This window comes from Vanessa cardui, chromosome 30 (assembly GCF_905220365.1).
Source record: "Vanessa cardui chromosome 30, ilVanCard2.1, whole genome shotgun sequence".
NCBI lineage: Eukaryota > Metazoa > Arthropoda > Insecta > Lepidoptera > Nymphalidae > Vanessa > Vanessa cardui.
In genome coordinates, this window is record NC_061152.1 from 1,964,148 (window position 1) to 2,252,505 (window position 288,358).

The 288,358-nt window shown below is 35.8% G+C and overlaps 13 protein-coding genes across 13 annotated transcripts; 7 read left to right on the top strand and 6 right to left on the bottom strand.

Annotated features, from left to right (window-relative positions):
• The first annotated feature begins 44,945 nt into the window (after positions 1 to 44,945).
• On the top strand, positions 44,946 to 52,750 carry LOC124542077. Its single transcript, XM_047120010.1, has 6 exons — positions 44,946 to 45,088; positions 45,835 to 45,957; positions 48,206 to 48,298; positions 50,338 to 50,431; positions 52,103 to 52,205; positions 52,613 to 52,750. Exons 1-6 carry the CDS (start codon positions 44,968 to 44,970, stop codon positions 52,700 to 52,702), a joined length of 624 nt encoding a protein of 207 aa, XP_046975966.1. The 5' UTR covers positions 44,946 to 44,967; the 3' UTR covers positions 52,703 to 52,750.
• A 1,756-nt stretch (positions 52,751 to 54,506) lies between these two features.
• LOC124542305 (gelsolin-like) lies at positions 54,507 to 83,074 on the top strand. The gene is made up of 19 exons (XM_047120272.1): positions 54,507 to 54,656; positions 60,914 to 60,988; positions 61,355 to 61,547; positions 63,837 to 63,952; positions 64,952 to 65,129; positions 66,457 to 66,548; positions 67,726 to 67,839; positions 68,221 to 68,352; positions 72,715 to 72,832; positions 73,315 to 73,435; positions 74,343 to 74,478; positions 75,510 to 75,648; positions 77,158 to 77,252; positions 78,136 to 78,261; positions 79,479 to 79,599; positions 80,747 to 80,895; positions 81,904 to 82,014; positions 82,311 to 82,436; positions 82,909 to 83,074. Exons 1-19 carry the CDS (start codon positions 54,594 to 54,596, stop codon positions 82,963 to 82,965), a joined length of 2,262 nt encoding a protein of 753 aa, XP_046976228.1. The 5' UTR covers positions 54,507 to 54,593; the 3' UTR covers positions 82,966 to 83,074.
• Positions 83,075 to 85,566: 2,492 nt separating this feature from the next.
• Positions 85,567 to 87,534, bottom strand: LOC124542202 (MIP18 family protein galla-2). The gene is made up of 2 exons (XM_047120147.1): positions 87,250 to 87,534; positions 85,567 to 85,956 (listed from the first exon to the last, which is right to left on the bottom strand). Exons 1-2 carry the CDS (start codon positions 87,524 to 87,526, stop codon positions 85,766 to 85,768), a joined length of 468 nt encoding a protein of 155 aa, XP_046976103.1. The 5' UTR covers positions 87,527 to 87,534; the 3' UTR covers positions 85,567 to 85,765.
• A 437-nt stretch (positions 87,535 to 87,971) lies between these two features.
• LOC124542227 (intersectin-2-like) lies at positions 87,972 to 118,469 on the top strand. The gene is made up of 28 exons (XM_047120174.1): positions 87,972 to 88,065; positions 88,490 to 88,613; positions 89,341 to 89,439; positions 90,353 to 90,431; positions 91,420 to 92,190; positions 93,399 to 93,492; positions 94,607 to 94,758; positions 95,569 to 95,671; positions 96,437 to 96,566; positions 96,806 to 96,814; positions 96,991 to 97,101; positions 98,352 to 98,416; positions 99,614 to 99,796; positions 100,601 to 100,712; positions 102,216 to 102,290; positions 103,659 to 103,854; positions 105,053 to 105,136; positions 105,500 to 105,609; positions 106,975 to 107,038; positions 107,719 to 107,820; positions 108,905 to 108,967; positions 109,722 to 109,854; positions 110,801 to 110,951; positions 113,207 to 113,364; positions 114,258 to 114,393; positions 115,340 to 115,429; positions 116,788 to 116,896; positions 117,852 to 118,469. Exons 2-28 carry the CDS (start codon positions 88,494 to 88,496, stop codon positions 117,911 to 117,913), a joined length of 3,561 nt encoding a protein of 1,186 aa, XP_046976130.1. The 5' UTR covers positions 87,972 to 88,065; positions 88,490 to 88,493; the 3' UTR covers positions 117,914 to 118,469.
• A 3,853-nt stretch (positions 118,470 to 122,322) lies between these two features.
• Positions 122,323 to 126,349, bottom strand: LOC124542187 (protein LSM12 homolog). Its single transcript, XM_047120129.1, has 3 exons — positions 125,937 to 126,349; positions 123,951 to 124,088; positions 122,323 to 122,463 (listed from the first exon to the last, which is right to left on the bottom strand). The coding sequence occupies exons 1-3, from the start codon at positions 126,237 to 126,239 to the stop codon at positions 122,344 to 122,346; spliced, it is 561 nt and encodes a 186-aa protein (XP_046976085.1). The 5' UTR covers positions 126,240 to 126,349; the 3' UTR covers positions 122,323 to 122,343.
• A 16,977-nt stretch (positions 126,350 to 143,326) lies between these two features.
• Positions 143,327 to 156,449, bottom strand: LOC124542101 (uncharacterized protein DDB_G0290685-like). The gene is made up of 8 exons (XM_047120034.1): positions 156,391 to 156,449; positions 154,894 to 154,923; positions 153,713 to 153,769; positions 147,763 to 148,256; positions 145,621 to 145,792; positions 145,091 to 145,237; positions 144,059 to 144,202; positions 143,327 to 143,355 (listed from the first exon to the last, which is right to left on the bottom strand). Exons 1-8 carry the CDS (start codon positions 156,428 to 156,430, stop codon positions 143,327 to 143,329), a joined length of 1,113 nt encoding a protein of 370 aa, XP_046975990.1. The 5' UTR covers positions 156,431 to 156,449.
• Positions 156,450 to 161,203: 4,754 nt separating this feature from the next.
• On the top strand, positions 161,204 to 168,364 carry LOC124542199 (exopolyphosphatase PRUNE1; the record flags this gene model as incomplete). The annotated part of the gene is made up of 6 exons (XM_047120145.1): positions 161,204 to 161,445; positions 163,330 to 163,616; positions 164,302 to 164,422; positions 165,063 to 165,192; positions 166,172 to 166,324; positions 168,212 to 168,364. Coding segments are annotated over 6 exons (1,080 nt in total), but the record flags the coding sequence as incomplete, so codon positions are not given.
• Positions 168,365 to 169,532: 1,168 nt separating this feature from the next.
• LOC124542245 (solute carrier family 2, facilitated glucose transporter member 1-like) lies at positions 169,533 to 199,135 on the bottom strand. The gene is made up of 12 exons (XM_047120193.1): positions 198,945 to 199,135; positions 182,653 to 182,751; positions 178,876 to 179,036; positions 177,965 to 178,075; positions 177,322 to 177,409; positions 176,050 to 176,263; positions 175,365 to 175,423; positions 174,603 to 174,804; positions 172,984 to 173,120; positions 172,390 to 172,492; positions 171,640 to 171,740; positions 169,533 to 170,881 (listed from the first exon to the last, which is right to left on the bottom strand). The coding sequence occupies exons 1-12, from the start codon at positions 198,948 to 198,950 to the stop codon at positions 170,744 to 170,746; spliced, it is 1,419 nt and encodes a 472-aa protein (XP_046976149.1). The 5' UTR covers positions 198,951 to 199,135; the 3' UTR covers positions 169,533 to 170,743.
• A 6,397-nt stretch (positions 199,136 to 205,532) lies between these two features.
• On the top strand, positions 205,533 to 213,556 carry LOC124542351 (zinc finger protein 43-like). Its single transcript, XM_047120321.1, has 9 exons — positions 205,533 to 205,762; positions 205,865 to 205,975; positions 206,847 to 207,374; positions 208,090 to 208,304; positions 209,329 to 209,433; positions 210,234 to 210,440; positions 211,335 to 211,446; positions 212,378 to 212,479; positions 213,385 to 213,556. Exons 1-9 carry the CDS (start codon positions 205,649 to 205,651, stop codon positions 213,535 to 213,537), a joined length of 1,647 nt encoding a protein of 548 aa, XP_046976277.1. The 5' UTR covers positions 205,533 to 205,648; the 3' UTR covers positions 213,538 to 213,556.
• Positions 213,557 to 225,584: 12,028 nt separating this feature from the next.
• LOC124542102 (zinc finger BED domain-containing protein 5-like) lies at positions 225,585 to 227,447 on the bottom strand. Its single transcript, XM_047120035.1, has one exon. It carries the CDS (start codon positions 227,445 to 227,447, stop codon positions 225,585 to 225,587), a length of 1,863 nt encoding a protein of 620 aa, XP_046975991.1.
• Positions 227,448 to 227,549: 102 nt separating this feature from the next.
• On the bottom strand, positions 227,550 to 241,826 carry LOC124542103. The gene is made up of 6 exons (XM_047120037.1): positions 241,684 to 241,826; positions 241,374 to 241,617; positions 240,914 to 241,168; positions 239,915 to 240,181; positions 229,395 to 233,750; positions 227,550 to 227,660 (listed from the first exon to the last, which is right to left on the bottom strand). Exons 1-6 carry the CDS (start codon positions 241,824 to 241,826, stop codon positions 227,550 to 227,552), a joined length of 5,376 nt encoding a protein of 1,791 aa, XP_046975993.1.
• A 39,802-nt stretch (positions 241,827 to 281,628) lies between these two features.
• LOC124542104 lies at positions 281,629 to 283,702 on the top strand. The gene is made up of 2 exons (XM_047120038.1): positions 281,629 to 283,569; positions 283,670 to 283,702. The coding sequence occupies exons 1-2, from the start codon at positions 281,629 to 281,631 to the stop codon at positions 283,700 to 283,702; spliced, it is 1,974 nt and encodes a 657-aa protein (XP_046975994.1).
• Positions 283,703 to 283,731: 29 nt separating this feature from the next.
• On the top strand, positions 283,732 to 284,384 carry LOC124542105. Its single transcript, XM_047120039.1, has one exon. The coding sequence runs from the start codon at positions 283,780 to 283,782 to the stop codon at positions 284,332 to 284,334; it is 555 nt and encodes a 184-aa protein (XP_046975995.1). The 5' UTR covers positions 283,732 to 283,779; the 3' UTR covers positions 284,335 to 284,384.
• The last annotated feature ends 3,974 nt before the right edge of the window (positions 284,385 to 288,358 follow it).

A 288,358-nucleotide genomic window follows, 5' to 3' on the forward strand; every position in this document is an offset into this window, starting at 1 on the left:
TATGATAATATAATCTTTATACAAAAGAATATTAAAAATTATTCTATCAATGCTGATGTACATACTATTAATACAAGAAATAAGAATAAACTTGTAACCCCCAGTTTCCGTTTGCATACGGTAAATAGAACGTTTTTGGGCAATGGTATACGCATATATAATAAGATACCGGAAAATATAATCAATTTACCATTTTCAAAATTTAAAAATATTATTAAGACTAAATTAATAAATAAATCATACTATTCATTAAAAGAGTACTTTTTAGAAAGAAACGCCTGGAGTTAGGCTCGGGTTCCATCGTAGGACGCTAATTACTGTCAATAACAGCATTGTAAATGTGTTTATTTGAAAAGAGCAACTATGCGAGTTTCTTGCCGTTTCTTCTCGCTAGAAGCTGCTTTCCGAAACGGTGGTAGTATTTGATTATTGACGATTCAAAAACGCTTCATTATGAAGTTTACTTGAATAAAATTGATTTGATTTGATTTGATTTGATTTGATAATACATCATAATTACGTAGTAATACGTTTTGCGCAATTAAAACATCTAGTTATCCCTTTTACTTGTAACGAGATGTAAAATAAACGGTCCCCGGGGCGGCACACTTTTTTCTGTTGTTTAGTATAACATTATCTGTTTATTAGAATATCATTGGATTTCCTTTCAGTTAAATAAATAAATATCGTTAATAAATATAACTTAAAGCTCTAGGAATGGATGAAATTTCCTACGGCATCAATATTCATGATCAGTATAGTTTTCCTGCCATATTATTAAAAAAAATTAACCCATAATATATCGTAATAGCAACTTTCAACACGGTCCTATGAAATGTTATCACGATTCGAGCATATTACAATCGTATTTAATATCATTATGATTTAATTTACAGTTAAAGTGGAGTACCTTAATCTTATCGAGTTACGATAGAAGAATCATTTAAAACGGCACAATTATATGAATAACAATTAACGTATTAGCACATCAAGTAAGCATAGTCACTAGCAGGAACAAATATTTTAATGAGTAGATCCGAACTTTCCAAACCAATTAAGAAAACATAATCAAATCTATTAACAGTTTTTATTTTAAATGTCACAGACACAATTCACACGGGACACTCATTCGCTGTCACCTCCGATCGAATGACGTTTTATCCGTCAAAAAACTATGACAGCTTTCCGGTGGTTTTTTTTTACCAATCTTCCTTTATTATAGAGGGTTTGATCAAATATGGTCACGTCACCCTCATTGGATTATATACAATCTTATTATATCATTTTTTATGGCCTAGGTGGCAAACGAGCAGGAGGCTCACCTGGTGGAAAGTGACTACCACCGCCCATGGACATCTGCAACACCAGGGGACTTGCAGGTGCGTTGCCGGCCTTTAAGAAAGGAGTACACTCTTTTCTTGAAGGTTCCCATGTCGTATCGGTTCGGAAAAACCGCCGGCGAAAGCTGGTTCCACAAAGTGGTTGTGCAAGGCAGAAACTGTCTAAGAAATCGCGCTGTTGTAGATTTTCGGACATCAAGGTGGTGCGGGTGAAACTTAGAATTTTGACGAGATGTCCGAAGGTGAAATTCAGTAGCCGGGATTAATCCGAACAAATAATGCAAAGTTATCTTCGCTTAATAGCTAATAAAACAAGTCTATACAATATTTGTGAATCCTCCGATTGAGGAAAAGCCAAAATACTGTTACATTTTCCAATCTCATGTAAATTTATTCCATTTTCAAATTTCATAAGAGACCTTTCAACTTCGTTCCGGAGATACCCCACCATGAAATGGTCTTCTACTTTATGGCACTCCTTGCAATAAGGTATGTTATTTTATTATTTATATCCATTACGTCTTATCCATAAAAAAAAACCATTCTATTGTCACCGCCGGTTATCGTTCAAAAAACTAAACGCTAACAATAACAAAAAATACGGGCGCGCTATATCGAACCGTTTTTGGTATCTAACCTACACCAAATCTGCGGTATTCAAAGTGATTTTACTGAAAATCTATACAAATTGCACTTGTCAACTTTCATTTCAGAAACCGGGTATAAGAGGTTGACTGTGACGCAAAATGAAATAACACTTATGCAAGGCAATTTAGGCTTTACACAACTGGCAATAAAGTGTAATTAAATTTAACTGATAAATTTCACAGTACACCTCTTTCGTTTTATGGATTCCTGGTACATTGTTTTGGGTTAAACGTGACTTCGATGAGCTTTTTTTTAATAAAAAATACAAGATGGCTTCCGGATATTGATTACAAAACAAATAATAATAGAGTTTTTTTACCTAAAAATAAAACTTACCTATTATTTTTTCATCAATATCCGGAATCCAGGTAAGGTCTACCTGGTGCATCATGAGTGCCATAATGACAAAACGTCACCTAGTGCGTAACCTAGTAAAGAGTTTAAAGCAAGCAAGGGCTGCCAGTAACGGAGAGGAAGTAGGAAGAGCTGATTGATAAAATGCAGCGTCCAATCCGTATAGGTAAGATTTATTCGGAAAGTCCACTTGTTAGACTCACTCAATAGACTAGATATTCTACTTTAGGGTTTGAGGGTGACCCCGTGTAACATCAGGCACAATAGAAATCAAATCTTAGCTCCCTAGGTAATATTGGCAAGGATTGGTTAACACGTTGGTAGCCGCATCATCTTTTTTTCAACCGACTTCCAAACGGAGGAGGTTATCAATTCGTCTGTATTTTTTTTTTTTTTTTTTTTTTTTTTTATGTTTGTTACCTCATAACTTTTTACTGGGTGGACCGATTTTGATAATTTTTTTTTTGTTTGAAAGGTAGTGCTTCCCGTGGGGTCCCATTTTTTTTTTATTTTTTTCCGATGATGGTATCCGTATGAAAACGACGTAAGTCTTAAATTTGCATTATGTATATGCGCGACAAATAGGTGAATAACTCAAAATCACGTTAACCAATTTTGATGATTCTTTTTTTATTATAAAGGATATACTTTAAGGGTAGTTTGGTGAAAGTTTGGTAAGGTTCTGAGCACAGGATCCATGACAAATTAAGGGTACGGGAGGGAACGGAACAATTCTGAGGAGCACGTTAGCAATACTCGGTCGAATCTTTTATTTATGGGTTACTTGGATATTTGAATCACCTTCCGGAACGTGGTTATGTTCATGTAATTGTCATAATCAAATATTATAATCAACTAGCGACTCGCCCCGACTTCTCACGGGTGCAATACTGATACTAAATATACTAAAGAATTTGTTTATTTACGACATCACATTGCAAACTTCTAAAATTGTCAATGTTTCTTTACTATATTGTTCATTTATTATATACACAAACCTTCCCCTTGAATTACACTATCTATTAAAAAAAACCGTATCAAAATCCGTTTCGGAGTTTTAAAGATATAGGGACAGAGAATGCGACTTTGTTTTATACTATGTATTGACGGAACTCCTAAACGGCTTACAGTTAGGGTGCGATTTGGGGCAGAATTTCTTTCTGTCTTTAATCAAATTTTGTGTATATGATGTGATGTCATATGATGTACGACATAGCATACGAATAGCTCTTTTGCAAAGTTTTTTTACTGAGGTCGATTACAGCTCATTCGAGGGTGGTACCTCGTAGTTTATGCCGCATGACGTATTAAAGCCGCATTTTCGAAAGTCTATTTTTGCTTTATTCGAAAGTTTCTTTTGAAATTGTCCCTGAAGTAGTTTCTGATTCATATAATCGGCACGCTTAATCTATCCATATTAAGAAAAAAATGTTAGTCTACATCAGCTTCACTTAAAATCAAAAAATAAATAAAATTTTAACAAAAAGAAAAACCGACTTCAAACAAAACAGTATTTTAAAACAAATTAAAATGCACTCAAAAGTAATAAAAATAATTGCATATTTAACACATTTTTGAGAGTCCTCCTAGGTAAAATGAAATGAAAAATATTAGACTACTTAAAAGTCGATTTACGATTATATAATGTAGTTATAATTATTGCTATATTTGGAGTCGGTGTCAGCCAACCCTATACTATACCTACCAAAAAACAATACGAGAATACTTTAAGAAATGTTTCTTACAAATTACCTTTTATACGATATTATACTGGGTCAATCAAGAGGCTCGTATCGCTTCTTTCTTTTGATTGTTGAAGCGTGTGCCTGTGGCTGACACCGGCTCCAAATATAACAATAACTATAACTACGTTATATAATCGTAAATCGACTTTTAAGTAGTCTAATATTTTTCATTTCATTTTACCTAGGAGGACTCTCAAAAATGTGTTAAATATGCAATTATTTTTATTACTTTTGAGTGCATTTTAATTTGTTTTAAAATACTGTTTTGTTTGAAGTCGGTTTTTCTTTTTGTTAAAATTTTATTTATAATGTATGCGGTACAGGACGCATAATACCTATACGGGGCTTATTAGACCCCGTATCACTTAAGAAACTAAAACTCGATGTGATGTTATTGAGCTTGACTTCTTCAATGTGGTACATAGTCAAAGAGGCCCCGTATTAGTTGGTTAACCATAGCATTCGGTTTTCAATTGGCATCATGTAAATATGTTTATCACTTTCCTACAATATACACCAACTAGATGTTACGATGTAGCCCGGTTAAAAGAGGTTGACGGTTGAGTCTGTTTGTACTACTTTATAGTAATTTCAATTTTATTGCTCTACTAATAAAGTGCACATTAAATAACGAAATATCGAAAAAGAGCAGTACCGGGGTGCTTTGCAATTGTGTGCATTGCATCTCCTTCATTTTATAGCGCCCTGGTACATTGTTTTGGGTTAAACGTGACTACGAAAGAGCTTTCATATTTTAAATAATAATTGTAGTTTTTTAGTTGATTGTGTTTGCACTGGTGTCCTTACTTAATAACTTAAAAAAAAATGTTTATTAAAAATATGTTAATTGTTATATTTTAAACTAGAGGGCATTAGTAATAGATTAAATCGCACTATCGTTATGTATTTTTGAAATAATATATATAGGTCCATATGTTTTAAAAAATGCCTTTGCATTAGGGGTATAATCTTTCATTTCCTCTGGCTTTGTAGTACTGAGACACTGTGCAAAAGACTAAAGTGCCTTAGAAGTCTAACGAAAGTGAAAGAGTGGGGAGGAAGACCTTAGGCTCTATATTATTTTTAATTTGAAGAACAAATTATATTTTATGTATTTTTATAAATGAATTTCAGGCATTGAACTTGGCACCCTTATTGATCTCACGTCTCTTGTAACTGAAGTCATCAACTATATTATATATTGAACTTGGCTCTCATTTTACATTTATTGTTTTGATGAGAATAAATATGGCCGGCGAACACGCGAACTATGCTACATGCATGAACTGGTGTGTTTACGTAAAAGAAACGATTTCCTTTTAAATAAAATCTAAATCTAAGAAAAACAATAAACATAGATTTTGAACCGTAGCTTATTAACATTATAGTATACAAAAATAATCTAATATTTTGTTCATAACAATTTATTAATTATTTTTTACATTGGAATGAATCAATACAAAGAATAGATAATAATAACCCGGTTAAAAGAGGCCGATGTGTCAGTACGTTTTAGTCATAACAATAATTGCTTATATTAAGCAATATTAACTTTAATTTAGTACTAATAAAGTTCAAATTAAAATAAAGATGGAAAAACATTGCAAGTATTGCACCTCTTTCGCCTTATACGTTCCTGGTATTATATTTTGAGTTATAAACGTGACTTCGAATTGATTTGGACAGCGCTGTGAGCGGCTAACAAGCCAAATAAAGAGTTCTGCTTCTTCTTATTTATTAGCCGGTAGTCGTATGAGAACTGATGGTCTGACAATTCTTTCCTGGGACATTAATGCTGACGAACGAGGATGCCACGTGCGTTGACTGGCCCGGTCTCATATCGGAGAAACAATGTTTTTATCGGCCGCTGCGGAAACACAGCTTTTATCATCACAGTTACCTCTATAAATGAGACAGTCTACACGCGAGAGACAAGTGGACTGTATATTTTAGTTGATTAAGAAGGTTAGTTGTTACCTCAAATTCTGGGCTCTTGGTTTTGACGACACTTTCTTCTTCTTAGGAGCTCTCCCTTGGTCCTCACACACTCGAAGAACATGCCAGGGGATGGGTGATGTTATAGGAGGGGGATAATAGTCCGTTACACTAATTAATTTCGAAGCGCGGCGCACTCACATTGCACACGTTAAGCCCACACGAGAAGGAGATTACGTCATACGTCAAAATCATGCCATGGATAAATTATTGACGCTTTAAAATACGCATAGAACCTAAATACGCTACAGACAGCAAGAGATTTTTATAAGAATAAACCTCTGTAACTGAGATACTTGGTGGCAGGACCTTGTGTCTGGGTAGTTACCACCCACTCATCAATTATTCTACCGCCAAATAACAGTACTCAGTATTGTTGTGTTCCGGTTTGAATGGTGAGTGGGCCAGTGTAACTACAGGCACAAGGGACATAACGTCTTAGTTCCCAAGGTTGGTGGCGCATTGACGATGAAAGGAATAGTTAATATTTCTTACAGCGTCATTGTCTATGGGTGATGGTGACCACTTACCATCAGGTGGCCCATATGCTCGTCCGCCAACCTATACCATAAAAATAACTTATTATTTTTCTATATCTTCATAACACATTATTTTAGTTAATGGTCACACCTCTATAACTGAGGCAGATATTTATTTATAAATACCCGGTGTCTCAAATACCCGGGGGTATTTGAGACACCGGGTTAAAGGAATACCTCTATAAGTGAAACAGCGTTGCAGGTCCCTTGAGGTCTCACTTAATCAGGTTTCGGTGTAGTAGTGCAAAGAGCTACACTGAAAGTAATATAACATATCAAGCTTTATGGCTGGTGACAGTAGGACGGTTCGATTTTTGCTCAGAGGATCGGAATTGCGATTTGTCGGGGAAATGCTGCTAGTATTATTATTTCATTTTCTTCTGTAGCCGTGTTCATCGACCAATGAGGTACAAGTACTTATTTCCCTTAAAGTTCGATTCGTTGCATGGAATATTATTTAAGTAAAACCCTTTTTCATTCGATGTCATGGTTTAAAATGATACTTTTTTGAGATTTGAAGAATATAGTAAAAAAAAGTACACTAACAGACTGTAAATTTTCCCACTGCTGGGCTAAGATCTCCTGTCCCACTAAGGAGAGGGTTTGGAACATATTCTACCACGCTGTTCCAATACGGGTTAGTGTAATGCACATGTGGCAGAATTTCGATGAAATTAGACACATACAGGTTTCCTCACGATGACCTTCACCGCCGAGCATGAGATGAATTATAAACACAATTAAGCACATATATATAGTGGTGCTTGCCTGGGTTTGAACCCGCAATCATCGGTTAAGATGCACGCGTTCTAACAACTGGGCCATCTCAGCTCATTGAAGAATATTCTCATTTTAAAATTAACCGTACGATTTAATACTGAAGTTATAATCCGGTTAAAAGATGATGAATCGGTGCAATGAAAAGCTTGCTAATGAAAATGTTAACATTCCTTGATTTCAAACCTTTTTGCGTATGCAATACAGTTTAATTTGCAAAATCGAAATAAATATAACGACATAGCAAATACGATCTCCAATATTTCATAGTCTCCTGGTACTTATGTTTTGGTTTAAGCGTGACGTACATTTTGCAACTACAGTAAACTATCTATCTGTTTCCGCTCGTCCTTTGCTAAAGTTACTTTTTGTTTCTTATGGCACGTTATGGGACAAAAATTTTTAGAACCAGTAGTAGGAAGTAGGTTAGTTAACCTCTTTTATTAAATCTTTAATTTTATCTTTAATTTAAAATAACAATCAATCTACCTACCACAAAAGAAAAAACATTTAGTATAGCCATTATGAATTACACCGTAACGATCATAATGGCGATCCCAATGTGTCAGCCGCAAATCTTCCGCCTTTTTTTTAAGGGAATTTGTGTGACTTGACGAAGATGTTGCGTGTTTATTCCAACAATTTACAACCGCAAGAGAACAAAAGGCATTTTTTTTCCTTACATCGTCAATGTGCCACCAACCTTGGGAACTAAGATGTTACGTCCCTTGTGCCTGTGGTTACTGTTTCCCGTTCAAACCGGAACACAAAAATTCTGAGTATTGTTGTTTGACGGTAGAATATCTGATGAGTGGGTGGAACTTACCCAAACGAGCTTGCACAAAACCGTGGTAGGGCAAGTAAATAATTCTTTACATTTAACATTAAAATGGCCACTGACAGCTAGAATAAGTCTGTTTCAATAATGGATTTGTGAAAATAATTGCGAACATCAACGAATGATATTTGAACTTTTGGAAGTAAATTTAAAGTGTATTTAAATAGTTAAGTGTAATAGGAGAGTAAGGAGTGTCATCTCTACCACACCAGCCTACCTACTCCAGGCTATATAAGGGGTGCTAGGTCGTTCGCTGGACCTCTCCCATACGGGGTCTCATCCGGTGCGCTTGATCGCTCTGAGAATGTACCGAGGACCAAGAGATGTCTGCAGCACACACAGCTACCCTACCCCAACGACCAACGACACCGCAGTAGATAGGATAGCATCCATCTATACCAAAATCAAAATCAATCAAAATAAACTTTATTCAAGTAGGCTTTTATAAGCACTTTTGAATCGTCATTTTACAATTAAGTGAAGCTACCACCGGTTCGGAAAGTAGATTCTACCGAGAAGAACCGGCAAGAAACTCAGTAGTTACTCTTTTTTAACATTTAAAATTTACCAGAGGAATGAGTGAAGCCACGAGCAGGTGTGCGATTCCAAGACTAGGGTCCACTTATCAGCTCGCACTAGACGGCCGTCGTGCTGTCGGCACGTTAGATAATTAGTATTTCGCTAATTATTATTATTGTCAGCTAGTTTAATAAAAGTTATTGTTAAATTCTTTATTTTGATAAAACATAAAATAAGAGTGAGAATTTGTCCGTAGATTGTTTTTCTTTTTTAATAAATTGCCACTTCTGATTCTTATATAGGATGGGCTAAAAATTTTTGCACTTTTGAAACATGAGTAGCAATAAAAGTACACATGTTATTTTGTTAGTGATATATTTAACGTAATAAACATTTATTGAAATTTATTTTTTAAAAGTTATACCGTAGAGATGTGCTCCTTCTTGTCGTTGGCACTCCTGGAATCGACTACGTAAATTTTGGAAAACTCGCTGACACGTGCTGTGAGGAATCGCGGTTATCTCCTCGTGGATGTTTTCTTTTAATTAGGATATGGTCGTTGGTTTATTAAAGTACTCTTAACTCTTTAGATATCCCCACAAGGAAAAAATGGCAAGGTGTGAGGTCCGGGCTTCTTGGAGGCCATGGGATATCATGTCTGCGAGACATCAATTTGTTAGGAAAATTTTCGTTTACCACCGGTAAACTCAATCGTTTGGTTTAATTTCATGTATAATTTGAAGGTATTATGGGTGCAGTTTAAGGTCCAAAAGCAAAATTCGCCGCAGACTAGTTCTTGGTATTGCCAGAGCCGCCAGACCGCTTACGCGTAGATGAATCTGAATCGTCCCTTACAGAAATTTCAAACTCCCGAATATTCCTATTCACTTCTTCTTCACGTGGCCGCCTAGTTTGTTTGATATTAATTGTCGATTACGTTTGCTTGTACTTCTTGACTCAAGCTTTAATTAAATTAACACTTAGACACTCAATTATACGTTGTAATCCGTATTCAACTGTAAGAAGCGGAATCGTTGTAAAATTGTTTTACGCAAAAAGCACACTGTTGCCCCGTGAAGCGCTCCATCGTAAATAAAATTGCATGAAGTGAAGCACAATTTACCGCCACCCGTGGGCCTATAACTGTCATTGTTTTTGGAGAAATCAAGTGTTGCTATTTGCAAAAATTATTGGCCCACCCTATAGTAGTGTATTATAAATAATGATTTATCTAAGGTTTTTTCTACTTTTATAAACTTATCTTTTAAGAAAAATCCGGTTGAATGAGGATTAGTCTATTTTACTTTCTAAAGCAATATTTGAATGTTTACATTCTAAATAAACTTATATATAAATTGGCTCTTTTATAAAAATTAAATTTAGAAAGATATCGGAATATAATTGTTCAATATATATTAATTAAAAAAACCTGAAAACTTGTTTAATCCACTGAATTCAAACAAATTAAACATATCCGGCTGGAGGAATAATCCGGATGAAAGAGGTCGAATCGGTTTTATCGACTTATTTGTATTTTTCTCACCCAATTTCATTTTAGACCTTGTTGCACTAACAAAAAGTGCAATTTGCAACGTGTTAAAGATTTTGTCGTTGTAGCGAATATCATCTCTTAGATTTCATAGTCTCCCGGTACTTATGTTTTGGTTTAAACGTGACTACTAGATTTTACTTGTTTCGATCAAATATAATATTTATAGACATTTTACTGCCAATATCAATAATTAAATATAAGTGGGCGTATATTCAAAGTATTGTTCACAAATTCAGTAAAGTTTTAATTAAGCAAAACAATCACAGATAATTTCTGACGGGCTATCCAAATAAATTAAAAACATTAACTGTCAAAACTGTTCGTATCTTATGTGACAAACCTGTCAAAATCGGTACAGTCAAATCAAAGTAAAAGTTAGACAAAAACTTTTGACTGTGAAAAACAAATATCGTTTGAAAAACAGCAACACAATTTCATTCGAACGACCTGACCTTTAACCCTGAGATCTTATCAGAAAACGAGAAGTTAAATTGACTGTCATATTACATTCAACAAACATACAAACCATAAACCTTAAAATATCCGGTATCAAAGGACCAGTCAAATTGCTTCAAACCTATTTAAAGATTATTTTTAGGATATTTATTTGAGAGCTGAGATGGCCCCGTGGTTAGAACGCGTGCATCTTAACCGATGATTGCGGGTTCAAACCCAGGCAAGCACCACTATATATATATGTGCTTAATTGTGTTTATAATTCATCTCGGGCTCGGCGGTGAAGGAAAACATCGTGAGGAAACCTGCATGTGTCTAATTTCATCGAAATTCTGCCACATGTGCATTCCACCAACCCGCATTGGAACAGCGTGGTGGAATATGTTCCAAAACCCACTCCTTAATGGAAGAGGAGGCCTTATCTCAGCAGTGGGAAATTTACAGGCTGTTACTTTACTTTTACTTTACTATTTAAAGCAACTTTCAACCTTACTGCGATGAAAATAAAGTTAAAATTTAATGTAACGAAGGCTTGGAAGGCATACAGGACAAAATTTCTCTTCGGTTTCATAGTGTCCTAGTATTATGTTTTGGGTTCAACGTGACTCAACTTTGATCGAAGAAAATTATACAATGACATCGAAAGTGGTCCCCAATTAAACGCCACTGCATATTCATAATTCATCTCGTGCTCAGCGGTGAAGGAAAACGTCGTGAGGAAACCTGCGTGTTTCTGATTTCATAGAAATTCTGCCACATGTGTATTCCACCAATCCGCATTGTAACAGCGTGGTGGAATACGATATTCCCATATTATTCCTTCTTTGTACATTATCATATTTGGGATGTTGTAGACCGTAAAATTCCTTGTACTGTTCTACTAAAGAAAATAATAAACTTTAGTACTATGAAAAAATACCTGAATAAATATTGTTGATGATTCGGTTTCTGTTTTATTAATTATTTTTATTAATTAATTATGGTAATTCGCGAACAGCACTCATTCAGCCGTCTACTTGTTGCGTCTGCTAACGCACACTGAGACGGGCCGCATTGCGACGCATAACATCGCCGCAAAAATACGCCTGGCTAGTGATGTCAATGCGTTGAAAGATAGGCACACACCAAGGCGGGCCGCAACGCATAACAAAAATGCTCTTGAATCAGTTTCATACATTTTGTATTGGCTATCGCACACCTCAGGCTGGCCGCAACGGGCCGCATCGCAACGCATTGGCGCATCGCTAGCCAGGCGTATTTTTGCGGCGATGTTATGCGTTGCGATGCGGCCCGTCTCAGTGTGCGTTAGCAGACGCAACAAGTAGACGGCTGAATGAGTGCTGTTCGTGAATTACCATAATCAATTAATAAAAATAATTAATAAAACAGAAACCGAATCATCAACAATATTTATTCAGGTATTTTTTTATAGTACTAAAGTTTATTATTTTCTTTAGTAGAACAGTACAAGGAATTGTACGACCTACAACATCCCAAATATGATGATGTACAGAGAAGGAATAATATGGGAAGAGATAGGCGGAATCATAAAACAACATATTGAATAAAAAAAGCTCTTCGTCAGAACTATCCATCTTCTTAGATTGCCAAAACCTGACTGATTATAAGATATTGGGTTGCGGTGCGGCCCGATGCGCCTGCTATATGCGTTTGCGCGAGCCTTTACTCATAACAAACCCGGATAAAAGAGGCGGTTGTGTCAAGATTTATAACAATTCTACTTTAAGCTTTGCTGTATATACTTTAAAGTTCATTTTTCATCGCTGAACTATGTACTCGATAGTTTGATCTCTTATTTAGCGATGGGATCCTGGTATCCGATGTTTTGGTTAAAACGTGACTGTCCACGGCTACATAAAGACCTGCGAGAGTATATTTAATTTATCTATCTATCTATCTATATTACATACAAGTGTGGACCCGCCGCCTTTTTATACCTCCCGCGGCGTAGCGCGTCGAACGCGGCAACCGATACACAAAAATAATCCTTATGGCATGATTCTGTATTCACGCGCGATGACTTATAGCGTATTTCATGTATAACTTTGGTGTTTCTACACCGATTTACATGATTCTTTTTTTATTGAATAGGTAATAATGTGAACTTTTGTAATTAGGGATGAGTGAGAGTATTGTAAACGTAAGAGTAGACAAATATAGTCAGAAAGCGCCGAATTGCTATACACTATGAAAACTATGAAAGATAGACATATGCTGTCGAGGAATTTATTTTTATATAATAATTTAAGAACATTTGTGTCGTACATGATTTCTATGTAGCTTTAACCATTAAGGCTGCACACGCGACGGAAGCTTAAAAAATGGAGTAACTTCTCCCGTTTTCCCAATATTTCCCTTCACTGCTCTACTCCTATTGATCGTATCGTAATGAAAAGTATACTATAACCTGCCCAGGAGTAGGAAGAATAATTGTGCCAAATTTCGTTAAAATCCGTCGAGTAGTTTTTGTTTCTATAACGAATATACAGACAGACAGACAGACAGACAGACAGACAGACAAAAATTTTACTGATTGCATTTTTGGCACCAGTAGCGATCCCTTATCATCCCTTGATAGTTTTTTTTTAAATAAATTTCATGTACAGAAATGGCCTCTCTACAGATTTATTATAAGTATAGATAAAAAAATGGAGTGTCTGTTTATTATATTAAAACAACCTATTTTTACTAAATGCGTATGTATATACTAAAATAACATTTATTATAATTTTGTGTCTGTCTATTTGTTCCGGGTTATCTCTAAAAAGGCTGGAGCGTTTTTGACGGGACTTTCACTGGCAGATAGCTAATGTAATGAGACTTTTTTGTTAAATTCAAACGCGAACGAATTCGCGGGCACAGCTATTGTGTTTATATAATTATTTTATATAATTACTTACCACCAACATTTGTCCTAAAATTCTATCTATACCAATGCGAAAGTATCTATCTGTCTGTGTGTGTGTGTTACATTTAAACGACAAAACAACTGAACCTTATTAGATGTAATTTGATATGAAGCAAGATTGAAGCCAAAGGATGATAGGTTACTAATAAATTAAATATGTTAACACTTACAAGAGCTCCAATAGGTACGGTGCAAAAAAATTAAGTATTTAAAAAAAAAAAACATTCTTTAATTTTCATCGCGACTGAAATCTCTTACATTTCATCGTATCCTAGTACTCTTAAGTTAAAAGAGATCGAATCGGTGCGAAGAAATAAAGGCGTTCTCGGCGTCCAGGGGGCATGGAGGAGTCCCAAATACCCCTCCACTTCCATCCAGGTGGGGAAAGCGCGTAGAGCGTTTTTCCAGCAATATAAAAATGGTTCCAATTTTATAAAAGAATTCGCTGTGCCTTGTACGCCTTTGAATATAACAAAAAAAGTTATAATCCCTATTATATCAGTTATCTGCCAGTGAAAGCCCCGTCAAAATCGGTCCAGCCGTTCCAGAGATCAGCCAGAACAAACAGACTGACACGACAAACATTGTAAAAAATGTTAGTTTTGTATATGTACCGTGTATACATACATATTATGCATTGAGTATAAAAAAGGGCTATTATAATATTAAAAACAGACACTCCAATTTTATCATATGTATGAAGAGATCTTTAATTTTTGGCGTAAATAAAGTCTCTTATATTTCATCATATCCTAGTACTTTTTAGTTAAAAGAGATCGAATCGGTGCGAAGGAAAGTAAAAAAAAAATATTAAGAAAAAAAATGATAAAGAAAGCGGGTTAAGTTGCAATTTTAGAAAAAGGGAACCTTACTTTTCAGCGCAAATAAAATCTCTTATAATTTCATGATATCCTAGTACTTTCGTTTTACTTTAAACGTACATAGAGCTGATTACCGTGGTGGTAAGGTGGTGGAGGGGCGGCGCCTTTCATTGTGTCATTGTCATTTTAAAAATTATAAGTACGACACAACTTAGATGTCGCATCGGCAAAATTCGTAAAACCGATCGCATCCGAATTGAGTACGCCATCCCAAATTATGAATATTTATTTCTCATACGAATATGATCTTTACACAAACGTTAATAACTTGTAATATCATATGACCTAATATATTCGTCAATTTGACGCGTCGATTTACATGCACTTGCTTTCTCTGGCGCGTGAATCTTATAGCGACGAACAGTGTCGAATGGCGCGATAGGGAGCTATTTCTATTGGTCGTGTAAATAGGCAGTAATCGGATTTATTTTCATTCCATTGCATTTTCCGATGCTACATCTAATTTGTGTCGTACTATACGCAATTCACTGATATTTTTGAAAACTGACTAGCAAACAGAAGGGAATTTATACCTTAAAACGCCTTTAATAAAGTCAATTTTGAAACAATTACGAATATTATATCTTTCAATTTATAGTTTCCTGGTATTATGTTTCTTTGCGCGTGGCGCCACTTTGCTCGATCGGTCGATGACGTCACAATATAACCTCCCTCATTCAACAGCCAGTGATATGCGGACTTAGGGTGTGGTAAGCTCCATATTACTGCCAGGTCTCCTACTGTTGGGGATCACTATTCCCATCGAAAGTTCCTTTGATCGTGCCATGGATTCGAAAACATTAATTGGCTTTCAAAATGTGTCGCAGAAGGTGTGCCGTTTTGATATCTTAAAATATATAAAACAAATATATAGAAAAATTCAACGGCAGATTTACAGTTCCTTCTATATATTTGATAATTTCAAAGCTATTTAAATTTGATAATTGTATTTAACTAACATAACTGTATTTTTAAATGTTGAAAAAGAGTAACTGCTGAAATTCTCGCCCGTTCAACTCTGTTTCCGAATCTGTGGTAGGAGGAAACCTGCATGTGTTTAATTTCATCGAAATTTTGCCACATGTGCATTACACCAACTCGCATTGGAACAGCGTGGTGGAATATGTTCCGAACCCTCTCCTTAATGGTTAGAGGAGGCCTTAGCCTACCAGTGGGACATTTACAGAATGTTACTTTACCATACATCACCCCAACCCAAAATGGTGAAATTGGGGATGAAACTGTTTAGTTTAGTTAGTTTAGTAAATTTGTCAAGGTTTACCAGTTTTGAATAAATAAAATACATAAGTAAATCAAGTTTTTAAGTGATTTTACTTTTTTCTTTGTTACTTTCAACTTTTCCAAGTATATTTCTAGATGACTCATTCAATAATGAGTTTTCCTCAGTTTTAACTTATTTTAAAATAACCGTTAACAAACGCCGACCCGGATAAAAGAGGTGTACTTGCTGTGTTAGAAATAATATCTAGACAATTTCAACTCTACAGCACAAACAATAAGGTTTGTCCTCACTTAAAGAGCTGATAGCTTATCGATCTCTCGTGTATTTATGAGATCCTGGTACCTGATGTTTTGGGTTAAACGTGACGTCGCATCTTGAATACTTTTTTTATAGTCACCACCATAGACAGTGGCGCTTTAAGAAATATTTACAAATTCCCTTTACATCGCCTTACATCGCCAATGGACAACCAAATTTGGGAACTAAGATGTCATGTCCCTTGTCCCTTTACCAGCCATTCAAAATTACCCGTAAAACGAGACGGACCAATAAAAAAATAAGGAAGGTGGTTTATCTTGGTGTACACTGTACACCAAGATAAACCACCACAAGATAACCACCATACATTTCGTAAAAATCTTAATTCATACATGGTATTTTCAATAAGTTAGATAACAACAAATTCAATGCTTCATAAATTTGTATAGACTGTATAGACCAATAAACATTTGAAATTACATAAAAGTAAAATTTGACCTACGATGGTGACCTCAACTCAGCTATATTGATACAATTTTCTGTTAACCTGAAAAATTACTTCAGTTTTAAGTGAATGAGATGCTTTTGATAAACCCTAAAGGCACCATCCATTAACAATAAATTGGTAAAGTATTGGAAAACATAATGAAATAAATCAAATGATTCTACCCGGTTAAAAGAGGCCGAGTCGGTGTGCAGATGCATTACATATCCAAAACGATTTCGAACCTTGCTTTGTGTACAATAAAGTTTAATTTTCAATACTGAAATGTAGTAACGGTATAACGAATATTATCCCTTGCATTTCATAGTCTCCTGGTACTTATGTTTTGGTTTAAACGTGACTCCTTCAAGCTGGGTAGGTAGAGGTGGAGGGGGGTATTATAATTGCACCAGTTCTGTTGAATGGTGTTTTAAGCATAAGTGTATTTAAATGTCTTTGCTTTCAACGATTGACAAACTAAAACTCGATGTGTTAGAGTATCACTCTAATATGATCGAATTATTTCTTCCCTGCAGTACGTGGTCAAAAAGACCCTGTATTAAGTAGGTACACCATAGCATTCTGTTATCAATCAAGGTGTCAAATAAATATTTTAAGCAATCAGAAGGAAAGATAAAATAAAAAAAAATACAATTGAAACAACCTATAGCTAATTTGTTTGAAAATAATCTTAATTTTTAACAATAATTCAAATTGTGATCAAATTTTGAGCAATCACAAACGACCGTTAATTTCAGATATGACAAACACATAAATTAACACAAAAACACAATTATAAATAAACGAACTTACTGCTAAGTAGTGAAAGTACCGACACTCTCACCGACCGACGACTGATGAGAAAGTAACCTGCAGTCTATCGAGCGGTCGTTTTTATACGAGTCGGAAGGTATGTCAACTACCCGCAATAAGTTCGGCATATAATATTATAATATATTTATCACTTTCCCCCAATATATCAAATAGACGTTATGACCTCCACACGACAGATAGGTCTATGTTTCTCTCAGCACCGCAAGGGAGTCACACACGAGGCTTATTAGACCTCGCTCCGCATTGAACTTGTTAAAATTATAAATTAAAATTTTCATGACAGTTTTTTTGTAAAAATGATGAGTTTGTCACATTGATTGAGGCTTTTTTAGTTTTTGCTCCCTTAAACTTTACTGAGGGTTGATACAATAGTCCGAGCTAAATGAATCTATAAAAGTAAAAAACTTGATTAATAATAATAGTTTATTATCGATCCGGATAAAAGAGGTCGAAGCGGATTGCTTGGCAGGTTCAGAGACATTTATAACATTGTAATCAACAAAGTTTCAAATCACACAAAACTCACTTCGGGCATTACATATCTTTTGTGTTCGTAGTATCCTGGTACTATGTTTCGGTATAAAACGTGACTGAGTTACTTTATCACGCCGAATACCGCGCGTTACGTATTTTTGACGTGATAATTAAGTTCTTATGGGGGTAAACTGCAATTCAAGTATTTGAATGACAGTAGAATTATGGGCATGTAGTAATAATAAATTTATTTTATGTTTATATTCAATAAAATATTTAATTAACAAATAAACCTTTCCTTTTCCATATTAGTTACATATGTATAAAATTCCAAGTTCCACCCACACCATCTTGATATCCGAAAATCCACAACAGCGCGATTTTTAAAACTAAGATGAATATAATAATAATAATAAGATTTCTGCCTCGCACAACCACTTTGTGGAACCAGATTTCACCGGCGGTTTTTACGAATCGATACGACTTGGGAACTTTCAAGAAAAGAGCGTACTCCTTAAAGGCCGGCAAGTCAGTACTAGTCACTTTACGTTAGATGAGCTTCCCACTCGTTTGCCTCCTATAACATAAACAAATAAAACATAATTTAACACTTAAGGACTCGTATCCGTATTTTTAATAACTTTTACGTTTCAACGTTTGAGACGTTGCCGTTCTTAGTACAGGGTGGGCCAGAAAGGCGTACGAATTTCAAAATCGCATTACTCTTGACCGGAACGCGGGAGCGGGGTGTGGGTAGCGGGGATAGGTAGCTTGCTTCTCGGAAATCAGTCGCCATGGAGCGTTTCACCGGTGAGCAGCGTGCGTTTTGTGTAAAAGCGTATTACAAAAATGGCGATTCGTGCACTATTGCGCGGCGTCTATTTCGCTCTAACTTTAGATTACATGATTTAAACCAATGTCCAAGTGAAAGTGTGATCAGATCGTGGGTTAGAAAGTTTGAGTCTTCGGGTTCGACGTTAAATGAAAAACCTGCGGGACGAACAAGGACAGTAAGAACGGAGGAGAATGTAAGCGAAGTCGTAGCGTCGGTCCGGCGCGATCCCCAGCAGTCGTCGCGAAAGAGATCAGCTGAGCTCGCCATATCAAGAACATCATTGAGGCGTATTTTGACAAAAGATCTTAAATTACACCCGTATAAGCTACAATTAGTCCAGGAATTAAAGCCAAATGACCACCATTTACGTCTTGCATTTGCCGAAACAATATTAGAGCGTTTTCAAAGTTTAAACAATATTCTCTTTTCGGATGAAGCTCATTTCCATTTGTGTGGATTTGTCAATAAACAAAATTGTCGATATTGGGCCGAAGAAAATCCCCAATTAAAACATCAAAGACCTTTGCATTCGCTTAAAGTTACAGTTTGGGCTGCCATGTCGGCTCAAGGAATCATCGGACCCCATTTCTTCGAAAATGAGCGAGACCATACAGTAACAGTAAATTCCGATCGCTACACAGCAATGCTACGTAACTTTTTCTTTCCCCGACTGCATAATTTTGAAGCTTACAACAGTAGAACCTGGTTTCAACAAGATGGGGCGACATCCCATACATCTAATGAGTCTATGGCAGTCGTTAACGAAGTGTTTATTGGATAACTGATATCGCGTCGAGGGGACATTCCGTGGCCTCCCCGGAGCCCAGATCTCACGCCACTGGATTTTTTTCTCTGGGGATACCTGAAGAGTCGCGTTTATGCTAATAAACCGACGACGATTGCCCAGCTCAAAGAAAACATTCGCGAGGAAATGTCCGCTATCCCACGAGCGATGTGCCAGAAAGTTTTCACAAATTTGAGGAATAGATTGGAAGAGTGTAAACGTGAAGAGGGCAAACACCTAAATGATGTTATCTTTAAAAAATAAAATTCCCATTTGTTCCTTTTATAATAAATATATTTTTTATTTCCTGAGCTTGGTATTTTTTTTTATATGATGTTTTCTTATCCGCTTAACTTTATTGCCCACCCTGTACCTTTCAATGACAATGTAACCACGTTAGTTTCACTTGGTGGTAGGGCTTTGTGCAAGTCCGTCTGGGTAGGTACCACCCACTCATCAGTTATTCTACCGCCAAACAACAGTACTCAGTATTGTTGTGTTCCGGTTTGAAGGGTGAGTGAGCCAGTGTAACTACAGGCACAAGGGACATGACATCTTAGTTCCCAAGGTTGGTGGCGCATTGACGATGTAAGGAATAGTTAATATTTCTTACAGCGTCGTTGTCTATGGGTGATGGTGACCACTTACCATCAGGTGGCCCATATGCTCGTCCGCCAACCTATACCATAAAACAAACAAAACAAAACAAAACACACGACGAATAGCGGTCGCAGTCATCTGTTATCTCTCTGGGCGTAACTGGTTTGGACCTGAATTTAATCTTAAAATTCAACTCTGTAATATCCGGCTGGAAGAGGACCATTCAGTACAAAAGTTGTTGATTAGTATCATAGATCATTTTTAACCTTACTACAATTATAATAACGTTCGATATACCTTGACGTGAACTTAAAACGCATAGAAGATACTCTCTTACGTTTGTTAGTACCCTGGTATTATGTTTTGGTACAAACGTGACTGTAACGGTTGCATACAAAACTGACGCAGCAAAAGCCCCATTTCCCATAAAAACATTTTATTTTAAAAATTATTTTTTTCTTTTTTTAACTTCTGCCAATCTATCAATATTAACACATTAAAATAATTATCATCAATTAAACACATGAAATTCACTTTACACAAAAAAGGGCAAAATTTTCCTTATAAAATAAATGTATTTATAACCTCACACGGGTCAAATTGATGTGACGACTGCCAGTCCGAGGTCTCGGGTTAGATTCTCGGCTGAGTCGATGTAGAAAAAGTTTATTATATGTTGTCTTGGGTCTGGGTGTCTGTGGTACCGTCGTTACTTCTGATTTTTCCTAACACAAGTGCTTTAGCTACTTACATTGGGATCAGAGTTGTCCAATATTTATTTATTTATTATTATTATTGTATTACTAAAGAAATATTAGGGGGGTAGTGCAGCTCATTTTTGCTGTCTATGCTGGTTGTCTTCACGTTTGGACTCCACTTTCACACACTATCAAGGTAGACTGGAGTCATATGCCTACCCGAATTCTATAAAAATCACATACGTGTAAAAAAACACGTATTTATTTCCATTATTTCGCAACGCAACCTGTTAAATCCAATTAAAACTATGTAGGGACCCATATAAATACACATAAGTGGTATCAAAATCCGTCCAACCATTTACCGTTACTACTTCGTGTTAAAATATAAAAAATATAATTGAATAACAAAGGAGACACCCGATTTTGGGCCCAACGTTACAAACATGAAATTTATCCCAAAAAACTTGTCTATTTTTTCAGATTGCCCTAAAAATATTAACCAAAATAGCAATGGCCAAGTATGAAAAAAAGCAAATCATAATGTTGTCTTAAATTTTCGCGATTATTACACATTTAAATAAAACTAATTATACGGATGAATCGCGTATATTGATTATTTTTAAACATCCCGACGTTTCGAGCACTTTGCAGTGTTCGTGGTCACGGGTAGACTAAGATGACATTTGTCTATTTGAAGAACAAAGGAAATATTATTAACAACTACCGCCAACGATTTCTCATCAAGTTTGCAAAAAGCAAATCATTAGTCTGTAATCACGAACTGACTTTGTAAATGCTTTTTTACCGTAAGCGTTAGATTAACCATCTTCAAAGTATTTAAACAACTGTCAATGACAAGTATAAGGTACGTAACCGTACGAGATACACTTTTAAATCGATACGAAATAATGTCGATTAATCGATTATGAAATTGTTTTTTTATTCTTTAGAAATATTTATTGTATTTTATTTAATACAGTAAAATAGTAATGAATAAATAAATACATTATGCACTAAATGCCTTCATACTGATTTTTTATTGCGTACATAATCGGGATAGACTTATTAATGATCGATTGATCCATCGATTTTTATCTTAAAATCGATATCGATGGACATTCCTTCAGCAACTATGTGTCATTGTCGCGTCTGTGGTTGTCTGTGGTCTGTCAATTGTCATGTCAATTGGCATTCGCTTTCTGTATTAATACGTAGTGAATGTGTTTTTCCGTGTTTCTTGAATTTATTGCGATCCGTGCTTGTACTCCGATACTGAACGCTTTCTGATTCTTGACACGATACTCTGCTACACATATTGACCCTTGCGCGAACACCTGGTTACCTGTACTTTGCCTTTTCGACGAGCCAAGCTTGATCACGGACAAAATGAGTTTCTGCATTAATTGTGGAATTGCAACTGATCGTTCAAAATAATGTAACACCTCCTGCACAATTTTTAGATAATATTTTATTGTTGTACAGAGAAGATGAAGATTAATAAATAAATTTTTTATGTATCTATGTATGTGAGTATATACATATACATATATTTATATGTAACGTATGTAGGTTATATATATTTTATATTAGTATGTATATTATAAGTCATTATTTTCGTTTATCATGAATATTATTTTATTTTTATTTTTTGCACTATCCTGCTTCTGCTTTTGCAAATCCTTTCACCAAAGGTTGTCTGTTAGAGATTGCTTTAGCAATAAGACCGCCTTTGCACGCTCTTATTTTCTTTTCTTTGTTCTAATTGTTCTCTTTATTTGTATGTCCTTTCATTGTGTGTGCAATAAAGTATTAAATAAATAAATAAATAAATAAATTAATAAATAAGTAATCATTTTTATTTATTACCTTTTCCATCGAAATACTTTAGTTTTATTTTATTTATTTATTTTTACGGGGAAGGGCGGCAAACGAGTTGACAGATCACCTGATGGAAATTGAATGCTGCCGCCCATGGACATTTGCAACACCAGAAGAGAAGGGGTGGGGAATTAGGCCTCCGGTATCCTCACTCACGTAGCGAAACACGACACAAGTGTCATTTTACGCCGGTTTTCTGTGAGGTCGTACCTTTAACACGTACCTAAGGTCAGAATATAACCTAAAATGTAGGATATGAGAAAACTTTGGGCTCCAGAGCATAAAAGTTAAGGATACGATCTAAAACGCTAGGATAAGAGAAAACCTTGAACTAAAGAACGTACAAGCTTAAGGATACGACCTAAAATGCTGGGATGACAGGAACTGTCAGTTTGTGTTGTAGGTACATATCAGAGAATTTATTTAATTGTTATTTCGGTAGTAGGGTATATATTGATGGGCCTAGTTGACAGACTGTTTTCTGGTAGTCGCCAATTGTGAATAATATTGTTAAAGCCCTAATATACACGACTTATTAAACTTAAAACAGAATTAATTGACATAACCTCAAATATATTTATTAATTTTTTTATTGATTTGGCCATTGCAGATCAACCTGAAAATTGGCCCAGCAATATATCTTTATAAGTACTAATTGAGGGCTAAATTGGAGCCCTGTAACGTCAGGCCCAAGTTTGTATGGAAACCGGTGGTCTCCTTTCCGAACTATTCCAATTAAACCCGGATAAAAGAGGCTGAATCGGTATATCAAATTTAGTAATTTAGCGAATTCAATTCTAACTATGCATAGCATAAAGTTCCTTTTGCATCATTGAAATACTCGACAAGTGATAGTCTGTCGATCTCCTATTTGGTCATGTTATCCTGGTACCTTGTTTTGGTTTAAACGTGACGTCATAGGAATATTTTTTTTGTTTTGTGTGTGTGTATGTGTGTTCTTAACGACGCATAGAAAGGGGATTGTATACTTTATATTTATATATATATAGTACACATATATTTCAGGACCAAACCAACAAAAAGGAAGGTATATTTGTATATAATAATACACAGACAATATAGTAAAGAAACGCTGATAATTTTAGAAGTTTTTACTGTGATGTCGTGAATAAACAAATTATGTAGTATATTTAGTATCAGTATTGCCGTTGCCGGGTTGCTCGTATATATAATAAGTGTTGTTAATTATGAACGTGTGTATAATAAACACATATATAACCCGGTTAAAAGAGGTCGAGGTGGTGCAAAAAAATAAATGAAACTTTATTGATAAACCCCACAAATGTTTTCAATTTAGTTCCATCGAATTTAGACCTAGTTACAGTTCCAATAAAGTGTAATTTTCAATATTTCAAGATTGTATCTGCAAAGTGAATATTATACCTTGCATTTCATAGTACCCTGGTACTTATGTTTTGGCTAAAAACGTGACTCCGTAAACGGTGACGAGGTGAGGTGGTAGGTGGGATGAGTTGACCACATCAAGTTTGCTATTGTGTACTGGAAATGCAATGCTTATTTGGAAAGGTATGGAAAAACCACCGGCGAAAGCTAGTTCCAATGTAATTTGGACCCTGGCTACTACTACTGTCCCTTCGATAACATAGATAAATAAATGATGATTAAATAAAAGGATTATAATATCACATGATCTAATATATTCGTCAATTTGACGCGTCACTGAAAACCAGTTTTGGAGCAAAACTCCAACAATAAGTAAGGGACATTTTTTTCGGGGACATTGCACCATTAAAGATTCTCTTTTTTTCATTTTTATTATTAGTTTTTTTATAGACATGTTTTTTTTCCTTTTCTCTTCATTGTTGTAAGTATATTTTTATTTAATAATTGCATGTTACATTTGTTTTTCCTGTTAACATTTGTTACTATTTTTTTTATCTTTTGTATTTCTTTAATTTGTAAACGTGTGTGTTCCCGAATACAACAACAACAACAACAGCCTGTAAATTACCACTGCTAGGCTGGCCTCCTCTCAATTTGAGGAGAAGGTTTGGAACATATTCCACCACGCTGTTCCAATGCGGGTTGGTGGAATACACATGTGGCAGAATTTCTATGAAATTTGTCACATGCAGGTTTCCTCACAATGTTTTCCTTCACCGAGCACGAGATGAATTATAAAGACAAATTAAGCACATGAATCAGCGGTGCTTCCCTGGGTTTGAACCCGCAATCATCGGTTAAGATGCACGCGTTCTAACCACTGGGCCATCTCGACTCGTTCCCGAATAAACCTTATTCTATTCTACATCTAAGTCGTGTCGTACTATAGTACTTTTCTCCAGACGTGGGCTATTTACGGAAAGGTACGCTTAAAACTAAATCTTCTCCATCATGTTACGTTCCAATATCATGAAATTTAGGTGAAAAGGTAGGAATTTATCAGACCTAAATTAATTAGATAATTAAACTAAGAAAAATAATTAACAAACAGATTGATTCAAGAAGAAAATTTATATGTAAAGTGCATGTATATTATAGTAGAGAAAAGCCTAGAATACTTTTATGTTCGTACTTCAATCTTGAAGTTGTATATATACTTACCTTTACTATACTCCTGTGAAACCGGGGCGGGTAACTAGTATATAACATATAAGTCACGCGTCACTATTTACACCGGCTCAACCGGTCAAAAGAGGCCGAATCGGTGTGACGGGCATTCGTATTGATTATACCCATTCAAAATAAATTAAACCTTGTTACTTTGGAAATACAATATAATTTACAATATCGACATGATGTATCTACTAACATAAGAATTACTGACATTAATTGCTTAAATATATACAAATATGAACTAAAACTAGTTGCTGTATAAATCTTGACCGCGTGGAATGGTGGTAAGAATGCTAGCACCATTTCCCCGTTGAATCGCAATTCCGACCCTCTGTATATATGTATCTACTTGGGAAATATCGCCTCTTATATTTTATGGTCTCCTGGTACTTATGTTTTGGTTTAAACGTTACTCTGTATGGCAGGATCCGAGATGGGTCTAGTTGTAAATAAAGTACGTGTTGTTGTTATCTCAATAGATATGATTGCGGGTTCAAACCCCAAGCAGGCACATCTTTTAAAGCTGATTTTTTTCTTGTAAACCATTTTTATTGTTCTTTTTTCAAACTTCTTTTGCTGCAAATATAAAAAAGTATCTAAGATGTTTTTATAACGTGCGTGCGTACAAGAAACATCTTTGTTTGCCGTAGGTTAATCGTAAGCCGTGATGGCAAATTGTATGTGCTCTCTTATACCGTTGTATTGCTTGCTCTTGGGTCTACTATTTACAGACCAAAAGTTAAAAAGACCCTTTGAAAATAATACACAGAATAAGAATGTTCAAAAGCCCTTAGATTCGATGTTTTTTTGACAGGCGCCCCGTGGCTAGCATCTATTTTTTATTATAGTAGTGTAAGGTAGTTCTTCTTTCTTTTGTAATTCGTGGGAAACTGCTATAGAGTCACGTTTAAACCAAAACATAATACCAGGAAACTATGAAACGGAAGAGAAATACATTCGGCAATCGGTATGCACTTGCTTTCGTTCTTGAAATATAATAAATTGAACCTTATTGTTAGAACAGTAAGGTTGAAAATAACCTTGAATGAATACATATGAAATGGAACAGAGCTTCCGTTTAATGGATGATACCTGTTGCAGTCTCTTCAACGTTGTAAGTTAAACTTTATTATTTTTGTTTTAAGGTTTAATATTCCTTAAAATGAGTACATAGATTATTATCTTCTATTGCAGCAATTCGTCCTCTTCTATCCGGTGTTGAGAACTGCAATGGCGTTACATGTAAGAGCCGTTATGGATTGTTGGTTAGAACACTTGGACCATATTCCAACAGTCGTGGGTTTGATGCTTCACTGATTATATGTGCCTAATTTTAATTAATTAAATTTAATTTTGTCGCCCGGGCTCTACTTGCGTTTTAGGGTGCTGCTTGTCATGTATCAGGTAAAAAAGTCTTTTTCTTGGAGTTCAAGTTTACTTCATACCAAATTTCATCTAATTCGGCTTAGCGGTTTAGTCGTGAAAGAGCAACAGCCAGACAGAGTTACTTTCATATATAATATAAATTATTTTCGTATTCCTTGATCAAATACAAATATCATGAAGTCAGCGATGTTGAATAAAACTTCAATTCTCTAAGAAGACTTTTGTCCAGCAGTGGGCATTGTGAGGGTATTTCTATACACTTATGTTTGCATATAAAAATTTTGTATGAAATGATCAATTAATATGAATCCAACCATAATAAAATCATTTTTTTTGTCTATTTGTTATGAGAACTCATGGGAAAATGCTATAGAGTCACGTTTAAACCAAAAGATAATACCAGGGCACTACGAAACAGAAGAGATTCGTTATGCCTTCCAGGATATCGTTGTTCAATATTGAACCTTATTAAAAAAGCAGCAAGGGTAAAAGTCACTTTGCATCAAAATTAATATATACAGATTCGACCTCTTTCATCCGGATATGACAATATCAATAAAGGTCTATTAAAAGCCTAATTAGGACCAAAGGAAAACAGCCTTTGACATATCGGGCTGTCTGTTTTTCAAAACTGTTTTTGTCAGTCTGTTTGTTCCGGCTAATCTCTTGAACGGCTGGACCAATTTTGACGAATTTTTAACTGATATAATAGGGAATAACTTAACTACAATTTTTTTTTTGTAAAATTTAAATGCGAACATAGTCGCGGGCACAGCTAGTGAGTACTAAATAAATGTGAGGGGAAATGTTTAAACCAAAACAAAATACCAGGAAAATATAAAACGAAACAGACTAAAGGCTTTTGGTATTTCAGTGACAATCGTAAATTGTACCTTATTATTTGAACGTCAAGGTTTAAATTTCTTTACTCCTTATAAGTCTTTCACGCCAATACGTCCTCTTTTATCCGGTTCTATCAAATATCGATGATATTAATTACTTTTACAGATTAGCAGTTAAATTGATACTTTATTGAAAATTTAATTTGAGAAAGTATCAAATCGTTGATTATCTAGAATTAAACATAATTAATAATTCTTATCAAATTAATAAATTAAATTATATACGGAAAAGTATCAAAGTTAATGGGAAGATTTTCGTAAAGTAAAATATAAAAGTAAAAGTTAATTACACACTTACCCGGTTGAAAGAGGTCGTGTCGGTGTGATGGTCAGTGGCATTGATTTGGATTACCCAAATGAATTTGAACCTTGTGGGATTACAAATAAAGTGTCATTTGCAATATTATAATATTGCACCTTTATTATGGAGCTCTTACATATCATAGTTGCCTGGTACTTATGTTTTGGTTAAAACGTGAGTCTTGTTAAGAACGTAGAAATTGTATCGCAGCCAAACATTTGTTTCTTCTACTCACTCACTCATTTCAGTTAGTTTACGTTTACAACAAGCCATCATAAATACCCTTCTAAAGAGATGAGAGTTTAGGTTTTAAAATTATTTTTTTGATATAAATATCTTAAGAAAAGATCATCATAGTTCGACATGTAAGTCGAGATGGCCCAGTGGTTAGAACGCGTGCATCTTAACCGATGATTGCGGGTTCAAACCCAGGCAAGCACCGCTGATTCATGTGCTTAATTTTTCTTTATAATTCATCTCGTGCTCAGCGGTGAAGGAAAACATCGTGAGGAAACCTGCATGTGACAAATTTCATAGAGATTCTGCCACATATGTATTCCACCAACCCGCATTGGAACAGCGTGGTGGAATATGTTCCAAACCTTCTCCTCAAAGGGAGAGGAGGCCTTTAGCCCAGCAATGGGAATTTACAGGCTGTTGTTGTTGTTGTTGTTGTTGTTGTTCGACATATACATATATGGGGTTATATGTTATTCACATTTACTCTCTAGCATCAAATCATTTCATCTCCAGCGGATTTAAATTTGATACTTCTACTCAACAAGAGCCTGTAAATTTCCCACTGCTGGACTAAGGCTTCCTCTCCCTCTCTAGGCCATTAAGCACATTAATTCACTGGTCCTTCTTCTACTCGTTTTTGAGCAAAATTATTTTGTCGGACAGACAGTCCGACAAGCCAACCGACTAATTTTACAAATAAATTTAGTCTTGTCCAGCTTCCAGAGATTAACCGGAACAGACAGACAAAAATTGTAAAAAATGTTTTTTTCATATATGAACCGTGTATGTGTTCATATCATGTATCAAACAGACTACAATTGTATTATATCATCTAGATAATTGGTCGCTCGTTAAGAGATGCTCGCGTGCTCGCTGATTGGATCGGTTTCCAAGGTACAGGGACAAAGTTTTCATGTCACTATGCCCATGACAAATTATGAAGTTGCTCGCTACATCCTCAATTAAGTGAATCGCTCGAAAAAGACAAGCCCTCCAAACCTTAATATATAATTTTTTACTTTGTGTGCTACGTTCCTAACAGACTCACGTTTTATCCAAAACATAAGTACTAGGAGATTATGAAATGTAAGAGCTAGCAAATGAAGATAAAATATTTTAATAAAGCAAATGGCACTTTATTTGTAAAGTCACAAAGATCAAATTCATTTGGGTAAGTCAAATCAATATCACAGACAATCACACCAACTCGACCTCTTTTAACCGGGTATGCATGTGTAATAAATTAACAAGCTTAACTCATAAGTTAGTTTTAAAATATTTTACTCGATATCAAAATAAAAATAAACTTTATTCAAGTGGGCTTTTACAAGCACTTTTGAATCGTCATTTAACAATTAAGTGAAGCTACCACCGGTTCGGAAAGTATATTCTACCGAGAAGAACCGGCAAGAAACTCCGGAGTTACATCCTAAATCTTTGATACTTTTATTTAATTTATTTATTAGCAGTTTCTTAAATTAAACTTTCAATGAAGTAATAGCTAATTAGTTACATAGGAAACTCTAAATACACTATCACAAGGTCATAAATGCAATCTCATCGATATTTGATAGAACCGGATAAAAGAGGTGTATCGGTGTCGTGTTGGTGTGATAAAAACTTCTACGGAGTACTGAAAATTAAACCTTAAAGTTTAAATAATAAGGTACAATCAACAATGGTGCGCAAAAAGCAATTGTTAACACATAATCTTTTTCGATTCATAGGTTCCTGGTATTTTGTTTTGGTTAAAACATTTCCCGTAATTTTTGCATTTTTGTGATTTTTATTATAACCATCCTGAGTCACCGATCTTTCTTACCTAAATCAGCTTTTCCTATTTTTCTCCGTCACTGGCAGCCCTCGCTTGCAGACTTGTTACTATGTGACGTTTTGTCATTATGGCTCTCATGATACACCAGGTAGTCCTTACCTAGAATTCCGGATATCGATGAAAAAATTAGATAAGTTTTAGTTAAACTCTCCATTATTTATTTTGTATCAATGTCCGAAATCAATCTTGAGTGCATCCATACCCATTGGTAATATCAAAAGCAAGTCCGATTCGAACCTGCTGAAAAGACTTGGAAATTTGTTTTTTAACAGCTCCAGGGCGCACCGAAAATTTGAGTGTTATAAGAATCAGAAGTGGCAATTTATTAAAAAAACATACAACAACAACAGCCTGTAAATTCCCACTGCTGGGCTAAAGGCCTCCTCTCCCTTAGAGGAGAAGGTATGGAACATATTCCACCACGCTGTTCCAATGCGGGTTGGTGGAATTACACATATGGCAGAATTTCTATGAAATTTGTCACATGCAGGTTTCCTCACGATGTTTTCCTTCACCGCCGAGTACGAGATGAATTATAAAGACAAATTAAGCACATGAATCAGCGGTGCTCGCCTGGGTTTGAACCCACAATCGTCGGTTAAGATGCACGCGTTCTAACCACTGGTACATCTCGACTCTTTAAAAAAAAAACAATGTACCTTACAAATCACTCTTAATTTTTTAATTATTTTTTAAATAGAAAATTAAGCATTAATCTTAATTACTCGACTTAAATGTCAATGAACGCAATGTGGAATGCTAATTAGTTCACGTGCCGACAGCGAGACGACTAGTGGACGGGTATGGTAGGGATGTCACTTCTTATAGTATGGTATCAACACAAAAACTTAAAACCTCCACGCGTATTTGAGAAAAATAGTTTTGACAGATAGACAGACAGTCTTCCAGGCCAACTGACACTAATAAATGCACAATTTTCATAAACTTGTGACAAAATATATTGCTTCTAAAGTAGTTGTAGTATTTGAAAGTAACTTTTATTGCAATAGCCGGTCGAAAGAGGTCGAATCGGTATTTATTCGTTTTGATGCAAAGTGACTTTTACCTTGCTACATTATTAATAAGGATCAATATTGGACAACGAAAACCTGAAACGCATAACGAATCTCTGCTGTTTCGTAGTGCCCTGGTATTATGTTATGGTTTAAACGTGACTCTATAAGCATTTTCCCATGGCTTTCTCCATAACAATAGTCGGTCAAATGATTGATTACGGTTGATGGATGGATTGATTGACAAAATTGTGAGTTCAAAAAAAATGTATCAAAATCCCCACTGTTGGGTAAATACTCTTCTAAGAGAGTTCAAGTTTATTCAACAACGCTGACTCACAACAATATTTGTTGTCTTTGATCAAGGAATAGGAGAATAATCTATATATAGTCATTTAACTGTCAATATCAGAATAATTAATTATAAGTGGGCGTATTTTCGTTTGAATATTGTTCATCATCATCAGCCTCATTTTGCCCACAGCTGGACATAGGCCTCTCCAAGTGCACACCACTGTGGTCTTTCTCCGGCTACTCGCATCCAGCTCCTGCTGCCGCCTTGCGTATATCGTCACTCCACCGTGCCTGAGGACGTCCTACACTACGTTTGCCGAGACGCGGTCTCCACTCTAGAACACGTTTCCAACGGTTGTCGGTTCTACGACAAATATGACCAGCCCACTGCCACTTCAGCTTACTAATCCGGTGGGCTATGTCGATGACTTTGGTTCTTTGAAAGATCACCTCATTTCTGATGCGATCCCTCAGAGAAACGCTGAGCATAGCCCTTTCCATCGCACGCTGAGCGACTTTAAGCTGGTGGACCAGCCTTGTCGTGAGTGTCCACGATTCGGCTCCATATGTCATGACGGGTAGGACGCACTGATTGAAGACTTTCGTCTTAAGACACTGTGGGATCGACGATGTAAAGATTCGACGTAATGAATATAATGTTCCCAAAGTTTTAATTAAGCAAATCAAATAACACAGATATTCGCAGTAGTTATTGATATCGTTACGTTAAAACATAACATACACAATCACACATAAAACGCTCAACAAATCTGGTACAAAATAATACAGAAACTACTGGAAATTAGCGATGCGTCGCATACGTTGCATTCGTCATTTCTTGGTGGTAGGGCTTTGTGCAAGCCCGTCTGGGTAGATACCACCCACTCATCAGTTATTCTACCGCCAAACAACAGTACTCAGTATTGTTGTGTTCCGATTTGAAGGGTGAGTGAGCCAGTGCAAGGGACATAACATCTTAGTTCCCAAGGTTGGTGGCACATTGACGAAGTAAAGAATAGTAAATATTTCTTACAGCGTCATTGTCTATGGGTGATGGTGACCACTTACCATCAGGTGGTCCATATGCTCGTCCGCTAAACTATACCATAAAAAAAATACGTGGTGCGCGGGAAATTCCGAATGTAACTGCATTCAAGATGGCTGCCTCGCTACCCTCGCCGCGACGCTTCACTACAGCGCCGTTCGACTTACATTGACACTCTCTTTCAGTCAGTACGAAAAACACGATGGCGCACCATGTACCGTCATATATTTAATATTATAACTATAAAAGTAACTCTGTTTGTCTGTCTGTCTGTCACTATTTCAAGACCAAACCAATGAACCGAATTTGATGAAATTTGAGTCGAGATGGCCCAGTGGGTGTATCTTAACCGATGATTGCGGGTTCAAATCCAGGCAAGCACCGCTCATTCATGTGCTTAATTTGTCTTTATAATTCATCTCGTGCTCAGCGGTGAAGGAAAACATCGTGAGGAAACCTGCATTTGACAAATTTCATAGAAATTCTGCCACATGTGTATTCCACCAACCCGCATTGGAACAGCGTGGTGGAATATGTTCCAAAAATCTGAAAAAGGGAGAGGAGGCCTTTAGCCCAGCAGTGGTAATTTACAGGCTGTTGTTGTTGTTGATGAAATTTGTTGTGAATCAAGCTTGACCTCCAAGGAAGGACGTACGTAGCCTACTTTTTTTACCTACCTCATGACAACCCCTTAAACGCGAGCCGCGTTTATAATTTAAAATTAAGCAGATGGAAATTCAGTGAAGCATCAAACCCACGACTGTTGATGTATGATCCAAGTATTCTAACCAACAATCCGTAAAGGCTCTTACATGTAACGCCATTGTAGTTCTCAACACCAGCACGGATAGAAGAGGACAAATTGCTATAGTAGATAATAATCTATGTACTTATTTCAATAAAATTTAAACCTAAATACATAAAAAATTAAGTTTAATTTACAACGTTGACGAGACTGCAACAGGTGTCATCCATTAAACGGAAGCTCTGTTCCATTTCATATGTATTCATTCAAAGTTATTTTCAACCTTACGAACCTAACAATAAGGTTCAATTTATTATATTTCAAGAACGAAAATAAGTGCATACCGATTGCCGAACGTTTTTCTCTTCCGTTTCATAGTTTCCTGGTATTATGTTTTGGTTTAAACGTGACTCTGTAGCAGTTTCCCACGAATTACAAAAGAAAGAAGAACTACCACCTACCCACCGCCACCCTACCCACTATTATAATAAAAAATATGGTGCTCGCCACGGGGCCCTTGGCAAAAAACATCGAATCTAAGGGCTTTTGAGCATTCTTATTCTGGGTATTATTTTCAAAGGGTCTTTTTTTAACTTTTGTTCTGTAAATAGTAGATCCAAGAGCAAGCAATACAACGGTATAAGAGAGCGCATACAATTTGCCATCACGGCTTATGATTTTATAACCTACGGTAAACAAAGGTGTTTCCTGTGCGCACGTTATAAAATATAACTTAGATACTTTTTTATATTTGCACCTAAATAGGTTTTAAAAAGAACAATAAAAATAAATGGTTTACAAGGAAAAATTCAGCTTTAAAAGATGTGCTTGCTTGGGTTTGAACCCGCAATCATCTGTTGATAAAAAACAACACGTACTTTATTTACAACTAGACCATCTCGACCCTGCCTACAGAGTAACGTTTAAACCAAAACATAAGTACCAGGAGACCATAAAATATAAGAGGCAATATTTCCCAAGCAGATACAGAGGATCGGAATGGCGATTCAACGGGGAAATGCTGCTAGCATTCTTCCCACCATTCCACGCGGTCAAGATTTATACCGTAACTAGTTTTCGTTCATACTTGTATATATTAAGCATTTAATGTTAGTAATTCCTATGTTAGTAGATGCAACATGTCAATATTGTAAATTATATTTTATTTCCAAAGCAACAAGGTTTAATTTATTTTGAATGGGGATATAATCGATACGGAATGCCCGTCACACCGACTCGGCCTCTTTTAACCGGTTGAGCCGGTGTAAATAGTGACGCGTAACTTATATGGTATATACTAGCTACCCGCCCTGGCTTCACGTGGGTAAAATAAATGATTTTTGTGGGATGCAATCATCAATATCATTACACAGTATAAAACAAAGTCGCTTAACGCTGTCTGTCCCTATATTCGCTTTGATCTTTAAAATTACACAATGGATTTTGACGCGGTTTTTTTAATAGAAAGAAAGGAATGTTTTTGTATATAATACATGGATAATATAGTAAAGAAACATTTATAAATTTAGATGTTTCTGATGTGATGTCGTGAATAAACACATCTTTTGTGTACAACCCGCACAGTCGTACATAAGCTTATTTAGGAATAACGCAGTAAAACTCTTCACTTTTTACTTTGATATTTTATTCTTCACGTACTCGTATACATTATTAATTTTGAACTGAATACACAAACATTTCTCGAACATTAGTATTTACAACAATACCAAACGTTAGCGCGACCTAACTTCGGTACAGTGACATCTATTATATAAATAATTAAACGTATTAGAAATGACTTTAAACTAAATACTTTTGCATAGCTCTGATCTGACGTTGTATTTAAAAACTTACGCCTAATGACACAGATCAAACTATAGCGATCATACATCTTGTACTAGGTAGATTTATTATCAGAATTTTATCCGTGCGAAGTCGGGGCGGATCGCTAGTTGAAGGTTCTCATCCGGATAAAAGAGGTCGAGTCGGTGTGATTGAAGTTCAAAGAGAAACCAGTCTTGTGTCACTTAAAATAAAATTCATTTTAGAACGCTCAAGTATATTGAGTGCACACAGTACCGAACTCGCCTTTTACGATCTCTCGTTTGGTCATATTTTCCTAGTACCCAATATTTTGGTTTCAACGTGACCTTACAACCTTCATATATAAAAAAAAACATCTGTGAGGTGTGGGTGGTATATCGTTTGATTGTCAACCAATCATCATTATCATCTTTTTTTATGGTATAGATGGTGAATATGGGCCACCTGGTAATTGGTCACCATCGCCCATGGACAATGACGCTTTAAGAAGTATTCCTCACATCGCCAACTAACCTTAGGAACTAAGATTTTGACGACCTCCGTTGGTCGAGTGGTGAGTACACCGGTTTTCATGGGTACGCCACTCCGAGGTCCCGGGTGGATGTAGATTGCCATTAGTTGTCTATGTCGTCTAGGGTCTGGTTTGTGTCGTTGTTACTTCTGATCTTCTACAACACAAGTGCGTTAGCTACTTACATTGGATCAGAGTAATGTATGTGATGTTGTCCAATATTTATTTATTTGTCATATGAGCAGCTATCATCCTATACTCACTGTAACAAAAATGACATTTTTGACGCCTTGTTTTTGAAAAAAATATACATCTATATTACTAGCTATGCCCGCGACCGTACGCGTTTGAATTTAACAAAGAAAATATAATTTTAGTCTAAGTTACTCCTTATTATATTAATTATCTGCAAGTCTCATCAAAATCGATCGAGAAGTTCCATAGATTAGCCGGAACAAACAGACAGACAAAAATCGTAAAAAATGTTATTTTGGTATATGTACCATGTATAAATACGCATTGAGTAAAAGAGGTCTATTTTAATATTACAAACAGACACTCCAATTTTATTATATGTATGTATGATGATGATGATGATGATGATGGATGGATGATACACGGATGATGACGAATGAACGAACGGGCGTTTCTTCTGCGTTCTTACAGAATCACGTTTTAGCCAAAACAAAAGTACCAGGAGACTATGTAATGCAAGAGTTAGCGGCTGAAAAACAATTTTAACCAACGTCTTAAAAAGAAGGTTATCAGGGCGACATGTATGTATGCCCAGTGGTTAGAACGCGTGCATCTTAACAGATGATCGCGGGTTCATAAGCAAGCACTACTGAAAATAGTACTTAATTTGTGTTTATAATTCATCTCGTGATCGGTGTCAGAGAACACATCGTGAAGAAACCTGCATATGTCTAATTTCAACGAAACTCTGCCACATGTGTATTCCACCAACGCTCATTGGAACAGCATGGTGGAATATGCTCCAAACCATCTCCTCAAAGGGTGAAGAGGCTTTAGCCCTTAGTGGGAAATTTAAAGGCTGTTGTTGTATTCAATAATTTACCCCTCCGCCAACTTAAGCTTCATATAGTATATCTGTCTGTGTGCTTGTATCCTAAAATATATATCTATATTAAGAATATTAGTCACTCTTTAGGGTTCCCTCGTGAAATATTTAAGCATATACCTCATGTGCTTTCTGTGTCTCTTTAGATTCTTATAATCCTTCGTATGTTTGTAGATTAATAAACTTATTTATCTACTAGCTATGCCCGCGACATTGTACGCATTTGAATTTAACAAAAAAAAAATATTGTAGCCTAAGTTACTCCTTATTATATCAGTTATCTGCCAGTGAAAGTCCCGTCACAATCGGTCCATCCTTTCCAGAGATTAGCTGGAACAAACAGACAGAAAGACAAATATTGTAGAAATGTTATTTTGGTATATGTACCGTGTATACATAGACATGCATTGAGTAATAAAAAATTAAATTAAAAATTTCAGAAACCCCCGCCACAAAAAACATAAGTTACCTTTAAAAAGTAAAAAATAATAAAAGAAAATTAATCCTAAAGTACCTATATGAATAAGTATGTATTAATATTAACAAAAAAACTTCGCGTTGGGAGACCGCTCCTAATTAATTAGTGTCACATGCTTACCTATCTCATCTTTTATCTAACACTTATTATTATTTTGTACAATAGCGCTAGGTCTCCCAACGCGAATTTTTTTTTTAATATTAATACATACTTATACATATAGGTACTTTAGGATTAATTTTCTTTTATTATTTTTTACTTTTTAAAGGTAACTTATGTTTTTTGTGGCGGGGGTTTCTGAAATTTTTAATTTAATTACTAATGTTTTTTGTGATGTACAAGTCATAACCTTTCATTTGATACCCCACTTGAGCATATTTGCAGACATTCGGTTTTTCTTCCCCACTTAAACACCCCATAACTTTTAAACGGCTAAACCGATTTTCATCAAACATGTCTAAGAACACTCGCCCGTAAAACACCTATAATACAAAAAAAACTAAATTGAAATCGGTTCATTCGTTCGAGACACACAGACAGACAGACAGACAGACAGACAGACAGACACGTCAAACTTATAACACCCCTCTTTTTGCGTCGGGGGTTAAAAAAGGGCTATTTTAATATTACAAACAGACACTCCAATTTTATTATATGTATAGGTTTAATGAAAGAGCCAGTTAAATCTGCTGTATAAAAACCTTATCTGCTTATTGATGAGATTACATCACGCTGTTCCAATGGATTGCTGGATATTAGGAAGATTTTTATAGACAGGTTGGTTACCTTACGATATTTTCATGATAAATTATCAAAATCAAAATCAAAACATACTTTATTCAAGTAGGCTTTTGGACATTTGAATCGTCATTTAGCAACTATTTTAAATGAAACTACCACCGGTTCCGAATGTAGATTGTAACGTGAAGAATCGGCAAGAAACTCAGTAGTTACTCATTTTCAACATTTAAAAATACAGTCATGTTAGTTAAATACAATTATATATGTATGTAATGTATCCTGCCTGGAAGTCAACAGGTATCAACTCCACGCTTTTTTATCATCTGTATAATCTATTGTACATGTATAAACGCAAAATAAAAGCTTATGAAATTCTTCCTCGCTGGGATTCGAACACGTAGCCAACAATTAACGTGCATACGTTCTAACCACTGTTACATATCAACAAACGTGTAAAATATAATATAGTTAATTGTATTTTACAAATACCGTGTGTAAAACCGCAAGTTAAATAAAACTAGTTATAACGGATTTGAATCGCGTATATTAATTACAGCGTTCGTGGTGATAAAAGGATCTAAGATTATCTCCAAGTAAATTCGATTATTTTTGTTATCACAGTTTTATTATTCACAATTCAACATAAAAATATATTCCACCAAAGAATGTCCAGTCTTCTCTTTGTTATTTTTTCGTTGCCATAGTTACATAATTAAAGTCATTATGTGACTATGGCCAGTTATAACTCATGAATTTAAAAACTTATTAGTATATATATTACATAGTATTAAATAAATACATCATAATATAATATATTGGCTACTTAAATACAGTAGACGAACGCTGTAAAGTGCTCGAAACGTCGGGATGTTAAAAATAATTAATATACGCGATTCAAATCCTTTATAACTAGTTTTATTTAAATGTGTAATAATCGCGAAAATATAAGACAATATTACCGCAAGTTAAACTAGTTAGAAATACATACAGAACCCAGTCAAATGATATATTACGGGCGAACGGTTAGGAAGTTGGCGTGATGCTTTATTGATTTTATTTAACGATTGACAAACCGTTATTACTAAGTGTTGATGTGATAATTGAGGATTTACTACAAGCAAAGATGCCAAGCGGTCCCCCATTAAAAAGCTATTAGTGTTTAAGTGATGGAAGGCAAACGGTCTCGACTCTGATGGTAAGTGATTACTGGTGGAAGTGTGGACAGCAATACCGGAGGACTTATGGGGGCGTTGTCAGCTTATTTGGAGGGCCTTACACAAGGGGAAATTTACAGGGTGAAACTATTTCTATAAGGCTTTTCTTACTCTGACTGTAAAAATCGCTTACCGCTATGTATGCTCAGATGTTTAAATTACACAATGGATTTTGATGCGGTTTTTTTTAATAGATAGAGTGCTCAACTTGATACTTTGCAACCGTGCGAAGACAGGGCGGGTCACTAGTTAAGTATAAAAGTAAGCAAAGGATTATATGTACTAGGACAACAGTAAATGAAGGCGTAATTAAAGAAATTTTAAACATTTTACAAAACAACGGTTAACGACCTCCCATTCGGTCATGTTTTCCTGGTACCTGGTGTTTTGGGTTAAGCGTGAACTCGCAACTTTATAGTATTTATAGCCTGCTGCGGTTTCGTTCGCGTTAGGCAAAAATGTTGGCTGTTAGGCAAAAAAGTAGCCTATGTTCAAGTTTGCTTCATACCAAATTTCATCAAATTTGGTTCAGCGGTTTGGTCGTAAAAGAGCAACAGACACACAGAGTATACTTACATATTTATAATCATTATTATCCTTACATTAGTATAAAACAAAGTCGCTTTCTCTGCCCCCTATATCAATGTATGCTTAAATCTTAAAAACGACGCAGTGGATTTTGATGCGGTTTTATTTAATAGATAGAGTGTTTCGAGAGGAAGGTTTTGTATATAATACATGGATAATATAGTAAAGAAACGCTGATAATTTTAGAAGTTTCTAAAGTGGTATCATAAATATAAAAAATCTGTAGTATATTTAGTATCAGTATTGCATCCGTGCGAAGACGGAGCATGTCGCTAGTTTAAGATAAATCACGAGGAGGTGAATAAGAAGCGAAACCCTGAACCTGATCTATATAAAGACGCGTACAGTACGACACAACTTAGATGTAGCATCGGCAAATTCAATAAAACAGATTACTGCCGATTCACAACCAACAGAAACAGCTCCCTATAACGCCATTCGAGGCTATACATCGCTATAGATCGTGTTAGTTCGACCCGAGACAGTGAGTGCGTGTAAAGCGACGCAAATTGACGAATATATTAGGTCGTATGATATTACAAGTTATTACGTTTGTGTAAAGATCATATTCACGTGAGAAATAAATATTGATAATTTGGGATAGCGTGACAGAAGAGTCGAGATGGCCCAGTGGTAAGAACGCGTGCATCTTAACCGATGATTGCGGATTCAAACACAAGCAGGCACCGCTGATTCATGTGCTTAATTTGTCTTTATAATTCATCTCTTGCTCAGCGGTGAAGGAAAACATCGTGAGGAAACCTGCATGTGACAAATTTCATATAAATTCTGCCACATGTGTATTCCACCAACCCGCATTGGAACAGCGTGGTGGAATATGTTCCAAACCTTCTCCTCATACGGAGAGGAGGCCTATAGCCCAGCAGTGGGTATTTACAGGCTGTTGTTGGGATAGCGTACTCAATTCGGATGTGATCGGTTTTACGAATTTTGCCGATGCTACGTCTATATTGTGTCGTATTGTACACATCACATTCACTGATCAGATTGATTTAAAAATAATCAATTAATTGGCACCGTGACAGTGCATCTTGGCCTTAATTTGTCAAAGGAATGCCAATACTTGGCACGGTTTCGCATTGCTCCGCCGTGAGACTATTGAAACGAGTTTATTTATTGCTTCGAATATTTATCAACTAATTACGTACTGCGGTTTTACTCGTGTTTTTAAGACTAAGTCGTTATAACTTATATTTATTTATTTATTTACTTAGGACAACCAACAGTAGATACAATAACACATTGAATACATACAATATAAGAACTTGAATCAAGGAAAATGTTCTACTAATTACAGGTAGTCTCGGCTTGCACTTATAGCATTACAATACACATGTTTTATAAAATATTTTTAAGTAAAAACAAATACATATAACAATTCGACTAAACTATTAAATAATCAAGAAATATTACTAATTAATAATTAGAAAATAAATATTAAAGCATTAACCATCTAAACATTAATTTTTATATTTCTCTAGATTAAAACATTTCATTTAATTAATTTATTTTAGGAGTAACATTAACAATACACTAATTACAACTGGGCTGTACAAATAAATTCATTTATTTTTTTAATGAACAGAGAGCAATATGATTGATGAAAGGATAATTCACGTGATTAGTTAAGTTATCAAAATAAACTTTATTCAAGTGGGCTTTTACAAGCACTTTTTCAATTATCATTTTACAATTAAGTGAAGCTACCACCTGTTACGGTAGGCTATTAAATTTTTGTCGCCCCTACTTTTTTTTGCAACATTTATGATTTGTGTTCTATCGTCCTCATTACATCAGATTTTTCCCGTTATTAGTATGATTATGAACTAGATGATATTTCTGTCAGTTACTAGATTATTTTTCCAACCCGCTTTGTTGTGACGAGTGTACGGATTACGGACGTAATGTGTATACATATAAGTATAAGTTTTTTTTTTTAATTTCTGTAAGATAATAATAGATTTGGGCTAAATTTGTCGCCCCTCTAAATCTGCCGCCCTAGGCTCCAGCCTACTTAGCCTATTGGTAAATCCGCCACTTTTCCGAATGCAGATTCTACCGCGAAGAACCAGCAAGGTAATCAGTATTTATTTTCTAACGTTTATCAACAGATTATGCCTGGAAATCTAGAAATACTAGTCACCCTTTTGTAATATAACCTTGAATTAAGTGTAATGTATTATATATCGATGTATTTTTCTCTAAACTAAGCAGCCTGTAAAATTCCCACTGCTGGGCTAAGGCCTCCTCTTCCATTGAGGAGAGGGTTTGAAACATATTCCACCACGCTGTTCCAATACGGATTGGTGGAATGCACATGTGGCTGAATTTCAATGAAATTAGACACATGCAGGTTTCCTCACAACGTTTTTCTTCACCGCCGAGCACGAGATGAAAAACACAAATTAAGCACATATATATAGTGGTGCTTGCCTGGAATTGAACCCGAACTCATCGGTTAAGACCCACGCGTTCTAACCACTGGGCCATCTCAGCTTGTATATTTACATGAGATTTCAAAGTTTTAATGGACCAAGTTAGAAATAACTGTGGAATGTTATTGTAGAAAATAGTACCTATCCGGAAAGATGCATTGACGTTTCGAAGATGTAACCTACAAACACGTGAGAAATAAACATATTTTTTTACATCAAATTAAATCGTCATCAGCCTTTTGCTGTCCACTGTTGAACATAGGCCTCCTCAAGAGCGTGCCACGCTGCTCGGTCCTCTGCGTCTGCTGGTCATCCAGCCTCCACCAGCGATCCTGCGAATGTCGTTGGACCAGCGGATCGGAGGTCCTGCACTACGCTTACCGAGACGCGGTCTCCACTCTTGGACTCGTCAGCTCCAGCGACCATCGGTCCTACGACAGATGTGGCCAATTTATTCAAGTAGACTTTTACAAGCACTGTTGAATTGTCATTTAACAACTATTTCAAGTTAAGCTACCACCGGTTCGGAATGCAGATTCTACCGCAAAAACCGGCAAGAAACTCAATCAAAAATCAAAATAAACTTTATTCAAGTGGGCTTTTAAAAGCACTTTTGAATCGTCATTTTACAATTAAGTGAAGCTGTCACCGATTCGGAAAGTAGATTCTACCGAGAAGAACCGGCAAGAAACTCACTAGTTACTCTTTTTAAACATTTAAAAAATACAATCATATTAGTTAAATACAATTATATATGTATGTAATATATCCTGCTTGGAATCAACAGGTATTATTAACTCCACGCTTTTTTATCATCTATACAATCTTGTATCGAATAATATGCCTTTTTTACAAGTTACTCTATTTAGTTTGATTTTGGTAACTCGCAAATAAGCCCATAAATTAACTATTTTTTTAATCACCTATAGAAAAATTTAAATATTAACGAATCTTTTGGATCCAGGTTATATTTAGCACGAATAACCCTCTTCTGCAATCAGTGACGTAGCTAGGTGAGGAAGGGCTCCGGTGCATAGAAATATAATCGGGCCCTCATCCCCTCTTTTCCATCCCTCTAACTAATAATTACTTTTTAATATTATAGATACCAAATAAGAAATCTTGTGCTCGGGGTGATTTTCTAACTTCAGAAGGTTTAGTTTAGAGGGCCCCTGAACTTCAGGGCCCTGGAGCACTGCACCCTGCCCTACGATAGCTAGGCCACTGTCTGCAATAGAAAAATGCAATAGTATATCAGAATTACCCCACAGTAAAAATGCCATAAAATATTAATACTGTGGAAAAAACTAAAATACATAAAATGACCGAGGTCTTTCAATATTTTCTTTTGACGAGCTCCGTGGTCGAGTACACCGGTTTTCACGGGTACGCCACTCCGAGGTCCCGGGTCGATGTAGATTGTCATTAGTTGTCTGTGTCGTCTCGGGTCTGGTTTGTGTCGTCGTTACTTCTGATCTTCCACAACACAAGTGCGTTAGCTGCTTACATTGGGATCAGAATAATGTATGTGATGTTGTCTAAAATTGACTATTTATTTATTTATATCAATCAAGAGTAAAATGGAGTTTCCAAACTATTTATGTAAAAACCCATTTTAGCTTAGAATTTATAATGATACTGAGAAATTTCTAAAAGCTTCATTAATTTGGTGGAAGAGCTTTTTACAAGCAACACTTAGTATTGTCGTGTTCCGGTTTGATGGGTGAGTGAGCCAGTTTACAGGTACTAAGATTGATGGAGCATTCGCAATTTAAAGAAAAAAACGCATCAAATTCTATTGCATATAAAGACCTAAGCATACACAGGAAAAGGAAGACAATTTAAGCGACTTCGTTTCACACTATGTACTATATTCGATTTCATTTAAACTTTAGTTAATTTTAACTAAAATAACATTAAATTTTACTATTGCGATGCTGAAGAACTTGAATATTGGAGCTAAGATGGCCCAGTGGTTAGAACGCGTGCATCTTACCGATGATTTTAGGTTCAAACCAAGGCAGGCATCACTATATATATACGCGCTTATTTGTTTTTATAATTCATCTCGTCATTCTCACGAAAACATCGTGAAGAAACCTTCATCGAAATTCAGCCACACGGCATTCCACCAACCCGCATTGGAACAGCGTAGTGGAATATGTTCCAAACCCTCTCCTTAATGGAAGAGGATGCCTTAGCCCAGCAGTGGGAAATTTACCAAGCCGTTACTTTACTATTGCGAAATTTCAAAATTCCATTATTTTGACAAATGTCAATATTGACAGTTGATATATGATTAAGAACAAGAAGATTTATTAACATAAGAATTCATAACATTAAATGCTTAAATATATACAAATATGAACTAAAACTAGTTACTGTATAAATCTTGACCGCGTGGAATGGTGGCAAGAATGCTAGCAGCATTTCCCCGTTGAATCGCAATTCCGATCCTCTAGGCAAACGAACCCTCCTGTCAGGCAATACGAGGTGTTATACTTTTGATGAAGCTTTTCGCACCACTACTCCAAGGAAAAGCGTTTCAAAAAAGTAATTTGATATTTTTTTATGGTATAGGCGGACGAGTATATGGGCCACCTGATGGTAAGTGGTCACCATCACCTATAGACAATGACACTGTAAGAAATATTAACTATTCCTTACATCGTCAATGTGCCATCAACCTTGGGAACTAAGATGCTATGTCCCTTGTGCCTGTGGTTACAGCTGAAACCGGAACACAACAATACTGAGTACTGTTATTTGGCGGTAGAATAAATAGTAAGTGGATACCTACCCAGACGGGCTTGCACAAAGCCCTACCACCAAGATGATATAATACACGAATATTACAGTAAACTAAATAACAATATTTCCATGTCCTGCCTTTATCACTAAAAAGCCTCTACTAATTAAAATTTTAACCTCGATCGTACATACAAAGATAAACATTTTAAATTAACTTGCAACACTAAAACAATACAAAAAAAATCAAATCGAGTTGGTTCCGCAAACAGTTGATGCTCGTTGAAAATCCTAGCGACCTAAAATGCAAGCCGTATTTCTACTTCTGTTGTGTTCCGTAACTGTGTTTGGGGCGAACAAACATACAAAATCTCTGACGGAGTCCATGGGACAAGAGGTGATCGAAATCAACGGTCCATTAAAAGGTAATACAGTTCTTAAAGTAAAATAAAATAACAGCCTGTAAATTTCCCACTGCTGGGCTTTTACAAGCAATTTTGAATCGGCATTTTACAATTATGTGAAGCTACCACCGGTTCGAAAAGTAGATTCTACCGAGAAGAACAGGCAAGAACCTCAGTAGTTACTCTTTTTCAACAATTAAAAAAATACAAAGTCATGTTAGTTAAATACAATTATTTAAATCAATATATCCTGCTTGGAAGTCAACAGGTATTAACTCGACGCTTTTTTATCCATCTATATAATCTTGTATCGAATAATATGCTTTTTCTACCAATGTATTTTTTTACAAATGATTTGAATTTACGAAACGCAAAGTTAAAAATTTTTGCGTAGTTTTATTATAGAAACGGATACCTTTTTTTATCGCTGGAAAAACGCTTTACGCGCTTCCCCCACGTGATGGAAAGTGGGGGGGTGTGTGGGACTCCCCGGTTTCCTGAACGCCTAGTGCGGCCAGGTCAACCGGGTTTACCCACTAAAAAACCAGCGGTACCCTCTCCGTCTTTCGGCGGGCGCCACGGGATCGCTTAAGCATGCTACCGTGACGCCCTGACATTTTAGAAACGGATACCTTGCCCCAAGAAGGATTTATTGACTTTGTACCCAATAGGTACCCAAAATACCAAGATCTGCCATTAGACCAACTGGCAGGTCTAATATACGGCACTAATTTATCAATCACTAAACCTTCATCTCATATAAGCAGAACTGCCACCTGATCTGGAAGAAGAACCGTCTGCGGAGAACGACGATGATAAAGCCACTTCCACCACCATCCAAGTGGCGACTGTGAAAGATGTCCCTAAGAAAGTATTGGATAATGTTAGTAGTGTCTTTTCTATCATATGATGGTTGATCTTAGCCCATATGTGGGATGCTTACTTTTATATATGAGTGATATATTTTTTTATGTATCTTTTTATTTTGGAATTGTTTATAAGGAATCGTGATGCTCTATCAAATATAAAATAAAATCTATATAAATATTATAAATGTAAAAGTAACTCTGGTCTGTCTGTCGCTTCACGACCAAACCGCTGAACCGAATTTGATGAAATTTACCAAAAGCAAACTTGAACTCCAAGAAAGAGGACGTAGGTTATTTTTTTGTCTGATACATGACAATCATCACCCTAAAACGCGAAACAAGCCGCGGGAAATTACTAGTACCAAATAGAGTTGCGAGGTTACGCTAAAACCAAAACATCAGGTACCAGGAAAACATGACCAAACGAGAGATCATAAGCGTTCGTTAATCGTGTACAGTACGACATATCTTATATAGTAGAAGTTAAGGAACCCAGTAAAAGTTGTGTTTTTTAGTATATATTTGCCGAAAAATATCATATTAAAAATTCCATATTTAAATAACGCGCAAAAACGCTACTTGGACAATATGGCGCTGGAATGGGGTCGGTGACGTCACTTTCCTGTATTAATCTGTGGTACATACAGTAGAAAAGCAAAGTTTACAAGAAAGTGACTTCATCATAAGCCCGGCCAATCAGAAGCGTTTTGTGTCACGTGACAGACGTTTGAAAATTTGCATTTTTATTGAGGGATTTTTGAATAAATTAAGTATTATTTTCAACTTTCGTAAGTAAATAACCAATTTTAAACTCATAATATACACTGATTACAATAAATAATTCACAATGTATTTTTCGCATTGTCAAATAGCCTATTTGTCTATTTGATGAAATTTAATATGAAATAAACTTGACCTCCAAGAAAGGACGTAGGCTATTTTTTTGCCTGATACATGACAATCATCAGCCTAAAATGCAAGCGAAGCCGCGGGAGACTACTAGTACTATATAAAGTTGCGAGGTCACGCTTAAACCAAAACATCAGGTACCAGGAAAACAGGACCAAGCGAGAGATCATAAACGTTCGTTAAACGTGTACAGTACGAAATAAGTTAGATGTAGCATCGGCAATATTCGTAAAACCGATCAACTTCAAATTGAGTACGCTGTCACAAATTATCAATATTTATTTCTTATGTGAATATGATCTTTGCAAAAACGTACTTCCCCCGTACGCCCCTACTTTTTTTTGCAACATTTATGATTTGTGTTCTATCATCCTCATTACATCGGTTTTTCCCGTTATTAGTATGATTATAAACTAGGTGATATTTCTGTCAGTTACTAGATTATTTTTCCAACCCGCTATGTAGTGACGAGTATACGGATTACGGACGTAATGTGTATACATATGATTGTATGTTTTTTTTTTTTAATTTCAAAATTTGTAAGATAATAACAAATTTGGGCTAAATTTGCCGCCCCTCTTATCCTGCCGCCCTAGGCTCCAGCCTACTTAGCCTCTTGGTAAATCCGCCTGTCTCTACTATATTGAGCACGCATTACATATAAACCTTCCTCTCGAATCACTCCATCTATTAAAAAAAACCGCTTCAAAATCCGTTGCGTAATTTTAAAGATCTAAGCATACATAGGGACAGACAGCGGTAAGCGACTTTGTTTTATACTATGTAGTGATTGTGATGATTGTACAAAAAAAAAGAGAAAATACACAGTTAAAAAATGTCTATAGATTAAATATAAGCAGTGTATAATTTTGGTAACTTTATTAGCTACATGGGGATATCTTCACAATCAAGGGTTGTTTAGAATTGTCATATAACTACACTAGATACTAAAACGCCCCGATTATTTTCCAAACTAGATTGTACTTTCTAAAGACTTTCTACAAATGATCCGAGATGGCCCACGAGCCGAGATGGAACAGTGGTTAGAACGCGTGCATCTTAACCGATGATTGGGTGTTCGAAGCCAGGCACCACTATATATACGTGCTTAATTTGTGTTTCAATCATGTGCTCGGCTAGGCAGTGAAGGAAAACATCGTGTGAAAACCTGCATGTGTCTAATTTCACAGAAATTCTGCCACATGTGTATTCCACCAATTCGCATTGGAACAGCGATATGGAATATGTTCCAAACCTTCTCCTCAAGGGGAGAGAAGGCGTTAGCCCAGCAGTGGGAAATTTACAGGCTGTTATTGTTGAATAAATAGATTAACGGTTTTTATTGACCAGGTCAAACCAGATTTGAAGGATACACAGAAAATCGATCGTGAAAAAGAGGATGAGGAAGCAAGGATCGAGAAGGAGCTTGCTGATATCTATAAGGATTCCTTAGGTCTGATCTTTCACCTTAAATAATAAATAAATATGAGACATCACATACATTACTCTGATCCCAATGTAAGTAGCTAAAGCACTTGTGTTATGGAACATCAGAAGTAACGACGGCACAAACATCCAGACCCAAGACAACATAGAAAACTAATGATAATCTACATTGACTCGGCCGGGAATCGAACCCGGTACCTCGGAGTGGCGTACCCGTGACAACCGGTGTACACACCACCTAAGATGTATTCTTAACCGGCTTCTAAAAGTGCGGGAGGTAGCGTTGTAAATACAATAGTAAGCCGGCTGATAATAACGTCGTAGTTGATCTTATATGACTAATAAACCGGGAGATGATAATGACAAAATATTTGGTCATTTGTACAAGTATGGCGGTTCTTCAGGGGTCTAATTAGGTAAAGGCAAAAACTTAGCCCGATACAAATGGTTGAATTGTTCTATTAAAATTAATGTATTCGCGTCGGTACGACGGGCTGTAAGCCACACCCGAGAAGTATGGCATTACGATGCCGCTTACTTAATTTTTTTTCGACTATCTAAAAATACAAGCATTTTTGTGGAACAAATCGTTCGACACTCGTTATTTTTCCGACGCGTTCGATTAAAGCCCACCCGATTTAGCCGCTGGTGCGAGCGCTATGACCATCATTTTCCTTTTTGCCTTTACGTAATAAGACCCCTGAAGAACCGCCATACTGGTACAAATGACCAAATATATTGTCATTATCATCTCCCGGTCTATAATAACTGAACCGATCGTCTGCTGCTCAAGTAAGGCTGGGTGCGGGTGAAGGGGGCTGTGGAATTGGTAAAAAAAGGAAATAATTAAGTAATAGTACGCCAGCTCAAACTTTTTCCATGAATAGTTTACATTATGCTGAGCAAGCTGAGTTATGCGTCAGCTGCTCGCTTGAATTTAAAAAAAAAACAAAAAAGTCATAGTACGTCGGATGAAATTGAATTATTTGATTGTTTAAATAATTAAAAATACGAAAATAACAATAAGCTGCGTGTATGGCAGTGGAAAGACCGTCAGCTGACCTAGTCAAAATCAAAAATTTGGAAGTATTGCTGTGAGGCTGTTTGCTTTCAAGCACATTTTTTTTATTGTATAGGTTGGCGGACGAGCATATGGGCGACCTGATGGTAAGTGGTCACCATCACCCATAGACAATGACGCTGTAAGAAATATTAACTATTCCTTACATCTTCAATGCGCCACCAACCTTGGGAACTAAGATGTTATGTCCCTTGTGCCTGTAGTTACACTGGCTCACTCACCCTTCAGACCGGAACACAACAATACTGAGTACTGTTATTTGGCGGTAGAATAAATGATGAGTGGGTGGTAACTACCCAGACGGGCTTGCACAAAGCCCTACCACGAAGTAAAGCACATATTTTGCCATACATTCTGGCCTTGCTTGAAGCCATAACACGACCTTTGGGCTACCTAGACGAGCAGAACTGAAACTGATGGCGTAAAACAAAGATGATGCTGATGCTGCTTTAAAATTTTAGGAGAAGAGGCTTAGGTAGCCCGAAGGCCGTGTTATGGATTAGCCTTGTATCCAATTTACAATACAAATTTCTAATTTCTGTCGAACAGTTCTTGTATAACATATTGTTATCTATCTAAACATATAATAAAATTGGAGTGTCTGTTTGTAATATTAAAAAAGCCCTCTTTTACTCAATGCATATGTTATACATGGTACTTATACCAAAATAACATTCTTTACAATTTTTGTTTGTCTGTCTGTTTGTTCCGGCTAACTAAGAGAACGGCGGGACCGATATTGACGGGACTTTCATTGGCAGATAACTGATATAATAAGGAGTAATATAGGCTACAATGATACATTTTTTTGTTAAATTCAAACGTGTTTTGTTAAATTCGAACTGTGTCGCGGGCACAGCTAGTCTATCTATACATATAATAAAATTTGAGTGTCTGTTTGTAATATTAAAAATAACTATTAAATATATTTACAGTACATATATATATAATAATTGTTGTAACAGATTACAAAGCTGACAGCGCTGAAGTGATCAAAGAAACAACAGCAATAAAAACAACAGAAACATTTGAGAAACCTATTGCTCGTGCCCGGAACAAGTATGTTATTTATAATAAATACATCATCATCATCATCATCAGCCTGTAAATTTCCCACTGCTGGAATAAAGCCGTTTTCTCCCTTTGAGGAGAAGGTTTGGACCTGATGTTCCAATGCGGGTTGGTGGAATACACATGTGGCAAAATTTCTATGAAATTAGACACATGCAAGTTTCCTCACGAGCACGAGATGAATCATAAACGCACATTAAGCACATGAATATTCAGTGGTGTTGTAAATAAATAATAATAAAAACATATCGGACAACATCACATACATTACTCAGATCCCAATGTAAGTAGCTAACGCACTTGTGTTGTGGGAGATCAGAAGTAACGACGACACAAACCAGACCCGAGACGACACAGACAACTAATGACAATCTACATCCACTCGGGACCTCGGAGTGGCGTACCCACGGAAACCGGTGTGCACACTACTCTAACACGGAGTTTCTCCGAAGTTCTATAGTAACATTACATATGTGAAAGTAAATTTGTCTATCTGTCACACTTTCATATTTCAGTGGATTTTTTATATTCATATTTTTACCGACATGTTTAACAAATGTCCTTCAATTTCAACATATTTACACAAAAACCTTAGCGAATTATATACCTAAACCTTCCTTATTAATTCCTCTACCTATTAGTGATAACCGCATGAAAATCCGTTCAGTAGTTTTGAAGTTCGATGAGCCGAATTGATGAGATTCGGTACGAAAACTTAAACTCCAAGGAAGGACGTAGACTAACTTTTTTGCCTTTTGTTTTTTTTTTCTCGCCGGAAAAACGCATTACGCGCTTCCCCCACGTGATGGAAAGTGGGGGGGCGGCGTGTTAGACTCCCCGGAGCCCTGGACGCCGAGTGCGCCCAAGTACGACGGGCTTACCCACTACAAAACCAGCGGTACCCTCTCCGTCTTTCGGCGGACGCCACGGGATCGCTTACGCATGCTACCGTGGACTTTTATGCCTGACACATGACAAACAACAGCTTTAAACGCTGAAACTGCGGGCGACTACTAATTAAGCATCTTTTAACATATGCAACAGCCAAACCATTGTTTTGTTCTGCTGTTGTTGAGTTCCAATTTAAAAGGGGAACTGAAATGGTTATGAGTTCAATCAAGCAAGCACCTCTGAATATTCATGTGCTTCGTAAGGAAACCTTCATATGTCTAATTTCAACGAAATTCTGCCACATGTGTATTGCCTGAATTCAAAATCAAATCAAAATAAACTTTATTCAAGTAGGCTTTTTTACAAGCTCTTTTGAATCGTCATTTTACAATTAAGTGAAGCTGCCACCGGTTCGGAAAGTAGATTCTACCTAGAAGAACCGGCTAGAAACTCAGTAGTTTTTCTTTTTCAACATTTAAAAAATACAAAGTTATGTTAGTTAATACAATTATTTAGATTAATATATCCTGCGTGGAGATTAACAGATATTAACTCCACGCTTTTTTATCATCTACAAAATCGAGTAATATGCCTTTTTTTTACTAATGTATTTTTTATAAACGATTTGAATTTACGAAACGGAAAAGTTAAAAATGTCTGCAAAAAAATTAGAGGCGCATGGATGAATGTGATACAAACCTTCTCCTCATAGAGGTCTTAGCCCAGCAGTGAGATTTACGGGCTGTTATTATTTATGATTATTTTCAGCTTCAAGTTTCAACCTGATTCAAACGATCCTCGGGAAATTGCCAGATTCAGGACATCAGTGGATGACATCAGCTGTAAGAAGAGCAAACTTGGCGAGAGTGTGGTATGATCAAATTTAACGAGTATTCTTCTTGGTTTCCAGAAACTGTGACGTCATCATTTGACGCCCTTCAAATTTGGGAACTAAGATGTTATGCCAGTGTTACTACAGGCAGAAGGGACATAACATCTTAGTTCCCACGATGATGTAAGGAATAGTTAATATTTCTTACAGCGTCATTGTCTATGGGTGATGGTATATGCTCGTCTGCCAACCTATACCATAAAAAAAGCAAGGGACTTTTGCCTATGGCTGACTCAATCACCCTTAAAACCGGAACACAACAATACCAAGTAATTGTCCGATGGTAGAAGATCTGATGAGTGGGTGGTACCACCAAGATATTTACCTCCTGTCTAGAATTAAATGCTGAACCTAAGTATATATAATTTAAACATTTTCCATTACAGACTATGCCGACAACCTCGGGATGCAAAAATACTATCTCCAAAACAGGATTTTATGCAATTATGACCTTTATATTTATATACATGTGGTAACAAGTTCCGATGTTAATAATAAATTATTTGAAATAATAAATTAATAAAAGTATAAAGGCTTTTCATTACAATCATTATAGATTTTATTCATCTCGTGCTCAGCGGTGAAGGAAATTATCGTGAGGAAACCTGCATGTGACAAATTTCATAGAAATTCTGCCACATGTGTATTCCGCCAACCCGCATTGGAACAGCGTGGAATATGTTCCAAACCTTCTCCTCAAAGGGAGAGGAGGCCTTTAATCCAGCAGTGGGAATTTACAGGCTGTTGTTATTATAGATTTCATTTGACGACCTTCGTGGTCGTAGTGTGTACACCGGTTTCCATGGTTACGCCACTCCGAGGTCCCGAGTGGATGTAGATTGTCATTAGTTGTCTGTGTCGTCTCGGGTCTGGGTGTTTGTGCCGTCGTTACTTCTGATCTCCCACAACACAAGTGCGTTAGCTGCTCACATTGGGATCAGAGTAATGTATGTGATGTTGTCCAATAATTATTGTTATTATTTAATTCAAGTATTTTGTTTAACGCAAAATTGATTACTATAAAATGTTATTATATTTATAGATCTAATGTATATAGAATTTGTAATAAACGATTTTTCGTATACTTTATCTATTGATTTTTGCTAAAATATTATGATTCACGAGAGATAAGAAATGATATGGCTGTTATCAGATGTCATATACAGGATGCGTTATCACGAAAACCGGTGAATGTGTTAAAAATATATTTTCAAACGCTTTCACGATTTAATACTGAACCGAAATACTATGAAATTTACTATAACGCAAGTATAAATGGAGTCGTGATGGCCCAGTGGTGCCACAGCTGCATCTTAACCGATGATTGCGGGTTTTGTCTTGTCTTTCTAATTAATCTCGTGCTAAGCAGTAAAAAACATCGCAAGGAAACCTGCATATGACTAATTTCAACGAAATCTGGAACATATGTAACCAACCCGCATTGGAACAGCGTGGTGTATAATGCTCCAAACCTTCTCTTCAAACGGAGAGGCTTTAACCCAGGAGTGAGAAATTTACAGGCTATTAATGTTATGTTAATTTGAATTACAATGAAGGACATAGGCTTTTATACCTAGGCCGATGGTGGTGGCATGGTGGAAACACGATGATGGTTTTAGTGGGTAGTACAAGATATTAGGCTCTGACATGTGGCCGTAATGGCCTCGATTGAGTGCCACACAACCGTCCCGATTCCCGAACCGGGCATGCGTAAACGCATTTCCTCGTCGTTGAATAAAAAAATAGGCTTTTATAACTAACACCTGACAACCATTTCCAAAAATTTGTCCAATAGGCTATTTGACTGGTTTTTAAAATCCATTTTATATTATTTAGTAGAGGTTAAGGAACCCAGTAAAAGTTGATTTTTTTAATTCTAGTACATATTTGCCGAATAATATCATATTAAAAATTTCATATTTAAATAGCGCTCGAAAACGCTACTTGAACAATATGGCGCTGCAATGGGGTCGGTGACGTCACATTGCTGTATTTTAATCTGTGGTACATATAGCAGAAAAGCAAGTTTTATAAGAAAGTGACTTCATCATAAGCCCGGCCAATCAGAAGCGTTATGTATCACGTGACAAACGTTTGAAAATTTGCATTTTTATTGATGGTTTTTTGAATAAATTAAGTATTATTTTCAAGTTTCGTTAGTAAATAACCATTTCTAAACTCATAATCTACACTGATTACAATAATTCACAATTTATTTTTCGCATTGTCAAATAGCCTATTATCTAATGTACCTTTTTAACACAAACACCCTGTATTGAAGGTACACAAAACGTTATCAGTGTCACAGCGACCATAACACATTTAGTTCTCCAGCGTGACGCACGACTGTGTTAAATCAAATCGATCATGGAGCATCCCGCGTTCGAAGACGTCGGTCAAGATCCTGGTATTAAAATCTGGACCATAGAAGTGAGTGTTTTTAAATTAATTTATAATTTAATTAATTTAATCAATCGTTTATTCATTATCAGTAACTGATAATTAGTGTTCGAATTTAAAGTGTAATTAGTTGTTAATTATGTATGTACAAAACTCAGATGTCGCATCGGCAAAATTCGTAAAACCGATCGCATCCGAATTGAGTACGCTATCCCAAATTATCAATATTTATATCTTAATAGCTGTGCCCGTGACCTGCGGACGAGCATATGCGCCACCTGATGGTAAGTGGTCACCATCACCCATAGACAATGACGCTGTAAAAATATTAACTATTAGTAACATCGTCAATGTGCCACCAACCTTGGGAACTAAGATGTTATGTCCCTTGTGCCTGTAGTTACACTGGCTTACTCACCCTTCAAACCGGAACACAACAATACTGCGTACTGTTGTTTAGCAGTAGAATATCTGATGAGTGGGTGGTACCTACCCAGGCGGGCTTTCACAAAGCCCTACCACCAAGTACATGCACTTGCTTTCTCGGGTTGAACTGACGTGATCTATAGCTACGAATAGCGTCGAATGGCGCGATAGGGAGCTGTTTCTATTGGTTGTGTAAATCGGCAGTGATCGGTTTTAAGTAGCAAATACTACATCTAAGTTGTGTCGTAGTATAATCACATAATGAAAAAAAACAACAGATTTTAAATCTGTTAAACAAACATTCAAGGTCACTGTATGATTCATGTTTTGCATTTTTCTCATAAACTCATATAAATAATACTTGTAGTCGCCCGCGGCTGCACTCGCTTATAGCCTGACAGATGTTCTACCTTAAGAATTTGGAACATATCTGATACTAGTATTGTATGTGCCAAAGTCAGGTATTGTATATAGTAAACATATTTACAAAATAGTTAGTTATAATGGAAGGGGCCGAAGAGCCAGTGGCCTAGGGCGGCAGATTAGGAGGGGCTTCAATTTTAGCCCAAATTTGTTATTATCTTGCAGAATTAAAAAAAAAATATAATTTTACCCATTACGTCCGTAATCCGTATACTCGTCACTGCACAGCGGATTGGAAAAATAATCTAGTAACTGACAGAAATAGCACCTAGTTCATAATCATACTAATAACGGGAAAAACCGATGCAATGAGGACGATAGAACACAAATCATAAATGTTGCAAAAAAAGCAGGGCGGCAAAAATTGAATAGCCTACTAGCGGCAGATTTGAGAATCCGCCACTGCGAAGAGCACAGATAAAATATACTATTTATTAAGAATAAGAAGTAAGGAAAATATATTATTACTGTATGTACGAAAGAATGTGATTATCATAGCATTGGTACAAGGAACAAACACAATCTTGTTACTCCTGTTACTCGACAGCATAGAGTCAGTAACTCCTTTGGGGCAATGTATACGGTTTTACAACAGGATCCCAGAAAGCGTTCAAAATGCTTCTGTTGCCAAATTAAAAAAATGTTAAGGAACGCTTGTGTGCGAAAGGTTACTATACAATTAGCGAGTTTATGTTTGATAGCACACCTTGGGAATGAAACGATCGCCTCCTGGCTATTTCTAATTATATACTACTATGTATCTTATTAATTTGACAAAAAAAGATCCACTGAGTTTCTTTCGCCGGTTCCTCTCATGTCAGGGTGTTCATTTTCCGAACCGGTGGTACTGTTTAATTTGACCATCAATAAGAAAGTGTAATGCTTCTATCCTTTAAATATTGGACAACATCACATTCTGATCCCAATGTAAGTAGCTAACGCCCTTGTGTTGTGGAAGATCAGAAGTAACGACGGTACAAACACCCAGACCCGAGACGACACAGACAACTAATGACAATCTACATCCACCCGGACCTCGGAGTGGCGTACCCATGAAAACCGGTGTACACACTCGACCACGGACGTCGTCAATGTATTGTGTATAATTTCGTTAGTGTATGTTCGTCTACGAATTTTTCGAAAACGAAATATCGTATTGAGATTTTCATCTATCTAAGTTAGATACACATCAACATGGAACAGTTCTACAGAACTACTTATATACAGAGTGTTTCCCTTTTAAAATGATAAATTGGAAAACATATCAAATCATAATTACAAATAAATATACTATCGTAAATGCGATCGCTACACATCAAAAAGATATGTTTACTAATCTTTTATATAAAAATAGATAAAAATTTATTGAACAGTGATTCACATTACAAATTAATCCATTCGAAATAATATATGATTATTATATTATTATGTCCCTATGTATGCTTACATCTTTGAAATTACGCAACGGATTTTGATGCGGTTTTTCTTATAGATAAAAAGTCTGTCTGTCGTTCTTTCACTACCAAACTACCGAAACGAATTTGATGAAATTTGCTATGAAACAAACTTGAACTCCAAAGAAGGACATTTTTTAGCCTAATAGCCTGGCCACGGGATATTCAAAAACAACAACAACAGCCTGTAAATTCCCACTGCTGGGCTAAAGGCCTCCTCTCCCTTTGAGGAGGAGGTTTGGAACATATTCCACCACGCTGTTACAATGCGGGTTGGCGGAATACACATGTGGCAGAATTTTTATGAAATTTGTCACATGGAGATTTCCTCACGATGTTTTTGATGCGGCCGAACATCTGCTTTTAGAAGTCGTGCTATCCCATAGTAAAATCTTGCTCGGTGTTTTTTATAGCCCTTCTCTCCTTATCAACTATTTCTCTGCATTTGAAAGTTTATTAGAGACTCTAACCCCATTATATAGTCAAACTATAATAATGGGTGATTTTAACACCTGTTTACTCAAGAATGACAATCGCTCTAATAAACTCGTGTCTATAATTGAAGCCTGCGATTTACACATTTTACCTCTTTCCGCTACTCACAAACTACCGAACTGTATGCCATCCCTTTTAGACCTTATAATAGTTTCCTCACCTGATCTTGTTTGTAAATATGGCCAGTTGCCTGCAGACTCTTTTTCATACCATGATTTAATTTATCTATCGTATAAAATACGCCCTCCTAAGTCCAAACCACGAATACTTCTCCAACGTAATTTTGGTGGAATGGATGTTACCCGTCTTTGTGATGATGCATGTCAAATTGACTGGAGTGCTGTTACAGCTGCAGAAAATATTGATTCCAAAGTTTACATCTTTAACGCACTATTAACACAGTTATACGATATCCATGCACCGATTAAACCGGTAAAAATAAAACACTTACCTGCACCATGGCTAACGGATTCCTTAAAAACGTTAATTGCCAAGAAAAGCTACGCCAAATCATTATACAAATCTGACAAATCCGAAACTAATGCTCGTAAGTATAAGAAAATAAGAAATCGCTGCAATACATTGTGTAGGGATGCACAACGACGCCACATTCATAAATCTGTCGAAAACGGCGACACTGCCCGTACATGGAAGTTCCTTGAAACGATAGGAGTTGGAAAATCCTCGAAAAAGTTATCCTTAAATAACATTGATATAGAAAGCTTAAATGCACATTTCTCATCTTCGGGCAACTCTTTAGATATCGTCCAAAAAGCTACTACTTTAAATTCCATATCATCTTTTCCAACTTCTAATTTTCCTCCGTTTACTTTTAATCAATTCACTGAATGTGATGTTAAAAAGAATATACTGTCAATTGCCTCTAATGCCGTCGGTAGTGATTGTATTAGTCGTAATATGATCATACCCATCCTTGACATTATCACTCCTATCATTACCCATATCCTTAATTATTCCATTTCCTCAGGCGACTATCCCACATCTTGGAAAGATGCTCAAATTATTCCTCTCCCAAAAAAATCCAATCCAACAACATACTCTGATTATCGTCCAATTTCTATCCTTCCATTTCTATCAAAAATTTTAGAAAAATTGGTTTACCAACAATTAAACACATTCCTTAATAAAAACAATCTCCTTGATCCTTTCCAGTCCGGATTTCGCAGTGGTCATAGTACGACTACTGCACTAATAAAAATTACCGATGACATTCGTTTGGGTATGGACAGTAAGCAACTTACAGTATTGACCTTACTAGATTTTAGTAACGCCTTTAATAACGTTGACTTCGATATATTACTGGAGCTGCTACGTTCTATTAACATATCTCCATCAGTAATTGATTGGTTCCGCAATTACCTGCATGGACGCCGGCATCGGATTAAGGTTGATGATACCTTATCAACTTGGCGTAATGTCTGTGCAGGGGTTCCACAAGGAGGCGTGTTGTCACCATTACTCTTTTCTATCTTCATTAATACTATCACTCACAATATATCTTCTCTCTATCACATGTATGCAGACGATGTACAAATCTATACACAGTCAATTCTCGAAGATTTACCGTCTGCCATTGCTCGTATTAATGATGACTTATCTAGTATTTTAAACTGGAGCAATTCTTACGGTATAAAAGTCAATCCAAATAAATGCCAGACTATTGTCATTGGCTCGCCAAACTTGGTCTCGAGAGTTGACTGGGTTAACTTACCAGCCATTACATTTGACGGAGTCAGAATACCCTACAGTCAGTGTGTTAAAAATCTGGGAGTGTATTTGGATAGAACGCTATCGTGGTCTTGCCAACTGCAAGAGGTTAGTAGAAAAACTTTTGCAGCTATGAGCTCGTTGCGACGACTGCGGTACTTTCTTCCCATTCCTACCAAAACTATGTTGGCTCAATCCCTACTTCTCCCAATTCTTGATTATGCTGATGCATGTTATCTCAACCTAACTGAAGACCAACTTAATAAACTTGAGAGACTTCAAAACATCGCCATACGGTTTATATTTGGTTTACGCAAATATGACCATGTATCAGAATTTCGTCATCAACTCAAGTGGTTAACTATTCGCCTTCGCCGGAATTTACATACTCTTTCGCTTCTGTACTGTGTGTTATTTATGCCGAATTTACCTACCTACCTACAAGAAAGATTTCATTATCTGGGGACTTCTAGTAAGTTCCTAAGATCACAAGATAACTTAACACTTAGAATTCCATCTCACTCTACAAAATTTTATAAAAAATCTTTCACTGTAAAAGCTGTACAATTATGGAATGCCTTGCCTCTGTGTATTAAACAAGCAAAAAATCTATCAATTTTTAAAAAGCTTGTGAAAGACCATTTCCTGGCATTGTCTTATGGTGACAATACTTTTAATATTTGATATAGCATTTTGAATGTATGTATGTAAGTATGTATGTATGTATGTATGTATGTATGTATGTATGTATGTATGTATCTATGTATGTATGTATGTATGTAAGTATGTAAGTAAGTAAGTATATATTTATATATTTTTGTATGAATATGTGTATGTATATTATATGATAATTATTATTTAATATAGGTACATTAAACATTATATATAACATGTGACACCACCCTTCACTGAAATGAAGACTGTGTTTTTAAGCCCATAAGGTTGTCTGGTAGAAATCGCTACCTAGCGATAAGACCGCCTTATTGTGCATCTCATTTTATTTTCTATATATTTCATTTTTATTGTTAAATTACTCTGTTACTGTGGTGTACAATAAAGTATATTATTATTATTATTATTATTTTTCTTCACCGCTGAGCACGAGATAAATTATAAAGAAAAAATAAGCAAATGAATCAGCGGTGCTTGCCTGGGTTTGAACAGCAATAATCGGTTAAGATGCACGCGTTCTAACCACGAGGCCAACTCGATGTACTCCACAATCTCTTCCAAACATTAGATCTTGGAACAAAAAATGATTACTTTCTAAGCAAAATCGAGAAAATTTCGATAAAGAAATTTTGCCGTCGGAAGTCCTTTCTGGTCGCGGCGGCGAACGCAATGCCTGTGGCCTATAAACGGCGCCACGCGGCCAGGCCGTAACAAGTGACAATGCAGGCCGTAACGAGCAAAGCCACGAGCGACTGCTAGCATATATAGATTGGTACTCAGAATAACTAGTGTTAAACTCTGCAGATGAAGCTGATATAATAACACTTTTTCTTTGATTCTTTTTTAATTGACGACCTCCGTGCTAGCAGTGTGTACACCGGTTTTCATGGGTACGCCACTCCGAGGTCCCGGGTTCGATTCCCGGCCAAGTCTATGTAGATTATCATTAGTTTTCTATGTTGTCTTATGTCTGGGTGTTTGTGTCGTCGTTACTTCTGATCTTTCCACAACACAAGCGCGTTAGCTACTTACATTAGGATCAGAGTAATGTGTGGGATGTTGTCTCATATTTATTTATTATAATTACAGAAATTTGAACCAGTGACGATAGAGGAACAGCAGTATGGAAAATTTTACAACGGAGACTCATACATCGTTTTGAAGGTATGATACCTTACCAAGTATTTATATTAACAGCCTCATTCTGTGAGCATAGGCATGCCATAGAGTCGAGATGACCCAGTGGTTAGATGATGTGTGATGATGGTGGATGGTGAATATTCATGTGCTTAATTTTTGTTTATAATTCATCTCGTGCTCGGTTAAGGAAAACATTGTGAGGAAACCTGCATGTGTATAATTTCAACGAAATTCTGCCACATGTGCATTCCATCAACACATATTGCACAGCGTGGTGGAATATGTTCCAAACCTTCTCCTCAAAGGGAGAGGAGGCCTTAGCCCAGCAATGGGAAAATTACAGGCTTTTGTTGTTCTGTTTTTTTAATCCCCATATCTTTCAATCCCAAGACATCAGGTGCTGATAACTCAACACTGTCGCACGATGTACACTTCTGGCTCGGCAGCCAGACCACACAGGACAAGAAGGGAGCAGCCGCCATCTTGACGGTAACCCTCGATGACCAGCTTGGAGGCAAAGCCGTTCACCACAGAGAAGTCCAAGGACATGAGACCAGTCAATTTTTGGGGTATTTTCGACCTGGTAAGTATTAAAAACTTCATTACTTAACACAGTAATACTATATACACTTATAAATGACTGTGTATTGTAATAACTGAGGTAACAAAACACGTGTACACTGTTCAAAGCATTTTACTTGGTGGTAGGGCTTTGTGCGAGCCCGTCTGGGTAGGTTCCACCCACTCATCAGTTATTCACCGCCAAATAACGGTACTCAGTATTGTTGTGTTCCGGTTTGAAGGGTGAGTGAGCCTTGAACTATAGGAACAAGGGACATAGCATCTTAGTTCCCAAGGTTGGTGGCGCATTGACGATGTAAGGAATAGTTAATATTTCTTACAGCGTCATTGTTTATGGGTGATGGTGACCACTTACGATCAGGTGGCCAATATGCTCGTCCGCCATTCTATCCCATAAAAAAAAATCTATTCCTAAGTAAGAGATTCAGCTAGCATATCTCTGAAGTCGCCTCCTACGAACTTCACGTTTCCAAAGTCAAAAATATTTATTCAAAATAGAAGTGTTTACACTTTCTTACTGATAGTCAAAAATCTACCACCGGTTTGGAATTTAAGACCTGGGAATCGGCGAGAAAAAAAACTCAGCGGGATCAATTCTTTTTCCATATCATGTTAAATATACAATATATATTTTCAAGCGAGTACAAAAAGGAGGAGGCTATCAATTCGTCTGCACTTTTGTTTTATGTTTGTTACCCCATAACTTTTAACTGGGTGGACCGATTTTGATAATTTTATTTTGTTTGAAAGCTAGTGCTTCCCGTGTGGTCCCATTTTATTTTAATCCAGTTCCAATTATGGTATGCATATGCATAAATTTGCATTATGCATGTGCGCGATAAATAGGTGAATAACTCAAAATCACGCGAAACTATTTTGATTATTCTTTTCATATTTCTTAAAATATTCTGGTATTGTTTTTTGATAGATATACTGTTTCCTTGGCTCCAAATATAACAATAATATTAACTACATTATATAATCGTAAATCGACTTTTAAGTAGTCTTATGTTTTTCATTTCATTTTACTTAGGAGGACTCTAAAATATGTTGAATACGTAATTATTTTTATTACTTTTTAGTGCATTTTTATTTTTTTTGTTTGAAGTCGCTTTTGCATTTGGTACAATTTTTTTTAATTAATAATAGTACAAAGATATTTTTGTTATTTGGAACAGCCTGGAGGCGATCATCTCATTCCCAAGGTGTGCAGTCAACTAGAAATTCATTAGTGTCGAAACACAATGTGGCACATCCTGTCATCCGTTGAGATGAAATTTGACCAGAAGTCGGATGACGATAACATAGGCAAAAAGCATTTTGTTTATGTGACCTTGAATTAAGAAAAATAGTTTACAATGCTCAAAAAATCTTAACAGTAACTTGTGGAGATCATACTGTTGTTTCTATTCATGCACCGTGTGGGCTAATTACACCCAAAAATGGTACAATACCCTTCGGGTACAATATAACATACGTTTAGAGTGCTGATGGCTCTGTCAATTCTGTAGTACTGTTAAGTTGATGTGTATCTAACTTAGATTGATGATCATCTCAATACGGTATTTCGTTTTCGAGAAATTCGTAGACGAACATACACTAACGAAATTATACACAATACATTGACGACCTCCGTGGTCGAGTGTGTACACCGGTTTCCATGGGTACGCCACTCCGAGGTCCCGGGTGGATGTAGATTGTCATTAGTTGTCTATGTCGTCTCGGGTCTGGTTTGTGCCGTCGTTACTTCTGATCTCCCACAACACAAGTGCATTAGCTACTTACATTGGTATCAGAGTAATGTGTGTGATGTTGTCCTATATTTATATATTATTATTATTATTAAAAACTTGCAATCTGATCTGAATGATGCATACATGTATATGTAGAACTGATAACGTCCTTAAGTCGGTTGATGGCCATATACTGACATTTTTAACTTTGCCGTTTCGTATATTCAAATCGCTTGTAATAAATACATTGGTAAAAAAGGCAAATTATTTTTTATTTTTGTATTGTAGATTTAATACCTGTTGGCTTCCAAGAAGGATATATTAATTTAAATAATTGTATTTAACTGACTTGACTTTGTAATTTTTTAAATATTGAAAAAGAGTAACTACTGAGTTACTTGCCAGTTCTTCTCGGGAGAACTTTCCAAACCGGTGGTAGCTTCACTTAATTGTTAAATGACGATTCAAAGGTGCTTGTAAAAGCCTACTTGAATAAAGTTTGTTTTGATTTTGATTTTTGATTTTTATAGTCTGAAATTTACTGTTTATCATTACAGCTATAAGATATCTGGAAGGTGGAAATGAATCAGGGTTTAATGAAGTGGAAACAAACGCCGGAGTGGAGAAGAGACTCCTCAAGTTATCCGGATGTGACAACATGAGAATTGAAGAGGTAATCCACCATCATTATACAAAGGCACTAGCAACTCGCCCTGGCTTTGCACGGATTGCAATGCTGATACTAAATTTACTACGTCATTCATCCTCGTGCCCTTATCTCAATGTTACTTGGGGTCGGCGTAGCATGTCTTCTCCTTCCATACTTCTCTGTCAAACCTCATCTCACAAGTAACATTCTTTCCAACCATATCGTTCCACACAATCCATTCATCGTTTCCTTAGTCGTCCTCAACCTCTATATTCATCCACATCCATGCTCAAGGCCTCACTAAATATACTACAGAATTTGTTTCTTTTCGACATCACATTAGAAAATTCAAAAATTATCAGTATTTCTTTACTATATTGTCCGTGTATTATATACAAAACCTTCCTCTCGAATCACTATTTACATACAAGCATACATAGGGACAGACAGCGGTAAGTGACTTTGTTTTATACTGTGTAATAATAATAATGATAACGTCTTATCATCTTAAGCCGAAGTATTAAATGCCTTATAATTATAAATTATATAAGGCTTGGTACATTTTTGATGAAGATAGAAAAATGGCGAGGAAAATAATGGATGAAATATTTGACCCGGTAAAGTTTTCCAAGTGTGCCTATATATCATACTAGTTGTCGCCCGCATTTTAGGTGGTTGGGTGTCATGTGTTATACAAAGAAGTTAGCCTGTGTCCCTCTCACTCCAAATTTCATCAAATTCGGTTCAGCGGTTTGGTCATTCAAAAGCGACAGACAAACAGAGTTACTTTTACATTTGTGCCGTATATGCACATAGGTATTAAAGTAAACAGTTAGTAGTATTAGTAGTTAGTGTGTATCTCATATTCTTTGGCATATATCATGTATAAAATTCGAAGCATTGCATATGTAAAACAGAGTGTCTATCAAGTGCGTCACAGTCCGTATAATTGTACCGTCTCGTTAATAAATCGTGAACCAGTTAGTGACTTTCATTATCCTCTAAACAAATGAAATCTTCCAGGTGCCTCCAGAAGCTTCATCGCTGACAAGAGACCACTGTTTCATCCTAGAAGTAGATCACGACATCTTCGTGCTGGTCCCGGAAGGCGCTAAGGCAACACAGAAGAGGAAAATCATCAGTGTCGCCAACAAATTGCGTGATGATTACCACAACGGAAGGGCCACTATTGAAATTATTGGTAATATTTTACTGACACCATTTATATAATTATCTTTATTAAAATAAGAATTAATAACATTAAATGCTCAAATATATACAAATATGAACTAAAACTAGTTACTGTATAAATCTTGACCGCGTGGAATGGTGGCAAGAATGCTAGCAGCATTTCCCCGTTGAATCGCAATTCTGATCCTCTGGTCAAAAAACGAACAGTCCTCCTGTCACTAGTGGAGGCAATGAGGCGAGCTGTTATACTTCTGATGAAGCTTTTTGCACCACTACTCCAAGGGCCAAGCGTTTCGACAGCAAAATTGACAAAAAATAAATTTGACATAAGACTCAAATATTTAGATCTCTTTTGTCTTCAGCTCTTTCCGCAGCGGCGTAGGCTCTTAATATTGTTTCTCGGATATGAGATGGGGCCAACGTGATAAAACGTCCCACACAAGGACCTATTATTAAATACTGGTCTCATTTCTTAAAGGCAACGCACCTGTAAGCCTTCTGGTGTTACAGATGTTCATGCGTTTCGGTAGACATTTTCCGTCTAATTAGGGTCCTGTACGTTTGTCACCTATGACATATTTATTTTAATAAATCTTGTTTTTATTATTCGTACAACCTTAATATTTATGGAACAGTAAATGTTATCTGTTAAATGTATAGAAAACCTACTGAATCGATTTTCATAAACACATTTGTGAATCTAAACTCAAAATCGTGGTCTCGTAAAATTTTCAGTAAAATGTTGATGCAGATTCTCATGAAGAAACCTAAATTCTGCCACGTTATTAGTCAGTAGTCTTCATAAGAGCAGCAATGAAATAAGCTCCACTTTCTCATTAAAATATAAGGTCTTAAGCTACCTGTCATTGTCACATTTATAGGCTGTTAATTTACTAAACGTTTGGATATCAAGGAACGTTTTACACTTCAAATTTTAATAGTTTTAAAATTGAATCCAGTATTTATATCTGCCTGGTACAATAGATAAACAGTTGAGAACATTTGGCCAATTCGCCAAAACATTTTATTTATTATATATAACAACAACAGCCTTTAAATTCCCACTGCTGGGCTAAAGGCCTTCTCTTCCTTTGAGGAGAAGGCTTGGAACATATTCCACCACGCTGTTCCAATGCGGGTTGGTGGAATACACATGTGGCAGAATTTCTATGAAATTTTTCACATGCAGGTTTCCTCACCATGTTTTCCTTCACCACTGAGCACGAGATAAATTATAAAGACAAATTAAGCACGTGAATCAGCGGTGCTTGCCTGGGTTTGAACCCGCAATCATCGGTTAAGATGCACACAAGATATAATAAATTCAAAAATTTCAGATGAATTCTCTTCCGACGATGACTACGGTCTGTTCTTCGAGGCTCTCGGCTCCGGTTCCAAGGATGACCTGATCGACGATGATGACACACAGGTACATATAAACATATATATATATCGGAACAGCATGGCAATCCTGACTTAGTGGGCACGTATCTTCTCTCAGTTCTGTCGTGATAGGGTATCTCAAGCCAAATAAAATACCTCGAAGCACTTTGATCCAAATTGGGTTCATTTTAATTCTCACAATTAAATCGGGTATAGATAGCGCTTCTCGGACAAACGCGTCCGTTCGGTGTCAGCTTCCAAATCAGCATCCATCCAAGCGTGACTCGGTGTGACGTCACCCTTGCGTTCGATTGGCGGTATTCTCCTACCCGCATTCCGTCGCATCATATCGATATACATATCTGTTGAAATATAGATTAATTATAAATTAGATTTAGTTATATTAACACTTTTTTGGGTTTAATTTTTATTTCTAATAGGATTGGCAAAATGATTTTAGTCATGATTATCTGATGGTCACAACCTGAAAGTATTAGCCAATGTTCCTAAATTGGCAATTAATATCTTAAATATATACAAATATATATAAAACTAGCTACCGTATAAATTTTGACCGCGTGCAATGGTGGCAAGAATTCTAGCAGAACGCTTGGCCCTTGGAGTAGTGGTGCAAAAAGCTTCATCAAAAGTATAACACCTCTCATTGCCTCCACTGGTGACAGGAAGGTTCGTTTGGCCAGAGGATCGGACTTGCGATTCAACGGGGAATACTGCTAGCATTTTTGAAAGGTTTCTCAAGCTTATTGGTGAATATTATTGAGCGTGAAATTAAAGAGTCGAGATGGCCCAGTGGTTAGAACGCGTGCATCTTAACCGATGATTGCGGGTTCAAACTCAGGCAAGCACCGCTGATTCATGTGCTTAATTTGTCTTTATAATTCATCTCGTGCTCAGCGGTGAAGGAAAACATCGTAAGGAAACCTGCATGTGACAAATTTCATAGAAATTCTGCCATATGTGTATTCCACCAACCCGCATTGGAATAGCGTGGTGGAATATGTTCCAAACCTTCTCCTCAAAGGGAGAGGAGGCCTTTAGCCCAGCGGTGGGAATTTACAAGCTGTTGTTGTTGTATTCAATGTTACACAGTAAAAATATTGTGCAAAGTTATTGTAGATGTATGGGCTTATGGAAAGCGTCATGAGTCTCTGTGTCAACTACAAACATGGTCAAAGTTGAAACCTCCTTTTGCCCTTTCGCAGACCTTTACACGGACAAGTGCATCAGCCGTCTACTTCTACAAAGTGGCTGTGGGTGATGACCTGGAACTCGAAGAATTAAGCAAGCCATTCAAACAGAAACAGCTTAGCTCTGAGGTAACTGAACTTTTAATACTTTTTTATATAAGAGGATGAAATTGATTACATGGTCTATTCTATAGAATTTTTTAATATGATTTCATATCAAAATCAAAATCAAATAAACTTTATTCAAGTGGGCTTTTACAAGCACTTTTGAGTCGTAATTTTTCGTCGTCTTGAAAAAGCGACAGCCAAACATACAGATTTACTTTCACATCTATATAGATGTATGTACATATAATAAAATTACAGTCTGTTTGTAAAATTAAGATAGCCCTTTTTTACTCAATGCATGTGTATACGCGGTACATATAACAAAGTAACGTTTATTACTATTTCTCTCTGACTGTCTGTCTGTTTGTTCCGGCTAATCTCTGGCTTATTTAAAACTTTCAGGACGTTTTCATCTTGGATACCCCCTGCTCCGGTATATACATCTGGCTCGGTAACGACGTCGATGAGGATATAAAGAAGAATTACAATGATATAGCGCAGAAGTATCTAGAAGCTAAAGAATATCCCTCTTGGGTGAGATACAAAAACTATAATCACTTCTAATTTATGTTTTGAAATTTATAGAGAATCATAAAATCGCCTATGGAAGTCTCTTCCAGATAATATTTTTCATAATAATGTTACAATAAGATCGTTTAAAATCAGAGTTAAGCAACACTTTCTTTCCACTTAAGTTGAATGTATATATATATATATATATATATATATATATATATATATATATATATATATATATATATATATATATATATATATATATATGTATGTATGTATTTAGTGTGTAATATATTCATTTATCGTTAAGTCTACTTGAATCTATACTTATAATAAATCTGTAGGGAGGTCAATTCTGTACATGAAATATTTTTCCAAAACAACTATCAGAGATTGAAAAGGGGTCGATACTGATGCCAAAAATGCAATCAGTAAAATTTTTGTCTGTCTGTCTGTCTGTCCGTATAACCGTTATAGAAACAAAAACTACTTGACGGATTTTAACGAAACTTGGTAAAATTATTTCTCATGCTCCTGAGCTGGTTATAGTATACTTTTCATCACGCTACAGTCAATAGGAGCAGAGCAGTGAAGGGATATGTCAGAAAATGGGAGAAGATACTCCATATTTTAAGCTTCCGTCGCGTGTACAACCTTAATGCTTAAAGCTACATAGAAATTGTGTATTACGGAAATGTTCTCCTTAAAATTATGTAAAAAATATCTCATGACAGCCTTTGTCTATCTTTTATGGTTGACTCACAATAACACGTGTCACTCCCAATAGCTTAGTAGTTCGAAGCTTTCTGATTATATTAGTCTATTCCTGCGTTTATAACACTCTCAATCATCCCAAATTAAAAAAGTTAACAGTATTAACTATTCCATAAAAAAGAAGCATAGAAATCGGTATAGAAACACCAAAGTTATACATGAAATACGCTAATACTAAATCTATACTACTATATAAATCTATAGAGTCTGTCTGTACACTTATTTTTGTCGTAATTCGTCAGAAGTATTATTTTTATGATTAACTGACATAATTTTTACCATTCAAGACATTTTTGTCTGTCTGTATGTTCTGCTATAACTCGAGAACAGATGCACCGATCTTTATAAAAATTGGTATTAAGGCAAAACATGTGCTTGCGCAAATGATGTGTGAATGTGTATGTATGTGTCTCATTGATAAACTCAGTTAGTTCTCATTAAATGAACAAAGAGATTATGCTATCCCAATTGATGTAACTCGCCACTAGGTAGCGCTGCGATATAAATATAACAACACCGTTCAACCGATTGTCACGAAAATGAGTACTTTTTTCACGAAGAAAGTGATTATTTCATCCGTATCATTAAAAATAACCAACAGATAACCCTTACGAGTATCACGATGCATTTCTATGCCGTTCAACCGATAAGTATAAAATATGAAATAAAAAATGAAAATCATTGATCATCATTGAATCAAATAATTTATATAAATAGAAACCACCATGCCATTGAAGAAATAAAAGATCGGAACATCAACAATATATGCGCAGCGTCATCCAAAAGAGCTACGGAAACAACATAACAACAAGAAATACGTTTAGAAACAAATAGAATCCGAATTTCTACTTTGAGAGTTGCCAAAACCATTAGTCAACGTAATGATCAAGTTCCAGATCGTCAAACAAGCATCTTCATCAAGAGATACTGAAAAACCTGACGAGCGAGCCCAACGACTGGATGATCAACGATTAAAATAAACTAAGTCAAGAACTAGAACCAATCTCAATAAATCCCGATGTGATCATTAGTTCAATGAATATAGTATGCCGATATTGTCACGCTATGATGTTTAAAATAAACTGCTGGTATAGTGCTACTCCACTGGCAAAATGTATTTACCACAACTGGTTGAACCATCAGAACCTCTTCTTATCTACGTTATGGGAACTACTGAGGAGTCTGATTATTTCCTTAAGCATATTAGAAATTACAATTCTTGCTTTGAAATGACATCATTTGGAGCAACAAATATTGTACAATTCAATAATTTCGCGTCTACGTTTAAAGTATATCATATGATTGGTTCACTTCAGTTCCAGTACCTAAATAAAATCTCCAGTTTCTGGACATTTATTCCATGGACAACCTAAAAAAGATTGATCTTCGATGCATGTTCAGTACCAAAACTAATCGAGAAATCATCGCTAAATTTAGGATTAGGCTTTATGAAAATAAATGTTTAGTTAAAGACTTTAAAACTGCTCTAGAAGGTGAAACAACAAATGATTCAAAGTCATTATCAATGCAGATAGAACGCCATTGAATGCAGAGCATGAAAGGCATTTTAATGCTGCGGTAGTTCCTGAAGTCACAGCTGTAGTTGTCGGTACAGAAATTACAAAACGAGGTGTTGTTATCATTAAGCGACACAAAAACAATCAAGGTGTCGCTGAAACACATCAATCGTATGACTATTATTACGATTATCCAATTATAGATGGATATCATCTCGGACTGTATCAAAATATTCTCACGACAGGCTCTGTGACATCGAAGAGTTAGTTGTATGGATTTTTTGCATATCGTATAATGATTAGAGATAATCAATCTAACCATATTTTGAAGTGTCGTCAACTGTTTTAACAATTAATTGTTGACATGTACGCTATGGTCAAAACTCTGAGCCAAAGAGTACATTTATTTACGAGATACAATATCGAGTGATATAGTATCTGCTGATATTGGACAAAGATCTTCGTACAGTATCTTAGTACATATGCACGAATATGCTCAGGGTGCTTTGATGTACGTTCGCATGTAATGACAAGGTTGTAAATGTAATAACATCGATATTCGATAGAACCGGATAAAAGAAGACGTGTTGGTTTGATGCAAACTTTTACAGACTATAGAAATTTAATTAAAAATTTTACCGTACCTATATAAGTTTATGGGTATTATGACCAATCTGCAGCCTAGAATCGAGAACATCATTGAAGAAGATGAAATAGATGACGAATATTATTATTATTTTTTTTTTTATAAGAATTTGATTGCTTTGATTGCTTGATGCCCAGCGAAGCAGGCGGGTATAGCTAGTTTTATAATATAAAACTAATTGATATTGTACCTACACCACAAATATGTATTACAGATAATCTCAACTAGATTCAGGGTTTCTGGAAGAGATCTCTTGTTAGAGATAAGTTATCCCTTTATACACATTTTTCATTTATATAATTTTCTGTATACTCTGTTGGTACATAAATAAATAAATAAATAAAATTTCGTAGTAAGCCAAGTAACAACGTTGACAGCGGCATCATTTCTTTTCATTTCCGCGGTACGTTTAAGACCTCGTATAAAAACTATCATAATACCGGTACTGGGCTTATTAGACCCGGAAACGTTTATGAAACTAAAACTGTGTGATTTGATGCTATTGTATTTTATTTCTTCAGTGACAAAGAAGCCCCTTATTAACGTATGAAAAATCAAAATAAACTTTATTCAAGTAGGCTTTTACAAACATTTAACAATTAAGTGAAGCTACCACCAGTTCGGAAAGTAGGTACCGACAAGTACCTACCGGCAAGAAACTCAGTAGTTACTCATTTAAAAAAATACAAAGTCATGTTAGTTAAATACAATTATTTAAATTAATATATCCTGCTTGGAAGTCAACAGGTTTTAACTTCACGCTTTTTTATCATCTACAAATGGATGTACACCATAGCTTTCTGTTTTCAATGGGCATCATATAAATATATTTGTCTATTTCCTATAATATATTAAACAGACGTCATGGCCTCCTTACGACGGAGAAACTTTACTGTCACACTTATATTAATATATTGTAATTTAAGTAGTTCGGGATGGCCAAAATAATATTATCGATTTACAATGATGCTCCAATCTCTCTATCCTTTGTTAGAATGTCACGCTATCGCCCAATAGGCTATTTGACTGGTTTTTAAAATCCATTTTATATTATTTAGTAGAAGTTAAGGAACCCAGTAAAAGTTGTGTATTTTTATTTCTAGTAAATATTTACCGAAAAATATCATATTAAAAATTCCATATTTAAATAACGCGCGCAAAAACGCTACTTGGACAATATGGCGCTGCAATGGGGTCGGTGACGTCACTTGCCTGTATTTTAATCTGTGGTACATATAGTAGAAAAGCAAAGTTTACAAGAAAGTGACTTCATCATAAGCCCGGCCAAATCAGGAGCGTTTTGTGTGACGTGACAAACATTTGAGAAAATGCATTTTTATTTATGGATTTTTTAATAAATTAAGTATTATTTTCAACTTTCGTGCTGTGGGGAATTTACAGGCTATTGTTGTTGCTTGATATGAATTTCTTCGTCAATTTCAGATGCATGTAACAAGAGTGATAGAGGGGTCTGAAAGCAGTACGTTTAAGCAATACTTCCACAACTGGGATGCTGTTATGCCTTCCAGTAGTTCTGTCAGGTCCATCGCTTCTGACATTGGTACGTATTACACCATCAATGACCTACATATATTTGGATATCCAATGATGTTCTAGTAAACAGATATGTTATTAACGCGCAAAAAGTGAAGACTAGAAAACGTTCTAATTGGGACGTTTGCCTTTAGTTGTTTTACGTAGTAATACGTTATAATACATCATAATTGCGTAGTAATACGTTTTGCGTAATTAAAACATCTAGTTATCCCTTTTACTTATTGTTTTTATCAAGCTATCCCTTTTGACTTGTAACGAAATGTAAAATAAACGGTCCCCGGCGCGGCTCACTTTTTTTGTTGTTTAGTATGGATATAACATATCTGTTTATTAGAATATCATTGTTAATGTATCAATTTGATTATTTTCGTTTTGATTATAATATTTATTTCGATTGGTTTTTATTTTGACTCGAAATTATCTATACATATAATTAAACTAGAGTGTGCGTGTGGATGAAGAATTGATTGAATTATTTTATAACAGAAAGTGGATATTTCTCCGGTGACGCCGATGATTCTGATGCAGTTGCCAAATTCATTGGCAAAAGTGCAGCCGCCAGGAGTTACATGCCAGACCAGGGTTCTGGATCTCTCACTATCTTCAGGTAAGCTTGGACTTTCACTATCATGATCATATATAGTACGACACAATTTAGATGTATCATCGGCAAAATTCGTAAAATCGATCACATCCGAATTGAGTACGCTATCGCAAATTATCAAAATTTGTTTCTTATGTGAATATGATCTTCACACAAACGCAATAACTTGTAATATCATGTGACCTAATATATTCGTCAATTCGACGCGTCGCTTTACACGCACTCGCTGTCTCGGGTTGAACTGACGCGGGAATCTATAGCGACGAATAGCGTCGAATGGTGCGATAGGAAGCTATTTCGATTGTTTGTTTAAATCGGCAGTAATCGGTTTTACGAATTGAAGAGGAGAATTGAAGAAAGGAGGCTGTTGTTCTTGTTGAATATATTTCCAGGCAAATTTAAAATATTTCGTTAATTTAAGACCTATTTGTTTACCACATTGGGGTGGATTTCACCCCTAATGGGTAGAACACGCATGAACGCTTAAAACGTATGTAGTCCTTTTTAATCAGTATTCCAAAAATAAAAATTCATGCTTCTAAATAGAGAAATGAAGGACATCCATACATATTTTTAACCCCTATTTCAACCCCTTAGAGGTAAGATTTTCAAATTTTATCTTCTATACATATAATAAAATTGAAGTGTCTGTTTGTAATATTAAAAAGGCCTTTTTTAAACATATACCAAAATATCATTATTTTTAATTTTTGTCAGTCTGTCTGTCTGTTTGTTCGCGCTAACTACTGGAATGGCTGGACCGATTATGACGGGACTTTCACTGGCAGATAACTGATATAATAGGGGGTAACTTAGGCGTACAAGGTCACAGCTGATCAATTATATATTTACTAAACAACTAACTTAATTAACTTTGTTTTTTTAAACTCATAATAATAATTGTTACCAGGGCTGCAGAAGAAGCAGAGGATATAACGGAAAGCCAAGCGGAGGCACCGAAGCTGTACCAAAGCGAGGTGTACGCTGTGAAATATGACTACAAGGACGAAAATGATGAGGACGCAACTGTTGTTTACCTATGGATCGTAAGTTGAGAACACTGCTAAATCTAGAACTTCACTTCACTTGGTGGTAGGGCTTTGTGCAAGCCCTGGGTAGGTACCATCCACTCATCAGTTATTCTATCGCCAAATAACGGTACTCAGTATTGTTGTGTTCCAGTTTGAAGGGTGAGTCAGTGTAACTACAGGCACAAGGGACATAACATCTTAGTTCCCAAGGTTGGTGGCGCATTGACGATGTAAGGAATAGTTAATATTTCTTACAGCGTCATTGTCTATGGGTGATGATGACCACTAACCATCTTATGGCCTATATGCTCGTCCGCCAACCTGTACCATAAAAAAAAGAAAAAAAAAGTACAGTCAGAGTAAGAAAACCTTCGTCAGTTTTCAAATTCATTCTTTTATCAAGTCTTAAGCTCTTAGTACCTTTTGAATCTAAACGTCGAATCATTGCGACGCAATATGTCATTCTCGATCGGTGAAGCAGATCGCTCACACTGGGCACACGAAAATAGATCTTAAGGTGACGAACCTTTTCCCCAACTGTACTTGCTTGAACGGGTTTATTTGTTCATTTACATCACATTAGATACTTCTAAATTTATCAAGGTTTTTACTATATTGTCCATGTATTATATACAAAAACCATCGATCACTCTATAGTTATAAATATCGATACGTTAATATGTCATATACAATAACAAAACAACAACAACAGCCTGTAGATCCACTGATGGGCTAAGGCTTCCTCTTTCTTTGAGGAGACGTTTTGAAATATATTCAAGCAAGCTGTTCCAATGCGGGTTGGTGGAATGCACATGTGGCAGAATTTCAATGAAATTACACATACAGGTTTTCTCACGATGTTTTCCTTCACTGCCGAGCACAAAATTAATTATGAATGTTTAGTGGTGCTCGCCTAGTGGGAACCCATATCATCGGATAGAATATTGTCCTACCCTTCTCCTCAAAAAGAGAGGAGGTCTTTACCAAGCAGTGGGAAATTCATGAGCTGTTGTTATTTCTATTATTATTTATTAAATCTTCCTCAGGGCAAAGACGCTGATGATGACACAAAATTAGCTGGTGTGAAGGCCATTTCAGCCATTGAAGATGAACTAGAGGGGAACGTTACGATGGTGAAGATACCGCAGGGGAAGGAAATAAGGCATTTCCTGAATATATTCAAAGGTATAAACTAACAAGCTTTAAATTTAAGGTACTGTTTGTAATATTAACCTTTAAGTACTGACGTGTGTGTCTCACAGACGGTGACAAAACATATATGACCCTTATTTCGGCGCCTTTGATCAGTCGAGCCAGATATATGTACTATCAATGAGTCGAGAGAAGTCACAATATTGTTGAAAACCTCGACGTCAACCCAAAACATTGAACGACTCTGAATCTTTATGGCTTGAACTATTTGAAACGACGATGATTAACACAATTGTTAAATCAAAAACTTTTACAGATTTGCACAAAGTATAAAAATCTAAATAATATTGAACTATAAAACCCACCGATCGTGAAGAAATGAAAGCTTTCTTAAAAAGAGCGACATATTAGCTTTTTGATTAGTAGCTATAAATGTTGATCTCATACGAAAATGTTGTTATTTTTTACATTTCCTTAGTAAATGAATAATAAACGGATCATATTGCATTTAAATAATGTGAATTTCAGTGAATATTAAGAACCCATTCCGGTTAGTTAAATAAGCAACTGTTAGAAGTCACGTCATCATTTATGATCTGACTAAAAATCAGTACTTAAAGTTTAAAATAACAACTTTTTACTAAACGCATACTCAAACTCAAACTCAAATAACTTTATCCGATGTAGAAGCATCACACTTTCTTATTGATGGTCAAATTAAACACTACTACCGGTTCGGAAAAAGGAACGCACAGACCTGAGAAGAACCGGCGAAAGAAACTCAGTCATATGTATGTTTATACGGTACATATACCAAAGTGCCGTTTTTACAATTTTTGTCTGTCTGTGTTTGCTCCGGCTAATCTGGAACGGCTGGATTGATTTTGAGGGGATTTTCACTGGCAGATAAATATTAAATAAATATTGGAGAACATCACATACATTACTCTGATCCCGATGTAAGTCGCTAACGCACTTATGTTATGGAAAATCAGTAGTAATGACGGCACAAACCAGACCCGAGACGACATAGACAACTAATGATAATCTACATCCAACCGGGACCTCGGAGTGGCGTACCCATGGAAACCGGTGTACACACTCGACCACGGAGGTCGTCATGGTCGAGGATAAAGGTGTAATCCTTATTACACCTTTATCCTATCCATCCATATCTTTAGGAACTTAGGTTACATTTTATTTTATCAAATTATATATATAAATAAAAGAAAACAGTAACAGCCTGTAAATTTCCCACTGCTGGGCTAAGGCCTCCTCTCCCATTAAGGAGATGGTTTGGAACATATTCCACCACGCTGTTCCAATGCGGGTTGGTGGAATGCACATGTGGCAGAATCGAATAAATTAGACACATACAGGTTTCCTCGAAATGTTTTCCTTCACCGCCGAGCATAACACGAATTATAAACACAATTAAGCACATATATATAGTGGTGCTTGCTTGGGTTGAACCCGCAATCATCGGTTAAAATGCACGCGTTCTTACCCCCGTTTTTAATATATTATTATGAATACTTGCAGGTCGACTCATGATACTGTGTGGGAACAAGGATGATGAATACAAATCAGAAAACTTCAAAAAGACATTCGACGACGATGGTGTTAGACTTTTCAAGGTAAGCATGAAATTTTATGGAACAGTCTTTTTATGATGTAGCAATAGCCTGATGGTAAGGGGTCAGCACCAATAGACAATGGCGCTTTGAGAAATATTAATCATTCCTTACATCAATGCACCACCTTTTTTTATTCTTGCTGGATAAACGCATTACGCGCTTCTCCCACGTGATGGAAAGTGGGGGGATGTGTGGGACTCCCCGGAGCCCTTGACGCCGAGTGCGCCCGGGCACGCCGGGTTTACCCACTAAAAAACCAGCGGCCTGATTTTTTCCACATTCGGAAGGAGGCGACGTTGATGAGCCTCGGGCCGAGATGGACAAAATGCTGCCCGAAGCTCCATCGTTCGTCCAGGATCAGGCCCTGATACTTCATCTGGACATCAATGCACCACCTTGGGAACTAAGATGTTATGTCCCTTGTACCTGCAGCTTAGCTTACTTAGACATGAAATTAAATATTTAGATGCATTAACAGGATTTTATAATTAATAGCTACTAAATTGGCTTTATAACGAAAAATTTGTTGGAACTGGAAGAAAGAAAAAGAAGAAAACGCCCTAATATTTTTATTTATTTATTTATTTAACTCTTTATTGCACACCAAATATACATAAAGACACAAAATATATTTTCTTTAAATAAAATTGGCCAAGCAAAAGGCGGTCTTATAGCTTATAAGCCATTTCTTCCAGACAACCTTTGGGTTAGAAGATCGCTTAAAATAAGATCTCATATAAGGCAAAAGACTTGAAACTTTTTTCGACGATGGCAGTTTATAGATGTGTAAAAGGCCTCTCGTCTAAATCCTGAGAAGTATATTATCCTACATATCAATGGGTTAATTAACTACCTTTGTGAATATGATTTTTCTGTAATCCAGGTTGAGGGTACGAAGTTAGGAGGCGACATGCGAGCGACCCAAGTCGAGGAAACCTCGAGTTCCTTGGAAGATGACGACGTCTTCATATTGGAAACCCCTGACAAAGTTTACCTATGGATTGGAAAGGTAAAAGCTCATACAAAGCAAGTATCTTCTTTTCCAGAATCTATATCTATACACGTAATAAAATTGGAGTGTCTGTTTGTAATATTAAAATAACCATTATGTATACACAGTACATATTCCAAAATAACATTTTTTTTCAATTTTTTTCGGTCTGTCAGTCTGTTTGTTTGTGCCGGCTAGTCTCTGGAGCTGTTGGACCGATTTTGACGGGACTTTCACTGGCAGATAGCTAATGTAATAAGGAGTAACTTAGGCTACTTTATATTTAAGAATTATATATAAAGTCACTCTGCAAAGTCCAAATACTGTTCAGTACACTCCGCTGTGTGCGTGATGTCGTGGGCACAGTTAATAAGTAATAAATCCACTTAACAAATACCTATAACAACAACAGTAACAGTCTGTAAATTTCCCACTGTTGGGCTGAGGACTCCTCTCCCCCTGAGGACAAGGTTTGGAACATATTTCACCACGCTGTTGGTGGAATACACATGTGGCACGATTTCTATGAAATTAAATACATGCATATTTCCTCACTATGTTTTCCTTCACCGCCCAGCACGACATGAATTATCAACACAAATGAACTATATTACAGGTCAATAATAATTCCTAAACTATAATATACTATACAAACACAAATTAATCACATCAATATTCGGCGGTGCTTGCCTGGGTTTGAAAACTCAATTATCAGTTAAGATGCTCGCGTTCTAATCACTCGGCTCTCGGCTTATAGGCCAAATGCCTATAAGCACATATTATATAAATAAATTAAATGAATAAATCTATAATAATATTATACAAGTGAAATATCTATGTTACGTTTTCACGCCTTAACCAAAGAAAAACGCTAACATAGGCTACTTTATCGTTGCAAAAACGAAACCAAAAAACCCAGGTTGGGTTATTCAAAATCAAAATCAAATAGACTCTATTCAAGAAGACTTTTACAAGCACTTGAATATTGATATGGCCCAGTGAAGGCGGAGAAGGAAAGAATTGTGAAGTAACGTAATTTCAACGAAATTCTGCCACATGTGTATTCACCAACCCGCATTGGAACAGCGTGGAATATGTTCCAATCCTTCTCCTTAAAGGGTGAGGAGGACTTGGTCTAGCGTTGGGAAATTTACAGGCTGTTAGTGATCATGTTGATTGATGATCACTTTAAAATAATCAAAACTATGATAACTTCAATCGGGATGAAATTTTAGGAGTCAAACGACAAGGAGCAGGAAGCAGCTAAGGAATTCGTGTCTCTCTTGATTGGAGAAGAGAAGGAAGTCACGGACGTGCAGGAGGGAGAGGAGCCTGAGGAGTTCTGGGAGTTATTGGGCAAGTTAACCATTACCATAGCAACTAAACATAACTGGTTGTGATGTGATCAAATCAAATCAAGATAAACTATATTCAAGTAGGTTTTTACAAGCACTTTTGAAACGTCATTTAACAATTAAGTGAAGCTACCACCGGTTCGGAATGTAGATTCCACGAAGAAGAAATAGCATGAAATTCAGTAGTTACTCTTTATTTTTGAATTTTATTTCTTCAGCGCGGTACTGTCTACGAGACTCTGTAATAGGTACTCCACAGTATTCTGTTTTCAATACGCATCATATAAATATATTCATCACTTTCTACAATATATCAAATAGACGTTACGGTTTGCAAGACAGAGACATCTATGTTTCTCTCAGCACCGCAAGTGACACATACGAGGCGTTTTAGACCTCTCTCCGCATTGAACGTGTTAATAACAATAAAGCGTCGTTTGTCGAATTTTGCCATGAAGTTCTTTTACGCGGCTTTCAGTAGAGTAATACACATGTGGCACGATTTCTATGAAATTAGACACATGCAGGTTTCCTCACGTTGTTTTCCGTCATCGAGCACGACATGAATTATAAACACAAATTAAGCACATGAATATTCAGTGGTGCTTTGGTTTGAAGCAATCATCGGTTAAGATGCACGCGTTCTAACCGATTCATACATATTATCATTACATAGTATAAAACAAAGTCGATCACCTATGTCTGTCCCTATGTATGCTTAGATCTTTGAAATTACGCAACGGATTTTGCGGTTTTTTTTAATAGATAGAGTGGTTAGTGCATCTAAACCTGTATACACAGGTATGTGTATGTGTACAACAGGTATGTGCATCCATACCTGTTGACTTCCAAGCAGGATATATTAATTTAAATAATTGTATTCAATTAACATGACTTTGTATTATTTAAATATTAAAAAAGAGTAACTACTGAGTTTCTTGCCAGTTCTTCTCGGTAGAATCTACTTTCCGAACCGGTGGTAGCTTCACTTAATTGTAAAATGACGATTCAAAAGTGCTTGTAAAGCCTACTTGAATAAAGTTTATTTTGATTTTTGATTTTTTTTGAAAAAGATGCACGGTTTCTAACCACTGGAGCCATCTCAGCTCATTCGGATATCGCTGATTCAAATGATTCCACATTCCTAGGTGGTGCTCCTGATGAGAAAGAAGATTCCTCTCGCTGGAAGCTGAACGTCAACCGTCGAGTGACGACACCACCCACGCTTACCGCTGTCACCGTCACCGCCTCTGGAAAGATCAAGTTTGAAGAGCTACCACCGGATTTCAGCCAGACGGTAAGTGATCCTGACCATACTGTCATCATTTCTCGTTTAGAAAATGACTAGGCTTTATAATTTCTAATGTGTATTTTGATAAAATAACTAAATTCTTTATCAGTACGATTCTTAGAGCTGGATTTGAGAGAGGGTTATCGAGGCAACTGCCCTGAAGCCCCCAAACAGACACCTCTTTCCCATTGGGCACTTTGAGCAAGTGCCCAGGGCCCCGCGATCGATAGGGACCCCGTCAGATCAAATAAACAACTATAATACAAATATGTGATTATTACTAAAGTCTATCTATAACCTTGTTTATCTAGTTTCTTTATCTATTCTAATAAAATAGTGTTCTGTCATAGTTATAGGGGCCCCATTACTAATTTGCCCAGGCCCTCCAATAGGTTAAAGACCACAATATAGGTGATGGAGATTAAAGATTTTCTATGTGATGTATATATAATGTTCATAATGTCTGGATATAGTGAAATTATAATAATATTACTAGTAATTAATAGTATTTTAAAACATACTGATTCAAAGACAAAATACATTATTGACAAATTCGATCCTGCCTTTATTCAAGTAGGCCTTTTTGACTTTTGAATTTTTCAAATTTTACAAAACTGTATTAAATGCTAAGCTATTGCTAGCCGATTGGGAATGTTAATTTCGCCAAGAAGAACCGGCAAGAAAAACTTATGCTTTACCAGCATCTATACATATAATAAAATTGGAGTGTCTATGTGTAATATTAAAATAGCCCTTTTTTACTCAATGCATATGTATGTATACACGGTACTTATACCAAAATAACATTTTTACAATTTTCGTTGCTCTGTCTGTCTGATTTTTCCGGCTAATCTCTGGAAAGGCTGGACCGATTTTGACGGGACTTTCACTGGCAGATAACTGATATAGTAGGGAGTAACTTAGGCTACAATAATATTTCTTTTTTGTTAAATTCAAACGCGTACAAGGTCGCGGGCACAGCTAAGATAAGTTTTTAACCAGCTAATCTTTCAGGACCTTTCTGATGATGGAGCGTATGTCCTCGACAATGGGGAGGAACTCTACTTGTGGTTGGGCACGAACATCCCTGAACGTGTCAAGACAGCCCGACTTGACATCATCACTGTAAGTTACGTGAAGTAATAGCTATGATGGCCCAGTGGTTAGAACGCGTGCATCTTAACCGATGAATCCGGGTTCACATCCAAACACCACTATATATATGTGCTTGATTTGTGTTTATAAATTCATCTCGTGCTCGGTGAAGGAAACCTGCATGTGTCTAATTTCATAGAAATTCTGCCACATGTGTATTCCACCAACGCGCATTGGAACAGCGTGTTGTAATGTTGCAAACCCACTCCTCAAAGGGAGGCATTAGCCCAGCAGTGGGAATCTTACAGGTAGTTGTTGTTTCACAGAAATACATCGAAGATGATGGCTTGGAGCGCACTGTTGATTCCGCCATCGTCGTCACCCTGAAACAAGGGAAGGAACCAGCGACGTTCAAGAAAATGTTCCCGAGTTGGGAGAACGATCTGTGGGAGGTAATAATAATGAAAAATATCCGCAGACATTTTTAACTTTGCCGTTTTGTAAATTCAAATCGTTTGTAAAAAATACATTGAGGCATAAAGAGGCATATTATCCTATACAAGATTTTATAGATGATAAAAAAGCGTGGAGTTAATACCTGTTGACTTCCAAGCAGGATACATAACATACATATATAATTGTATTTAACTAATATGACTGTATTTTTAAATGTTGAAAAAAAGTAACAATTGAGTTTATCGCCGATTCTTCTCGGTGGAATCTACTTTCCGAACCGGTGGTAGGTTCACTTAATTGTAAAATGACGATTCAAATTGCTTGTAAAAGTCCACTTGAATAAAGTTTCTTTTGATTTTGCCTTTTAATCATTATGCAGAATTCAATGACATTCAAACATTTTTTGACATAACGATTTGTTTTGAATTCGGCATTAAGGGTAAATTAAATATTTTTTTTATTTTTCAGAACCAATCTTCATACGATGACATCAAGAATGAAACGAAAGCTAACAATTCCAAATAAAAAAACAACCCGTCCCTTTCTCTCCTGCCATATAACATTTATGCCAGACAAGGACAAAACATGTTATATTTATTTAAATTGTGAAATAAAAATGCATTTAATAACCAAATATTTATTCTTATTTTAAACATGTTATATAAAATAGTAAGACAGAGATAGTTCCCAAAGTACATAGGTACAGTCGGGGTAAGAAAAGGTTCGTCACCTTAAGATCTATTTTCGCGTGCTCAGTGTGAGCGATAATCTGCTTTACCGATCGAGAATGACATATTGCGTCGCAATGATTTGATGTTTAGATTCAAAAGGTACTAAGAGATTACGACTTGATACAGGAATTTGTAAACTGACGAAGGTTTTCTTACTCTGACATTACTTAATGAATCTTAAAAAGATGTAAAAAAAAATCTTGACAATGCGAAAAATAAATCGTGAATTATTGTAATCAGTGTGTATTACGAGTTTAAAAATGGTTATTTACTAACGAAAGTTGAAAATAATACTTAATTTATTCAAAAATCCATAAATAAAAATGTATTTTTTCAAACGTTTGTCGCGTGACACAAAACGCTCCTGATTGGCCGGGTTTATTATGAAGTCACTTTCTTGTAAACCTTGCTTTTCTACTATATGTACCACAGATTAAAATACAGGAAAATGACGTCATCGACCCCATTGCAGCGCCATATTGTCCAAGTAGCGTTTTTGCGCGCTATTTAAATATGAAATTTTTAATATGATATTTTTAAGCAAATTTGTACTAGAAATAAAAAACACAACTTTTACTGGGTTCCTTAACCTCTACTAAATAATATAAAATGGATTTTAAAAACCAGTCAAATAGCCTATTACGATTTTATAATCAATAGTTCAGCTATATTGTACATTACTAACAGTTTTGGATTCATATATCTTCATTAACATAGTATAAAATAAAGTCTTAGCACTATCTGTCGCTATGTATGCTTAGATCTTTGAAATAACGCAACGGATTTTGATGCGGTTTTAATAGATAGTGATTCGAGAGTAAGGTTTTTGTATATAATACAGGACAATATGGTAAAGAATCACTAAAAATTTTAGAAGTTGTTTTTATGGGTTAGGTTGGCGGACGAGCATATGGGCCACCTGATGGTACCATCACCCATAGACAATGACACTGTGAGAAATATTAACTATTCTTTACATCGTCAATGTGCCACCAACCTTGGGAACTAAGATGTTATGTCCCTTGTAGTTACACTGACTCACTCTTCAAACCGGAACACAACAATACTGAGTACTGTTGTTTGGCGGTAGAATAACTGATGAGTGGGTGGTACCTACCCAGATGGGCTTGCACAAAGCCCTACCAAGAAAGTTTCTAATTATCATGTCGTAAATAAACAAATTCTGTAGTATATTTAGTATCAGTATTGCACCCGTGTAAAGCCGGGGCAGGTCGTTAGTTATTTATAATAAAACACTGTTCTACTTAACTACTGTTAGTGTTATCCCTTTTCATTTTAATTCCAAACTTCTGAATACAACTGAGCCGAGGTTCATTGTATCACAGGTTATAAAAATCTCACTACACAGATAATGACATCACATCAATAGACTATTTGACAATGCGAAAATCCATATCAGAAAGGTTTGTCACGTGACACAAAACGCTCCTGATTGGCCAGGCTTATGATGAAGTCACTTGCTTGTTAACCTTGTTTGCCTACTATATGTACCACAGATTAAAATACAGGCAAGTGACGTCACCGACCCCATTGCAGCGCCATATTTTCCAAATGGCGTTTTCACACCCTATTTAAATATGGAATTTTTAATATGATATATTTCGGCAAATATGTACTAGAAACATAAAAACAGAAAAACTTTTACTGGGTTCCTTAACCTCTACTAAATAATATAAAATGGATTTTAAAAACCAGTCAAATAGCCTATTCAAAGTTTGCGTCAAAATTACCATAGATTATTTAGATTTCGTCTAATGACATCGCTTCAATTAAAAGTCAAAAATTGGAATTTAATAAAAAAAAATACTAACAATGACACAAATGAATAAAGGATTTACTAATATTCCCATATTGTAATCTCACAGTTTAACATCGATAGATTACAATATAGCGAAAAATAATACGTTAAATTGCAATCATATCTCACGGTTCACAATATTTCGACAGTTTACAATCTCATGAGACAGATTGTAATCTAACGATGTTCGTAATCTTACGGTGACATCAGCGTTGCCAATGTGTGGGGAATTCCCCAAAATGCTGGGAATCGATAGTCAATCGGGGATTGGTGTGGAAATTGTCACTGTCAAAACGAGGGGAATTTTATATAATATCAAAACGATCGGTAATTGATTCTTTAGCCGATGTTTTGTTAGTACGAAAATTGAAATTGTAGTCGATTATTAGTTAGCATGTTAGCAAATACTTTTTCATTATAGGACACCCTTAGTTTGTGTACAGTAAAGGACTACACAGACGAGATAGTTTCCTTAATAGAGACGCCGTGTAATATAAAAAAAGGATCAACACGAAAAAAGACATCAAATACCATGTTTTTAAATTTGGAAATTAGGTAATTTTTTCCCCGACTTAGGTGAATAGACATTGGCAACCCTGGGTGACATATATAAAGCTTAGTTACGAGTGGAGACTACAATAAAATACGAAACTATAAATAAGATTCGACGATTTAAAAAAATTACCTTAATTTTAATATTAATAAACATACATTACTAACATATCTAACGATACAAAAAGTATCAAATTTTATTTCTATTACTAACAGATTATTATTAAGAACTGGCAATACATTGATTTATAATCTGTACTAAGTTATTATTCTCAAGAGCGGCGGCAATCCTTTCCTTGTCTGCTAACTGCTTGTTCACAGCGTGCTCCGACATATGTGTACCTTCAGATATTTCCACTGTTACTTTGAAACGACTTGGCAGCGCTCGTAGTAACTGAACTCGGATCGATAGACCTGGAAGAATAAACCAAATCATGTTATTTGAAAATATATTATACACTAGCTGCGACCGCGACGTTGTACGCGTTTGAATTTAAAAAAAACTATTATTATAGCCTAAGTTACACCTTATATCAGTTATCTGCCAGTGAAAGTCCCGTCAAAATCGGTCCAGCGGTTCCAGTGATTAGCCGAGAGTAACAGACAGACAGACCAACAAAAATTGTTAACAATGTTATTTTGGTATATGTACCGTGTATACATACATATGCATTGAGTAAAAATGGGCTATTTTAATATTACAAACAGACACTCCAATTTTATTATATGTATAGATAATATAGATGTTAATAGTTGCAACAAGATCTCTCTGTAAATTTATGTATTAAATAATGGACAAAATGAAATCAAAAGAAAATAAGAAAAGAATAAATAATCTTAATATTCACTTGAGATGGTTAGAACGCGAGCATCTTAACACATAGTTAGCTCTTATTAAGGACTTTATGATGGAAAATTGAATAGTTAAATTGTCTGATCTTGATCTGCAGCTCATGTTATAGAGATAACATTTGTATGCAATTTAATTAGATCTAACAAAACAATTGTAATTAATTTTTCACTAGTCTATTAGCAGAAGTCTGCTTTATTCCTTTATGTTACATGGTATAAATTATATTTTATAAATCTGGTGGGTCACTAAAATGAATAAATATAAATATATTTTAAATTTATAAAAATATTTTTATAGTATAGTTTGTCAGACAAGCAAATGAGCCACTGACAATAGCTGTAAGAAATATTAATGATTCCTTACATTACCAATGCAAAATTAATTTTGGGAACTATATGTTATATCCCATGGGCCTGTAGTTACTAACTCACCCCACTGCTGTTTGTCAGCTGAATATCTGATGAATATGTGGTACCTACCCAGACGTAGAAGAGCCAAGATGGCCTAGTGGTTAGAACTCGTGCATCTTAATCGATGATTTCGGGTTCAAACCCAGGCAAATACCAATATAGATATGTGCTTAGTATTTATAATTCATATCATACTCTGCGATGAAGGAAAACATCGTGAGGAAACCTGCATGTGTCTAATTTCATCGAAATTCTGCTGCATGTGCATTCCACCAACCCACATTGGAACAGTGTGGTGGAATATGTTCCAAACCCTCTCCTTGATGGGAGAGGAGGCCTTAGCCCAGCAATGTGTTATTTACAGGCTTTGCTTTACTTTTACCCAGACGTGCTTACACAGCCCGACTACCAAGTAAATAATATTAAATATATAAGTTTAATTACCAATAAGAGTAGCCATACTACAGTGTGGTATCGTTGGCGTAAAATAAACTCGAACTAAGTTTTGTTTATTATCTATGAATACATTCTGCTGTTCCACCACACGTAGTTCCTCGAGAGTCAGTGGGTGTTCAGGATCGTTGATATTACGAATAAGATCGAAAATCTCGCGTTCATCAATGTCGTCTAAAACATCTTCATCAAGTTCCGCTGACGTCACTTCCCGTTCTGAACCCTTCTCGTAAACATTAGGATTCACGTTATCCGCGGTTTTCGTCATTTTTTTTATTAAAAACTAGGTTAAGAAGAAATATTTACAGCTAAAGCGATGTTTATAAAATTATAATGACGGAACGAGATCATATGTTCATTGTCAATGTATGTCAGAATTAAACCTAACATAACATTCGTTCTAAAATGGAAATAAATTTTATTTAACAAAATTAAAAGCTTTTAAAATATAATTAATTACTATGTATAATTATAAATATACTATATATAATATATTTACACGAGTAAATCGTACATTTTATTCTAATAACTTTCTATTGTGAAGTTGAGAAAATAAAATTTTAGCCGATTTAATAAATTATCTCTATTTGTTATTGAAATATGAAACACGAATTTATTGGATAAATTCTAACAGTATTTATTAGTAAATTAAACATAATTTAATAACTATGTTTACATTTATCAATTTCTGAACCATAATTTTGACAGTTGATTTGGATCAATACAGTCGAACAAAAGTATTCCTAACTACATTTTATATTGTGAAGGGGCGTTGGTAACTTGTTTAAATAAGATCTCGAATATTACGTGAGTATTAATATCGTTTTCTTTAAGTTTCTATGGTCTAAGTCTAAAAAAATATTTAATTTGTTAAAATAATAAAATCAAAACTTTCTATAAAGATAACGTAAATCCAGAAATAAACATTATTATCTTCATTTCCTATACCGTAAAGTTGCTTTAACAACTGTAAATGTTTAATATAGATATTAAATTTTATATAACACTAGTAACTTGTCCCGATTTCGTCCGGATAAATAAGAATTTTGTATACTTCCCGATCGCAGTGCCACCTACTGGGTCCAACTTACACCACCCAGGAAACCTAAACAATAATTTCATCGACATTGTTGCACCATCTAGAAGTTCCGTTATATATTATAGTATCAGTTATATACAATAATATTTGTACTGGCATTGATAAAATTTTATATAATAATGTTATTTCCAGAACCATGGCCGATCCTTGGGTTATCCAAGCCCACGAGCACGCAAAGTTTGCGGAGCACTTCCGTAACCTCGGACCCATCAATGGTACCTTAACAGGGGAACAGGCAAAGAGATTCATGTTGCAAGTATGTATTGTTCCAGTTGACTACAACATTTATATCAAATACACTTCATTTAAGTAAACTTTTACAAGCACTTTTGAATTGTCATTTAACAATTATATTTAGTAAAGCTACCACCAGTTCGAAAGGATGAAAACCATTACATAATACATACTAATCTTGTTAATTGAAAGTAACTCTCTGTTTTGCTTTCACAGTTAAATCATGAACCAAATTTAAATTTACATGTTAAGCTTGAACCCTAAGGTATGTTTATGTAAACCTAAAACCATATCATGTAAGGGAAGCCACAAAGGAAAAGTCTCCTTCATCAATCATACAATAAAATACTAATAATTTACAGAAAACTCATACTCACTCTTGAAAGCTTAACAGAGTTACTTTTATCAAAACAATAACAACTTTGAGGAGAAGGTTTAGAACATATTCCATCACGCTGTTCCAATGCGGGTTGGTGGAATACACATGTGGCAGAATTTCTATGAAATTTGTCACATGCAGGTTTCCTCACGATGTTTTCCTTCACCGCAGAGCACGAGATGAATTATAAGGACAAATTAAGCACATGAAACAGAGGTGCTTGCCTGGGTTTGAACCCATAATCATCTGTTAAGATACACGCGTTCTGACCACTGGGCCATCTCGACTCATCATCACAACAAAATAAACTTTATTCAAATAGGCTTTAATTATATTTGTCACTCATCACAATCTTACTGTCTAATTCCAGTCTCAACTCCCCCCACCAATTCTCGGTCAAATATGGTCACTGGCCGACACCAATGCTGATGGCAAATTGGATTTGAAGGAATTCTCGATTGCTTGCAAGGTTTGTCAATATTTATTTAATTTATTAGATAGCATATTAGCTAAAGTATGTTCTGGCAACACTGTGTACCTTCCAAGGGAAAGACTACATCAGATTGTGTTATTAATTAGGGTTGTAGAACCTCAAATAAATATCAAATTTTGTGTAACAACAACAGACTGTAAACCCACTGCTGGGCCTTTTAGAGGATCTGGCCAATGTAAGAAGTGTGTGGCAGTATAATGAAACAAATGCTTTGTAGATGAAGGAATGAATGAATTTTTTATTTAGATAAATGTTTCGGGTCTATATACAAAGGTTTCAGTATCAAAAACAACCCATTCCACAGTCTATAATGTGTTTCCAATACAGTTTTATGTGCATAAATGAGGTATACATTTAGAGTCGTCTATGGAGTGATTTAGGATGTAATGATGGCCTGCAGATGTTGTATACGCTTGGAGTGACTATCTAGTGGCTAGCGTCGTCGTCGTAACTACATACAGATGTGCTGCTACAATCTCTTCTCCCTTTTAGCAGAAAGTTTTGCAACATATCCACGCTGTTCCAGTGCGGGTTGATGGAGTACGTATGTGGCAGAATTTCTATGTAATTAGATACATGTTGCCTCACGATGTTTTCCTACACCGAGCATGAGATGAATTATAAACACAAATTAAGCGCATGAATATTCAGCGGTGCTTGTCTGTTTTTCAATGTATTAAAATGTTCTTTTTGAATGTATATTATAGTTCATCTTTCCTTGAATATTGTTAAGAGAAATTCTGCCTATGATGCATTCATCATTTGAGTACCTAAGAGAAGTACCTAGCTTGTATTCTCCTTCCTAAGTGATATAGCTGAAATAAAATGTGTTGCCACAGCAAAAAAATAAATAAAGAATTATTTTTAATAAAAACAATATTAATTACAGATTATAAATTTAAAGCTACATGGTATCGAAATACCAAAGACGTTGCCGCCATCGCTGCTTGCTTCATTAAGTCCCACTGGTAATTATGATCAGATGTTACTAACAGACATTGTTCACCTCTTTCACTCGTCATTAATTTCATATGCGAAAGACAGAGACAGCATTAATCAGATAACACCAAAATCATTAAAAAGTTTTTCACGATATAAGTTCTTTTGATATTACTAAGTATGATCAGATGTAACTAACGAACAGTGTTCATCTCTTTCACACATCATGGATTTGATATGCGATAGACTAAGACGGCAATAGCCATATTAACACAATAGAATTAAAAAGTTTTGCATGATATAAGTTCTTTGGATATTACAAATTATGATCAGATCTTACTAACGAACATTGTTCATCTCTGTCACTCGTCATTAATTTCATATGCGAAAGACAGAGATAGCATTAGTCAAATAACACCAAAATCATTAAGAAGTTTTTCATGATATAAGTTCTTTTGATATTACTAAGTATGATCAGATGTAACTAACGAACAGTGTTCATCTCTTTCACTCATCATGGATTTCATATGCGAACGACTGAGACGGCAATAGTCACATTAACACAATAGAATTAAAAAGTTTTTCACGATATAAGTTCTTTTGATATTACTAATTATGATACAAATTATGATAAGATCATACTGACAAACATTATTCATCTCTTTCACTCAACGTGGATTTGATATGCGAAAGAATAAGACGGCAATAGTCAGATTAACACAATAGAATTAAAAAGTTTATCGTTATATAAGTTCTTTTGATATTACTAATTATGATGCTAATTATGATAAGATCATACTGACAAACATTATTCATCTCTTTCACTGGTAATGGATTTGATATGCGAAAGACTAAGACGACTATAGTCATATTAGCACAATAGAATTAAAATTTCATGCGATTTGATAATAACTCAGCTGTATTGTACTCTACAGTAATAGTCATAGTTTGATTAATGTCTTTATTTATAATAAAACACGACACAACTCAGACGTATCATCTCTTATTATTTTACAGGTCCAAAACAACAATTCCCTCCCCCAAAACCCCCAATTCCTCCAATGCCAAATCTTTCCCAGCCCCTGATCAGTGGCTTACCGGCACAGTCTAATCAATCTCTCCTGGGCGACTTTAACCAGCCCCCAATCCCATCGAAGCCAACAGCTGTACCTGATCTTATATCTGGCGTCAAACCACCCATGCCAGCCCAACCATTGATGTCCAGTAACCAGTCATTGATTAATCAACCATTGGTTTCAACTCAACCATTGGTTAACACGCAACCATTGATTGGTGGCCCTCAACTTATGGGTGCAACTCAACCCCTAGGTTCGGTTCAGCCACTTGTAGCTCCATCTCAGCCGTTAATCGGTTCAAATCAACCGTTGATTAGCGGTATTCAGCCATTAGTCCCAGGAGCGTTAACTAGCACAACCCAACCAATGAACCAACTTATTAATACTTCTCAACCTCAAATGAATTCGAGCCAGCCTCTGATGTCTCAATCGTTGATAAACACAATGCCAGTTCAACCGCCGATCATGAATATGTCGAACCAACCATTGAATCAATCCCAACCCTTGGTTGGTTTGGCTCAGAATCCACCGCTCGTTGGGCCAACCCCATTAGTGCCAAGCTCCCAACCACAAATACCAACTGGTACGACGGTCGCTTCGATGGGTAGCCCGCCGATGCCAGCCGTGACAAGTGTAGCGGGTTCGATTTCCGGTCAGCCGATCACGTCGACGCCTATTACGGCCGTTAAAAGTGACTCGTTCTCAAAACCAGGTAATCATTATAAAGAATCATTAACTACTTTGGTCTAAATAATTTAACTGATGATCGCGGGTTCAAACCCAGGCAAGCCCCGCTGAATATTCAACAGTTGATTTGAGTTTATAATTCATCTCGTGCTCGGCGGGGAAAGGAAACATCGTGAGGAAACCTGCATGTGACTAATTTTAAAGGAAGAGGGGGCCTTAGCCCAGCAGTGGGAAACTTACAGGCTGTTGTTGTTGGTCTATCACTACATATTATAAAACAATGTTCCCTGTTCGCGTCTATATGTGTGTATGTTCGTGATAATCTCCGAAACTACTGAACGGATTTTGATGCGGTTTTCACTAATAGGTAGAGGGATTCATAACGAAGGTTTAGGTATATAATTTATTAAGGTTTCTGTGTAAATAAGTTGAAATGGAACGACAATTGTTAAACATGTCGGAAAAAAGCAGCAAAAAATATAAATAAAAGGTAAAAATATAAAATATCATATCATATCTCGTAATCAAAATCACAATAAACTTTATTCAAGTGGACTTTTACAAGCACTTTAACAATTAAGTGAAGCTACCACCGGTTCGGAAAGTAGATTCAACCGAGAAGAACCGCCAAGAAACTCAGTAGTAACTCTTCAACCTTTAAAAAATACAAAGTCATGTTATTAAATACAATTAATATAAATTAATATCGAGGTCCTAACTTCAAATCCAGGGCCAATATCCTCAGAAGCAGCTCTGGAAGAAGTTGACATTTCATTGCCCCCAGAAAGCACTTGAACAATAACACTAGTTATTATTGCTGGTAATATATTTGATGAGTGGGTGGTACCCTAACGCGCCTCATAGTATGTCATATTTACTAACTTTAATTTAGTTTTAACTAGCGACATACCCCGGCTTCATACGGATTCAGTGCTGATACTAAATATACTATAGAATTTGTTTATTCACGACATCACATTAGAAACTTCTAAATTTATCAGCGTTTTTTTACTATATTGTTCGTATTATATACAAAAACCTTCCTCTCGAATCACTCTATCTCTTGAAAGAAATCGCATCAAAATCCGTTGAGTAATTTCAAAGATCTAAGCATACATAAGAACAGATAAGCGACTTTGTTTTATACTATGTATAATATATTTTAGTATGACCTTGAAAAATCTTCATTCGTTCACAGAGAGTTATAATAAATGAATTATGTATGTATTTCAGCTTCCCTGGCTACCAGTCCCACTGAGGTACCGATGGGGGTGGTAACACCACCACCCGCTGCCGAGTGGAGTATACCACAGCCTCAGAAACTCAAGTAAGACTGTGATCACAACAGTGGTCAGTACGGTTCTGTATAGGTTGTAAACACATGAACACTAATCCTCCACTTTCACCACCCGGGGGGATGAAACTCGAAAGCAAATTCACTCAACAGACTCTAGGGTGATTTGACTTCCGAGTTCTGACCAATTACTAACTATTTTTCAACAAACCCAATCACATTATCAGCCTTTTGTGTTTTATTTTATTCTTATTCTAATTTATGTATGTGTGTGCGTGGGTGTGTTTGTGTAAAATGTTTGAACCAAGGATCTGCTCAGTTATATAGAAAGCTAGATAGCTACAAGACCAATAACAGCTGTCCAGTAAACAGATATTTGGTCAAGTAGTTGGATCTGCGTCTTAAATACAAAATAAACTTTATTCAAGTAGGCTTTTACAAGCACTTTTGAATCTTTAACAACTATATTCAGTGAAGCTACCACCGGTCCGGAAAGTAGATTCTACCGAGAAGAATCACCAAGATACTTATTGGTTACTCCTTTTTAATATAACTGGTTAGCCTTTCCGGCTTCGCTAGGGTTGAAAAAGAGTGTTCGTGAAACCGCACATAACGTTCAACCAATCAGCGCGCGACATGCATTCCGCCGACAGATTACAATATAGCGAAAAATATAATAATAATATGAAAATTACATTAAATAATAACAATAAATAAATATTGGACAACATCACATAAATTACTCTGATCTCGATGTAAGCAGCTAAAGCACTTGTGTTATGGAAAATCAGAAGTAATGAAGGTTCAAACACCCAGACCCGAGACGACATAGACAACTAATGAACTTTCTACATCGGCTATTCTGGGAATCGAACCAAGGACCTCGAAGGCGTACCCATGAAATCCGGTGTACACTCGACCACGGAGGTCGTCAAATGCGTTAAATTGCAATCATATCTCACGGTTCACAATATTGCGATAGTTTACAATCTCACGAGTTAGATTGTCATCTAACGACTCTGTAATCTTACGGTGACATCCACCGATCCCCATTTTAACAAAATCGTGGGTTAAACTCCAAACCATCGTCAAAGAAGCCTCAGACCAGGCACCATTGTTTTATATTGAAACATTTTTATGTTTTCAGATATACTCAATTGTTCAACGCAACGGATCGCGCCAAAACCGGTTCCGTATCCGGCGCCCAAGCGCGATCGATCATGCTACAGTCAAGGCTTCCTCAGCAGACCCTGGCCCAGATATGGGCACTCGCTGACCTGGACTCCGATGGGAAATTGGGTATGTCCCATAATGTTATCTATTCATGTCTGTCTGTTTCAATGAGCTGATATGGCCCAGTGGTTAGAACGCGTGCATCTTATAGATATATGTGCTTAATTTGTGTTTATAATTCATCTCGTGCTCGGTAAAGGAAAACATCGTGAGGAAACCTTGCATATGTCTAATTTCATTGAAATTCTGCCACGTGTTGATTTCAAGAATACGATTGGAACATCTAGGTGGAATATGTTTCAAGCTCTCTTCTTAATGAGAGAGGAGGCTTTAGCCCAGCAGTGGACAATTTACTTTTACCGTCGATATATACACTAAAAGATTATAATAGAAATACACGGATCAGTGCAGTGTGATACACCATTACATTTATTTACAGCACTGTTGAATTAAATAAAAAGTAATACAATCTTTAATAATAATAAACTCTTAAGGTAGAACAAACACAACAAATACGGCACAAGGCATAATACAAACAAAATAAATAATTATAAATCCCTATCTTATAGCAGTTTTGGAGCTTATTACTAACATACAGACAGACACACGTGCAGAAGAGTTTTATAATATGTATTGATAATGTGTTGTGGGGGGGGGGGGGTCGTCCAAAACTAGTGGAAATAGTCACACATAATAAATGAATATTACTTGGGGATATTGCACAATAAAAAGGAAGAAAAAAATGTTTATACACGACACAATTATAAAAGAATAAAATATTTAAAAAGAAAAGAGAAAATATAAAAAAACATTTTTACGAAATATAACTATTAACTAACTTGATAATTAATTAATTGTTCGTTAATAAATTTACAGGATGTGAAGAGTTTGTACTCGCAATGTACTTATGTGAGCGCGCCACACAAGGCGAGCAACCGCCTGCGAAGCTGCCCCCAGACTTGATACCCCCTACTTTTAGGTAAGAACCGCCAAGGAACTCAGTAGTTACCCCCACCATTTTAATCACAGTATATGTCAATACAATTGTATTTATTCATATTGTAACTTATACTAAAGCTAATTTTTTTATGTAATACTAGCAACCCGCCCCGGTTTCGCTCGGGTGCAGTACTGATATTAAATATAATTTAATAATTAAACAAGTTTTCAATAATTAAAATGATCATTTTTGATCGTGTTTTGTTTTAAAAGTGTTTCTCGACAATCGACATACATAACATATATATATTGTTTTAAACAAAGGTGTAAGCAAAGCAACTGTGAATATGCTCTACTAAAAACATTCAAGATTATAAATTGACTGGAAAGACACATATGTGCAACACTGATACTAAATATACAGCAGACTTAGTTTATGTACGACATCACATTAGAAACTTCTAAAATTATCAGCGTTTCTTTACTATATTATCCGTGTATTATATACGAAAACCTTCCTCGAATCGCTCTATCTATTAAAAAAACCCACATCAAAATCCGTTGAGTAATTTCAAAGATCTAAGCATACATAGCGACAGACTAAGCGACTTTGTTTTAAACTGTGTAGCCAGTGTAACTACAGGCACAAGGGACATAACATCTTAGTTCCCAAGGTTGGTGGCGCATTGACGATGTAAGGAGTAGTTAATATTTCTTACAGCGTCATTGTCTAAGGGTGATGGTGACCACTTACGATCAGGTGGCCCATATGCCGCCAACCTATACTATAAAAAAAAAATTTCAGGCGCGATTCAGTCTCCAGCTTAAGTAGTGTGAAGTCCTACGAAGAGAGAAGGAAGGAGAACTTGGCTAGAGGTCAAGCTGAGTTAGAGAGGAGGAGATCTCAGCTCGCTGACATACAAATGAAGGAGAAGGTAAATCCATCATTGATATATACGAGAATCTCTTACAATTAAACGCCATTTTGAATTTGATAATTATTGAGAAATCTCAGTAAATTTCTAATATGGCGCACTTTTTCCGCCATATTGCCATATTTTTTTTATATCGAATGTCTTTATTTATTTAAATTTCTAATATGGCGCACTTTCTCTGCCATATTGCCATATTTTTTTATACCGAATGTCTTTATTTATTTTTCATGCAATTCAAGGAAGCTGAGGTAAGTATATTATGTTGTAATTATATGTTTTTTGTTTAGAATGAATTACCAAACTGGTATATGGCACTAAGCCTTATTACGAACGCCATATATAAGGAACTTTGTTACACAGTGAACTTGAATGTAAATAAAGTAGTTGAAATAATTAATTATGATATATGTGATTATATATGAAGGCGGAGAGGGAACGAAAAGAGAGAGAAGAAGCTGAGAAGAAAGAGAAGTTGCGTTTGGAAGCGCAGAAGAAGGAGCAGGAAGAAATGCTTCGGAAGCAGAAAGAAGAACAGGTATGTTTTAATATATATGTCGCTGTCATTTATCATAGAATATTTAATGGTATTATTTAAATTGGTGGTAAGATTCAATTTGGTAGATGCCACCCACTCATGAGCTGAGATGGCCCAGTGGATAGAACGCGTGCATATTAACCGATGATTGCGGGTTCAAATCCACTATATATATGTGCTTAATTTGTGTTAAAATTCATCTCGTGCTAGGTGAAAGAAAACATCGTGAGGAAACCTGTATGTGTCTAGTTTCATCGAAATTCTGCCACATGTGCATTCTGCAATCCGCATTGGAACAGCGTGGTGGAGTATGTTCCAAACCTTCTCCTCAAAAGCTGAGGACGCCTTAGCCCACCAGTGGGAAATAAAAGGCTGTTGTTGTTGTTGTTTGTTGTAAGCACATGAAAATTCAATCAATCATCAAGATGACGTTCTTACCACTGGGCCATCTCTTAACTTTAAAATTTTAGATTAAATAGACTTTCTAACCTAACTGGGCCATGTCTTCACTAATTATATTTTGCATAATAATAACTTTCCTGAATTATGATGATGTGAGCAAAAATAATTTTAATGTGAATATTCATTCGTATAGTAGGAAGAAGGATGAAATAATAGTAACAATTTAAAACATTTATTTATACAAAGAATCTCCCACTGAATTTTGTCTGTCTCTCTCGCTCTTAGGCGGGCTAACCATGCCCGAGTGGAAGGGACGCGTGCCTTTCACTTTTTATGTCTGTCTCTCTCGCTCTTAGGCGGGCTAACCATGCCCGAGTGGAAGGGACGCGTGCCTTTCACTTTTTATGTCTGTCTCTCTCGCTCTTAGGCGGGCTAACCATGCCCGAGTGGAAGGCACGCGTGCCTCTCACTCGCTCTCATTGTGAGCGCATAACGCGAGCGGAGCGTAACGCAGTTTCTTGAAGTGTCACCCGGCAAACCAATTTATAAGACGTTGTCACGTCAAAAGATACTGACGCTGTCTCACACACACAAGTAGTGGAGGGGGGGGGGGTCAGCCGTCAGTCATGCGATGAGCGCCGGCGCGACCGGACGCGGTAGGGTATAACTACTTGGTGAGCCAGTGTACGACTACATACTACTAACTAGGATAGGTAGAAGCACTACAGTTACTATAAAATGGCCTAGTCTGGTCCCGCATCACTTAAAACCAGTAGAACTCCTCAAAAATTGACAGCAGAATCTAAAGATCATTAGATAATTTTAGTTAAAAGTTTTTCTTTTTAAAGGAAAAACGCGAAGCAGCCAGGAAAGAAATGGAGAGACAATGTCAGCTAGAATGGGAGAAGAAACGGTGAGAATATTATATTTATTGTATTCTAGAAGATTCCATAGAAGATTCCGGATTCAAATGTTGTTAGTAGTTGTTAGTTACTTGGTGGTAGTAATGTAAAAGTAAAGTAACAGCCTGTAAATTACCCACTGTTGGGATAAGGCCTCCTCTTCCATTAAGGAGAGGGTTTGGAACATATTCCACCACGCTGTTCCAATGCGGGTTGGTGGAATGCACATGTGGCAGAATTTCGATGAAATCAGACACATGCAGGTTTCCTCAAAATCAAAATAAACTTTATTCAAGTGGGCTTTTACAAGCACTTTGGAATCGTCATTTAACAATTAAGTGAAGCTAAAACCGGTTCGGAAAGTAGATTCTACTATATATAAGTGCTTAATTTGTGTTTATAATTCATCTCGTGCTCGGCGGTGAAGGAAAACATCGTGAGGAAACCTGCATGTGTCTAATTTCATAGAAAATCTGCCACATGTGTATTCCACCGACTCGCATTGGAACAGCGTTGTGGAATGTTTTCCAATGTTTTGACGACCTCCGTGGTCGAGTGGTGTGTACACCGGTTTTCATGGGTACGCCACTCTGAGGTCCCGGGTTTGATTCCCGGCCGAGTCAATGTAGATTATCATTTGTTTTCTATGTCGTCTCGGGTCTGGGTGTTTGTGCCGTCGTTACTTCTGATCTCCCACAACACAAGTGCGTTAGCTTACATTGGGATCAGAGTGATGTATGTGATGTTGTCTCATATTTATTTATTTATTCCAAACCTTCTCCTCAAAGATTGAGGAGGCCTTAACCCAGCATTTGGAAATTCACAAATTGTTGTGTTTTTGTAGGTCTACTTGTCTCTTTCTAGCATCACCGATTAGACAAAGACGGCATTCTATAAAACCCAGCATTTGGAAATTCACAGATTGTTGTGTTTCTGTAGTTCTACTTGTCTCTTTCTAGCATCACCGATTAGACAAAGACGGCATTCTATAAAACCCAGCATTTGGAAATTCACAAATTGTTGTGTTTTTGTAGGTCTACTTGTCTCTTTCTAGCATCACCGATTAGACAAAGACGGCATTCTATAAAATCCAGCATTTGGAAATTCACAGATTGTTGTGTTTTTGTAGTTCTACTTGTCTCTTTCTAGCATCACCGATTAGACAAAGACGGCATTCTATAAACAATCAATACGTTCTCATTTTCCAGTACTCGTGAGCTAGAGACTCTCAGAACGGAGGAGCAGAGTAAGGTTCTGTCACTGAAGGCTCGCTCGCAAGCGATCACCGCGGAACTGAACTCTGTGAACCTTCGAGCTGGTAACTTGGCGAAGGACATCCGCGATACCAGGACGGCGGTGGCAGCTGCCAAGTGTACCATCGATTCCATGAGGTCAGTGTATTTTTGTACACTAGTCGTCCCCTGCGGCTACACATGCGAGTGTTGGTTGGAACGCGTGCATCTTAACCGATGATTGCGGGTTCACATACAAGCACTGAATATTCATGTGCTTAATTTGTGTTTATAATTCATCTCGTGCTCGGTGAAGGAAAACATCGTGAGGATGATGCATGTGTCTAATTTGATAGAAATTCTGCCACATGTGTATTCCAACCCGCATTGGAACAGCGTCGTGGAATATGTTCCAAACATTATCCGCAAAGGGAGATGAGGCCTTTAGCCCAGCTATGGGAATTTACAGGCTGTTGTTGTTGTGTTTTTGATAAATAGAGTGATTCGAGAGGAAGGTTTTTGCATATAATACATGGGCAATATAGTAAAGAAACGCTGATAATTTTAGATGTTTCTAATGTGATCAGTGTTCAGGTTTTTTGTACTGGCTGTACTCTAAAAGTAAAGTAACAGCCTGTACATTTCCCACTGCTGGACTAAGACCTCCTCTCCCTTTGAGGATAATTTTTGGAACATATTCCACCACGCTGTTCCAATGCGGTTTGGTGGAATACACATGTGGCAGAATTTCTATCAAATTAGACACATGCATCATCCTCACGATGTTTTCCTACACCGAGCACGAAATGAATTATAAAGACAAATTAAGCACATGAATCAGCGGTGCTTGCGTGTGAACCCGCAATCATCGGTTAAGATGCACGCGTTCTAACCACTGGGCCATCTCATATACAGAGCGTTGAGCGACTTTGTTTTATACTGTGTAATGTTTAATGATTCCAGGTCCGATAGAGACGCCAGTATGGCTGAGATGCAACAGCTGAAAGCTAAAGTGAAGGAATTAAACGCAAAGCAAATAGCTTTGAACAAAGAAAAAGCAGAACTTGATAGCAAGGTGAGTTCAATGAACCCTACAAGTATGGTAGATGGTCGAGTGTGTACACCGGTTTCCATGGTTACGCCACTCCGAGGTCCCGAGTGGATGTAGATTGTCATTAGTTGTCTGTGTCGTCTTGGGTCTGGTTTGTGCCGTCGTTACTTCTGATCTTCCACAACACAAGTGCGTTAGCTGCTTACATTGGGATTAGAATAATGTATGTGATGTTGTCTCATATTTAATTTAAGGAAAATCCAAGCATGCAGGCGACCTGATGGTAAGTCACAAGTGGCGCTGTAAGTTACATTAACTATTCCTTACATCGTCAATGCGCCACCAACCTTGGGAACTAAGATGTTACGTCCCTTGTGCCTGTAGTTACACTGGCTCACCCTTCAAACCGGAACACAACAATACTGAGTACTGTTGTTTGGCGGTAGAATATCTGATGAGTGGTACCTACCCAGATGGGCTAGCACAAAGCCCTACCACCAAATAAACTCCATATTAGTATGAGGACCAACATATTTGTATAGTACGACACAAATTAGATGCAGCATCGGCAAATTCAATAAAACCGATGACTGCCAATTCACAACCAACAGAAACAGCTCCCTATCGCGCCACTCGACGCTATTCGTCGCTATAGATTCCCGCGTCAGTTCGACCCGAGACAGCGAGTGCGTGTAAAGCGACGCGTCGAATTGACGAATATATTTGTTTTATGTGTTCACATGATATTACAAGTTACTACGTTTGTGCAAAGATCATATTCGCATGAGAAGTAAATGTTGATAATTTGGGAGAGCGTACTCAATTCGGATGTGATCGGTTTCACGAATTTTGCCGATGCGACATCTAAGAACTAGCGCGCGCTGGTAACTTGTCACGGTGACTTTAAAGTGTTTGTCATTGTCACGTCACGTTTCCAAAGTGGAGTGCGCTCATTGACAGAGACAGTGACAAAACATTTTCGAAATCGAAGTGTCATTTGCCACCATGGATTTCGAAGAGACGGTGGTTCTCTGTGAACTCGTGAGACTCGGCAGAAAAAGAAAGGGAAGAGAATACTGGATACTAATTTCCTCCCACGCTTTGATTTTCACGTGAATATCTGAATAATCTTTAAATTTTTCATCATAAAGAGCTGGTCTCTTTTCCACTTCTTCTATTAGAACATCATTATCAGTATCGTCTTCACGAATGTTTACGTTTTGAATAGATGGTGACGCCATTTGCGCGCCAAAGTCGGCAGTCAAATTGCAGATAGCGCAAGACTGACAAATTTGTCGCTAGCGGACACAAATTTCACCCAATTGTCACGTCGTAACGTGCGCGCACCTCCATACATATTCACGGACTCGACAAGAGTGACGAAACAGTCACCGTGACAAATATCACCCGTGGGCGCTAGTTCTAAGTCGTGTCGTACTATACACTGTTTTATATGAACTAGCTACTCAAGATTTTCCAAGAAACGATGTACATTTGTAAAATTAAACTTTTGTATATTTTTCACAGACGAAGGCGTCCGATGGTAATGAAGATGGAAAACTGAATATGATGGAGGTCACCCTGAAACAACTGCGAGATAAGGTATGTAGCCTGCATGGCAGACATAGGAAATAGGTTAGATCCTCCTTTTAAATATCCTATACTGATTTTAATCTGAATTGCAATTAACCAATTGCTAATGGCATGGCAAGTGATGATGTAATGGGTGGGGGTGACGTGCGCCAATGACCGCGCAGTATGAATAACTAATTGCTATTGGTCCAATGATCCTATTGGCTATATAACTCTGTATTTTAAAATGGCTGTGCCAAAGACTTCGTTTGAATTCAATCAAAAGTTGTTTTTGTTAAATTCTAAATAAATAGCTTTAGTTACTCCTTATTACATCATCTATCTGCTAGTGAAAGTCCCGTCAATATCAGTCCAGCCGTTACAGATATTAGTCGGAACATGCAGACATACATATTTAATAAAAAGCGATTATTTAAATATTAAAAAACAGACACTCAAAATTTGTTATATGTATCTTCTAGCTGTGTCCGTGATCTTGTACGCGTTTGAATTTAACAAAAAAATATTATTGTAGCCTAAGTTAATCCTAATTATATCAGTTATCTGCCAGCGAAAGTCCCGTCAAAATCGGTCCAGCCGTTCCGGAGATTAGCCGTACCAAACAAACAGACAGACAGAAAAAAATATATGTACTTACATATGCATTGAGTAAAAAAGAGCTATTTTAATATTACAAACAGACACCCCAACTTTATTATATGTATAGATTTTAAAAAAGAGTAACTGTGTTTTTACCGGTTCTTTTAGGTAGAATCTACTTTCCGAACCGGTGGTATCTTCACTTAGTCGTAAAATTAGACGCAGCACGAATCAAGTCTGTTTAATTGAGTATCAATTACAACACTGAACATAGTAATAGGCTATTTGACTGGTTTTTAAAATCCATTTTATATTATTTAGTAGAGGTCAAGGAACCCAGTAAAAGTTGATTCTTTTATTTCTAGTACATATTTGCCGAAAAATATTATATTATTAATTCCATATTTAAATAGCGCGCGAAAACGCTACTTGGACAATATGGCGCTGCAATGGGGTCGGTGACGTCACTTTGCTGTATTTTAATCTGTGGTACATATAAAGAAAAGCGAAGTTTACAAGAAAGTGACGTCATCATAAGCCCGGCCAATCAGGAGCGTTTTGTGTCACGTGACAAACGTTTGAAAAAAATGCATTTTTATTTATTGATTTTTGAACAAATCAAGTATTATTTTCAAGTTTCGTTAGTAAATAACCATTTTTAGACTCATAATATACACTGATTACAATAATTCACAGTTTATTTTTCGCATTGTCAAATAGCCAATTATAGTAACCACAGACTATTCAATCTTGGACAAAGCATATTTCGATGATTGTAACTTGAAAACTTGTTTCCAGGTGGACGCGGCGAAAGCGATCGTCGACAGCAAGAAATCAGACCTGGAGACCAATAAGAGCCAGCTGTCAGAACTGTCCGCGACCGTGGATCAGCTCAGCGAGAAGTGCGAGAAGGTCTGGAAGTTGTATGAGGAGAAGAGGGATGAATACGTGCGAGCCCGTAGTACCGCGCCCGCTGACAGCGCCTGGGGCGCCGGTGAGTGACCCACAGCCTGTAAACCCACTGCTGGGCTAAGTCTAAAAAACTTTATTCAAGTAGGCTTTTACAAGCACTTTTGAATCGTCATTTTACAATTAAGTGAAGCTACCACCGGTTCGGAAAGTAGATTCTACCGATAAGAACCGCCAAGAAACTCAGTAGTTACTCTTTTTTAACATTTAAAAAATACAACGTTAAAGGCCTCTCCCTTTGAGAACGTTGGTGTAATTGATATATTCAGGTTTCTTTACGATGTTTCCCTTGTGAGCACGAGATGAATTGTAAAGACAAATTAAGCACGTGAAACAGTGGTGCTTGGATGTGAACCCGCAATCATCGGTTAAGATGCACGCGTTCTAACCACTGGGCCATCGCAGGAACAATTATACTAAAATTTTTTTTTTTTTTTAATCTTGTTCATTTTTGTGATAATAGCCCACTGGTTAGCGTGCATCTTCCACAACACAAGTGCTTTAGCTACTTACATTGGGCTCTGAGTAATGTATGTGATGTTGTCTCATATTTCATTTAATTAATTTTAATCATCAGTAGCCTATATATTTCTAAGGCTAAGGCCTCCTTTCCCTTTGATGAGGTTTGGAACATATTCCACAAAGCTGTTCCAATGCGGGATACACATATGACAGAATTTCTATCAAATTAAACACATGCACCATCCTCACATCGTTTTCATTCACCGAGCTCGAGATGAATTATAAACACAAATTAAGCACATACACATAGTGGTTTGGTAGTTGATAATTTCAAGGTCAAACTTGTTTTTCGATCGGTACTGCTCTCATTGATATCGTCTATAAGTATTGTACACACAACTCGGATTTACCATCGGCAAAATTCGTAAAACCGATCACATCCGAATTGAGTACGCCATACCAAATTATCAATATCTATTTCTTATGTGAATATGATCTTTACACAAACGTAACAACTTGTAATATCACACGACCTAATATATTCGTCAATCCGACGCGTCGCTTTACACGCACTCGCTGTCTCGGGTCGAACTGACGCGGGAATCTATAGCGACGAATAGCGTCGAGTGGCGCGATAGGGAGCTGTTTGTGTTGGTTGTGAATCGGCAGTCATCGGTTTTATTGAATTTGCCGATGCTACATCTAAGTTGTGTCGTACTGTAAATGGTATCAGAAGAATTAATATTATAAATATATTCCAGATGCAGACTGGGGGACTTCGAATGAAGCTTGGGGTGAGCCGACGCAAGCTGAAGCCGCTTGGGGGGATGCGCCCACCACTAATGGTAAGCAGTCCCACCGCTGGGCTCCCTAGCCCAGCCCATCATCTTTCTATAAAGTTTTGGAAACTATTCAAGTGCAATTTCAACGCAGTTCATGAATGTATACAAGTTTTATATATTCGAAAGTAACTCTGTCTATGTGTTGCTCTGTTACGACTTAATCACTGAACCGATTTTGATGAAATTTGTTTTCGAGCTAGCTTGAACTTTGAGGAGTGGCATAGGGTCCTTTTTATGCTTTTGGACCTTGCTAGTTAAATTGTAAACCTATTATGTATGTCATACGTCATAACATTTAAACTTTGACTCGAGATTATATATGTTACCAAGCCATGGATTAAATCGTTGATAAACGTTGACTTTCAGCCGTTGAAGTGGTACCACCTACCACAACCACAGCTGCTCCGAAATGGCGTTGCGTCTACGAATTCAACGCGCGAACGGCGGACGAGCTCAGTCTGCAGCCAGGAGATTTGGTGAGTATTACCACATATGAAATGGCAGGTTTGACAAGTTTGTCTTTTTAGTGGTTCTTCGGTGGTAGGGTTTCGTGCAAGCTTGGGTAGGTACCACCCACTCATCAGATATTCTACCGCCAAACAACAGTACGCAGTATTGCTGTGTTCCGGTTTGAAGGGTGAGTGAGCCAGTGTAACTGCAGGCACAAGGGACATAACACCTTAGTTCCCAAGGTCGGTGGCGCATTGACGATGTAAGGCTTATTTTGTTTTTTTGTTTTTATGGAATAGGTTGGCGGACGAGCATATTGGCCACCTGATGGTAAGTGGTCACCATCACCCATAGACAATGACGCTGGAAGAAATATTAACTATTCCTTACATCGTCAATGTGCCACCAACTTTGAGAACTAAGATGTTATTTAGTTAATATTTCTTACAGCGTCATTGTCTATGGGTGATGGTGACCACTTACCATCAGGTGGCTCAAATGCTCGTCCGCCAAGCTATACCATAAAAAAACACCTAGAATAACTGTACCTATAACAGTATCACTATAGTCGCCCTCGGCTTAGCTCCCGTTTTAGTCTGTTGTGTTAGGAAAAAAGTAGCCTGTATCATTTCAAATATCATGATATCACCCCCTAAGGAGGTGTAATAGGGATTGAAATTTTGTTCGGAATGACGTCATTTTTGAAGTTACTATGAAATTTCACTTTTGGTCTACTGATTAAAAATGAATGTAAGATATGTATTTTGAACGTTTCTGGATATTCTACCCCCTAAGGGATGAAATACATATGTAATACCAATGTGGTATACAATGAGGTCTTAAATTAACAACATATTAATTTAATCTATAAATATATTCAAATCGAGTCGAGATGGCCCAGTTGTTAGAACGCGTGCATCTTAACCGATGATTGCGGGTTCACTCGCAAGCACCGCTGATTCATGCGCTTAATTTGTCTTTATAATTCATCTCGTGCTCAGCGGTGCTCAGCGGCGGTCGTGAGGAAACCTGTATGTGACAAATTTCATAGAAATTCTGCCACATGTGTATTCCACCAACCCGCATTTGAACAGTGTGGTGGAATATGTTCCAAACCTTCTCCTCAAAGGGAGAGGGGGCGTTGTAAGATATGTATTTTGAACGTTTCTGGACATTCTACCCTTAAGGGATGAAATATATACCAATGTGGTATACAAGGTCTTAAATTAATAACATTTTAATTTAATCTATAAATATATTCAAATACCACGCGAGCAAAGCCTCAGGATACAGCTATTTTAACAGATAATAAGACATATAGACCTCTCTTAACTTCTTCCTTTTGTAGAATTATGTGTTGAATAAAATAAATGTTACTTGTCGTGTGTTAGGTGAGCGAGGCGACCGCTCCGCGGGGTGACGCTGAGCCAGGCTGGAAGTGGGGCATGGCCAGAGGTGAGAGGCTTGACTATGTTCGTAGATACCTATAGACCCCCCCCCCCCCCATTTAAAAAATATATATGAATATGAGACAACATCACATACATTGCTCTGATCCCAATGTAAGTAGCTAAAGCACTTGTGTTGTGGAAGATCAGAATTACGAGTACCTGTTGTAAGATATTCTCGAAGTTGGAATATTATAGAACTTTATTCAACTTAATGGATAATGGGCTATTTGACTGGTTTCTAAAATCCATTTTATATTATTTAGTAGAGGTTAAGGAACCCAGTAAAAGTTGATTTACTTATTTCTAGTACATATTGCCGAAAAATATCATATCAAAAATTCCATATTTAAATAACGCGCGAAAACGCTACTTGGACAATATGGCGCTGCAGTGGGATCAGTGACGTCACTTTGCTGTATTTTAATCTGTGGTACATATAGCAGAAAATCAAGGTTAACAAGAAAGTGACTTCATCATAAGCCCGGCCAATCAGGAGCGTTTTGTGTCATGTGACAAACGTTTGCAAAAATGCATTTTTATTTATTGATTTTTGATTAAATTAAGTATTATTTTCAACTTTCGTTAGTAAATAACCAATTTTTAAACTCATAATATACACTGATTACAATGATTCACAATTTATTTTTCGCATTGTAAAATAGCCTATTACCTTGTCGCTTTCAGGTCAGTCGGGCTGGTTTCCCGAGTCGTACGTTGAGGATATAAATGCTGCCCAGATGTATTCGGACGCGATCGAACCGATGGAGACGAAGACTCAGCTCGAGGGTGAGTCCATAATAAGTAAACAACAACAACAACAGCCTGTAAAGTCAAACTTCTGGGCTAAAGGCCTCCTCTCCCTTTGAGGAGAAGGTTTGGAACATATTCCACCACGCTGTTCCAATGCGAGTTGGTGGAATACACATGTGGCAGAATTTCTATGAAATTTGTCACATGCAGGTTTCCTCGCGATGTTTCACGATGTCTCAAGGGGAGAGGAAGCCTTTAGCCCAGCAGTGGGAATTTACAGGCTGTTGTTGTTGTTTTATGGCAAATTTCATCGAATATAATAGGGGACAGACAGAGCTACATTCACATTGAAAATATCAGTATACATTATTAAATAGGTAGGTATACCTATACCCTATTGATCAGTATATGGTCCCTATAATATGGTACTCTAGTGAGGATAAGGATGTAGCCTGCCTAGCTTAGGAATGGGAATATAGGATAGGATACGCATGCATCTTAACCGATGATTGCGGGTTCACACGCAAGCACCGCTGATTCATGTGCTTGATTTGTGTTTATAATTAATCTCGTGTTCGGTGAAGGAAAACATTGTGAGGAAACCTGCATGTGTCTAATTTTAACAAAATTCACTTGGCGGTAGGGCTTTGTGCAAGCCCGTCTGGGTAGGTACCAACCACTCATCAGATATTCTACCGCCAAATAACAGTACTCAGTATTGTTGTGTGAGCCAGTATAACTACAGACACAAGGGACGTAACATCTTAGTTCCCAAGGTTGGTGGCGCATTGACGATGTAAAGAATAGTTGATATTTCTTACAGCGTCATTGTCTATGGGTTATGGTGACCACTTACCATCAGGTGGCCCATATGCTCGTCCGCGAAACTATTCCATAAAAAAAATCGGCCACATGGGAATCCACCAACCCGTTTTGGAACAGCATGGTGGAATATGTTCCAAACCTTCTCCTTTTGAAGAAAAGTGGTACATTTACAGGCTGTTTACTTTACTGTTATTCTTGTTAGTTCGTCTTGGTAGAATTTAAATCTCTATATAGTAAAAACAAAGTCGCTTTCCGCTCTATCTTTGGATTTTATATAATCTGTGTAATGTTTCAGGTATTGCTGAAGTACCGGAAGCGGAAATAACGAACGACTTGGGCGGAGCCATGCCCCCTGTCGGTGAGTACCAAGATACCATCATCATCTTTAAATAGTATAAAACAAAGTCGCTGTTTCTGTCCCTATGTCCCTTTGTACGCTTAAATATTTAAAACTACACAACGGATTTTGATGCGGTTTGTTTTAATAGATAGAGTGATTCGAGAGGAAGGTTTCTTATATTATACATGAACAACATAGTAAAGAAACACTGATAATATTAGAAGTTTGCAATGTGATGTCACTAATAACCAAATTCTGTAGTATATTTAGTGCGATGCCGGGGCGGGTCGCAAGTACAGTATAAAACTAAGTCGCTTACTGTCTGTCCGTATGTATGCTTAGATCTTTGATACGCAACGGATTTTGATGCGGTTTTAATAAACATAAAATAAATAATGTAAAAAAAATTATAATCATCTAATTACTTAATATACGACACAACTCAGATGTAATATCAGCAAAATTCGTAAAACCGATCACATCCGAATTGAGTACCCTGTCCCAAATTATCAATATTCATTTCTCATGTGAATATGATCGTTACACAAACGCAATAACTTGTAATATCAGACGACCTAATATATTCGTCAATCCGACGCGTCGCTTTACACGCACTCGCTGTCTCGGGTCGAACTGACGCGGGAATCTATAGCGACGAATAGCGTCGAGTGGCGCGATAGGGAGCTGTTTCTGTTGGTTGTGAATCGGCAGTCATCGGTTTTATTGAATTTGCCGATGCTACATCTACTAATATGGAGTGTTTATATATCAGAGGGCGGAGATTTCTACATCGCGGCGTATCCATACAACTCGTCAGAACCCGGTGACCTGGTCTTTGAAGCTGGTGAGAGAATTGAGGTCGTACGCCGTGATGGCGATTGGTGGACCGGCAGAATCGGCCCACGGTTAGTACACCCCCCCCCCCTCCAAATCATACTAATATACACATATCTTTATTTATTTCACACACAAGTTTTGTTTACATTATTTAATGTCAGCTCTGAATACCAAACTAGCTTTCGCTGTGTTTTGGAAGTCAGCTCCTTCCCAGATGTTAAGTTACAAATTTGTTTCTTATTATAAATGAATGAATAAAGTTAAAAAAATAATACAAAAATCATATAATATATCTTTATTTATAATACAACACTATTGTACATATACACTTATATACATTTTAATTTCATCTGATGGTATGTGGTCACCACCGTCAATAGACGATGGCGCTGTAAGAAACATTAATCATTCCTGTCATCCCCAATGCGCTACCAACCTTTTTTACACTGGCTCACTAACCTTTCAAACCGTAACACAGCACTGCTGATTGGTAGTGGAATATCTGTTGAGCGGGTGGTACCTATCCAGACGGGCTTGCACAAAGCCCTACCGCCAAGTAATAATATTATATATTATATAACAAAAAATATTATTGTAGCCTAAGTTACTGCCTATTATGTAAGTTATCTTCCAGTGAAAGTCCCGTCAAAATCGGTCCGGCCGTTCCATATATTAGCCGGAACAAACAGACAGGCATAAAAATTGTAAAAAATGTTATTTTGGTATATGTACCGTGTATACATATGCATATATATTATATAACAAAAAATATTATTGTAGCCTAAGTTACTCCCTATTATATCAGTTATCTGCCAGCGAAAGTCCCGTCAAAATCGGTACAGCCGTTCCAGAGATTAGCCGGAACAAACAGACAGACATAAAAATTGTAAAAAATGTTATTTTGGTATATGTACTGTGTATACATATGCATTGAGTAAAAAAGGGCTATTTTAACATTACAAACAGACACTCCAATTTTATTATATGTATAGATTAAAAATACATCGTTTTCAGTACCGGCATATTCCCGTCGAACTACGTCACCAAAGATACAACGACCGGCTCTGAGCCTATGTCAAGTATACCGGAGGCTCGCGAGCCGCCACCGGAGTCCCAGGACGTCGCCCCACCGCCTCAGCAGCCCGAGCCGATACAAGTTGTTGAGGTGCGTTTGGAAACTCATTTGTAACTGATAACTAACTCGATTATAACTCAGAAGTAATAGCCTTCAAATTGACGTATTTTAGTAAACTGCTGAATAGATTTCGATGGAATTTGGTTGGGAGATAGTTTGAGTCCCAGAGTAGGTCATAGGTTACTTTTATAATCTACCCCTCAGTAGGGTGAAATAGGGATTGTATTACATAGACACATATAAGGGTAGCAAGGCGATATATGATCCTGTCTCCTTATAAAGTCAGATAATACTTTTTTTACCATAGTGAAATGCACAAACTCAATATCGATATCGATAAAATAGTCCTGGTCGAGTGTGTACACCGGTTTCCATGGTTACGCCACTCCGAGACCTCGGGTGGCTGTAGATTGTCATTAGTGCCATAGGTGCCAGTAACATTTGCAACAACTTCGGTTCATATTTTTCTAAAATTTACAATAGTAATACAGCTACCCAATACAACGTCAATGATATCCTAGCTAATATGTTTGATGACACTAACAAAAGCTGTGTCTTATCATGTATTCAGCTAAATGAACACGAAATATTGAAGAAATTACAGAACCTAGATCCGCATAAAGGTGCAGGACCGGACGATATACCACCAATTTATTTAATTAACTGCGCATCATCTCTTGCTAAACCTCTAAGAATAATTTATAATGTATCACTAAGTTTGGGAGCATTTCCAACTAAGTGGAAGGTGGCAAAAGTGGTTCCCATTTTTAAAAGTGGTAATAACGAAAAAATAGAGAACTACAGGTCTATATCTATTCTTTCGGTGTTTGCCAAAATATTTGAGTCTTTAGTTCATCCGTATATATATGCCCAGTTTAAAGGTGGTATTAGTCAGCATCAACATGGTTTTATATCTGGGAGATCTACTAACACGAATTTAGTTAACTATAATGAAATACTAATCGAGTCTGTTGACAAAAGAAAAAGAGTTGATATAGTCTATACAGATTTTAGCAAGGCATTCGACCTGATTCCCATTTCAGTTCTCCTTACAAAATTATCAGTATTTGGCATAACTGCATCTATATTGGACTGGTTAAAATCATATCTCTATGATAGGTGTTTCTATGTAGTTGCAAATGGATATGAATCTATAAAATTCAACATAACAGCTGGAGTTCTTCAAGGCTCACACCTGGGTCCTTTACTTTTTAATATTTTTATCAACGACCTACCAAAAATAGTTTTCATCACTCAACACCTTTAATGTTCGCTGATGACCTTAAACTCCTAAAGGTTATTGAGAATTTTGAAGACGCTAGTCGCTTACAGGAGGATCTAAATCGATTGTATCATTGGTGTAAGGTGAACGGAATGGTACTCAACGCAGAAAAGTGTTCTTGTATATCGTTCACTCGGAATAAGCCTGAAGTTAACACCAGTTATTACCCATACGTCACTGCTAATTTCCCTCTAAATCGCGTTAATACTATCAGGGATCTTGGTGTGATTTTCGATGAGAACCAAGTCACCAAAGCCTCAAAGATGTTGGGTTTTGTCCTGAGGAACAGCAAAATATTCCGAAATGTACATACCAAAATAATTCTATATAATAGCTTTGTAAGAAGTATACTAGAGTACGGTAGTGTCATTTGGAGGCCACACTATGCAACACACTGCCTAAGAATAGAGAGGATACAAAGGCGTTTTCTCTACCATCTGGCGTTCTCTCAAAGAAAGGCTAAAGAACTCTCTTCGTATAATGAAAGGCTAGCATTTTTTAATATACATAGCTTGAGCCAAAGAAGAAATTTGTTGGATTTTATGTTTTTATATAAAAGCCTTAACAATATCTATGATAATCCAGATTTAGTATCTAAAATTGAATTTAATGTTCCCTCTCGATATCCACGCAAAACAATTAATCCTCTTACAAGACCTTTCGAAAGACTGTTTTAGGCATTAACTCACCAATTTCCAGGATGTCTAAAATTCTAAATGATAGTTGTAAACATTTGGACCCTTTTAGGGACTCACTCAAAACATTTCGTTATAAGTTTTTGTTCAGCGATAAATTAAATAAATCATTTTTACATAAACAAAACATAATTTAATTGTCTATGGGTGATGGCGACCACTTACCAACAGGTCAAAAATATTTGCACGGGTCCCCATACTTTACTTTAATTGTCTATGGGTGATGGTGCCCACTTACCATCAGATGGCTCATGCTCTGGTCCGCCAACCTATTCCATTAAAATATATATGTTTGTCTGGCTCTCTAGGAGCAAAAGTCCTCGACGCCGATATCGTCTGAGGTGGCCGCCATCACGGACACGGCGCGGCCGCCGTCCGCCGCGCGACGCGACTCCGGCCGCGACTCCGCGACGGCGCGACGCAAGCACGAGGTCGCGCAGGCGCTCGCCAACTACACCGCCACCAGGTCAGACCTATGACTGCTCTGTGTTAGATAGAGTGCGATGATACTACACTAGATGAGATAGAGTGCAATGATACTGGACTATATTAGATAGAGTGCAATGATACTAGGCTATATTAGGTAGAGTGCAATGATATTGGACTAGATAAGATAGAGTGCAATGATACTTGACTATATTAGATAGAGTGCAATGATACTAGGCTATATTAGGTAGAGTGCAATGATATTGGACTAGATAAGATAGAGTGCAATGATACTGGACTAGATTAGATAGAGTGACATAATACTGGACTAGATAAGATAGAGTGCAATGATACTGGGACTAGATAAGATAGAGTGCAATGATACTGGACTAGATTAGATAGAGTGACATAATACTGGACTAGATAAGATAGAGTGCAATGATACTGGGACTAGATAAGATAGAGTGCAATGATACTGGACTAGATTAGATAGAGTGACATAATACTGGACTAGATAAGATAGAGTGCAATGATACTGGGCTAGATTAGATAGAGTGACATAATACTATACTAGGTGAGATAGAGTGAGATAATACTGCACTAGGTGAGATAGAGTGAAATGATACTGCACCAGGTGAGATAGAGTGAGGTGATACTGCACTGGGTGAGACAGAGGAGTCGATACTGCACTGTGTGAAATAGATTGAGTGAGTTGCTACTGCACTAGGTGAGACAGAGTGTGTCGATACTGCACTAACTTCTGCTAGGTTGTAGTTCGAGTGTGCTAATACAGCACGCGTAAGTGACATGATGATTAGTAATTGTGAGTGATCAATGATGACCATTCAGCATAAGATGACCCATTTGAAAGTCTGTCTACCTATTTAAAATGCTTTAAAACGTCTCATCTTTATATAATATTAAATATTTCAGTTCCGAGCAGCTGTCCCTAATGAAGGGCCAGCTGCTGATAGTCCGCAAGAAGGCGGACAGCGGCTGGTGGGAGGGCGAGCTTCAGGCGAAGGGCCGCAACCGGCAGAGCGGCTGGTTCCCCGCCAGCTACGTCAAGGTACGAGGCCCTTATCCCTTGACGAAGTCTCTCTTGTAGATGACCCTTCATGAGAGTCATGATCCCATGGCAAAGTCACTCTAGTAGATGATAAACAGGCTATTTGACAATGCGAAAAATAAATTGTCAATTATTGTAATCAGTGTATATTATGAGTTTGAAAATAAGGTTATTAAGTAACGAAAGTTGAAAATAATAATTAATTTGTTCAAAAATCCATAAATAATAATGCGTTTTTTAACCGTTTGTCATGAGACACAAAACGCTCCTGATTGGTCGGGCTTATGATGAAGTCACTTGCTTGTCTACGTATATGTCCCACAGATTAAAATACAGGCAAGTGACGTCACCGACCCCATTGCAGCCATATCGTCCAAGTAGCGTTTTCGCGCGTTATTTAAATATAGAATTTTTAATATGATATTTTTCGGCAAGTATGTACTAGAAATAAAAACTCTTACTGGGTTCCTTAACCTCTACTAAATAATATAAAATGGATTTTAAGAACCAGTCAAATAGCCTATTATTAAATAGTTTAAATAACTATAAAACACGCTCTTAGCACGCATTGAAAATTACATAGGGAGTGTTTGGCCAAAAAAAGGTCACGTGATAATTTTTCGTTGTATTTCTGACAGCTAACCCTTTTCATTTGATACCCTTATATTGAGGGTGAATTTCGAAAAGACAGTCCGCCATTTTGGGGAATTTTGTCCCACCAAATTATGATAAGCTCCTGTGTTTCCAAGCGACTCGACTGTCGCTCGGTGGTAGAATATCTGATGAGTGGGTGGTACCTACTAAGACGATCTTGGAAAAAATCACCAATTAAGGTGAGGCGAGGTGTTATACTTTTGGTGAAGCTTTTCGCACCACTACTCCAAGGGCCAAGCGTTTCGACAGCAAATGGGAAGAAGAAGTAATTTGATGATCATTAATATTCCAGGTGCTCCAATCCTCTGGCAGAACATCTGGAAGAACGACTCCAGTTATGTCCAAGATGGACACGGTTCCTACGGAAACTGTCATTGATAAGGTATTTGACTTTTTTATTGGTTGGAACTACTTTCGAAGACCTCCTTGGTCGAGTGTGTACGGTCAGAGTAAGAAAACCTTCGTCAGTTATCAAATTCATTCCTTTATCAAGTCTTAAGCACTTATAACCTTTGGAATCTGAAGCACTGAACTGACAGCTGCATGTAAAATTAAACTTACATAGTATGATAACTTGGTTCAAAATTGTGTAACATCTCTGGACTACGTCTAGTTTTATATCGAAGTGAAATCTTTTTAATGGCGTTATTGTTTGACGACCTCCGTGGTCGAGTGGTGTGTACACCTGTTTTCATGGGTGCGCCACTCCGAGGTCCCGGGTTCGATTCCCGGCCGAGTCGATGTAGATTATCATTAGTTTTCTATGTTGTCTTTAGTCTGGGTGTTTGTGTCGTCGTTACTTCTGATCTTCCACAACACAAGTGCTTTAGCTTACATTGGGATCAGAGTAATGTATGTGATGTTGTCTCAGATAAAAAAAAAAAAAATACTTTGACGGCTAAATAATATGTGATATCTTCTGCTGAATTGTCAAAATATGTCTGTCAGTGTCATATATTCTCGATCGGTGAAGCAGATCGCTCATACTGAGCACACAATAATAGATCTTAAGGTAACGAACCTTTTCTTACCCCGACTGTTATGTACACCGGTTTCCATGGTTACGCCACTCCGAGGTCCCGGGTGGATGTAGATTGTCATTAGTTGTCTGTGTCGTCTCGGGTCTGGTTTGTGCCGTCGTTACTTCTGATCTCCCACAACACAAGTGCGTTAGCTGCTTACATAGGGATCAGAGTAATGTATGTGATGTGCATACTGGTCATATTAGTCAAAGAACTGGTCATATTTGGAACTGCTATTACATCATTAGTCTTAGCTGTAGTGAGGAAAATAGCTGTCAATATCGGTACTGAGATGTGAGGTGAAGGAAAACGTCGTGAGGAAACCTGCTGTCTAAATCCAACGCAGCGTGGTGGAATATGCTCCTAACCTTCTCTTCAAACGGAAAAGAGGCCTTAGCCCAGCAGTGGGAAATTTACAGACTGTTACTGTAATCTATACATATAATAAAATTGGAGCGTTTGTTTGTAATATTAAAACAGCCCTTTTTTACTCAATGCATATATATGTATACACGGTACATATACCAAAATGACAATTTTTACAATTTTTGTCTGTTTGTACCGGCTAATCTCTGCAAGGGCTGGACCGATTTTGACGGGACTTTCGCTGGCAGATAACTGATATAATAAGGAGTAACTTAGGCTACTATAATTTTTTTTCAGTACAGTACAGTACAGCTAGTACTTAATGAAATTAACGTGTATTATTGATTTACAGGTCATAGCTCTGTATTCGTATACAGCACAAAACGCTGATGAGCTTAGCTTCGAGAAGGACGACATTATCGCCGTCACCGATCGTTCCCAGGATCCCGCCTGGTGGCAAGGTCTGGTACCACCAAACAATTATAAGTGATAATATTTTGATGATGGTAACGTCAGAAATATTAACTATTTCTTACATCTATGCGCCATTAAGCTTGGGAACTAAGATGTTATGTCCCTTGTGCCTGTAGTTACACTGACTCACTCCCCTTCAGACCGGAACACAACAATACTGAGTACTACAGTTTAGCAGTAAATTATTATCTACTGATTGGGTGGTATATACCCTACCCTACCCTAGATGCACAAACTCTATTAAGAGCCGAGCTGGCCGCGTGGTTAGAACGCGTGCATCTTAACCAATGATTCCGGGTTCACATCCAAGCACCGCTATATACATATATGAGCTTAATTTGTGTTTTTTATTCATCACGTGCTCGGTGAAGGAAAACATTGTGAGGAAACCTGCATGTGTCTTATTTCATCGAAATACTGCCGCAAGTGAATTCCTCTAACCCGCATTGGAACAGCGTGGTGGAATATGTTCCAAACCCTCAGCCTTAGCCCAGCTGTGGGAAATTTACAGGCTGTTGTTGTTGTTGTAGGCATTCGGTAAAGTTGACTAAAATTGATTCAGTGTTATTACAGGCACAAGATATAATATGTTAATCCCATATGTTGGTGGAAGATATATTATCTAAGGAATTGTTAATATATCATAATGTTCTAGGTTATATTAATGGCAGTAAACCTTTCACCTGGTAGTCTGTTTACCAACTATTACACTGGTACTAAAGACAGAATTTCATTGAAATTAGCAGGCAGGTTTCCTTACAATGTATTAAACCAATGCTGGCCTGGGTTTGAACCTTCATTCATCGAACAAAATTCAGGCATTCTAACCACTGGACCATTTCCTTATATTGTTATATTGTTAATAAATATATCAAACAAACGACCCCTCCCCCCCTCTTTAGATATATATAATCTGTATTAATATAATTTTTAATTTTTCAGGCGAACTCCGCGGGATGACTGGACTTTTCCCGAGTAACTATGTCACGAAATTAGTTAACTGAAATTATTAACTACTATATAATGATATATCTCTAATAACTCAACATATATAACAAACATATAAACGTTATATTAGAATTTGTTTAAATGTTTAATGAATCAGTAGAAAAAAAGTTGAGTAGTTTCACTTGCTTGGTAAGAAATTGTTTTTTGTTATATATTATGCATTAGATGTCTAATATATATGTGGGATGTAGCTTAATTTGATGCACAACGCGGTTTTACATTAACTATATTTTTTATTAATAGAACTGCATACATCTGTCCTATAAAAGCTTACCTCTGAATCACTCTATTTATTAAAAAAAACTGCATCAAAATCAAAATATAGGGACAGAGGCAGCAACTTTGTTTTATACTATGTAGTGATTTCCACACACATATATATATAATATATAATGAGATAGTATTTCAAGTGAGTCTACAGTAAGCGTTAACTATGTTGCAAAAAATGCATATGAAAATCATAAAGCATAAGTCACTTGTTTTTCTACAAGTGAGATAGGAGATGAGTTATGGAATCGCACTGCTGGTATGAAATTATGTGGTCTGGTGTTAAAAGTACCAAACAACTTATTTACAAAATTGCATAGTGACATTCCTAAATGTTTTTTCTTATTTACAAAATTCCGATTTCACTAATCGGAAATGAGATACGACATCTTAGTTCCCGAGGTTGGTGGCGCGTCCCGATGCATCTACGGTGACCACTTACCATCAATTACAAAATTTGCTCGTTCGCTTACAATAAAAAAATAATTGGCTTCTATAACACCAGGTAATAATCTATATTATATATATTTTTTTTAATTTTACATTATATGACCATATATTATATATTTGTAGTATATTCCAATCGAAGTAGGAAAGATTTACATATGAACGCGATTCGCCGATAACTCTGCTATATTACACTTACCTATAGTACTACAAAACTTAGATGTAGCATCGGAAAAATTCAATAAAACCGATGACTGCCGATTCACAACCAACAGAAACAGCTCCCTATCGCGCCACTCGACGCTATTCGTCGCTATAGATTCCCGCGTCAGTTCGACCCGAGACAGCGAGTGCGTGTGAAGCGACGCGTCAGATTGACGAATATTAGGTCGTATGATATTACAAGTTATTACGTTTGTGCAGATCATATTCACATGAGAAATGAATATTGATAATTTGGGATAGCGTACTCAATTCGGATGTGATCGGTTTTACGAATTTTGCCGATGTGACATATTTTTACTTGTATACACTTTAATTTTACTCTCAAAGTTCCAAAAACAGTTTTGACGTTCAAACGTCATTTCAAATCCACAGTGAATATCATATCACAGATTAATCAAGCTCTCATGATGACATCGTGTAAATTTCCTGTCAAATATTTGTATGGCTTTTTTCCTCTTTTGATTGGAATATATTAAATATTGATATATTTTTTTCTTGAAATAAGTGATTTTATTGCTGATGCTTCGAATTTATTTCAAATAATAATATAATTTGATTCAAATGACGATTTTTTATGTTTTTATTTGTTAGTACAAATCATTCAACCTTGATGTAGCGTTGTAGGGATTATCTGCTCGATATTTTTAGTCTGTAGTTACTTTAAATATAAATGTTATCGAATATTTTGTGTTTTTATTTCTACCCTTTAACGAATTTACTTGAAAATCTTGTGAATGATGTTTAGTTAAATAATGAGTGTTCGAATTTCCAATCAGTTAAAAGCGTGAAGAAAGAGTAAGAAATTATCTCTTCAAAAAGCACCTGTAAAATAACAATCACCAATAAAATAGCTTTATTTATTCCAAAAACATAAATAGGCTATTTGACTGGTTCTTAAAATCCATTTTATATTATTTAGTAGATGTTAAGGAACCCAGTAAAAGTTGTTTTTTTTATTTCTAGTACATATTTACCGAAAAATATCATATTAAAAATTCCATATTTAAATAACGCGAGAAAACGCTACTTGGACAATATGGCGATGCAATGGAGTCGGTGACGTCACTTGCCTGTATTTTAAACTATTGTACAAAAATTTTACAAGCAAGTGACTTCATCATAAGCCCGGCCAATCAAGAGCGTTTTGTGTCACGTGACAAACATTTAAAATAATGCAATTTTATTAATGAATTTTTGAATAAATTGAGTATTATTTTCAACTTTCGTTACTAAATAACCATTTTTAAACTCATAATATATACTGATTACAATAATTGACACTTTATTTTTCGCATTGTCAAATATCCTGTTGTAACCAACAAATTTAGTAAATTAAACTATTTTAAAATCCTCCTCCAAAGAATTCCATTTTCTTCTGTTTTTGGCAGAGGTCAAGTTACTTCCAGCGTAGGCCACAATTTCGTCCTGCCACGGAGCGAACGGGCGACCTCTCTTTCTAGTGCCAGACGGTCCATCCAGGCGAGCACCACTGAATATTCATGTGCTTAATTTGTGTTTATAATTCATCTCGTGCTCGGTGGTGAAGGAGAACATAGAGAGGAAATTATGGCACATATGTAACCACCAACCCGCATTGGAACAGCGTGGTGGAATATGCCCCAAACCTGCTCAAAGGGAGAGGAGGCCTTAGCCCAGTTGTGGGAAACACAACACAACTACACACACACACACACACACACACACATACACTACTAACAACTACAGACACTTTGAAACAAATAAACAATAAAAATGTTGAAAAAATGCAAAATAAAAAAATTCCTGTCTTGTGTTTTGTTTTGAATTTTTGAGAAGTGGATAGAATCTTTTAAGTATAAAATATGTTTGCCTTCGGTGTCTCCATATCAAAAACGGAGGCCCTCCTCCTCCACGGTCCACGGAAAGCACCCCCAAGAGGGGCGTGTATCACCGCCCAGGGGACTTCATCGTCCCCGATGAAGGGGACTTCATCTCCGCCGTCCAAGGTCGGCGGAGATGGGGCGGATCTGTGGTCACCCACGGCGGGCCTAGCGACAGTGGAGGCGATCCGTCCCCTCTTGAGTCGCTGGGTCGAAAGGAAGCACGGCACACTGTCGTACAGAATAACGCAGGTACTTACCGGGCACGGATGCTTCGGTAAATACCTGCACGGGATAGCGCGGCGGGAGGAGACATCCTGCTGCCACGAGTGTGGTGCGCCACTGGACACGGCGTACCACACCCTGTATGAGTGTGCTGCTATGGGGCCCCAGAGGCACATCCTTGCGGCGACTATGGGCGGAGACCTCTCGCTGCCGAGCGTTATCAACGCCATGCTCGGTAGCGAGATGTGCTGGTCAGAGATGCGCTCCTTCTTCGAAATGTCATGTCGCAGAAAGAAGCCGCTGAGCTCCGCAGAAAACGACCGGGAGGAGGAAAAGGCGCTACGCGCACCTTCTGCTCGCGCCACAATAGGCGTCACAGGGATCAGGGGGGGGTCCCAGTACCCCGGGAATCCCCCCTAGGTATTGGAGGCCCGCATAGGCTGATTTTTTTTTTAATTTTAATTGTCGATGAATAAAAATGAAACAATGATGAACTAACGAGTTATTTTTTTAATTGAAAATAAAAACTGAACAAAAAAAATTTGGTTGATCAATGAACAGTTAAAATTTTAAAACAAAAAAAATTAAAATCATCTTCCTATAACTTAAGAGGTCTCATTATACAACATGATCAAAATTTATCAAATTGACATTTAATTTAATAAGAAAAAAGAAATTTACATTATGTTTGATAAATAAATGAGCTGAGATCGCTAATTTACAGCCAAACACAAAATGCTACGTGTTGGACAGCCAATTGTGAAACGAAATTGCTTTCACTGTATATTGTTAAATAACAGACAATAAATTAAATAAACAGCGTAAATGATAAAAACTAATAATTTTAAATTAAGACAAATAATTTCGTTCCAAAATTAAATTGATATCTAGCCTCAAATCAGAGAAACCTGTTCCATTGTTAAATCTATCAAATTGACAGTTAATTTGACAGCTAAGAAAACGAATCGAGGTTAAAATTAGCGGGAAAATTATTGAATATCTATAGCCGCCTGAGATCGCGGTATATAACTTAGATGTAGCATTAGCAAAATTCGATCATCTTTCATCATTTTTTCATCCGAATTAAGTACACTATCAAAAATTATATCAATATCTATTTCTTATGTGAATATGATCTTTACACAAACGTAATAACTTGTAATATCATCCGACCTAATATATTCGTCAATTCGACGCGTCGCTTTACACGCACTCGCTGTCTCGGGTTGAACTGACGTGATCTATAGCGACGAATATCATCGAATGGCGCGATAGGGATCTAATTCTATTGGTTGTGTAAATCTGTGAATTTGCCGATGCTACATCTAAGTTGCGTCGTACTAAAGAATATGGCGGGATAATGTCAAATAAGACTAATAACACAAGTTGGAAGGTATATTTATTTATTGGAGTCTTGAAGAGTTAGCAGCCGCGTGGTCCCGGTGATCCCTCCAGTGTCGTTCAACGAACTTTCGTATGTAATTGTAGGGCTTCGATTCGGGCTCGCCTAATACATTTTCAACCTGAGAACATAAATAATAATATCGTTATTTACATACGAAACTAGCATCACTTCGAATTCACAATAATACTATATATATACTACGTTTAGATTTTTTTTTATGTTATATGTTGGCGGACGAGTATATGGGCCACCTGATGGTAAGCGGTCACCATCACCCATAGACAATGACGCTGTAAGATATATTAACTATTCCTTACATCGTCAATGCGCCACCAACCTTGGGAACTAAGGTGTTATGTCCCTTGTGCCTGTAGTTACACTGGCTCACTCACTCTTCAAACCGGAACACAACAATACTGCGTACTGTTGTTTGGCGGTAGAATAACTGATGAGTGGGTGGTACCTACCCAGACGATTAAAAAGATTAAAGAACAAAATTAATTAATTAAAATAATCTTGTTATGTAAAAGTTCATTGGTTTTCTAGTCATATTGGGTCTTGGGTGTTTGTGCCGTCGTTACTTCTGATCTTCCACAACACAAGTGCGTTAGCTGCTTACATTGGGATCGGAGTAATGTATGTGATGTTGTCACATATTTACTATTATTTTTTCTTGGGTATGAGAGTTGAAATTACAGGAGTTTGTCTTCATGTTACATTGCTGAATTTCATTTAAATCTATCACCGGTTCTGAATGAAGATTCTACATGGAAGAACCGACAAAATCTCAAACTTTCCCACCATATAAATTACAGGGATATCAGTAAAAAACTATTAATTTCACGTCCATTAAAAGTCCAAGCTTTTCTATCTATAAAACAATCTTGTATTGAATAACCTGCCTTATTTATCAATGTTCTTAAATATGAGCGTTAAATTTTTATTGGTATACAAACAGCATGATTGCTACACAAACATAATTAGTAATTAGATCAAAGAAAGATCACCTGTTGTGTCTGTTTGTCATAAACTCAAAAACTACCAAAATGTTTTTCATATAGTTCTTGACAAGTAACCAAATTATTCATGAAAAAAATTGTTGAGTCCAATATTGTTTTGTGTAAATTGACTTAAATTTCACAATTATTGTGAGTAAATTAGTGAAGTGAAGTAAAGTAAAGTAACAGCCTCTACATTTCCCATTGCTGAGATAAGGCCTTCTCCTCCATTTAGGAGAGGGTTTGGAACATATTCCACCACGCTGTTCCAATGCGGGTTGGTTGAATACACATGTGGCAGAATTTCGATGAAATTAGACACATGCAGGTTTCCTCACCATGTTTTCCTTCACCGCCAAGTACGAGATGAATTATATTATATTATACAAATTAAGCACATATACATGTACAGTGGTGCTTGCCTGCGTTTGAACCTGAAATCATTGGTTAAGATGCATGTGTTATAACCACTGGGCCATCTCGGCTCTTGTAGAAGAAGAATGAAAAATCATGCAAATTGGGAACTCAGTTGGTGTCTCGTAACCTGTTGTATGGAACCAAAGTCTCTGCACTTTGTTTATTAAAGTAGCCTGATATAGGATATTACCTTATATGGGGGTGTTATTGTTACTTCGTTGTAGACACGAATGCTCTGTCCGGACCAGGAGACATCTTCTATAACTCTGGCGATAGCGAGGAACAATCTCTGCCCCTCCGGGTCTAGACAAGCTTGTAATGCTGAAACCTGGAAACAAATGAGATATTCCTTATTAATATTGTCAAGAGAAAGTAACTCTATCTGTGTTTGTCCTGTCTGTCCGTAATCTTGTGAGCTAATATGATGCAATTCATAAAATTATTTCTCTGGTAGAAAGCTACATAATGCTTAAACGCTGTGGAGTAAATTATATTTATATTATGTATATTGAACTATTGCAAATGTTGTTTAAAAATTCTGATATAGCTCTTAACAGTCGTAACTCTTGTAGATGATAAAAAAGCTTGGAATTAATACCTGTTGACTTCCAGGATACATTACATACATATATAATTGTATTTAACTAATATGACTTTATTTTTAAATGTTTTTAAAAGAGTAACTACTGAATTTCTCGCCGGTTCTTCTCGTTAGAATCTGCTTTCCAAACCGTTGGTAGATTCACTTAATTGTTAAATGACAATTCAGTGCTTGTAAAAGCCGACTTGAATAAAGTTTATTTTGATTTTGATTGAACACATATCAGATTCCAACAAAAACCATTCACTGAGTAACATACAATAGAGTATCCTTTCAAATTTAAAAAAGCTGTACTGAGCTGTCTTTTAAGTTTTCTTGAGTAATAAATGGCACTTGTGTGAAACAAGGCTGGTTGTTAGTTAATGAAAAGAAAGTATGTTATTAGTAATAATAGATTTCCAGTCAAGTTAAACATATATATTGCACTATATTTTATTGATATAAAAGTAAACCCACTGCAGGGATAAGGCCTCCTCATCAATTAAGGAGAGTGTTTGGAACATATTCCACCACGCTATTCCAATGCGGGTCGGTTGAAATATTGTAATAATTTGTAGAAAAGCGTAGCTACAGATTTCTCTCAGCAGTGTATACATTACGCAATGATAATAGTGTCATATTTAATTCAAAACTTAAGAAGTAGTTTTATGAGTATATTTAAGATTATGCATGAGACACTATATACTTAATTCCAAGCTTAACAGGAAAAAAGGTAAAAAAACAACATTTGGCGCAAAATCATTGGTCGAGAGTTTGATTAGTCTATGATATTCACTACGGATTCACAATAAAATGGCATATGAACATCACCAAAACTTATCGGAATTTTAGAAGTAAAATTAATGTGGAAAAAGAACTTTACCACTCTCAATCCAACGGAAAGGCATTCAGAGCAATAGGAGAATTTTAGTGTAGACACAGCATTAAGCTGCTACAAGAAATATATAAATATCTTAACAGATAAAGCCAATTTTATAGGACCTACAGCCAAGATCTGTAGCCGTAGCTAGGTAAGACCGAGAATGCAAGCTGCCTACAGTATCAAATTCCTATTTGATGTGTAGGAATGGTATATGATTACAGTTATTATGACTATTATATAATTGGGATGGGAATGTTCTTAACTATATAATAGTGTTGTCGTTCTAATGATATTAATGCAGACTATTTATGAACTAACAAAGCATAGAGTTGAATATATTTTATTTAAAATTAATAGTGTATAAGCAGTAATGTCTCTGACTATAAGAGTGATCTCCACACAACTTTTGAACATGGAATATATGATGAGGAACTAAAGAGTTTGAAGGATTGGTGTAATATAATTTTTTTTAAAGATGAATTGTGTTAATGCCTTAATTTATACAGACCAAGCTCACTTAATGGTATCTTTGGTTAGTTTATACTAATATTATAATATTAGAAATGGGTAAGTAGCTCTGTTGCTCTTTCACGATCAAAACACTGATTCGAAAATGATGAAATTAGCTATGTAGCAAGTTTGTACCACTAGGAAGGATATAGGCTTTTAGGAGCCGCGGGTGATAATTAGTAATAAATATAAACGTTACTCACTAATCTTCTCTTGTTTTCTATGGAGTTTCTAACTCTCGTGTTGAGTCTGTGCAAATTTAAAGACTGTGGTGGTTCCGGGACAGTTGTCACTTCTTTTTTGATCTGAACGTCGCTGACCAGCGACAGGTTGACGATATTAACGTCGTGACGCTTAGGATTACCACTGGATGAGGGACATTTCAAAATTAACATTTTGGTCTGAGGATCGAAAGCTAATACTTCGCCTTCAATATCTTCGTTATAACATGTCCGAGTAGCGACTATGCTGCCGATAGTGAAACAGTCAGACACGACTGTGGACATTTTGTTTTGATAATTTGATGTTTTGTTAATAATTAGCGCGATTTTAATGTTTTGTTGCAAGATCCGCCATGAATTTTTTGATTGACAATTGTAAATGTGACTACAGATTATGACATATTACAAGATTGCGTTTAGTTCTTGCAGCATTTCCTGTTCCTTTGCTTTCACTTTTATATTTAATTATAATGTAATTTAAAAATAAATATAAGAATCAACCAAATAGGTTTACTATAATATAAAATGGTAATTTAAATTACTTTTTATTTAATATTAGTGATTATTTTTTTTCTGCATGAATCAGAAAATTTAACTAAATTTTGGTAATCTTTGAAACTTAATAATTTATAAATTTAATATTTTGAAAAGTGTATATCAGTTTTTGTGTTATCTGTAGCAGTTTAAGCAACGTTGGGAAATACCTCTACATCTAACTACATCATCAGGGAATACTAATTAATAATTTAATCTACAAAAAAAAGTATAAATAAATAATTTTGTTTACAATGAAACCTGATTTGGCATATTTTATATTTATACCTAATTACTTTTAATATTTATTTTCCAACAAGATACAATATATTTTTTAGCATTTTTAGCATAGCATTAGTGTTTACAAACTTTTTCGGTGGCATACATTGTCTAATCGCATCAACGGCATTTATCATTAAACAAACAAACTATTCTACAAAGTATGTTATTTTAGGTAATAGACATGGTCAACCTACTTAAACGAAAACGCATTGCACGTGAGAATATTATATAATTGTTCACCGGCGGACTACTTACTAGTCGAGATGGCCCAGTGGTAAGAACGCGTGCATCTTAATCGATGATTGCGGGTTCAAACCCAGGCAAGCACCGCTAATTCATGTGCTTAATTTGTCTTTATAATTCATCTCGTGCTCAGCGGTGAAGGAAAACATCGTGAGGAAACCTGTATGTCATAAATTTCATAAAAATTCTGCCACATGACTATTCCACCAACTCGCATTGGAACAGCGTGGTGGAATATGTTTCAAACTTTCTCCTCAAAGGGAGAGAAGGCCTTTAGCCCAGCAGTAGGAATTTAACGGCTTTTGTTGTTGTTGTTGTGTGTTGGCATACTTACGTTAAAAATAAAGAACGTTTATGATTATTTACTATTTGAGAGATTTTCACCTTAACCTTAGTCTTTAAAAAAAAATAGACACAGCTTAGTAGCAGCATAGTTACCTGTATCTATGTACAGTCTAATTATACTGCTACTTAGTTGGGGTAAGATAGGCAAAGGGGTAGAGTTTACGAATTTTGCCGATGCTACATATAAATTGTGTCGTACTATATGTACGTTTAATTATCCTATGAGTACAAGCGCCTGAACTAGGCCGATGTCTCAGACGCTAGACTACGCTAGCAGTGGGAAATTTAACAGGCTGTTGTATTTGTTGTTGTTGTATTTAAATATATGTGCTACAAAACAATATATTATTTTAATATCAAAAACAGCAACACTAATATTCTTTATTTATTGTATCATCAAAGAATTTGCCGTTTATTTTTAATTTTCTTTCGCTTTTCGTGACTTCAGTGACGCCGACTTTATCGCTGTCACTGTCATATTTAAAGGCGCCATCTTGGTCTTCTTCGGAATCGTCTTCTGGATGAAATGGATTGTAGTAGGCTCTCGAGAGTTTCGATTTTGTATTAATTAAGCCCAATGTCTGAGTCATTACGATGGAGACTAGAATATAATGATCTTATTTGTAAACGTTGTTTTGTGAAGCGAGGCGAAGTTATCTTTACATGATTTTTTTGAATTTCGAAAGAAAATACGTCTATTTTGGGATATAGGTAGGCGGAGCTGAGATGGACCAGTGGTTAAAACACGTGCATCTTAACCGATGATTGTGGGTTCAAACCCAGGCAAGCACCACTATATATATATCTGCTTTATTTGTGTTTATAATTCATCTCGTGCTCGGCGGTGAAGGAAAACTTCGTGAGGAAGTGTTTGTCTAATTTCATCGAAATTCTGCCACATGTGCATTCCACCAACCCGCATTGGAACAGCGTGGTGGAATATGTTCCAAACCCTCTCCGTGATGGAAGAGGAGGCCTTATCCCAGCAGTGGGAAATTTACAGGCTGTTACTTTACTTTACTTTTACTGGGCACACAAAGGTGGGGTACCCAATGGTAATTGGTCACTATCCTAAAGTAATGCACTTCTAAGAGCTCTTTCAGACTTCCTAAAATATATTTATTTTATCACAAGGCATTTCTATTCATAATAGCCTAATTTTTTTTCGGGTATTACTCTGCTATGCTCATTATTAATGGTGTCAGATGTTTGGACAGGAAACCGTTTAGTAATCCTCGTTCGCCTCAACGATAGTCCAAGATTTGAACTACGCGTAGCGTCTGTGACTCTTGTTATTTTTTATGACGTAGGTCGGTGGGCGAGTAAATTGGCCACCTGATGGTAAATGGTCACCATCACCCATACATAGCTAATGAGCCACCAACCTTGAGAACTAAGGTATTATGTACAGTCCAGAATAAGAAAACCTTCGTCAGTTTTCAAATATATTCCTTTATCAAGTCGTAACTCTTAGTACCTTTTAAATCTAAACATCGAATCATTGCGACGCAATATGTCTTTCTCGATCGGCAAAGCAGATTATCGCTCACACTGAGCACACAAAAATAGATCTTAAGGTGACGAAACTTTTCTTAATCTGACTGTACCTTGTGCCTGACTAACTCACTTTTCAAACTGGAAAACAACTATACTGAGTACTTAAAAACGGCTCGCAACAAGGCAACTGCCAAACTCAGGGCTGATCCATAGAATTTACCGTTTGGCAAAACCCAAAAACTTTAATTAGTACACCTTATCTTAATCCAGACCCAAAGGTACTGAAGTTATTTTCCAACCCCTTTTAACAACACTGTAGAAATCTTCAGAAAGGTCCTCGGATCCCTTGGGGAAACCGGTTCCCGTGTGAATCTTACCCACTAAAAACAACTGCGATGGCTGTCAGCATGGATTTAAGAGACTGCAGGGTTCTAACCAAATAACATGACTTTGTATTTTTTAAATGTTGTAAAAGAGTAACTACTGCGTTTTTCGCCGGTTCTTCTCGGTAGAATCTACTTTCCGAACCGGTGGTAGCTTCACTTAATTGTAAAATGACGATTCAAAAGTGCTTGTAAAAGCCTACTTGAATAATGTTTATTTTGATTTTGATTTTATCAGCACAACGAATCAGCAGCTCCGTGCGGGACTCCGTTCGTAGCTCGGTGGAACTCTCCTCAGGAATTAAGCCTCACCTACAAGGAATTTTAATAAAATGCCATTAGTAAAACGATACTCACATATGAATGCCAGTTTTGTCATTATATTTTCAATTTCATTGATCATAAACGAATGTTATTACGTTATGGTCAGTGAATTTTTAAATTAGCTGATCTTATCAACTAGCTTAATCTGTGGCTTTACTCATACTTTGTAAAACACTAGGGAACCTAACCGGTTTCGGTTTCGGTGCAATACTGATACTCGATATACTAGTCGAGTCGTAGATGAGTCGAGATGGCCCAGTGGTTTGAACGCGTGCGTCTTAACCGATAATTGCGGGTTCAAATCCAGGCAAGCACCGCTGATTCATGTGCTTAATTTGTCTTTATAATTCATCTCGTGCTCAGCGGTGAAGGAAAACATCGTGAGGAAACCTGCATGTGACAAATTTCATAGAAATTCTGCCACATGTGTATTCCACCAACCCGCATTGGAACAGCGTGGTGGAATATGTTCCAAACCTTCTCCTCAAAGGGAGAGGAGGAGAGCCTTTAGCCCAGCAGTGGGAATTTACAGGCTGTTGTTGTTGATATACTACAAAAAGTGTTTCTTATATATTGTTACCTATATATTTAAGACCGCCTTTGCACGCTTCTCTTTTTGTTATATGTTCTTGTAATGTTATGTACACTGTATCTTTTGCTTTTTGTGTGCAATAAAGTGTTTATAAATAAAAATAAATAAAAAATTTTTACTAAATTTGACTAATCCTTAAAACTCAATAATTTATAAATTTAATATTTTGAAAAGTGTATATAAGTTATTTTGTGTTATCTGTAGCAATTCAAGCAAAATTGGGGAATATCTCTACATTTAACTACATAATCAGGAAATACTAATTAATAGTTTAATATACAAAAAAAAGTATAAATAAATAATTTTGTTTACAACAAAACGCGATTTTGCATTTTTTTATTTTATATTTATACCTAATTACTTTTAATATTATAATTATTAGCATATTAGAAGCGTTAGTGTTTACATACTTTTTAGGTGGCATACATTGTCTAATCGCATCAACGGCATTTATCATTAAACAAACAAACTATTCTACAAAGTATGTTATTTTAGGTAATAGACATGGTCGACCTACTTAAATGAAAACGCATTGCATGTGAGAATATTACACTGATTACATTAAATATAAAGAACGTTTATGAGTATTTACTGAGAGATTTTCACCTTAACCTTAGTCTCATAAAAAAAATAGACACAGCTTAGTAGCAGCATAGTTACCTGTATCTCTGTACAGTCTAATTATACTGCTACTTAGTTGGGGTAAGATGGGCAAAGGGGTAAAGTTTACGAATTTTGCCAATGCTACATATAAATTATGTCGTACTATATGTACAATTATCCTATGAGTACAAGCGCCTGAAGTAGGGTGATGTCTCAGACGCTAGACTACGCTAGCAGTGGGAAATTTACAGGCTGTTGTATTTGTTGTTGTTGTTTTTAAATATATGTGCTACAAAACAATATATTATTTCAATATAAATAAAAGCAACACTAATATTCTTTATTTATTGTTTCGTCGAAGAATTTGCCGTTTATTTTTAATTTTCTTTCGCTTTTCGTGACTTCAGTGACGTCGACTTTGCCGCTGTCACTGTCATATTTAAAGGCGCCATCTTGGTCTTCTTCGGAATCGTCTTCTGGATGAAATGGATTGTAGTAGGCTCTCGAGAGTTTCGATTTTGTATTAATTAAGCCCAATGTCTGAGTCATTACGATGGAGACTAGAATATAATGATCTTATTTGTAAACGTTGTTTTGTGAAGCGAGGCGAAGTTATCTTTACATGATTTTTTTTGAATTTCGAAAGAAAATACGTCTATTTTGGGATATAAGTAGGCGGAGATGGGATACCCAATGGTAATTGATCACTACCCTAAAGCAATACACTTCTAGAGCTCTTTCTGACTTCCTAAAATAAATATTTTTATCACAAGGCATTTTTGTTCATAATAGCCATGTTTTTTTCGGGTATTACGATGTGTTGCTCATTTATTAATGGTGGCAGAAGTTTGGACGATAGTCCAAGATTTGACCTAAGCGTAGCGCCTGTGACTCTTGTTATTTTTTATGACGTAGGTTGGTGGGCGATTAAATTGGCCATCCAATGGTAAATGGTCATCACCCATATTACATCGCCAATGCGCAACTAATCTTGGGAACTAAGATATTATGTACCTTGTGCCTGACTAACTCACTTTTCAAAATGGAACACAACTATACTGAGTACTGCTTAACAATGGCTCGTAACAAGGCAAATTCTGGAGTGATCCATAGAATTTCCCTTCAGGAAAAAACCAAAAACTTTAATTAGTCCATATTACCTTAATCTAGACCCAAAGGTACTGAAGTTATTTCCCAACCCCTTTTAACAACACTGTGGAAATCTTCAGAAAGGTCCTCGGATTCCTTAGGGAAACCGGTTTCCATGTGATTCTTACCCACTAAAAACAACTGCGATGGCTGTCAGCATGGATTTAAGAGACTGCGGGATTCTAACTAACATGACTGTATTTTTTAAATGTTGAAAAAGAGTAGCTACTGAGTTTCTCGCCGGTTCTTCTCGGTAGAATCTACTTTCCGAACCAGTGGTAGCTTCACTTAATTGTAAAATGACGATACAAAAGTGCTTGTAAGAGCCTACTTGAATTAAGTTTATTTTGATTTTGATTTTATCAGCACAACGAATCAGCGGCTCCGTACGGGACTCCGTTCGTGGCTCGGTGGAACTTTCCTCAGTTAAGCCTCTAGACCTACAAGGAATTTTAATAAAATGCCATTAGAAAAATGATACTCACATATGAATGCCAGTTTTGTCATTTTATTTTCAATTTCATTGATCATAAACGAATGTTATTACGTTATGGTCAGTGAATTTTTAAATTAGCTGATCTTATCAACTAGCTGAGTCTGTGGCTTTACTCATACTTTGTAAAACACTAGGGAACCTAACCGGTTTCGGTTTCGGTGCAATACTGATACTCGATATACTAGTCGAGTCGTAGATGAGTCGAGATGGCCCAGTGGTTTGAACGCGTGCGTCTTAACCGATAATTGCGGGTTCAAACCCAGGCAAGCGCCGCTGATTCATGTGCTTAATTTGTCTTTATAATTCATCTCGTGCTCAGCGGTGAAGGAAAACATCGTGAGGAAACCTGCATGTGACAAATTTCATAGATATTCTGCCACATGTGTATTCCACCAACCCGCATTGGAACAGCGTGGTGGAATATGTTCCAAACCTTCTCCTCAAAGGGAGAGGAGGCCTTTAGCCCAGCAGTGGAAATTTACAGGCTGTTGTTGTTGTTGTTGTTGTTGATATACTACAAAAAGTGTTTCTTATATATTGTTACGAGAGTAACCTTAGCCTTCAATACGGTATTATGACATTTGATTCTATATCATAATTTATATCACATTATTATTGCATATTATGAATATAGCAGCATTTGAATTTACTTTATTATATACAATTATTATTGTAATTAATTGATCAATAATTTGCAAAACTGTAATTAATATTATTTTATATGGCATAGTATTGGATAGTGGCATGTAACACTGTTTCTTATTTTAAATATGATTGAGCTGTCATTAGAAAACAATTGGACGATAGCGGGGGATTGTAACAAAGGATAGAGAGATTGAAGCATCGTTGTAAAACGATAATATTATTTTGGCCATCCCGTACTACTGAAATTACACTATATTGTTCGTGTTTTATGTACAAAAACCTTCCTCTCGAATCACTCTATATAAAAATGCATCAAAATCCGTTGCGTATATATAAAGATCTAAGCATAGATAAGTAAGCGACTTTGTTTTATACTATGTAATGATTCCTAATAGACTGTTACCCCCAATTATACCCCTCGAGTTGAGAATTGAAAATAGTTTATATCCTTCTCCGGGACTCAAATTGTTTTCATATCAAATTCAATCGAATTTGGTTCAGCGGTTTAAGAATGAAGAGGATGTATAGTACATCTAAATTCGTAAAACCGATCACATCCGAATTGAGTACGCCATCCCAAATTGTCAATATTTATTTCTTATGTGAATATGAGCTTTACGCAAACGTAATAACTTGTAATATCATATGATCTAATATATTCATCAATTTAACTATTAAATTAATTAATTAATTTAAATTTACTATAGAATTTAAAATATTCGTGTATTATATCTAATTACTTTTTTGTTCCATTTGCTGTCGAAACGCTTGGCCCTTGGAGCAGTGGTGCAAAAAGCTTCATCAAAAGTATAAAACCTCGCCTCATTGCCTCCACTGGTGACAGGAGGGTTCGTTCGCCCAGAGGATCGGAATTGCGATTCAACGGGGAAACGCTGCTAGCATTCTAGCCGCCATTACACGCGGTCAAGATTTATACAGTAATTAGTTTTAGTTCATATTTGTATATATATATTTAAGCATTTAATGTTGTTAATTCTTATGTTAAGAAAGATATTGATCAAATTGACGCGTCGCTTTACACGCACTCGCTGTCTCGGGTCGAACTGACGCGGGAATCTATAGCGACGAATAGCGTCGAGTGGCGCGATAGGGAGCTGTTTCTATTGGTTGTATAGATCAGCAGTAATCGGTTTTATTGAAGTTGCCGATGCTACATCCAAATTGTGTCGTACTATACCTATATTGGATGGAGGATATAACGAACTGAAATCTTACCACGTTGAACTGTCATCCTGAAACATTTTGACCACATCGGTGTTAAGAAAGATTAGCCAACATAGAGATACTATATTTTGTAACTTTCTTGTCAGATGGGACGAGAAATCTTAGATCGACAGGATCGGATACCGTTCAGGTACATACTAAATATTATGCATTTTTACAGACAATCAGGGCCGTATTTAGGAGAGGTCAACCGGGGCAACTGCCCTGGGGCCGTGGAGGCCCCAGGGCAGTTGCCCCGGTTGAGAGGGGGCCTCCACATGAGACATGGGGGCCACAGTTTTCAGCAAGTTTACAAATACTGAGATATAATCAAATTATAATAATGTTACCATTTAATATTTTAAAAGTTACCGATACAAATACGAAACAATTCAAAGCTTACTGATTGAAATAAAAAAAAACTAATTAATTCATAATAATATAATTCATAATAATATAATTATATAGGGTGTTCACGCTTCTGTTTGTCTAGGGCCCTCACTGCTTTGTGGCCCCGGGGCCTCCACACCTTTAAATCCGACTCTGGGGCTGAGGGCTCCCTTTGAGGAGAATGTCAGGAGTATATTCTACCACGCTGCTCCAATGTTGGTGAATTCACATTAAGCAGAATTTCCGTTTAAGTTTTTGATGTTTTCCTTCACCTCCAAGCTCGATATGAATTATAAACACATGCCTGCCTGGGTGTGAACCCGCTATCATCGGTTAAGATTTCTCTAACCACTAGGCCATCTCGGTTCTTTACGGGCTGTAAATCATCACCTTACCCTAGCTTAATACCTTTAAAAAAAACATAAACAATCACCATAAAATACCACCATTTTTATGATGCTATTTTGTTGTTACGATGCTTGTTTTTAACAACACTTTTCTCAAACTTTCTGAACGCACGAAAAGCAGTTACAGAACGCAATTTAAATAAAACCTATAAAGTTTGAAATAAATCAAATATAATAAATAAATAAAAATAATAATGTAATCGTCGAGGAAACACCTATAAATCGATATATATAACACTTGAATGGGCTTTGAAAAAGTATTTTATATTACCTGTAAGTATAGTCTTTATAATAGGCTATTTGACAATGCAAAAAATAAATTGTAAATTATTGTAATCAGTGTATATTATGAGTTTAAAAATGGTTATTTAATAATACTTAATTTATTCAAAAATTCATAAATAAAAATGCATTTATTCAAACGTTTGTCACGTGACGCAAAACGCTCCTGATTGACCGGGCTTATGATGAAGTCACTTTCTTGTAAACCCTGCTTTTCTACTATATGTACCACAATTTAAAATACAGGAAAGTGAAGTCACCGACCCCATTGCAGCGGCATATTGTCCAACTAGCGTTTTTGCGCGCTATTTAAATATGGATTTTTTTTTTATTTAGTATAATATGATATTTTTCGGTAAATATGTACTAGAAATAAAAAAATCAACTTTTACTGGGTTCCTTAACTTCTACTAAATAATACAAAATGGATTTTAAAAATCCAGTCAAATAGCCTATCATTAAAAAAAAAATTAGGTATCGTACAGAGACCACGGAATAAATCTAACTTAGCCATAGACAATTTCACTTTTTCCAATCTATACTAATATGTATTATAATATTCTGACGACCTCCGTGGTCGTGTGTATACCGATTTTCATGGGTACGCCACTCCGAGGTCCTGGGTTAGATTCCCGGCCGAATCGTTGTAGATTATCATTTATTTTCTATGTTGTCTTTGGTCTGGGTGTTTGTGCCGTCGTTACTTCTGATTTTCCATAACACAAGTGCTTTAGTTACTTACATTGGGATCAGAGTAATGTATGTGATGTTGTCTCATATTTATTTATTTATCATAAAGGTAAATCTGTGTGTCGGTCGCTCTTTCACCAAACCATTGATCCAAATTTGATGAAATTTGGTATGAAGCAAATTTTAACTCCAAGACATAGGCTTAACTTTTTGCCTTACAAATGACAAACAACCCTCTAAAACGCGGGCTAAGCCAAGGGCAAAAACTAGTATGTAATATTCAAAAATATATATCAGTGGCAAATTTCGAACTTCTAAATTCAAATTCGGCCAGAAAAAGTTTAACAAAACATTACAGTATTAATTCTGAGTCGGGAGTTTTAGTCAGGAATTTCTACGTTTGCAAATATAAAAATGTCAATGGAATTTTATGATAGAAACGCATTCTTTGCCCCAAGAATGATTTATTGACTTCACGTTATAATAACATTTTATATTAATTACATACACGAGGATCATAAGGAGAGGTGAGCTCAAGGCTTACCACATTGAACTGTCATCCTGACACATTTTGACGTCACTCCAACAGAGCGGGAAATCTCTAAATTCCTAATTTATTATTATCATCATCACTCATCAGTTATTCTACCACCAAATAACAGTACTCAGTATTGTTGTGTTCCGGTTTGAAGGGTGAGTGAGCTGTAACTACAGGCACAAGGGACATAACATCTTAGTTCCCAAGGTTGGTGGCGCATTTACGTTGTAAGGAATAGTTAATATTTCGTACAGCGTCATTGTCTATGGGTGATGGCGACCACTTACCATCAGGTGACCCATATGCTCGTCCGCCAACCAGTACCATAAAAAAAAAAATTCAAACTCAGCGAATTCAAACACTGCTACTTAAGGCCTCTTGAGCTATTTTGACCACCTTCGAAGTCACGGGTGTAATTTATAGATAATGATATAATATCAATATAATTTGTACCCTATTGGAAATCAGACATTACGTAGCTGTACTATTGTCATTTTGTTTAGATTTTTTTCTTTTTTTTTTTTTAAAAATAAATAAATAAATATGCGACATCATCACATACATTACTCGGATCCCAATGTAAGCTTAAGCACAGTTATGGAAAATCGGACGTAACATAGAAAACTAATGATAATCTACATCGACGGCCGGGAAACGAGCCCGTGACCTCAGAGAGTACCCATGATAACAGGTGTACACACCATTGGAGGTCGTCAGGGTCATTAGTTCCGAGGATCACCCCCATAGACATGTTTTACCTCTTTATAATATTAGATTAATAATCTACAAAGTATCTTAAACAGTAGTTTAATTGTCTTTTACGTTTATCATATTAGATTAACAATCTACAAAGTATCTACTTCAACAACCTGTAAATTCCCACTGCTGGGCTAAAGGCCTCCACTCCCTTTGAGGAGAAGGTTTGGAACATATTCCACAACGCTGTTCCAATGCGGGTTGGTGGAATGCACATGTGGCAGAATTTCTATGAAATTAGAGACATGCAGGTTTCCTCACGATGTTTTCCTTCACCGCTGAGCACGAGATGAATTATAAAGACAAATTTAAGCACATGAACCAGCGGTGCTTGCCTGGGTTTGAATCCGCAATCATCGGTTAAGATGCACGCGTTCTAACCACTGGGCCATCTCGACTCTTACATACTGATATACTGCAAAAAGTGTTTCTTATCTATTGTTACGAGAGTAAACTTATCCTTCAATACGTTGTTATGACATTTGATTCTATATCATAATTTATATCACATTATTATTGCATATTATAAATATAGCAGCTATTGAATTTACTTTATTACATACAATTATTATTGTAATTAATTGATCAATAATTTGCAAAACTGTAATTAATATTATTTAATATGGCATAGCATTTAATACTGGTATGTAACACTGTTTCTTATTTTAAATATGATTGTGCTTTCATTAGAAAACAATTGGACGATAGCGTGGCATTCTACAAAAGATAGAGAGATTAAAGCATCGTTGTAAAACGATAATATTATTTTGGCCATCCCGAACTACTGAAATAACACTATATTGTCTATGTATTATGTACATAAACCTTTCTCTTGAATCACTCTATAAGTATATTAAAAAAAAGCACATCAAAATCCGTTGCGTATGTTTAAAGATCTAAGCATAGATAGGTAAGCGACTTTGTTTTATACTATGTAATTATTCCTAAAAGACAGTTACCCCCAATTATACCCCTCGAGTTGAGAATTGAAAATAGTCTATGTCCTTTTCCGGAACTCAAATTGTTTTCATATCAAATTTAATCGAATTTGGTTCAGCGGTTTAAGTATGAAGAGGATGTATAATACAGCTAAATTCGTAAAACCGATCGCATCCGAATTGAGTACGCCATCCCAAATTATCAATATCTATTTCTCATGCGAATATGATCTTTGCACAAACGTAATAACTTGTAATATCACATGATCTAATATATTCGTCAATCTGACGCGTCGATTTACACGCACTCGCTTTATCGGGTTGAACCTGCCTGCCTGCCTGACTGGGTGAGAAACCGCTATCATCATAAATTTTATGAAGCTATTTTGTTGTTACGATGCTTGTTTTTTATCAAACTTCCGAACGCACGAAAAGCAGTTACAGAACGCAATTTAAATAAAACCCATAAAGTTTATAATAAATGAAATATAATAAATAAATAGAAATAAAAATGTAATCGTTCAGGAAACACCGATAACTCGATATAATATAACACTTGAATGGGCTTTGAAAAAGTATTTTATATTACCTGTAAGTATAGTCTTTATAATAGGCTATATGACAATGCGAAAAATAAACTGTGAATAATTGTAAGCAGTGTATATTATGAGTTTGAAAATGGTTATTTACTAACTTTACTAACGAAAGTTGAAAATAATACTTAATTTATTCAAAAATCCATAAATAAAAATGCATTTTTTTCAAACGTTTGTCACCTGACGCAAAACGCTCCCGATTGGCCGGACTTATGATGAAGTCACTTTCTTGTAAACTTTGCTTTTCTAATATATGTATCACAGATTAAAATACAGGAAAGTGACGTCACCGACCCCATTGCAGCGCCATATTATCCAAGTAGCGTTTTTGCGCGCTATTTTAATATGGAATTTAAAATTTTTTTAATTTATTATAATATGATATTTTTCGGTAAATATGTTCTACAAATAAAAAAATCAACTTTTACTGGGTTCCTCAACTTCTACTAAATAATATAAAATGGATTTCAAAATCCAGTCAAATAGCCTATCATTAAAAAAATATTAGGTATCGTACAGAGACCACGGAATAAATCTAACTTAGCCTTCTGGCGTCTAACCAGAGACAAAGGGAATTAGTCATAGACTATTTTGTCATATGTTATTATAAAATGTTATTATAACGCGAAGTCAATAAATCCTTCTAGTGGCAAAGTAACCGTTTCTATAATAAAATTCCACAGACTATTTTTATATTTACAAACGTAACAATTCCTGACTAAAACTCCCGAATGTTGTCTTAAATTTTCGCGATTATTACACATTTAAATAAAACTAATTATAACGGATGAATCGCGTACATTAATTATTTTTAAACATCCCGACGTTTCGAGCACTTTGCAGTGTTCGTGGTCACGGGTAGACTAAGATGACATTTGTCTATTTGAAGAACAAAGGAAATATTATTAACAACTACCGCCAACGATTTCTCAATTGATATCTTGAGTAACGTTCCGGTTGCACGCAGAAGGCACTAACTGTATCTTTAGGTCTTGCAGTCTGTTGGATTTGGGATTTTAAATTTTTAATAAGTGGATCCCAGGTGTTAGAAAGTCTCCAACCATCTTCTCTATTGAAGTTCGGATGTTTTTGAATTTCAATAGCCTCGCGTATCATTCTAGGAATGAATCTGTGTTCTCTAGCGAGGATCTGTGGTTTATCAAATCGGATAAAATGGTTAGGTTTATCCAGAGCATGTTCACAGACTGCAGACTTTGAACTGACTGCAGACTTCAAAGTCTGCAGTCTGTGAACATGCTCTGGATAAACCTAACCATTTTATCCGATTATTCGATCCGATATTATTAAAAATTTAAAATCCCAAATCCAACAGACTGCAAGACCTAAAGATACAGTTAGTGCCTTCTGCGTGCAACCGGAACGTTACTCAAGATATCAATTGAGAAATCGTTGGCGGTAGTTGTTAATAATATTTCCTTTGTTCTTCAAATAGACAAATGTCATCTTAGTCTACCCGTGACCACGAACACTGCAAAGTGCTCGAAACGTCGGGATGTTTAAAAATAATTAATATACGCGATTCATCCGTTATAATTAGTTTTATTTAAAACTCCCGACTTGGAATTAATACTGTAATGATTTCTTAAAAATTTTTCTGACCGATTTTGAATTTAGAAGGTCGAAATTTGCCACTGATAATTTTTTTTGGAATATTACACACTAGTTTTTGCCCTCAGCTTAGCCCGCGTTTTAATTAATTGTTTGTCATTTGTAAGGCAAAAAAGTAAAGCCTTGCCTTCCTTGGAATTCAAATTTACTTGAGACCAAGTGTCATCAAATTTGGTTCAGTGGTTCGGAGAAAGAGCGACTGACACACAGATTTGCTTTCACATTTATAATAAATAAATAAATAAATATGAGACAATATCAAATACATTACTCTGATTCCAATGTAAATAGCTAAAGCACTTGTGTTATGGAAAATCGGACGTAACGACGGTACCACAAACACCCAGACCCAAGACAACATAGAAAACTAATGATAATCTACATCGGCTCGGCCGGGAATCGAACCCGGGACCTCAGAGAGTACACATGAAAACCGGTGTACACACCACTCTACCACGGAGGTCGTCAGGATCATTAGTTCCGAGGATCACCCCAATAGACATGTTTTACCTTTTTATAATATTAGATTAATAATCTACAAAGTATCTTAAACAGTAGTTTAATTGCCTTTTACGTTTATAATATTAGATTAACAATCTACAAAGTATCTACTTCAACAACCTGTAAATTCCCACTGCTGGGCTAAAGGCCTCCACTTCCTTTGAGGAGAGGATTTGGAACATACTTCACCACGCTGTTCCAATGTGGGTTAGTGAAATGCACATGTGGCAGAATTTCTATGAAATTTGTCACATGCAACCTGCATGATGTTTTCCTTCACCGCTGAGCACGAGATGAATTATAAAGACAAATTAAGCACGAATCTGCGGTGTTTGCTTGGGTTCGAACCCGCGATCATCGGTTAAGATGCACGCATTCTAACCAATTGGCCATCTCGACTCTCAAGTATCTACGTTTTGTTTCTATTCCAGCGATTATAAATCTATTATTCGATGGTACAAATTCAAGATTATTTCCGCGAAAGAGCAACAATATGACAACAGAGGATCACAGATTAAAAAACACAGTAGATCCAAAAAGCAGATCACATAAAAAGGTTAACATCAAAGAATTAATAGATAAAGTTTCAAAGTCGAGAGTCGTTGATGAACTAACGGATATTCTGACTGACAGAATCCTGAGGAGTATTTTTGATAATAATACGAATGACAGCTTGGAATTGGCATTTGACACTTCAACGGAACAGATTGAAGTTGTCATCGATTCCACAGATAACAAATTAATACCACACATGATTAACGGAAGAGTTTTTATATAAAATATGTATAATTATATTTTTTTATGTTTTATTTCGAATATCTGTTCACTGGTATGGTTTGAGCTTGATTAATCTATGATATTCACTTTCACAAATCAAAATAAACTTTATTCAAATATTTTACAAGCACTTTTGAATCGTCATTTAACAATTAAGTGAAGCTATCACCGGTTCGGAAAGTAGATTCTACTGAGAAGATCCGACAAGAAATTCAGTAGTTACTCTTTTTCAACATTTAAAAAATACAGTCATATTAGTTTAAATACAATTATATATGTATGTAATGTATCCTGTTTATCAACAGGTATTCACTACATGCATTTTTATCGTCTATAAAATCTTGTATAGAATAATATGGGTTTTTACCACTGTATTTTTTACAAACAATTTGAATTTACGAAACGGCAAAGTTAAATGTCTGCGGAATTTTATTATAGAAACGGAAATAACGACTAAATAAGTAATTAAGTAAGTAAAACAAAAGTTATTGCATGAAATACGTAAGATTAAGTTTTATTTATATAAAAAAGGATAGGAAAAGGCTTTACTAATTCCTTCATAGTTGACGAGTCAGTGCTACCAACTGCTAAACAGATTATAACGTTTATGATGACAATTGACATTTTTTTTTATGGAATAAGTTGGCTTACGAGCATATGGGCCACCTGATGGTTAGTGGTCATCATCACCCATAGACAATGACGCTGTAAGAAATATTAATTATTCCTTACATCGTCAATGCGCCACCAACCTTGTGAACTAAGATGTTACGTCCTTTGTGCCTGTAGTTACACTGGCTCACTCACCCTTCAAACCACAACACAACAATACTGAGTACTGTTGTTTGGCGGTACAATAACTGATGAGTGGGTGGTACCTACCCGGGCTGGCTTGCACAAAGCCTACCGCCAAGAAAACATGCCATTTGATTTCAAATAAAATTGGACGCTAATACTTTACATCAAAAACACATTCAATATTTATTATTTGTGTAATTTATTAATTAATATAAAATTAACTAAACTTAATTGTATACTTATATGTATTTAGATTTAAAAGTCTGAAATTACTTTACCGATTTCATTTAACTTTTTTATTACTTTTATGGTGTCCAGAAAATTTATTTTTAAAATAATTAAACGAAAGCTGATGATCACAAGATCTCCGAAACTATATAATAATAGTATGAGATAACATCACATACATTACTCTGATCCCAATGTGAGCAGCTAACGCACTTGTGTTGTGGAAGATCAGAAGTAACGACGGCACAAACCAGACCCGAGACGACACAGACAACTGATGATAATCTACATCCACCCGGGACCTCGGAGTGGCGTACCCATGAAAACCGATGTACACACTCGACCACGAAGGTCGTCAAATATGTCCGTTGGACTTGTTATTTGGCAACCCTTACACTATTTAGAAGCCCTTTATGGGTTTTTGGAGGGCTTAAAATAGGATGGGAGAACATTACAGGAATGGAATGAGTGGGGCTAGTATTATAAATAGACAAACATTGAATAAATTAAGTATTTATTTGTTAATCATCTGTCGAATTTGCATCTTGGATCATCTGAAAATTGAGAAAAGATAATTAATATATAGAAAGTTATAGTACGACACAACTTAGACGTATTATCGGCAAAATACGTAAAACCGATCACATCCGAATTGAGTACGCCATCCCAAATTATCCATATTTATTTCTTATGTGAATATGATCTTTACACAAACGTAATAACTTGTAATATCATACGACCTAATATATTCGTCAATTTGACGCTTTACATGCACTCGCTGTCTCGGAACTGACGCGGGAATCTATAGCGACGAATAGCGTCGAGTGGCGCGATAGGAAGCTGTTTCTGTTGGTTGTATAAATCAATAGTAATCGCTTTTACGAACATAACATCTATATTAATATTATAAACGCGAAAGTAACTCTGTTAAATAACTCTCTCTGAAAGTAACCGATGGAGATGAAATTTTGTATGAAGATAATTTGAGTACCGTAGGTAGGTCTTGCCGATTCTTCTCGGTAGAATCTACTTTCCGAACCGGCGGTAGCTTCACTCAATACTGTTGCTAAAAGAGGATTCAAAAGTGCTTGTAAAAGCATACTTGAATAAAGTATAGTTTGATTTTGAATATCCGGTAGTATCCCGTTTTTTAAATTGTAGTAATGGGTTACTTTTTTTCCTAATTTACCCCTCGAGGGTGTAAAATTACAGATACTAAATGTCGTCGTGTTTTGTGTACATAAAAAAACTGATTACCTAATTTCCCTTTGTCTCTGCAGTGTATAAATTTGAGTACGCTATCCTGATCCCCTGGCTCAGATATCCTACCCTGAGCCCCAGGCAGATCGGTTAAGAAGGGTGCTGATTGCATACAGGGCTGTCTGCTTACCAGTTGCAATTCTGAAATTACGTAGAACCTTGTAACAGTGAGGTGAGACAAGATGGTTAGAACACGTGCATCTTAACCGATGAATTAACTGGTTCACTCCCAAGCTCCACTGAATTTGTGTTTATAATTCATCTCGTGCTAGATGAAGGAAAAAATCGTGAGGCAACCTGCATGTGTCTAATTTCATAGAAATTCTGCCACATTTGTATTCAACCAATTCGCATTGGAATAGCGTGGTGGAATATTTTTCAAACCTTCTCCTGAAAGGGAGAGAAGGCATTAGCCCAGCAGGGGGTAATTTACAGGCTGTTGTTGTTGTTTTTGCTATTCGAGGCAGTCGAAGTTATGGCTTGCTCAGAGCGCGCAGTGACGTCACAACTCTGATGATGTGATTAGGATCACGGCTTCTTAGAAAGGATTTGAAGATCTTGAAAGATATATTTGTACCAAGTTTTCCTGTACTTGTTAAGGTAAAAAACTGTGAACATCATGATAATAATGTTTATGGAGGTAGAAATATTTCGTCACAACAATATCACATATATAAGTATATATGTGTATTTTATTTTGTTTATGTATGTATGTATATATTATTTTGTATTTATGTAAATTAATATGTACCTAGTTTATAATAGTTTTATGTATATTTAAGTATGTTTATGTAAAGTAATAAATAAAACGCAATTTAATTATTCTCTTTGTCACCAAAATTAAAGATGTACCTACCTTCTCTGTAATTTGACATAATATTACTCACACTCCAGGGTGGCTGGAAGAGATCTCTCATAGAGATAAGCTTTCCTATGTATCACTTTGTTTCTTTGTTATTCTTTCTGTGTTACTTGTTTTTGATACATGAATAAATAAAAAAATATTATACCCCATGTATATATACTCACTTTCATCGGGGTATTTACAGTTGAACAGCCTGAGATGACAGGGACTCATGAACGTCCGATAGATGTTGTGTTGGCACTTCGCGCAAACCATGACGTCACGAGCCGCGCAAACTGACGGACAATCTTTCTCGTTTTGATCCAAGTCCGCTGAAACATGTAAGTTTATATTTGAGACATTGAAGGTAGGGCTTTGTGCTAGCCCGTCTGGGTAGGTACCACCCACTCAGTATTGTTGTGTTCCGTTGTGAAGGGTGAGTGAGCCAGTGTAACTACAGGCACAAGGGACTTAACATCTTAGTTCCCAAGGTTGGTGGCGCATTGACGATGTAAGCAATGGTTAATCTTTCTTACAAAACCATTGTCTATGGGCACTGGTGATCACTTTCCATAAGTGGCCCTTATATATAAAACCTTTAGATATTGGTTCAATAAGAAACATTGCAGTTCAATAGTACAATCAGTGATAAGAGTGTGGTACCCAAACGGTACCGCAAGTGAAGCTTCAACTAGTATCTAATCGGTAAACATACCATCTTCGGTAATTTGATCGTAATCAGCAGCCAGGTCACTTATGTCCTTACTCCTTTCACTGTCATTTTCTCTATTCTCCTTTTCAAGGCTCTCACCTTCCCCTATTTGTGGTTCCTCATCATCAAAATTTAATACGGTTTTACCATTAATATCAATTTTCTTTAGTTTTTTCTAAAAGCAAGATTAATCTCAATTTGGTACGTAAAACAAAATACATTGTACCAATCGTATCATATTCATATTTATATTATCAGATAAGTTCTAATATAATAAGTTATTAGGACTTATTTTAGTTTTCAACCGATCATCATGACTTATGAAAAAATAATTCAAAATATACTTTATTCAAGTAGGCGATTACACTTTGGAGTAATCATTTTCAAACTAGATTAAGTTGAACTACGATAGAACCTTCTCAAAGAACCGAAAAGAAAATCAGAAGTTACAATTAAGTTATGATTTTGTGACTATGTCCTCCGTATTTTTATAAGATAGATAATAAAAAATAAACATTGGACAACATCATGTACATTACTCTGAACCCAATGTAAGTAGCTAACGCACTTGTGTTGTGGAAGATCAGAAGTAACGACGACACAAACACCCAGACACAAGGCATCATAGACAACTAATGAACTTTTTTACATCGACTCGGAGTGGCGTACCCATGAAAACCGGTGTACACACTCCACCACGGAGGTCATCAATAGGTGGCGAACGAGCAAGAGGCTCACCTGATGGAAAGTGACTGCCGCGCGTGGATATTAGCAAAAACCAGGCTAGCAGATGCGTTTAGGAAAGGTTAGGTATGTTTTAAAGGTTCCCGCTTCATCCTTCTAATCGATTTCGGTGTCTAACTGTTAAACGAACTTACTAATTGTACTTAAACCTTCACCTGTTTAACCATTATTCTATTCTGATACACGATCGAAGTAAAATGGGTCTAAAATCAGGAGCATATAATCGATACGTGTAAGTTGAAATGGCCAGAAGATTCTATTGAGCTATGTTTTATTTTTGTCATAAATTATCGAAATTGGATCGGTATAGAGACATATCACATTTATAATATGTTATTAAAATTCCCACAGGACATATTTTAACGCAAATGTTGGCAAACAATTATGTTTTTGAATGAATAATTGAATGAGGAACCTATTTTGAGGGAGGTCTTGATTATGAATGTGGATGGGTAGAGGTAGGGGATGACCAATGAAACTATGGATGGATTAAGTTAAAGATGATATGGCTGGAAAGAATGTTATTCGTGAGATGACGTCAGATAGGGCAGTATGGAAGAAGACATGCTGCGCCGACCCTAAATAAATTGGTATAAGGACAGAAGGATGGTGATGATGTTTGTAAACTTCATTCCAATAATCCAAGGTGACATTGCAACATTGCTGAGGAACGTACAGTCTTTCTAAAGCATGGGAAGCATATTAGAAGATTCTAATTGTTAACAGCGCGTGCTACTAAATCTTACAACAACAACAGCCTGTAAATTCCCACTGCTGGGCTAAAGGCCTCCTCTCCCTTTGAGGAGAAGGTTTGGAACATATTCCACCACGCTGTTCCAATGCGGGTTGGTGGAATGCACATGTGGTAGAATTTCTATGAAATTTGTCACATGTAGGTTTCCTCACGATGTTTTCCTTCACCGCTGAGCACGAGATGAATTATAAAGACAAATTAAGCACATTAAACAGCGGTGCTTGCCTGGGTTTGAACCCGCAATCATCGGTTAAGATGCAAGCGTTCTAACCACTGGGCCATCTCGACTTTATTAAACCTTACCTGGACCTAGAATATTTGTCCTAGGAACTATATGCATACGAGCTAGTCATTAAACCTATGGAGTTAAGTATATGCAACACGTATATACTCTAATATAGGCATCATCTAAATAAATAAAAAATGTACAAACTATCACGTTCTACCTGCGTTTTAGTTCGGATATAATTAAGTTCGCGGAGAAGTTAATGTAATTATCGAAATAGACAGATTTGAAACTTTTTTTATCTAAAATCCGAATTATTTGGCAATTGATTCAGTCGATGGTGTAAATTATGTCACGGTACCAGCTCATATTTACATATGCTTAAGATTCAACAGTGAGGCTTTTTATATAACATGCATACCTCATCTTCCTGTTTGTTATCCCCTTTATCTTCCTGAACATCAATTTCGTTTTCTCCCTCGCCAGCTACCTCATTATCGCCTTGCACATCCTCTTCATTATTTTCCTCTACAGCGTCCTCATCATTTTCATCCATAGCCTCTTCGTTATTGTCGTCTACAGCCTCTTCGTTATTTTCCTCTACAGCGCCTTCATTATTTCCCTCCATAGCCCGGTCATCTTCGACAGCGTCTTCATTATTTTCCTCTACAGCCTCATCATTATCTCCTTCAACAGCCTCATTATTATCTCCTTCCACGGCTTCTTCATCATTCCCCTCCATAGCCTGGTCATCTTCGACAGCTTCATCAATATTTACATCCACAGCTTCCTCGTTAACCCTCTCTACAGCCTCTCCATTATCTACCTCCCCAGGATCTTCATTGTCTTCCTCCACAGCTCCTTCATTCAATGCTTCAGTAGATTCATTTTTTTCATCTTCAGCTACTTGAGGATCTGATAAAGGTATGATAAACATCAATGGCTTAAATTGTAAACGTTTTTAATTAGTTTTTTGGTTAGGTTGGCGGTTGAGCATATAAGCCACCTGATGGTATGTGGTCACCATCACCTATAGACAATGATGCTGTAAGAAATATTAACTATTCTTTACATGGTCAATGCGCCACCAACCTTGGGACTTAAGATGCAATGTCCCTAGTGCCTGTAGTTACACTGGCTCACTCGTCCTTCAAACCGGAACACAAAAATACTTCGTACTGTTGTTTAGCGGTAGAATATCTGATCAGTGGGTGGTACCTTCCCAGGCGGGCTTGCACAAAGCCCTACCACCACAAATGAATCACCAGTGTCCATTGATAATAGTGCTAAACATATTAACCATTCCTTACATCACAAATGCACAACCAACCTTGGGAACTAATGTCCCTTGTGCCTGTACAGTATTGAATATATCACGAATCGTCGATTAACTAATACTCTATACAAATCATAAGAGGAAAAAATCAAAATAAACATCATTTGACGGTAAATTGACGCGACATTATTGGCCGAGAGCTTGATTAGTCCATGATATTCACTGTGGATTCGATTTTGAACATAGACAGAATCTTTATCGGATACTGTATGTAAAATTAATAGTCCAGTCAATAAAACCCAAAATCCCTAACAAATTCGTAAAACGGTGAAACTTTGTGGATTTTGTTTAGCAAGGTAAAATAACTTACCGTGTGATTTTGCAGCGTCGTGGGATGAACGGAAAGGGTGAAATGGGATGAAAAGCGCTTTTTTTTTTAAACCATAGTTAAAAAAAATTAGTAACACGCCACAAATTTGCACATATCATGTTTATAGAATTTTGTAAGATCTATCAAATTTGCAGCGTTTTGCAACATACGGAACACTGTTTTTTTATTGAAAAAACTTGATATTTGTGAATAGTAGGGTAAAAAAAATTAGTAACATGCTGCAAATTTGCAATAATCATGTTTATATCATTTTGAAATATCTATTCAATTTGCAACGTTTTGCAACATACAGAACATTTTAATTATATATTTAAATATTGTATTTTATCATCAGTTTTACTGATGGAAGAAAAGCTAGTTCAGCTCTCAAATTTGTAATTAAACTTTTTCAAACCGTTTTGTTGTCTCGCAAATTACTCATCATAAAAGTCGCCTTTTTTCGTGGTCTTTGGTCCAGATGGACTGCTGTCCTCGAGTATATCCACCTCACCTGCATTTTCCTCGGGTGAGTTTTCTGCCTCATCGGGTTCTTCTTTGAGATATGGATCTTGTGGCTAAGTTTCACCATGACAAGACAAGCAAAGCTAGCAAAGGTCTGCGCATTTTAGCCAAATTTTTGTGCAGCTGCATAAAACAAGAAAGCTGGTTCCACAGAGCGGTTGTGCGAGGTAGAAAATGTCTTAAAAATCGCGCTGTTGTAGATTTCCTCGGGTGAGTTGTCTGCCTCATCGGGTTCGTCAACAAGATATGGATTTATAGTGGCTGTGCTACGCTGTATACCTTCGAGTTACAGCCAAATGGGCCGGCACGCCTGGGGAATTAACAGTCTCTCACTTAAAATCGGCCTAAAGTTGTAGCTATGCTACCGCGTTTGGTCCTGTAAGTAAGAGTTCCGGAGGCCCGACCCTCTCCCCCCAAAACATGGTTGTGCAGAATTTGGAATTATTACCACAGGAGGGTACCATCAGCGACTGCGGTGGAGAATCCCTCTCTGGGCATCCATACTCAGGTCATTATCCATACACCACCTGAACAGGGATGCCCAGGCTGCCCTCCGAATTCTGGGTGGGGGCAATTTTGCGATCGCCTCTGTTCGGGGCAAGCGGAGCAGTCATAATAAGGCAACCCCTACCACCCTCGATTTGGACTTCTGCAACATAAGAGGACTCAACTTCAACCTCAACGCCGTTCACTTTCATCTTGAGACGACAAAGCCGGCCTCGCTCTTTTTAACCGACACCCAGATATCTTCTCCTGCCCGTCGGCAGGAGCTTCTTTTTCAACATTCGTTTGTACCATTAGCTGGGGTATGCGTTTACACCAGAGATGATATTGTTGAGCACGTCCAAATGGCTACAGATTCCGTGCTGCATCAGACTCCATACGCAGAGATCATTATTCTGGGCGATTTCAATGCCCATTATACAAAGTGGCCTGGATCACGCACCACTGATCATGCGGGTAGATCTGTTCTGGACATCGCTTTAGCATATGATTTGACACAACTGGTCACCTCGCCAACGCGAATACAGGACGTGGAGGATCATACACCTTCCCTGTAGGACCGTCTACCTACCTACCTTCTACCTACCTTCTACCTATCGGCACAGTGCACAGTGCAGCTACTCACGACCACGTTTTGCGGGCTGCCTCCGCATATGGCACTACAAGTCAGCAGATTGGGATGGGATGCGATCCTTCTTTGCATCTTACCCATGGTATGGTATAGTATGGGTTTGTTTCTCGATGGATAATTCAATAATTCCGCGGTATAATACCACGATGCCGGAGATTAAATTCCGGTAAAGTGCAGTTCGTAAAGCATTTCTTTCCTTGGATATTCATGAATCGGATTGACCCGATGGCATCCCTCCTATCGCGTGACAGACATATGCTCTCGAACTGGTACCGGTCTTAACCTATAATCTATAATCCTCTGCATCCCTAAAAAAGGCAACCGCTCAGACCCGTCCAATTATAGGCCTATAGCCATCACCTCCTCGCTGTTCAAGGTAATGGAGTCCATTATTAACTGCCAGCTTCTGCGATATCTAGAGGATAATTAGCTGATTAGCTTCAATATATTTGATTCTAGTGTACCTTACCCACAGATGGGCGGAAGCAGTTGAGAGCAAGGGTGAGGCATTAGCAGCCCGCTTGGACATAGCGAAGGCCTTCATTCGCGGCACAAAGCACTTGTTTCGAAGCTCTCTTTGTCGACGGTGCATGCTCGGACTTAAAATTCGTCACTTTGTCGTTCTGTGACCGACCAAATCAGTAACATTCACTGCTATGCAGACAAAAGTAGGTACCGTAGATGCCATACAACTGGCCGGGCTAACATTTCTCGGGAAAGCGTCGAAGAAAACCTAATAAACTTGTGTGAAATGGACTCTACATTAAACAAAGTTTCGGAATGGGGCCGGCTAAACCTAGTCCATTTCAAACCCAATATGATAAGAGTTTGCGCGTTAACCGCTAAAAAATCACAATTTATCGTATCTCCTATATTTGAGAACATTCCGATAGCCTAGCCAATTAGTATCGGAATACTTGGCATTGATATTTCGAGCCTCTTTCAGTTCCGCGGTCAATTGGAAGGCAAAATCAAATTGGCTTCAAAAAAGCTCGGTCACGTCACGTCGGTCACGTCGGCCATAGCCCAAGCCCCTTGTATAGACAAGGCGCAAATTCGTCCCACATGGAATACTGCTCTATCTAACCGCTACCACTGGACAGGTGCTCCCCAGTACCAGCTTTTCAATTTGACCGTATCCAACGCTAGAATTATCAACGATAAATCTTCCGATCCTTTCCGATCTGCTAGATCCCATGGCTTTGCTTAAAGGTGTTGAATAATTCTACATCTTCTTCCGATTTTTTCAAGGGGAATGTTCCGAGAAATTGTTCGGATTAATTCCGGCTGCTGAATTTCACCTTCGGACATCCCGTCAAAATTCTAAATTTTAACCCCACCAGCTCGATACTCGAATACACTAAATCCACAACAGTGCGATTTTTAAGACATTTTCTACCTCGCACAACCGCTCTGTGGAACCAGCTTTCTGCTTTCTTGTTTTATGCAGCTGCACAAAAAGTGGGCTAAAATGCGCAGACCTTTGCTAGTCGTGTCATGGTGAAACTTAGCCACAAGATCCATATCTCAAAGAAGAAACCGATGAGGCAGAAAACTTACCCGAGGAAAATGCAGGTGAGGTGGATATACTCGAGGACAGCTGGACCAAAGACCACGAAAAAAGGCGACTTTTATGATTAATAGAATAGTAGTTTGCGAGACAACAAAACGGTTTGAAAAAGTTTAATTACAAATTTAAGAGCTGAACTATCTTTGTTGCAAAACTATGTTGCAAAACGTTGCAAATTGAATAGATGTTTCAAAATGCTATAAACATTATATGCGCAAATTTGCAGCGTGTCACTAATTTTTTTAACTATGGTTTTAAAAAAAAGCGCATATCATCGCTTTTCAACCCTTTCCGTTCATCCCACGACGCTGCAAAATCACACGGTAAGTTATTTTACCTTTCTAAACAAAATCCACAAAGATTTTAGACTTTATTTACTGGACTATAAGGTGGATATAAGTAGTAAAGTGTAATAGTGTTGTATTTAGTACACAATATAGCGGAGTTATTAACAAATCACATACAACAACAACAACAGCCTGTAAATTCCCACAGCTGGGCTAAAAGCCTCCTCTCTCTTTGCGGAGAAGGTTTGGAACATATTCCACCACGTTGTTCCAATGCGGGTTGGTGGAATACACATCAGGGCGAATTTCTATGAAATTTGACTGTGAAAGAAATCTTCGCGGGAAAACCTGCATATGTATAATTTCATCGAAATTCTGCCACACGTTCATTCCACCTACCGGCATTGGAACAGTGTGATGGAATATGTTCCAAACCCTCTCCTTAATGGGACAGGAGGCATTAGCCCAGCAGTGGGAAATTTACTTACTTACTTACTTACTTACTGTGTAGGCTAAACAGTGACTACTAAAATACAATTACTCAATACCTTCCTCCTTTACGTATTTGCCGCTGCCATTTTTTTCAACAAATACAGCGTAATTTTTTAATCTCTCTGTGTAATGAAATAAAAATAACGAATAACGACAAAATAACGAACAATTCACAACAATGGTTAAATGCTCAGCAAAACTATTTAAAACACTGTGACTAAAATGGACACAAACTGCACTTTTTGCGCAAAATTAAAATAAGGGCTAGAGGATGATGATTAAAGAGTGATGAGCATAAGTGAAGGATATAGGGTCACTTCAGAAGACGTGGATGAAGTAATAAAGGATGTGAGAGGGCTGAAATTGGGTATCAGTAAATCTAAACGTTAATTACTATACCAAGTAATGTAATAATCAAGTGGCAAAATTTACTACGAAATAAGGGATATTTTTTTTGCTAAAGTTAGGTTTAATTATTCACACAGGAATTGATAAGCTGCTCATTCTGAATAACGATGAGATCAATTTTTATTTCTGTTCGAAAATTGATTCTTGGAATATAAAAAAAAATCAAATTATTATTTTTTTTAGTTTAAAATACTACTCAAGGAATTTTTAATTTTGTTGTGTATATGGCGTTTATAGGTGCCAGTCTCAAAAAATCGCTTTTTAAATTTACTTCGATTTTAATTTTTTTTTATGTTTTCTAAATTGCAAACCTTTGTCATTATCCTTTTCCCCCTCAGAGAGCAATACAGCATAATCCGGTTGTTTGTCTGGAAATTATTAAAAAGCAAATCGAAGACGTAAAGATATAGAATTATTAGGTTTACATGATCTATGCGACTTGTTAATAGCTATATTATGTTATACACTACAAACAGTTCTTGATTAAGCCCTTTACACAATGAAAAAAATTAGGTGTAAGATAAAAGAATAAGGAATAACGAACAAGGAATAAGAAAAAGCACAGCAACCAAAACACAATAGGCGATAGGCTACAATATTCGACCAAACACAGCTGTTGAATATCTGCTACTAGTGTAGTGTAGTCTATGTGTTGCTGTTAGTTTTACGACACTTCGTTGAAAAAATGCCCTGCGATTGGCTGGCTATAAGAAATAAGAAACAAATTCCCACCGCGACGAAAATTTTATTCTTATTTATCATTCCTTATTTTTGAATTATGAATTGATTAACGGTGCTGCTATCGCTGGATTCCGCTATTCCTTATTTTTTGTTCCTTATTCCTTATCTCTTATTTTTTTGTAATGGGTTTTAATGTTTCCTTATTTTTATCACTTAACTACCATCCACTTCAGTTTTTACCAAAGTTCCGATAACAGTTCTGCCAACATTCAAATTGTAATTAGTTTTGACAGTCCATTACTAATGTCACAGATTATCTAAGATTCTGTCACATCAATCACATTGTGTCAATGTCAAAATTGTATGTCGTGAATGCACTTGAATTTACATGTATATTTAATTTAATTATACTTAAATTAACCTAATTATCTACAATTATTTAACGGTATATATCAGCGTTGCATAATTATCGATAGTTGACCTCGAAAACTATTCAGGATATCGATAGTACTATCGATAGCATCGTTTTGATCAATACTATTGGTGGTGGTAATTGGTAGTTTTGCAAAAACCATTACTTTTAACTTAAACCATCGATATTATCGATAGTTTTGCGTTATCGATAGCCAATAATTTCCGATAGTATTAATTTCTCAAGATAAATCGTTTAGTAGTTCAATTATAGTGTTTATTTCAGTAAATGTAATAGAGTAATTTGACACGTGACAATACTATCGATAGAGTATCGATAGTATTTAACTTTCAATAGTCTAACGATATAAATATGATAAACTATAAATTCGAGGCATACCTTCCGTCTCCCTTTTATGTCGTTTTGAACCTAAAAATAAAACATTAAACCTTTTAATTCTTCTTCATTGTGCACAAATCTTAAAAAAACGAATGTATATTATTTTTTTTAATAAATATAATTATTTTTCAGTATCACTTTTTTATAAAAAAGGATGTGAACAGGTCCTTTAGCCCCCTGGTCTTTAGGTTACTTGGCGGTAGAGCTTTGTGCAAGCCCGTTTGGGTAGGTACCACTCACTCTATATATTCTACCGCCAAACAACAGTACTCAGTCTTGTTGTGTTCCGGTTTGAAGGTTGAGTGAGCCAGCGTCATTGTCTAAGGGTAATGGTGACCACTTACTATCAGTTCGCCCATCTCGTCCATCAACCTATTCCATAAAAAAAGGTTAGTGGCATTATCGCCGTAAGAAATATTACCCATTCCTTACACTGTCAATGCGCCACCAACCTTTTGAACTAAAGTTTTTAATTGCGGGATATTTACCATGTTTTTTTATTTTTATTCGGTGGAGCTCGATATTTCGACATTATCAACGAATGTCTTGTTCACGAGTCTCGTGAATATTTACTAACCAACAATTAATAACTTTAGTAATAAAAATAACCATGTTAATTTAAAATCTTTTGAACTAAGATGTTATGACCCTTGTGCCTAGCATTAATTTAAAATGGAACAGAACAATCTTATATATGAATATCGTAAGCCGATTTTGGTTCTTGGGCCCTGGTCCTTATTGTTATGTTCTCAATTTGACCTCCAGCCGTAGATGTGCAGATAATTAAAGAGGATTCTTGATTGCAAGTTACTGGTCAGTTAGAGAGTGGCATTACGGCTGTATTAGAAAAAAAGAACTAATTTGTCAAGCTGACAAGTTAACTAATATATATTAAATTTCGATAAAAAGGATTCATCATTTTGACGCCAACATGAGTCATGAATGATGAACCAAAACAAATCCTGTCGGCTTTCGAAATTCCTAAAAATCTTTTGAATAATCTCGTTTCACAGAATACTCAAGTACAGTACGACACAGCTTAGATGTAGGATCGACAAATTCAATAAAACCGATTACTGTCGATTTAAACAACCAATAGAAATAGCTCCCTATCGCGCCATTCGACGCTATTGGTCCCAATAGATTCTCGCGTCAGTTCAACCCGAGACAGCGAGTGCATGTAAGTCCACATGTTAAATTGACGAATATAGGTCGTATGATATTACAAGTTATTACCTTTGTGTAAAGATCACACAAGAAATAAATATAATTTGGGATAGCGTACTCAATTCGGATGAGATCGGTTTTACGAATTTTGCCGATGATACATCTAAGTTGTGTCGTACTATACTAATTAGTATTTTTACTTGATCTTATGAGTATAATATTTTATGAATGGGTACCCAGATATACTAAATATAGGCACAAAACCCTACCAATGAATACGTATGAACGAATGATTTTGTTCTATTGTTTAATTAATCTTATTTTACTTACCCTTTCTACTATTTCCTATTTCGTGTTGGCAGTATTTCATAGACACTACAACAGCATCCAGTCCTAAACACAAGAAGAAAACTGTTAAAGTACGTATTTAATTCGTTATTGTACGTTAATTGGTTTGGTATATTATTTGTTTTTTTTTTATGATAAAAGTTGGCGGGCGAGCATATGGGCCACCTGATTGTCAGTGGTCACCATCACCCATAGACAATGACGCTGTAAGAAATATTAACTATTCCTTACATCGTCAATATGCCACCAACCTTGGGAACTAAGATGTTATGCCCTTTGTGCCTGTAACACTGGCTCACTCACCCTTCAGACCGGAACACAACAATACTGAGTACTGTTATTTGGCGGTAGAATAACTGATGAGTGGGTGGTACCTACCCAGACGGGCTTGCACAAAGCCCTACCACCAAGTAGGTTAATATATTAAGTAGCTGTCTGTTCCGGCTTTACACGGCTACAATAGGGTTTTACGTTTCATATTAAAATCTCTACTTCATACTATAAATGTGAAAGTAACTCTGTCTGACGTCGCTCTTTCATTACCAAACCAATTTGATGAAATTTGGTATGACCCTATAAAGAACATATCAGCCATAATACAAGATTGTAGGTGTTATAATTTCTAAGATTTCATGATTAAGCGACGAGTTTGCAGGATGATTGCAGGTTCAAACCCAGGCAAGCACCACTTAATATTATTTGTCTTTATAATTCACCTCGTGCTCTGCTGTATGTATCTAATTTCATAGAAATTCAGCCACATGTTTATTCCAACCCGCATTGAAACAGCATGGAATACGTTCCAAAACTTCTCCTTGAAAGGAGGCCTAAGCCCAGCAGTGGGAAAATGACAGGTTGTTATATAATATAGCTAATATTTTCCTCACATTTGACAAGTTCTCTTGAAAAAGACCGCTGTCAATTGGTAAGATTTTATGGATATTAGATGCACAGTCAGAGTAAGAAAACCTTCGTCAGTTTTAAAATTAATTCCTTTACCAAGTCTTAAGCTCTTAGTACCTTTTGAATCTAAACATCGAATCATTGCGACGCAATATGTCATTCTAGATCGTTAAAGCAGATTATCGCTCATACTGAGCACACGATAATAGATCTTAAGGTGACGAACCTTTTCTTACCCCGACTGTATAAAATGTAGATTTACCTTGACGACACTTTGCGTATTGTATTTCACATTTATTTATAGCAACGATAAAAGCAATATGGTTATTTGTCTCGTTTTTAATTTTCACACACACCGGATCTTCCGTCGGCGGACATTTTATATTTTTACATTTGGCCTTATGTATAGTTTCCTTTTGTTGAGGTATAACCAAAAGTTGAGATGGTATAAATTCGTTGTGGAGTACTACAAATATAAAAACTTTTTATAAGTTTTCCGTTATCGAATAAAAATGTTTTCTTAAATTAAATTTAAATAACGAACCTAGTAAAAATGTTAAGAAATAAAGAAACATTTCCTATTAAATCTTTCTTTAAATCAGAATATTTTTTTCTTCAACTGTTATAAAACGTTAAATCAAATAACACGCGCTATTAATATTGATTATGAGCGTAGTTTATTATCAATATTACCTTTGTTGTTATGTCGAACTTTATTTAATTTAGTAAACAAACGCCTAATTAATTTTAATTCATAAGTTTTTTTTTTATAATGCATAACTGTATATAGTACGACACAAATTAGATGTAGCATCGAAAAATGCAATGTCATGAAAATAAAACCGATTACTGCCGATTTACACGACCAATAGAAATAGCTCCCTATCGCTCCATTCGACGCTATTCGTCGCTATATATTCCCGCGTCAGAGAAAGCAAGTACATGTTAATCGACGCGTCGAATTGACGAATATATTAGGTCATGTGATGTTACAAGTTATTACGTTTGTGCAAAGATCATATGCGCATGAAAAATGAATATTGATAATTTGGGATAGCGTACTCAATTCGGATGCGATCGGTTTTACGAATTTTGCCGATGCTACATCTTAGTTGTGTCATACTATACATATATAGGACGGTGCCCCAATTCGAAATTACAGCAAATTAAACAGAAATATTTAAAATAGCCATCTATGCTATAATATAATACTATCTATATTGTATATGATATATTGCAAGCAGCATGCATTTTTTCAAACGTTTGTCACGTGACACAAAACGCTCCTGATTGGCCGGGCATATTATGAAGTCACTTTCTTGTAAACCTTGCTTTTCTACTATATATACCACAGATTAAAATACAGCAAAGTGACGTCACCGACTCTATTGCAGCGCCATATTGTCCAAGTAGCGTTTTTGCGCGCTATTCAAATATGGAATTTTTAATATGATATTTTTCGGCAAATATGTACTATAAATAAAAAAAAACAATTTTACTGGGTTCTTTAACTTCTACTAAATAATATAAAATGGATTTTAAAAACCAGTCAAATAGCCTATTGTTGTGAGTTCACTCAGGCTGCAGCAAAACAAATCCACTCAGTCTGCTATCACATTGAGAGTACGTAACGTGCGCGTCAGTGGTGCTACCTTGAGCAAGTTGGTTTTTGCATCATTATAAAAAAAATATAATGTCAAAAGGCTTGTCAACATGTTAAAATGTTAAACCTGCCTACGTATATATAACGACACTAAAATTACAAAAATGTATTTTTAGAACCAGAAGTAAGAAGTAGGCTAACCTCTAAAACAATTATCTTTAATTTAAAATAACAATCAATCTACTACAATAGAAAAACATTTATTCTACAACACAAATAACCATCAATAATCACATTACAACGTAATAATCATAATGGCGATCCCAATGTGTTTGCCGCAAATCTCCCGCCCTTTTTTTAGGGAAGTTGTGTGAAGCCAATGATATTCTAATAAACAGATATGTTATATTCATACTAAACAACAGAAAAAGTGTGACGCGCCGGGGACCATTTATTTTACATTTCGTTACAAGTAAAAAGGATAGCTTATAACAATAAGTAAAAGGGATAACTAGATGTTTAAATTACGCAAAACCTATTACTACGTAATTATGATGTATTAACGTATTACTACATAAAACGACTTTAGGCAAACGTCCCAATTAGGACGTTTTCTAGTCTTCACTTTTTGTGCGTTAATAACATATCTGTTTACTAAAACATCATTGTGTGAAGCCCATTACACAATGAAAAAAATAAGGTATAAGAGATAAAAATTAAGGAATAAAGAACAAGGAATAAGGAATTGCACAGCAAACAAAATACAATAGGCGATAGGCTGCAACATTCAACCAATCACAGCGATTGAATACCTGCTGCTAGTTACGTGCTGTTGTTAGTTTTGCGACACTTCTTTGAAAAATGCCCTGCGATTGGCTGGCTATAAGAAATAAGAAACAAATTCCCACCGCGACGGAAATTTTATTCTTATTTATTATTCCTTATTTTTGAATTATGAATTGATTAACGGTGCTGCCATCGCTAGATTCCGCTATTCCTTATTTCTATAAATTAAATAATTAAAGAATATAAAAAAATATTCCATCAACGCTGATATACATACTATTAATACAAGAAATAAGAATAAACTTGTAACCCCTAGTTTCCGTTTGCATACGGTAAACAGAACATTTTTGGGCAATGGTATACGCATACATAATATGATACCGGAAAATATAATCCATTTACCATTATCAAAATTTAATAAGATTATTAAGACTAAATTAATAAATAAATCATATTATTCATTAAAAGAGTACTTTTTAGAAAGAAACGCCTGGAGTTAGGCTCAGGTTCCATCATATAGTGTCTGATTACTGTAAATTGCACATTTACAACAGCATTCTAAATCTGTTTATTTAAAAAGAGCAACTATGCGAGTTTCTTGCCGTTTCTTCTCGCTAAAAGCTGTTTTCCGTAACGGTGGCAGTATTTAATTGTTGACGATTCAAAAACGCTTCTTTGTGAAGTTTACTTGAATAAAATTAATTTGATTGATTGTTCTTGTTGCTTATTCCTTATCTCTTATTTTTTCATTGTGTAATGGGATTAAATTTACAAAACTGTATATAAAATTTACAATACTGTATATATTTGCCTCTAAGTTGGCAGAACTGACTTTCTGTCCCATATCATATGACGTTGACATTAAGTTTAGTAAATTTTATATTTACCAGTTAAACCAATTATTTTAGTTCACTGTTTAGTCTTAAATCATTATAAAAATATTAGTGAGGTTATATTAAAAGAGTTATTTTAAATACGTTAACATTTTCTGTCATTGTAAAATGAACGAATATCTGACAGAAACGTTAAGTAAAATGGTTAGTTTAGTATTTTTTTAAATTATCATGACATTGGCAGAATAATTTGGCATCAATTACCGAAGATTATGCCTGAAAAATGTTTTTTTTTTTTTAATGTGATTGATATAATACAAACAAGCACAAACATAAAGAAAGGATCTATTTAATTTAATAAAGTTAACAGTATTATATCTATATATCTATAGTCGTTAGACTTAAATATTCTTGTATTATAATGAATTTTTTAATCAATGAATATATAAAAAGAAAATGATATATAAATATAAAATAATAAAAAAATTGTATTAAGTATGTATGGAAAATAATCTAATATCATAGAAAAAAAAATAACAGATACATATTAAAAAAAAAAATTGTTCAAGATCCTAAATTTTAAGTAATTAAATAAAAAAAAAAAGTCTAGACACCTTATTATAAGTAAAACAGTTTTTAAAATTCTATATTATATTTTTTGTTACAGAAATCACAGAATTTCAATAATTTAAACATTGTAATCGGGAACGAAAGCTGTGACTTGGACTCGGCTGTCAGCTCACTCGTCTATGCTTCATTCCTAAATTGGTGTCACAAAAAAAATCCACATGAAAATGACAATTCAATTTTCATCTGTATGCTAGACGTGGATAGATGTGACTTTCCTTTAAAAACCGAGGTTGCCTTTTGCCTCAAGGAGTCTGGGATCTCGGAGAGTAATTTGATTTTTCGGTACAATATACTTTTCAAATCATAGCTATTACACCCTTGATATAATCATGCTTATGTCATGTCTGCGATGATTCTTAGAGATCACATAAAGACATTCATCGTCATGCTGTATCCCAATTTTAATAGAGGTTGATGCAGTGTTTTTCCATACTTCCCTATCAAAATCAAAATCAAAATAATCTTTATCCAAGTGGGCTTTTACAAGCACTTTTGAATCTTCAATTAACAATTTAGTGAAGCTACCACCGGTTTGGAATGTAGATTCTACCCTACAGAACCAGTATGAAACTCAGTAGTTACTCTTTTTCAACATTTAAAAAAATTCAAAGTCATGTTAGTTAATACAAATATCTGACATCTCACAAGTAACATTAATTCCAGCCATCTTCTTTCACACAAACCATCTCCCTTGTTCATACATACATACATACAAGTTAAGACCTTCCTTATATTTTATTCACTCACTAACTATTAATAATCAGACTTTGTGTATGTCTCATACACTAACCATCTTATATTCTACTGTCAAACAACAGTACTTGTTGTTAATGTGTTGTATTTTGACCAGTCAGCCAGTGTATAAGCACAAAAGATATATCTTACTAACATTAGTGATACATTGGTGATATGAAATGGCTAGTATGCCTAAAGTACTAATGTTTGTTGTGTAGCTTGTTTGCCAATCTGCCTATCTTGAAGTTATAATGATCTTAATTAGTATATCTTAAAGTTGATGGTAGGGCTTTGTGCAAGCCCGTCTGAATAGGTACCACCCACTCATCAGATATTCTGCCGTTAAAAAACAGTATGCAGTATTGTTGTGTTCCGGTTTGAAGGGTGAGTGAGCCAGTGTACAGGCACATGGGACATAGCGTCTTAGTTGCCAAGGTTGGTGACTAATTGACGATGTAAGGAATAGTTAATATTTCTTACAGCGTCATTGTCTATGGGTAATGGTGATGAGTTCAAGTTTGCTGTATACCAAATTTCATCAAATTCGGTTCAGCGGTTTTGTCGTGAAAGAGCCACAAACAGACACGAGTTACTTTCACATTATAATATAAATATAAACTTCGAAATTGGAAACAGCTAGTGCACTAAAAATAAAAAATATATCTATGAAATTACTTGATCGATTTTGATGTATCACACACTGTTCCCTAAGTTGAAGTGTACTTAACTTAGATTAGAAATGATCACATCAATATAACTTTGAGTTTTCGAGAAATTCATAAACAAACATACACTTTCTACATACACGTCAAACTGATAACCTGTACAGTTTACAAGTCAGTCAAACTAAGTTGTTTTGCTATTGGACAATGACTTTTTAAATGTTAAGGTTATACACACTTGTGGACTATTTTTTCTAATTAATTTGTCTGTTTCTGATTACCGATCTAATTCATAGTGTTAATTAAAAATATATATATTGGCGACCTCCGTGGTCGAGTGTGTTCGCCGGTTTTCACGGATACGCCACTCCGAGGTCCCGGGTGGATGTAGATTGTTATTAGTTGTCTGTGTCGTCTCGGGTCTGGGTGTTTGTGCCGTCGTTACTTCTGATCTCCCACAACACAAGTGCGTTAGCTACTTACATTGGGATCAGAGTAATGTATGTGATGTTGTCCAATATTTATTATTAGCGACCCAACCTGCCTTCGCAAATATAGTAGAGAATGTATAAATTATCAGCATTTCTTTACTATATTGTGCATGTATTATATATAAAATCCTTTCTCTCGAATCACTCTATCAATCAAAAAGAACCGCATCAAAATCCGTTTCGTATTAAAGATCTAAGCATACATAGAAACGGACAGCGGTAAGCGACTTTGTTTTACACTATGTAATTATTATTATATTTATATATTATTGTTTCAGAGACGATATAGATTTACAGGAATTAATATCATCGTATCAGACAAACGTGATATTAGTAGATCATCACGTGTTATCGAAGAGATTACAATTTCTAACACCATATGTAAATGAAATAGTTGATCATAGGCCAATGGATAAAACACAGTGGAAATACAAAGATGGTGTTAATAGCTTCATAGTAACCGTTGGCTCATGTTGTACGTTGGTCGCCCAACGGATAAAGGACCAAGGTTTGCTAGGGGATAATTTTTTCAAAGATTATCCCGTATGTGCGGATATGTTACACGGTGAGTTTTTTTTACTAATATATACAAAATAGTGATAATAAATATACTACAGAATTTGTTTAAATACATCACATTGGATGATGCTAAAATTTTCAGTGTTTCTTAACTATATTGTCTATGTATTATATACAAAAACCTTCCTCTAAAATCAATCTATCTATTAAAAAAACCACATCAAAATCCGTTGCGTAGTTTCAAAGATCTAAGCATACATAGCAACAGACAGCGGTAAGCGACTTTGTTTTATACTGTGTAATGATGATGTTTACTAATTAATTAAAGTGGCAATGAGTCTAGACTGTACCAAATTTGTCTTTATGGTGTTATATAACAACGACAACAACTGCCTGTAAATTTCCCACTGCTGGGCTAAGATCTCTCCCTTTGAGAATGTTTGAAGCATATTCAAACACGCTGTTCCAATTCCGTTTGGAGGAATACACACGTGGCAGAATTTCTATGCAATTAGACACATGCAGGTTTCCTCACGATGTTTTCCTTCGCCGAGCACGAGATGAATTATAAACACATATTAAGCACGTGAATATTCAGTGGTGCTTGCCTGGGTTTGAATCAATTGTCTTTAAAATGCACGCGTTCTAACCACGCGGCCATCGGCCATCTTGGATCGGTATTATACGATAATAATAGTTTTGTGTTATTATTACATTGGTATTATTTTCAGATGTAATAATATTGGACACAGTGAATTTCTCAAAGGAAGTCAACAAAGCAACACCTCTGGATGAGGACAGTGCTCTTTATTTGGAGAAAATAATTAAATTGGAAGATAATCAACACAGAAGGTAATTTGACTAGCGCGAAGCAATTTTTACCTTACCTAACCTCACCTTGTATGTATTCGGGGTAAGAAAAGATTCGTTACCTTAAGATCTATTTTCGCGTGCTCAGTTTGAGCGATAATCTGCTTTGCCGATCGACAATGACATATTGCGTCGCAATGATTCGACGTTTAGATTCAAAAGGTACTAAGTGCTTACGACTTGATAAAGAAATTAATTTGAAAAGTGACGAAAGTTTTCTTACTCTGATTGTGCATTCAATCCAAAAAATAAATATTGTTTATGGTAACCCTGAGCAGATTTGTTCAAGTATTAATGAAATTAATACATTTTTAAATACGATTTTTGAATAATTTTATGAACACGCTTTTTTTAGCTAACTTGTATTTCAATATAAAGCGATTACTGCCGATTTGTGTAAATATCACATTCACATGAGAAATAAATATTGATAATTTGGGAAGGCGTACTCAATTCGGATGTGATCGGTTTGACGAATTTTGCCGATGCTACATCTGAGTTGTGTCTTACTTTTTTTTAACAACAACAACAGCCTGTAAATCAGCTGGGCTAAGACCTCTCCCTTTGAGAAGGTTTGGAACATAATCCACCATTTTCATTCATCATCGTTTGTCTCTTCCAGGCAGTCTAAGTTAGATCGCTTGCTCCGAGCGCGCAGTGACGTCACAACTCTGACGGCATCACAGCTCCTTAGGAAGGATTTGAAGATCCTGGAAGATATATTCGTACCCAGCTTCCCTGTACTTGTTAAGGTATGAAATCAAAAATCGAAATAAACTTTATTCAAGTGGGCTTTTATAAGCACTTTTGAATCGTCACTTAACAATTAAGTGAAGCTACCGCCGGTTCGGAAAGTAGATTCTACCGTTAATAACCGGCAAAAAAATCAGTAGTTAATCATTTTCAACGTTTAAAAAAATACAGTCATGTTAGTTAAATACAATTATTTAAATTAATATATCCTGCCTGGAAGTTAACAGGTATAAATTCCACGCTTTTTTATCATCTACAAAATCTTGTATCGAATAATAGGTACGCCTTTTTTACCAATGTGTATTTTTCATAAACGTTTTGAATTTACGAGACGCAAAAGTTAAAAATCTCTGCGATCGTCATTTCTGAGGGTATCATGATCTTAATTCACCTATATTAATATCACAAATGTGAAAGAAACTGTCTGTCTGAAACTCTTTCGATAATAGTATAAAAGGCAATCAATAAATAATATAAAAACATATTTATTTGTCTCGAGACCTGTACTCCTTATTACATCACCTATCTGACAAGTTAAGTCCCATCAAAATCGGTCCAGCCGTTCCAGTAAGTAGCCGGAACGAACAGACAGAGAAAAATTGTAAAAAATATTATTTTGGTATATGTACTATGTACATACAGTCGGAGTAAGAAAACCTTCGTCAGTTTTCAAATTCATTCCTTTATCAAGTCTTAAGCTCTTAGTACCTTTTGAATCTAAACGTCAAATCATTGCGACGCAATATGTCATTCTCGATCGGTAAAGCAGATTATCGCTCACACTGAGCACACGACAATAGATCTTAAGGTGACGAACCTTTTCTTACCCCGACTGTACATATGCATTGAGTAAAAAGTGCTATTTTAATATTACAAACAGACACTCCAATTTAATTACATGTATAGATTAATTATAGGTAGCGTTTCTTGAATTTACATATCTATGTTTTAAAAAGCTGTTGATTGTTATATTTGCAGGAGTTCCTCCAAAAACCTCAAGCGTTAGAAGCCGTCAGCGAAGCCCTGACTTTGAGGAGCTGTAACTTGGCCGTACTACTTGGTATGGACCTCAGTGAAGGTCTGAAGAGAGACGTCGCTGTCATCAGCTCGAGTCCGGAGAGGGGAGAAAAGGTTACCTTACAATAATCTTGATTTACATCGCATATACCCAAAAGTTAACTTTTATGTTGTGCAGTGTAACTACAGACACAAGGGACATAACATCTTAGTTCCAAAGGTTGGTGGCGCATTGACGATGTAAGGAATAGTTAATATATCTTACAGCGTCATTGTCTATGGGTGATGGTGACCACTTACCATCAGGTGGCCCATCTGCTCGTCCACCAACCTATACCATAAAAAAAAGTTAAACCAATTAATTAGCTAACTTTATAACAATAATTATTAACAAAATAGAGGTAAATATATCATGTTTCTGATTCGATATATCATGCTTTTATTCGAGTATTCTTCTGAATCGTCATTTAACAAAAGTATTAAGTGCAGCTACCACCGGTTCGGAATGCAGATTCTACCGAGAAGAACCGGCAAGAAAATCAGTGGTTACTCTTTTTCAACATTTTAAAAATACAGTCATATTAGTTAAATACTATATATGTATTTAATCCTGGAAATCACCAGTATTACTTATTACACCACAAGTATTAATTCCATGATTTTATAATTAGTGTTAATTAGTCATTATCCATAGAAAAAAGAAAAAATGCTACTAAAAATTGTTAAAAGATATCGAATTTAATTCGTGCAAATTACATTGTTTATATATTTGGGGTATATAGCTAGAAAAATAAGAAAAAAAACTACAAATAATTTTAATTGGGAACTGTGTTAAAATATACAGTCATGTTAGCTAGCTTCACGCTTTTTTATCGTCTTCTATTGAATTATATGCCTTCCTTATCATTGTATGTACCTGTTGACTTCCAAGCAGGATATATTAATTTAAATAATTGTATTTAACTAACTTGACTTTGTATTTTTAAATGTTGACAGAGAAACTACTGAGTTTCTTGACGGTTCTTCTCGGTAGAATCTACATTCCAAACCGGTGGTAGCTTCACTTTATTGTTAAATGACGATTCAAAAGTGCTTGTAAAAGCCCACTTGAATAAAGTTTATTTTGATTTTGATTATTGACAATTGATTTGAATCTATGAAACGGCAAAGTTAAAAATGTCTATGGAATTTTATTATAGTCACTATCGACTACGAAATTACTAAACACAGAAACAAACTTTGTATTGTTTTTGATTTGGTTTGAAGAGTGAGTCAGTGTAACTACAGGCACAAAGGACATAACATCTTAGTTCCCAAGGTTGGTGACGCATCGTTTGAGAAGGAATGGTTCAAATTTCATACAACCAATTTTTATGAGCATTGGAACACTTATAACAACAGCCTGTAAATTCCCACGGCTGGGCTAAAGGCCTCCTCTCCCTTTGAGGAGGTTTGGAACATATTCCACCACGCTGTTCCAATGCGGTTTGGGGGAATACACATGTGGCAGAACTTCTATGAAATTTGTCACATGCAGGTTTCCTCACGATGTTTTCCTTCACCGAACACGAGATGAATTATAAAGACAAATTAGGCACATGACTCAGCGGTGCTTGCCTGGGTTTGAACCCGCAATCATCGGTTAAGATGCACGCGTAACTACTGGGCCATCTCGACTCATTAATGTACCTACTAAATAAATTTTCGAAACTAAAGATCCCAAATCTCAATTATTATTTCTATTTGATGACCTCCATGGTCAAGTGGTGTGTACACCGGTTTTCATGGGTACGCCACTCTAAGGTCCCGGGTTCGATTCCCGGGCGAGTCGATGTAGATAACCATTAGTTTTCTATGTTGTCTTTGGTCTGGGTGTTTGTGGTACCGTCGTTACTTCTGATCTTCCACAACACAAGTGCTTCAGCTACTTACATTGGGATCAGAGTAATGTATGTGATGTTGTCTCATATTTATATTTATTTATTTATTTATGTCTCACAGCTAGCAGAGTTCCTCCAAAAATGGTCCAGCCCCCCACTTGAACTGCAAGCTGAAACAGAAACGTGTATTTATTTCAAACAGATGAATCTCTCAGCTTCCAGAAAACAATACATGCCGGCTTTGAATGAGTTCTTAGCTAAGAAATAATAAATATATTGAGATAATTTTGTTTTATTGCAACACTGAAAAAAAAACGACTATATCATTACGTAGTATAAAACAAAGTCACTTACCGCTGTTTGTCCCTGTGTATTAGATCTTCGAAATTCGCAACGGATTTTGATGCGGTTATTTTCTAGATTTGACTTGGTGGTAGGGCTTTGTGCAAGCCCGTCTGGGTAAGTACCACCCACTCACCAGTTATTCTACCGCCAAATAACAGTACTCAGTATTGTTGTGTTCCGGTTTGAAGGGTGAGTCAGTGTAACTACAGGCACGAGGGACATAACATCTTAGTTCCCAAGGTTGGTGGCACATTGAAGATGTAAGGAATAGTTAATATTTCTTACAGCGTCATTGTCTATGGGTGATGGTGACCACTTACCATCAGGTGGCCCATATGCTCGTCCCCTAACTTATACCATAAAAAAAGATTGAGTGATTCGAGAGAAAGATTTCTGTTTATAATACATGGACAATGTAATAAAGAAACGCTAATAATTTTAGAAGTTTCTAATGTGATGTCGTAAATAAATAAATTCTGTAGTATAAATATTATTAGTAATGCACCCGTGTGAAGCTGAGACGGGTTCATAGTATGATATAAATGAGAAGAAAAAAGAAACACATTTTTCTGTAATTAATTTCAATAACTCACTCGTTATTCCATCAAAAAGTATTTATTATAAAAAAATTATTAAAACTAACATGAGAATAATATCAACATCCTTCTTAAAAGATTCTTAAGAGTATTATCGTAAAACTACAGCCAGCCTTTTCGTGAATTAAGAAAAAAAACTGAATACAATAAAAAATTGACTATTATCATAAATGCTATACAAAAGGATGTTTAACAAATGCTATTGATTATTTGTTCAATTAAAAAAAAGTTAAATATGACAGTAAATAAAAATTGTGTAAACTTATTTCAAAACTTGTATAATTGATAGATTATTTTAAATTTGTTCGAAATAAATGTATATATTAATTTATAATTATAATGACAATATTATAAAAAAATATCTGATCGAATATAATACGTCCAAAATGTAAATAAGATCTTAAAACAGCTAATTACAATATTCAACAATTAATATTATTATAAAAAATATAATATTGATTAATTTCAATTAATATTGTATCATTATAAAACAGTATATTATATCTTAAACAAATTATTTTGAAATACTGACATGTATCTATTATTCTGTGAAATATAATATAGATTTTTAATCTGTCAAAATTGACAAAAGTTATGGAGGGAAAATTTTACGATATTATCTAAATATAAAAAGCATCCTTCAAAAATCAAAATGTATCGTCATTTGCCAAAAGATTTTTGCCGAAATAGCGTTTTTTGATATTATTGTTATATCTTGTAGTGTTTAAAACAAAAGAAGTATAACAAACGCGCCATCTTTATTATCTCAACTTTGTTTTAAACTCTGACTGTAAGTATGGGCGATATATTTGTGACATCGGTTGTGTAACAGATATTTCAATTAAATATCGCTATCTTTGTTTAACTTAACATTATACGCTATGTTAGAAAGAGATGAAACCAATGTCATATCGAAATCGGTTTAACATTAGCTTCCTCGCTCTCACAGATGGGTTACTGTAAAGTTAGAAAGAGATAGGACGAATATTTCATGAGTTTAATGTTTTACTTTGAATGCTTTAACGTATAGTACGTCACAACTTAGATGTAGAATTGGTAAATTCAATAAAACCGATGACTGTCGATTCACAACCAACAGAAACAGCTCCCTATCGCGCCACTCGACGCTATTCGTCGCTATAGATTCCCGCGTCAGTTCGACCCGAGACAGCGAGTGCGTGTAAAGCGACGCGTCGAATTGACGAATATATTAGGTCGTGTGATATTACAAGTTATTACGTTTGTGTAAAGATCATATTCACATGAGAAGTAAATATTGATAATTAGAGATAGCGTACTCAATTCGGATGTGATCGGTTTTACGAACTTTGCCGATGATACGTCTGAGTTGTGTCGTACTATACTTTATTTTTGATACGAACTGTCAAATAATGCTTTGTCTCTGTCTTTCATTATTGATTCGATGTTTGAAAGAAGAAGACAGCATCGTTTTTTTTTGCCGTCGTAGCGAGCAATTGTTTAAAATGATTGTACATTATAAAGACTGTACTATAACTGCACTATACTTATTGACGTTTCATTGTAATCCATAACTGAAAAAACTATTTTGAATATTACAAGATACAACGCGTTTTTCAAAAGGTTCTAGTATATAAATACTTTTATATTAATAGCTAAGATTCGCACAATTTAAATTAAGATCATTGACCTCTTTCGTGAGCTTTATGTGTCAATGACACACAAATGTAATTTTACATCTGTTGTCTAAACATTGCTGTTATCTCTTCGATCGTTTTATTCTTCGTCTCCGGAACTTTGAAAGCGATGAAGAGGATGAAAATAAACTGCAATATTGCGAATATAACGAACGTATTCGAGCCTAGGATGAGCTGAAATAAAAAAAAAAAACATTAAGTATCTTATGAGATGGCCCAGTGCGGGTTCACATCCAAGCACCGCTATATATATATGTGCTTAATTTGTGTTTATAATTCATCTCAAGCTCGGTGGAGGAAAACATCGTGAGGAAACCTGCATGTGAAATTCTGCCACATGTGTATTCCACTAACCCGCATTGAAACAGCGTGGTGGAATATGTTCCAAACCTTCTTAATGGGAGAAGAGGCCTTATCCCAGCAGTGGGAAATTTACAGGCCGTTACTTACTTTACTAAGTAACTTATGAGATACATTGTGTGGGTGCTTAGATGCACACAGATTGAGAACGCGTGCATCTTAACCGATGATTGCGGGTTCACATCCAAGCACTGAATATTCATGTGCTTAATTTGTGTTTATAATTCATCTCGTGCTCGGTGAAGGAAAAAATCGTGAGGAAACCTGCATGTGTCTAAATCTGGTTGGATGACAATTTGTAATAAATTTGATAAAACAGGTCTTACCAATTTTAAATAAAGTTTATAACTTTAAGTCCAGCATTAATAAATTCAATCAAGTGTAAAAAACATCGTGATAAAACCTGCATGTGTCTAATTTCATTGAATTTCTGCCACATGTGCAGAAAAACCAACCCGCATTGGGACAGCGTTGAATATGTTCCAAACACTCGTTTATAGGAGGGGAGGCCTTATCCCAGCAGTGGGTTTACAGGCTGTTACTTTTTTTTAATAAGTGTAAAATAATCTTACCGTTAATGGTAAGAAACTCAAGCCGACAATAAAGTTTGCAGTCCAGTTGATGGTGACGGCGACTGATGAAGCCGCCGGCCGAGCTGCCTGGTTGAATAGCTCTGCGGACAAAACGACATCAAAATTATATATTACAAAAAAAACAACAATTTTATATAAAAAGATTGATTAATTTCGAATATTTTTCTTTTTTTGAAAGAATTTCCACGAATCCACTATGAATAATAATTATAAATAATTTTGTGAATATTTTTTTAGGTTTGCAACATTAATGTATGGGTGAACAGTTCTGCCCAGAGAGCACGAAATACAAATCAAAATTTATAATGAAAAATATGTTTCGAATATTTTTACGTTTGCAACATTAATTGTTATTAATTATAATTGTATTTTAGTATATATTTTTTTTTTAATTTACATTAAGGCCAAGCAATGCCAGTTTTTTTTTTTTTATTTTAGTTTGACAAAATCCCGCATAGTATGAAAATATGTAATTTATTACTTTCATAGAGTAAATACTGATTTAATTTTTTCATCATTACAATCTACATCCGAAACCGGTAGAATGTCATAAAATTAAAAAAAGGTCTTATTTTATTAATAATTTTTGATTCAAAATAAATTTTAAACAAAACCCCGGTATCGCACGTGCAATTTATTAATAAAAAAATATCTAAATTTAATTTATACTCTGTGAAGAAATAATTAAATTACTCTGTGATAATATTAGCACAGGTAACATAAACTTACCAGTCACTAGGAACCATGGGATCGAGCCTGGGCCCACTGCGAACATCACTACGAAAAGTATAACCAGAGCTATACACACGTAGGACACCCATACGTGCGCCGTCTGGAAAAAATAAACTCAAATTAAAATAAACTTTATTCAAGTAGGCTTTTACTAGCACTTTTGAATCGTCATTCAACAATTAAGTGAAGCTACCACCGATTCGAAATATATATTCTACCCAACAGAACCGGTATGAAACTCAGTAGTTACCTTTTTCAACATTTGAAAACACAGTCAACAAAATTCGTAAAACCGATCACATCCGAATTGAGTACGCCATCCCAAATAATATCTATTTCTTATGTGAATATGATCTTTACACAAACGTAATAACTTGTAATATCACACGACCTAATATATTCGTCAATTCGACGCGTCGCTTTACACGCACTCGCTGTCTCGGGTCGAACTGACGCGGGAATCTATAGCGACGAATAGCGTCGAGTGGCGCGATAGGGAGCTGTTTCTATTTGTTGTGAATCGGCAGTCATCGGTTTTACGAATATTGCCGATGCTACATCTAAATTGTGTAGTATTATAATCATACTTACATATAGATTAGCAACGCAAAGCGCAACGGTGCAAAACAGCATGCCAGTGAAGCCAGTCAGGAGGAGAGTCTTCCTGCCAGCGACCTCTACCAGCAAGAGAGATATCACAGTCATCACGACGTTCATAGCTCCCATACCTGTAAATTACAACAAACATCAATAGGCTATTTGACTGGTTTTTATATTATATTATTTAGTAGAAGTTAAGGAACCCAGTAAGAGTTGTGTTTTTTATTTGTAGTACATATTTGCCGAAAAATATCATATTAAAGATTCCATATTTAAATAGCGCGCGGAAACAATATGGAGCTGCAATGGGGTCGGTGACGTCACTTTCTTGTATTTTAATCCGTGTTACATATAGTAAAAAAGCAAAGTTTACAAGAAAGTGACTTCATCATAAGCCCGGCCAATGAGGAGCGATATATGGATTTTTGAATAAATTAAGTAATCAAAGAATCTGCTTAAATTGGGTCGATTCGAACCCGCAAACATCGGTTAAGATGTACGCTCTAACCACTGGACCATCTCGGCTCTCAAGAGTCATAACTTAGTTCCCAGATATAACAAATAATTAATATTTCAACGCTATCGTCTGTGAGTGAACTTTATTACTAAATAAATAAAAACTTTCACAAAAGGAAAAACCGACTTCAAACAAAACACTATTTTAAAATAAATGAACATGCCATAAAAAGTAATAAAAATAATTGCGTATTCAGTAAAGTAAAATGAAATGAAAACTATTAGACTACTTGAAAGTCGATTTACGATTATATAACGTAGTTACAGTGATAACACAAGTGCTTTAGCTAGTTACATTGGGATCAGAGTAATATGTGTGATGTTGTCCAATATTTATTTATAAAGAAAAAGTTACAGTTACTGCTTGGATTTGGTTTGGATATTTGGAGCCAATTCACTCAGCGAAAAGTTATGATGTAACATTAATAAACATAAAAAAAATACAGATGAATTGATCAAATCGAATCAAATCAAAATAAACTTTATTCAAGTAGGCTTTTACAAGCACTTTTGAAACTTCATTTTACAATTAAGTGAAGCTACCACCGGTTCGGAAAGTAGATTCTACCGAGAAGAACCGGCAAGAAACTCAGTAGTTACTCTTTTTCAACATTTAAAATACAAAGTCATGTTAGTTAATACAATTATTTAAATTAATATATCCTGCTTGGAAGTCAACAGGTATTACCTCGACGCTTTTTTATCATCTATATCACCTCCTCCTTTTTGAAGTCGGTTGAAAATTTGTTGAAAAAGTTGAAAAGTTGAGTACAATACAGAGTCGAGATGGCCCAGTGGTTAGAACACGTGCATCTTAACCGATGATTGGGGGTTCACACGCAAGCACCGCTGATTCATGTGCTTAATTTGTCTTTATAATTCATCTCGTGCTCAGCGGTGAAGGAAAACATCGTGAGGAAACCTGCATGTGATAAATTTCATAAAAATTCTGCCACAAGTGTATTCCACCAACCCGCATTGTGGAATATGTTCCAAACCTTCTCCCCAATGTGAGAGGAGGCCTTTAGCCCAGCAGTGGGAATTTACAGGCTGTTGTTATTGTTGAAAAGAGTCTAAGTAATCTATTGACTTACCCAAAGTCGCGTATTGGCTCTGCGTTTCGCTCAAGTTAGCGGACTGGAAGATGTCGGTAGAGAAGAATATCACAGCGTTGATCCCAGAGAGTTGCTGGGCCACCATCACCACCATGGCTATCAGGAGAGGCTGTCGGAGTTGACGGTTTCGAAGGAGCTCACGAAGAGTGACTTTCTTGCTGATCTTATTCTTCTCTGCTTCCTGGAATATTATTTTAAAGGAATTATTAGCCAAAAAAATAAACAGATTCTCCTTGACGATCCTCCGTGGTCGAGTGGTGTGTACACCGGTTTTCATGGGTACGCCACTCCGAGGTCCCGGGTTCGTCTGGCCGAGTCAATGTAGATTATCATTAGTTTTCTATGTCGTCTTGGGTCTATGTGGCCCCCCAAGTATAAAACCGAGTTTCTGTCGCCCGAAACCGCGAGCGTTAGCCGCCATCTTGGAAAACGTTTTTTCGCATATATCTCGGAAACGGTAAGTTTTACGTCAAAATCTTTTTTGTAGAAAACAAAATTTCCCACCTTTTTCACACCAAACTTTTTCTCCTATTGTATTATATTATCCTCTTAAATATATCGGAAAATATCAACAATACTAAACTCGGTTTTATACTTGGGGGGCACCCTCCGACATAATCCAATCGAAAAATCACGTAGAAGGATTTTATGTAGAGCGGACCGACTTTTGGTGCTAAAATTCCTGGACTAACCATTGAATGTGAAAATAGCAAAATGTATATAAAGGGAGTTTTCAATTACCTGGTGCATTTCTTCCATTTCAGCGTGAACAGCGACATCGCCTCTCAACCAGTTTAGAGCTAAAATAATATCAAAATTGTAATGTTAAATTAAAATTACTGAAAACATTCATTAATTCTTAAATTTGCTTAGGACGTTCGAGAAACATCAAAATCATAATAAACGTTATTCGAATAGGATACGACATACGACATACGACATACGACAAGCACTTCTGAATCGTCATTTAATAATTAAGTGAAGCTACCACCGGTTCGGAAAGTAGATTCTACCGAGTAGAACCGACAAGAAACTCAGTAGTTACTCTTTTTCGACATTTAAAAAACACAGTCATGTTAATTAAATGACGATTCAAAAGTGCTTGTAAAAGCCCACTTGATTAAAGTTTATTTTAATTTTTATTCAGTTCAAAAATAATAATGTATATGACATTATTATTTTTGAACTGAATAAACTTTTTAAAGAATAAAGTATCAGTGTAAAAAGTGGGGAGTTTTACTGCGTTATTCCTGAAATAAGCTTACGTACGACTGGGCGGGTTGTCCCTTGTGCCTTTAGTTACACTGGCTCACTCACCCTTCAAACCGGAACACAACAATACTTCGTACTGTTGTTTGGCGGTAGCGCTTTTTTATCGTCTGAATAATATGCCTTCTTTACCAATGTATTTATAGATTACACTAACCTCTTTGAGCGTGTAGTTCAGCACCCTTGTTCAACAGTAAAAACTTCGGGGATTCAGGGCAAAGAGGCAGCGTGCAACATTGGATCAAAGCTGGTATCGCGGCCAGCGCCAACAGCAACGGCCAACCGCCATCTGTGCCCAACACTGATTCCAATCCCAATACTTGGGAGAGCAGTATCGTGATCGTTATCACCAGCTGATAGACTGTGCCGATCTGGAAATGATTGTGACACAAACTTTATTTAACTACAAGCTTTGCCCTCGAGACAAGAGTCGAGATGGCCCAGTGGTTAGAACGCGTGCATCTTAACCGATGATTGCGGTTTCAAACCCAGGCAAGCACCGCTGATTCATGTGCTTAATTTGTGTTTATAATTCATCTCGTGCTCAGCGGTGAAGGAAAACATCGTGAGGAAACCTGCATGTGACAAATTTCATAGGAATTCTGCCACATGTGTATTCCACCAACCCGCATTGGAACAGCGTGGTGGAATATGTTCCAAACCTTCTCCTCAAAGGGAGAGGAGGCCTTTAGCCCAGCAGTGGGAATTTACAGGCTGTTGTTGTTGTTGTTGTGTATACATTTAATATAAAGCGGTTATTTTAATACTACAAACAGAGGAGGAGAGAAATATTGTGAGGAATGTTTTGAGCATGGATGTGGATGGATATAGAGGTAGAGGACGACCAAGGAAACGATGGATGGATTGTGTGAAAGACGATATGGTTAGAAAGAATGTTACTTGTGACGTCAGACAGAAGTTTGGAAGGAGACACGCTGCCCAAATAAAACTTGGATAAGGGCAGGAGGATGGTGAAACAGACACTCCAATTTTATTATATGTATATATGTAAAGGAATACTTAAGATTCCTTTATGAGTTCAAATTGCGGCGCGTCAGTGGGTCGGTAACTGTTGTCTTCGCTGACTCTAAAGATGGCGCTATAGAGAAGATCGGTAAAGCAGTATTGATGTATAAGTGAGTTATTTAAAATATGAATAAGATGGTGACTTGTCATAATATTAATTTTATTAATGTAGAAAAATATTAATTTTATTAAATTCGAAACAGATCGGCAAATTAACTGTAAATGTCGTTTCTTTGTTTTTACAGATTAGTAATATCTCTATAGATGTACTTTGTGTTTCGTTAGAAATGTAAAACAGTTGAAATAAAAGAATCTTTGTTTTTACAGAGCAACACGTTTTTTAATTTGCCGATTCTAATTGAATAATTATAGACCAATAGTCTTACATATATGACAGACTCACCGATCCCCGTAAAGACACTGGAGATATCTCCGCCAGGTACATCGGAGTCAGACCGGCGTTCAAACCGCTGTTGATTCCAATAATCAACCTAGAATGAACGACATTGTATACATTCAGCTACTCAGCGCTTTGTGGCGAAGTTTCTCAGAAGAATCTATTATAGACAGATGGTTTGATCCAGTGAGACCCTCAGAGATGACCCTGTGGTTAGAACGTGTGCACCTTAACCGATGATTGTGGGTTCACATACAAGCACCGCTATATATAGGTGCTTAATTTGTGTTAATAATCTGCGTGTGTCTAATTTCATCGAAATTCCACCACCCCGCATTGGAGCAGCGTGGTGGAATTCCAAACCCTCTCCTTATTTGGAGAGAAGGCCTTAGCCCATGAGTGGAAAATTTACAGGCTAACTGATGATTGCGGGTTCAAACCCAGGCAAGCACCAATATATACATGTGCTTAATTTGTGTTTATAATTCATCTCGTGCTCGGTGAAGGAAAACATCGTGAGGAAAAATGCATTCCACCAACCCGCATTGGAACAGCCTGGTTGAATATGTTCCAAACCCTCTCCTTAATAGATGATGCCTTATCCCAGCAGTGGGAAATTTACAGGCTGTTACTTTACTAATGTCCTAACCTTCCAACGATAAGCATTTCAGACGAATTCGCCAGCTTGGCGCAACCCTGAAGGGCCGTCGCGATGAAGACCAGAGCATTGTTCAAAAGCAAACCGCCTTTCCTTCCAAATCTGAAAAGAAATCCACATCACATTCCTCATGCAATCTAGGATATATAAAACGCTAGGTGTTCGCGCCTACGATTCTCATTTTAATTATATCTATATTATATAGAAATCTAAATTTATTTAATTTCAAATAACTTTATTTTGCCGCATATTAAACCTTATTTTACAATATTTAAAAAGAAAAAAGTAACGCGTAAAATCGAATGTTCTGTGATGCTCTTTTGTTTTTTTTTCTTCACTTACTAACTATTAATGACAACGTAGCAATGAATTCATATTAAATAGTTGAGTTCGGACTCCAGTGTCTAAGTAATAGACATTAGGTGCAATGCTGATACTAAATATACTACATAATATATTTATTTACGATATCACATTAGAAACTTCTAAAATTATTAGTGTTTTGATAAGTGTTTCTTTACTATATTGTCCATGTATTATAAAAAAAAGCGCATCAAAATACATTGTGTGATGGTGTGGTGTTCTTTGGTGGTAGAATATCTAAATTTTTTTTATGGAATAGGTTGGCGGACGAGCATTTGGCCACCTGGTGGTAAGTGGTTAACTATTCCTTACATCGTCAATGTGCCACCAACCTTGGGAACTAAGATGTTATGTCCCTTGTACCTGTAGTTAGTTACACTGGCTCACTCACCCTTCAAACCGGAACACAACAATACTGAGTACCGTTGTTTGGCTACCCTGACGGGCTTGCACAAAGCCCTACCATCAAGTAATATATATAATAAGTAATTAGCTGGTACATATACGATGCTTTATTATCAGAAGTTTCAAGTATATACCTGTCAGCAATCACGCCGGTGATAACGCCGCCGATCATACCACCCACACAGTAAATGGCCACCGCGATCGACCACACGGTTGTCACCTTCGGGTCATCTTTTGCTGGTAGCGTTATATTCGTTCCCGTCAAAGCCTCCTTCTGAAGCCATTCTGACATGATCTGAAATAAACACATTTTATAAGATATAATTGAAATTGTCTAACATTTTCTGAATCGCGCTAACGTTTGGTTCACCGCAATGTATATATAGCCCAATGAACAAGCTCAGTACTTCCAATGCGATGCATAGACGTCCTAAGGACGTACTATGCGCCCCCGTCGATGCTATTACATCGGCGAACTCTAACTGTCCCACCTACACAGTCAACACACACCGACCCCGCCGGCGGGGTCGAGGTCCCTCTTACGTTATTCACCGTCCGCGCTTAGGCGCGTGACGGTTATCCGAGCACACACTGTCCTCCCTCCAGACGTCGACGGCGTCCTAAGCCGAGGTCCGGCCTCACAGGAGGCACCCTTAGGACGCGCGTACTCTGAGCCCTTCAGTGGGCTCTCATCATCCGGCAGAGTCTTCTGTGACTTGCCACCCCGCCCGGTGACGCTGTAGAGGCCACTCTGGCCAACAGTAACAGACCATTCGAAAAAAAAAAAAAAAAAAAAAAAAAAAAACTCAGTACTAGTAAGTAGTAGTTCACAGACGACTTTCTGAGCCGAGATGCGAGGTGCTATCTCACAGGAATCACCCTCAGGTTCGTCCACATTGGAGCAGCGTGGTGGAATATCCTCCAAATCTTTTCAAACGAGGGATAGGATAGGAAGATAGGAAAGGGATAGAGCATAGGAATATAGGAAAGGGAATAGGAATATAGTAAAAGGATAGAGGATAGGAATATAGTATAGGAAAAGGATAGGGGCAAACTCAAATAACTTTATTCAATGTAGAAGCATCACATTTTCTTATTGATGGTCAAATTAAACACTGCCACCGGTTCGGAAAAAGAAACACACAGACCTGAGAAGAACCGGCCAAAACATTCATAATATCGAAAGAAATTTGTAGCTTTGAATGAACGATTTTAATGTTAAGAATAATCTTATGTCAAATCACTTTTTGGTCCATTTGCTGTCGAAACGCTTGGCCCTTGGAGTAGTGGTGTAAAAAGCTTCATCAAAAGTATAACACCTCGCCTCATTGCCTCCACTGGTGACAGGAGGGTTCGTTTGCCCAGAGGATCGGAATTGCGATTCAACGGGGGAATGCTGCTAGCATTCTTGCCGCCATTCACGTGGTCAAGATTTATACAGTAACTGGTTTTAATTCATCTATAAGCAACTCTGTCTGTCTGACGCTTTACGACCAAACCGCTGAATCAAATTTGATGAAATTTGGTATGAAGCAAACTTGAACTCCAAGGTAGGACATAGGCTAGCCTGACACATGACAACCAACAGCCTTAAACACAAGCAAAACTGCGGATGACTAGTAGTTTGTATATATTTTAACTTTATTAATTCTTAAGTTAATAAAACAACATTATTAATAATGTTAATTGTGGAATCGAGAAAAGAATACGTTTTGAATATCGACGAAGCTATTATCAAAAAATTTGAAAGTTAAATTAGACTAGATGTTTGTAGCTAAGTTATTATTAACTAGCAACGCGCCCCGGCTTCGCACGGGTGCAATACTGATACTAAATATGCTACAGATGTTTTTATGGAATTATCAGTGATTCTTTTCTATATTGTCCATATATTATATACAAAAACCTTCCTCTCGAATCACTCCATCTAATGAAAAAAGCCGCATCAAAATCCGTTGTGTAATTTCAAAGATCTAAGCATACATACGGACAGCGGTAATCATGTCGCTTGCTTACTTATACGTTTATATTTATAATAAATGCACAATAGGCTATTTGACTGGTTTTTAAAATCCATTTTATATTGTTTATTAGAGGTTAAAGAGCCCAGTAAAAGTAGATTTTTTTATTTCTAGTACACATTTGCCAAATAATATCATATTAAAAATTCCATATTTAAATAACGCGCAAAAACGCTACTTGGAAAATATGGCGCTGTAATGGGGTCGGTGACGTCACTTTGCTGTATTTTAATATGTGGTACATATAGTAGAAAAGCGAGGTTTACAACGAAGTGACTTCATCATCAGCTCGGCCGATCAGAAGCGTTTTGTGTCACGTGACAAACGTTTGAAAAAATGCATTTTTATTTATGGATTTTTGAATAAATTAAGTATTATTTTCAAGTTTCGTTAGTAAATAACCGTTTTTAAACTCATAATATACACTGATTGCAATAATTCACAATTTATTTTTCGCTTTGTCAAATAGCCTATTACGACACGAGCATTATAAGACATTCTCCAGTATATTTACTATCAGCATTGCAGCCGTGCGAAGTCAGGGTCGATAGTTATTAATATTATTATATATTATATAACATTGACGATAAGAAGTGATTTAATATCAATGCCGATTCTCTGAGCAAAAAAAACGAACCAGCCCTCCTGTCATCAGTGGAGGCAATAAGGAGGTGTTATATTTTTAATGGTCGAGTCGAGGCCCAGTGGTTAGAACGCGTGCATCTTAACCGGTGATTGCGGGTTCAAAACCAGGCAAGCACCGCTGATTCATTTGCTTAATTTATCTCGTGCTCAGCGGTGAAGGAAAACATCGTGAGAAAACCTGCATGAGACAAATTTCATAGAAATTATGCCACATGTGTATTCCACCAACCCGCATTGGAACAGCGTGGTGGAATATATTTCAAACCTTCTCCTCGAAGGGAGAGGCGGCCTTTAGTCCAGCAGTGGGAATTTACAGGCTGTTGTTGTTGTATATTTTTAATGAAACTTTTTGCCCCAGAACTGCCTCACCACTCCACAAATGGAATATAAAATAAATTTTGATTGAGGTACAAATATTTTCGAGTATATAAGTTTTTTTGAGAGCTGCAATGGTCGCGAGGTTAGAACGCGTGCCTCTTAATCGATGAATTCGGGTTCAAACTCAGGAAAGCACAATATATATGTGTGCTTAATTTGTGTTTATAATTCATCTCGTGCTCGGCGGTGGACGGAAATATCGTGGAGTTTTATTTCAACGAAATTCTGCCACATGTGTTGAATGTTCCAAACCTCCTCAAAGGGAGAGGAAGTCTTAACTCAGCAGCGGGAAATTTACAGGCTGTTGTTGTTTATTTATTTATTTAGGGACAACCAACAGAAGTTACAACATTAGTAATTGCATAAAAGATGTTCTTATACTAAGAATTAATTGCACTTCCAATTACAGGTCATCACAGCATGCATGAATAATTGAGATACAAAAAAAAAGTAAAAAAAAACAAAGAAAAGTAAAAAAAAAAAAAAAAAGAAAAGAAAAAAGTTGTTTGTTGTTGTCGTTGACTTCTACTGTGATGACAAGCTCGTGACATTCTAGCTCTGTTATTAGATGGGTCCAACGTGTCAACGCATCAGCATCGCTCAGGAACCAGTATCAATCCATCAGTCTTACCATCATCATTCAAGGCTCAAGAGCAGGAACTTTGATATGATCAAGACCTTTTATTGTGCCATTTAGAGAACTGTGGTGGAAAAGCCTGCCTGAACTCCTTGGGCAAGAGACCATGTAAACCCAAAGAGATATTTCCACACAGGCATCTGTGTTCAAAGCACAGCAGTGTTTGTGATGGTTGTTGTTAGTAGAAGCGTCTATGTTTATTTCTGTTTATGTTTTATCTTCAAACTTACCGCTTGGGGGGCGTTTAAGACCCCTGTATTGTAACCGTGTTGGAACGCTGACCAGCATGCTGAGGAAACGATGGCGAATGCCAAACGGGGGTTCATTCCCTGGAACAATAATATATGTAATTAGTTGGGCTTGATACAAAGCTAGACGTGATCAGTGGCATAGGGCCCCGGAGTTCAGGGGGCCCTCTAAACTAAACCTTAAGCCTCTGAAGCTAGAAAATGCGCACGTACAAGATTTCTAATTTGGTATCTATAACTTTAAAGGGTAATTATTAGTTAAAGAGGGATGGGATAGAGGGGGTGAGGGCCCGATTCTTTTTCTATGCACTGGGTCCTTCCTCACCTAGCTACGCCACTGGACGTGAAACAATTAGTTGGACAGTGGCTCTCGCTATATTATTATTATTTCCCTAATTTACTCTTTATTACATCAATGAAAGTCCCATCAAAATAGGCCCAACCGTTTCAGTAATTAAGCGAAACCACACAACATAGACAAAATTTGTAAAAAAAACGTTTTTTGGGTACATATTTGTTGTATACATATATACATTAAGTAAAAAACGTTGTTTTAATACAAACAGACACTCCAATTTTATTATAGGATTATCAAATAACAGACAATGAAATAAATTAACTGCGTTTAAGACAAAAAGAGATAGAAACACTGAGAAAAAGAATAGAAAAGTCTACATGAAACATTTATAACGTAAACGGTTTATACGGGGTATCGCTGGATGCAGCCTACTCACCGGTCGAGGTGGAAATCATTGGAGGAGGCCTATCCTCAGCAGTGGACGTCTTACGGCTGACATGATGATGATCATCAAAAAGTTTAATTAGGATTTATTTTTATTTTTTATCGTACATACTGGCTACGTCAGTATGACATACGACGCATTTTAAATAAAACTATAGTACGACACAACTTAGATGTCGCATCGGCAAAATTCGTAAAACCGATCACATCCGAATTGAGTACGCTATCCCAAATTATCAATATTTATTTCTCATGCGAATATGATCTTTGCACAAACGTAATAACTTGTAATATCGTATAACCTAATATATTTGTCAATTAGACGCGTCGATTTAATGTACTTGCTTTCTCTGACGCGTGAATCTATAGCGACGAATAGCGTCGAATGGCGCGATTGGGAGCTATTTCTATTGGTTGTGTAAATCGGCAGTAATCGGTTTTATTTTCATTCCATTGCATTTTCCGATGCTACATCTAATTTGTGTCGTACTATAGTTATAACGGATTTGAATCGCGTATATTAATTACTTTTGAGTCTACCCGTGACCACGAACGCTGTAAAGTGCTCGAAACGTCGGGATGTTATAAATAATTAATACACGCGATTCAAATCCGTATAACTAGTTTTATTTAAATGTGTAATAATCGCGAAAATTTAAGACAACATTATACGACGCAAATTTAGAAAAATTTGAAAAAAAAACATTTCGAAAATTTTCGAAAAAGGTATTACGAACGTGAACGGTTACACTTTTATTTTGAAAAACATCATGTCTGATAACGAGTATATGCCTAACTCATAATATATATATAGATATATATAGATCGTTGTCTGTCTGTATCTATCTACATAATATAAATAATTGTCATTTGATATTCACGCGATATGAAAAAATATAGTCTAAATAATTAAGGAATATATTATGTTTATTAAAAAAAAAACTATAACAAAAAACAGCGTACCGGTTTTATCGACATTCCAAACCGGAAATAGCTTCATGTTTAATAAATCTTTTAAAATGACAATTCAAAAGCAATTTTGAATGTATATTAATAACGTTTTTTTAATAAATTATTTCATTATTAATAGATTTACCGGCCTACTCCGATGGTTTTACAAACCTCTCTCACATTGGGTTGTCTGGAATATATGGCTAATTAGACATAAGTCCATTGTACAGTCATGGTAAGAAGAGGTTCGTCACCTTAAGATTGATTTTCGTGTACTCAGTATGAGCTGAGATGGCCCAGTGGTTAGAACGCATGCATCTTAACCGATGATTTCGTGTTCAAACCCAGGCAAGCACCACTATATATATATGTGCTTAATTTGTGTTTATAAGGAAACCTGCATGTGTCTAATTTCATCGAAATTCTGCCACATGTGCATTCCACCAACCCGCATTGGAACGCATTGGAGTGGGAAATTTACAGGCTGTTACTTTACATTTACAGTATGAACGATAATCTGCTTTACCGATCGAGAATGACATATTGCGTCGCAATGATTCGACGTTTAGATTCAAAAGGTACTGAAAAGAGAAAGAGTTTAAGACTCTATAAAGGAATTAATTTGAAAATTGACGAAGGTTCTTACTCTGACTGTACAGCTTATAAAATAGTTGTTTATATTTTTGTTTTATTTTGTATTTAATCTTAACATTTCTGTATTATTCTTAGTGTTATACAATAAAGTACCTATATTTCTTATTTAATTTTAAAAAAGCGTGGAATTAAGAAATCTCAATTTCCAGGCAGGATATATTACATACATATAGTGTGTGTAAGTGTATTTAACTAACATGACTGTATTTTTAAATGTTAAGGAGTAATTACTGAGTTTCTTGTCAGTTTTTCTCGGTAGAATCTACCTCCGAACCGTTGGTTCACTTAATTGTTAAATGACGATTCATAAGTGCCTGTAAAAGCCTACTCGAATAAAGTATATTTTGATTTTGATTTATGCTTATGAGCTGGATGGTATGGTAATGGGATGGTATGGATTTACAAATCTGCCGCTGGTAGGCTAGTAGGCTATTCAATTTTTGCCGCCCCTACTTTTTTTTTGCAACATTTATGATTTGTTTTCTATCGTCCTCATTACATCAATCTTTTCCCGTTATTAGTATGATTATAAACTAGGTGATGTTTCTGTCAGTTACTAGATTATTTTTCCAACCCGCTATGTAGTGACGAGTATACGGATTACGGTCGTAATGTGTATACATATAATTATAAGTTTTTTTTTTTATTGCTGTAAGATAATAATAAAATTGGGCTAACTTTGCCGCCCCTCTAAATCTGCCGCTCTAGGCTCCAGCCTACTTAGCCTATTGGTAAATCCGCCACTAACTGGTCTTTAGTTGTTACGCATAAAGGAGGGAACCTGCCTATCTTGGAGTCAAGGTTGCGTCATAGCAGATCTGGTTCACTGATTAGTTAAAAAGCCACAGACAGTCAGAATTACTCTCACATAACTCGTTTATATATAAGCATCCTGCTCGTGTCTGTACTTTCAAACAGTTTTGCAGAGCTAAATTTTAAAATTACGCAACGGATTTTGATGCGGTATTCTTCAATAGATAGAGTTATTCGAGAGGAATGTTTTTGTATATAATATACAGACAATAAATTAAAGAAATACTGATAATTTTAAAAGTTTCTAATGTGATGTCGTAAATAAACAAATTCTGTAGTACATTTAGTATCAAACTCAAACTCAAATTTCTTTATTCAATATAGAAGTATTACACTTTCTTATTGATGGTCAATTGAAACACTAGCACCGGTTCGGAAAAGAAAACACCCTGACCTGAGGAGAACCGGCGAAAGAAACTCAGCGGGTTTTTTTTTTCATGACAATTGTATATAAACAATTTAATGTGAAATGCAATAGCCAGGAGGCGATCGTTTCATTGCCAAGGTGTGCTATTGATCATAAACTCATTGTTTGTTGTTGTGTTCAATTGTAGAATAACCACCATGCACCTTTTATATTTTATATATACCTGTTATATCTTATATATTAATTTAAATTACATATTATGAAGCATATCGATGTATATTAATTATTTTTTTTATGGAATAGGTTGGCGGACGAGCATATGGGCCACCTGGTGGTAAGTGGTCACCATCACCCATACACAATGACATGTCAATGTGCCACCAAACTTGGAAACTAAGATGCTATGTCCCTTGTGCCTGTAGTTACACTGAAATTAAATGAACAATTAAATTAAACAATTTAAATGAAATGAAATAGCCAGGAGGTGATCGTTTCATTCCCAAAATCAGTATTGCATTGCGTAGCCGGGGCGGATCAATAGTTAATATCACTCATCCATAACGACATCGTCACAATTGCAAAAATCTCTAAAATGACTTTTTCATTCTAAACGATCTCATTTCGTACATACTTTCTAGTGTAATATTGTCAGAATTATTGTTTCAATAGTTTTTGATTGACATCTATATAACAATAATTCTGTTCAGTCATTTTAGAGATTTTTGCAATAGGCTATTTGACAATGCGAAAAATAAATCGTGAATTATTGTAATCAGTGTATATTATGAGTTTAAAGATGATTATTTACTAACGAAATTTGAAAATAATACTTAATTTATTCAAAAATCAATAAATAAAAATGCATTTTTTCAAACATTTATCACGTGACACAAAACGCTCCTGATTGACCGGGCTAATGATGAAGTCACTTTCTTGTAAAATTTGCTTTTCTACTATATGTGCCACAGATTAAAATACAGCACAGTGACGTCACCGACCCCATTGCAGCGCCATATTGTCAAAGTATCGTTTTCGCGCGTTATTTAAATATGGAATTTTTAATATGATATTTTTCGGCAAATATGTACTACAAATAAAAAAATAGACTTTTACTGGGTCCCTTAATCTCTACTAAATAATATAAAATTGATTTTAAAAACCAGTCAAATAGCCTATTGTGACGATATCGTTCTGGATGAGCGATATATAAGATAATCTATTTTTATATTAACATCATAAGTTCAACAGAGCAGTGAATCATTTCTATGTAACCAGTGCTTAAAACGCCTTAATTTTTTATCGAAAACGTAAACCGGTTTTATGATATAACTTGAAACTCTATGAATCGAGTTGAAGGACGAAGAGACCGTTACCATTTTCGGTCGTTAAATATTTAAATTTCATTCTTAAACATAAAAAAGCTTCAACTGACTCTAGTAAGCGACTTGCTTTATTTATAAGCTGTTCCCGCGATCTTGTACGCGTTTGAATTTAACAAAAAATAATCTGGATTATAATTACTGGATGAATCGATTTTGCTAATTTTTTTTTTTTTGTTTGAAATGTATTGCTTCAATAATGAAGGAATGCACATGTGACAGAATTTCGATGAAATTAGACACATGCAGGTTTCCTCACGATGTTTCCTTCACAGCCGAGCACGAGATGAATTATAAACACTAATTAAGCACAATAATTCCATTTGCTGTCGAAACGCTTGGCCCTCGGAGTAGTGCAAAGAGCTTCATCAAATGTATAACAGCTCATTGCCTCCACTGGTGACAGGAGGGTTCGTTTGCCTAGAGGATCGGAATTGCGATTCAACGGGGAAATGCTGCTAGCATTCTTGCCGCCATTGCACGCGGTCAAGATTTATACAGTAACTAGTTTTAATTCATGTTTTTAAATATTAAAGCATTTAATGTTATTAATTCTTATGTTAATAAATTATAAAAAATTAACCATATATATATAGTGGTGCTTGCCTAGGTTTGAACAAAAATTCATCAGTTAGGATGCACGCGTTCTAACCACTGGGCCATCACAGCTTTTCTTTATAATATTAGTATATGTAGATATATATTTAATTTTTGATTTCGTAATTAGATAACAGTTGTTTTGTGTCGACCGTTCGTTAATTCCGGTCAGGCTTCCTGCCTGGCTTAAAACAATTGACATATCCGACACGACACCGACCAACTCGTTCATTGTTATGCTAAATACCACACTACGTACGTTTTAGGGCTAAGCTGAACCAAATTTGTGATATCCATAAGTTACGACAATGCTAAAAATAAAGCGTTAATTATAGTAATCAGTGTATATTATAAGTTTAAAAATGGTTATTTATAAACGAAAGTTGAAGATAATACTCAATTCATTCGAAAATACATAAAATACAGGAAAGTGACGTCACCGACCCTATTGCAGCGCCATATTGTCCAAGTACCGTTTCTGCGCGTTATTTAAATATGGAATTTTTAATATGATATTTTTCGGCAAATATGTACTGGAAATAAAAAAAATCAACTTTTACTGGGTTCGTTAATCTCTACTAAATAATATAAAATGGATTTTAAACCCTATTACAAGCGATCCGAGATGGCCCAGTGGTTAGAATGCAACTTAACCAGTGATTACAGGTTCAAACCCAGACAAGCACCACTGAATATTCGTGTTTAATTTGTATTTACAATTCATCTCGTGCTCGACGGTGAAGGAAACATCGGGAGAAAACCTGCATGAATCTTATTTCAACGAAATTCGGATACGTGCGATACAGCAAACTATACTTGAGCAGAGTGGTGGAATATGCTCCCAGTCCCAACCTTCTCCTCGAAAGTAGAGGATGCCTGAGTCCAGTAAGTAATTTACAGGCTGTTAATATAACTACTATTACAAAACGAAGTAAGTACAAGTATTTCCCTAATAAATCAGCTATATTGTGTACTACTAAGATTTATGATTAATATAGTTATAATACAACCTCCGTGGGCGAGAGGTTAGTACACCAGTTTTCATAGGTACGCCACTCCGAGGTCCCGAGTTCAATTCCCGGCCGAGTCGATGTAGATTATCATTAGTTTTCTATGTCGTTTTGGGTCTGAGTGTTTGGTGTGTTACTTCTGATCTTCCATAACACAAGTGCGTTAGCTGCTTACATTGGGATCAGAGTAATGTATGTGATGTTGTCCAATATTTATTTATTTATTCTTGGCTGACACCGACTCCAAATATGATAAATAAAATTTTAACAAAAAGAAAAACCGACTTCAAACAAAACACTATTTTAAAACAAATGAATATGCACGAAAAAGTAATAAAAATAATTGCGTATTCAACATATTTTTTAGAGTCTTCCTAAGTTAAATGAAATGAAAAATATTAGACTACTTAAAAGTCGATTAACGATTATATCATGTAGTTATAGTTATTGGTATATTTGGAGCCGGTGTCAGCCACGGTGCCCTTGCCCCAACAATCAAAAGAAAGAAGCGATACGAGCCCCTTGATTGATCCAGTATATTATTGTGTAAAAGGTAATTTGTAAAAAACATATTTGTTAAAGTATTCTCGTATTGTTTTTTGATAGATATACTGTAGGGTTTTAATGGCTGACACCGACTCCAAATATAACAATAATTATAACTACATGATATAATCGTTAATCGACTTTTAAGTAGTCTAATATTTTTCATTTCATTTAACTTAGGAAGACTCTAAAAAATATGTTGAATACGCAATTATTTTTATTACTTTTTCGTGCATATTCATTTGTTTTAAAATAGTGTTTTGTTTGAAGTCGGTTTTTCTTTTTGTTAAAATTTTATTTATTTTTTGATTTTAAGTGAAGCTGATGTTGACTAACAATTTTTTTTTTAATATGGATAGATTAAGCGTTCCGTTTATATGAGTCAGAAACTACTTCGAGGACAATTTCAAAGGAAACTTGCGAATAAAGCAAAAATAGACTTTCGAAAATGCGGATTTAATACGTCACGCGGCGTGAACTACAAGGATCCCTCGAAAGAGCTGTAATCGAACTCAGCAAAAAAACTTTGAAAAAGACCTACTATATTGCGTACATCATATGACATCACATCACATACACAAAATTTGATTAAAGATAGTAAGAAATTCTGCCCCATATCGCACCCTAACTGCGAGCCGTATAGGAGTTCCATCACTACATAATATAAAACAAAGTCGCTTTCTCTGACCCTATATCTTTAAAACTACGCAACGGATTTTGATGCGGTTTTTTTTAATAGATAGTGTAATTCAAGGGGAAGGTTTGTGTATATAATAAATGAACAATATAGTAAAGAAACACTGACAATTTTAGAAGTTTGCAATGTGATGTCGTAAATAAACAAATTCTTTAGTATATTTAGTATCAGTATTGCACCCGTGAGAAGTCGGGGCGGGTCGCTAGTTGATTATAATATTAATATAATATAATATAATTAATATAATTAATAAATTAAACATTATTCAGTGGAATGCCCAGAGCGTTAGACCGAAATTATTATCATTTACAGAACTTTTAAACCAAGAAAAAATTCATGTTGCCGCTATCAGTGAGACTTGGCTTGAACCTGGTAGTGATTTAAAAATTAACAATTATAATATTTATAGACAGGACAGACATGACTCTTATGGGGGAGTAGCAGTATTGGTTCACAAAACTGTTAAATCCTTTGCTCAACGTATACACATAGAAAATACTAATATTGAAGTTGTATGTGTCAAGTTGACTAACTTTTCACCAGTAGAAAATATTATTTCAATTTATTGTCCTCCACTTATTACTATTTCCTCATTTGACTGGGATAGAATATTTTCGTTGTTTATGTCAAAAACATTGATTTTAGGTGATCTTAATGCTCATCACTCCACTTGGTCTTCGAAAACAGATACAAGAGGATCTCTAATATTTGATTCATTAATAGATAGTCAATATGTAGTCCTTAATGATGGACAGGCGACCAGAATGAGGCTAATTGAGGGTATACTTCAGCAGTCAGCCCCAGATGTTACATTAGGGTCTTTAGATGTATCTCTAAAGTTTCATTGGAAAGTTTTAAATGAATCTTTAGGTAGTGATCATTTAATAATTAAATTATCCACTCATAACACTCAATCCTATCCTCCTTTATTACGTAGAAATTTTCGAAAATCCAATTGGGACATGTATAAAATGGTTTCGGGTGAAAAGTTTGCTAACTATTCGTTAACTTCAGATCTGCAGAAGGGATATGATGAATTTGTCTCAATTATTAATGACGCTGCTGATAAATCTATACCGATAATAAAGTATAGCCAGAATCCAGAATCTAATTTTGCCCCACGTCCTTTTTGGTCTCCAAATTTATCTCTTTCAGTTGCTCAACGTAGATTGGCACTGGCAGAGTTTAGACGAAATCCGATCCCACAGAATTTTAATAAATTAAAAGATTATATTGGTTTAGCTCAAAGAGCCATTCGACGTGCTAAAGACAATAACTTCCAGAATACTTGGACTTCAGTGGATGAAAATGTAAGTAGTAATGAAATGTGGCGTAAAATGGCTTGGTTAAAAGGATATAGGACTATAAAACGTAATGTTGATCCTACATGTGCTAAATTACTCCTTCGTTCGTTAACCCCTGACTTTGTGTCCCCGCCATGTCCTGATTTTTTGAGTTTCAACCCTAAAATAGAATGTTCTATCTCGCTGCAGGAGCTAGAATCGTGTATTAAATCAAAGGATACATCTCCTGGATTAGACGGTATAACTTATTCTATGGTTAAAAATTTACATAAGTCAGGAAAATTGGCCCTTTTGACATTATATAATAGCTTTTTAGCTAATAATTATGTTCCAAAACAATGGAGAGAAATTAAGGTTGTACCTATTCCCAAACCCGGTCGAGATCATGACAATAACAAGTCGTTCCGTCCTATTTCTTTATTGTCATGTTTGTGTAAAATTTTTCACTATATTTTATACAGAAGACTTGAATGGTACCTAGAAAGAAAAAATGTCTTCTCTGTTAATACTGTGGGATTTAGAAAAGGTAAATCATGTTTAGATAGTTTAAGTAGCCTTACAACTAGAATTCAAATAGGTTTTTCGAAAGGTTATTCTACAATAGGATGTTTCATAGATATTGAGGATGCATATAATAACGTTGACAATGTTTCATTAATTTATATTTTAGATAGATTAAATGTGGGTTCAAAAATTTGTAGATATTTGTTCAGTTTTTTACAAGAAAGAATTTTACATATTGAAGTTGATAATAAATCAATAAGTAGATTTACGGCTCGCGGACTCGCTCAGGGAGATCCTTTATCCCCTTTGTTATTTAACGTAGCAACAATAGATATATGTAGTAATATTGAAAAAATCCTATTTATATCTCAATATGCTGATGATTTTGTTATTTATACTCATTGTCAATCGAGTTATGAGGGTCAAATTAAAATTCAAACTGCTCTAGACTCTATTCACAGCATGTTATCAAGAATTGGCTTAGATATTTCATATATGAAGAGCAAAATATGTGTTTTTAAAAGAGGTTATCATACAGAATCTATTGACGTTAGAGTTAAGGGACACCAAATAGAATTAGTCAATAGCGTGAAATATTTGGGTCTTTGGTTAGATCGAAATCTAAGGTGGGGTAAACATATTAATGAAGTCCGTGAAAAAGTGCTTAATTACATCAAAATTTTTAAAGTATTAGTTGGTACAGATTGGGGTGTACATCCAACACATTTAAGACATTTATACTTAGCTCTTATTCGTAGTCGAATTGATTATGGGAGTTTTTTATATGATAATAGTTGCGCGAGTAATTTAAAGAAATTAGATCGAGTTCAAAATATTTGTTTGCGTTTAATAGGGGGCTTTATAAAAAGCACGCCTATACACGTAATGGAATCCGAGTTATGTTTGTGTCCTTTATTTTTCCGAAGACATTTTCTGGCCGGTAAGTTCTGGTTAAAGTGTAAGTCATTTAAAAATAATGATATTATATATCTATTAGAGACCCTTTCTAACTTCATGAATAATTTTTATTGGCGACGTAAAAAGAAACCATTGTTATATATTTTACATAATAATTTGAAAGTAAAAGAAATGTCTAGTAGTGATTTAAACGAAATGTTTTCTTTGGATATGTGGTTAAACAACTTTAATTTATCTAATATCGTAAAGCCTGTTATTGAAGGTATTAGTAAACCGAAACATTGTTTTGATTCCGATTATTTAAAAGCTCTTTGTTATCAGAAACTGAGTCAAGAGTATTCTGGATTTTATAAAATATACACAGATGGTTCCAAAGACATTAGCTGCAGTGGCGCTGCTTTTTTAGATTATAATACGGGAATCTATTCAAAATTTCAAATTAAAGCAAGAGTCTCGATTATGTTTGTTGAGCTTGTGGCAATCGCTGAAGCCTTGTCCTACATTGAATCGATTGATTTTCATAAATTTGTTATATTTACCGACTCGAAAAGTGCTCTTTTACATATCTTAAAATGTACAGCACCCCACAGAGGTCTTCCTATTGCTTTCACTATTTTAAAATGTTTATCAAAGTTTAAATCTAATAATAAAACAATAATCTTGCAATGGATACCATCTCATGTCGGGTTAGTGGGAAATGAGGAAGTTGACCGACTAGCTAAAGAAGCTATATCCGATGGTATTGAATTTAAGTGTTTACCTAGTCCCACCGATCTTTTAGGGGATATTAAACGAATATGTCACGAGATGTGGTCTGAATATTTTAATGAAAGATCGCTTATCAAAGGAATCTGGTATAAAACTATACAACCTAGACTTTTTGGATCTCTCTGGTTCCTAAATTCCAAATTAAAGCGCAAAGATATTACAACTGCCTTAAGATTGCGCTCTGGTCACATTCCACTGAATAGTTTCGGATATATGATGAGAAAAGTGAATTCTCCTAATTGTACTGTGTGCGGTGTGGTAGAGGATGTCTATCACATTTTAGAAGAATGTGTTCGTGTTAGGGCGCTAAAGGGAGCTGTTGTCGCTAGTCGTGGTTATAATATTGGTGTTTATAATAGCATTTTAGCTTCTCCATTGTCTAACGAAGCTAAATCTGTTTATAAATTTGTAAATTTAGCTCTCAAAAATAGAAATTAGAAAGCCTTATCTATGACTGTATTGTACTAATATGTGATGTAAGAAATGTATTTAACTGTATATAATGACGAGGGTGACATATTCACTTAGTGAAAAAACCCTCTATAATAAATAAAGAAAAAAAAAAAAAAAAAAAAAAAACAATTTAAAGGCCATATAGACTGTCCATACATTTGTATGATAATATTAATGACGTAATAATTATTCTCATGTTAAGTGAGTCAGTATTATAATGTCATTTATTAGTCATACAGTTCACTTGTTAGCATAATATTAGATCTTTAAAATATATCACAGATATTGAATCTGTTGATCAGCGGTTCCCAAAGTGGTGCAGTGTGCACCCCCAGGGGTCCACGGGAGTCATGATGGGGGTCTACTATTTTTTATTTTTTTTTTTTTATGGATAAGGTTGGCTGACGAGCATATGAGCCACCTGATGGTAAGTGGTCATCACCCATAGACAATGACGCTGTAAGAAATATTAACTATTCCTTACATCGTCAATGCGCCACCAACCTTGGGAACTAAGATGTTATGTCCCTTGTGCCTGTAGTTACACTGGCTCATTCACCCTTCAAACCGGAACACAACAATTCCAATACTGCGTACTGTTATTTGGCGGTGGAATAACTGATGAGTGGGTGGTACCTTCCCAGGCGGGCTTGCACAAAGCCCTACCACCAAGTAAAAAATGGGGGTCCATAAGATGTTAATGGGGGTCCGCGAAAATTTATCCGCTTTTGATAGTAAAGAGCAAAATTGTAAGCGTAGTTATATTACCTTATTAATTTTTTCTTGTAGGTAATTCTTTTAATAAGTAAAGTGTTAGAAAATGTACTATTTTTCGTTTTTATGGCGGAACTCAGAAGCGACATTATTTTATATTTCGGCGACTTTAAGGATGTGGTAGAAATGTAGCTGCATGGATTCCACCGAAACCAATAAAATTTCGAAAGTGGTCAACGATAAATAAGTTTGGGAACTACTGCTATAGATTATTATTATACAGTGTAAAACAAAGTCGCTTACCGCGGTCTGTCCCTATGTATGCTTAGATCTTTAATACGCAACGGATTTTGATGCGGTTTTTTTCAATAAATAGAGTGATTCAAGAGAAAGTTTTATATGTGTAATACATGTACAATATAGTAAAGAAACACTGATGATTTTAGAAGTGTCTAATGTGATGTCGTAAATTAACAAATTCTGTAGTATATTTAGTTTCAGCATAGCAATCTTGCGAAGTCGGGGCGGGTCACTAGTACGATATAAAACAAAGTCGCTTCCCGCCAATTGTATGCTTTGATCTTTTAAGCTGTGTGACGGATTTCAATGCAGTTTTTATCAACAGAAATTGTCAAAAAGAAGGTTGTGTATAATCTATTGATAGATATAATGAAATTGTCTGTTAGTATTATTAAAATAGCCCTTCTTTACTCAATGCATATGTGTATACGGTACATATAGCAAAATAACATTTTTAATATTTTTGTTTCTCTGTCTGTCTGTTTGTTACGGCTAATCTGTGACACAGCTGGACGGATTTTTCACTAGCAGATAACTCATGTAATAAGAAGTAACTTAGGCTACAACAATAACTTTTTTTTAATTCAAACGCGCACAAAGTACGAGCATAGCTAGTACATAAATATCATTGTAGAAATACCGAAAATTTCAACTAGAAGAAATCTTCTTAGAATACTTGGAAAAATTTCCTTACTAAATTTTATTTAGACTAAATGTTATATTACTTACACTTCAGTTTACGGATTAGTAAGCTGAAGTGGCAGTGGGCTGGTCTTATTTGTCGTAGAACCGACAACCGTTGGGGAAAACGTCTAGAGAACGGTCTAGAGTGGGGACCGCGTCTCGGCAAACGTAGTGTAGGACGTCCTCAGGCACGGCGGAGTGACGATATACGCAAGACGGCAGGCAGGAGCTGGATGCGAGTAGCCGGAGAAAGACCACAGTGGCGTGCACTTGGAGAGGCCTATGTCCAGCAGTGGACAAAATGGGATGATGATGATGATGATGATGATTGTTATATAAAGTTATTACACGTGTGTGCAGTCGTGTCGGGTTCCGTAGATGTTATATTTATGAATCTCTGTATTTTAAACTGTCAAAATCTAAACTTAAAAGAGCAAGAGAAATACGTTTGTCAGGTCACCAGTTTTATTTCTGTTTTTGGAAGGATTTTTCCTATTACCGTATGTTTACTTCAATGAGATGTCACCTTATGAGATCAATATTTAAACAGTAACTAATTTCAATTCATATTTGTATATATTTAAGAATTTAATGATATTAATTCTTATGTAAATATTTTCACCTTTTCAAGTAATGTCTTAGTCATGAATGAATAATAAGAATTAAAAATTCTGTGCATTTTTCTTTTATAAGATATTCTACAATTCGAATTATTAAAAAAAAACATTAATGATGAAATCGATTAGACTTACGTCACGTTTTAGATAAAACTCAACAGTAACGTTTTAGTTACCTTACATTTATTGACAGACTTCAAAGAAAGAGTTTATTAATGTAAATAATGTTTTAATTTATGGCAGTATATACTTCCTCTTTGGTAACATTTCAATTAAAAAAAATATGACAGCTGATTATTTTTTGTAAAGATGTTTATAATATTTCTTTTATTTCTTGAAACATTTCTTACGAGCTATACATTACAATAAAGATTTCGTTTTTTGTTTTAAATGTGAAATATTAAAAAAAATTACTTGTTATTCAGAGGACAGGTTTCGAATTCTAATTTCGAATATCTATCGAATTCCTAGACAACTCGCCGAATTTATATTCGTCTTTATGCAAATAAACTTTGTTGAAAATTAAAAATATATATATAGACGCATCACATTTGCTAATTGATCGATAAAAAATACACCAATTCTTAAAAACAATACTTTAAATTTAACAATTACAATTAGAATACAACCTAGGATTAGGAATGATGTTCAAACGCCATTAAAAAAAAAGAACAAAAATTAAAATGGCGCGAAAAACTTTTGTCATGATCTGTGCTAATTATATATTGAATTATTAATGGCATATAGGTAAGCATTGTGGTCAACACAGTATATAATCATTGGCGTTGTGATATTAACCATTCCTTACACGTCCAATGTGTGATTGAACTTGAGAACTAAGATGACCCTTGATACTATTATTACAATGGTTCACTAACCCCAAAGTCTATTGAGAAAGGTCTACACTGAATATCGTAATAATCTATATTCTATACTAGTATTATAGCTGTGCCCGTGACCTTGTACGCCTTTGAATATTACAAAAAAAATATAATCGTAGCCAGTTAATAGTCAAAATAGGTTCAGCCGTTCCAGATATTAGCCGGACAAAAAACAGACAAAAATTGTAAAAAATATTATTTTGGTATATGTACCGTGTATACATACACATGCATTGAGTAAAAAAGGGCTATTTTTATGTTATTATATTAAAGTAACTCCGTTGATTTTTGATGAAAATTAAGTATGAAGACGCGTCATATAACAAGAATAACGCCTAGTAACAAACTCCAAAAAAACGTGCGAAGACGCGTGCTCCAACTAGTGCTAATACATCTTAGACTATATATTTATATGTTACACTTACAAGTAACTTAATAATTCAAGAGACCTATTAAACTACCCAGTTTGTCTAGAAGGAATACCACTTCATTGTACATTTTGATACCGGAAATAGCTTCTTTTGTAGTTTTGACGTGTTAAATACATATGTATTGGAAAATTTATTTGAATATAGCAATGATACTCTAATAAACAGATATGTTATATCCATACTAAACAACAGAAAAAAGTGTGCCGCGCCGGGGACCGTTTATTTTACATTTCGTTACAAGTAAAAAGGATAGCTTGATAAAAACAATAAGTAAAAGGATAACTAGATGTTTAATTACGCAAAACGTATTACTACGTAATTATGATGTATTATTATTATAACGTATTAGGTACTACGTAAAACGACTAAAGGCAGACGTCCCGATTGGGACGGTTTTCTAGGTTTACTTTTTACGCGTTAATAACATATCCGTTTACTACAACATCATTGGAATTTAGAGTATTTAATATTATAGAATATAGTTTTTTTTTTTTTAATTTGATAATTGATAGGAGGAAATGATATTAATTCTAAAGCAAAGTCCGTTTTTTAACGGTAAAGATTCTAGGAAGGATCGCTTGCTATTGTATCTGGTTCAAGGAATTCAAAACGTAAATAAACTCGATGCAACAAGACGTAACAACGAAATTAAAAAAGTTTTTTTTATTTATGTAGTACTTATAGGAAGAAGAAAAATTATATTATTCCTAAAAAAATATTAAAAATAATTTAAAAAGTTACGTTCGTACGTAAATGATTTATCAAATTATCGAAATAAAATTAACAAGTCAAATGAATACTATCTTGCTGTCTATTTTTTTTTCGTACGTTAATATATTGGACGAAAAAGAAACTGCATATGAAAAATAAAGTATGTATACTGAAAGTTAATTCCATAAGAAGCCGGCTATATAAATCAAAATCATGCCAAAATATATATTTACCGCCATCCTGTTGCTCTACTTTAGATAACCAAACACCACACTTGCGTAACTTTTATTTTCGAACACAACACTTCACTGTATAAAAAAAAAAGAAACTTTATGTCATGATTTTGACATTTATATATTTCCAACGAAACGGTCAGTCCTGACTGCGGGGCAAAAATGATTTGAAATTCGAATTTCGAATGACGTGCCTTGCCTTCAAATATAGCGTGGTCTGTGCAATATGTATCATTAACATACTCTAATCCTTTTGTTATTTTAGTACTTCATTTGTTAAAATCTGTAATTATTAAAAAATCATTAAAATATATAAATCATATTTGACTACAAAACTATTTATATATTCTAACAATTTATTCGTATTGACATTTAAAAATAAAATATATCTATCTCTTTTTATTTTATGTTCAAAACGGTTTATAACGCACAGTCCGTACTATAGAACGCTTGAACGCGGTTTGTGTGGGCAGTGACGTCAGGCCAACCGGTTCTTGCGTTTTTTGTACGGAGCGGAGAACATTCCGTTCATTTTATGGGATAAACGCCCGTAAATTAGGTATAAATAGAAGATATTTTCGCTTGAATATTCAATGATACATTTTCCCTCGCTTCTGGAGTTCGAAGCCGTTATGAGCGCTGAAGCGCTTGTTATTTTTATAATTTATATTTAAAAAAGGTAAGTAAGTGTCGATTTTTTTTTATCTATTTTTATAATTGTCACTTTTTTTTTAAAACATTTTTCTTGATGTGCATGCAAGTTTTTAGGTTGGTATAGTAAAAAATATAGTGTAAAGCTATTAATTATATATTTATCGCACGATTCTGTTGTTATTGTTAAAATGTGGTATATAATTGTCAGCGCACATACTATTCATATATGTTTATCTATTTTATGTAATCAAAGATTTCTATTACACTTAAAAGATCAGACGAGTGTATTAAATGGGCATATTTTTATAAAAATGCGTGGAATTAATACTCGTGGACTTCCAGGCAGGATAAATTACATACATATATAAGTGTAATTAACTACCATGACTGTATTTTTATATGGTGAAAAATATTATCCGCTGAGTTTCTTACCAGTTCTTCTCGGTAGAACCTACTTTCCGAACTCGTGGTAGCTTCACTTAATTGTAAAATGACGATTCAAAAGTGCTTGTATAAGCCTACTTGAATAAAGTATATTTTGATTTGATTTGTTTAACTTAGTAACAAATATATGTATTAACATGACAATTACCAATGATGGACATAAGCCCCTCTCAAATTGTGTCAAAGCTCCCGATTCCTCGCTTTCCTTATCCAATCAGAGCCCACCATTTTCTACAAGTCATTGGCTCACCTACGTTGCATTCACTCTAACCCTGGTCTACTCCAAAGCCATCCTCGGCAAACGTGACTACTATATTTACAATTCAGTCTGCTAATTATGTAAGCTATGTCGGTAACAACGTTTTTGAATATCCTTCTTGCTGATTTAACCATCACAGTTACTCCAAGCGTAGCTCACTCTATAGTAAGCTGAGCTGCTTTTAATTTGTGAACTAGTCCCTGTATATTAAACCTCTTTGCTTTATGTTATTTAATAATAATAAAGCTTTATTTCCCTTATTAGTTGTATAGTACAATGTCATCGTTTATGTGTTAGTATTTTAATATATTAGTATGTTTATTTATTAATTCTACTTTTGTCCTCTATGTATATTTACTATTCTTGACGACCTCCATGGTCGAGTGGTGTGTACACCGGTTTTTATGGGTACGCCATTCTGAGGTCCCGGGTTTGATTCCCGGCCGAGTCGATGTAGATTATCATTAGTTTTCTATGTTGTCTTGGGTCTGGGAGTTTGTGGTACCGTCGTTACTTCTGATTTCCATAACACAAGTGCTTCAGCTACTTACATTGGGATCAGAGTAATGTATGTGATGTTGTCTCATATATATTATATATAAGGGCCGCCTAATTCGGTAAAAGCCTCCTCCAAATGTTGCCAGCTATCTCTGTCCCTCGCCACTCTCGTCCAAAGCGCTCCCGATACACCTGCAATATCTTATGAATGGTCTGCCTTGTTTTCTCTTGGTAAATGTTATTTAATAACAAATGTTAAATGTCACTCTTAAGAACTATGTACTTTTATTGTGTTGAATAAAACCGTCAATATATACGAGGTGTTATCTTATTTCAGTGCCACTGTTATTGTCTTAAATTCCAAGCCATACCATATAGGTAAATCGCACTGGTCGGAAACTATTGTTTTCAAAACGATCGATGGTAGAAGGAATTTCAGGTCAATTAAAAAAACGTAATATAAGCATTTTTATTGACATTTTAAAAGATTTAATTTAATGTAGATTTTAATGCAGTTTTCCTCGCGACGTTTTCTTTCACCGCTGAGCACGAGACGAATTGTAAACACAAATTAAGCACTTGAAAATTGATGCAAGCCTGAATTTGAACCCGAAGTTATCGGTTAAGATGCACGCTTGTTCATCTTGAATATAATCTTCTATCGAGAAATATCCTGTATTTGGTTTAATATGTGATTTGAAATGTTAATCGGCCAAGATGAAAATATAAATATCACTTCCAATACGCCGCAAACTAAGTCTCTAAAATATGCCTTTTGCACCACAAACGGGAATTTATATATAAATAACTTGCATAGGATAACCGCAGCCTGAGTGAACCAACGATTCATATTCGTATCTCACTTGTAAAATGATGTAACTGTACGATGATACATAATTTGCTTAAACATCTAAAAGAAAAGTAAAAAGTAAAGTAACAGCCTGTAAATTTCCAACTGCTAGGCTAAAAGCCTCCTCTTTGAGGACAAGGTTTGGAACATATTCCACCACGCTGTTCCAATGCGGGTTGGTGGAATGCACATGTAGCAGAATTGCTATGAAATTAGTCACATGCAGGTTTCCTCATGATGTTTTCCTTCACCGTTGAGCAAGAGATGAATTATAAAGACAAATTAAGCACATGAAACAGCGGTGCTTGCCTGGGATTGAACCCGCAATCATCGGTTAAGATGCACGCGTTCTAACCACTGGGCCATCTCGACTCAAGTATACTTCCTCACTATACTTCCTCGGTAGTATAGTGGTAAGTATCCCCGCCTGTCACGCAGGAGACCGGGGTTCGATTTCCTTAAACATCTACCACCCTTCAAATTTTATTATAATTATGGTCAACTAGGTGTTAAAAAACTAAACTTCAAAATTAGATTTTTTTGTTGTTGGTTTAATGGCTTCTGTGCGTATTAATAATCCTAAAGTCACCTAGATAAGACTCCGAGGCTGACCTACTGCTAGTTTAGTAAGTACCAAAGTTTAATAATATACTAAATACAAAATAATTGGAATAATTTATCGAACACTTATAAAAGAAATAATTTAATTACTACTGAATTAAAAAAAAAATCATAATTAAACATTTAAAATGTATGACTAAAAACTTTTTAAATTATTTTGTATAAAAAAATAAGGTTAGTAACCTATCGACATTTTTAATCATAATTAAAAGATAATTAAGAATTAAAAAAAAAAAAATAAAACAAATATTTTAATCATAAGACTTTAATCGAAAAAAAAAATCTCAAAATTGTTAATCACAAGTCAAGTGCTTAAAGCGCTGTTAATTTACATCACAAATACAAATAATTTAATAAAAAGATTTTATTCGATATTTAAAAAATGTAATGTTAAATTTAATTATAAGTGAAGCGCTTAAAGCGCTGTTAATATTCGTCACGGAGGTGTGTAGACTTCAGAGGCTTGTCTTCGACGTCAAAAGAAACAAAATAAAGTTTAAAATATTTTAAACGTAAAACTGATTTGCTTACAAAACACGTAGCGACAGCCACGTGTGTGCATTGTTTAATTTAATTTCTATTGTACGTTGTGTAAATGCAAATAAATGCAAATAATTAATTATTAAACATGAAAAAAGTTATGGCAATTTTGTTTAAAGACTAGCATGTGCCTGTGACTTTGCTCGCGTGGAATTTGGATTATATTTAACTATCGACCTGCGCCGATTTCGCACGGGAGTAATGATATGACATCACAGTAGAAACTTCTAAAATTATCAGTGTTTCTTTACTATATTGTCCATGAATTATATACAAAAACCTTCTCGAAATCACCTTATCTATTAAAAAAAACGCATCAAAATCCATCGCGTAGTTTTGAAGATTTAAACTACTACTTTGTGGTAGGGCTTTGTGCAAGCCCGTCTGGGTAGGTACCACCCACTCGTCAGTTATTCTACCGCCAAATAACGGTACTCAGTATTGTTGTTCCGGTTTGAAGGGTAAGTGAGCGGTAACTACAGACACAAGGGACATAACATCTTCCCAAGGTTAGTGGCACATTGACGATGTAAGGAATAGTTAATATTTCTTACGGCGTCATTGTCTATGGGTGATTGTGACTACCAAGTGACAACTTACCATCAGGTGGCCCATATCCTCGTCCGCCAACCTATACCATAAAAAAAGCATACATAGGGACATAGGGACAGAGAAAGCGACTTTGTTTTATACTATGTATTGATAGTGAAGAGTAATCTATACTTGTGTACGAATATTATAAATGTGAAAGTAATTCTGTTTGTTTGTAGATCTTTAACGACCGAACCAGTGAATCTATTTTGATGAAATGAAGCAATTTTAAAGTCCAACAAATTTAAAATAAGTAATATAGATAATATAGATTTATTCCGGTTCAATTATTTTAAGCAAAAAACAAAATCCGAGATTCATATGTAATATAATATGTCGCATAATTGCTTAGTGAACATTTTAGGTGTTCCTTACATAAAAAAAAAACAAAAAAATAAATTTGGGTTCCTTAAAGAAGGCCGAGATTGCCCAATATGTTGCTTGGCGATAATTGAATTTCCATGTTTAGAGGAGAGTTGAGGCTTCTTGAATAAGACTCTTGATGAGTGGTCGAAGGAATGATTTAATGAAAAATTACACCGATATATATACAAAAAATACAAAATAAATTAACCAATCAAAAAACAGTATAAAGAAATAACAAGAAATAAAAGAGACGGAGGATGTCGTTTCGTCTTGCTCGCACACGCTGACGTCACGCGCCGAGCTTCGCGCGCCTCATGCTGGGTCGCGTACTCGCTGCCGCGATGTTATAAATATCGCCCCCGCACGTCGCGTCAGCCATTTCGTTCGAGCGCCGCGCGGAGAGAAGACGACTGCACTGAAGATCGCCGTGTCGACTCGCCATGTGTTGTGAAGCGAAGTGTTGAAGAAAGTTGAAGATATGAAGATAAACGAATCTAAAAACAGTCCTTTTCAGGACTAATCTTGTTTCGATACGACTTAAAAAACAGTCCTTTTCAGGACTAATCTTGTTTCGATACGACTTGAAAAACAGTCCTTTTCAGGACTAATCTTGTTTCATTACGACGCAAAAAAACAGTCCTTTTCAGGACTAAACTTGTTTCAACGACGACGCGAAAAACAGTCCTTTTCAGGACTAATCTTGTTTCAATACGACGCGTCTTAACAGTGCTGCTACACATGCTTAATTTGTTTGTAATCTTTTTCGTTGGTCAGTTTCGAATTAAACAAATTCCCAACAACGGCCTGTAATTTTCCCACTACTGGGCTAAGACCTCCTCTCCCGTTGAGGAGAAGGTTTTGGAACATATTCCACCACGCTGTTCAAATGCGGGTTGTAATACACACGTGGCAGAATTTCTACGAAATTAGACACATACAGGTTTCCTCTCGATGTTTCCCTTCACCGCCGAGCACTAGATGAATTATAAACTCAAATTAAGCATATGAATATTCGGTGTTTACCTGGATTTCAACCTCGAAAATTTTGAAATTCACGCTTTTCATATTTGAAAATGTTTATTTAGAATGTTTAAACTTAGTCAGTTTAGTAGTGAAAAAAAAGGAATTACATTATTGTAATTATTATTATAATTATTAAATAATTATTTGCTTGCAATAGGCTATTTGACAGGTTTTTAAAATCCATTTTATATTATTTAGTAGAGATTAAGGAACCCAGTAAAAGTTGTTTTTTTTATTTCTAGTAAATATTTGCCGAAAAATATCATATTGAAAATTCCATATTTAAATAACGCGCGAAAACGCTACTTGGACAATATGGCGCCGCAATGGGGTCGATGACGTCACTTTCTTGTATTTTAATCTGTGGTTACTAAAATATTGGAAAAATTAAGAAAATACAAAGTAATAAAAATCGAGAGGATTTTTTTTTTAATTTATGTATTCACAATCTCCTGTATAAACTATACTGTCTATACATAAAACTGGATATCCGTATCGAAAATAAAATGATTCCTTTCAAACTGTGTATTGTTATGACTAAATACTTAGTAAGTAATTAAAATTGTAAACTGAACACTGAACAAACTAACCAAATGTTTTATAAAATAACTTTTTAAAGATAGAGAAAAAATATTAATCGAATTGCAGTAAATTTAGTACATAGTACATACTTATTTTGTGAATTTCATTATAATTTTGTAGCGCTGTGGACGATTTTATTTCGATCTGGCAACACTGTCGTTAAAGTTAGTGTTTATATTTCGTCAATGTCAAACAAAATATCAAAAACAAACGATTCAAATCAATTATAAAAGGAAATAATTGTAATTTATATTGTACAACTCGTTCATTCAAAATATGAATGTAGATCTGAACATAGTATGTCGAACTTGTTTAAGCCGTGACCGCCTTTTATACCCATTGAAAAATTTTGAACTTCTGATTAGCGATATGAATATTCCCATTAATATAGTGAGTAAAGATAAATAAAAACTTTATTTTAAATTATAAAATAAAGCATCCCAAATTAAATCTTTGACAGTAATAAAAAAAAATTAACTTTTTTTTTTTTAGTATGATCACAATGCCGGTGTTTGCTGGGAATGCAGAGCTGTTTTAATGAAATTCGCTAAGTATAAGCTACAAGCTATAGAAGCGCAGAAGTTATTAACATCTAATAAAGAGGTAATAAAAAAAAAGTTGTATACACGAAATATTACTTGCCATTAGTAAAGTATTATCGTATTTTAATTTTACGTAAATATTTAGTATCTGTGAAATAGAAACCTATCTGGGTATATTTGGTGATCATTTACGCTCGTATTTTCGGCATTCCCTTATAAGGGATAAAATAATCAATTTAATAATGAAATGTATAGTATAAATGGAAATCATATAAAAGTAATAACAACAGACAGATCAACAGCAATCTATATTAATATTATATATGTGTAAGTAACTGACAGACAGTGTCTGTTTATCGCTTTTTCACGACTAAACCGCTGAACCGAATTTTATGAAATTAGGTATGAAGCAAACTTGAACTCTAAAAAGAGACATAGGTTACTATGTTGGATGATACATGATAATTGTCACCCTAAAACACGAGCAGAGCCACGGGCGACTAGTTGTATGTAAAGTTGCGAAACGCTAAAACCAAAACTTCAGGTACCAGGAAAACATTAACAAATGAGAGATCAACATAAGCAATTTTGTTGCCTAACACATGGCAACCAACACCCTAATATTCACCTGTTTTGAAGGCTGGTTAAGCCTAAACAAGGCATTTTAGTGAATACATTTAGTAGTTCTAATTTCTATGGATGGTAGTTACCACTTAATATGTCAACATAACTACAGGCACAAGGGACATAGCATCTTAGTTCCCAAGGTTGGTCGCACATTGACCATGTAATGAATAGTTAATATTTCTTACGGCGTCAATGTCTATAGGTGATGGTGACCACTTATCATCAGGTGGCTCATATGCTCGTCCGCCAACTTACTCCATAAAATAAATAACCTACTTAAAAATTAAATTTAATTTATTTTTCAGAAGAATACTTTAAGTACTCTACAAACTACTACAAAATGTTTATATGACTACATATATACCTGTGATACAATTAACATTGATTCCAATACGGAAATAAAGATTAAAACCATTAAAGAAGAAGTATTAGAAATTTCTGACAATAATAACAGAAATATTAACTCGGAAGATAGAAAAGATTTCGTTGAATTGAAATACAAAGATAACGATATCTGCGATGAAATAAATCATACTAATATTAATATAAGAAGTACAAACAAATCGAAAATTAATGTCAGCAAAGATTTAAATAACAAAAAATGTCATATACAATCTAAACACGAATCGACAAAACTTTCATCGATAGATAGTAAGAAGATAAGAGATAAAATCGTAACGATAACATTCTCAGAGAATGAAATGATAGAGAATAGAGAACAGAAGAGAAATCAACCGAATTACAAGAAGATACCGTACAAATGTGATCACTGCGTTCTCGGTTTCACGAGGAAGGAGACCTACCTTTTGCACAATAAGAAGAAACACGATGAGGTATTATTGTCTATTATGTAATGTTTTAATTCTGTTCGGCCCATGATACTGGTGTTGGTGTAATTTGTCAAATCCTAGGAAAATAGTTTTTTGGGTAATGTCCCTTGTGCCTGTAGTTACACTCGCTCACCCTTCAAAGCAAAACACAAGTACTTGGGTACTTTTGTTTGGTGGTAGAATATCTGATGAGTATGTGGAAGTCAGATCCTGGAAACAGGTTTTTTATGGCATATAAGCAAGCCTACCAATCTTAGGAACTAAGATGTTATGCCTTTGTGCCGTTACAGTAGCTCACTCGCCTAAACCAAAACAATAATACTTAGTACTGTTTGGCGGTATACGATGATCAGTACCTACTCTGATAGGCTTGCACAAAGCCCTACTATCACGTAACAGAGGATTTGAACCTTTGGCCAATAAGGTGTCTTAAATTAATTTCTAGATGATAGTATGCACTCCCTGTTATTTGGAATATGTATCATATGATGATGAGCATGCATGAACTCTTTCCAGTTTTCAGAAGGAATGGTGAAGGAAAACATTGTGACCAACGAATCTGCATGTGTCTAATTTCATAAAAATTCTGCCACATGTGTATTCCACCAACCCGCATTGGAACATCGTGGTGGAATATATTCCAAACCTTCTCCTCAAAGGGAGAGGAGGCCTTTAGCCCAGCAGTGGGAAATTTACAAGCAGTTATTGTTTGTTTCAGTCCATCGGCCCCCATGTATGTGATGTGTGTTCTGTGCGTTTTCCAACCCCAAATTCGCTCGTAAGCCATCGTCAAAGACACTACACCCTATACAGGTGTGTGCTGTGCAAATATGAAGCGACGTTACTCAAAGCAGCTGTCAACCATTGTGTTATAAAGCACGATAAGGATGAAAAGGGTATCATACACTGCCCCCAGTGCTCTGTGACGGTTCAGTAAGTTTATTTACTAAAAAAAAAACAAAACAAACATCAAGAGATGTAGATAGTTATATATCTATAGATGGCCGACGACCGAGATGGCGTGGTTAGAACGCGTGCGTCTTAACCGGTTATAACTGGTTCACTGCCAGGCAAGTATTGGTGAAGGAAAACATCGTGAGGAAACATGCATGTGTCAATTATAGATATGCCACATGTGTATTCCACCTAGCCTTAGTGGAAAAGCGTGGTAGAATATGTTCCAAACCGGGTCCGATTCCCGGACGAGTCTATTTAGAAAAAGTTCATTAGTTGTCTATGTCGTCTCGGGTCTGGTTTGTGCCGTCGTTACTTCTGATCTCCCACAACACAAGTGTGTTAGCTTACATTGGGATCAAAGTAATGTATGTGATGTTGTCCAATATTTACTAGCTGTGCCCGCGACCTTGTACGCGTTTGAATTTAACAAAAAAGAAATATTATTGTAGCCCAAGTTACTCCTTATTATATCAGTGATCTGCCAGTGAAAGTCCCGTCAAAATCGGTCCAGCCATACACAAAAATTGTAAAAATTATTATTTCGGTATATGTACCGTGTATACATACATATGCATGGAGTAAAAAAGGGCCATTTTAATATTACAAACAGACACTCCAATTTTATTATATGTATAGATGCTGGTAAAGCATAAGTTTTTCTTGCCGGTTATTCTCGGTGGAATAAACATTCCCAAACGGTGTTAGCTTAGCAATTAATACAGTTTTAGTAAATTTTGAAAAATTGAAGTCAAAAAGGCCGACTTGAATAAAGGCAGGACCGAATTTATTAATGTATTTTGTCTTTGAATCATTATCTTTTAAAATAATATTAATTACTAGTAATATTATTATAATTTCACTATATCCAGAAGATGAAAATCTTTAATCGCCATCACCTATATTGTGGTCTTAAGCCTATTTTAATATTACAAACAGACACTCCAATTTTATTATATGTATAGATTTAATTTGACTAAAGAGAGCTCGATGTATATTACAGGACAGCGGATGAACTAACAGCGCACATGAATACAGACCATATGTTGAAATGTAATCAGTGCGGGGAGAAGTTTAAGGGAAAACACACCTTAAGAACGCATTACATGTGAGTTGAAATCCTTTGAACTTAGTTTGTTATGTAATTTATTCTTGGTGGAGCTTTTAGCGATATCCGTTTAGCAGAGCTATATATATGTGCTTAATTTATGTTTATTATTCATCTCGTGCTCGGTGAAGGAAAACATCGTGAGGAAACCTGCATGTGTCTAATTTCATCGAAATTCTGCCACATGTGCATTCCACCAACCCGCATTGGAACAATGTGGTGCAATATGTTCCAAACCCTCTCCTTAATGGAAGAGGAGGCCTTATCCCAGCAGTGGAAAATTTACAGGCTGTTACTTTACTTTTTTACTCACTTTTTAGAGCTCTTAGCAAGCCATAGGTGCCACCCACTCATCATCATCTACCCATAACAGTTCTTAGTGTTGTGTTCCAGTTTGAAGGGCGAGTGAGCCAGTGTAACTACAGGCACAAGGGACATAACATCTTAGTTCCCAAGGCTGGTGGCGCATTGATGTAAGGAATGGTTAATGTTTGTAACAGTGCCATTGTCTATGGCGCCAAATCTATGAAATAGCTATCAAAATTGGTCCATCCGTTCCAGAGAACAGTCTGAACAAACAACTGACATATAAAGTTGAATAAAAAAATACATAATCATTTAAAAAAAGGATGCTCTTATATATCTTATTATAACAATTATATTATAAAGTAGATAACTAACTGAACATCTCCCCTGATCAAGATTTGACAGTTGATAGTGTTGCCAGACCAATTAATTATTATTTAAATTCATCATATTTTTTGTAACTGGTATCACCGAATGTATTTTTATTATTCCAGACGTATCCATTCATCGAATCGCGCGTTCACGTGCGATGTCTGTTCGAAAACGTTCAACACTAAGTCTCGCCTCGAATCTCACATCACTTCTCACAACAACGCCCTCGCTAAGAAGTTATCGTACTGCTCTATATGTAAAGTTCAATATAAAAATATATATGTGTACAGAAATCATTTGAAGAACAGTGCGAATCATTCAGAGAGGCTGTGAGTATATATGTTGTTTAACTAGCATATAACTTCACTCACTCATCAGTTATTCTACCGCCAAATAACAGTACTCAGTATTGTTGTGTTCCGGTTTGAAATGTGAGTGAGCCAGTGTAACTACAGGCACAAGGGACATAACATCTTAGTTCCCAAGGTTGGTGGCACATTGACGATGTAAGGAATAGTTAATATTTCTTACAGCGTCATTGTCTATGGGTGATGGTGACCACTTACCATCAGGTGGCCCATATGCTCGTCCGCCAACCTATACCATAATATATTGATGATTGGTGTACAAAGAGGTCTTACCATTTTATTTCCAAAGTAGCCTATGTCCTTTCTCGGGCTCTAAACTATTTGTGTACAGAATTTCATTAAAATCGGTCCAGCAGATTTGGCGTGAAAGCCAGTCCTTCAGAGTTACTTTCACATTTATAATATTAGTATGGATTTGACTTTGGTGTATTATAATTGTCCCAGCAGTGTTGCCAGACTTTACAAGCACAGCGGGATTTTGTTTTGAATAAAATAACGGTAATTTTTATGTAGTCTGTAATTTTTTACATAGAATTCTGTTAGTTGAGATACAACATTTGTTTTTTTAATTAATTTTTTCTGTTGTATGATAGAAATATAGTCCTAATACCTGTCATAAATGATAATTGTTTCATTTTTGACTTAAATGTATCGAATTTTTTTTGGATATATAAATTTGTACAGCGCAATTTCTAAGACATTTAAGAGACATTTTTTGAGAGGTAATCCTCCTGCTCGTTTGTTACCTATCAACTAAATAAATCGTCGAATAAAAAAGGAGGCCCTCAACAATTGGGGGGCCTTATGTTTGAACCGAAGTATGGAATTTTGAAAGTATTTTTTCTTATTTTTCAGATACCACTGCGAAGATTGTAACAAAAGATTCGCTTCCAAAGTCTACTGGCAGAAGCACTGCGATTTCTATCACTTGCATAAGTCTGCGTTCAAATGTGATTTATGTGATAAGGTAATATCTCAATATATGTATTAAATTGAATTTAACAAAATTGTTATCGTTGTAGCCTAAGTTATTCTTTATTACATCAGCTATCTACCAGTGAAAGTTTCATCAAAATCGATGCAGCCCTCTGCAAACAGACAAAATTGTATATGTGCCGAGTATACATAAATGTACATTTAGTAACAACAGGTTATTTTAATACTAGTTGTGTCTGCGACCTTGTACGCCTTTGAATACAACAAAAAATAAATATTATTGTAGCCTAAGTTACTCCCTATTATATCAGCTATCTACCAGTAAAAGTTTCATCAAAATCGATCCAGCCCTTTCGGAGATTAGCCAGAGCAAACATACAAAATTGTAAATTATGTTGTTGTTCTGGTATATGTACCGTGTATATATTTGCATTGAGTAAAAAAGGGTTATTTTAAAAGCACCAACCGACTTAAAACTAAGTTAACAGTAATTGTATAGATATATTTTAATTAATTAAATAGACGACTCATAACATTATATATGTATTCCTTACAGTTTCCTTACAGTTAATAACGATTACACTGTGTTTGAATCACTTACAAACTAATTTTGGTACAAGTTTACTTAAATCAACAGCCCGGCTTTGTGTGCCATTAATATAACTAATATTATAAATGTTTCTGTAGATTTTGAGTCTTTAATTTTAGGTTAAGGGGGGTTTAGTATACATAAGTGTAATATACAACTCCCCCTCCATATACACGCGGGTGTAAACTAGTATGTACTTGACCGACTGGATCGACTTAAATAAAATTTGGTACAGAAATAGCCTGAGAATTGGAAAAATATTGTTGTAAAGGGGGATGAAAGTATTGTCATTTTTAAAAGGAGTTTTACCCTCTAAGGAGGTGTTTGTAATTAATATATGTCTTATTTATTTTGTATTTTAAATTTTGTTCAGCTATTTATGTCTGACTGGCGTTTGAAGAATCATAAACAGAAGCACCATGGACTGAGTCGGTCTAGAGATCATATATGTAATATATGCGGAAAGAAATTCTATGTAAGTATGAACATTTTATGTAAGAAAACCGTCAGTTTCCAAATTAATTCATTTATCAAGTCGTATACTCTATAGCCGAGATGGCCCAGTGGTTGGAACGCGTGCATCTTAACCGATGATTGCGGGTTCACACGCAAGCACTGCTGATTCATGTGCTTAATTTGTCTTTATAATTCATCTCGTGCTCGGCGGTGAAGGAAAACATCGTGAGGAAACCTGCATGTAAAAAATTTCATAGAAATTCTGCCACATGTGTATTTAACCAACCCGCATTGGAACAGCGTGGTGGAATATGTTCCAAACCGTCTCCTCAAAGGGAGAGGAGGCCTTTAGCCCAGCTGTGAATTTACAGGCTGTTGTTGTATACTCTATAGTACCTTTTGAAACTAAAGCACTGAACTGACAGCTGCGTATAAAATTAAACTTACACAGTATGATAACTTGGTTCAAAATAGTGTAACATCTTTGGATTACGTCTAGTTTTATATCGACATGGAATCTTTTAATGGTGTAGTTAGTCGTTACAAATTTAAATTAGATATGAGCTCTTCTATAGAATTGTCAAAATATGTCTGTCAGTGTCATATATTCCCGATCGGTGAAGCAGATCGCTCATACTGAGCACACGAAAATAGATCTTACGATGACGAACGTTTTTTTACTTCGACTGTATATCGAGCAGAGATAACCATAACTTGTAATAATGGTTCTGTAAAATACCACTTTGCCTGATTCCTACTTATAGCATTTAATTTTTATTTATTTTTTTCACTGGCAACATTGTCCCTCGTCATTGACAGGCTTCGACTCTAAAATATTTTGTCTTTGCCTGTTCATATATAGATTAAAAAAAAGTAATCACGTTGACAGTTAAGTGTTAATTATTATTATTATTATTATTTTAGACGCTTTCAACGCTCCGCGGTCATCAGCTGACTCATTCAGAAGAAAGAACTTACATGTGTGAGGACTGCGGTGACACCTTCAAACAAAGACCCGCGCTGTACACACACACTAAACTCGTCCATAGGGGCGTTAAACGAATAAAGCAACATTAATAAAATAATATATAACTTAGTAATTGTTTTATTTTTATTTAAAACATTTGTCACAGCATTATGTTCCCTACAATAAATATTTACCATCAACTTCAAACATTGTAATAAATACAATAGTTAATTTTGGTATAGGTTGGCGGACGAGCATATGGGTAACCTAATGGTAAGTGGTCACCATCTCCCATAGACAATGACGCTGTAAGAAATATTAAGTATTCCTTACATCGTCAATGCGCCACCAACCTTGGGAACTAAGATGTTATGTCCCTTGTGCCTGTAGTTACTGTTCTCTCACCCTTCAAACTGAGTACTGTTATTTGGCGGTAGAATAACTGATGAGTGGGTGGTACCTACCCAGATGGGCTTGCACAGAGCCATACCACCAAGTATTATAATTTATAAAATTGTGAGGGTAGGGCAGAGGAATAGATGTTTCTCACACTAAGAAGTCGGAAAGAATAAACAGTTATAATAGCATAAGTCGTTAATATGTCTTTACTATTTGTTTTTTTATTAAAGAAATGGATATAATCAATCAAAAATAAATCGTTCTTTTATCTGTGTTACTGTAACTGAATGCTAAAACTGTCCATACAATTATATAATTATAAATATGATTTTTAAATTTCAGTAAGAGATATTTACTCATTTGCCGAAAGCTTTATTAATGTATGATATTCATTAAGAATTTGTGATAAATTGCGTTTTGTATGTCGACGAAACTGTTATTATGGCATTTTTTTTTAATTTAATGTTTTTGGTGGGATCTCATTTATTTTTTGTAAGTGTATTTCTTTCTTTTTTTTTTAGATGACATCATAATTTATTGGACTTCAGCTACTGCTTTGCTTAGAACCCATTCTCTATCTCTATCTCTTTTGTTTCTTCTCTGAAGCTTCGTTACGTCTAAAGTAGACAATTCTGGGCGGTATATACTTCGGAGTCGATTATATTCAGCTATTGCTGTCTCCTGAACCCGAGCGCGCATACAATATTTATCGCAATACAATGGAGTTATAAATGTATTAATTGAAATAAGTATGGGCTTTATGTATTAAATGGCATTAATTATAGTCTATGTATTACACTTATATTATTATTTTCTATTCTATGTATGTATTCATCCAATTGAATACTTAAATAAAGAACAAAGTTAACAATGCAGACAAAATCCATACTCAATGTTTTTGCCAAACCGCAAATATAAAATTGTTTTCTAAGGTTTATTATTTTTTAATGTTTTTATAATTTTTCCTTTATATGTGGCTAATGACCTATCTTGGTGCAAAATTTGAAGTTTCTAAGTCTGCTAGAAGTACCTTAGATTTTTGATGAACGGTCAGTGAGTGACAAAATCCTGTAACTTTGATCGACCGTAAAGTCTAAAGTATTAATTCAAGCTTGTTTTAAGCTTGTTCTAATACCTACTATTATTCACGATATAGGGGTAGCGAAACAGCCGCGAATCGCTTCGAGAATCGCTTAACAACAAAGGTGCACTTTTTTATTAATCCATCGTCCGAGTTTAAATCCAAGATGTCTGGCAACACTGTATAATAATTAATATAGTCTGTGGCCTGTGCATGTTCAGTTCAGTTACCATATTTTGTATTTTCATTTGATATTTGTTTTTTCGTTTCGTTTAACACTAACAGTATAAAAAAGAAAAGTTTTATTTTATTTGCGTGATACAAGAGGTTGATAAATGTATTCCATTATTCTGAGGTATAGTGTTATGTATACAAATAGGTAGGTACGGTATACGTAGGCTAAATAATTTTTATAACAATGTTTATATTTAATGAAATTATTTCGTTCAAGTTTCTTTGCTTTTTAAACCGTTCTCAATAAACAATATATGGTTTGAATTGAGATTAGATGAACATATTTCGTATCTCAATCGAGATATATCGGTATATGAAATGTCTTTTGAAACTACCTGACATAAATTATTATCGTAAAGAATGTGTTTCATTTTCGAATTTATTTGAGTTGATATAAGTCTGAACATTAATGCTTGACATTATAATCACGGTAGGTCTACCAAATAAAGCTTACATTTTGCTGAAATATTACATATTAATTTTTTAATTTTTATACTACGAGAGTATTTACTTATAATACCGAAATTCTATGTATTAAATAACTATTATGCTGATAAACTTTGATTAACGAGTGTTCCTAACTTTAAAGTACTTTAATGATCTCCTAAATCATCAAATTAATCAATGATATTTGCATGTAATAGAAATAAATGGAGTTAACTGTTAGTATATAATTTTATTTCTTAGAATGTATTTTTTAACAAATATAGTTACAAATTGTTCTAATAAATTCTTAGGCAGCCTCTAAATGTCTTGTAAGGTTTAAACATAAAATAAAATTTAATCATAAAATGTTCTTCAAAACCGCAATACTACTTTTCGACTAGTGCTAATGACTTTATTTTTGTGTTTGTCCCCTTAATATATTATATGTTTGTATATTGTCACCACTCTCTTTACTATTTGGTACAATACATATTCTTTTTTCATTTTCGTAATCATACAATTGTCTATATTATGGGAAATTATCAGATCGAGTCCACATTTATATTTTGATAGATTTTGTTATTCAGTGATGTGAGTCATATTTGTGTGCCAAAATCAAAAATCAAAATACACTTTATTCAAGTAGGCCTTTACAAGCACTTTTGAATCGTCATTTTACAATCGAGTGAAGCTACCACCGGTTCTGAAAGTAGATTCTACCAACAAGGATAGGCAAGGAACACAGTAGTTACTCTTTTTCAACATTTAAAAAATACAAAATCATGTTAGGTAATACATTTATTTAAATTAATATATCTTGCTTGGATGTCAACAGGTATTATTTACTCCTCACTTTTTGACATCTGTAAAATCTTGTATCGAATAATATGCTTATTCTACCAATGTATTTTTTACAAATGATTTTATTTACGAAATGCAGTCTAGTATATAACCTGTTCTCTTCGACATCTTAATGAAGTAGAGGCTTTGTCAAGAATTTAATTTGTTATAACAATTATTAATTTCAAAAATTTTAAGGTAGGGTGAATGCGCCAATTATCAGCACTTTAAGAATGTATTGAAATTAAATCCTGTTTATAACATTAAAAAATAGAATTTTGCTTTTGATGTTGAGTTTTCTTGATTCAGTATTAATAAATAGCTGACTTTTAATTTAAAAAATGTTTTTATTCATTTATATTTTATTTGCATAGTAGACATCTTAAAAAATAAGCCTTTCACACTTTATTAGCACCATCATCACATTATAGCATAGAGTGAACCAAATGGTTATGAAAAAGGGTAGGGTAATATAGATTAAAAAACATTGTATTCAGGTTTTCTCTTTTTTACTTTTTTTATTCAGGTTTTCTTTTTTTTTTAGGTTTTTTTTTGTCTGCCAAAGTTTTAGAAAAGAAACAGTCACATAAAATAACTTTAGGTTTTATTAACTAATAGTCTTTCTCCAGTGGTGGATTTGCAGTCCTAGCCGCTCTAGGCCCCAGGCCATGTGCCGCCCCTTTCTCAGGCCAAACATTATAGACTATAATATACATCAGTAATGAATTTCTTCTTCCACTTTTAATGAAAAGAAAAATCTTTACTTCCACTTGTAATTGATTCAGAAAATTGGTTAACTAAAAGCAACCTTATAAAGCTACCGTCTTATTCATAAAAAAGTTTAAACCCTCAATAGCTAAAATGTGCTTTCCAATTGAAAACGCCTTTGTAGTAAAAGAAACAAAACATATTTTAACTAGAACAGTGTTATAATATTTTTATGAATAAGGCGGTTAGTTGATAATATTTTCCGAGGTTTTAGGGATGATTGGACATTTAAATAAAACATTTAAAACAGTTTTGTGCTTTGTTTTTAATAACATACATGTTTTACAATGTGTTACAAAACTCGTCTGCACTTAAGCGCAGCGAAATCATTAATTAAATCTTCGCAATCCAATTTGCTTAAAAAAACAGCTTCTATGTTAAGCAAAGCAAGATCGTTTAACCTTTGCTCCGTCATTGTTGTGCGTAAATAGTTTTTAACTCCGCGCAAACATGAAAACGATCTTTCTCCTGTACAGTTACTGGCGGGTGTACACACACACATACGAAGAGCAATATCCACGTTTGGGTAAATGGTTTGAATACCTTCGGTTCGTAACCATTTCGACAGACTGACTGCACTCTTTCGCTCCTCATTTTTTATGCTGCAGTGAAAACGAAAATGAAGACATTCTTCTGTTAAATTGTCTTCTAAGTCAGTAGAATAAATCATTTGCAATGCCTTGGCCTTATCTTCGACTTCTGAGATGCTTAGATTCGTCAGGTTGGTAATAAAGTAAAATTTATAAGCATCCGGCGTCTTTTCAGTTCTTCTGATAATGTATCAATGACTACCAAAAACGTTTTCGTTTTCACCTGTATTTGTCTCGTCAGGAAGCAGCTTACGCTTTCGATTGCGTCGAAAATCTTTTTCATATTCCTGTACGAAGGACAGTTTTTTGGCTTTATTTTCGAATTCATCGAAATTCTCTCTTGTTTCGCCAACAAAATGTATTAAAGCGTCGTACAGTTCTATGACAATGGTAGGTAATGTCAATTTCCACACTCTGAAGTTTTTTACTTGTGGCGTTAATGCGATCTAGTAAACATCCCCAAAAAACAGCCATGAGGGCAAAACGTTCCAGTTTTAAACGAATACCTCTTGCTTCGCATATAACGGTCCTCTTCTGTTGTGTGTCATTTTCGATGGTGACTAGCGCTTTATGGATTTCATTCCAGGATTCGCGGAAACTTTTACATGCATCTGCACGAGCTGACGGTGAAATGGGTTTGAAGGAGTTCCCAACGCTGAGTTGACGCTGCAAAGAAATTGTATAACTCTTGGAGTAGAGAAAAGAACGAACAAGCCGCTTGGCTGCTTTCACCTGCACATTCACCTACTAAATTAAGCGAGTGTGCTGAACAGGGAACATCGTCGACAAGGGGTGATATTTCCTTTATTTTAGTTTTTAGGCCGCTGTATATGCCTGACATGTTAGCTGCGTTGTCATATGATTGCCCGTGGCAGTTGGAAATGTCAATTCCCAATTCAATTAAAGTTGAGGTAACAGCATCTGTCATTTGTTGTGATTTGTGGCCTGTGTTTGGAATAAACTTGAGGAACCGTTCTACAGGTGATCCATTAGGCAGGACATATCTGATTACTTAAGTGAGCTGGTCTACGTGAGATATATCCGGTGTCGAGTCAATGATCAGAGAAAAATATTTTGCTGTTAATATTTTCATTACAATTGTCTTCAAAACTTTGTTTCCCATAAGTCGAATCAATTCTTCGCACTTTGTTGAAGAAAGATAACTCGTAAATCCTGAGCCTGGATTTCCATAACGTGTAATGTGTTTGGCTAAGAACGGATCGAATTCAGCGATAAGCTCTAAGGACATCAAATAATTTCCATTGTGGATTGATCCAAATTTTTCATCGTGTCCTCTGAAAGGCAAAACACGTGATGCAAGTGCTTTTACGCATGCAACTACTCTTTTCAGAATGTTTTTCCAGTAATTTATTTCTTCATCTAATTGCATTGTTAATGCGTGGTCAATGCGACCTAACATGTTACTTCGTTCTTTCATTTGCAGAACAGATAATTTGTTAGTAGGCGAATTCTCATGAGATGAAACTCGATGATATGAATTTTTCCAGTCATTGAAACCTTCTTTTTTGTCGAACTGACTCTCCCCGCCATTAAAAAGTAGACAAGGACCACAATAAACACATCCAGTACTTTTGGAATAAATTAGCCACTTTCGCGGAACTTTTTAGAAGCTGACGTTCGAATAAATGTCTCGACAACTTTCGCACTTTATCTTTGTAAATGCGCTCACTCTTAGGAAAATAATTTTGGATGTTTTGATTGGCTCCATTCTTACAAATGTGATCACGCGTGAACTTGTCGATTGTCCATTTAGCTGGATTGTCGCTGATTTCGTAGAGCTCCTTGTCCGGAGGACTGGGCTGCACTCCTACTCCATACTTTCGAAATTACACTGTTTATTATTCATAATTCGTGTTCAAAATGAGATCCCCTATTTCGTATACAAATACGCATTCTTTTTCTTAATTCACTTTTTACTACAACACTACTCAAGCTATGTCGAATAGAATTTGCAGCATTCATTCTTGTTTTGAGTTCTTCAATTGTTTCTACTGGTGAAACATCATAAACCAGGCTTTTCATATGCCCCCAGACATAATAGTCCATCGGAGTCAAATCTGGAATTCTCGCTGGCCATGGGATTGGTCCTCCTCTGCCAATCCATCTATTACGATAATTGCTGTCTAGCCACTGTCTAACGGACATTCGAAAGTGTGCGGGGCAACCATCATGCTGGAATATCATTCTCTGCCTAAGTTTCAGCGAAATATTTTCGAGTAACAACATGCAGCATTTCTCTAAGCAAGCTTTCATAACTTTCACCATTTAGGTTATCAGGTAGGAAATGTGGCCCAATAAGATTATCATTGATAATCCCCATCCAGACGTTTACCGAGAAACGTCTTTGAAAACCTTAATCAATCGCTTAATCGCTTTTTGTGAGGGTTTCCCTGTTCTTTTAGAGACCAATATCGAATATTGTGGTAGTTAGTAATACCATCTTTGTCAAACTTTGACTCGTCTGTCCATAAAATTTTCTCGAAAGATGGCATTTACCTCATTGCATTGGAGCCATAGACAGAAAACATGTGAGAATGAAGAAGCCTATGAACTCTGGATCGTCATATTTTAATTATAAAGAATATTTTTCTATCCACCTTATGGCGTGTACTGATGCAGACGGATTATTCACGAGTATCGATGTGGGTGATTATGGGAGGAATAGGCCAAGCATTAAATAATAATACTTTGAATATACCTACGCCACGGCCCTTGCCTGGTGAGGAAGAATTTGGACAGTCATTTCCTTATTATTTTGCAGCTGACGAAGGTTTTCCCTTGTCCACTTATATAATGCGACCGTATAATAGTAGATCTTTAAACAACAATCGCCGAATATTTAACTATCGACTATCCCGTGGACGAAATATTGTCGAGTGCGCCTTCGGTATGCTAGTGTCCAAATTTCGAATTTTTGAAACTCCAATTTCATGTTCAGTCGAGAAAGCAGTCAAAATTGTTGAAGCTGCTTGTGTTTTACATAACTTTATAAAAAAGAATGATCATATAATTTTAACTCCAACCGATGACGGAAATAATCCCACTACGAATAATATAAATCATGGGAGACCGAATAACGATGCTATAGAAAATCGAGAATATTTGTGTAAATACTTCTTAAGACCATATGAGCTGGTGTCATGGCAAAATAATTACACAGTGTAGCCCGATTTTAAAAGATAGGTACTTACCCTTTTCATTGAATTTTCACCAATCTTAGTCCAAATAATTTCAGTAATCCGTCTGTTACTATAATCATTGAGTGTATGATTGTATAATATAGGATTTTTTTCGACCTCTGCAATAAATTCAACGTAAAATTCAATGTTGTCTTTCATTTTTTCAAACCAACGCGACACAAAAAACGAACAGGTTCGATCTTGAATTATTGTAGCGCGGATGACGTCTCGCCACAAAGTGCGCCCGCTACAAATGTGTCCTCGGTGTGCGTGCTCGCGTAGGAATATATGGGGGCGTTAAATGTGTCGCATTTCAAATGTGGCGCGACAGTTGTGGAGAAACAATTGTATGCCTGGTGTGCGTCCTAGCTAACACTCCATTCCTTGAATGAGTCAATTTCTTCCTGAAGATGATGATTTTCTTAAAGTTTGTCTTGAAGTTTCCTGTCTAATTCTGCTAATTGTGTTTTCAGTTGAGAGTTTTTGTTTATAACTAGTTGTATTTCATCTTCACTATCTTCTCTTTCCTTCATAAGCTGCTCACGTTGTTGTTTCGATGCCTTTAATTCTAAATGGGTGTGTTTGAGTCTTGTTTCTAAGTCTCTAGATGTTGCTTTTCGAGTAAGGATTGTCGATGGCATCATTATGGTTAACTGTAATTGACAGTAATATTCTCAATTAATAACAAGTCTGGTTATGATTATTGAGGAAAATAGTTACAGACAATAGCACAAGGGAAAATAAACAATAAAAACAGGAGAATCAATTTATACAAAAGATAAAAAGAAGAAAGTTAAATAAGTTTAGATTAGGGGTCAGGAATGGTAAATAAAAATTTAAGATTGTACAAGATTATATAAGCAAAGTCTTAAGGATTTTTTTTTTGTTTTTTTTTCTTTTTCATTTTATTTTTTTTAAAAATTAACAACATTAAATGCTTAAATATATATATACAAATATGAACTAAAACTAGTTACTGTATAAATCTTGACCGCCTGGAATGATGGCAAGAATGCTAGCAGCATTTCCCCGTTGAATCCCAATTCCGATCCTCTGGGCAAAAAACGAACCAGCCCTCCTGTCACCAGTGGAGGCAATGAGGCGAGGTGTTATACTTTTGATGAAGCTTTTTGCACCACTACTCCAAGGGCCAAGCGTTTCGACAGCAAATGGAACAAAAAAGTAATTAGATATGATACACGAATATTTAGTTATTTTTTTGGCTTCAGCTTTTTCCGCAGCGGCACCGGCTCTTAACATTGTTTCTCGGATATGAGATGGGGCCAACGTGTCAACACATGTAGCTTCCCACACAAGGGCCCGACCTCGTTCCCAGGGAACCAATGTTAATCCATCAGGTCTCTTACCATCATCACGACTAATTCCACGAGGCTCAGTAAGAGCAGGAACGTCGATGGTGGCAAGAGCCCTTTTTATTATGTCATTAAGAGAACGGTGGCGGAAAAGCCTACCTGAACTCCTTGGGCAAGAGAGACCATGTAAACCGAAAGAGTCTACCTCCTTTCCACACGGGCATCTGTGTTCAGAACACAGAGGTGTTCCCAGTCGGAAACCAATCGATATGCGAAAACATAAAAGTGTCCCAAGATTTTTAGAGGGTAATGAATTCAACCAGTGACTAGACTCTTTAGATGATAACGCTAGAAGCCTGGCACGGTCTTGAGCACTTGTTAAATTTTGTGTCAAACTGTGTAGTGTAGCGTGAACCAATGAAGAATCCCAAAGTTTTTGTTTTGTAAGATGGTCACCATCAAAGATACTAACTACCCTTGGATTACTTATAATATTAAATTATTTATGAGACGTCGAGATGAAGCTCAAACTCAGGCAAGGTTGTCTAAAAATGATTCGCATGTAAATTACTATAAAGACCTAAAACGACAAGTGGTACAGGCAATGCACAGGGAGAAATCTGCTTATTTTAATTTTCATATTAATTCCAATATTAAAAACTCAGTTGAACTTTGGAAACACTTAAATAATATTATACATATAAAACAAAAACACAACCAAAATATACCAGAACATCTTAATGACCCGACAATGATAAATAACTTCTTCCTTAATGTGCCAAGTAGTAGGGATCACGTTTCAATAGCAACAATGAATTATTATGAATCGAACAAGTTTGGCACGGCTGTTTTTACATTATTACCGACTAACGAAGTCGAAATTTTACAAATACTTCGCTCGTTGAAGTCTAACGCCATAGGTGTGGATGGAATATCGTTGGACATGATTTTGTTGTCGTTACCATGTATTTTACCAGTTATAATTAAAATCTTAAATACATCAATCGTAACGGGCACATTTCCGAACCTTTGGCAGACTGCGATAGTTAAACCCATTCCCAAGAAGGAGAATGTTTGTGAACTCAAGGATCTACGACCTATTATCATTTTACCCTGCATATCCAAAATATTGGAAAGAATCGTATGTAACCAACTGACACGATTCTTAGAGAATAATAATGTTTTACCACTTGTGCAATCTGGATTTCGTAAACATCACAGCACCACTACTGCGCTACTGGATGTTACAGACAATGTTCTATGCGGCATGGACGTAGGCGAGGGAACGATTCTTGTTTTACTAGATTTTTCTCGTGCCTTTGATACCATTGATAGAGCTCTGTTCTTGTCCAAATTAAAATATTACGGATTCAGTTGTCAAACTATTAAATGGTTTGCAAGTTATTTAAGTAATCGCGAACAAATGGTTGAGGTAGTTAATGGAAACGGTTCCCGGGTGCTCTCAGACTGTAGCGCGGTTAATACAGGCGTTCCACAAGGCTCTATACTAGGACCGATTATCTTTGCGCTATATTGTGCCGACATTGTTAACAGCATTAAACACTGTAAATACCACATTTACGCTGATGATATACAAATTTATATATCGTTTAAGCCATCTGAAGCTAGCGTGGCTATTCAAAAGTTGAATGATGACTTGAGTTATATTACGCAATGGTCAGAATCTCATAATCTCGTACTGAATCCGGACAAAACTAAGTATATCATATTAGGAACGAAGAAACAAATCAATCTAATTGGTAACTTAAACCCTAACATACAAATTAAAGGAAAGAAAATCGAGCGCATGAAAGAAGCGCGAAACTTGGGTTTGTTGATCGATGAGGAATTGAGATTCGAAAAGCACACCATTAATATAGTTCGTAATTGCTTTTACAGATTAAAAGTATTGTATAGGATAAGAGATGTTCTTAGTAAAGACATGCGAATTAAACTTTGTGATAGCCTGGTATTGTCTAAACTTAATTATGCTGATGCCGTTCTAGGATCCAGACTGCTAGCTCGCTCAAAAAACCTAATACAACGAGTACAAAATGCATGTCTCAGGTATTGTTTCCACATTCCGCCTCGCGCACATGTATCCCCATACCTTAATACCGCACGGATGATTAAGATGGAATACCGAAGGCAATTACATCTTGCTACCCTCCTATTTGGCGTTATTCAAAATAAAGCACCTTTATCTATACAGTAAGTTGCGTTGGGCAAAAGAAAGTAACAAAATATATCCCACGAGGGCGTCGTCTTATATGCTTAGCGTGCCTCTTCATCGATCAGCAGCCTTTCGTGGTAGTTTCCGCTATGCAGCGACGAAGTGCTGGAACAATCTGCCGCCTCCCCTTCGGATCCTGGAAACCATTAATATATTTCGTTTTAGATACAAATCATATTTTCGTAATCTACAGCTTCAGTCATAATTTGTTTTTTATTATTATTATTATTTATTTATTTATTTTTACTCATATAAAGTTACATTTTTAAATATAAAATACAAACATATGTATTAAATATATTTAAAAATATAAAATACAGAGACCAACCAGTGGCGGGAACAGGGTCTAAGCCACCGGTGGTCAGGGCTCCGAAGAGAGGAACTTCCTCACAGTACGCGCCGTGCCGAGGAGTACTGCCTTCTGCATCAGGCCCTTGACCCAGCTGCCTAACGAGAGCCTCTTAAGATGTTGGTCGAGGCTCTTGGCCATTAGGCCATTCGCTGAAACAACTATCGGCACAATAACTGCTGTATCCACATCCCACATGTCGACAACCTCGTGAGCTAAGTCAAGATATTTTATTTGTTTATCCTTCTCAGCTTTCACGAGATTCTCGTCATGAGGGATGGTGATGTCAACAATTATCGTGCGGCGCTCTGACCGATCTATCACCACTATATCAGGCTTGTTGGCGACAACAGTCCTGTCAGTGATTATAGATCGGTCCCAGTACAGTGTGATATGACCATTCTCGAGAACTGGGTCGGGCACATACCTGTAGTACGGTACCTCTGATACCACAAGACCGTATCGAAGTGCAAGTTGTTGATGGATAATCTTGGCCACTTGATTATGTCTGTACAAATACTCTCCGTTAGCAAGACGAGAACAACCGGAAGTAATATGTCTAAGGCAGCGCTTCTTAACCTTTTACAGTTCACGGACCCCTGGGCAATCAAGCACAATTTCAAGGACCCCTTAATAATAAAAAAAAACATTAATAATTTTCTGAACATTTATTTTAGTATCTACTATATATATATTAAGAAAAGTACTTAGTTATACAAAAACGTTAGTGTGAAGGTTGGTGCTGCTTTTTTGCAACTAAGTTAGTGATGTTTGGGTTGATGTTGCTATTAAGTTGTAATCTCAAATCGGATTCCACATGCAATCTGTTTCTGTATTTATTTTTAGTATATACCAGAGCAGAGAATGCCTTTTCACAGAGGTATGTGGTTGAGAAAAGCAGCAAATGTTTCAGTGCTTCTTCTGATATTTCCTTATAATCTTTTTTTACATTCAACCAAAAACTTGACAAAGAGAATTCCTTGAAAGTTCGTTTCAAAGCTGAATCACAGGATATTTCGATTAATTGATTTTCCTGTACCGTTGTCAAGCCAATGATATCAGTAACGTCTGTGTTGAAAGGGTCTACTATCCAAGTTTTATTTTTGTCGGGTACTGGAAAATAATTCCGAAACGAAGACCTCAACGTGCGGAGGTGTTTAATCATTTCGTCTTGTACTTGTGTTGACAACGTTGCTTCACCAGAGGATTCCAAAAACGCTGCCAGTGTAGGAAAGTGATTATAGTTTTGTTTAATTGTACGATTAGTCCAAAGGTCAATCTTTTTTAGCATCGTTTCTATTTTATCTTCAACTTGGAAGATGTTGTTATCTCTCCCTTGCAGACCCAAGTTCAGCTCGTTAAGGGCATTAAAGATATCAGCTAAATATGCTGCCATTGAGAGCCATCCAAAGTCATTAAATTTATCAGCATGTTTATTAGCTCCGCCTACAGAATTTTTCAAAAAGAATATTCTTATCTCATCTCTCAGCTCAAAAACACGTGACACAACTTTGCCACGAGATAACCAACGTACTTCAGCATGCAATAACAACTGCTTGTGAATGCTTCCCATTTCTTCACAAATCATTCCGAAAATACGGGAATTTAGAGGCCTCGCTTTAATAAAATTCACTACCTGCACTATGTCATCTAACACTGTTTTTAATTTTTCTGGCATATTTTTAGCAGCTAATGCCTCTCTATGAATGCAGCAATGATGCCAGACAATAGATGGATTCATCTTCTTTACGCGCGCCTGAAGTCCTATTCGTGTACCGGTCATAGCTCGAGCACCATCGGTACTAACCGCCACACATTTATCCCACGGTATTTCATGAGTGGACATAAATTTGTTCAATACTTCAAAAATAGCTTCACCTGTAGTATGCGAAGGCAGAGGCATACAGAATAATAAATCCTCATTTATACCGTCGTTGTGTTCGTAACGAACATATGCAAGCAAGTTTGCATCATTGCTAATATCTGTGCTCTCATCTAATTGCAAAGCATAAAATGTGCTCGCTTTAACGTTCAAAATCAACTGCTCTTTAACATTTCCTGACATTTCATCAATTCTACTCTTCACTGTACTGTTTGATAACGATATTATGTCCAATTCCTTGGAAGCTTTGTCTCCCAACATAGCAGAAACCATAATTTTAGCGCACGGTAATATTAATTCTTCGGCGATGGTGTGAGGCTTACCACTTTTTGCAACTAACAAGGATACTTGGTAAGACGCTAATACAGCATTTTCGTTATTGATCCCAGTAGCAGTCTTCATCATTGTTTTTTTGCTTCGCTCTAATTCCGAAGCTTTAATTTGGAAAAAGGATTTAGATTTCTCACGAAGATCTTGGTGTTTTGTTTCTAAATGACGTCGGAGTTTGGCCGGTTTCATTGACTCATTCGACAAAACTTCGTAGCATATGACGCACTGAGGTCTTTCTTCGCCGTTTAAATTGGTACTTGTGAAACCGAAAGCTAAGTATTCGTTGCAAAACTTTCGACGTTTAACCTTTGAAGTCGAAGATTTTTCATTTGCTTCGTCTGAAGCGGAATCATTTGATTTTAACCAGCGTTTCATTGTCACAAATAGTCACAATCACTTTAAAAACGTAACGTAACGTCTCCAACGCAACACAACACAAAACAAAACAATGCAGGCGCAAGCACACAACACAAATGATTACTCGGCGCTAGTGTCAGGCGCGGGCGGTGCGGGGAGAGTTATAGCCTGCACGCACATTTCGGACTTCACTTCAGTCTCGGACACCGTCGCTGGCGCACGTTCGCCATGCTAAAAGCGTAGCGATTACGAGAGACTTTTAGTTACATTTATTTGTTATTATTAAATGGTCCATAGATGAGACTACGGACCCCCATACCTATACTCGCGGACCCCCAAGGGTCCGCGGACCACAGGTTAAGAAACAATGGTCTAAGGGATTCGCCCGGAGTGTGACACGCCCGACATATGTCCACCGTGCCATCCCTCACAATATACTTCCGGTAATTGTTCGTCATGATAACTTCGTCCATAATCGCACAGACAAAACCTTCAGTTTCACCAAATAGGTTACCGAACCGTAGCCAAGATACGGACGCCATAAAGTCCACATCGGGTCCATGAAGGACCCGATAGAAGCGTCCGTGTAACTCCTTGCACTTCCATACCTCCTTGCGGTTCTCAGTACTTAGTACTACAGGTTTGCGCCAGTTCTCTTTGCCTAAGGAGAGCGGAGTTAGTCCCTTGTCCATTGTAACTACATCTCGGTGCATATCCAAGTCAGTGTGGAGAAAATACTCCCTGAGTTTGTATACCTCACGGTTATGTAGGGTCTTGGCATTTAAAAAGCCACGGCCACCACATCTCCGTGGGATGTACAATCTCATCACCGAAGACCGAGGATGATGCATTCGATATGCAGTCAGCAGGACACGGACTTTCCTATCCAAGGTGTCTAGTTCTTTTTGAGTCCACTTGAGTATGCCGAAAGAGTACATCAAGACCGGCATGACCCAACCATTGAAGGCGCGAACCTTATTGCCACCTGATAAAAGACTTTTGAGTACCTTTTTCAGGCGACCAAAGAAACGCTCCTGCAATGATTGTTTCATGTCGGTCACATTGATGCCTAACGCTTCCGACATACCCAAGTATTTGTATGATTCGTTTGCGGACAGTGACTTAAAGTTTATGGAATCTGAAAGTTGTAATCCGTCAGATTCCACAATCTCCCCTCGCTTTACATGCATAACCGCGCATTTGTCAACTCCAAATTCCATTCTAATAGAATTACTAAAAGTTTCTGTTACCTTTAGTAACTCCATTAGTTGTGAATCTGAAGGTGCAAAGAGCTTTAAGTCATCCATGTAAAGTAGGTGGGATATTACTTTACCTCCTCTCCGCAAACGATAGCCCAGCCTTGAACTCTCCAAGAGAGTACTGTTCAACACTATACACTATTACCTGATCCGTAGGGCTCCAATTCAAAACACTTTGCACTGCACATATACTTTATTACTCAACACAAGACACAATAACTCATTACATAAAGAAACTAAATACCTTATCATTTGTAAGAAACAAAAAGATAGCGCGATTTAAGTACGTACAGCGCCATCTATTGATGATTATATAAACTACAAATAACATAACGAATTTAAATTAAAACACCTAGAATTTCGACATTCCGCCCATCAAGGACTTGTCCTTCCAATAAACAATAAATAACAAAATTAACAAGAAATATATTAAAACTTATACCAAAATACAAACGTAAGCAATATAATAGACAATAAAAAAAAATACACTTCTTCACTAGTAGAAACAATAACAAACGGATTTGGCTAAGTAACAAAAAAAAACTTAAGTTCATATAAGGTAACAATAACATGTTGTAACATTAAGAAATATAGGGGCAACCGCCCACCCTCTAAATTATTTTTTCTCATGCGAACAAGATTTAGGTAAAAAACAAAGTTTGCTAACAGGTCTTTTTAGAAAATTATTTTTACATTTGATAGTTACAACTCTTGTAATGTTATCCTTGCCAGTATGCTTCTGTATAATTTTCCCTAATATCCACTTAGCTGGAGGAACATTGTCTTCCTTAACAATGACAATATCATTTATTTCTGGTTCGGTTCTATTTGTGGTCCATTTGTATCTTTGGTTAAGAAGTACTAAATATTCTCTAGACCATCTTTTCCAAAAGTCATTCACCATCTTTTGTATCAGCCGCCATCTTTCAATGCCAGTAATGTGATCATCTGTGTGGTCTCTATCTGGTATTGTGATAAGTGGCTCGCCCACAAGAAAATGCCCTGGAGTTAATGGTAGCAGATCATCAGGATTATCACTGAGTTGAGAAATTGGACGTGAATTTAAGCATGCTTCAATCTGCGCTAGTACCGTGGATAATTCCTCATAAGTCAAAGTGCTGTCACCAACGACCTTTCTCAAATGCGTCTTTACAGAACGCACCCCAGCTTCCCAAATACCACCGAAATTGGGAGAATGTGGAGGATTAAAGTGCCATTTGGTTCCTTCGTTATTAAGTATTGTAGCTATTTCATTAGGCAACTCAGATTTAGCTGCATTAAACATCTCACTTAGGATTTTATCAGCGCCGACGAAATTGGTGCCATTATCACTGAATAAATCCTGGCACCTGCCGCGTCTGGACACAAATCTTCTAAAGGCAGCTATAAAACCTTTAGCTGACAATTCAGATACTACTTCTAGATGTATCGCACGAGTTACCATGCAGATGAATAGTGCGATGTACCCTTTATAAGACCTTGTTCCTCTACCAGGTGACACTCTTACATTAATTGGACCTGCATAATCAACACCTGTAGATTTAAAGGCTTTACTTGGTTTAAGTCTTACCTCAGGTAACTGTCCCATTAAAGGTGTTTTATTTATTTTCGAATATCTCAAGCACGTAACGCATTCTCTATAGCACTTCTTTACTTGATCTCTGCCTCGTATGATCCAGTATCTCTCACGCAATATATTAAGCATGACCTGAGGACCACCATGCAATGTTTTCTCATGAGCATCCCTAACAATTAACTGGGTAAGATGACTGTTAGCAGGCATAATCAATGGATGTCTAGTGCCATAGCGTGCGTTTGCGAACTTAATTCGTCCTCCTACTCTTAAAAGCCCATCTTTATCGAAGAAAGGATGAAGAGTGTTAAGAACACTTTTTTTACGCACGCATCCCCGATTTTTGATTTCCTTAACATCCTCACAAAATCCTATTTCTTGAGCTTGCCTTATGCAAATTAGTAATATGTTCTCTAATTCGTCTGTAGTTATAAATTTTGGAATTTTAATTTTTTCTTCTGCTTGTAATCTAGTTAAGGTTAAAAATCTCTTGCAACGTGATAAAATTCGAAGCATTTTAGACAATGATGAAAATCTAGTCCATAGAAATTTAGTTTCAGATTCTTTTACTGTAGTATAAGCTATAATAACCCGTTCTTCTTCATGTGTAGAAAAATCTGATTTATCTGATTTAACCATAATATCTTGCAGCCATGGGGGCCCGTTCCACCAGAGCTGATGACATGATAATTCTGTCGATTGTAGGCCTCTTGATGCGCAGTCAGCTGGATTCATATCCGTCGCTACATGGCCCCACTGATCATATTCAATTATGTTAATGATTTCCGAGACTCTGTTGCTCACAAAAGTCGTCCAGCGATTAGGTAAACCCTTTAACCATGCTAACACAACAGCTGAGTCGGTCCATGCGTATACATCTTTTTTCGGTATGTTCAAAATTTGAGATACCTCGTATAGTAGTTTTGCAGCTAAAACTGCACCACAGAGCTCCAATCTTGGAATAGTTACCTCCTTTTCTATTGGAGACACTTTAGTTTTAGCGGTTACTAAGCTCACGTGAACTTTACCTTGAGCGTCTATCGATCGACAATAAACAACCGCCGCATAAGCTGACCTGGATGCATCAGCAAATGCATGCAATTCTCGGTGAGAGTTCTCAGTCAGGTGCATCCATCTCGGAATTTTTATGTTCGTTAGGTTAGATAAATTTGATCTAAAACATAACCATTCCTCTAACAGTTCTTCAGGTATTGAATCGTCCCATTCTAAATTTGCTCGCCACAATTTTTGAATATAGATTTTGGCTTTTACTATAACAGGCGCTATCCATCCCATGGGGTCGTATAGCCTGGCAATATCAGAAATCACGTTTCTCTTTGTTATAACATCCTTAACGGCTCCTAAGTTAACCGTATATTCAAATTGATCTGTAGTGCGATTCCAGCTTATTCCCAAAACCTTTAAAGTATCATTTGCCTTAATATGAATTGATTGATCCAAATTAGTATTCTCTTTATTTAGATATTGTAAGAAAACCTCACAATTACTACTCCATTTCTGAAGTTGAAATCCATCCCTCTGCAATAGTTCGTTCATTTCCTTGTACATTAATTTAGCTTCTTCTTCCGATCTACATGTGGTCATGAGATCGTCAACGTAAAAATCAGTCGAAACTTTTTCTGCGGCAATTTTATATTTATGTCCTTCATCTTTAGCAACTTGTTGTAAACTTTTAACTGCGAGATAAGGCGCACAAGCTGTACCAAAAGTTAGTGTAAGTAATTTGAAGTGTTGCACTGGTTGATTAGTATGAGCTCTCCAAAGTATACGCTGATATTTTGTATCTTCTTCATGTACTCTAACTTGACGATACATTTTAACGATGTCAGCTACTATAGCAATTGCTCCACATCGCCACCTCATCAACAAATGCCTTAAGTCTTGTTGCAATTTTGGACCAATCATCAGACTTTCGTTTAATGAGATATTATTTACTCCCTTTTGAGATCCGTCAAAAACTACTCTCAATTTAGTGGTGTCTTTATCTTCCCTGATTACTGCATGATGGGGAAGATAAACTGCTGTAGAATCTTCAATTTCTAGATGACTGTCTATTGCTTTCATGTGATTCAAAGAAATATATTCTTCAAGAACTTTCTGGTATTCATCATAGTGCTTTTTATTTCTCAATAGTCTTCTTTCGGTTGAATAGAATCTCTTTAAGGCCAACTCTTTAAATTGCCCTTCTTTACAATCCGGCTTTACTTTTTTGAACGGCAGTCTGACCACGTACCGCCCATCGTAATCTCTCGTAGTTGTTGATTGATATAACTCCTCACATTTAATTTCTTCCTTAGTAAGCCTTTTTTTAAAAATATTATTAGGTTCTGTTTCAAGTTCCCAAAATTGTTTCAAAAGATCGTCTTCTCTGATTTGAAGGTGCATATTAATAACTCTTCTTTCTTTTGTACTTGTGTTTTTTGATACTCTTCCTGATAGTATCCATCCAAAAATCGTATTTTGCGCGATCAAATTACCTCTTGGATACTTGATTAAGCCTTCACTTAAGATTTCACTGTAAGCTTCAGCTCCCAATAACAGATCAATTTTGCTAGATGTTGCGTAGCCCGGATCTGCTAGGAAAAGATCTTCGACTCCTAAGCTATTAGGTGATGTTACATCTCTCGACGGAAGTAACCATGAAAATGATCGCAGTACATATGCATCTACTTGAATTGAATTTTCTGGATTCTGGCGTGATTCTACGTGTACAGAAACCATGTATTTCACTCTCGTTTCACCAGGCCCCAGACCTGACACCCAACCATTCACTGGTGAGCGCTTTAGTCCAAGCAGTTGCGATGTAGCTTCTGTGATGAAGGACGCCTGTGAACCTTGATCTAATAGTGCTCTTATATAGTGTTCACAGCCGTTCCGTGCTCTACTTTTCAAAAGTGCAGTTGCTAATAGAACTTCATTGGGTTGATGATTCTCGTTTGCAAAATTGGATACAATTTTCGTCTCGGTTCCCAAAGAAGTTGATTGTTGTGAAAGGTTTTCAGATTCAATATTGTCAGAATTTTGATATAAATTCTCAGTAGTACTTAAAAACCCTTGTATTGTTTCTTTGTTATAGTGCAAAAGTGTGTGATGACGTCTGCCACATTTTTGACAGCTCTTTGACAGTCTACAATTTTTTACTGAATGATTCGGTGCTAAGCAGTTAAAACATAGTCCTTTCGATTGAACAAAGTCTTGTCTCTCTTTTGGCTGCTTGCTACCGAACTTCTTACATGCGAAAAGATTGTGATTCTCTTCACATAGTGCACAAACGGGATCCTTATATTTTGTTTTATTTTGATCAAGAACTGATGCGTGAAATGATCTTGACTTCTGTGCATTTTGTGTTATTTTAGACTTTATTGGCTCAATCATTTCTAGCGCACGAAATCTAGCTTCTAAAAACTCAGCAAGTTGACTCCATTTTGGTATTTCATTTGAGTCAATATTACTCATTTGTATTTCCCACTGTTTATGTGATTCGGTATCTAATTTAGAAATTACTAGATATACTAAAATCGCATCCCAAGATGTTATGTCAACGCCCAAATTCTTTAACTGTTTAAGGCAGCTTAACGTAGTATCAAGAATAAATTTTACTCCATTAGCCGATTCATGACTCATTTGTTTAATGGAAAACAGTGTCTTTAAAATAGCATTACAATTAAATCTTTTATTATCGTATCTCTTTTTCAAAAGTATCCACGCCTCCTCATAGTTCGCATCAGTAATTGTTAAATTGCGTAGTAAGGTTTCGGGTTCGCCATTCAAACAACCTTTTAAATAATGTAGTTTTTGTACATTCTTTAACTTTTTATTGTTGTGAATTAAACTTTCGAATAAATCATGAAAAGATTGCCATTCGTTATATTTTCCATTAAAGGAGGGTAGTTTAATTAATGGTAAATGAACATCACTCTGCATTGAACACGATCCCGTAGTTGACATAGAAACACTAACATTATCAGCCTCATTTGTAGACTTAAATTGTTCGAGTTTATTTTTTAATAATGACTTGTAGGTAGTGTAAAATTCTTCAAATTGTTCGTAAAGATCTTCAGTAAAATATGAAATTTCCTTTTTTATATCTTTAGTAGCGTTCTTTACAATTTCGCGATGATCGGACTTAAATTCGTTCCATAATGTTTCTACTGACTCCAACCTCTCTTTGGGTGATTTTTTAAAATTTCTTTCTGTCCTTATTAAATTTTCTAACCGATCTTCTTGCACGCGAATTAATGACTGCATCTTTATTTTCAATAGTTTATAAAGTTAGTACACAATAAAGTTCACTATTGTCGTTAATAATTGTTCAAACTGTCTAAAGTGTTCACAAATCAAGAATACTTATAAAGTTCAAAAGTTATTCTATAAATAAATTTACAGGCGAAATTTAACTATTTCCTTAAGAGGTAAACTTTTAAAGTCAATGCACACATTAAATTTTACTAAGTCCCTTTAAAGTGAATTTTTTCTAAGTCCGTACAACACTGAATTTAATATGTCTTTTTAAAGCGAAATTTTTACAAGTCCACAAACACGAATTTTAACTAAGTCTTTTTAAACGAAATTTTTACAAGTCCACAAACACGAATTTTAACTAAGTCTTTTTGAAGCGAAATTATTATAAGTCCACGAACACTGAATTTAACTAAGTTATTTTTTACCGCGAATTGCACTATGTCCTTATTTTCACTGATTTTAACTTAGTATCTATTACTTACAGTTTGTTCCCGGGTTTCGGCACCATAATGTTCAACACTATACACTATTACCTGATCCGTAGGGCTCCAATTCAAAACACTTTGCACTGCACATATACTTTATTACTCAACACAAGACACAATAACTCATTACATAAAGAAACTAAATACCTTATCATTTGTAAGAAACAAAAAGATAGCGCGATTTAAGTACGTACAGCGCCATCTATTGATGATTATATAAACTACAAATAACATAACGAATTTAAATTAAAACACCTAGAATTTCGACTTTAGGGGGTTCAAGGCTAAACAAAACCACAATGGACTCAAACTATCGCCCTGGAATATTCCCCGCTCAATCCTTATCGGTTCGTCATTACCATGAATCGTTCGGCATCCTGGATAGCGAAGGACTGTCCGCCATTGCCCCATACATGATCTCAAGAAACTGCATAGAGTTGTATCTAATTTATACAACTCCAGCACCCTCAAGAGCCATGTATGCGGCACGGAATCATAGGCCTTCTTGTAATCTATCCAGCATGTCGACAGACTCTTTCGAGAACGACGAACCTGTTGGCTAATGGTCATATCAATGAGGAGTAGCTCCTTAGTGCCTCGTGATCCACCCCTACATCCATTCTGAGAGACAGACAAAATACTATTATTTTGTATGTGACTATTAATCTTATCTCTCAGAATGGCGGTAAGGAGCTTATAGACCGTCGGTAAACAAGTAATCGGTCTATAATTTTTAGGATCCGTTGCACTACCTGACTTATGGAGCAGGTGGGTGACTCCGGTGGTAAGGAACTGTGGTAGTGACCCAGACTCTAGAGCTGACTGGAACTGGGATGCCAAGCATTCATGCGAGCTGCGTAGCCATTTTAGCCAGAAGTTATGCAGCCCGTCCGGTCCCGGAGACTTCCAGTTGGAAACGGATCGAACTGCAACGGCTACATCTTCAGAAGCAATGGAAATTTTTCCCATCACTTCCAAAGGCTCGCACGCTTGCCTGACCTCCAGCATCCAATCACCTTCAATGTGGTCGACGGGCACCGACCAGATGTTGCGCCAAAATGTATTCGTGGCATCATCATCTGGGCGGCATCCATCGCTCACATCCTGGTCGAGTCGCTCCCACGTTCTGTACACCCACCTTTGATCGCTCTGGAATTTGCGATTCAAGTGATAACGGTCCACTCGCCGCCTGTACCGACGGATGCGGCTTGCCCATGCATAAACTTTTTGTTTTAGGAAGTCAATACGCTCCACGACATGGGACGGATATTCTTGCGGACCTATACCAGTCCCCAAGAACGCCCGCCCCACGAAACGCATTACACGTGGAAGCGTATTCCCTTCCTTAAAACAATATAGTTTTCCAATGAGCACTCTGGTCTCATTAATACGTTTCTCAATCCTGCTCTGCCAGGCCGGTGCAACAGCCTTTGATCGTGTAGCTCGTTCGGTGTCTTCAAATGTAACACCAGCTACACGACATGCTGCAACAGCCGCACAAAACAGAATTGAGTGCGTATCCTCGAGATTTTCACTGCTCTCAAAATAATCTGTGAGCAGTAAATCCAGAGTGCACACTAGGTCCCTATTCCGTTTAGTCATGGGTAAACGTGGCAACCGTGGCCTAAGCTCAGCGGGAGTGTTACGATACTCCCGAATCGCATCCCCCAGTGCGCTCCTCAAATGATCACTGTACTTACTTGTTGTAATAGCCATGTCACCACCGCCCTCGTCATCATGTTCTGGGCCCTGTGGTATTGTAGGAAGTGGTTCCTCAACCACGGGCGTTGACGGGCCGGAAGTGACACCGCTATTACATGTTTCCGAGCGAATCCGATCAAGTACGGTGTCACTCAGCCTGTTGTTACGCAGAATGACTCGCACCTGATCCGACAGTCGTTGAGCCGAGACGTTGACAGCTGGTTCAAGCGCCTGAAACAGAGAGAGCATCCTAACACGGTACGCCGTGAGGTTAGTTCCCCCCTTTGTAGCCCCATAGTATGCGCGCATGACATTTTCATTGATGGGTTGTGTCCATCGCATGCGCTGCACACCACCACCGGAAGCGGGGACCCTGTTCGAGACCGGTTGGCCTCTGGCTCCCAAGCCCGTCGGTGGCCGGCGTCTCCCCGCTCGACGTACAGGTGTTGGCGACGTCGGCGGGGAGAAGTACTCGTCGCTCGAGCTCGACGCAACTGCAGACACCAGACTACTTCCTTGTGCGGGGTCCTGTGTCTGCGAGGCGGAGCTGAGCGGCGGGTCCGGGGATGGATAGTTGTGCGCTCGTTGTCTGGCTCTTGTCAACATGTTTTTGGGTTTTAAACATTCTTATTTTGTTTTGACAATGTCACTTTTATTTTTGGTAGAATTATTGATGTAGGTATATCTGTTCATTTTTGTATAATTGTACGTATATTTTATTATTTATGATCCAAGAATATCTGTTTACACTTTTTTAGATAAATATAGAATTTTTTCATTAATTTCTTTAAATAATTTTATGACAGCCCCATTTTTTTCATGTTGACGTATTAGTTGGTTGCCAGTTATTATTATTATTATTATTTCTGTATATATGTTTTTCTCAGCATGAGAGCTGGTATTTTTGTAGATCATTTACGGGCATAGCCAAGTAAATGATCTTATTTATGCATTTAATTAGTTAATACGTTCGATGTAGGTTCATCCTGAAGAAAACGACGGACAATACGGCATGTATTTAGTATGGCAGCTTTTTGCATGGTGATATATGTATTTTCTGGGAGTTGTAGTAATTTAATACTATGGTGTAGATGGTTAGGAATTACTCCCGTACTGGAGAGTACCAGTGGAACGATGTAAACTTTGTCCAAATTCCATATTCTAAGAATCTCTTCTTTAAGTTCCGAATATTTATGTATTTTATCTGCAATTGTTTGATTAATATTATGGGTATTTGGAACGGCTATGTCTATTAAATATGCAGTTTTATTCGCTTTATCAACTACGGTGATGTCTGGTCTATTGCAATAAATCGTTTTGTCTGTTAGTATAGCTCGGTCAAAGTACATCCTAAAACGGGGACTCTCCAGAACGGCTTTAGGTGTGTACTGGTAGTATGGTTCTACTTTTGGCGGTAACAGTTTATATTTAATAGCAAGTTTTTGATGTATAAAATATGCGATTTGGTTATGTCGGTGGGTGTAGTCGTTTTGTGTTAAGAGTGGACATGCATTTATTATGTGCTGAATGGTTTCTGGGTTTTTGTGGCATTTTCTACATCGGTCGTCTAGTGCGCTGGGATCTTTAATTATATGTTTCCTGTAATTTTTAGTGTTGATGACTTGGTCTTGTATTGAAATCAAGAATCCTTCTGTTTCAGGGAATAAGTAACCTAATTTTAGCCATTTGTTTGAAGCTGGTGAATCAATGTGTTGTTGTTCTAAGTCTTTAATGTGTCTGCCATGTAGCTGTTTTTGTCGCCATGTATCTAGTTTTTCCTTTTCGGTGATATTCTTTAACTTATAAGTGACGTGCTTTTCTTTTAAATTTAGTGGTGTCATTTTATCGTCTATGTCTACCACGGCTCTGTGTATTGGACTCTCAGTTTTGCTATAGAAAAAAATTCTCAGGTTATTTATTTGGCTTTCCCACAATATTTTTAGATCAATTAGTCCTCTTCCCCCTTTCTCTCTTTTAATGGTCATTCTTTCAATGGCAGATTTTGGGTGGAGGTATTTGTGTTTAGTTAAAGAAGTTCTTGTTTTAGTTTGTAAGTGAGATATATCTGTATTGGTCCATTTAATTATAGCAAATGAGTATGTCAGTATAGGAACGGCGTAAGTATTGAGAGCTTTAAACAAATTTCTAGAATTAAGTTTCTTTCTACATATGATATTGACTCTTCTTAGATATTCTGATGTAAGTTCTTTTTTAATTTGTGTGTGATTTATGTATTTGTTTTGTTGTATGCCTAGATACTTATATGTGTGGTTTATGTCCATTGCTGTAATATTTATTTCATTATTTATATTATAATCTCCTTTCAATATCTTTCCATTGTGAATGTGTAAAGTTTTGCATTTATCAAGTCCAAACGTCATGTGGATATCTTTACTGAAATTCGCTGTTATTGTTAGGAGGTCTTTCATATCATTATCTGATTTACCATATAACTTGATGTCATCCATATACATAAGATGCGTTATTGCTGTACTGTTAGATAGCTTGTATCCCTTTTTAGATTGGTTAAGTAAATGCGAAAGTGGGTTAAGTGCAAGGCAGAACCATAAGGGACTGAGAGAATCACCCTGAAAAATGCCGTTACAAATATGAATTTCATCTGTGATTATTTTGGAAGTCCCGTTGGAAAGGGATAAAGTTGTTTTCCATTTGGTCATGGCATCTTCCAGGAATGTTATTATTGTCGGGTTTACTTTATAGATTTGAAGAACTCTAATTAACCAAGAATGTGGTACACTGTCAAAAGCTTTTTTGTAGTCGATATATGTTACATGTAAATTTTTACTGTATTTTTGTGCTTGTTTTAGAATTGTAGAATCAATAATTAACTGTTCCTTACATCCCCTATGACTCTGCCTACAACCTTTTTGCTCTTCTGCTAATATTATTACTACTACTTACTACTACTACTATAATTTTATTGGATATGCAGGACGTAATTAGTTTGTATAAGGTTGGCAAACAAGTAATTGGTCTATACTGAGATGGGTTTGATGTATCTTCGCTTTTTGGTAGCATATGGGTTATACCTTTTGTTACAAAGTCTGGTAATTGAGCTTCTCCTTTAATCAGTTCTGTACATTTTTTAGCAAGTATCTCGTGTAGAAAAGTAAGTTTTTTAAACCAAAAGTTTTGTACACCATCTAACCCCGCAGCCTTCCAGTTTTTCATTTTTCCCGTTACTGTTTCAATATCTTCTCTTGTTAAATCTAAAAATTCCATTTCTTCAATACCTTCCCATTTTCTTTCCTCTTCCTTTATCCACTTTGCTTCTTCGTTATGACACTCACTTTTTTCCCATAATTCGGCCCAGTAGTTTTTGAGGTCATCTGTATCCGGTATTTCTGAATTTTTAAGGTTATTATTTTTGCTACCACTATGTTCTAATTGCCTGTAGAAACCTTTTTCATTAGTAATAAATAGTTTGTTGTCTTGTTTCCTCTTTAGAGCCTTTAAGTAACGAGCTAGTCTATGTGATTTTAGCGCTAATTTTTGTTTAAGTGTGTCTAAAACATCTTGTGGTGTAATATTATTCCCTTCGTGAGATGAATGTACTTTATTCTTACTTAAAATTAAAGTTACTTCGCGTATGATTTTCTTCGATCTATTGTTTCTAACATATTGGCTTAATCTTCCTATGTCCACTCTTAGAGCTGCTATGTCTTTTTCTAACCTAATTTGCCATGGTTGTTTTTCAGGTGTGACATGTTGTCTGTCATTATTTATTCGTACTTTGTATCCTATTTGCTTACTTATGACCATTGCTGTGCAGTAGATTAGAGTGTGAACTTCTGAAATAGTTGTATCATCTTTTACAAATTTGTGTAAGATATTTTTGTTAAATATATTGACTAGTCTGTATAGTTCTTTGTTTTCTTTTATCCTTGGTAATTTTGGTCTAATTTCTGGAATTATATCTGTGTACATTTCTAGTGTCTCTCGAAGTTTCTCCAAAAGTTCTTTTTCTAAACTACCATTCATCATCTCATTTCTTAGATTTATATTATCTATTTGGAGCGTATCTTGTGTCTGTGTTCGTTGATTTACTAAAGGTGTTATATGAGTTTGTGTGTTAGGTGTTTGTATGTAGCTGTTACTTTGCGTAGTTTCTGAGTGTACCATAGTTTGAGAGGTTGAATCACTACAATTTTGAACATCTGGGTTTTGAATTTGGGTATTTACATGTCTATTTAATTCTTGTGCAACTTCTTCTTTAATCGCTTCGCGCTTATCCTTGCTGACATAGTTGTTAGTAAAAATGAGACGTCTCTGATCAGCAATTCTTTGTTCCGATATATGTGCTAGGTGTGGAAAAGTGTCAATAAAAGCCTGGTGAAGTGGTTGCCTATATGCGGTTATGTTTGATTCTAGTTGAGTTATTTTGTAGTATGCTCTTATTATTGCCTCATTGTGTTCTTTCGTCCACTTCATACGTGCCTGTTGTGTGGGTGTTTTTAAATTTCTGTTTGTGTTATTTGACGTAGAGATGTTCAATGTTGAATACTGAGATTGAGTATTTGTGGATGATATACTTTGCAATTCCGTTTTGACTTGATTGTAAATTTGGTCTATTGTAGATTGGGGTAATAACTTTTTTTTGAATTATAGCTCTCCGCTGATCACCAAGTCGTTGTCGAGTTACGTCGTTCATATCAGGATACATTTTACTAAAGTTTTCGTACAATGGTGTAAGATATGCTTTTGTGTCAGTTTCCAATTTAGTAATCTCTAGATATTTGCGCAGGATAAATTTATTAATATCGGGACTCCATTTCCTACGCTTTTTAAGGCCATTAGTGGTGGGTGCAGGTTTATTGACAGAAAGCGTCGGTTGCACAACATCCTCTAAAGGCATGCTACTAGATGATGATGACATGGGAGAAAATCTGAATGATGAGTTATTTGAAGTTATTGTTACGGTTGGGCTATTGCATGGAGACGGTGAAAAACACCCTCCTAGTTCGGCTGTAGCATTTTCGGGTTCATCCCCAGCGAGGGTCCGCCTGTTCAACTCCTCACTGCTGACGGTTCGCAGGCTGAAACATCCAGCGTCAGCTCCAGATGTGCCCCGGCGATCGCCCCCGGGCAGCGGCATTATACGTGATCGTTTACTTCTTAGCTCCATATCGATGGGTTTGCCATTGCCCTGTTAGTCACCCGCATAGTTAATTCATTGCGGGTGTCCGCCCCCCACGTGACTCAGGTGTTCGAGTCTGGACGAAAGGTTGGACTTTGGGGGGCTTATTATTATTATTATTATTTTTTCTTCTTTTAATTTAGTTAACTATTATGCAATTAATAGTAAATACAATTGTAGTATGCATATATCAAAATGATATATATGTGTAGACCAAGTTGGTTTATATATATATATATTTATCTCGTTATATGAATAATTTTTATTATTATAATATAAATACTTGTAGTATATATGTTATAGGTATAATTTAATTTAATAATTTAATATTTATTATAATAATTATTTATATCTTACCTAAAGGTATGGCTCCGTAGCTAATAGCTCAGATTGGTCTAGCAACGCGCTGCTGCAAAGGCTGCTATTTGCTTTCTTGTTTTTTTTTTTGTACGACTTCTTCGTGGTCGCACATATTGTGCTGTATGGTTTGAATGACAGATAATTATATAATAAAGCATACAATTGAGTTACGTAAGATATAATAATTGGATATTCAACTTACCGTTTTAACAAATTACAACTTTCGGATTAAGCTCATTAGATTTTATATTATATAGTTTTTTGTTTTATTTTGTATTTTATTACGGGAAACAGTAAATAACTGAAAGTAATACGCAATAGAAGGATGCGTGACAGCGTCGATACACTGCCGGCGCGCGCGCCTTACTGAGGCGGGAGGCCTTGCATTCCTTCCCCCGTCACCCCCCGAACGATTATTAGCTAATAGAACAAAATTGTCATTAGCTAATAGGTTCATAAAATATGTATGTATTTATATATTTATAGTTATGTATTGTTATTATGTGTATAATGTATGTACATTCAAATTGTAGATTTTTTTTTTATTTTTTATTTATTTATTTATTTTTTTATTTATTTTTTTATAATATATTATCATATATTGTCACAACCCGTCACAACCACACAGGGTACCATTGAAAATCAGCGTTGGGTTCTTGGAACCCAACTTGGAAGCTGAATGGTACACCTTTTAGGACATGTTAAGATCATTGTGTTGTTTTGTATTGTTGTTGTTTTTTTTTTTTGTATATTTAGTTAGCAAGTAGTTATAGTTAGTTAATATGTTTATATTTTTTTTTGTTTGTTTTTTCTTCCTTTTGTTTTAAAATTTAATACTTCTTATTCTTTTATTATGTACTGTGTCCTAATAAACATTTCTTTCTTTCTTTCTTTCTATCTAACTTCCTTAGGGATATCATCATTAGGGCACTTTACCTTCCAGGTCTCTATCGCCTCAGTAACATTCATGATTTTTACAGATTTTGATTTTAAAATTTCTGAACAAAGGTCTGAAATGCTATGTACAGAAGAGAGAAAGGCCGGGAGGGCAACACTTGATATTTTTCTCACGCCGATGCCACCAAAAGGAATGGGAAGTGTAGCTTGAGTCCAAGAATATTCATCAAGAGATAAATTTAGAATTTTTTCTAAAGCTTTTTTAAGGGTGGCATCGATTTGATTGGTAAGACTAGGATATTTCCAGATTGGGCTCGTACGTAGAATGTACATTAATTTTGGAACGAAAAGGCAATGTTTAAGGTTAATTATGAAAGTTTTGTGTTATAGAGATTGAAAAATTTTGACACAACAACGATTTTGCAAAGTAGTACTGTTGCTATTATTGTTATTATTTTTGTTATAATGTATGTGTCCTGTAGAATACAATTATGATCATTGTATTTGTACTGTTTGTTTTGCAAGAAATATATATGTCGGATAGACAGCGACATCAGTACGATTGTCAGACATCATAGGGGCGTATTACTAGGGTGATCGAGCAAAGAGGAAACCGCGAATACAGGAACACGTTTATACAACGTTTAAAGTACTTAATACACTTAGTAGAAATTCAGTATCACACTGTATCACACTTGGCAACGAAGCGAATGACAGTTCCTAGGATGGAGGTACTGATTTTCACGAGAGCGGAATCGTAAGTGAGTCGTCTCTGAGCGCCTCCACCGGGTAGGCTCCGTCGTAGCACGAAGTTAGTCGCGTCGTGACGTAACGATAGTGCTGCCGCCTCGCGGGAATCGTGCCGCGCTTCGTTACGCTAAGGAATTCATGACCGTCTCCGACATATATATACTAGCTGACCCGGCGACCTTCGTATCGCCTAACAGTCCATCCTTTATTTTTTTATTTTTTTAAGTTAATAAGTCAACAATTACATTATGTCAACATTAAAAATTATAAAACACACAAAATTGTTTTAATAGTCACTAAAAAATCACAAAGAAAATAACAATTTCAGATTTCTTATTATGATACCTACTTATTATATTTGATTTTATTTTCACTAAATCAAGTTCGTTTGATTGCCCGGCGCGTAAACAAACAGAGCAGATGGTTTTGCAACACGGGAACAGGCAACATACAATTGACCATGCGAGAAACATGGGTTTTCTAAATTAATACCACAAACACTTAATGACTGCCCCTGGGATTTATAGTCATAGCGAAAGCAAGCCGTACTGGAAACTGCAGTCGTTTAAACTACGAGGTACGTCAGTCGGAATCATTGGGATGAGGAGTATCAGAACGTCTTCTCCTTAACTTTCCTTTCAATATGATTGCTTCTATTACGTTATTCAGTAATTTTTTTATCGCTAATCTTGTGCCGTTACATAGTCGCGGTTGGTTAATATTTCGCAACATTATAACAGCAGATCTAACTTTTAATTGAAGATTGTGAGGCGGCAATCCTGGAAAATCTAGTGAGTTTAAAAGTTCCGGTGGATAGTTCACGACGTTATCTTCATTAGTTGCCGTATCAATTGATTTGTATGTCCTCATTTCGCCAGGAATGTCATCTTGAATTTTGAAATTTAATTCATATACATCGGTGTTTTTGGCAGCCAGTATAGCTCGTTCGCGCAACCAATCATGGAATAAGTAATTTTGAGCAACATTTGGGAACACTTTGTGAATGAGTTCAGCTGTTGATTGCGTTAACTGACAAAAACTCTCAGGAAAGGCGATGCAGCCAGTCAGCACGTCTATAGAAAATTTGCCATTACCAATATCAATAAGTTGTTAAGAGAATATGTCTCCAGATTGATCATTTTGCAACATGACACGCATTTTCTTGCTTAAATGTAATACCTTGACATGTTTCCACAAATTGGTGGACTTAAAACATGCATTCAGTTCATCAGCTTGCGTTGAACGTGGAACCACTGGCAATGTTTGGCGAAAATCTCCTGATAATAAAATCTTTGCGCCACCAAATTGGTTTTGGTTGTTCCGTAGATCTTTCAAGGTTCTATCTAAAGCTTATAAAGATTTTTTATTACATATACACACTATTAGTTTACATAACTGCAAAAACCTTGCCATTGCAGAATTCTTGGAAATGTTGCAGGTTGGAGATTCGTTGCTTTGCATATAAATGGCAATTTTAGAATGGGCTGTTCGACCGCCTTCAATCAAAGTTGTTGCAATACTTGACGAGGCAAGAGCAAGAGCAATTTCATTTTTTGAGCGAATTGTTGCCAATATTAAAGTAATCAAAAAAGTTTTTCCTGTACCACCAGGAGCGTCCAAGAAATAAATCCCTCCTGTTACGTCATTTATTACTTTTATAAGAGTATCAAATACATACTTTTGTTCTTCGTTCAATAGTGGAAGATTAATTTGAATCGATTCTTTCAAATTATGTGATCATACGATTTTTCACGTTGTTACTCTTGATGAGAAGCATCGTGCATTGAACGATTGGGCGCGGCCATCCCCAATTGACATAATAACTTGTTTGACATCATCAAGAAGATGTCCCCAATGGAAATCAATGCCTCATTGTAAATTTCTTCACTTATTTGTAAATTCTGATTCCCTGTTCTATTGTGTATATTAAATAAAATATCGTCACACATATTATCTTTGTGTTTTATCCACAAATCAATTGGTTTTGATAGGATTTGATGAGCTTGTGATGAAATTACAGCATCATTGAGAGTTCGATCCCAATGTGCATCGTTTTCTAACAGTTGCGAACGATGACAGGCTTCTCTGTAAGATCCACACAATTCACCATCAACTGTTCGCAAATTTTAGAATGATGTTGGGCTACGCACATAGAGCTGAGATGGCCCAGTAGTTAGAACGCGTGCATCTTAACCGATGATTGCGGGTTCAAACCCAGTCAAGCACTTCTATATATGTATATATATGTGCTTAATCTGTGTATATAATTCATCTCATGCTCGACGGTGAAGGAAAACATCGTGAGGAAACCTGCATGTGTCTAATTTCATCGAAATTCTGCCACATGTGCATTCCACCAACCCGCATTGGAACAGCGTGGTGGAATATGTTCCAAACCCTCCTTAATGGAAGAGGAGGCCTTATCTCAGCAGTGGAAAATTTACAGGCTGTTAATTTACTTTACTTTACACGCACATTGACTAATAACAGCCGTAAATAAAAACATTCATCGTTGCTTGGATGAACGGAATAAATTCGACCTACTGCTCGGTTGAATATACACCTGGGTATCCTGTTACTGGTTTTTCTTGTATCCTTCGCATAAATTTCTTTATTGATTGATTCCAAGTATAATATTTTGGCATTTCAGAATGTAGCAGTGTTTGTGCGAAATAATCATTTTGGCTCGTCTCGAAAAATCTGGTTAAGGTAGGAGAAAGTGCAGCCACCTTCTACTAGGGGAGAGAGGGGCATGATGGGGTACTTAAGGTTTGAAGGCCAATAAAATAAAGAATGTAAATCTTATCTACCTTTTAAAATTTTGATAAACATATTTGCTAATCAGTGTTACATAATTACTACTAATTTGTATCTCTTGTTTAATAATTACACGAAAAAAAAATGCAAAAAGTCATATCTCCCCATCTCCCCATCTTAGGTAGGGTAAGATGGGGTACCCCTAAGGGGCAAGATGGGGTAATAGGATGGTTTAGCTGAGCTGGTCACTCGTCAACCCATGTTTGCTGGCAAAATTCACAAGTGAATTCCGATTCCTCATCTTCAACCTCGATTCCAGCACGGCTGCAATGTGCCCATTTTTTGCAAGCAAAACAAGCTACCCAGCCTTCTGTTGACTCTAAATAGCGGCCTTGGCAATATAAACATGGTGTATTTTCGGAGTCACTATTTTCTGATGATGAGGATTTGACAACTCTTTTCTTTTTAATAATTTTATTTTTCTTTTTGCGTTTTCTTCATTTCTTTTTATACTTTCCTTTTTTCTTTAGTATCATCTTTCAGCTTCTTCTTTTTAATTTTCTCTTTTAATTCAAATTTATAGGGTGATGAGGTGATAATGGCGGTGTTCCCCCTCTTTCTTGTTACTCTTGCAGTTCTTCTGGTAACCGGAAAAGGCATAACTTGTTGGGGACTAGCAACAGTAAAATTTGATTCCTGTGGCGTACTTAGTCTATAAGTAGAACATCCCGGTTCCAGCGATATGGCAGCTGTACTCGGAATCGGTGTATTTGGTACCATGAGTGGTTTCGATCAGTGATACGTTTCAACTCCGGGAGGTGTGGTTGATTCGGTTTGGGATTTCATAGGCGACGGAAATACACATAAAGCTTCCGATGTAGATGCCTTGACATTAGTGGTTGTTGACGTCGATGTCGTTGTTACTGTTATTTGTGCTTCAGTGATAGGCGATTGCTTAGGTTGCGGAATATCTGTGGTTAAGGAAGGAGCGAAATCAGTTTCAGTAAAAACTGTAGGGTCGAATGGCCAAATTCCGCATTTTCTGAAGCCATTAACTGCTGTAGACATTGATGATGCTCGTATAAAAGCCTTTCCAAAAATCTTAGCAACTTGGCGTACTGTGACCATAATTCCTGGATAACTGCGTAACCATGCTGTGACCTCATGGTCATAATACGTGCTTAGCGGCCGCATATATGCAACATCAGCAACCTGCAGTCGGTGGGTAGTGTGTGGAGGGAAACATAGAATGATCACTCCATTGGATCGAGCTTCATTTATGAGGTCAATGTTTTGGGTGTGGGTACTATGCCCATCCAACAACAATAAAACGGGTCGTTCAATTGTTGCTCCACTAAATTCCACGAACTTCTTAAACCAGCCCGCAAATAGTTCCGTTGTCATCCAGCCAGAATCACTGCATACCCCCCAGGATCCAGGCGCAGTATTAAGCATTAATTGTGGATCCATACGCTTCCGAGGAAACACCATCATGGGTGGCATGTATTGGCCGCTTGCGCTAAAACATATTTCTATTGTTATTGTTGTCCCTCTCTCTGCTGAAGTGATCACCACGACTTGCTTGCGACCTTTTTTGGCTATAATTTTGACTTGGTTTTTGGCACAATTGATATACCCGTCTCATCGCAATTGTAAATTCTGTCAGGTGAAATTTTATGTTCATCGTAGACATTCCCCAAAAAGTTAAAAAATTGATCTACAACCTGTTTATTAAATCCTGCAGCTCGAGCCGCTGAAGTACTTTCGGGCTGTCTTATGGACAGTTCAGGATGTCTTTTAAGAAAAACACGTGCCCAATCTTTGCCAGCTTCTTGTTTTTCATTATTAAATGGATGGGGTTTATTATTTTTAACTGCCAACCTGTACGCTGAGCCCCTAAGGTCTTTTATTGTAAGACCGTACAACCTATTCTCCTTGTCTAATATATAATTACATAGCTCTCGTTCCTCCTCATTAGAGAAAACTGTATCTTTAGGACCTAAACGAGCCTTCATCTTTTGGCTTTTTGAAGAGTCATCTGATAAATTTTCACGTACCAATTTCACTTTTCTTTCCAACGTCGTTTGTGGAACAGAAAATGTTTTTGATGCTAACATGTACCCTATCCTGCCTTGTATTATCTCAGCATCTACCGCTTTTTTCATGTCTTCTTCTGACCACTCTCCTCTATTTGACTTTCTTTTATAAGTTTTCACCATTCTACAAAAGAAAAAACAGACACATTTAGATTTATAAGGCATCAAACATTTTAACATTTCGAAGGGGCAAGATGGGGTACCCCATACCCCGTTTTGCCCTCTCGTGCCTAACAAACTAAAAAAAAAAATATTAAAAAAAATAAAACGCTATATGAACACAATCGAGTCCTAACCTGTTTCCGTGATTGCTGACGTATATTAATAACTTAAAACGGTATATTGCTCTCGTGATATTTAGCAACAAATACGTATCAAACAAAACACAAAAATGACCAGGAATATGACAAAAACTGTTTTTTTTCAATTAAATTATGAATGATGCAGTTTCGTTAGCCGGTCCCTGTGCGTACTGATTGGCATCATGGCGGCGCATCATCAAGCGCTAGCGGGATTCTGATTAGTCAGTTGTATCGCCGTATAAAGCCGCTACCCTCGTCGTGAATAAAATCACAGCACAAAATGAAAGTCACTCACTCCAAATCCGTCGGCCAATCGTGAACAGGTCGAACAGGCGAATAATTCGGTGACATCATCCTCGGAAGCTGCGCCAGCGGCGGGGCGAGGGGCGAGGCGGAAGCGGGTGACCTCGGCGGAGGAATCCAGACCCGACCCGATTGTAGATGTCTCTAGTATTTGTGTCTCTATAATCATCTGAGCCACACCACCACCACAAACACCATCACCACCATTTTCTCTTCAACTTCTTCGCCCAAATTTAAATTTAAATTATTGCTAACATCTCCGCCAAACTTCACAGAAAAACCTTGATAAGTATTGCCCAAAAATGAAGCTCCTTTGTCTAAGACTTCCTCTGGTGGAAAATAGCCCTTGTCAGACCCAGACCCAGCCCAGTCCTACAGACCTACAGTCTGTAACAAAGAGGTTTTAATATAAATAAGCACTTAATTTAAAAAGACTGAGTTTAATAATATATCATGAGTATCCTGACATGTGTGTATTAGTAGTATAGTATCAATTAAATATAACATCAATATATCAATAACCTTATTACAACTGCTTTTCATAGTTGCGCAGCGTTTGCGAGCCGATTTCTTAAGGTTTTCCCACTTCAAGCGCAACTGCGAAGAAGTACGGGGAAAACTTGTGATCGAAGAAATGAATTCGTTTGTCAAGTCTTGCCACGCTTGCTCCTCAAGTTTGATAGTAGTTGCATTGGTTGCCTTACAATTAATGATTTTATTAGCAGCCACAAGCTGCACTAATATCAACCAAAAGGCATACGAAGAAATTCATAGTGACCATTAGGCGTCATAGACCATCCATTAAAATTTGAATGTGAGATTTAACGTCGAAAAATAATTATTTCCTTTTAAGTTTGAAAAAATCTATCGAAAGGAAATTTTACTGATTTTGTTTTTTATTGAGCTGACAATAATCAATTACCATTCTCCACTTTTTTATACCGGAATGATCTAATTTTTTATTAACAACGTGTACCGGAGACGACCTAGGAGATTCAGAAGGTTTTATTATATTTTCGTTTACAAATTTAATTATTTGTTTGGAACGGGCTAGTTAGCACACGTTCACCTAATTCGTCAGATGTCAGATGTCAGGTAGATCGGAGAGCAATCGGGGTTATCGTCAAGCAAAGAAAACAATATGTTTGTCAAGTCAACCGGTACTACGGAGCGTCTTTATTACACTAAAAGTACGTATAAAAATGTAATAACATAATGATCGTAACTGGGTCATATGAATTGTGTGACGTCAAGTGTCAAAGAACTTACAGGCACGTGTACAGCGCTAGCTTGTACATATTTCAAACTACAAAAAGAGAAAAAATAAGTAAACAAAAATAATCAATCATCTAAAATTAAAGTTACACGTCAGTTATTTAAGTCCCCAGTGCTCGCATTAAAATTAAAGTGGATTTTCCTCGGGAGGTTATTGTTTTCTAATTCTGATATATTTTGCTGGGCCTTATGTAATTTAACTTTTAACCCATTTGTGATCATGAGAGTTTGCTCATACTCATCTCTGCAATTATCAAACCCACTGACTATTTGTTGATTATTATTCCTTTTATATAAATTATTCCTTTGTTCTTCCATATCTAAGTATTGCAAATGTAACTGAGAAAACTCAGTTTTTAGAGTATTGTTTTCATAAGGAATTTGCAAGAATTCTTTTTGATTATCATTCCTTTCTTTTAACAGTAGATCACATTGTTCTAGATGCTTCTGGTTCCTGGAGCGTCAGCTGGAGTTGTTCATCCGCCTGACGCGCCTTGGTACCGCGAGTCATATAGACGGCGGCAGTGTGGTCAAACAGTTGCTGTAATATTTGAGTTATAAATTGTTAAATAGCGTTTCTATAGTGAGTTAGAGGGATAACAGGAAGTTGAACAAGAAAACTTTTTAAAATTGACTTCGTTACCCGCGTAATGTCAGCTGACGAACACAACACAAGGAAACACTGCAAATTAACGCGCGACACTCAGTATATTATTATATTTTTATATAGTACATTAGTAAGTAGATATAATTATAAAGTCAATACTAATTACAATTACTTTTTTATAAAACAATTAATTTTAATTCGTTGAGAGATGTTTTTTAGACATTTGGATAGTGTTGCCACAGGAAAAGTCCCAAAAAGTTTCAAATATTGGGATCATCTGTTTTCGAACACAAAACAGATGATCGCTTCAGGCCGGTGGATTGTTCAGTGAAGATCACGTCGGGGTCACCAAATGATCGTGACAATGATTGAAGGTGGAGAAAGGAGAAAAGTATTTTGCTTTTGAGTAATGATTTTAATCAAATAATATAATATTTTATGTATGTAAGATTATTGGTCTATTATTATTAAGTTACAATCGGCAAATTTAAAACGTGTTACTCTGTAAAAACAAAGATTCTTTTATTTCAACTATTTTACATTTCTAACGAAACACAAAGTATATATCTACAGATATTACTAACCTGTAAAAACATGGAAACGACATTTACAGTTAATTTGTCGATCTGTTTCGAATTTAATAAAATTAATATTTTTCTACGTTAATAAAATTAATATTCTAACAAGTCACCATCTTATTCATTTTTAAAAACCTCACTTATACATCACTACTGCTTTACCGATCTTCTCTAGATAGCGCCATCTTTAGAGTCAGCAAAGACAACAGTTACCGACCCACTGACGCGCCGCAATTTGAACACATAAAGGAATCTTAAGTATTCCTTTACATGTATAATAATTTTTATTATTGTTTGACGTTCAAGTCTCCAAGCGCAATCTTTTTCTTTCTCTAAAATTACGTCTCGCCGTAATTAATGTACACGGCAAGGAGGTTTTAATCGGCTCGAACAAATAGAAACGAAGATCACCTTTTGTTTTATAAACACGATTAAACACTTATACATATATCGTGGTGCTTGCCTCGGTTTGAGCCCGAAATCATCGTTCGCACGCATTTTAACCACTGGGCCATTTTTTTAATTTTTTTAATTATACCTACTATATAAGGGTGGAGCCTTATATAGTAGGTATAATTAAAAAAATTAAAAAACAAATATGTTTATAAAGTAAACACCCCAATTATGGACAGTTTAAGAAAAAAAAATGGTATTTTTGAAATTTTACCAATATTGTGAAAGTTTCAGTATGGAACATGCTTAAATTATACTCTACAATTAAAATTTTGGAAATTGTGACAACGTTTAGTTTGTTTCTTTGTTTGGTCCACTGCTGGCCAATCCAAGAGAACACTCTCTCAACATTTGCGTTGTGGCGAGGAATCGAAAAATAAAATTGACATAATGTCAAAAATTCTGAAAAGCTTTCTTCAGAATTCATTGATTTGAAACATGTTACCAATTTTTTGTGGGCTAACTTTTTCTCGGATAATCGAATGCATGAAGAAAAGCGGGTTTTGTGCATATGTACATAGTATATATTGTCGAAATTCAATGTTTATTAAGAAATTATTAAGAGATACATTTTCCAACATACGATATATGCACTTATTTATGTAAGTAGGTACATACATATTTTCTTAAATTACATACATACTAAAATACTGCAGCTTTCATCATGAAATAAAATAATAAGTTTAATTTGGTTTAAAATATTTGGTAATTGTCATTTAACGTAAGCCACTTTTTCTCTTCATTGCTGCTAAATCACGAATTCGTTTCAGCTGTAGTAAACTCACAGTATCACTCTCTGTTTGTTTTTCAAACCACTTGAGAGCTGTTTCCAGGGCCTGAAGCGCTTCATCATGAGATGGTCCTGCATCATTTTCCACGTCTAGATTTTCTTCTGTTTCATCTTCTTGCATTTCCAGCTGTTCATTTATATGCAATATGTTTTCTACGATTTCGTCATCCGACATAATATATATATGTGGGATATAGGTAGATTTAATGCACAACACGGTTTTTTAATTCATATTAACTTTATTATTTCTTTCATCGTAATGATATCAATCTTAGTGACAGACAGAATATATAAAAACTAACAGACGCATCTGACATTACAAGTGGCCAGTCATTATCAAATACATAATATACTTAAAAATATATAAACTATTTCCACATATATCTGAAAGCCATATCATTATATTATCATTATGATGCCTGAGCCTATGTAATGAACACATTACTGTCACAAGTGACCCACTCTTTCATATCATCATCATCACAATCCTGGCAAATTTGTAGCTTTAACATTAGCTCATTTATATCCTCCAAAATAGAATCATCCGAATTGGTTATTGAATTTTCGTTCTCCCGATTAAGTACTCTGTTCCAAGCCTTGTTTAAAGTCTTTCTTTCAATCAAATCCCACGCATCTACAACCACGTAACAACACTCCTTTAAATTCATTTCCTTAAAAAATGATAAAACGACTTCTACATTATCTTCATCAACCGATAACAACCTACGTAAAAGTTGTTTTCTATAAAGTCGTTTCAATGCAAGGATGTCACATTAGGAGGCAAAAATTTTACTTTAAACTTTCCATTTTCTCTCTCTAACAGTTCAGCCGAAGGATGGGTTGGCGCATTATCCAGCAAAAGTAGGACATTTCCTTGTTTGACAATTTCGTTTTCTCTTTTTCTTATTTCAGGGATAAAAGTGTTGTCATACCAGTCGATGAATATTTCTGAGTTCATCCATGCGCTTTTTTGATTTTTATAAATTAAGGGCACTCTAATATTTTTAAAACATCTGGGTTTCTTTGATTTTCCGATGAGGAGCAAAGGTATTTTATGGGTCCCAGTAGCGTTAGCGCAAACTAATATTGTTACTCGCTCTTTTCTAGTTTTATATCCTGGAGCTGAATTCTCTCGCCTAGAAGCTAAAGATTTTGAAGGTAATGACTTCCAGTTTAATCCAGTTTCATCAGCATTATAAATAAAATCCAAATCATAGTTATTTTCATTCAATTTCTTCTTAAAATCATCTTTAAAAGAATTTGCTGCATCTAAATTAGCCGACATTTTTTCACCTAGTATTTCCAATTCACGAATTCCATGACTAGATTTAAATCTGTACAACCATCCGTTACTTGCTACAAACGATTCATCGCCACCTAATTTTTCATTTAACTGAAACGCTTTTTCACAGAGCAAAGGACCAGATATCGGTTGCCCAGTTAGTTAATCGTTTTTGTAAAAACCAACAATACAATGCTTCTTCTAAAAGTTCATTTTTAGGTTTCTTCATCATTTTTTGATGTTTACTCCCGTCTTCACTATCTAATTTGTAGGTGTACAACAAAATTGAATCTGTATTCTTCTTAATATCACTTATCGTACATGTACCTACACCATACTTATCAGCTAACTTACGACCCGTTTTTCCTTTTTTTAATGAATCAATAATATTTATTTTGTCTTTAAGTGATAACACCACTCTCTTACGCTTTGAAATTTTTAAGTAGTCGTGGCACGCAGGTTAGAGCGAAGTGACTAACAAAACGCGTGGAGCAGCGATCCCGCAGGGCGCGGGCGGGGAATGCCAGTTGCGACTTGCGACACGTTCATGCTTGCATAAATTCGACTTGTAGGGATCGAGGTTGGTAGTCCGGATAATCGAGTTGCTACTGTATATCGATATTGTGAGTATGCCTATAGTGCCCATCTAATATCAGTAAAACCTTCGATTCATTAGTCGGGTTGGTGTGTTGAATAAAGTGCTTGAACCAGTCTGTAAAGATGTTCATTTGTATCTACCTTGATGTATGTGCAACTCCGACTGACCCTGGAGGACAGCCTCTCATTAGCTGAGCACTCATATTTTTTCTAGGAATAATAATGAACGGTGGCACAAAATGACCAGTAACATTCATGCAAACAACTATTGTCATCAGAGATCCTCTTTCTGCTGAAGTCAGTGCAGCTATTTGGCGTTTACCTTTGTGGCCGATGATTTGTGGTATATTACTTTATACTATTGTGAGGCCTGATTCATCCACGTTATAAATACGATTTTGTGGATAGTTATTTTTAGTGTAAAGCTCCAGAGAAGGAGGTTGAAAAAGGCTTCCACTTTTTCTTGAACAATGAACGGTCAAAAGTTTATTGTTCACACTTATAAGTATCGCACAGCACAAATAGTCTACACACACAAGATACAGTCAATAGGGTAACAGCACGAGCAAACATACAAGGAAACACGCAACGAAAATGATTAATGTGTAAAGTGCATGAAAGCCGAAAATGAGCAACAAAGCGGTGCGGGTCCAGATCGAGATCGGAATGGTGATCGAGCGGTGCGCGCGTCGTTCCGCCAGCCGCTATAGAGATGATGACACAAAATATTAGGTCATAGTTGGATATGGAAATATTAACTATTCCCAACATCTATGTCCCTTGTGCCTGTACAACAATACTGCGTACAATTGTTTTGCGGTAGAATATCTGATGAGTGGGCGGTACCCACTCAGGCAGGCTGGCACAAAGCCCAAAGTTTTGCAGCTGTTGACTGAGATGGTACCATACCAGTACACAGCCCCGAACGATCCTCAGAGTCAGAAGCGCCTTGACAATCACACGCAAAGTGTTTCATGAGAGACTCAAAGCGCTCGGAATATTTATTTAAGTTTAGTAGATCGTTCATGGCAGCGATATCACCAGAAATTTCTGGGGACATTTCATATTTTTTGGTACGGTGTCTAATGAGCTTTTTACATGTGATATCTCAGCCTGAAAAGCATTCATATCACATCATTTTTAATCTGAGTGTATATCTTTCTTTACAGATTTTTCATAATTAAGGCAGTTTTCTAAATTTTATTAATTTTCGTGTTTTTTTAATATACCTATTAATTTCAATATATTTCTTGAATTTATTTTTACTTAATACTACACTGGAAAAACACATGTCATCACCACTTAATAAATCGTCGAGATGTCATTGTTACTGGTGAGCTGGGACACTAATGTGGCTGTATCCAACCAGTTCATCATCACACTGGGTTTGTGAGTCCTTCAGATTAAGGTTATTGTTTTCTAATTCTGATATATATATTGTTGGGCGTTATGTAATTTAACTTTTAACTCATTTGTGAGCATGAGAGTTTGCTCATACTCATCTCTGCAATTATCAAACCCACTGACTATTTGTTGCAAATTATTTCTTTGTTCCTCCATATCTACATATCGTTAATGTAACTGCGAAAGCTCAGATTTTAATGTGTTGATTTTATTAAGAATTTGCAAGAATTCTTGTTGATTATCATCCCTTTCTTTTAACAGTAGATCACGCTGTCCTAGATGCTTTTAGTTCCTGGAGCATCAGCTGGAGTTGTTCCTGCGCCTGATGCACCTTGATACAGCCGTATAGACGGCGGCAGTGTGGTCAAACAATTGCTGTAATATTTGGGTTATAAATTGTTAAATAGGGTTTTTATAGTGAGTTAGAGGGATAACAAGAAATTGAACACGAAACCTTTTTAAAATTGAGTTCGTTACCTGCGTAATGTCAGCTGACGAATACAACACAAGGAAACACTGGACGTTAACGCATGACACTCAGTATATTATTATATTTAAATATAGTACATTAGTTGTTATAAATATAAAATTAAAACTAATTACAATTACTTTTTTATAAAACAATTATTTTTAATTCATTGAGAGAAGTTTTTTATGACCTTTGGATAGTGCTGCCACAGGAAAAGTCCCAAAAAGTTTCAAATATTGGGACCCGAAAGCACATACGAGGTAGTCTGATTTTGCAATAAGTGATGTCTTATCTGCCCTTATTCGGGGACATAATTTGCCTTTGAAAATTTATATCTATTTTTAACCCTTTCCGTGCCAGCTACGAGAATACTCGTATTTCGGTACTGTAACATAGTGCCGACTACGAGTATTCTCGAAGATTTTGTTGGGCCTCCTACACAAAAATTGATTTCTTGGCACTACAGGTAAGATCGTTTTTTAGAGTTTGGCATTGGCAAAGAAAAGACATAATAAAATCAAAGATTACAACTTTAATGGAAAAGAGATATGACATGACAAAGTTAGGGCTAATTGTTCTGATTAAACAAACAAATGAGGACTTAATTATGTATTTTTTGCTGTAGAAATACAAAATTTAGCTGTGATAAGCTTTAAAACAATTAACTACACACAACGCCGGAGTTTTGGTACACAATGGGCAAAAATATCTTGTTTCTTTGCGAGTCTTATTTTTTGAGCAGACAACACAAGGTTTAGTTGGCTTCCTTTTCTTTTCTGTAGGTGGTATATATTCCAAATAATGTTGAACCAAAATTGGTGCTCTTTGATTCACCTCTTTTGACTGTCCTGGTCTTTCGGAGTAGTCAATATATTTTTGTCTTAACAAATAGATGATGACATTTTTGGCGAAATTCAGTAGGTATTCTTTCGGATCTATTCAAGCCAGGTTGGCTATTATGTATTTTTGCAGCATTGTGTATAAACATTTGAAAAATATGAATTGCAAATTTTTTGTACCAGTATTTGGTTTTTTTTCACACTTTCATAATACGAAATCATTTGGTCGGCGTGATCTACTCCTCCCATCCCGTTATTGTAATCGGCAACCATGTTTGGTTTTAGTTTTACTTGATTTCTGCGATTTCTCGTATTTACCATTTCAGGATTGTGCATATTTGAAATGGTTAGAACATCGCGTTTGTCTTTCCATTTGCAAACTGCTACTTCCCGATTTCTTCTCTAGATCATCTCACCCTTCTTTAGTTTCGCTGATGTCACAACTTTTGGATGGTTTTGATGGATTGGATGAACCATTACGGGTTGATTGCAAAGTTCCACATAAGTAAGTTTTGTTTGCACTCATTTTTCTTGTCAGCTCAACGGAGTTATAGTAGTTATCTGTATATACCCTGTAACCATTATTCAAGTAATCATCTAATAAATCTGTTACAATTTTTATTGTTTGGCGACCATCCTGGCCTTCTAATTTTCCTGTGTAAAGTTTTATCTTCAGTATTATGCCGTTGCTTTCACATTATTTATATATCTTGATGCCATATCTATGTTTTTTATTTTTTATGTACACTCGAAAGAAAAGCCTTCCTTTCCTTTCCATTACGGATTCATCTATGCATAAGTCTTTAGATGGGGCATAAATATCTTGCATCAATTTGTTTTAAATGTTCAACCAAATATCTAATTGTATAATTACGGTCATTCTCATCAACTTCTTCGTTGTTTGTAAAATGAAAGAATCTAAACAGTATCTGGAATCTATTTCGGCTCATCAAACTTCTAAATAGTGGAATATCATATAATTTATGTGTACTCCAGTATAGTGGTTTTTGGGGTAATTGCAAAATACCCATATGAAAAACAATGGCAATAAATACCTTCATCTCAGCTTTATTTGTTTCTCTCCATTCTTTCAATCTTGAAGAACGTTGAAAGCACTTGGGTGGCGTAGCGGTTAGTTTCCGTAACCAAAGTTTGCAAGAATTCATCGCTGAAGAATAAATCAGTATACACAGAAGGAGCTGTGCTTTTACAGGCTTTTACAGGAAGTCAGGAATTCGCATGATACATCTATCCAATCATTATCCTCGTTTTCTCCCACTAAAGATTCGTTTTCGGGCGATCTTGGCTGCAGTTCTGAGTCAAGCGTATCTTGAGCACTACCGTCTGACAAAGAAGACGATTCACGTTGTAACGTAAGAGGTTGTCGTCGGTCTTGCACGTTTGAACGATACCCAGCATTTTCATGCTCCGAAAACGAACTATCAGAAGAGTTTGTATCAGGTTGTACATACAACTCGTCTTCATCTGTCGATGAGAAATCGTCCCCACTCTCGGCACTACTTTCTCGGTTTGCTAATTCAGATATTTCTTGTTCACTTAACCGCTTAGTCATATTTGATGCAAATAATTACTTGTTACGACAGCACATCCTTTGCATTACGCAGATTAACTGATTATGTCGTTCTCACGCCACCATTCATTCATAGGTCACGCCCCCTAACCTGTCGAAACTACTGTTAGTTCTTGAGTAGCTCCCGAGCACGACAGGTTGATTCCTGTTTTCCCGCCACAATTACGAATGAATACATTTATCTATGCCGACTACGAGTATATTCGTATACGAGTATACTCGTAGTCGGCATATTCTAAAGGATCTGTGTTCCACTATTCCAGGTACGATTTATCTCGTAGATGATAATATGTATGACGGCATACAGGAAAAAAATATTAAAATATTCTGGCGCTGAAAGGGTTAATTGTGCTAATATTTGAAGTAGCTTGGTCACAAATAGCAGCCACTTTAGCGATGCTTGTGTCATTTCTATTATGGTGACTGTGAACAGCTTCTTCACATCAAACTTTTTTGTTATACTTTGCCAGAAAGAAAACAATATTGGTTGTTTTTTTTTAGAATTAATATCTTTAATCATTAAAACCAGTGCATGATATTAGATTTGAGATGAATGTTTTTAGATTTTCCGTGTCCAAAATTTTCAAAGCCTAAAATGCCTTTACTTTGACAAAAATGAAATAAGAGGGTATTTCATTTTTGTCAAAGTAAAGGCATGGTGACATTCCTTCATCATCAGAAATATTATACAATATTTTCTCAGGGGGATATTTTCTGAAAGTTGCTATCAAATGTTGAATATTTTTTCCCTCTGAACAATGGCCGTGTTTTGGATTGCCACCTGTGGATATCATGTGTACCTACTTTCGAAATCTTTTATTCTCTCCAATGATTGTGATAAGCGTTTAATCAATATAAGCAATATTGAGTGTTTATAACTAGTTGTATTTCATCTTCACTATCTTCTCTTTCCTTCATAAGCTGCTCACATTGTTGTTTCGATTCCTTTAATTCTAAAAGGGTGTGTTTTAGCTTTGTTTCTAAATCTCTAGATGTTGCTCTTCGAGTAAGGATTGTCGATGGCATCATTATGGTTAACTGTAATTGACAGTAATATTCTCAATTAATAATAAGTCTGGTTATGATTATTGAGGAAAATAGTTCCAGACAATAGCAAAAGGGGTGAATAAAAAATAAATGTGTACCCACTTTCGAAATCTTTTATTCTCTCCAATGATTGTGATAAGCGTTTAATCAATAAAAGCAATATTGAGTTCTCCTTTCAAGTGTTTTAGTGTGGATAATGGAACAATATTTTTTATTAATTTATTTGTTTTTACGATATATAATTATCCTTAAATATTTTATTAATTTATTGACACTATTATTGACACTTTTTATTTTTTATAAAATCATGAATTGAATACCTGTATGGCTGTGATACGGGTGGAATGGAATCGTCAATTGCTAAATAGACAAGCACATCTTTAAATTTGGGAAATTTTCGCAAATTTAAATTTTTTATTTTTAAGCTTAATCCAATTCTCAAAACTCCTAATGATATTGCTGTAGTCTTCCCTAAAAGGTTTCTCGTACCTTCTATGATAACATAAAAAGTTGATCTTTCCGACCTCTGTCCTATCTTTATTATAGCTTAAATGATCCTTTTATCTTAAGTGGTGTGGAACTACAGTAAGCCTTAAAAGTCACATTAGGTTTTGCCTGTTGGTTGTACAGATTAACTTTATTTCTCTTCAATGATTCCCAGGTTGCTGCCGTAATTAAATTCTGCTTGCAACCAGAATCTATTAACATCTTTGTTTGCACTCCTCCAATGGTACAATTTATTTCGACATTATCATCAATGTGAAAAACATATTCAATATCATCCTCTTTTGTTATTTTTTCATGTTATTCATGTCATTTTTATGTTAATGATCAGAGAAATTACACCTACAAATCTCTGCTTGATTTAACTTGCATCATTGCATCAGTAATTAAAACATGCAAGCAACAACAACAACTATTTAAGTTTTGTTTACCTCATTAGAACCCACCGTTCTATTATTACAATAAATAAAATGTCAAAAGAAATGATTCAATATAAATATATTATTGCTGAATTTTATTATTTCCTTCGTTGTTGGTCAAAACTGGAGGTAAAACTTTTCCTAAACACCAAACAATGACAATAAATATGTTGAGTTCACTAACAATATATATTAAGTTACGATAAATAAGTAATGAAATCTATGGCAATTAGTCTCACAACGATTGTAGTGATTAATTTTTCGAACAAAATTAACACTTAGATATAAGTGTATATATAAAATTATTTATATTATAATCATTTATTTCTTTTCGTATGTGTTGTTATTATGGATATTACTTTATTCAAACTTTATTTACTGCCAATACTCACTGCCTATGAAGTGCCTACTCATTATCTTGACTGTTTCTATTCTTTCCTTTTTCAATAGATGTACTGAGGGTACATTACGTACGGTGGGAAACGCAGCATGAATGTATTTGCATGTCTATATTTATTACAGTATCCAGGTTTGTATTTCTTGTATGAAACTGTAATCACAAACAATAATCTTATTCAAACATTCACAGCCATAATCATGGTCTAGAAATATCGAAACGAGTGACCGAATGAACTGGAATTTATAACATCGTTGAGTAGTTTCAAACATTGGATAAATTCAATATAAACATGTGAAAATTGAAGCTAACCCCAAGATAAACAAATTTCAAATAATTACCCATATAAATATTTAATAATTATGCCAGCTAGACTCAGCGTCACTCGCGGTCACTTGGGATAAAAGAACGTTTGAAAATTCAATGTGTAGTTGTAGGTGCGTGGTGAGTACCTTATTCTCGATCGTACGTGGGGGAACGCGAACAGAATAAAACAACGAACGGTCAACAGTTTATTGTTCACCCTTACAACTATCGCACAGCACAAATAGTCTACACACACAGTGCCGGTTTTAGTACTACCAGTGCCCTGGGCGAGATTTCTACGGCGCCCCCTAACTGCAATTCAAACCCATACGAAAAAAGGCGAAGGATAATAATGAAATAACCATTTATGAAAAGAAATAAACATTTATTAAAAAAACTAATAAAATTTTACTTTTCTAGCCTTTCTATCGGCGAACTCTTTTATTAAGTTATCAAAGTCGATGTTTTCAGCAATTTCATTTTCGATTGACAAAGTTGCCAAGTTTGTCAACCTAGATTGAAATGTTGTCGATCGCAGATAGGTTTTTATCAGCTTAAGCTTAGAAAAACTCCTCTCTCCACTAGCAACCGTTACGGGAATAGTTAATAATATTCGTAATGCTATCCAAACATTTGGATATAGTTCTTGTAAGTTGCGGTCTTTGATAAAATTTAAAACAAAAACAGGAGTAACCACTTTCTGATCAGGCAAAAACGATTTCAGACTTACGAGTTCATCGCACAACATACGTCCATCTATATCTGATTTGGAATTTACATTTAATTTCAATTGAAGATCACTACAGAGTTTGATAAGGTCGTGTTTTTCTGGAATCTGTTTTAAATTGTACAAAAAAGACCAAGATTCCGAGTACTCACATAACTGTTCAAATCTTTCGTTGAGTGAAGTTAACATCGTGTCCAAAAGACAGTTGAAAAATTCAACCTCAATTTTTTTTTCTGGAGAAGTTATAGGTGTTATAGCCTACGATTGGCTAGGGACTTCAGGTTGAAGTGTTTAAGGCGACATTTATATGAGCGTATTTTTTTAGCTATGCCATTATGAAACGCAAGGTGCCATACAAATCGTTTTTGAATACGCTCAAGTCGCAGTGAGTGGGTAGCATAATGTGGTCTCCAGACCACGCTACAATATTCCAAGACACTACGAATCAAGCTATTATAAATTAATATTTTAGTTTTTTGTCCCGAAATATCTTACAATTTCTTAGAACAAACCCCAACATGCGAGAACCTTTATTTATTTATTTTATTTAAAGGCTTTATAGACCACGTATATATATATATGGAAGGCAGATGGCAGAGAATGGCCTGAAGGCATTCTCTGCCAGTCAGCCTTTAGGCTAATCAGAAAAGTAAAAGAAGGCGGTGATTAATAAATAGATAACAATATAAAACAATATATGGATATACTTACATAAATCTAAACAAAAATAAAACATATACATACAAAATATATATGTATATATATGTATATATATATATATATATATAATATTTTGCAACCAATCCACGTCCAACATGGGTTTTTTGCGATATAATTTGACGTCCACCTGCTTACAACGTCCGGTATACGGACGCAAAAAGGGAGACAGCGTCTTTTGGATCCGCCTTCGTCTCCTCGTTACAGAAATGTAAGAATTGTAAAAACAAATAGGAAGTCAATTTAGTTCCCATTTGACTGTACTAAATATAACCGTAGTTCTGCAGCAAAAAACTACCAAACGCAGCGGCGCCACCGGCTTCATGTGTAACTTACACATCTAGCCGTATTGTGCGTCCATTTAAGACAGCGATGCGATGCGACGTTGCCGCTTTTTCGTTTATATTAAAATTAACAACAGTTCGTTTTTTGAGTATTAGTGATATGCACGTCACTACGCTCAACATTTGTTTCGGCGTCCAATCGTATATAGATTAAAAAATGGCAAATAAAAACAGTCGAAGTGCTAAAATATTGATGTTATCTGGGGCGATGGGTAAGTAAGCACAATTTTTATTATTAGTTACTTTTAGTTTAAGTATTTAATGTAGAAACCTAATTGACAGACAAATATAATATTCTTTAAACACAAAAGAAAAAGATAACACAGATACTTAAACTTTCTTGCAGATTTCTTTGATAAGTTACATCAAATCACGAATAAAATATTTACTTCTGTACGCAGCAAACCGTTACGCGCATGTAACTTGACAACCAAGTGAAATGACAGCTGACACTTTAGATAAGCGGTGTTGCTAGTGAATAAAGTATAGTGCTGTGGTAGAAAACAAAAAATATCTACGAAAGTTTTGGAGAAATGAGGGGGTGCCCAAACCTCCTGACTGCCCAATGCCTCCCCTACATTTTTTTTATTGTAAATGCATTAGGATTCGTCTACAAACTTAATTTAATCGAGCGTATTTTTAGGGTTTGAGCGTTGTAATCCCTTTAATATGCCTTATAAACAAGGTAACTGAATAAGGCCTTGGAACGTAATAATAAGCATATTTGCTTAAGAATAGTAATCAGTCTTACTGGTAATTAGTAAATAACTATTAAATCAATTTTTCTGACAATTATGTCCTAATTATGAATGCATCTAGATCTAGATCACTTTTTGTCAAGCCGACGCAATCCTCGTGGTACAACTGACGACACCCTACGCACTGTCTCATATCAGCAATCCTATCTTCTTTACATGCAAGACAGTATCACTGTTCTCTATCTTCATTTGATTTTGTTATAATCTAACGTTTTCTGTTTTCTTTATAGGTTTCTTTCCTTTCTTTTTGTTATTCGAATTATTCTTTTTCGGTTCTTTATCTTTTTTAAATAAGTCTTTGGTAACTCTCTGACCTTTGTTATTTAAAGCTTTTTTCCGTCAACGGTTCTTAACAATACTGTAGTCAGGTGTAGGTATAAATTTTTGGAAATCAGTCTTAAGTCTAGCTATTTTATCCAAAGGTTCGTCATCTTCAATGTCTTCGCCATCGGACTTAGATAAAGTAACATTATTGGGATTAATATTTTCGATGTCGCTCTTCTCTGTGTCTGAAGAAAAGCTTAAGCGTCTCGGTGGAATAAGCCTGCTTATAAATGCGTAGATATTACCTTTAGACGCTATATTGTCCTGCTCAATTTCAGTACTATCACTATATTCTTCTAGTCGGTGGTTAATCTGTAAGCCGCTGGACCCGGGAAGATTTTCGAGACAATTTTGGTCATTATTTATTTGAGGTGGTGTATTGTGGTCTATTGGAGAAGCAGATGAAAATACTCGAAGATCAGGAGTGGTAGGAGATGATGGTAACACGTTTTCGGCAGTGATCAAATTTTGCAAATGCTGAAAGTTCCCGATGGGTGAGGATTGACGTGAGTCAGCACGTGTTATATTTGTATTAATTAGTTGTGAAGATTCAGCAGAGTTGTTCGAATTACTTTTACTAATATGACGCTCTGTCAATATAGAAGGAGCGAAAGCAGAGTCCGGTATTGCTTCAGCGTTTAATGGATAAAGCCCAGTAGCTTTGAATCCATCTGTAATATTTTCATAGGTTATCTCTTTGACCAGACCTTGGATAAAGTTAGGTTAAATTGAGTTTTAGTAACATGTTTTGCACGTGTTTGGTACATATGTTGCAAAACTTCTTGATCCCACTACGATTCGAACGGTTTGTAGCATACTTTGTCAAGAGGCTGTAACTCGTGTATCGCATTGGATGGTAGACAATATAGAACAATTTCATATTTTTCAGCGACTTCGTCAATGCGATTTTCGCATTGACGAAATGACATCTAGCACCGTCAAAGATGAGGAGGTCATTTTCCAGGTGTTTTATAATTAGTTAAATGAATCAATAAAAATAATAAAAAGTTTCGTTGTCCTTTTGCTCAGACCCATGTCATGTGCACTCTTTTAACTCCTTTCTGACCAATCACGGTTTGTTGGCGATGAAGTGTAAGTCGACAGCCCTTCTCGTCCATATTATAAATCTTTTCACTTTTCGTTTTGCATCGGTTTTTCATCGTATCCAGTAAATATCGCTTCTGCATTTTTTATTTTTAACTTGTGACAGTTTCTCGTTTTCCAGCTGTAGCTCTAGAAACATCGTCGCAAACAAAATAGTTATTAATATTGTCAACCAGACGGATCTTCTATAAAGAATCCTGCCGTCCTTTTATCACGTTTATTTGATCATTGTCCAAAGTCTCGCGTACAATAGCAATCTTCATTTTAGACTTAGATATCTCTTTGAAAAATTTGCTTTAACGCTTTTTTCTCTTTCACTGACTTCAAACTTTTGTAGTGATCTTTGATCGCATTAGATAACGTTGAATACCTATTTTGGTTTAGCTGATTTACTTGTTCCGTGTCTTTGATTGATTAGCTCGTTGGTATCTCTTTTTGTATTTACTACACCTCTCTTTTATCTTTTCCAGTTCTTCCTCATCATATTTTTACTGCAGATCGATCTCTTCGAATTTGTTTTCGACCTCTATATCTCGATGACACTGGATTTCTTGGTCATGAGCTGGACGGCGGTGTTATGTCCATAATTTGTTGAGCAGTCTTTTGACGTTCTCTTCGTTTCTTGTTCGTATTCTTCCATTTACGCTTTCCACTTCTATGTTCACGCTCTGTTATGTCTTTCACAAGTTTTTTATTGCATTGCATGGTAACTTTCAGGGTGATTTTTTTGCTCCAGCATTTTTTGCAGGATATGCAATTTGGTCATTCATACTTTCAGCATTGTAGAAGAACGATAATTTATGAAATTGATGCGTTAGATACCTGGTTACACTTTGCCTTCCTGCAAAACTCTATCGAGTAGCCACTTAACACTAAAGCCACAGCTAGACACAGATTGGGACACAATTTGTATCAATATTGGATTTTTGGACTTCACGTAAAACTGAATCATACATTGCTCTGACTGGTCATTACATAAGTCGCAAATTCGAGTTAAGAATCAGTCTTTTAGATTGTTGTAGTTTTCCTGGAGAGCACAGCGGTTAACATAGCTGCTGAATTAAGGCTTAAATCAGACGACTGGAATTTGACACAAAGTGAATTTTCCAGTTTCGGATAACGCTGCAAACCTCGCTAATGCCGTTGAAGACCATTAGGCTGGAAACATAACGGCTGCTATGCCCATTCGCTTAATTTTGTTCTACAGGATTCTATATAGACTTTTAATGCTTCCTTAACAAATATAAAAAAAAAATGTTGGTTTCTTCCATAAAAGTACTTCTACAGTCAGTAGAAACTCGATGGATTGATATTACATGATCAAAAGAATTATTGAATTAAAAGATGAAGTAAAAGTTACCATGGCACAATTTACCCATTATATCCGAGGGAGAGTGGTCATTACTTTCAGATTTTCAATACACACTAAAGCCAATCGATGAAATGACTGCCTGTATGAGTGGTGAAAAATATGTTACTGCAAGCGACGTGATGGTAGTGACAAGAATTTTAAGCCATTCATTAGAAAAATTTTGTAGGTCATCCACTTTTAATAACGAATAATTCAAAAATGTCTCCAATCTATGCAGCTTAATTTTAATAGGGAATGTGAAAAACAGCGGTACATTTTCTTTATGCACTTTTTTAGATCCTCGATACGACGATGAAGACTATTAGTGGTGTAGATGGGAGGTCTACGACAAGGCATTTGGTCTTCGCCTGTCGCAGGACATTGAGCTGGATACTTAGGAAACCAGTACAGCGTTAGATCCCTATGATGCCGGTCTCCACCTTCTCCCATCTCTTTCTGTCTGTTGTGGTGATCATTCTGATTTCTGCAAAGGGCTCTGCGGTCTCTTAGCCTAGCCAGCTCCGGACCGCCTGAGTTTCCTTTAAGATGTCTTTTAATGCATTTCTGGTTGCATTTAATATTTCCATCACAGATGCTGCTTCGGCCTGGAACAGTTTCAGTTCTTTGTTGTGCGCCCTCTCGACCTGCACCAATTCTTTGAAATGTCGGAAGCGCTCCTGTTCCAGGTTGTTCTTGAGACGGTTTCTTGAATCGGAGAGGTTGAGTATGGTCTCGTATAGTAATGTAATGTCAGGACAAAGCTGGGCAGTGGTGGCGAATACTTCCTTCTTGATGAGTGTATTTTTTTGGGAATTTAAGGCGAACGTTTACGAAAAAAAAAAATTCAAAAAGCCCTGAGCAACTGAGCTCGTGCGTCTCGTTTTTGCCGCGGCGGTCGGCAGCGGGTCTCGCCTAGTCGGAGCCCGAGTCGGATCCGCAAAATTTTCTGTTTTACGGTGATATCTCCCGAACGGAGAATTCGATCCGGAAGTGTGTAGGACGCAAGGCCCTACACTTGCGCCGAACAACGGAAAGAGATGGGACGCGAAGGGATAAACCTGGTGCACCGAAATATTCAAGGAATGTTAGGGAAGGACCTAGATATTGAATTATTTTTGACCTGTAATGATATTGATATTTTGTGTTTAACTGAACATTGGCTTCTGAATTATCAGGTCATGTTTAACTTTAGTGGGCACCAGTTGGCTAGTTTGTTCAGTAGGAATAAAGCTATTCGCGGTGGCTCTTTAATACTTATGAGTAAACACTTTAAATTTAAGGAACGTAAAGATATTGTGAGCCTTTCTATTGAGCAAACTATAGAAATAGCCTGCGCAGAGCTTGAGCGTGTCATTGTTGTATGCGTATACAGGCCCCCTAGTGGATTATATGAATTGTTTGAAAATGTATTGGAAAATGTTTTATCAAAATTATCTAAATGTAATAAAGAAATTATTGTTTGTGGAGATTTTAATATAAATTTACTGCATAATACAACCACAATGATTAGATTCAAATCATTGTTAAATTCATATAATCTGGTAAATCTGTTCTTAGAACCAACTAGAATAACAGATTCCACAGCAACTTGCATAGACAATATATTTGCAACCCATATTCCACAAAATAAAATGATTATTAATAAACTAAATTCAGATCACTGTGGACAACAGGCTTTATTTAATTTTCATATTAATAAAATAAGCAATTGTGAAAAAATAATGTTTGTTCCTTTGACCAGAAGTCGTATTGAGAAGTTTAGAAGTAATATTATGACCAATCTCCCTCACCTAACTCTTAGTGATAATCCCAACGTTTTGTATAATAACCTATTTAAATTAATTAGAAACAAGTTTAATGCAATATTCACTTCTAAAACAGTTAATACAAAAAACTTTTTGAAATTCAATGATTGGGCTACTATTGGAATTCACAAAAGTAGGCAACGAATGTACGAGCTTTATAATGAAAGGACGTACAATCATAGTGCCACTTTTGCCAACTATGTAAGTAACTATTCAAAATTATTTAGAAAAGTGTGCTTTCTGGCTAAGTCTTTAACTATAAAAAATAGAATTAAGAATGCACATAACAAAATAAAAATGACCTGGAAAATTATAAATTGTGAAACTGGTAGAAGTGGTAATCGGAGCTCCGAATTAAACTTAAATTATAATAATAAAGTCATAAATAGTGAACGGGAAGTTGCTTCAGTTTTTGAACAATTTTTTGCTGACATACCAGTTTCTACAACTAGGTTACTTATTTCTTCTCCAGCTTTTGCCGAATCATTGATGAAAGAAAATGTACGAGAATGCAAATCAAAATTTAATTTTACCCCTGTAAACACCAATATCATAATTTTTGCATTTAAATCATTAGACATTAAGAAAACTGCTGATCTATGGGGTATTTCTGTAAAGGTGATAAACTCAATTATTGATGTGATTGCACCTTATCTTGCAATAATATTCAATGATTGTGTTCAACGTGGTATATTTCCTGACCTGATGAAACATAGTAAAGTCATTCCAATATTTAAATCTGGTAGCACTTCAGATCCTAATAACTATAGGCCTATCTCAATATTACCTACCCTCAGCAAAATATTTGAAAAAATTATTTTAAATCAATTATTAGCATATTTCAATAGACACAATCTGCTTCACAGAAAACAATTTGGATTCACGAGGGGTTGCTCGACTACCGACGCAGGTATCGAACTTATAAAAAATATCTATGAGGCCTGGGAGGGGTCGCAGGATGCCTTGGGGATTTTCTGCGACTTATCCAAAGCCTTTGATTGTGTTCAGCATGAAACTCTGGTCAGGAAACTATATCACTATAGAATTAGAGAATGTGCACTCGACCTTCTGACTTCCTATCTTAACAATAGAATTCAGAGGGTTGACGTTAAAGGGACAAGGTCTCCTGGGGTCTCAGTTGGTATGGGGGTCCCACAAGGATCAATTCTTGGACCTTTTCTATTCCTCATATACATAAATGACTTGCCCTTTCTTGTTGGGAACAAACATGATATAGTATTGTTTGCTGATGATACCTCTTTGGTTTTTAAAATTAATAGGAAACAGGTTCAGTATGACGATGTAAACAATGCTATGTCCGATATAGTACATTGGTTTAGCGTAAATAATCTTAGACTGAATAATAAAAAAACTAAAATTGTAAAATTTAGCACACCAAATGTGCAAAATGTAAATGTAATGTGCTCGATGTACTTATCAATGGGGAATCGATGGATCCAGTTGAAACAACTGAATTTCTTGGCCTTACTCTTGATGCCAAGTTACAGTGGCTCCCCCACATAAACGGATTGGCGGGTAGACTGAGTTCTGCGGCATTTGCTGTCAAAAAAATTAGATTATTTACTGATGTTGATACGGCTCGACTAGTATATTTTAGTTACTTTCACAGTATAATGTCCTACGGTATTATGCTTTGGGGTAACGCAGCCGCTATCCAAACTATATTTGTGCTGCAGAAGAGGGCTATTCGCGCAATCTATAACCTAGGAGCCAAGGAATCATTAAGGTATAGATTTAAAGAAATTAAGATATTGACTGTTGCTTCTCAATACATATTTTGTAATGTTTTGTATGTACGGAAAAATATTAATGTTTTTATGAGAAAATGTGATTCTCATAACATTGGTACAAGGAACAAACACAATCTTGTTACTCCTGTTACTCGACTGCATAGAGTCAGTAACTCTTTTGTGGGGCAATGTATACGCTACAACAGGATCCCAGAAAGCGTTCAAAATGCTTCTGTTGCCAAATTTAAAAAAATTGTTAAGGAACGCTTGTGTGCAAAAGGTTACTATACAATTAGCGAGTTTATGTTTGATAGCACACCTTGGGTATGAAACGATCGCCTCCTGGCTATTTCTAATCATATACTACTATGTACCTTATAAATTTGACAAAAAAAAAAAAAATAACAGAAAAAAAAGTCCCGCTGAGTTTCTTTCGCCGGTTCTTCTCAGGTCAGGGTGTCCTTTTTCCGAACCGGTGGTAGTGTTTATTTGACAATCAATAAGTAAGTGTAATGCTTTTATATAGAATAAAGGAATTTGAGTTTGAGTTTGACGAAAGATGAAGAAAATATAGGGAAAAAAATCAAAAAAACAGGTAAATACGAGTGAAAGAGTGATTTTAGATGTTATTAAAATGCAATTGATGAGAGCAAAGTATTATTTATTAGACTTTTTTCACGAGGATTACCCGAAAATAATTCAAAAATGTACTTCCATTTAGCCAAAGTCCTTACTCAGATTTTATTTTATTTCCTTTAGGACAACCAACAGTAGATACAAAATCACATACAAAAAAAAAATTAAATTTCAAAATGATCATGGTAAAAGTTCTACTGCTTACAGGTAGTCTCATCGTGCATTAGAATATTATTGAAAATATAAATTTAACATTTTTAAACTGAAATTATATAATAAATAATAAAAACAGACGATTAAAATTAAGCACAGACGAAATTCTTTATTTTTTTATTGATTTGAGGGCGACTATCATGACATACATATGTCAAATCAACTCAATACACTGATGGTGATGTATAACAACTTCCAAAAAATATATTAAGTCAGATACTTCATTAACATTATCCTTTATTTTTCATCCCAGTTTTTTGTGTTTGTGGCCGTAAAACCCTGGTGATATTAGTATTAGTCGAGGTCAACTCATTTTCTTGAGTATGCAAACAGTAACAAGAGCATTTATTTGATAAGGAATCAAATTTTTCCAAGGAGGTCATAGCTAAAGAAGACTGTTGGCAGCACGTTTGTGTTCCTCCGTCTGTTTTTGAGCCAATTCATATTTTTATTAACAAAGTCTAAGGTTTTCTTTAGGGTAGAAATTTCTACTTTCAGTTGTTCAATACTATTGTCATATATTAATTTATTATTATGCAATTTTGTTTTGTTGTTTCTTTTTTCTCATATATAACACATTTTTAAATATAAAATACAAAATATATTTAAAAATATAAAATACAGAGGCCAAACAGTAGCGGGAACAAGGTCCAAGCCATCGGTGGTCAGGGCTCCAGAGAGAGGAACTTCCTCACAATACGCGCCGTGCCGAGGAGTACTGCCTTCTGCATCAGGCCCTTGACCCAGCTGCCTAACGAGAGCCTCTTAAGGAATTGGTCGAGGCTCTTGGCCATAAGGCCATTCGCTGAAACTACTATCGGCGCACTTTATGCAATTTATTTCATTTTATGTATTTATTTATCTTATTATGCGAATTCATATATGTATGACGAGCTTGAATGAATATTTTTAATTGTTAATTTTGACTGAAATAAATGTTCTCCAGTTTTACAGTACTTAGATAATATTATCCTTAATATCTAAGTGTACAAAACTGTGGAACATTTAGGAATTAGGATACTAAATAGGTAAATCCCGTTCGCTTCTGCTTGCCAATTACTGCGAAAAATAAAACTCGAACAAAATTTTAACATGCTTTATTAATACAAAGAATTTAATACTTAAATATGAATGACAAAGAAGCTGACTTTTTTCTAAGAATAATAATACTAATATGACTTACCTACCTATGTTATCTTTTAAAAAACAACAAGAGTCTTAACATTTGCAAGAATACAAACATTACTTAAATTATAATATTTCCACTTTTCTCGCTTTTTTATTTGCGAAATCCTTAATAGTTTCATGTATGTCTATATGGTCTAGTACGGCCTCCTCTATGGATATTGTTGCTGAATTAGTTAATCTTTACTGACTCATTGTAGAGCGCAGGTAATTTTTTATAAGTTTTAATTTAGAAAAGGACCTTTCCGCGCTTGCTACTGTAACTGGCATAGGTAGAATAATTCGTAATGCTATGGTAATGTTAGGGCATACAGCTGTCAAATTGTTTAAATATATAAATTCAAGAATTTTCACCACATCATTACTTAATCTTTTGAAAAATGGCTGACAAGACATAATTTCTTCACACATATCATCGGCATTAATATCCAATGAATCATTTGCTGGAAGTTTCAAATTCAGGTCAAATTAAGGTCTAATTTTCGGCAATTTTTTTGGCATCACTTACAATTTCTTCATAATTTGTGTCTGTTCTAATTTTTATCAAAAACTTTTTTAATTCTGTTAAAGCATCTAAAGCAACTTGCATATTCATATCGACGGACTGTAGAATTTTACTCACAAAATTTACTTATGTCAATATTATCTGCCATACATTTAGTGAACAAATGAATGAAAAGGTGCATATTTTTTCTGCTAGACATTTAGCGTCATATATTGCCTTCTGATCATATGATATATTATTTGATATTTCATATAGGGCATCATAAATTTTTGGTAAATTTGTAAACAACGGTTTTATAGCATCTATTCTGCTTGACCATCTTGTTTCAGATAATAGTTTTAAGGTCAGATTTATGACATATTTTTTTAATAAATCCCATCTTTTAGCAGAGGACGAAAAATATTTATATAATTCTTGCACAATACAAAAAAAAACCAGTCGTATGATGATTGAGGTTGGCAGCGTCGTTTACTATTAAATATAAACTATGACTAGCGCACGGTACATAGAAGGCGCGGGGATTTAAATCCAGCAATCTTTTTTGAAGACCATTATTCTTACCGCGCATATTTGATCCATTATCATAACCCTGTCCCCTTAAATTGTTTATATCCAAATTAATGTTGTCTAGTTTTTCTAAAATAAATGACGTCAATCCAGCGCCAGTTGTATCTATAATTGGACAGAAAGCTAGGAAATGCTCTCTTGTTTCCAACTTTCTAGTTTCTGTGTTAAAATTGACAAATCTTATTATAATACTAAATTGTTCTACGTGTGAAACGTCAGGAGTACAATCCAGTATTATTGAAAAAAATTTATTAATTCGACATCAATTTAAAATAAAATGTTGAATTTGGTTACCGAGTATGTAAATTATTTCATTTTGAATTTTATCTCCAAGATAAGTCGGCATACTTTTGAAATCCGTATCATTCGTTACGCGTCGTATGTGTTCGGTCATTGTAAGATCAAATTTTCCTAACATTTCAATACATTTTAAAAAATTACCATTGTTACGATCATATAATTTTTGGCTTTGGCCACGAAAAGCCATATTGTGTACTTAGAAATTGGACCACATATATTATTCTTTTGATTACATCGTACTAGCGTTGCTTTTCAACCTCTAAAAGTTTTTGTTGAATACTATCAATAGTGTTCTTATTTTTAAGAGCATGACACAAATCTGTCCATTGTTTATATTTATTGAAATGAGCAGAACTTTTCTCATGTCTGCTGCAATACAAAGCTAGATGTTGCCAATCACTAATTCCCTCGCAGAATTTATTTTTATGTTTTGATTCAAATAGCTTGCAGCAGAAGCAGTAAACGGCATTTTTGGACACTGAGTACAGCAGCCACTCTCTGTGATACTTTTCACCGTTTCCTAAATGCCTTTCATAATAATATTCAGAAAATTTTCGTCCCGAAGAATCACGCGGAAAATTATACTGTTTAATTTGTTTAATCGGATTTTCTATTAAATACTGGATCAAAGTAGCGTTTAAAACTTTTGGCCAGGTTCCAGGATCATCTTTGGAAAAAGTTGGTATTGGTGACGATGGTGTATCAGGCACAGGCACAGACGTAACTTCGGCGGCATCATCTTAAATTAATAACAGACAAACAAATACATAATATTGTTCACATGAGTACCTATCTATCTCCTTGTCTGAATAAACCGATTTATCTATCTATGAATAATTATTTATATTTATACAAATTAGAGTGTCTGTTTGTAATATTATAATAACCGCTTTACTAACTGCTTATGTGTGTACGCATTCAGTAAAAAGTACATAAAATAAAATATAATTTTTTACAATTTTTGTCTGTCTGTTCCTTCCGTCTAATCTCTAAAAACGGCCGGAAACAAGTTAATTTTTCTATTCAAAATTGAAAAAAAATTTTTTTTTTTTAAATATCCCAAACAGAAGTTATAATATTTATTTTATACAAAATTACATAAAAAGTACACACTTACCACTACATGACTGATTTCTGTCTCTAATGATTGTGTCGAAGTGGATGGTTGAGCCGTAAAATATTTACTTATTTTAGTTGCATTTTTATTACGTTCTTCTTCTTGTTTTCTTTTCCTTATTAGATTCTGGTAACCAGATAATTTCTTTTTTTTATCATGATTACTATCACTCATCGTGAAAACACGTTAAAACATCAGTAGGTAACACCCAAACAATGAGTATAAAAATCCAATGCGCACCTTACACACACACACTTTCAATCAAATGATTGTTCATTTGTTTTGTTTTGCCTTAGCTATCTCGTTCGTTAAAATCGGGGAATACCCGTGACCCCACCCCCGCTTGCGTCGCACGCATCGCATCGGGTTGCGTTCAGAAACTCACTCATACTCATACAAACTCGGCGCCTCTACGGTTTAAAATAACTATTACTTTTTCTCTGGTTCAAAGAACTGCCGCCGTTTTAACGTTGAGCTCGTAACGAATGTAAACTAAAGCCCTAAACGTAAAATGAAACCATAAACGTGAATAATAATAAACATTAAATATTGAGAGACTTGTTCAATAAGCGTTATAGATGTTTTGTTGTTTACAAGGCCTATGTTGCGCCTATTGCACCTACTTACTTGTCGATACTCCACTTCAAAAAACAATCATATAGGTAACAAAAATAATTTAGGTGGCAGTGGCGGCGCGACGCGCCTATTGTCTTGGCGCCTGAGTGCGCCGCACATTTCGCACACAGGGGCGGAGCGGCCCTGGGCTTACAAATAAAGGAATAGCTTTCGAACGAAGCGAAATAAAAGCTGAGCTTCTAAGCAAGATTGATAAAGAAATATTTAAAATAAAATATATTGTCTATATAGCCAATGCTGTAAACAGCAATTTGTCGTCTTCCTCCATATCATAGCGAGCTCAACACAATCAAATTAATTTGGGCTCAGGCTTAAGTTAAATCTTATATTGGCAGCAAAAATAAAACCTATAAAATTCTAGAGGTTAGAAATCTGCTCCACGAGGCTATTGCGATAGACAAAATAAGTGTTTACGGTGCATTGACCATGTAATAAAGAGGAAGAGAAAATAAAGGAATTGGACGGAATATTGGATACCACGACGTCGGACCCTACCAAATTTATTATATCGGTTTCTGTCAGCTCAGAAAGCGAATCAGAATAAATATTTATTTAATAATTGTCGTTTTATTTTTATTTTACCTGCAACTGTTATACATATATTTATAAATTAACATAAAATTACTTTTAACATCAAAAACTATATATCGTTCCATGCATTCATTACCCATTCATTCAATTATTTTCACCTCACTAGTCGAACGCAAATGACATATCAATTCAAGGTCAAAGTTGTTTATTTATCTTTTCTCTTCCCATTGGAATAGACTACGGGTGTTTGTAGTTGGGTGCTGCAATAATCGTACTTAGTCTTGAATTTCTTAGATCAGAAAAACGTTGTATTGCGAATCGCTCGTAAATAGGTTTTAAAATTTCGTATGTTCCAGCATCGCCGTCTGCTCGAGCTATCGTTAAATCTGCAAATAAGATCTCTGTCTCGGTTCCAAACTGTTCTACAGTGCGATATCCTTGAGATACAGTTGTAGCCGTGATTGTAATGCGGTAGGACTTTTCTTAACCATTAATTTGTTTTTTAAATCCTTAATTAAGTCTTTTGTAGAACTGTATTCGGGTAATATTCGTAATTTAGCATTCTGTGACAGCCTACATTTTAAAACAAATGTAATTAGTAATTTTTGACCTGATGATGACAACACATCCGAATACATTTCTATAGAGTCAATGATACCTTTAATGCTGTTTTCGTTATTCATTACAGGAATTAAACTACATGCTGTTTTCAAATCGAACTCCATTTTTAGTTCAGGATTCGAACACGTTTCGTTAGAATCACTGTCACTACTACTCATATGACATGCAGGCTTAGAACATGAATTGATAATTTGTGAGTAGTATGACTTTATTTATTTATTTTTATTTAGGTTTACCAACAGTTGTTTACACTGAATATAACACATAAGACATTTAAAATATATACATAGAATAGCGTAACAACTAATTATAGGTAAACACCGCTTGTACCAACACATAAAAAGTAAAAAGTAGCTACAGCAAATTCATTTTACACAAAATATAGATAAACTAAAACTTAATTACAAAAATAGACATGAAGAAGAAAAAAAATGTTTAACAAAAATATGTATACATAAAAGTAGTTATTTTATTAACACGTTCAGTCCCAGCGACACGCCTAGCGTGTTCATGCGAATTTCTATAGCCACGCCGGGAACACGCTAGGCTTGTTCTAAGAATTTCAGTGATATCTTAAAAACTAGGCTAAATTATTCATTCAAACTAATTGTGTGCAATCTTCAAGCGATAAGCTACTGAGTTTTTAAGTGGCCCGTTAAAAATAATATTTTTTTTTTATTTTACAAAAAAATGTCTTTCGTAATGCCGGCGACACGCTAGGCTTGTTCACTTATTAAGGATAGTCATAGATTGTCAAACTGTTTTTTCAACAAACCACATTTTATTTATGGCTTATTACCAATTTGTTGAAAATTGAACTAATTTTGTTATTGTTTTCTCAAATTTGCGGAACTTTGTTACATTTTTTTTTTTGTACAAATATCTATTATTATAAAAATTTATACACCTTTGTAGTATAAATAAAAATTTTAACAAAAAGAAAAACCGACTTCAAACAAAACACTATTTTAAAACAAATTAATATGCACGAAAAAGTAATAAAAATAATTGCGTATTCAACATATTTTTTAGAGTCTTCCTAAGTTAAATGAAATGAAAAATATTAGACTACTTAAAAGTCGATTTACGATTATATAATGTAGTTATAGTTATTGAATCGAATTGATAACCTCCTCCTTTTGGAAGTCGGTTGAAAACTATATAAGCCGTAATTCTGCCATTCCTATTTAATGACAAAGTTTATACTAAATTGTCTTACTTTGTGTTATGTTGATACTGATTATGTATTACAAGTACCTATATGTTAGTTCGATTAATCATTAACTACCACATACATACACCAAATATATAAAATTAAACACTAAATAAGGCTGATTTACCTTAAAAATGTAAACTCATGTCAACTTCAAATTCGTGTTACAAGAATTGAAGTAATGAAACAATAAAACGAGTTTAGCTTACAAGAAGCTTGATTATTTTTTAATTATTTGTTTATTAATTATTACTTATTTAATTGTTCTTTATTATTATATCAAGACACGTGCACCGAATCGATATCCTATGACCTTTGAACATTTCTAGCAACTAATAAGAAAGTGAACGAAACAAGTGAGATAAAAATTGATTTTAGAAATTAATAAGTATGTATTTGAGAAAACAAAAAAAGAAGGTGGATTTTTATGGACACTTTATGAAGCGAAATTTAAACTCTGTTTTAATTTGTATTGAAAGTTCTATTTTATTTTATTTGATTATACCTTGCTACTTTCAAACTGACCCGCGTCCTTTGCAGGGATACAACAGTAGATAACAGGTAACAGTATATATCATGAACAATTTTTTTATTGAAATACGAACTAAATCATAACGCGATAAAAAGTATATATCAAATTCGACACCAATATAAATATGATATGTGGGAATTTATTAAAAAGTTTTACAACCACTGATTACATTATGATGTTTACTTACCATAAAAGCGGTTTTTTGTCATAATTCCAGGATAAAACACTGACAACATTATTCTAAACACCTTAATTATTGCATAACACAAGAAATATTAACTAACAAAGACCGTTTTAACAAAAAAATGATAATTATTTTGTTCCTGTGCCAGTGGACACGCTACGCTTGTCCATACAATTTATCTAGCGATGCCGGGGACACGCTTAGCGTGTTCGCGGCATTATGTATGGCGGCATCGCTATGAGCATAGGAAAAATTTAGGTGGCAGTGAACGTGTTAATCAATGTAAGATAAGCCAGTACAAGTTGCTTTCAACTTAGTGAGGGATTCATAATGTACATCGATTTGATCACTGCAAGCATTTATCACTTTACATAATCTAGAACAGGGAGAGTTGGCACCTAACACAGTCTTTCTAAGAGGTGGACAGAGTGGTGTGATCGAGCTGCGAGGGAGCCTACCCGTGTACCCTACACGCAGTTTGAATAGGCCAAGAAGCTGGGGACAGTCAATTTTGTGGCAAAAAATTTTACCCGCAAACATTGCATCCAGTATATGCCTACGATTGGCTAGGGACTTCAGGTTGAAGTGTTTAAGGCGACATTTATATGAGCGTATTTTTTTAGCTATGCCATTATGAAACGCAAGGTGCCATACAAATCGTTTTTGAATACGCTCAAGTCGCAGTGAGTGTGTAGCATAATGTGGTCTCCAGACCACGCTACAATATTCCAAGACACTACGAATCAAGCTATTATAAATTAATATTTTAGTTTTTTGTCCCGAAATATCTTACAATTTCTTAGAACAAACCCCAAAATGCGAGAACCTTTATTTATTATTTATTTATTTTATTTAAAGGCTTTATAGACTACGTATATATAAATATATATATGGGACAAAAGGCGGACTTAATGCCTGAAGGCATTCTCTGCCAGTCAGCCTTTAGGCTAATCAGAAAAGTACAAGAAGGCGGTGATTAATAAATAAATAACAATATAAAACAATATATGGATATACTTACATAAATCTAAACAAAAATAAAACATATACATACAAAATATATATATATATTTATCCCGCAAAGAATTTGCCGTCCACTGAAGGCGAAAATGCATTTAAACTGGCGTCCACCTGCTTTTGGCGTCCGTATACCGGACGCCACTTTTTTAGCCGGTGGCATTGAGGTCCTATTCATCCTAGCTAGCCGTTGTACAAAAATCGACGGTAGCTAAAAGTCGCTAAAATAGTTGAAATAAAATATTGAAAAGTTCCCGAAGAAATCACCGCGCAGGTGAGGCGCTGCCGCAGCGCGTATATCGCACACAGTATATCTAGGGGAATTCCTGACTACGGATTTATTTATTTATTTATTTATTTATTTATTTATTGGATCGCCAACAAAGTATACACAAATACAGCCATTTAAATTAATACAATTAAGATGCTATATGCTACCTCAGTTACAGGCAACCACTTCATGCTGAAATAGTAACAGAGTGCATGTAATCACTAAGTTAACATTTTGGTTTAAATACATTTTAGTTTAAATAAAGTGCATGAAGAACCAACAACTATAAACTAAAATCTAAGCTTAATTAATTAATTATACATTTTTTAATTGTTTTTTTGAATTCAAGAGGCCTTCCCGAGAATATATCAATATTAGTATTTTTAAAAAGAGAGTTAAACTTTAATGTCATTCTATTCAAGGGTGAATAATGAGCGAGATTACTTTTGCATTTTTTTGTATTGAATGGAGTATACACGAGCCTTCTTGGGAGTTTTACTGGTGCATTAAAGTATAGTTTTGAAAGTAATTGCGGGCTGTCTATATCTTTATTTACCATTTTGAACAGAAATGTATGGTCAAGTATTTCTCTTCTGTTTTGTAGAGAATCAAGGTTAAAGTATTTTAATCGATCAATGTAATGAGGGTGTGTTTTAGTTATGTTACAGCTGTAAGACAGGTGCCACAAAAACCTCTTTTGAACCCGTTCTATTCTTTTTATGTATACTTCATAATGTGGATTCCAAACATTGCTACAATATTCTAGCGTACTGCGTACTAAAGTGTTATAAAGATTAATTTTACTGGACACTTTTTTAAAGTCCCTACCATTACGTAATATGAATCCTAGTGTTTTAAAGCTTTTATTTATTATGTGATCAATATGCAGATGAAAGCGGAGCTTTGAATCGAAGATTACTCCTAAGTCCCGAACACTGGTAACTTCCTTTAACTTTTTGTTTTTAAAAGTATAATAGTACACTAAGTCTGATTTGTTTCGTGAAAATCTAATAAAATGACATTTATCGATGTTCATAGACATGTTGTTATAGTCGCACCAGTCGCTAAGTTTGCCCAAGTCTTCATTCAGCAATTTAGCGTCATTAAGACTGTGAATAGGTTTCATAAGTTTAACATCATCGGCAAATAAATAGTAACGAGAATGGTTAAAACACAATGTAAGATCGTTAATAAAAATGTTAAAAAATAATGGCCCAAGGTGGGAACCCTGTGGAACTCCAGATAAAACACTAAAAGATTCAGAAAACTATCCTTTAACAGCTACAATTGACCTTCGTTCACTCAAATATGAAGCACACCATTCTAAAATGCGTCCACATATACCGTGTCCTGAAAGCTTTGAGAGCAGTATCTTATGGTCAACTCGATCGAACGCCTTGCTGAATCTTCCTACTATCTCGATCAACACTAGCTTACCTGATTCTAAAAATGTAGAGGAAAATCCCACCTGCCTTTTAAGTAGTGATAATGTCGAGCCTCAGCCAATAACAGTTGATCCTGCTACTACCTTGAATCACGCTAGACCCAGAAGAGAAAATGAGAAAAATTACACCTCCCTGTTAAGTACTGATAATGTCGAAACTCCACCAAAAGCAATTGAATCGTCTATCTTAAGCCCTATAAGACACCTTGATCCTGCTGATAATACAATTTTAAATAAGCCTACTTACGTCTCAGGTGTAGACGATATAAAAAAGCCTCCGTTAGAAGTCCCATGCATAATATCAGATGACCGGAATCAAGACGAGACGGTACCATGCTTTGACAATGACTCTGACTTTTCTAAATCTTCAAATGATAAGAATTATGAACCATCATCTTATGAATCCACGTCAGAATCTGGCCAAGAAATATCAATGGAAACCGAATATTTAGATGATACAAACCCAACAGAAAAAGAAAAAGTGTCGTTGAATGAAGATTGCTTAGGGCAAGATTCGGAAAATAATCACGAAACATACAAAGAAAATATAGAAACAGAAGTGCTGGAAAATCAAAATACATCAGACAGTTATTTGAAAAGTAAACGCATTAGAGAAAGAGATTTTTGTTACTACTGTGAAAATTTCATTTTAAACTTTTCACGACATATGATTCGAAACCACTACGCCGAACCTGAAGTACAATCAGCATTAGCACATCCCAAAAATAGCCTTAAACGTAAACAAGTTTTTAGCGCTTTAAGAAAAAAGGGTAATTATGTGAGTAATTCGCAAACTGCATTTAAACCCGTGAAGAAATGTAGGTTTTCTGAAAAGACTGACTATTTACCTTGCTCTAAATGTCTTGTTTTTTATTCAAGGAAACAACTGTGGAAACATATAAAAAAATGTGATAATGCTGCTTCTACAAACAACGCACAAGTTGATGCACAAAATTTTCTTGTACGTTACGTGAAAGTCGACAACAATCTAATGAAAAACGTATTTCCTCGTATGAAACCAGACAAAATATCATTAGTGGCTAAAAAAGATAAATTTATTTGTATGTTTGGAGCACAGTATTTGAGAACACATCGCGAGGAACATTTTATAACTGTTGTTTCACGTAAGATGAGGGAGTTAGCGAAATTGCTTGTAGAAGTAAATAAATTGAAACCGGATATTAATAGTCTCGAACAAGTATTAAAACCACAATACTATGACACTTTAGTACAGGCAACCAAAGTCGTAGCCCGATATAATGACGCATCACAAACATTTGATGCACCGACATATGCCATGAACATTGCTACATCAATAAAACAATGTTGTAGTATAGCTTTATTGCACAATTGTAAATTAGAAGCCTCAGTTCAAACGGCTTCTGTTCAAGCAGATTTAAAAACACTATCAAAATTAATTGAGGAGAATTGGAAGTTTGATATTTCCAGCCAAGCTGCTGATGACCTGAATGTGAAGAAGTGGAATAAAACCACTATGGTGCCACTTGCTGCTGATTTAAAATTATTCAAAGATTATCTTTGTGGCATGTCAAAACATTCATCCGATAGTTTAACGCAATCCGAAGGAAAAACGAACATTGAAGCTTTCAATAACTTGGTGGAATCTACATATTGTCGCGTTCTTCTATTGAATAGGCGTCGGCCCGGCGAATTACAACGATTAAAATTAAGTGATTATAATGATCATGGCAACGACAGCAAGCAATATGAAGAATTTGACAAAGTTCTAACTTCGACTGAAAGAATATTAATAAGTAAATTAAAAAGAATAGTGATCCGTGGTAAAAGAGGAAGAGGGGTGCCAGTACTGTTTAGTACTGAAGTCCAAGAAGATTTAAAAAAAATATTATCAATCAGACACATGTATGTTGCAGATGATATTAATTTGTTATTTGTAAAAGCAGGTGGATCAACTGTTTGTGGGTACAAAATTTTAGAAAAATATGCAAAAGCAAGTGGTGCTAAAAATTATAAGGCTTTAACATCCACGCGACTGAGAAAACATTTAGCAACAATGACCCAGTTATTTACTATGACTGAATCAGACCTCGAACAACTAGCTACTTTTATGGGTCACACCCTGAGTGTACATAAAAATAATTACAGGTTACCTAGTGACATATATCAGACTGCTAAGATTTCTAAACTATTACTATTGATGGAAGATGGGAAAGCAGATCAATATCAAGGAAAAGCTTTAGATGAGATTGAATTAAACTTAGATGAAGAAATCACAGGAAACGAGATAGATAATCAGGAAGTTGTTGATTTTGAATTGGAAGAAGCAGGTCCATCGCAACATAGTAGTTTGATTAGAGATGAGCCAATTGCTGCTCCTTCCCAAGAAATAAGCCACAAGACATCTGCAAAAAAAAAGAGGACACTTGTTCCTTGGACAACTGAACAAAAAAACGTCGTAAAACAATATTTTAAAGACCACATTAAGTATAAAAAACCTCCCAAACGAGCTGAATGTGACGAATTAAAAAATAAATATCCTACACTTTTTCATAACAAGGACTGGCTTAAAATTAAAGTATACATACAAAATATTTATTCAAAAGTTTAAGTGACGATTGGAGACTTTCGCTGATATACAGGGTTATTTTAAAACCTTCATAACTTCACACGAGTAGATTACTAACATTATTAACAACTTTTGTTCTACGACTCAGTACAATAATCTAAAAATTATTTTATAAACTTTTATTGCACTCTCCTACACTTCATAAGTCTTTTTCGTGTTAGATTTTTTATGGTGTTTAATATATCAAGATATTTAAAAAAATGTTTATATTTCAATATAACTCAATAAATGATTATATGAATAACAATTAATATTTATTTTACCATTCTAGTAGATCTAGTAATCGTAACATTGTTTTTTTATTAATTACACCAAAACTGAACACCTAAATGCTAATTTTGTATCTAGATAATTGCAATAAACAATTTGTATATATTCATATATTTATCAATATATCAATAATTTAAAAAGCAATAACCATTATACTCTCTCATAAAATTATATCATACCTTAAATTGTAACATCTCGCTGATACAGGGAAAAGAGTCCTCTATAAGGATTTAGGAGCTTCCATCACTTATATACCTCACTATAAATCACGTAATTCGAAATAATGATATGAATATAAATATAAATATGTAATAGAAAAGTCAAAGTACCTTCTTATTGAATAGCAATTTTATTAATACAATTCAAAAATATTTTAAAGCTAGATATTATTATTACAGTATTAATAAAAACATATAATAAATAATGTGAATCTTTTTATAATTATGTAATAAGTTCTTACTGAATCTGTCACGCGTATAGATACGAACATTCGAGCAGTGACTGAATTTATTCATAAATAGATAATAATTCAAACTTATAATATAAAGTATGTCTGCCTGTCTGTTATCTTTTTACGCTTAAACTGCTGTAAGTTTCTATAGGCAATCTATATATGCTAAACCGTTTTAAATTAAATGTAGTATGAAGATAGTACAGACAAAGGATAGTTTTCATCCACGAAATCATCCCCTAAGGGGTTACTGCCTTAGAGAATGATTTCGTGAAAAGGGGTGGAAGTTTCTGCAACCTTTATATGAATCGTGATGATATATTGGTATCTGTACTGTTAAGTCTTCTGTTATCTGTGATTAATAGTTTTTATTATTTGGTGTAAACGAACCAGCGGAAATCTTTGTACTTTGTCCGCACCCCAAAAACCATGTGCGGATGCCCAATAGCTATATACGGACGCCCAATAGCTATATACGGACGCCCGATAGCTGTATCCGGACGCCCAATAGCTATATACGGACGACCAATAGCTATATACGGACGTCCAATAGCTATATACGGACGCCCGATAGCTGTATCCGGACGCCCAATAGCTATATACGGACGCCCAATAGCCGATCGATGGCGATCTTGATGCATACGGTACTATTTGAGGTGGTACTGTGTGGCTGCAAGCTACTGTAACTGTAAGATGAAAGCACTGCTCCCAGTAAATTCATTTCATAGTTAATACAATAATTTTGTTAATTTAAATATGAAATTTGATAGGTCGATTTTTTTATGACATACAGGACAAAAAATTTAATTAAAAATTTCAGAAACCCTCGCCACAAAAACCATAAGCTACCTTTAAAAAGTAAAAAATAATAAAAGAAAAATAATCCTAAAGTACCTATATGTATAAGTATGTATTAATATTAAAAAAAAAACTTCGTGTTGGGGGACCGCTCTTTTTTCGTTTTACTAGGAGGAAATGCATTTACGCATTCCGCATATAGGTACTTTAGGATTAATTTTCTTTTATTATTTTTTACTTTTTAAAGGTAGCTTATGCTTTTTGTGGCGGGGTTTCTGAAATTTTTTATTTTATACTTTTTAAAGGTAACCACAACAACATCAGCTTGTTAATTCCCACTGCTGGGCCAAAGGTCTCCTCTCCCTTTGAGGAGAAGGTTTGGAACATGTTCCACCACGCTGTTCCAATGCGGGTTGGTGGAATACACATGTGGCAGAATTTCTTTTTGAAATTTGTCACATGCAGGTTTCCTCACGATGTTTTCTTTCACCGCTGAGCACGAGATGAATTAGAAAGACAAATTAAGCACATGAATCAGCGGTACTTGCCTGGGTTTGAAACCGCAATCATCGGTTAAGATGCACGCGTTCTAACCACTGCCATCTCGGTTAAAGGTAAACATCCTTATGATATCTCTGGTTAAATTGTAAATACATAGGTTCTTGTCGATTTAAAAAATATAAGTTAAGATTACATTTTAAGGTCCATCTTATTCTTTTTTATTCTACTTACTAATTAATATTTTTTGTTTCTTAATTATTATTTTTTTTCTTATAATTTTACTAATGTACTATGTGTGTGATGTACAAGTCATAACCTTTCATTTTATACCCCACTTGAGCATTTGCAGACATTCGGTTCTTCTTCCCCACTTTAACCCCCCATAACTTTTAGACGGCTAAACCGATTTTCATCAAACATGTCTAAGAACACTCGCCCGTAAAACACCTATAATACAAAAACAAACTAAATTGAAATCGGTTCATTCGTTCGGGAGCTATGATGCCACAGACAGACAGACAGACACGTCAAACTTATAATACCCCTCTTTTTGCGTCGGGGCTTAATAACAAAACACCGAAGATTTATTTATTTATTATTTAAAAACAAATATAACAACAAAGTAATATGATAGAGACAGGACATCAGTTTTATGGGCAGCCACGTGAGCTAAGAGCGAAAATGAGAGACATGATCATATTTGCGCAAATTAAAAATGAATCTAATATAGAAATTTTAAAGTCGCTTAAGTTTTTCGCTGATCCTCCGTGAAATCTGGATACCAGTCGTCGGCGTAATCAAAGATAGGAAGCAAAAGCTACGTATTTACATATTGGGCATCCGTATATTTATAAACCTTACGAATATTCGAACAAAATAAACGTTGAAACTGTTTAGTACAGAAAAGCGACAGGAAAAGAAAGAGACAGTAAACATAAAGTTGGCAACGTCGCACTCCCAAATACAGTCCATTCTGTGAGGACGCTAAATAATCGATGCCATAGGTAAACTATGATCAATATATCTAGGATGGCTAAAATGTATCACCATGGTTGTGGGTTCAAAAATGTTTGGGCATGACTGAAAGACGAATATCGCGAAATCTTTTTTTATCGGAAAACGACGTATCCCAAGGGGCTGGAATTCAAAAAACTAAGCAATATTCATTAAGAAATTTTAAGTAAAGTAAGGGGAACTGGGGGACGTCGTAATGATGCACCACGTGCATGACGCCAAATAGGTTGTAGGATGTATATATATATATATAATATTTTGCAACCAATCCACGTCCAACATGGGTTTTTTGCGATATAATTTGACGTCCACCTGCTTACAACGTCCGGTATACGGACGCAAAAAGGGAGACAGCGTCTTTTGGATCCGCCTCATCCGTCTCCTCGTTACAGAAATGTAAGAATTGTAAAAACAAATAGGAAGTCAATTTAGTTCCAATTTTACTGTACTAAATATTACCGTAGTTCTGCAGCAAAAAACTACCAAACGCAGCGGCGCCACCGGCTTCATGTGTAACTTACACATCTAGCCGTATTGTGCGTCCATTTAAGACAGCGATGCGATGGTACGTTGCCGCTTTTTCGTTTATATTAAAATTAACAACAGTTCGTTTTTTGAGTATTAGTGATATGCACGTCACTACGCTCAACATTTGTTTCGGCGTCCAATCGTATATAGATTAAAAAATGGCAAATAAAAACAGTCGAAGTGCTAAAATATTGATGTTATCTGGGGCGATGGGTAAGTAAGCACAATTTTTATTATTAGTTACTTTTAGTTTAAGTATATCGCACCTACAAAGTTAAACCGTTACTAAACGAAATTATAAAATTTTACAGGAGAGCCAAAATAAGAAAAAAATCACTGATTTTTCTCAATAAGTCTAAGTTAATTGTATTTTAAGACTTTTTATGAAGTTATTATTATAGATATGTGTTAACGCTATGGTATGTGATTTATAAAAAGTTAATA

Coding starts and splice junctions, on each gene's coding strand:
- LOC124542202 (XM_047120147.1), bottom strand. CDS start 87,526: ATGACGAAAACCGCGGATAACGTGAATCCTAATGTTTACGAGAAGGGT. Junction 85,957..87,249: donor TAGTATGGCTACTCTTATTG/GTAATTAAACTT, acceptor TTATTCTTCCAG/GTCTATCGATCCGAGTTCAG.
- LOC124542103 (XM_047120037.1), bottom strand. CDS start 241,826: ATGCCGCTGCCCGGGGGCGATCGCCGGGGCACATCTGGAGCTGACGCT. Junction 241,618..241,683: donor GCTACAGCCGAACTAGGAGG/GTGTTTTTCACC, acceptor CTCATCATTCAG/ATTTTCTCCCATGTCATCAT. Junction 233,751..239,914: donor CAAGAGAAGATATTGAAACA/GTAACGGGAAAA, acceptor TCACATAAACAG/TGGGAAATACAAATGAGTAA.
- LOC124542187 (XM_047120129.1), bottom strand. CDS start 126,239: ATGTCCACAGTCGTGTCTGACTGTTTCACTATCGGCAGCATAGTCGCT. Junction 124,089..125,936: donor TAGAAAACAAGAGAAGATTA/GTGAGTAACGTT, acceptor ATTTGTTTCCAG/GTTTCAGCATTACAAGCTTG. Junction 122,464..123,950: donor CAATAACACCCCCATATAAG/GTAATATCCTAT, acceptor TTATGTTCTCAG/GTTGAAAATGTATTAGGCGA.
- LOC124542102 (XM_047120035.1), bottom strand. CDS start 227,447: ATGAAACGCTGGTTAAAATCAAATGATTCCGCTTCAGACGAAGCAAAT.
- LOC124542245 (XM_047120193.1), bottom strand. Junction 176,264..177,321: donor CAGTGTCTTTACGGGGATCG/GTGAGTCTGTCA, acceptor AATCATTTCCAG/ATCGGCACAGTCTATCAGCT. Junction 175,424..176,049: donor TGAACTACACGCTCAAAGAG/GTTAGTGTAATC, acceptor ATATTATTTTAG/CTCTAAACTGGTTGAGAGGC.
- LOC124542351 (XM_047120321.1), top strand. CDS start 205,649: ATGAATGTAGATCTGAACATAGTATGTCGAACTTGTTTAAGCCGTGAC. Junction 209,434..210,233: donor ACCTTAAGAACGCATTACAT/GTGAGTTGAAAT, acceptor TTATTATTCCAG/ACGTATCCATTCATCGAATC. Junction 211,447..212,377: donor AATGTGATTTATGTGATAAG/GTAATATCTCAA, acceptor AATTTTGTTCAG/CTATTTATGTCTGACTGGCG.
- LOC124542105 (XM_047120039.1), top strand. CDS start 283,780: ATGACCCAGTTATTTACTATGACTGAATCAGACCTCGAACAACTAGCT.
- LOC124542227 (XM_047120174.1), top strand. CDS start 88,494: ATGGCCGATCCTTGGGTTATCCAAGCCCACGAGCACGCAAAGTTTGCG. Junction 95,672..96,436: donor TTGATACCCCCTACTTTTAG/GTAAGAACCGCC, acceptor AAAAAATTTCAG/GCGCGATTCAGTCTCCAGCT. Junction 108,968..109,721: donor CGGAGCCATGCCCCCTGTCG/GTGAGTACCAAG, acceptor TTTATATATCAG/AGGGCGGAGATTTCTACATC.
- LOC124542104 (XM_047120038.1), top strand. CDS start 281,629: ATGCGTCCACATATACCGTGTCCTGAAAGCTTTGAGAGCAGTATCTTA. Junction 283,570..283,669: donor AAAGAGGAAGAGGGGTGCCA/GTACTGTTTAGT, acceptor TTGTAAAAGCAG/GTGGATCAACTGTTTGTGGG.
- LOC124542305 (XM_047120272.1), top strand. CDS start 54,594: ATGGAGCATCCCGCGTTCGAAGACGTCGGTCAAGATCCTGGTATTAAA. Junction 73,436..74,342: donor GGATCTCTCACTATCTTCAG/GTAAGCTTGGAC, acceptor AATTGTTACCAG/GGCTGCAGAAGAAGCAGAGG. Junction 79,600..80,746: donor GGAGTTCTGGGAGTTATTGG/GCAAGTTAACCA, acceptor CCACATTCCTAG/GTGGTGCTCCTGATGAGAAA.
- LOC124542101 (XM_047120034.1), bottom strand. CDS start 156,430: ATGAAATACTGCCAACACGAAATAGGAAATAGTAGAAAGG. Junction 153,770..154,893: donor ACATAAAAGGGAGACGGAAG/GTATGCCTCGAA, acceptor AATAATTTCCAG/ACAAACAACCGGATTATGCT. Junction 143,356..144,058: donor CAGAGACAAAGGGAAATTAG/GTAATCAGTTTT, acceptor CTCAATTTTCAG/ATGATCCAAGATGCAAATTC.
- LOC124542077 (XM_047120010.1), top strand. CDS start 44,968: ATGCAAGCCGTATTTCTACTTCTGTTGTGTTCCGTAACTGTGTTTGGG. Junction 48,299..50,337: donor TATCTATAAGGATTCCTTAG/GTCTGATCTTTC, acceptor TTGTTGTAACAG/ATTACAAAGCTGACAGCGCT. Junction 50,432..52,102: donor ATTGCTCGTGCCCGGAACAA/GTATGTTATTTA, acceptor GATTATTTTCAG/CTTCAAGTTTCAACCTGATT.